Genomic DNA, 237,744 nt, shown 5'->3' with positions numbered 1-237,744 from the left:
ATATACATTTTCAAATTTGATTACTGAGAAGAGAATATTTGTGGGTATCTTCATTTTTCCCTAATACTTTCTCTTTTTCTTCACATTCCTTATTTTATCCAAATTCAAGGGGATTTATCATATATGACATTTACGTCTTTGGAGGTTTTTTTTTTTGTTTTTTTTGTTTTCATGAAATTTGGGTAGGAAAGTTGACATTCTGTTTTTAAGTTATCCCCAAAAGACTGAAGAATTCCCAAATTGGACTTCTCCCTAAAATCTGATTATCTAAGTGGCATAAATTAACTAGAAATCCAACAGTTCTTAACACTTATTTTGTTTAAAATTTTGAATGTTAGCACACCAATTCTGCATTAGAATGAATGATAAATAACCAAATCTGTATTATTCTACCATTTATTATTATTTAAATTTTTTTACATTTTTGAGGTATTCTTTTAGACATTCTCTAGTCTTACTATTTTAAATATTATCCTTCTACTTCCCTGTTATTCAACTACCAGAAAGTTCTCAGTATCAGTTTCTGTACAAAAAATTGACACTTTTCACAATTATTAATATTTGTAGCACTTTACTTTTGTAGTACGTACACATTAATGTTTTTGCTTATTGATAGAAGCACATTCATTCAGTCACTCAACAAATATTTACTGAGCACCTACACAGTGCCAAGCCCTAAGAATTTAGCAATAAACAAAACAGACAAAAATTCCCACCTTCATAAAACTTACATTGCAGTGAGATTTTTTTCACTTCAATTTATAACTGGAATGTTTTTGTTTACCTTTATTTAAAAATGAATGTTCAGGCCAGGTGCAGTGGCTCATGCCTATAATCCCAGCATTTTGGGAGGCCCAGGTGAGAGGATTGCTTGAGTTCAGGAGTGTGAGACCAGCCTGGGCAACATAGGGAAACCTCATCTCTACCTAAACTTTTTAAAATTAGCCAGGTATGGTGGTGGCATGCACCTGTGGTCCCAGCTACTCAAGAAACTGAGATGGAAGAATAACTTGAGTCCACACCACTATACTCCAGCCTGGGTGACAGAGTGAGAGACCTTGTTTAAAAAACAAAACAAAACAAAACAAAACAGATAATCTGCAATAAGTCTGAATTATTTGCACTAGGTAATTGTATGTCCATTACAAATGAGTGCTCCCCGAGGTCAAGAGATCAAGACCATCCTGGCCAACATGGTGAAATCCTGTCTCTACTAAAAATACAAAAAAAAATTAGCCAGGCATGGCAGCACACTCCTGTAGTCCCAGCTACTCGGGTAGCTGAAGCAGGAGAATTGCTTGAACCCGGGAGGTGGAGGCTGCAGTGAACTAAGATTGTGCCACTGCACTCCAGCCAGGCGATAGAGTGAGACTCTGCCTCAAAAAAAAAAACAATAAAAAAAAGTGTGCTCCCTTTTCATAGTGTACAGTTGTGAAAAATTGCTAGCCAGCCAGAAATTACATTTCCCTGACCCCCTTATATTTAGATAGTGCATATCAGTTTTTGCCAATGGAGTGACAACAGAATCGGTGTATTACTTCAAGGCCAAGTTGTTTGAGAAGTGAATATAACTTCTCTGTGTTCTTTTTTGCATTTTGCTGGCTGGATGCAGATGACTGTTAGGCTCTAGGGGATGGTGGACCCACAAGATAGAAGGAGCTGATCCTTGATCCAGTTTAGACAGGAAAGAAGTCCAGAGACCAGTAACTTAGTCACTTTAATGTGAGCAAAAAAAACCATGTCAAGCTACTTGTGTAGTTTAGCAATTAGCATCACCTTAATAATATGCTTCCTTCATTAATACTGCAGATGCTGTTAATCTGACCAGATATGATGTTTGTCTGAAAACCAAACCATTATTATTGATCAGGTACAATTTCTGGAATAACGAAGACAATATTGAAGGTGGAAGTTAGCTATGTAGCCTCCCAAAGGCCAAGGCCTAAGGGCAGATTTTTGCTGAACATTGAGGTCAGTGCAGACTCCAGTGCATCCCCAGCAGGTAGTGACTAAAGAAAAATACAGTATGGGAGGCAGGTGTTGTATAAGAAAGTGGGAGTAATTGTGATCATTCTTTGACCATGAACCATAATGTTACTACAACTGTAGTTAACATTAAGTGGTTAGTGAAATTGTAAGCAAATAAGGCTGAGGAATGTGGAGGAGGTATGGTGTGGGAGAACTATGTCCTTCTGCATTCATTATGGTAGTAAGCACAAAATGGGTCAGAAAATAATATCCACATGCTCAGAATGCTCCTGTATTAATAGAACTAGTTGCCCCTGGGGGAGCGGAACCAGTGACCAGGAACAAAGGTGGGAGGGAACCATTTCATTTTTTCACTTTTGAATATTGTACCATATGAATATATTATGTGTTCAAAAATCATCATTTTGTGATTAGCTTGTGAGAATCAATTGGTCAGGGAAGATATAACTTTACTGAATTTCACAAAGTTGGTGGATGAGATTGCAAAACTTATCATTTAGTAAGTACACGTAATCATACTCTTCGCTTGAGTCAATGAAATTTCATAGGTTTTCGGTTATAACAGCTATTTAAGTCCGTGTTGAAATAAACTGAACTTAACACTAGACCTCTGAACTCCAAACTAGACCTCTGAATCACAGTATCTCAAAATGATAAATTCAATTATGTTGCTTTATTTAAAATGTTACAACACTGTATCATAATATGTTAATATTATGTATATAATATTTATATATATAGTATATAATATTTCTAGTATATAATATATATAGTATATAATATTTCTAACATTTCATGAAATAACTAACTGCTACGGCACCTCTGACTGGAGTAGTCAATCCAGGGCTACCTGATGGGTGTGATTTGAACCGAGATTTGAAAGCTTTTGGGATGTGAATAGCAGAAAAGACAAGAAGAACATCACAAAGCAATTAGAGGGAACTAGTCAGGGTTGGTTGGGCCATTAAGCAATTCTCAACATGGTGTCTGGTAGCATCTACAATAGCATCACTGAAGAGATTGTTTTAAATGCCTGACCCCAGACCGACTGAATCAAAATTTCTGAGATGGGGAAGCAGAAATACTCATTTTTATCAAACTCCTTGTTTAGTAAATCTAAATAAATTTTATGTTTACTAATATTTGAGAATTTCTAACCCCATGTAAATGCTCTGGATAATACTTGTCTGCAAAGACACTGTGGAGGACAACTACCACCAAAAACAGCAGAAGTCATTTCCAAAAAGGGAAATTGAGAAACAACTACATTGCGATATTCAACCATAGATCAGATGTATTATGAATACTTTAGTCCATTAAAAAATTTGAGTTGCCACTTAGCACACAGCTCAAATGATCATATTAATATTTAACACAATCTGCCTGACATTGCTGCAAAACATCTTATTCCAAAATGTCAGGCTCCATGGTGTCATGTCGATACACTGAAATCTCAGTATGTTGCGATTGTGTAAAAGAGGTTTTCATTTTTCTCCCTGGGAGATGAGATGGAAGAGTTGATACCATGCTACATTTAATGAAACCCTGAATACTAGTTAATGCGTGTTAGGATTACAGTTAAAAAAAAAAAAAAAAAAAAGCATGATGCTAATTTACACGTGTGTTCTTACATTCCCTCAAAAAAGGGAAGATGTTTGACAGAAAACATCAGCTTTTAAAAATAAAATATGAAATCTGGTATAGGTGCTACAGGGAAATGCAGAGCTATGAGAACATATTTAAGGACATGCAAACAGATCTGCAGCTTGCAGCTACAGAGACAGCCTTCCTGTGGAAGTGACATCCAGGCTGAGATCTGAACAATGAGTAGGAATGAGTCAGGCATAGTAGGGGAAAAAGCCTTCTAGGGAAAGGGGTTAAGTGAAATACTCAAGAACATGAACTTGGTTTTAGATGAGTAGTAATGTTAGGAGTAATAACAACAATCGAGTTACCCATGCTACCTAACTGATTAGGAAAGAAAAATACTAATTAAAAGCTTTAGCCTAAGTAAATCTACCTAAGTAAATTTTTACCAAAGAAATCACCTAAGGCAACACTTAGATTATCAGCATGGTAAAGATGAATTATTTAACACCTGTTGGGACAACCATTTAGCCATCTGGAAAAGCATGAGTCTGGAGTCTAACCTCATTCCATATATCAGCATACATCCTGGGTAGATAAACCATCTTTTAAATGAAGTAAAAAACGTACTAGGATAAACTATGGATTCCCTTTTCCTGATAATCTGGAGTAAAGAAGGCTTTTCTAAGCATGAGGAAAAAGCCAAAAAATATAAGGGAAAAGATCAACAGATTTTCCTACGTAGAAATTCAAAATGTTTATAGAGCATGAGAAAACTAGGGAAAAAAAAAATCCGCTAACTATGGGAAATGCTTGCAATATATATGATAGGCAAAGTGCTAAAAGCCCCTATTAAGGAAGAGCTCTTTGTAAGCAGCAAGAAAGCCAGGCAAAAACAATGACTAATCAAGTTGTGGGAAGGTATTCAGTTCTACCAGCAAACAAATGGTGCGGGGGAATATTTCTGTGGGAACACTTGCACATCTATGCAAAAACCCACTTACAACAATGTCATGTAGGCGGTTCCCTTGATGCAATAGTAACCTTCGAATACACGATCAGGCAGGCCGACCCAAATCAGGCAGGCCGACCCAGGTGTCATGCACAGGAAATCTCACACCCCAAATTAAGAGGCTCAGATCACATGGTTTATCACTTTTCAACAAAATGTAGTTGGAAAGATACAGTGAAGTTTAGCACATTTAGGATAGGGTCCCAAGAGAGGTGGGAGGACAAATTACCTGAATTTCATGCTACACGGTGTTGTGGCGTCTTGTCTGCTAGCTACATCAGCCTTTACCTCTGATAGGTCATGAGGACCACAGGTTAAGTGAAATACTTAACCACGGCCAAAACTGAAAATGGGGGCTCAGCAGTGTTTACAGCCAGCGCACACTTGCTCTGTCAGAAACTCAGGGGCAAGGATACCTAGCTAATGACCTGCCAAGAGCCATGGGTTTTTTTTGTTGTTTGTTTGTTTGTTTGTTTGTTTTTAGAGACAGCATCTCACTCTGTCCACCCAGGCTGGAGTGCAGTGGCAGGATCATAGCTCACTGCAGCCTCGAACTCCTGGGCTCAAGCAGTCCTCCCACATTAGCCTCCCAAAGTACTGGGATTACAGACATGAGCCACTGCTCCCAAATAAAAGCCATGTTCTTAATCTGTGTTTCTGTAGCAGAACAGAAATAGGGCCAGAACGGATGTCACTAATGAATGGCCATTTAGTAATGAACTTTCAGCCTGAAGGTGGCGTCGTCTGTACACTGCAGCTTGGCCTTTCCCACCTTGTTCTGTCCGTGAGGAACACTCTTGTTTCTTCCATCCTTTTTACACATATTCCATTTATTCTCTTTGTCATGTCTTGCACTACACTACCTATACTTAACATCTTAATCCTGCCTATTTCACAGGCTACTTCTTTGCCCATTATACTTAACACGTGAGTTTCATATATTCTTTCTTTATCTATCCCTTAGGACAGAATTTAATATCCTCATAATACAGCAAGCAAACATTACAAATATACATTAAACATTTTGGCTTAAAATATTTTAAAAATTGTCCAGGAGAAGATAGAGTAAATGATATTGTATGTAATGGAAGATTGGTTGTTAAGAATGGGAAGACAGATCTTCATTGACAAAAAGATATCCACTTTATATTACTGAGTAAGTAGGGTTCAAAAACATTATTATAGGCTGCACATGGTGGCTCACGCCTGTAATCCTAGCACTTTGGGAGGCCAAGGTGGGCAGATCACTTGAGGTCAGGAGTTCGAGACCAGCCTGGCCAACATGGTGAAACCCTGTCTCTACTAAACATACAAAAATTAACCAGGCATAGTGGCAGGTGCCTGTAATCCCAGCTGCTCCAGAGGCTGAGGCAGGAGAATCACTTGAACCCGGGAGACAGAGAGTGCAGTAAGCCAAGATCATGCCACTGCACTCCAGTCTGGGCGACAGAGCGAGACTCAGTCTCAAAAACAAAACAAAACCAAATTTTTGGCCAGGTGCAGTGGCTCACCCCTATAATCCCAGCACTTTGGGAGGCTGAGGCTGAGGTCAGGAGTTCGAGACCAGTCTGGCCAACATGGCGAAACCCCGTCTCTACTGAAAATACAAAAATTAGCCGGGCATGATGGCGCATGCCTGAAATCCCAGCACTCAGGAGGCTGAATGAAGCAAGAGAATCTCTTGAACCCAGGAGGCGGAGGTTGCAGTGAGCCGAGATTGCACCACTGCGCTCCATCCTGGGCAACAAAAGTGAGACTTCATCTCCAAAAAAAAAAAAAAAAATTATTATAGTATTTGTTTATAGTTTTCACAGAAATGTGTAAACATTTCTGAAATACATATCTGTTTGTTACATTTCTATATGTGTACACAGAAATGTCTAGAAGTATCTTCTCCAAAATATTAACAATAATTTTCTCTGAGTTTGGGATGTGGGGTTATTTTTGCTTGCTTCTACTCTTTTTTTGTTGTTGTTGTGTGTATTATCATGGGTGAGGATGTTTGGGGGGATATTACAAGAAGTTTATAATCTAAAGAAAAGACAAGTCACTTATGATTTTAAATTTTTTTGACCAAGCACAGTGGCTCACACCTGTAATCCCAGCACTTTTGGGAGGCCAAGATCTTTTGGGAAGATTACTTAAGCTAGGAGTTCAAGACCAGCCTGGACAACATAGTGAGACCTTGTTTCTATTTTTAAAAACGAGAATTTTAAAAAGAAAAAACTATCATATTGCCAGCATTGTGCTCTGGGAAGCTTATATTTGTAATCTAAAGAAAAATCAATTGGTAAGAACATCACCTTTGAAGTCAGATAGACCCAGATCCATTCACTAGCTGTATACAGTTGGGAACTCAACCTGCCTTAGCTTCACTTTCCTAGTCTGTAGAACGAGGATGATAATAAGTACCTCAGAGGAGGTCAGAATATGTGCTAAGGGCTTAGCACAGTGCCAATATGACATTAGTGGCCTAGTAAATGTACTTCTACCTCCACATTGGATACAGTACTTAATTCTCTTCTGCCCTCAATTTCATTCCTGATGCTGTAAAGGGACCTACTAATCCCAGTGCTGGAAAATCCTAGGAGCTGCAGAGGACCCTCCAAAACAGGTGGACTCATGGTGCCTTGATTATAGCAGCCGTCGGCCAACAAAGCTGATAAAGGTATCTGATTTCCCCGTTGTCTTCCATTGTAAAGTTGAAAGAATAGTATTTCCTACTGGAACATTTTTTAGCCCCAAGACCTAATGAAATCATTATTTAAAAACTAAAACTTGGGGTTAGACTTGCAGTTTTTCTAAACTTCAGTGTGTAAAAGATCATCTAGAGCAATGGCTTTTGATTCTTGTCAGACCAAACATCACCTCTTTTATAACATCCATGTTACTATCTTGAAATTCACAGGCCCAGCATGATGGCTCACGCCTGTAATCCCAGCATTTTGGGAGGCTGAGGTGGGCAGATCATGAGGTCAGGAGATGGAGACCATCCTGGCTAACACGGTGAAACCCCGTCTCTACTAAAAAAAAAATACAAAAAATTAGCCGGGCGTGTTGGCAGGCACCTGTAATCCCAGCTACCAGAGGCTGAGACAGGAGAATGTCGTGAATCCGGGAGGCGGAGCTTGCAGTGAGCCCAGATGGTGCCACTGCACTCCAGCCTGGCGACAGAGCGAGAGTCTGTCTCAAAAAAAAAAATAAAGAAAGAAGGAAATTCATAGATAATACACACCTTTTTAAATCTGCATGATTTCTTGACTTTGATATTTTTGACATTTGATTCTTGATATTTCATTATAACTAAATAATATATACAGTCGGCCCTCCATATCAATGTGTTCCACATCCTCAAAGTCAACTAACCACAAGTCAAAAATATTTGAGGAAAAAAAATAGATGGTTGTATCTGTACTGTACAAATGTAGACTATTTTTTATTCCCTAAACAATACAGTGTAGCAACTAATTACGTAACATTTACATTGTATTAGGTATTACAAGTAATATAGAGATGATTTAATGCATACGAGAGGATGTGTGTAGGTTATATGCAAATGCTACACAATTTTATATAAGTGACTTGAACATTCATGGATTTTGGTATCTGAAGGGGTTCTGGAACCAAACGCCTATTGATACTGAGGGACATAGTGTAGTACTCAGATGCTTGCATATGTAGGTAGACTCCCATGAATGTGGCGGTTAGAAGTGTGTTGTGGCCAGGCATGGTGGCTCACACCTGTAATTCCAGCACTTTGGGAGGCCTAGGTGGGCAGATCACTTGAGACCAGGAATTTGAGACCAACCTGGCCAACATGGAGAAACTCCATCTCTACTAAAAATACAAAAATTAGTCAGGCGTGTTGGCGCACACCTGTTATCCCAGCTATTCCAGAGGCTGAGGCACGAGAATGGCTTAAACCCAGGAGGTAGAGGTTGCAGTGAGCCAAGATCATGCCACTGCACTCCAGCCTGGGTAACAGAGCAAGATTCTGTCTCAAAAAATAAAAATAAAAAATAAAAAAAAAGAAGTGTGTTGTATTGGCAACCAAATATCATGAGCCACCTGGCCCTTGATGTGATTTTCCAAAATGGTGAATAACTTTTGATAAAGTTCTTGACCAAAAAGGCTAATTTTCCTCTAGTTTACACAGTGGTTGAATTCCTGTAAAATTTAGTGTATATTAAGATCCTGCAGAAAATATTCTAAATACACAATTTGGAATTAAGCAGAGAGCTGTTTAATGTGGATTCCTCATCCCCTGACCTCCATCCTCACAGGTTTTGTTTCAAGGAATCTAGGATAGGGCACAGAATTTCTTGGCCATGATTCTGATTCAGGCCTCCTGTTTTCTAAAGGAACTGGGGGAGGGAGGGGTTGTGCTAAAAAGAGAACTTAAGATGGCAAACCAGAAATCAAAAACCGAGGTTGGTCATTTGATACAGAATCTAGAACAGGAATGTCTGTTTCAGAAACAGTTCTACTTGTAATTGCCTGACTTAGTACAAATTCTCTGGGTCAGTTTTCCTCACCGACAAAAATGGGTTATTGTTACCTTCAGTATGGATGGGTGGAACTGTGGTTTCTGAGACCCTTTGAAGCTTGTTTGGTTTATGAAGACTATTAAAATTTCTGATATAAGGCAATGTATAAATGATATACATTCACCATGCAAACGATCATGAAGACGCTATTATTCGAGCTTTAGGAAAAGCTGATCACGGTGCCGTCACTTTCCCTTAAAGCCCACTGTCTGAAACCAGAGAACATGCCAGAAAGAAATTTGGCCCACTAACCTCTCCCCTCACCAAACACTAAACAGACACCAGCTCAGAATCCGAAAACTTGACAGTCTGGCTCGTCTGCCCAAGGCCAGTAGTGTGGATTTGGACGACTCACTTTACTTTCAATGGGCTCGGTTTACTTAGATTTTCAGCTCCATCTGTTACTCATCTAACTGCTCCATTCCTCTTTGCTTCTTCCTTTCCCGCACCTGCCACCATCCTTTCTACCTCCCTAAAGACTTTGTCTTTGCGATCCTACCGCTTCCCGCATTATGCGTTTCGCACTTTCTCATCTCAGATTTCGGACACCCGCACCCTGCCATCCCCTTGGCTTCTCCTCTTTGTTTAGGCATCCCCGGCAATCCTCCCGCAATGTCCTGGCTCCTCTCCAAGATCCAAAAAGGAAGGCTGCCATCCACAGCCCCGCCGTGCACTCGCGCAACTCAGGCGCTGGCCCACACCGTGCGCTCCGGATCCCACACCTCCTCAAGTCCCGGTGACTCGCCCTCACCTACCCGCCCCTCTCTTAGCATCTCGTCCCCCATCCCCATTTCCACCCTCAGCTCGGAGACTCGGAAGCCGCGGGTCACTGTGCCCTGTCCCGCTCCGGAGGCTCTTATTTCTCCTTGGCCCGGGATGACCACCTCTGGCAGGGTCCGTCGCCACCGAGTCCGGGGCCGCGCTGCACCCACGTGTCCAAGAGCGCCGTGCCCGCCCAGCGCAAACCCCCCAAGGCCGGCTGCTCCTAGCCGCGGAAGCTCTCCTCTTGCACACGAAACCTGCACTGGCTGGGGAGCGGCAGACGGATCGCCAACGACACGTGCGGGGTGCCGGAGCCTTGCCGCAGGGTGCGGGTGCCCGCGGAGCCAACCAGCCAGAGAGCCAGCGGGAGAGGAGAAAGGGTGGGCGCGCGGGTGGGCGCGCGGGAGGGCGCGCGGGTGGGCCCGGGAGGCGGAGACCTTCGGGAAGCTGGGGCCACGCGGCGGTGCAGGCGACGGGACTGCAGTGCCACCTCTCCCGAGAAACCCACACGCTCGCACGCCCGCGCGCGCACGCACGTGCACACGGTGGGCAGGGAGAACACGAGCGAGAGTCTTTGAGTGCTGGGCGCGTTTTAGTCATGGCTTCTGCTCTCAAAAGCAAAATTAACCCGCCCGGGACTTGCCCGGGCTCCAAAGACGACGCCCGCGGTGGCACGGGCTGGAGAATGGACTGTGATCCCGAGATGCACGTGAAAATGTGCAAGAAGATCGCCCAGCTCACCAAGGTAAGGTGGGGCGCAGCGGGCCAGCGAGCTGCACGCCCGGGGCGCCGGAGCCGGGAGGGAGAGAGGATGCCCCTCCCGGGAGGCCCGGGCCGAATCCAGACAGAAACTTTGTCTCGGAGGCCAACCAGGAAGGGAAGCGGTCCTAAATCTGGGTGACTTGACCTTCTAGAGGCACCATCCTAAAGCAGCAGAGAAAGAGGGTCCTTGCCAAGGAAACTCCCACAGCCTGCTTGCTGAGCAGGTGGTCTGTGCCTTTGAATCGTGTGTGTGTGTGTGTGTGTGTGTGTGTGTGTGTGTGTGTGTGTCCGCCAGCTTTGCTCAAGTGCCTAGAATGTTGTGATTTCATTCAACTGCCATACTTTACAGCTTGGGGAGGTCATGTGGGCTCTATTTAAACACTTGATCCGTGTATTCCTTCATTCAACAAATATTTGCGTCATTCTTTGAGTGCCAGCAGCTTGCGTGGCACCGTACTAAACCTGGAATGCAGCCTAGGGGACTTACTATCAAACTGGGTGCAGACGTGTGTAGGAGCATAAATGGAGAAGAGCACGATTCACCAAATAATTATGGGATTAGGAAGGACCTTGGGAGGTCGGTCAGCCAACCCACCTCCCTACCTCCTGCAGAGCCCTGATTGAACCTTCCCAGACTATGTCTTTTTCAAGAAGACCAGCAAAAAGATGCCACCAGTGCTCTTTGTTAACCTTCTGCAGCTCCCCAATTAGGAGCTCCTTGTCACAGACTCCCCTCTGTGCCTTGTCTAGATGGAGAACAACATCCCTCACTGTCTCCCATACAAGGTTTCAAGTGGATGAATTTAGCTGTTTGCTTTGGGGTTTCCTTTTGGTCTCATAATACACTCCTGGTGCCGTGCCCGCCAGGGAAAGGTCAGGTCCAGGTCTGTCCTGTGGCATCTGGAACATGCTCTCTTTCCTCACCATCTCCCTCTCACTTCCCACACATTTTTTGTGGGATCACAGACATTCCCCTCCCGCTGTCCGGCCAACCTCACTATTTTGCCAGGACAAACAGAGCACAGAGTCTTGGAATTGAACACTAGCTGCCTTCTCCCACCTGTGTCATTAACTTCTCATTCTTCGCACATGAGCCTGTCTCCAAAGAGGGCTCTCTTTGGTCAAGGGATGAAAAAAGAGATTGGAGATAGCCCTTAGAGTCCTTGGCATATATAACCGGTACTATTGATCTAACCTACATTCATCTAAATAGTGACATCAACCAAAACATGTATTTATTCAAGTACCTGAAAAGGCACTTGGCACAGTGCAAGGCATCTTCCCTATCTTCAAAGAATCTAAAATAGTTTTAGAGAAACAAGATTTGAAACATTGAGTGAAAGCTAGAAGACTATGTCTTGGGTGCTAAATTGGGTGCTTCCAATTACGAGTTCTATAGAAGTGGAAACAAAGGACAAATCAGTACGGAAGGAACTGTGAGGGGAGATTTTATAGACAAGATGATCCTCGAATTCAGTGTGGACTTATGGAATTCCTACTATGTGCCAACTGCTGTGCTGAATGTTGATGGCATAACAATTAGTAAGATATGGTCTTGCCCTTGTGGTATGACAAACACACAAACAGATCATTTCAATATAAAATAGCAATGATTCCACTCATTAATATTTATGGCACACCTATTATGTGCCAAGCACTGAAAACACAGCAGTATAGAAGGCATACATGATTCTTGGTGCACAGTAGGCAGTGTTTCTTAAAGTATATTCTGCATTAGAAATGATGATTGATCCTTATGTAGTGCCTCTGTTTACCATTTTTATGCTAATTGCTTAAATTAGAAGTTTTTGCTATTACTAGGCCACCCTTCTTTTGGCTACTATTTGTGTGTGAATTATTTTCCATATCTTCATATTTAATCTTTCTATCAGGTTTATTTTTGTTGTGTCTCTGACAGGTGAATTTAATCCACAGGCATTTACTGTGATTACTAATATTTTCTTCCATCAGATCTTGCGTTTTTCATTTACCATTATTTCTCCTTGCTTCTTTTGCTTCCATTCTTGGCTTCTATCGGATTAGCAAAGTGATCCATATTCCACTGCTGGTTTGAGAGCTTTGGGTTTTATTTCTATTCTTCTCAGAATCATCTTTTATTTTTCAACATACATACTTAATTCTGATTTTTTTCTAACAAAGTTAGTATGTAATTGTTTCTTCCCATGAAAGAACTTTGTATATTTTACTCATTTAACAGCCCCTTCCTTCCCATCTTGTTATTGCTGCCTAGAGTTTTATTTTTACTTTTCTGTTTGTTTGTTTGTTTGTTTAAGAGACAGGGTCTTCCTCTGTTACCCAGGCTGGAGTGTAGTGGCACAGTCATGGCTAACTGCAGCCTCAAACTCCTGGCCTCAAGTGACCCTCCCACCTCAGAATCCCAAGTAGCTAGGAACAGGTCCACACCACCACCCCCAGCTAATTTTTTCTTTTTCAAAAATGTTTTGTAGAGATAGAATCTCACCATGTTGCCCAAGCTGGTCTTGAACTCCTGGCCTCAAGCAATCCTCCCGCCTTGACCTCCCAAAGCTCAGGCATGTGTCACCGCATTCTATCTGTTTTTACTTCTTAAATTTAAAAACAGTTTTTATAGTTAAAAGTTAATTAACTTTTACTGACATTTTATCAGTTTTTCTGTTCACTATTTTTTTTCCTTGAATCTGCAATGTTCCCTTTAGGTTCACTTTTCTTCTGGCTGAAATCCATCCTTTAATAGTTCTTTCTGTAGGTGCCTTGGTATGGGAGGGAATTCATTGTTGGAAATGTCTTAATTTTGCCCTCACTGTTGTATGATAATTTCTTTGGATATAAAATTCTAGTGAGCAGTTATTTTCCCACATCACCTTAATGACAGCACTCCACTGTCTTCTGGCACTAAGTGTTGCTGGTTAAAAATTCTGCTGCCAATCTAATTTTCATTCCCTTGTAAATAAGCTGCCTTTTCCCCTTGATAACATTTCAGACTTGTTTTATTTATTTTTACTGTTCAGCAGGTTTTCTAGAACTGTCTTGGTGTTCGTTTATCTTTATCCTCTGCAAAAATAGGAGGTACTGTCTTTTGAGGATTATCATGTGCTTCTTTTTTTTTTTTTTTTTTTGACAGTGTCTCACTATGTCACCCAGGCTGGAGTGCAGTGGTGTGATCAAAGCTCACTGCAACCTTGACCTCGCATACTCAAGCTGGACTACAAGCATGAGCCACCATGCCCAGCTAATTAAAAAAATTTTTTTTTGTAGAGACAGGGTCTCACTATGTTGCCCAGGCTGATCTCAAACTCCTGAGCTCAAGCAATTCTCCTGCCTTGGCTTCCCAAAGTGCTGGGATTACAGGGGTGCATGTGCTTTCTTTAATTCTGGAAAATTATTACTGATTTTCTCTTGCAATATTGCTTCCTAGCCATTACCTCCATTATCTTTTCTGGCACTACCATTAGGAAAGTGAGGAAGCCTCACTATCTATATCCTGAGATGTTATTTTTTTTAAAAGATTTTGTCTTTGTGTTGCATACTGGTGAATTCCTTGCCTTCCAATTTGCCAGTCTTCTAAATAATTGTCCAGTCCAGAGTTTTTCCCATCTATTAAGTTTTTTGAATTTCAATAATTACATTTTTTATTTCTAAGATTGCGCTTCCTATTTTCTTTCTGCCTAATTTTAACAGTTTTTAAAGTTTTTACAGCTTTATTGAGATATAATTTACATACCATAAAATTCACCTGTTTTAAGTGTTCAGTTCAACATTGTCTTAGTCATTGAGCCATAACCATAATCCAGTTTTAGGGACATTTTCATCACCCCAAAGAAATCTTCCCTTGTGGACATTTGTAGTCAGTTCCTGTTCCCACCACCAGCCCCAGGCAACCATTCATCTACTTCCTATCTCTTTAAATTATCTCTAAATGAAACCATATAATATATTATTCTTTCCATCTATTTTAGGTTCATCCACATTGTAACATGTATCATTAATTCATTCCTTTTTATTACTCACTTATTTATCTTGTTGTGTGGGTAGGCCATGTTTTATTTATCCATTCACCAGTTGATGGACATTTGAGTTTCTACTTTTTGGCTTTTGTGAATAATGCTGCTATGAACATTACATTCATGTGCAAGTCTTTATGTGTTCTTGGGTAGGTACCTAGGAGCGGAATTGTTAAGTTGTATGATAACTTTTAATTTTTTGAGAAACTGCCAAGTTGTTTTACGAAGTGACTGTACCGCCATACATTCTCCAGCCTACTTCTTCAGCACAATCTCCTAGTACTGCACCCAGTTCTCAGGTCAAAGTGAAGTACGATTCTTTCCTTACTCCACTGTGCACTCACCCAGTTTTTCTCTTGAAGTTTCCTCTCCTGAAATGTCTTCAACTCTAAAAGTAAAATCCTGCTTATGTTTTGAGCCCCACCTCCTCTAAGAAAAATCTTTTAAAAACCTTACTTTTGTGATTAAGAATGTATTAATTGGCCAGGCACCGTGCCTCATGCCTGTAATCCCAGCATTTTGGGAGGCCGAGTCAGGTGGATCACCTGAGGTCAGGAGTTTCAGACTAGCCTGACCAACATGGAGAAACCTCGTCTCTACTAAAAATACGAAAAAAATTAGTTGGGCGTGGTGGTGCATGCCTGTAATCCCAGCTACTCAGGAGGCTGAGGCAGGAGAATCGCTCGAACTGTGGAGGTGGAGGTTGTGGTGAGCCAAGATCGCGCCATTGCTCTCCAGCCTGGGCAACAAGAGCGAAACTCTGTCTCAAAAAAAAAAGAATGTGTACATTAATTTTTAACTGTGTATTAAGTGCATTTACATATCCAACTATTTCTCCAGCAGTTTGTACAATGTCTGACACATAGTAGATCCTCAGTAAGCTTGTTCAATTTAATTATCGTTTCCTCCCATAGGTTTGTTAATATTTCTTTCATGATACTCATCCCTCTGATATTATAGTTGACTTGTGGATAGTATGTCCTTAAAGTAATAAGCTCCTTAATTTTATTCATAACACTTTACACCTAGTAGACACTCAATATGTGGTAGCGTAATAAACGAATATTCATTTACACAGTGACCCAAGGTCCAAGGTGCACCTTAAAATCACCTACGGAGCCCTTATTTATTTTTTTACTATACCAATGTATCCAAAATATTCTAAAATATCTATTTATTTATTTTTAATTTGTATAAATTTAGGGAGTACATGTGCTTTTTACATGGGTATAATGTGTGGTAGTGAAGTCTGGATGTTTAGTGCAACCATCACAGGAATAGGGTACGTTGTACGCAGTGAGCTATTTATGATTCCTCATCTGCCCTCCAGTCTCCCACGTTTGGAGTCTCCAGTGTCTACTATTCCACATTCTGTGTTCCTGCGTACACATTATTCAGTTTCCACCCATAAGTGAGAACATGTGATATTTGACTTTCTGTTCCTGAGTTATTTAACTTAAGATAATAGCTTCCACTCGGAGAGCTTTTAAAAACTCACCAACTAGGCTGGGTGCAGTGGCTCATGCCTGTAATCCCAGCACTTTGGGAGGCCGAGGCAGGCGGATCACGAGGTCAGGAGATTGAGACCATCCTGGCTAACACAGTGAAACCCCGTCTGTATTAAAAATACAAAAAAAAAAAAAAAAAATTAGCCGGGCATGGTGGTGGGCCCGTGTAGTCCCAGCTACTCAGTAGGCTGAGGCAGGAGAATGGTGTGAACCCAGGAGGTGGAGCTTGCAGTGAGCCAAGATCGTGCCACTGCACCCCAGCCTGGGCAATAGAGCCAGACTCAAACACCAGTTAAAGACTTAACAACTAAATGTAGTGCCTGTCCTAGATTGAATTTTATACTGACCAGAAAAATTGCTACAAGGAGATGATTGGGTCAGTTGACAAAACTGGAATACAGAGGGTAGGTAAAGAAGATAAAAGTGTATTGATGTTAAATTTACTGGAGTTGACTGTACTATGGCAATGCAAGAAAATATCTTATTCTAGCTGGGCACGGTGGCTCACGCCTGTAATCCCAGCACTTTGGGAGGCCAAGGCAGGTGGATCATAAAGTCAAGAGATCGAGACCATCCTGGCCAACATGGTGAAATCCCATCTCTACTAAAAATACAAAAAAGGCCGGGCATGGTGACTCACACCTGTAATCCCAGCACTTTGGGAGGCCAAGGTGGACAGATCACAAGGCCAGGAGATTGAGACCATCCTGGCTAACATGGTGAATCCCCATTTCTACTAAAAATACAAAAAATTAGCCGGGTGTGGTGGCACGCACCTGTTGTCCCAGCTACTCAGGAGGCTGAGGCAGGAGAATCGCTTGAACTCAGGGGGCGGAGGTTGCAGTGAGCTGAGATTGCACCACTGCACTCCAGCCTGGGCAACAGAGTAAGACTCTGTATCAAAAATAAAATAAAATAAAAATTAAAATACAAAAATTAGCTGGGCATGGTGGCACACACCTGTAGTCCCAGCTACTTGGGAGGCTGAGGCAGGAGAATCGCTTGAACCTGGGAGGCAGAGGTTGCAGTGAGCCGAGATCATGCCACTGCACTCCAGCCTGGCGACAGAGTGAGATGCCATAAAAAAAAAAAAAAAAAAAAAAAAACCAGCAGCCTTATTCTTAGGAAATGCACATTGAAGCTGATCTTACGTTTAAGGAAGTATGATGCCTTACTCTCAAAGCATTTCATTTCATAATGTAGAAAACAGATTATGGAACTAGAATAAAGGCTAAATGAGACAAAATGGGGTAAAATTGGCGATTCTGAGTTACAAAGTATGTGGATGTTCTTTGTACTGTTCTTTTTCTGTTGGTTGTTTCTTAAGTTTGAGATTCTAAGTCAAAGTTTAAAACAGGCAAACCAAACAGCATACAAGAGCCCAGGCCCATCTTATAAGGAGAAGAGGGAATGGTGACAGGCATTAGTATTTTTGTTCAGATCCCTTCAAGAGCATCCAACATGCCGACAGGGTTGAGAACCACTGGTTTGGAGCAAGGGAAGGATGGAACAGTAAAGTGTACTCAGAGGAGGTATTTGGAAGAAGAAGAGGGTCTAGATCCATTCCCCATCAAATAAAGCCTTTGGGAAGCTTTTGTTCTTGAAAGCATCAGGCCAGTTTGCCCAGCCCTGCCTTGCCTCTGGGCCTGTGTCCACCTCTCTCTGGTTTTGTACCCTCCTAGCACTCTCCAGCTGGGTTTTGTATTTTTGTTTGTCTTTGAGACAGGGTCTGGCTCTGTCACCCAGGATGCAGTGCAGTGGCACGATCTGAGCTCACTGCAACCTCTGCCTCCTGGGCTCAAACCATCTTCCCACCTCAGCCTCCCGAGTAGTTGGGACTACAGGCATGCACTACCATGTCCAGCTAACTTTTTTGGTAGAGACGAGGTCTCACTATGTTGCTCAGGCCGGCCTCAAACCCTTGGGCTCAAGCAGTCCTCTCACCTTGGCCTACCAAAGTGCTAGGATTGTAGGCATGAGCCACCACACCTGGCCCCAGTTGTTTTTTCATTTTGCAGCTCTCTCCATGACCTCATCCCCAGAAGAACTGGAATGCCTCCTACCCAGGGATTCCCCAATTCCCATGTTCAAGGAATAATAGAATGTCTTACCCCAAATACGAGTGTTAATGAAGACTCTTTTATATTAAAACGAGAAAATGAGTGGAATAGCATGTATTCCTCTACAAGAACTATCTCTCAAACTGAAGGCTGATTCTGGGGAACCCAGACCACGCACAGGAGAAGCAGATACCAGGGCACTACCTCTCATCTGGACCAACTAGAGGAAATGTACCCAGGAGGAGATGAGCAGCAGTCTTAGTGCCAGAAGCTGCCAAGCTCAAGTATAAGGAGTCAAACAACCTCATGGGGACCCTCTCACTCATTCTTGTTTTGGATCTCGGCCAGTTAGTCAGAAGACCCTGCAAGAGCAAATGCTGAGGCAGGTGGCTGCAATTTCTCCATGTTACTAATACCTTACGATTCTTTAGTTTTACATACTTTGCAAAGCCTTTGACATACTTACTCATCCTTTGTGTGCACAGCAATTCTGCATGGCTGGGAGGGAAGAACCATCTCTAATTGAGAAAGGGGGTGGGGCATCTGAGACTCAGGAGAGGGTCAGTATTCTGGCCCAACATCACATTAATATATATTGACAGTGCTAGGACATCCAGAATCCAGCGCTGGATGTGTGTCTGTTGAAGAGAGGGAGGTGGGGAACTTTCTTCCCTGTTCATCCTGATGTTTCCATAGCCCCTCTTAATTACTCTTACTACTTTTTCCACCGCAAGGGGGAAATATATAATTAGTGAGGTTTGGAGCAGGGACTGGGCCTACAGAGCTCTTGCTTCTTCCACCCTGCTTGCTCCTGGAGTGGTCTGCCTGGTAGAAGCACACATTGTCTTCTACACATCAATTATACAGGGGTAGGTGCACGTGGCAGGCAGAGCTGCCCTGGCCTAGCATTGTGACCAGATGGATAAGCATCAGGAATTCAGCTTGCCAGTGGATATACACCACAATCTCCAGTATTAACTTTAGTTGATAAAACGGTGATCATCTCAAAGCAGCCTCACACCTTGGTCTTGCATTTCAATTAGATCAGTGGGGAAGAGGAATGTTATTTACTGGGCCATCCTGAAGATCCAACGGACAGATCTTAGGATGAGCCTAGCTTCGAGGAATTTGGTACAGAGTTATAGTGAAAACTAATTCCTTTATTTGGGAAAGCACATTAACGTGAGAGTGGGAAACTTTTGAGTGGCAGTGTGGTATTTATCTGTAGATACATCTTCAATGGGAAGTTCAGGAGGTCAAAGTCACCGCTTCCTGCACAGTGGCACAGCCAGACCATGAGGACTATGTCTCCCCATGTCCCAGAACCTTACCCGTCTATTAAGACACATTAATAGAGACAATAATACTGACTCTGTTATAGGGGTGGGGGATGGGAGGTGATGGGTATAGGATTGGGAGATGTAGTGGAGAATAGTCCCTGAGTTTAAAATCAGAAATAATAAGGAAAAATAATTATAATTTCTATTCAAAGTTATATATTAAATGAATTTAAATTTGATTTGTTTCTAGAGGGCAACTTTTCACCCTTATTTATACTAATGAATATAAATTAGAATTAAATAAGAATAAAAATGAAGACATCTAGAGAGCAAATGAATAATTTGGGGGTTAAACTTGGAATGTTCTTCCTCTGGATCCCTGTGTAGCTGGTATCAGCTAAATTACCATCTCTCCAAAGTGGCCTTTTCTGACCTCCGCATGCAAAGGGGCCAACTGTCCTCATCTTTAATTGGGGGAAAATTTTCCACCTCGGTGATATGTTGTGAGGCTTCACCAATATAAGGGGGGATGTAAGTGAAAAGTCATTTATAACCCAACGTGGGGCACAGCTGAAGCTTGACAGATGCTCATTTCCCATCCCTTTCTGAACTGGAGGAACTTCAGAGAGTCAAGGACTGCTGCCCAGTTGTCAAACTTGGGAACAAGCCAGCTCTTCTCTGGGCTGAGAGGCCAGGGCAGTGCTGTAGGGCAGGAGAAGTGATGCCTGTTGCCATGAGAGTCCTCAGCAACAGGCTGTCACTTGAGCCCTGTGTTTTCATGCCTTAAAGGTGTGGAAATCTTATTGCACCCACTGGCTCCTCTTGCTTTTCTGAAAATATCTTCCTGCCTGCAGGAGCTTGTTTGGGGACAGATGTTTAACCAGTTCCATACCACTTTGCTTTAGGACTCTAGACTTGAAAACGGCAGATCTGTTTTAACAAGCCCTCTCTGTTGGAATCTTTTAATTTAACGATGTGATTCATTGTGTAAAGAGCCCTCACGGATCTTTGCACCATATCGTAAACGGTATGAAGTGCACCTTAAGTTGAATGTCCTTGAACCCTGCTCAGATCCCTGAACTTCTGCATAACCATTCTGGTCTCTCCACTTTCCACAGTGCCCCCAATACTCCCCTGCCTCGCCCCAGCCTTCCTCCTATCCTTTCTCCACACAGCAGCCAGAGTGATCTTAAAACCGAATCAGCATTCTCATGCACTGCGTGTGGGAATGTAAAATGATGCAGCTGCTGTGGAAAATGGTCTGGCAGTTCCTCGAATGCTTGGACATGCTTATCGTTCCACTCCTAGGTATATACCCAAGAGAAATGACGCAAGAATGTTCATAGAAACATTATTCATAATAGCCAACAGGCGGAAACCAACTAAATGTCCATCAACTGAGGAACAGATAAATACAAAAAGAAACCTTTCATCCCTTAGACAAAGAGGAGTGTGACTCACAGATGCAAGGTTTCTTTATGGGGTAATGAGAATGTTCTAAAGTTGGTTGTGGTGATGGTTCCGCAACTCTGAAGATACTGAAAGCCATTGAATTGTACACTTTTTGGGTGAATTTCCTGGTATAAGAATTACATCTCAATAAAGGTGCTAAAATGAAAACAAACAAAACTCGAATCAGGTCTGTCTCCTGTTTAAATCTAGTTCTGGCCGGGTGCGGTGGCTCACGCCTATAATCCCAGCAGTTTGGGAGGCTGAGGCGGGCAGATCACCTGAGGTCAGGAGTTCAAGACCAGCCTGGCCAACATGGTGAAACCCCGTCTCTAGTAAAAGTACAAAAATATTATCTGGGCATGGTGGTGTGCGCCTGTAATCTCAGCTACTCGGGAGACTGAGGCAGGAGAATCGCTTGAACCTGGGAGGTGGAGGTTTCAGTGAGCCAAGATTGCGCCACTGCACTCCAGCCTGGGTGGCAGAGCAGGACTCCGTCTCAGAAAAACAAACAAACAACAACAAAAAAAACCACCACCACCAACAGCAACAACAAAAAACTAGTTCTGAGTCAAGTCCTGGTGACTTTACCTCATAAACAAAATGAGTAAGTCCACCTCCGTTCTCCATTTCCACCTCCACCATAGTTGGGGCCACCTTCTCCTCTGGCCGCCAACCCCTGCTATGACGCCCGCACTGGCCTCGTGGTCCACTCTTGCCCACTCACACAGCGGCAGGAATTAGCTTTTAAATATAAACCAGAACATGCCATTCGTCTGTTTAAAACCTACCACTGGCTTCCCTTGGGATGAAATTTCAATTCCGATTTCACTTAGAAGAAAATGTGTTTTCACTTAGAAGAAAATATATTTAAAAAATAAATTTTTTATCGTGGTCACTTGAGGTAGCTCCTGTCTGCCTCTCAGTCTCATTTCCTCTGCCACACCACCCTTCTCTCAGGCCTTCTCCTGTGCCAAGCTTGTACCACTGCGGCCCCTTGTCCTCTTGGTTTCCTCTGCCTGATCCGTACTCAGCCAACTTGGCTCAGATGCCTCTTCAGACTAATGCGGCTCCCCTGCCCCCCTCTGAGACTATCTCAGCTCCATCTGCCTTTTTTCCTTTATTGGTTTATTGCCTGAGGGTAGGGATTTCTGTCTATTCTGTCCTCTCCTATATCCCCAGTGCCTAGAACAGTGCCTGGCAAGTGGTGGGCACCCAGCAAGTATTTGTTTATAGACTAAATGAACAAAATTCTTCTTAGACCTCCCATTGCTCTTAGAATAATATATCAAATTTCACCAGGGACTACGGTCATCTTATAGGGGAGTGGGGAGGCCTCATTCAAGGTTCTGGCCTTGAACTCAAGAGGTCTAGCATCTCATTTCAAGTTTTTTAAGTGCACTAGGAAACTGACCAGCTCTGACAAGTAGTCTCTACCCACTCCCTCCCAAGCTTAGATCTAACTTAGTCACTCCCAGCCCCTGACCACAATGACAGGATCTATTCAAACATGGTGCCTCCATTTGTTCAGATCCAAATTCCTTCAGGGAACCAGAGTTATAAGGTAAAACAAAAACAATAATGGGAAATCAATCACAGACAGAAAACACACCCATTTTTGAAAACCCAGAAATATAGATAAGCAAAAAGAAAAAGTTTTTTATAGCAACCTAAATCTATAAGTATAGTGATATAATGATTATTAACATTTATGCATACCCCACTAGATGATTTCCCCTGCAAAGGGAGACACGTATTTTTTAAAATAGAGTTGTCTTACATGTAACTATTGTGTAACCTGTTTTGTTTTCCCCCTTCACAATAAATCTTGAACTCTTAAATATAATTTTTAATGGTTGTGTTAGTACTCTGTTGCATGGAGATTGCATAATTTAACTTCATTCATTTAAGAAACATTTACTGGCCGGGCAAGGTGGCTCAAGTCTGTAATCCCAGCACTTTGGGAGGCCGAGGCGGGAGGATCACCTGAGGTTGGGAGTTCAAGACCAGCCTGACCAACATGGAGAAACCCCGTCTCTACTAAATACAAAATTAGCCGGGCGTGGTGGTGCATGCCTGTAATCCCAGCTATTTGGGAGACTGAGGCAGGAGAATCGCTTGAACTCGGGAGGCGGAGGTTGCAGTGAGCTGAGATAATGCCATTGCACTCCAGGCTGGGCAACTAGAGTGAAACTCCATGTCAAAAAAAAAAAAAAAACAAAGAAAAAAGAAAGAAAGAAAGAAACATTTACTGAGCACCTGTTACGTATTAGATAAAATCCCTTACCTTGTGGACCTCATAGGCAAGAAAAGTAGTAAAACTGCAAACAAATATAGTAATAGAGATCTTCTTATTCAACGTCATTTGGACATTTTGGATAATTGAAAACTGACAACCATAAAAGAAAAAACCTAACACATACACAATATTATTTTTAAACTTACAAAGGGGTCAGAAGGCCAGGTGTGGTGGCTCACACCTATAATCCCAGCACTTTGGGAGGCCGAGATGGGTGGACCACCTGAGATTAGGAGTTCAAGACCAGCCTGACCAATATGGTGAAACCCCATCTCTACTAAAAATACAAAAATTAGCTGGGAGTGCTGGTGTGCACCTGTAGTCCCAGCTACTCTGGAGGCTAAGGCAGGAGAATTGCTTGATCTTGAGAGGCGAAGGTTGCAGTGAGCCGAGATTGCAACACTGCACCCCAGTCCGGGCGACAAGAGCGAGACTTCGTCTCAAAAAGAAAAGAAGGCAGTCGGGAGGGCCAGAAAACCATGGCCTATAGGCCAAATCTAGCCCACTGCTCATTTTTATATGAGTTCCAAGTCGAGGATGATTTTTACATTTTTAATTGCTTGATATCTTTGAAGAAATAATTTGAAAACAGAAAAAAAAAAAAGAAAAAGAAATTGCAGATACTTGAACAAAATCAAAAGAAGAACATTCTGTGACACTTGGAAAATTATATGTAATTCTAATTTAGTATCCATGAATAAAAGTTTATTGGAACACAGCCATGCCCATTCATTTACAGGTTTTCCAGCATAGCTTTTGTGTTAAAATAGCAAATCTGAATAGTTATGACAGAGACTGAATAAAGCCTAGAAGAACTACTACCTTTATAGAGAAAGTTTGAAACCCCTAATTTAAAGCATGCAAATAAACACTGGATCACTAATCTTTTAATTGAAGACTCAGTTTCAGTTCTTTGGGAATGGCTTGTTGATTGGCACTCTACCTTATTAGTCTTGTTTAAAGTACATCCATAATTAGGGTGATCTTTTAATTTCTCATCCAGACCAGGACTCTGCTGAGACCCAAAAGGGGAGGGAGGGGGGCACTAATCCAGAGAGAGCGCTGAAACAACAGAGGTAAACAGGGACTGTTCCAGCCGGATCCAAGGTAAGGTCACCTCAACCATCATGCATTTGTACTTTTTCCCGTTTTGGTTTACGTGAAGAATGAGAATCTAAAACACACATAAAACAATCTAGTTCAGAATTCTCCTAAACCTTTAAAACTTGTTTCCCAGTCTTTTTCACTTCTCTGTCACCCATAATTTGATACCAGGTTTTCTTCCTTTAGCAATTTGCCTTTATTGAGTTTTTCCAAAGCAGTGAAACCTGTTTTCATAGGAACAACAACTTTCTTTTCACATCCATATGTAATTGACTTGCCACAGTGTTAAATTACATAATTACAACAACAGATACAACCAGCATAAACAGGGGGCAGTGTGAGCAGAGAGAGGCTGAAGAGTATCAGTTTATCCACATGTTGGCTGAAGGCAGACTGGCCAAAGAGCTTCTCCTGTTTTCATACAAAAACTGAATTATAATTTTGATATGCTGCTAAGAACTGTGAAAATATTGTTAGTACGAGGGATCATGGAAGTTACGTTGAGATAATCCCTCATTGTGAGCCACTCTGGTTGATCCTAGTTTGTCATTATGTATTATAATCAACACTATCAATATTAATGTAATCAATATTATAATCAATATTATCAATATTCATATGATCGATATTATAATCAATATAATCAATATCAATATAATCGACATTATAATCAATATTATCGATATTAATATGATCGATATTATAATCAATATTATCAATATTAATATAATAGACATTATAATCGATATTATCAACATTAATATAATCGATATTGTAATCAATGTTATCAACATTAATCGATATTATTATCAATGTGATCAATATTAATATAATCAATATTATAATCAATATTGTAGTGGCCCCTCTTTTGATTCTACTCCTGCACACTCGCTAGATATTTCCTTGAGGTAGATTCCTATGAGCAGAATTCACCTTTGTTACGGGTAATGCCCATGAAAGAATATCAGGAAGATTGGAAGAGACCAGCCTAGAAAAAGAAATATTTAGTGATTAAAAACAATCCGATAGACAAGATGTGCTGAGGTCCTGACTTGGTAACTACAAAGCTTGCCATTTTAAAAGCCATTTATTACTCTCTCTCCTCCCACCATCCAAATACTAGAAGGACTCCATGGGAGCAACACTTGTAGTTTCAGGGACAAAGGCAGAATTACTTTCTTTTTTTCTTTTTTTGAGATGGGGTCTTGCTCTGTTGCCCAGTCTAGAGTGCAGTGGTATGATTATAGCTCACTGCAGCCTTGACCTCCTGGGCTCAAGTGATCCTCCCACCTTAGCCTCCTGAGTAGCTGGGGTTACAGATGTGTGCCACCACACCCAGCTAATTTTGTTTATTTTTTGTAGAGACAAGCTCTTGCTATGTTGTCCAGCCTGGTCTTGATCTCCTGGACTCAAGCAATCCTCCTGCCTTGGCCTCCCAAAATACTGGGATTGTAGGCATGAGCCACCACTCCTGACCCCAGAATTACTTTCACATTGCATTGACCTAATCACAGTTCAGACTGTCAGTTTGTACTTTGACTGTCTAATGGACCTGTTTGAAGTTACTCCCTATATTCTGAGCCTCCAGGAAAAGAGGATATATCTGGAAAATGCTCCTAGGTTTCTCAAGGTATCAGAGAAACAAGTGCCTCTCTCATAGCCCAGCGGTCCAGTAGAATCAAAGCATACTAGCTGTTCTCACAGGGACAAGACATTATCCCTGCTCTCCTGAGGAAGTCGTTTTGTTAGCTGTGGAAACTTTAGGAGGTACAGCTGTAGGATCTTTAGGAGATGAAACAGAAAGATCTACTTGTGAATCTTTGATATCATCAGGAAAAGTGTTGTTCCCCGTCTTCTGAAGCAGAAGGAGCATTACATAGGGTTGTTTTGTTTTGTTTTCTTTTCTTTTTTGAGACGGAGTCTTGCTCTATTGCCCAGGCTGGAGAGCAGTGGCACGATCTCGGCTCACTGCAAGCTCCGCTTCCTGGGTTCACATCATTCTCCTGCCTCAGCCTTCCAAGTAGCTGGGACTACAGGCGCCCGCCACCGCACCCTGCTAATTTTTTGTATTTTTAGTAGAGACGGGGTTTCATGGTGTTAGCCAGGATGGTCTTGATCTCCTGACCTCGTGATCCGCCCACCTCAGCCTCCCAAAGTGCTGGGATTACAGGTGTGAGCCACCACGCCTGGAGCATTACATAGGTTTTCCTAAAAAGACATGACTTTGCTATATCTTGAAAAACCACCATAATAACTTTACCCTTTGAATTGCAGGCTCTTGTTGTGTTTGTTTTTGTTTTTCCAGTATAGGCCCAGTTTCTTACAGGCATACTTGGAAGATATTGCAGGTTTGGTTCCAAAACACAACAGTAAAGCTAATATGGCAATAGAATCGCACACATTTGTTTGGTTTCCCGGTGCATATAAAAGTTATGTTTACACTAGGTTGTAGTCTATTAAAGATTTAATAACATTATGTCTAAAAAAATGTACATACCTCAATTTTAAAATACTTCATTGCTAAAAAATGCTAATAATCATCTGAGCCTTCAGCCAGTTGTAATATTTTTGCCAGTGGAGGGTCTGGCCTGGATGTTAATGCCTGCTGACTGATCAGGGTTGTGGTTGCTGAATGTTGGGTTGGCTGTGACAATTTCTTAAAATAAGACAGTAATGAAGTTTGCTACATCAATCTGCTCTTCCTTTCACAAAAGATTTCTCCATAACATGCAATGCCATTTGTTATAATTTTATCCATAGTAGAAAATCTCGCAACGTTGGAGTAAATCCTCTCCAACCCTGCCAATGCTTTATCAGCTAAGTTTGTGTAATATTCTGCGGCTATGTTGTCATTTCGACCACGTTCAACAAAAGCATCTTCACCAGGAGTAGATCCCATCTCAAACCACTTTCTTTGCTTATCCATAAGAAGCAAATTCTCATCTACTAAAGTTTTACCATGAGATTGCAGCAATCCAGTCACTTCTTCAGGCTCCATTTCCAATTCTAGTTCTCTTGCTATTTCTATCACATCTGAAGTTAGTTACTCCACTGAAGTCTTGAACCCCTCAAAGTTATCCATGAGGCCTGGAATCAACTTCTTCCAAGCTCCTGTTAATGTAGATAGTTTGACCTCCTCCCTCGAATCGTGAATGTTCTTAATGGACTCTAGAATCGTGAAGCCTTTGCAGAAGATTTTCGGTTTGCTTTGCCCAGATCCATCAGAGGAATCACGGTCTATGGCAGGTTTAGCCTTATAAAATGTATTTTTAAATAACAAGACTTGAGAGTTGAAATTACTCCTTGATTCATAGGCTGCAGAATTCATTGTGTCAGCAGGCATGACAAGAACATTTATTTCCTTGTATATTTTCATGAGAGCTCTTGTTTGACCAGGTGCCTTGTGGGTGAGCAGTAATATTTTGAAAGGAATATTTCTGTCTGAGCAGTAGGTCTCAACACTGGGCCTCAAATATTCAGCAAACCATGCTGTAAACAGATGTGCTGTCATCCAGGCTTTGTTTTTCCATTTATAGAGCACAGGCAGAATAGATTTAGCATAATTTTTTTTTTTTTTTTTTTGAGACAGGGTGTCACTCTATCACCCAGGCTGGAGTGCAGTGGCACAATCATGGCTCACCACAGCCTAACTTCCTTGGCTCAGGTAATCCTCCCTCCTCAGCCTCCTAAGTAGCTGGGACTACACGCACCCACCACCATGCCCAGCTAATTTTTGTGTTTTTTGTAGAGACAGAGTTTTTTCATGTTGCCAAGGCGAGTCTTGAACTCCTGGGCTCAAGCAATCTGTCCACCTTAGCCTCCCAAAGTGCTAGGATTACAAGCATAAGCCACCATACCTGGCCAAGTTAGCATAATTCTAAAGGGCCCTAAGAAGCCAGGCGTGTTGGCACATGCCTGTAATCCCAGCTATTAGGGAGGTTAAAGTGGGATGATCACTTGAGCCCAGGGATTTGAGACTATCCTGGACAACATAGTGAGACCCAGTCTTAAAAATAGTAAATAAATACATAAATGGCCCTAGGATAATAGGAATGGTAAATGAGCATTGGCTTCAACTTGAAGTCTTCAGCTGCATCATCCCTGAGCAAGAGAGTCAGCCTTGTTAACAAAGCTTTTCAGGCATTGAAGCCAGGCCTTGACTTCTCTCTAGTTATAGAAGTCCTAGATGGCATGTTCTTCCAGTAGAAGCCTGTTTCACCTACATTGAAAATCAGTTGTTTGGTGCAGCCACCTTCATCAATGATCTTAGCTACATTTTAGGGACAGCTTGCTGAGCTTCTACATCAGCACTTGCTGCTTCTTGCACTTTTAGGTTGTGGAGACAGCCTCTTTCCTTAAACCTCATGAATCAACCGCTGCTAGCTTCCAGCATTTCTTCTGCAGCTTCCTCACCTCTCTTAACCTTCAGAGAACTGAAGACACTTAGGACCTTGCTCTAGACTAGGATCTGGTTTAAGAAAATGTTATGGCAGGTCTGATGGTCTATCCAGACTATTCAAACTTTCTCCATCTCAGCAATAAGACTGTTTTGCTTTCTTATCATCTGTGTGTTCACTGGAGTCGCACTTTTCATTTCCTTCAAGAACTTTTCCTTTGCATTCACAACTTGGCTAACTGTTTAGCACAAGAGGCCCAGCTTTCAGCCTGTGTTGGCTGTCAATGTGCCTTCCTTACTAAGTGTATTCATTTCTAGCTTTTGATTTGATGTGAGAGATGCATGACTCTCCTTTTCACTTGAATACTCATAGGCTATTGTAAGGTTATTAATTGGCCTAGTTTCAATATTGTTGTGTCTCAGGGAATGGGGAGGCCTGAGAGGAGGGAGAGAGATGGGAATGGCCCATCAGTGGGGCAGTCAGAACACACACACACCATTTACCAATTAAGTTCTCTGTCTTATATGAGCACGGTTCATAGTGTCCCAAAATGATTACAATAGTAACATCAAAGATCACCGATCATAGATCACCATCACAGATACAATAATAATGAAAAGCCTTGAAATATGAGAATCACCAAAATGTGACAGAGAGGCACAAAGTGAACACAGGTTATTTGAAAAATGAAACAATAGACCTGTTTGAGGCAGCGTCGCCACTATCCTTCAATTTGTAAAAAACACAATATCTGAGAAACAATAAAGCAAAGCACAGTAAAATGAGGTATGCCTCTGCTCCTTCGTATTAATTGTGCACTTGGCGGATACTAGCTGTGGAAGACCAACAAATAGCACCCTAAAGATATTCATATCAAATCCCTGGAACCTGTAAATGTTACCTGATTTGAAAAAAAAAAAAAAGACAAAGAAAACAGTCTTTGCCGATGCGATTAAGTTAAGCATTGAAATGAGATAGTCTTGTATGATTGGGCAGATCCTAAATCCAATGGCAACTATCCTTGTAAGGAAAAGGCAGAGTGAGATTTGAGACAGAAGAAAAAAAGACACAAGAGGAGAAGACCATGTAAAAATGGAGGCAGAGACTGAAGTGAAACAGCTTCAGCCAAAGAAGGCCTGGAGCCACCAGAAGCTGGAAGAAGCAGAGAACAGATTGTCCCCATGAGGCTTAGAAGGCAGCAGGCCTTGTGTTCGCCTTGATTTTGGATTTCTGACCTTCAGAATTGTGAGGGAATAAAATTCTGTTATTTTCAACCACCCAATCTGTAGTGACGTTTTAGCAGCCACGGGAAACAAAAACCCTCACTTTCTATCACAATATCCTTCTCACCATTACTGAAGGCTTCTTCCTTCTTAGAACTCTCCCGAGGTTCTCTGATAATCATCAGTGTCCACCGGAGGGTGTTTTCTTTTTCTTTCTTGTTTTTTTTTTTAAATGAAAAATCAGACCAGTGAATTTAAATCTTGGATTGAGGCTCAGACAAGTAGGCGTTTTTAAGATTCCACTAACAATTGTGACCTGCAGCCTTGGCGTCTTGCCTGGCCTTGGTCTTACCTTGTCTGATAGCAGAGAGATTGTGGATTCACCAGAAGTTCTTTAAGCCAGAGTTTCTCAAATGTTTATGTTAAACACAGATGGCCAGGCCCCACCTGCAGCATTTCTCTTTCACTAGCTCAAGAGTGAGGCCTGAGAATCTGCATTTTAGGCAAGCTCCACGTGATGCTGCAGACTACAACAAATCTTTAGCATGATCAAGGATCTTTACTTTGCTTTTCTCATCTTTGAACTCCCAATAGCTTCTAGCGTACTGCCCTGCTCTCAATAATATTCAGTAAAATGAGTTGGACTTTTCACTGTTAAACTTTTGAGGACAAGAACCTTGTCTTATGTTTTTTACATCTTCAGCACCTCCATTAATGCCAGGAAACAGTGGGTGCTAGTAAGAGAGATTAAAGGGTGGGTGTGCCAGCAAAACTCCAACCAATACGGCATGCCGAGGCCTCTCTGGGTGCCAGTGGAAATACCAAGAGATGCAAAATACATGAGAACTCCCTTAAGGGATGTATGCATGTGCTTCAATGAGCCCTTCCAGGTTAGAGGTGCAATTTGGAGGGGCCTTGTGGAGTAAAAAGAGGTGATCGATAAACTGCTTTGTGAAGGAGAGCACTTTTGGTTAAACACAAGCTTCTGTTTTAAGGAGTAAATATGCAGATTTGGGGCCAGAGCTGAATTGTTCCAAGCAGTAAAAGGAAGATTAATCTCTCCCCTCTTCTGTTTTCCATGGTGTGTTCAGTCTCTTGGCGTTGACCCAAGACAGATTTGAAAACGAGTGACAGATGTTAGCCTGTTTAGTTTACCCATGGGTCTTGGTCTAGTTTTGCATGCTGCTGATTTTGTTTTGATTAGGATGACAGAAATATTTGTGGGTGATGATGGAGTAAAAAACATGTAGGTAGGTGTTGGGGAGGGGTGGAGAGCATGAAGAGTGATATCTTCACATTTTGAAGACAATGTTTGTCTGGATGGTATTTTTAGTAAAGCCAAGCTAGATCCAAAAAGGTAACAAAAAAAAAGTAGGTGTTTTGTTCACTTTCCTGCCAGGGTAGTCTGCCCTTGAAAAAGCTTGCCCCTCAAACATCTGCTGTTCCTTGCACTTCCTAGCTCATTAATGGCATTTTCCCAGAGACCTAGAAATAGCAAATTCCATTAAAAGGCTTATCATTAAATACAATACAGCTCTTTATGTGGGAGAAGGATAGCCTCTGAATAAGAGTCCATTAGGGCTGTGGGCTGGAAAAAATGGGTCAGCTTTCTTTTAAGGGAGAAATTAATATAGCAGACAAGAGCCAGCAACAGTGGCGACATTCATCTTGCAAAGCTTCTTCTCTTCACGCTGCCAAAGTGCGTTCGTCCAGACTTGCTATTCCTGTCCTTGGCCCCTGGAGCAGGGCCTGTTTGTCCCAAGGAAGCCTATCAAATTATCTGGTAACAGCCTAAATAAATATGAGGGAGAAGATTAGAACTGAGTACAGGTGCATGTACGTGTGTGTGTGTGTGCGTGTGTGTGTGTGCCCTCTGAAAGCTAGGCCAGGAAAGCAGACCTAAACAGTAGCTCATTTGCTGATCTCTCTCCCCTTTGGTGGATTCTAATGTCAATTCTATGGGAGGTGGCTCATTGCCGAGCCTATGAAGTGCTGTCCCAGGAAGAACCAATGTAGAGAATCTCGTTTTCAGTGTTGGAGGCCAGTGCTCAAAAGGACTGTCCAGCATCCAGTCTCCTCATTGTGACTTAGGCAAGCTGAAGCACAAGGCACGACTGGACCTTGCTGGCTGGGGTTGACAGGCAAAGAAAGAACTAGCACTGAACAAAATGGGAACTGAGAAATGAACATCCCATTGCCAGCAGCCAGGGATGCAGTGTCCAAAAACCATAGAAAACACAGGAGTGAGTCAGGAGCATGTCTACAGTAGCAGAGATGTTCAGCTGTGTGGGCCGGGGCAGTGAGGAGATCCGGAAGGTGCAGTGATTCGGAAGTCAGGGCAGTTGGCAGCTGGAAGTAGGTGTTACGTCCAAATTCAGCAACATCCCCTGCTAGTAGGATATGGATGAGAAGACCCATCTCTACAGGAAGGAGTTGGCAGAGTACTGGGCTCTTAGCAAACAACTTGGAGAGTTTAGAGAGCTTGTGAGACATGTGAAAAGGAGACGTCTTATAGGCATTTTGATGTACAGTTGTGCCAGTTTGGATGCTTGCATTATTGTTCACCAAATAGTCACTCACTCCTGTCCCTCTCTCTAACCTATGAGCAGAGATTACTTCCTCATTCCATTGATAATGGGCTTCTCTTTGCAACTTGCTTTGGTTGATCGAATGTTAGAGGACGCCAACATAGGCAGAGACCTTAAGTGTACTTGTGTGGTTTAGTGATTACCATGATAGTATCATGTGTTGGTGGCCACTGCTCTATAGCCTGGCCCTAATGAAGCCGGATCTGAATCCAGCTCACAGCCTGAAGCCGATCCCACACAATCTGAAGCTTAGGGCAGATCCCCTTAGCCATGCCCAGCCTAGATCAGATCAACAACTGTTAACCTAAAGGAGAATATATGTGTCTTATTGTAAGTCATTAAGTTTAAGGGGTAGTTTGTTACGTGGCATTCTTGTGAGCATCTTTTCTGAGTCTGAAACTCAAAAAAGATGTCTAGACCAGAGATTCTGCTTTAGGAATTATCATCTCATAGGGGATACTTTGTTAATTTGTTCATTTACGCATTCACTTAGTAAATACTTAGTACAAGCTTATTCTGTGCTGGATACTTCCATTCATTGGTATGGAGGACACTGTCCAAGATTTTTATGGAAGGAGGTCTCTTGGCAGCTTTCCCAGAGAGAATTTGCAGAGGAAGAACAGAAGGACATATCAAAACAAAACAAAACAAAACGAAGAGCCCTGGGGATTGCTAGCCCATGAAAGAGAGAGCGTCTGAGATCCTTCAGAGAGGTAAGAGGAAATGCAAGAGAAGGTGGTATTTTAGAAAGCAAAGGAGGAGAGCCTTTCAAGAGAGGGAGAGTGTTGACTGGTGGTAGATAGTACAGAGAGGTAAGGCGGGTTGAGGCCTGAAAAACAAAACAAAACAAAAAGTCAGCTGCGGTGACTCATGCCTGTAATCCCAGCACTTTGGGAGGCTAAGGCAGGCGGATCACATAAGGTCAGGAGTCCAAGACCAGCATGGCCAACATGACAAAACCCCATCTCTAATAAAAATACAAAAATTAGCTGGGCATGGTGGCCTGTGATCCCAGGTACTCAGGAGGCTGAGGCAAGAGAATTGCTTGAACCTGGGAGGCAGAGGTTGCAGTGAGCCGAGATCATGCCACTGCACTCTAGTCTGGGCAACAGAGTGAGACTCTATCTCAAAAAAAAAAAAAAAAAAAGTCATTATGTCATTATAGTTGGCCATTGGTGGCCTAGGTATTCTAAGACTGATGGGCCAGGTTGGAGAGCCTGGTGCAGAGAGCCAGGTGTTATCTGTATAGATCTGCTTGGGCTATGGTAACAGAATGCCACAGATTGCATAGCTTAAACAACATATATTTATTTCTCACAGTTCTGGAGCCGGAAAGTCCAAGCTCAAAGTACTGGCAGGGCTGATTTCTGATGAGGGTTCTCTCTTCCTGACTTGTAGGCTTATGGCCTTGTCCTCATATGGCCTTTCCTCTGTGCACACAGTTGGGGAGAGAGAGGGGGAGAGAGAGAGAGAGAGAGAGAGAGAGAGATTGGGCCCTGCTATCTCTTCCTCTTCTAATAAGGACATGTGAGGGAACTCCCTTTGTGCTGACAGTGAGCTGAGGACCAGGACAGAGCCTAGGCACTACCTTAGGCTTAGGGCAGGCTTCTTACCCTAGACACTACTGACGTTTTGGGCCAAATAATTCTTTGCTGTACGAGCTGTCCTGTGCATTGTAAGTTGTTCAGCAGTATCCCTGGCCTCAACTAAAAATGTCTCTGACACTGCTAAATTCTCCCTAGCTAGTAGGGAGAGGGCTGTGCAAATCAACTGTAGAGAGCTACTGACTTAGGGTGAGGTCCTTGTCCGTTCAAGGTGGCAGCAACCCTTGACATTGACTTTGAAGAGCCTTCAGTTCACTACAACACAACTCAACTGAAAATCCCAAAGTCTCTTGGAGAAAGGGCATTTCTTCCGAGAAATTTAACAGGCTCTTATGCAATTATGCAACCCCCTGGGGCTTTTACTAGTAAGCCAGAGTTTCCAAGGAGGACTTAGGGATCAGACTCCCATTTTCCCAGAGATCTTTTAGGATTCTAAGTGCTCTGAAAATTAAAAGGACAATTCACACAAAGCTAGTGATACCTAACAACGTCTTATGGATAGCTTGTGTCCTAGAGATGTGTCCTATTTGCTTGTTTATTTATTTCTTTGGAGAGAAAGACAATAGGGCCATTCAGTATCAGGTTGATCATGAGCCTTCACTTCTGTAGAATTTCAGTTCTTTTTTTTTTTTTGAGATGGAGTATTGCTCTGTAGCCCAGGCTGGGGTGCAGTGGTGCGATCTCAGCTCACTGCAACCTCCACCTCCCAGGTCCCGGTTCAAGGGAGTCTCCTGCCTCAGCAACCTGAGTAGCTGGGACTACAGGTACGTGCCACCGTGCCCAGCTAATTTTTGTATTTTTAGTAGGGACGGGTTTTCACCATGTTGGCCAGGCTGGTCTTGAACTCCTGACCTTGTGATCCACCCGCCTCGGCCTCCCAAAGTCCTGGGATTACAGGTGTGAGCCACCATGCCTGGTGGATTTCAGTTCTTAATCTACAAGATTGATGAATTTATTAACTTAGTAACGATTATATTAATCTCCCAAGTCCTCCATGGGGCTGTTGGGTAGGCTCAGGTGATAATTTGTATGTCATGAAATGCTGAGATGTTTAGAGGACACGGCATGATACAGGGAAAAGAGCCCAGGTGTGCAGTCAGCCAAGCGTGAATCAGATCAGGGGCTGCCACAGTCTGCTTGCAGCCTCTGAAAGTTACCTAACAGATTCCTCATCTGATGACTATTGAAACCAGTACCCACCTTGGTCTGACATAACAGATGAATGTATAAAACACCACAGAAAATGGCTGAAGACTTTTTCGAATGAGTTTTAAGAACTTAGGTGCTTAGGCCAGGTGTGGTGGCTCACACCTGTAATCTCAGCACTTTGGAAGGCCTAAGTGGGTGGATCACCTGAGGTCAGGAGTTCAAGACCAGCCTGGCCAACATGGTGAAACACTCTCTCTACTAAAAATACAAAAAAAAATTCGCTGGATATGGTGGTGGATGCATGTAATCTCAGCTACTCGGGAGGCTGAGACAGGAAAATCGCTTGAACCTGAGAGGCGAGAGGTTGCAGTGAGCCGAGATTGCGTCACTGCACTCCAGCCTAGGTGACAGAGCGAAATTCCGTCTCAAAAAGAAAGAAAGAAAAAAAGACATACCTGAAACTGGGTAATGTATAAAGAAAAGAGATTTAATTGGCTCATGGTTCTGATTCTGCAGGCTGTACTGGAGGTATGACTGGCGAGGCCTCAGGAAACTTTCAATCATGGCGGAAGGCAAAGGGGAAGTCAGTGTGTCTTTCATGGCCAGAGCAGGAGGAATAGAACAAAGTGGGAGGTGCTGCACACTTGAACATCCAGATCTCATGAGAACTCACTCACTATCATGAGAACAACCAATCCTCCAACACTGGGGATAACAATTCGACATGTGATTTGGGTGGGGACACAAATCCAAACCATATCAAGGATACTGGGAGAAACAGAAGCCAGCCCCCTGAGAACCGGCAAGATGTATGGTACTGGGCTTCTAACTCTACACTTGATGGAAGTTCAAGTCCCACTTCTTTAGAATCTCAAAGGACAGAATCGCCAAGCCAACGTCAGACATATACTGTCTCTCTAAGAAAAGATAAACTGGATTTAACAGACATTATCTTTATACCTGGGTTAAGTTCTGAACTGGCCCAAAGAGGCTGGTCCACCTTTCCTCACCTTTCCCAATCATCCTTTATTCCCATGTGTGTTAAGCTTACTTGGTTTTTTCACCACCTAAATTGGGTAAGCCATCTGAGCAGAGAGAGAAAATGCAGTCCAACACCATGATCGATGTGCCAGTGCTTTGCAACTGCAGAGTGCTGTGGGAAGGGGAAACATGTTGTTGTTGTGATCCCCGAGCAGTGTGCAGCTGTCACTCAGGCTCCCTCCTGCTAAGTGCCATTTAATGGCCTCCAAGAATGTTATTTATCACCCCTTTTTCTTCACCGTAGGAGCACCCTCACTAATGCAATAAAAATGACAAGTTACCCCTCTGTAGATGTTTCAATAGGCACTAGAGGTCAAACCTTCTCTTCCTCTTGCTTTGGAAAAAAATCACACCTGTCACATTTCCAAAACAGATACAACAGCCAGAGTCTGAAAAAGCCAGCCATCTAAATTATCTTCACAACAGCAGACAGCTCTTTGGCTATTGCTACAGGTAGGCAGGCAGTTAGTTACTTGGCTGGTTGGTTGTAGGATGCATGAGTCCACAGTGAAAGCAATTATGGGCTATTTTAACTTTCTGCCAATCTTGAATAAATGATCACTGATGTCTAAACAGACACTAAGATTTATCATGAAGCATTGCCGCTTCTAAAAAGATTATGGGCTAATTCTCTTTAAGAGGGCTGGCTGTAAAAAAACAATATATAATGAAATTAGTACTGACAAAAGGGGTACGTTTGAGTCCTTTATATTCCTTCAGCTAGGAATATGGTAGAGATAATTTAGTCATTCCCCTAGTTCGCAAACTGGAAACTAGAGGACCTTAGAGGCTTCTCTGAAGTCACACAGCTAGTTAGTAGCTGAGCAGGTTTGGTGAGGATATAGTATTAGTTTTGCTTTTGGCACGTTGAGTTTGGGGACCCTGGGAGACATCCAAGTCAAGATTTCAAGGAGGCAGTTGGATATTTTTAATGATCCTTCAAGAGAGAGGTCAGGGTTTGAGTTATAAATTTGGGAGCAGACACTATTGATTATCTCACTCACACATATTTCAAGCCTGATTCTAAACTGCTGCAGAGACTGGAAAGCTTAAAACTATATTTCTCAGAACTCTTGGCAGCTAAATTTCTTGATGTGATTCCAGTTATACAAATTCTGTACTCTGAAAGAAGGCATTTGTTATTGTTTATATAACATTTTGCTATGAAAATTTCAAGTATGTATAACATTAGAAAGTATAAGGTATAATGTATCCCTGTTGCTCGGCCTCAAAAATTACCAACACGTGTGAATCTTGCTTTATTTACATCCATATCTATTCCCAACACCTGGATCATTTTATAGCAATCTCAGAAGTATTTCATCCATAAATATTTCAGTGTATGTCTCTGAAAGATAAGCATTCTTTTTTATAACATTCCCACAATGCCACTATCCCACTGAAAAAAAATTAATGCTAAATCCTACTAATATCACGAAATATCTGATCAGTGTTCATTTAACCCAAATTTTCTTCTAGTACTTACATTGTTTTGTAGTTCTGTCTCATAAAATTTTTACAGTTTTTAAAAATCAGGATTCAAATAAGGATTTATATGTTATAATAGGTTGATATGTCTTTTAGAGTTTTTAAATCTGTGGTTTCATACACACACACATTTCTTTTCCTTTGCTTATTTATGAAACTGAGTTATTCGATCTATAGAGTTTCCAACAGTTTGAGTTTTGCTGATTGCACTTATGATGCTCTGTAGCGTGTTCTTCTGTCACTTATATTTCCTATAAATTTGTAGTTATGTCTAGAAGATTGATTCAATTCAGGTTCAATGTTTTTGGCAAGAACATTTCATAGGAAGTGCTGTGAATTTCGATCAGAAGGAACATACTGTCTGATTTTCTCTTTTTGCGACGTTATCAGTCACTGGAAAGACAGCTGATCATCATTTCACTAGAGGTTGCAAAATAATGACTTCCTAATTCCATTCCATCTTTTTTTTTTTTTCTTTTTTGAGATGGAGTCTCGCTCTATCACCCAGGCTGAGTGCAGTGACGTGATCTTGGCTCACTGCAACCTCCACCTCCCAGGTTCAAGCGATTCTCCTGTTTCAGCCTCCCAAATAGCTGGGATTACAAGTGTGCACCACCATGCCCAGCTAATTTTTGTATTTTTAGTAGAGATGGGTTTTTGCCATGTTGTCCAGGCTGATCTCAAACTCCTGATCTTAGGTCATCTGCCCGCCTCAGCCTTCCAAAGTGCTGGGATTGCAGGTGTGAGCCACTGCCCTCACCCCATCTTCATTTAATAGCTAAAACACTTCTATCAAGAGAAACTTCTGCTCATCAACTATTTGGTTAGCTGGTGGTATGGTTCATATTGGAAAAGCAAAACAAATGCTTGATTGTATTTTGTTGATTACCTGCCTTAAAAATTATGGTTTATTTTCCTAACATCCTCCAAAGATGACCAATGAGGTTTTTTATTAGGGGAGGATATCATCATAAATTTAGATACTTATTTATATATAAATGATATAATATTTCATGTGTTTCAATCCATTGCAGTTATTATTCTTTTTGATGTTCAAATTGACTGACTTTTGGTTAGAGAAACCTTCAGTGTTGGCTCCTGAGTCCTTTTGACATGGCCGAAATAATCTTTAACAGGTTCCTTGTTTTTTTTTTTTTTTTTGCTCTCGCAAGACATTTGAGGAGCATCTTGTATGTGTCCTGCTCTAGATCTAGATTCAGCCATTGCCCCAAGAAACTCTGTTTCTTTTTAGTAGGAAATGGTATTTAGAGACCCCAATGTATACACTGAAAGTGTTCATGGCTACTAGGTCTTCATTGTCTCCAGGCTTTTTTCAGCTTTTGAGTTCCAGGGTACATGTGCAGGATATGCAAGTCTGTTACATAGGTAAACATGTGCCATGGTGATTTGCTGCACAGATCAACCCATCACCTAGGTATTAAGCCCAGTATTCATTAGCTATTCTTCCTGATGTTCTCCCTCTTCTCCACTCCCCTCAACAGGCCCCATTGTGTGTTGTTTACCCCATGTGTCCATGTGTGTTCATCATTTGGTTCCCATTTATAAGTGAGAACATGTGGTGTTTGGTTTTCTGTTCCCACATTAGTTTGCTGAGGATAACGGCTTCCAGCTCCATCCATGTCCCTGCAAAGGACTTGATCTCATTCCCTTCTATGGCTGCATAGTATTTCATGGTGTATATGTACCACATTTTCTTTATCCAGTCTATCATTGATGGGCATTTGGGTTGATTCCATGTCTTTGCCATTGTGAATAGTGCTGCGATGAACATATGCATGTACATATCTTTATAATAAAATAACTTAATATTACTTTAGATACATACTCAGTGATGGGATTGCTGGGTCAAATGGTATTTCTGCTTCTAGATCTTTAAGAAATTGCCACACTGTCCTCCACAATGGTTGAACTAATTTACAGTCCCACCAACAGTGTAAAAGTGTTCCTTTTTCTCCACAACCTTGCCAGCATCTGTTGTTTCTTGACTTTTTAATGATCACCATTCTGACTGGTGTGAGATGGTATCTTATTGTGGTTTTGATTTACATTTCTCTAATGATCAGTGATGATGAGCTTTATTTCCATGTTTGTTGGCTGTATGAATGTCTTCTTTCTAGGCTTTTTTTTTTTTTTTTTTTTTTGAGATGGAGTCTCGCTCTGTCGCCCAGGCTGGAGTGCAGTGGCCAGATCTCAGCTCGCTGCAAGCTCCGCCTCCCGGGTTTACGCCATTCTCCTGCCTCAGCCTCCCGAGTAGCTGGGACTACAGGCGCCCGCCACGTCGCCCGGCTAGTTTTTTGTATTTTTTTTTTAGTAGAGACGGGGTTTCAACGTGTTAGCCAGGATGGTCTCGATCTCCTGACCTCGTGATCCGCCCATCTTGGCCTCCCAAAATGCTGGGATTACAGGCTTGAGCCACCGCGCCCAGCCTCTAGGCTTTTTTATGAAGACCTAGAAAATAAGTGTTTTTTTTAAAAGATAAATTACATCACGAGTTCATATTGATACTTTTATTCAAATTGAAGTATAAAAGAATTTTAGACTGGGCAAGGTAGCTTACACTTGTAATTTCAATACTTTGAGAGGCTGAGGCAGGAGGATTGCTTAAGGCCAAGAGTTTGAACTCAGCATGGGAAACACAACAAGACCCCCTTCTTACAAAAAAAAAAATTAGCCAGGCATGGTGGTTCACACCTGTGGTCCTTGCTACTAGGGAGGCTGAAGCTGACCCAGGAGGTTGAGGCTGCAGTGAGCTATGTCACCCACTGCACTGCAGCCTGGGTGACAGAGCCAGACTCTGTCTCAAAAAAAAAAAAAAAGTTTTAATTTTATTTTATTTTATTGATTTCCTATCTGTATCTCCTTTTTCCCACTTTAAACATTTTTGTTTCTAAGGCCCTAATTACTTGTTTATTTCATAATATATATGGAACAGTCTCAGAATAACAATAATAACACTACCAACAATGATGTGATTATTGAAAATGGTTTAACATATATCTAGGGGCTTACGTGTTTGTGCTTGTGTGCATGTGTGCAGTTCTTTGATCTTTAGGTTCTATTCCACCAGGGATGTGTCAGTAAAATTCTATGCTAAAGATCTAAATTTTCTTTTTCTTTTTTTCTTTTACTTTTTTTTTTTTGAGACAGAGTTTTATTCTTGTTGCCTAGGCTGGAGTGCAATGGTGCAACTTTGGCTCACTGCAACCTCGGCTCACTGCAACCTCCGCCTCCCAGGTTCAAGCAATTCTCCTGCCTCAGCTTCCCGAGTAGCTGGGATTACAGGCATGCGCTACCACACCTGGCTAATTTTGTATTTTTAGTAAAGACGGGGCTTCTCCATGTTGGTCAGGCTAGTCTCAAACTCCCGACCGCAGGTGATCCACCTGCCTTGGCCTCCCAAAGTGCTCGGATTACAGGCATGGGTCACGGTGCCTGGCCTAAATTCTCTTCTTAAGTTTTTTCCTAAATGTGTGCATGGATGTGTATGCGTGTGCGCGCATGTGTGTATGTGAACTGCTGTTGTAAATAGAATATATACTTCCTTAACATGTTTTCAGCTGGTCATTTTTTATAATTGGGTGTGGAGGCTAAAGTAACCATTTTAGATGATAATCTGCTGTGTTGACTTCTGGTTCACCCCCAGTTCTAGTAACACCTCTAAGAATTCTACTTTATTTTTTATATCTTGTGTAAGAGCCATACTTACTGTAAATCCTGCCCTTAGGCAAAGACAACCTTGATTTATGTAAACTATACTTACCATAAATTCTACCCTTACGCTATAATACACTAGTCCTCTTGCCTTTCACTAAGAGGTTGACTTCAATTGTCCTACATATTTCTTCCAAAGCTCACATACCCTTTCCCTGTGCTATATAAACCCCAGGCCTGGAAGGTCACAGTACAGAGATCTCCCTCTCTTATGGTCACCTAAGACCATGCTTCTGTCCCTAAGTTCCCCAATAAATCGCCCTCTATGGACAAACTGGATTCACCTGCTTTGTTCTTTGGTTTCTTGGCTCCTTCTGTGTTTGCATATACAGCCCTTTTAGCAAACATTGGGAAAGCTACTGAACCACATATTTTTATCCTAGTCCATTTTTACAGCCCTCCGGAAAGTGACCACCAACTATCTCACAGCACCCTATTCTAGTACTTAATAAGTGTCTTCTCTAGATTACTTGATGGTGAAAATTATTGACAGTAAGAGAACTGATTTAAGTGTGTGGGAAAATTGTCTTATGGTTATCTTTCAAATAATGCTGGGTTCTATTTAAACAATTTAAAACATTGTGTTCAATAAAATATACATACAGAGAAGTTTCTAAAGCCTTGTTTTAATAAAATTTGGTCTTACAAGTTCAAGCTTATTCCTTTATACCTAAAACATTTTTGAGATCCTTCTGTGTTAGGTACTGGGTCAAGAATAAGACATGCTCCCTGCCCTGAGGAGACTCATGATAAATTAGAGGACAGATATGTAAATAAACAAACAATTACACATAGATTCTGATGGGTGTGAGCTAATGGAGGTCCATTTGGGGTGCAGTGGAGCACAAAGGAGGGAACCCCAAAGGGGCGGATGAAGGATGACGAAAGGTCAGGGCAGGGGTCAAATAGATGTGAGAGGAAACTTAGGCAAAGAGGAATCAAAAACCCAGCTACCAAATTGAAAAGACCTTGCAACATTGCTAACTGAAGAATGTACAAGCAAATTAAAACACTGCAAACAAGTTAGAAGTAGCTGCTACCTTCAAGGGCAAATAGTGGAGGTTAAGAGAGAAACTTGGATGTCAATCAAACTGCGTTCCAATCAGAAAAGACATCCGTTGCTTTAATCTCTGGTGTTCTGCTAATTTTAACAAATGCAGCTATCCTGGATTCAGTACAGGTCAAAGCTTTTTCAGCGATGATATTAGATTTCTGAGTGCTGTCATATATATCAGTTTGATAGTTCATTTGCAGTTCTCATTTACATATCTGACTTGAAGGAAGTATCTTTGTGTCTTTTTAAAAGATATATGACATATACAAATTTTGTGCAGTAGACTCTTGTGATGTCCTGGGCATCCTCCTGTGGTCTGATTTTGGGATGCAATTCTGCCCTCACAGTCCATGAAATGCAGCAAGAAGGGAATGTGGCCTGCTGAGATCTCCGGAGGTTCCTTCCCACCTTAAGAATATGGCTCTCTGTGATCAAAGCAAAACCTGAAAGAGTTGCTATTATTCATTTGTTCATCTACATAGTTGCCCATTGTTCCTCTAGTAAGCTATCCCACCCCCTCATCCACCCACCCAACCATTCATTCTTTTCATTGCCTCCTCCTCCCATCCAGCCTTCTGCCCAGCCTCACCTCCACCTATCTGCCCTCCTACCCATCCACCCATTTCCCTATTCATTTACTCACCCATCTACCCACATCAGACATGGGATCAAAATCTCTCTTGAAACGCCAATTCCAAAACCCTCATTCATTCTCTTGTACGATAGTACTTTCCTCAAGGTATGTTGGCACTAAGTCCATCAGTTCCTACCTGTTTTAGCTCCCCCAGATTACTAGTACTGAAGACTTCCAAGCTTGGTACAGCCCAGTGAAAACAGAGCTGGTCATTGTGTACCAAGAGCTACTGTTGCTGTCCATGGTGGGCTTGGAATTAATCTGCTTCCCTGGGATTCTGGACTCTCAGTAGGGAAACCCACTCAGTGACCCAGCCGGTTCTTTTTTTTTTTTTCCTGATCTTTCCTGGTCTCCTTTTCTCTTATTCCATGGGTTCCTGAAGTAGAGTTTGCATCCCGCCACACCTCTACCTGTCTGAACTTGCGTGCCTGGTTCTTTAGTGTGTGTGTGTGTGTGTGTGTGTGTGTGTGCGCGCGCCTCGTTCTTCAGGGCCAGAATCAGCCTTCTTGACCTCCAGCCCCTTGGCTGAGCTCCTTCTTCAACTAGCTGGACCTCCCTGGAGCAACATCCCTTCTCACAAGTTGGTCCTTATGACTGTGGGCCTGCCTACTGCTCAAACGTGGATGTTGAAACAGGCTCAGATAGGACCAGGATCCACCACCTCTCCCTGGCACTATTTAGGGGCTCCCAGAAAGCCCATTCGGATGCCAATCGTGGGAGACACAACAGTAACAACAAAAGGTTGTTTGAAAATTTAGAAGTGTGTTACCTCCCATAGCAAGGAGTCTGGAGATAGAGCCTCTCCGTGGGGAGGTACTTCAGTGTCTCAGGGATGTCACCACAGCCACATGCCTTCTGTATTCCTACTGCTCAGCATGTCAGTGGTTTTTCCCTGCAGCACTTCCAGGCAACACATGGCAACACTGACAGCATCTACTAAAGAAGAAGGGCACTTTCTCCTATGTGCTGCGTTTTTTTTTGTTTGTTTTTTTTTTTTGAGACGGAGTCTTGCTCTGTCATCCCAGGCTGGAGGGCAGTGGTGGGATTACCTCTTACTGCAACCTCCGCCTCCCGGGTTCAAGTGATTCTCCTGCCTCAGACTCCTGAGTAGCTGGGATTACAGGCGCCCACCACCACACCAGGCTAAATTTTGTATTTTTAGTAAAGCCAGGGTTTCATCATGTTGGCCAGGCTGGTTTTGAACTCCTGACCTCAGGTGATCCACCTACCTTGGCCTCCCAGAATGCTGGGATTACAGGTGTGAACCACCGTGCCCGGCCCTGTGTGCTGCTTTTTATCCGTAAAGCAAATCTTTCCCAAAAGTCCTGCAGCAGATATCTTCTTGGATCCTATGGGTCGGGACTGAGTTCCACGTCCTAACCAAAGCCAGTCACTGATAAGGAGAATAAGGCTACTAGGCCAGCTTAGACCAGGCATAATGAGACAGAATTCATTCCCTGGGTCTAGGCAGGGGGAACAGCTGAATAAAACTGGGGCTTTGCTGGCAAGGAAGAAGGAAGGAAGCGTGCTGGGAAGGCTGTATCAGGTCTAAGATACTAAAGAATAAAATGTTAACATTGGAATGAAATGTGAACTAATAGAGCTATATGGTTTTCATTAGAATGGTAATTCTTAGGGGCTACTTTCCCCCTGGGGACATTTGGCAATGTCTGGAGACATTTTTGGTTGTCACAACCTGGTGGAGCTTCTGACATCCACTGAGTCAACGCTAAGAATGCTGTGAAATACCATTTAAAGCCCAGGACAGCCCCTCACGACAAATAATTATCCAGTCCAAAATGCCGACAGGACTGAAGGTAAAACCCTGCATTAAAATACAACAATATGAAGCAGGATGAATTAAAAGACTGAAACTGCTTTTATAAATGTTTGTAAAATGTTTTAGTTCATTTTTTGTATATCTGTGATACTGGTTTGTAATATCTTACTGGCATCTCTGGGAATTAAATTTCATAGGATTAAAACAGAATCATGGGAATTAAGTCAATGATTTTTGCCAACAGTAAAGATTAAAGAATAGTAATACACAATAATGGTGAGAGTATAGTGAAGCAGACACTATTTTAAGCTGGTGGTGATGGGAAATCGCGTGACTATTTTCAAAAGCAGTTTTACAGTATGTATGATGACTTTTAAAAATGTTCATGCCCAGGCTGGGTATGGTGGCTCACGCCTGTAATCCCAGCACTTTGGGAGGCTGAGGCGGGCAGATCACGAGGTCACATCAAGACCATCCGGGCCAACATGGTGAAACCCCGTCTCTATTAAAAATACAAAAATTAGCTGGGCGTAGTGGCACATGCCTGTAATCCTAACTACGCGGGAGGCTGAGGCAGGAGAATCTCTTGAACCCAGGAGTTGGAGGTTGCAGTGAGCCAAGATCACCACTGCACTCCAGCCTGGTGACAGAGTGAGACTCTGTCTCAAAACAAAAAAAAAAAAAAAAAAAAAAAGTTCATGCCCTTTCATCCTCAAATTCCACTTCTGAGAATCTGTCCTAAGGGAAAATTCCAAAATACAAAAAAAGCTTTAATGCAGGTCTTTATTCTAAACACCATTATTTATAAGAAAACATTGAAAATAAACTTCCAACATAACTGCAAATAGCAATAAAATATGATTGAGGTAGATGGTGGGGAATTTTATATTGGCGTTAAGCATGATTTTTATGAAGGAAAAAGACACTTACATTTTAATGGTAAATACTAAAAGTGAGGAAATAAAATAGAATACCTACCATGATCTTAACTATGAAAATAAATACCTTAAAATATATATGCACAAAGGTAACCTGGCAGGAAACACCAGAATGTTAGTGTGACTATTCTTTTGTACTGAAGGGGATTGAGGTGAATTTTATTCTTCTAGCTTTGATTTTTTTAAGATGATACGACATGTTTATTTTGAAGGTAACACAACCTTATTTTTTAATGTAATGCAACCACTATATTATTATGTAACATGGCAACAAATGCAGGCTATATAGATGGTATTAATAATTCAATTTTTAGATCTGTTTCCATTGGTAGTTTTTAATAACTTAATTTTTGTATCTGTTTCCATTGATAGTTTTTAATAATTCAATTTTTAGATGTTTCTACCGATAGTTTCTAAAAATTCAATTTTTAGATCTGTTTCCATTGAGAGTTTTTTCTTGTCTTTCTTTTTATTTTTTCCTAGAATCCTTTCCTGAAGCATCTTTTTTTTAATAGAGATGAGATCTCACTAGGCTGCCCCAGCTGGCTTTGAACTCCTGGCCTCAAGCGATTCTCCTGTCCTAGCCTCCCAAAGTGCTGGGATTATAGGTGTGAGCCACTGTGCCCGGCTATTTCTTTTGTTTCTGATCTTTTCTGACCTCCTTTTTTACAATTCCATGGGTTCCTGAACTGGAGTCCATAGACATTAAGAGGCTCATAGACGCACTTCAGAGGCTCCTTAGTGCCTTAAAACTGTAAAACATATATACTTTTTAAAAAAGAAATAAGGATATTTTAAACAGAGCACAGTGGCTTCTGCCTGTAATGCCAGCTACTCAGGAGGTTGAAGCAGGAGAATCGCTTGAAGCCAGGAGTTTGAGACCAGCCTGGACAACATAGCGAGCCCCTGTCTCTTGGGAAAAAAAAAAAAAAAAAAAAGCCGGGTATGATGGCATGCATCTGTAGTCTCAGCTACTCTAGAGGCTGAACTGGGAAAATCACTTGAGCCCAGGAGTTTGGCTGCAGACAGCTGTGACTGCACCCAATACGCTCATGTCTGGCTGACAGAGCAAAACCCCATCTCTAAGACACAAAACAAAAAATTATACAGGAAGGCCAGGCACAGTGGCTCATGTCTGTAATCCCAGCACTTTGGGAGGTCAAGGCAGAAGGATCACTTGGGCCAGGGAATTCAAGACAAGCCTGAGCAATATAATAAGAACTCGTCTCTACAAAAAATTAAAGAATTAGCTGGGTGTGGTGGCACGCACCTGTGAACCCAGCTACTTGGGAGGCTGAGGCCTGAGGCTCGCTTGAGCCCCAGAGGTCAAGGCTACAATAGGCTGAGATCACAACACTGCACTCCAGCCTGGGCAGCAGAGCGAGATGCTATCTCAAAAAAAAAAAAAAAAAAAAAATTACACAGGAGGATGGAAGTAAGGGACAAAGTCATGTGTCAAATCCAAGGACAACAATTGACCAACTCTGAGGTCTGTCAGTGGACCAAAGAGTCTTGAGTCCCACCTCTGACAGGGACAACCGCATCAGCTGAGGATGCCCCAACTGATACCTGGATCTTTGGGGCCAGGTTAGCTTTGCGAGGCAGGTGGGGGTTTGCCAAAAGTCGGTTAGATGCTCCCTCTTGGGACTGGGAAATGCCCTGGAATATAACACGCACCTCAGAGAGCAAGAGTGGACACCCCACCGCGTCACAGAGAGGCTCCCATGGAGCAGCATTCTAAGTATTGGGCATTGAAGAAGAAAACAAAGGGCATTTGCTACTTCTGACTCTTTCTTTTTTTCTTTCTTTCTTTCTTTTTTTTTTTTTTTTTTCCAGACGGAGTCTTTCTCTGTCACCCAGGCTGGAGTGCAATGGCACGATCTCGGCTAACTGCAACCTCCGCCTCCCGGGTTTAAGCGATTCTCCTGCCTCAGCCCGGAGTAGCTGGGATTACAGGCGTGCGCCACCATGCCCGGCTAATTTTTGTATTTTTATTAGAGTCGGGATTTCACCATGATGGCCCGGCTGGTCTCAAACTCCTGACCTCAAGTGATTCACCCACCTCTGCCTCCCAAAGTGCTAGGATTCTAGGTGTGAGCTACCGACACCGACTCTTTCTTATCTTTTTATTTACTTTGCGTTTTGTTTAAATAAGAGAGCTCTTCCCCATATCATCGGAAGTGCCAATCTCTACCCATATCACAGATCTCTAAAATAATGTCCGTGCTGGAAACGGAGCCAAACCAAAGGTCCACACTGCTTCCCATGTTCTTCTCTTCCCTCGCTGGCCAACCCCACACCCCCTCAACTGCCCAGCTGTTGTCTCAACATACTGGGAATGTCTTTAGCACATTGCCACCTGGGGGACAAATTCCTTCTCATTCTTTATTACCTGCTGAAATGTCACCACCTAAAGAGGTCACTTTGGCTCACGCCGCCCCCCACCATGCAGCATCAGTGACTTCCCATGGTACCCCACAGCACATTATAGATACCCAGGAAATAATTTTTGTAAAACTTAAGAAGCTCTCTATGGGTCAAATCCAGGAATCTACTTTTTTTTTTTTTTTTGAGATGGAATCTCAGTCTCATTCTGTCACTCAGGATGGAGTATGGAGTACAATGGCATGATCTCAGCTCACAGCAACCTCCACCTCCTGGGCTCAAGCGATTCTCCTGCTTCTTCAGCTTTCCAAGTAGCTGGAATTACAGGTGTGCACCACCACATCCAGCTGAATTTTTGTATTTTTAGTAGAGATGGGGTTTCGCCATGTTGGCCAGGCTGGTCTCGAACTCCTGACCTCAGGTGATCTGCCAGCCTCAGCCTCCCAAAGTGTTGGGATTACAGGTGTGAGCCACTGTGCCTAACCAGGAATCTACTTTTTTTTTTTTTTTTTTGAGATGGAGTCTCGCTCTGTCGCCCAGGCTGGAGGGCAGTGGTGTGATCTCGGCTCACCGCAAGCTCCACCTCCCGGATCCACACCGTTCTCCTGCCTCAGCCTCCCGAGCAGCTGGGACTACAGGCGCCCGCCACCACACCCGGCTAATTTTTTCTATTTTTAGTAGAGACGGGATTTCACCGTGTTAGCCAGGATGGTCTCGACCTCCTGACCCCAGGTGATCCACCCACCTCAGCCTCCCAAAGTGCTGGGAGTACAGGCCTGAGCCACCATGCCCGGCCAAAGGAATCTACTTTTTTAAGCCATTCCCAGGGGACTCTTCTGTATGCAAAGTAGAAGAACCATTGGCTCAAACAGTGATGGTTCATTCACATTATGTGTAGTTTTCAGCCAGTCCTTAAGGAACTATTGCCCAGAATCCTTTACCTTGCCTCATAAGATATCACCAACGGGAAAGTTTTTTTTTTTTTTTGTAGCAATCAGGTGCAGTTCTTTGTAGTGACAAAAATTAAATATAACCAAAGATCATAGGCCCAAATAGTTGTGGATCAGAGGTCTAAATATGCAATCATCTTTTTTTTCTTTCATCAAACAGGGATAACTCTAAAATCACAAAAGCAGGTAGGATCTTTGAGCTAGAAGGGACCACAGAAATCCAGTCGAGTGTCCTTGATGCTACAGATGAGAGGAAGAGGATTAACCTGTGTGTCAGTTTGGGTCCTCTGAGAATCAGAAACCAAGAGATCTATTGGGAGAAGTGTCTGTGAAAGGTAATGGGGGAGGGACCAGGAGTAGGCACGATGCATCTATTGACAGAGGTGCAGGTCTGCATATGTGAAAGGAGACAGAAAGAAGCAGGTGGATAGGAGAACCCTCAGACTGTGATGCAGATGTGAAAGGGTCTTGGCCAGGCCAGTGAGATATCCCTGAGCAAAGATCAAACATTTGAGGAGTCTTGTGTTGGGCAGAAATAACCCAGCCACAGTAACTACAATGGACTTAGTAGTTGGCTAGAAGCAGCTTGGTGAGTGGCAGGGAGAAATCAAGCTTTGTTGTGAATATCACAGCAAATCCAAAGGTGTGAAAGGTAGAAGCTGTCACCCAACTATATTCCCCACATCAGGTTCTCTTTAAGGGAGGTCTGAGCGTCTATCCTCCATAGCCACCGCAACATGTTCATGATCACGGTTAGTAACAGAGCGAGGACTAAAATCTAGTCCAGAGTTCTTTCTAGATTATTCTGCAAGGCATTCTCTCTCCAATGCCTGTCCCCATCCCATGGCCCAAGTTTATAGGTTTAGACTTAATCTTGTGGATGCTAGAGCCAGATGTCAGTCCCCTGACTGTTAGAGAAGGCAGGACCACTAAGCAGGTCAGAAGAGGAAAGAGGGCGATGCGGAAGGGCTGTAAGGTCTTTGGGGAAAGAGAAGCAGCTCCAGCTGAAGAGGTCCCAGTGGCTCTGTGCATCTGCTTACCCGACATGCGTCCTACCGCCTCCTTCAGACCACTCTTCACCTCTTCCAGCTGCCTCTCAATCGCGGCGCTCCACTTCCCATCCCAGACCCGACTGGCTCCATCAGACTCTTTCTCTAAGTTGATATTCCAGCATTAGGAGAAAGACATTATCTTTTTACTGGAAAAGCAAAACTGTGATAGCAGAAACTAGGGCAGTTGGTGGCTTTTTTTTTTTTTTTTTTTTTTTTTTTTGAGATGGAGTCTCGCTCTGTCCCCCAGGCTGGAGTGCAATGGCACAATCTTGGCTCACTGCAACTTCCACCTCCCGGATTCAAGCGATTCTCCTGCCTCAGCCTCCTGAGTAGGTGGGATTACAGGCATGTGGCTTTCTTGTTACACGGGAGGAGCGACTCTGCAGAATGAAGACCAGCAGAGATGAGAGGTGAATGGAGAAAGGTGTGTGTGTGTTGTGTGTGTGCACATTTGTGTGTATGTTTGTGTGTGTGTTGTGTGTGCGTGTTGTATGTGTGTGTGTATGTTTGTGTGTGTGGTGTGTGTGTGTGTGAGAGAGAGAGAGGGAATGAATGAGTCATGACACATTGAATCCTAGTCCCAGACCCCAAGGCCTGCCTGGCGCCTTCAGCTCTTCTACTCCAGGCACTTCCCCAGATAGATCAATGTGCTCCCTTTTTCTTGGTGTAGTGGGCAGATTTCTAGGATGGCTCAAAATTCCCAGCCCCTGTCTATTGCACCTTCTCCCAGTTATTCAGTCAAGCACTAATCTAGGTGTTGCTGTGAAGGGACTTTGCAGTTGTAATTAAGACCCCAAATAAATTGACTTCAAGATAGGGAGATGATCCAAGCAGATCCGGCTTAATTACACAAGGCCTTCCAACTGAGTCTAGAGATTAAGCATAGAAAAATCAGAAAGATGTGAAATGTGACAAAATGTTAGTGAGGGAGTCAAAGCAGGTGGCCTCTGGGAGCTGAGAGCAGCCCCCTGTCAGCAGTCTAATAACCACAGGGAACTGAATTAGGCCCACCACCTGAATTCGCTTGGAAACGGGCTTTCCCCCAGAGCCTTCAGATGAGAACTCAGCTAGGCCAACACCATGATTTCCTTTGGTCCTTGAGACCCTGAGTGAAGACCCCAGCCCTGCCGTACCTAGACTGCTGACATACAGTACGTGTTTTAAGTGGCCAGGTTAGTGGTTGTTTATCAGCAATAGAAAACTAGTACACTTGGGTAAGACCTGAAGAAGTGTTGACTAAACCAGTGAAGAGAAAATCTCCTAGGATTCTAGAAACTGCCGTTCTTCACTTGGCTTTTCTTGGGTATGAATCTGCTTACAAGAGTATCTTTTGTTGACTAGTGTGATGAAAGAATTTAAAACACATTTGGATGAGGACAGAGGGAGCACAAGACGGTTCTTGGTTCTGAAGTGGCTGGGGAGGAAGATCACCGCAGGAGTGAAGAGGGAGAGGGGAAAATGGCTTGTGAGAGATGGTGCCTCGGGACATGGAAAATAAATGTCTCCTGACTGGTCTCCCTGACTAGTCTCCCTGCTTCCACCTGCTCTCAACGCAGCAGCCAGAGTGACATTTATAACAGGTGAATCAGCTTTGGCAACCTGCTCAAAACTCTCCAGGTCTTCTCATTTCATTAGGAGTGAACTTAAATTCTTCGGTGACTGACAGGGGCCTCCACCACTGGTGCCATCCCTCTTTTCACGAGCTTTCTCCCCACCCCCATCCCAGCCACTCTGGCCTCATGGATCCATCAACCCACGTAGATCCTTACACCTCTCATACTTTGCTTTTTTTTTGGTGGGGGTGAACAGGGTGTCGCTGAGACAGGATAGTTCTCTTGACCTCCTTTGCAAGCAGGAACTGGAGTGGCCTGTTTCACTCAGTCTGCTACTGGCCACTCCTCACAGGAGGAAGCATGCAATACAGTGAGTGCGGGAAGTGGAATAAATGGATGCTGGAATGGCCGGTCACTCCTCTCTGGCAGGTGCAAGCTCTGTGGGGCTCCACAGCAGCTCCAAGCATGTTATAACCAATGCTTTTTCAGCTCTGCTGTCCAGGGATGGTCAAGTGCCTACCAGCTCAGTGGAGGGTCAGGGTGGCAGCCCCTGTCCTCTTGGCACCCAGGTTCTTGCCCTCTTGGCATCCGGGTTCTTGTCCGGCGTCCAGGAAGAATCAGGTCACATGAACTGTTTGAAAGGTGATGCATGCGGAAGACTTAATACTGATGGGTAGCCCTCAGCAGAAAGGGAGGCTGCCAACGGGATGGGAAGGTAATCTTTCCCTGAAGCCGCACTGTCTGAAGTTAGCTGCATCTATCCGTAGTCTTTGACACTCAGCTGCTTCTCTGCTCGAGGCTCAGCTGCTTATAACCTCAATGCTCAGCCACCTGTGTTGTTCTACCAGCTGAAATCTTTTATAGGCACAGGGAAGGGGCGGGGCGGGGCAGGCCAAAAAGGCAACATTTGTGCAGAAAAATGGGGTCTGCCGTTTTCACTTAGGGCTGTGGTTCCAGGCTTAAGGGCGGGGTTTAGCTGGGACCCCAGCCCTTCTGTTGCCATTGCTGTGCCACTTAGGTTGGAGTGCAGTGGTGTGATCGTGGCTCCCTGCAGCCTTAACCTCCTGAGCTCAAGCAATCCTCTCACCTCAGCCTCCTGGCTGATTTTTTAAATTTTTGGTAGAGATGGGGATCTTGCTGTGTTGCCCAGGCTGGTCTCAAACTCCTGACTTCAAGTGATCCTCTTGTCTTGGCCTCCCAAAGTGCTGCAATTACAGACATGAACCACCTATATATAAAAAATATATATATACACACACACACACATATATATATATATATTTTATTGTGGTAAGAACACTTAACATGAGATCTACCCTCTTGGTAAATTTTTAAGTGTCCAATATATTATTGCTGACTATAGGTACAACGTGGTACAGCAGATCTCTAGAACTTAATTATGTTTGTTGGCTGAAACTTGTATTGATTAGTAACCTTTATTGTAACTATTAGTAACTTCTATTGATTGTAAACCTATTGATTAGAAACTCCCCATCTCCCACTTGCCCCAGCCTCTGGTAACCACCATTCCACTCTTTAATTATATGAACATACTATTTGAGATACTTCATAGACGTGACATAATGTGGTCTTTGTCTTTCTGTGAGTGGGCTATTTAACCCAGGGCAGTGTCGTCTGGGTTTGTGTCCATGTCCAGTCCATGTTGCCCAGGACTTTGCGTTTTCTTGCTTTGTTTTGTTTTTGAGATGGAGTTTTGCTCTGTTGCCCAGCCTGGAGTGCAGTGGTACAATCTCAGCTCACTGCAACCTCCGCCTCCTGGGTTCAAGCGATTCTCATGTCTCAGCCTCCCGAGTAGCTGGGATTACAGGCATGCACTATCACGCCCTTTTTGAGATGGAGTCTCTGTCACTCAGGCTGGAGTATGGAGTACAGTGGCATGATCTCAGCTCACAGCAACCTCCGCCTCCTGGGCTCAAGCAATTCTCCTACTTCTTCAGCTTTCCAAGTAGCTGGAATTACAGGTGTGTGCCACCACATCCAGCTAATTTTTGTATTTTTAGTAGAGATGGGGTTTCATCATGTTGGCCAGGCTGGTCTCAAACTCCTGATCTGGCCTCCTGCCTCGGCCTCCCAAAGTGCTGGGATTACAGGCATGAGCCACCATGCCCGTCCAGGACTTTGCTCTTAAACCCTGGGCGGGACTGCACTTTCCTGTGATACCTCATTTCTTACTCTTTCATTTCTGTCAAATCTTCACTCACATGTCACTTTCTCAGTGAAGCCTTTGTTGACCACCTTGTGTAAAATTATAACTCCATCCCCCAAATATCCCTTCCTTGCTTTATTCTTTTCTTCCAGCACATATCACTCATGAATTGTTTATTCTACTCATTTAATATGTTTGTCAGATCCTCCCACTAGAATGTTAGCTTGATGACCACAAGAACCCAGGTGTGTTTAAAGCATGTTGTATTCCTAATACTGAGAACAGTGCCTGGCACATGGCAGGCACTCAATAAATATTTGCTCAACGATTGAACAAAAGGGAGATGTGTGCATAAGCAGAAATATATTCCATTTCCTCAGGGTAACTGCTTTCTCCTTACTAAGAAATTGGTAGTGGGTATATTTTTTAAGAAAAGTAATGAGCTGGCTATTCATTCCCCTTGGCTACAAAAGTCCTAAGGTTGTGCAGCTTGCTTTGCAAGCAGAGCCGACAGTGAAGCCTGTTGTGATGGGAAAAGAAAGACATGACATGAAACATAAGTCTCCCATGAGGCTTTATGATACAAAGCACCTGGGGGCCTGGAAGTTGGCTTCTGATGACGGTTAGCTTTTATAAATATTAGATAAGTATAATCCCAAAACCACTCAATCATCTCTCCCAGCCAGCTTTCAGCTGGGCAACTGCCACGCTTCCTTTGCTGTCTGTCATGACCTGAACGGTGCGGCCCACCTGACAGCAGCTGTCTTTCAAAGGCAAGATATGTATTTTATTTCAAGAAATGAAGAGTGTAAACAGCGGCTCAACTAGGTCTTAAAAGCTACAGTGAAACATCCCTAGCTTTCCCCAAAGTACTTCCTGAATTACAAATATCTACATATGTTTGATACATGTATGCAAAATATTTATTTTACATTGTTGTTGTGGTGTGAACCATTTAACATACACCCATGTGCTTACGACTCCACAGACTTTTTTTTTTTTTTTTTTGAGACAGGGTCTCACTCTGTTGCCCAGGCTGGAGTGCAGTGGTGTGATCTCGGCTCACTGCAACCTCTGCCTCCCCAGTTCAAGCAATTCTTGTGCCTCAGCCTCCCGAGTAGCTGGGATTACAGGCGCCTGCCACCACACCTAGCTAATTTTTGTATTTTTAGTAGAGACGTGGCTTTGCTATATTGTCCAGGCTGGTCTCCAACTCCTGGCCTCATGCGATCCACCCACCTTGGCCTCCCAAAGTACTAGAATTATAGGCATCAGCCACCATGCCCAGCTGCCAGACATCTTTTTATGAGTGTCTGTTTTGTGCCAGACACTATGCAAGGTGCAGAAGATGCAAAAGTGAACAAGGAAGAGGGACTTTTTATTACTTAGAGTTAGGTTTAAGGTTTAACAGAAAATCCAAAATAATAGCAATGTAAACAAATTAAAAGTGTATTCCCCTCTTAGATAAAAGAAGTCAGATACAGACAGTTAAAAGTCAGTATGATAGGCTGGGTGCAGTGGCTTGCACCTGTAATCCCTGCATTTTGGGAGGCTGAGGCAGGTGGATCACTTGAGGTCAGGAGTTTGAGACCAGCATGGCCAACATGGCGGAACCCCATCTCTACTAAAAATACAAAAAATTAGTTGAACATCATGGCGGGTGCTTATAGTCCCAGCTACTCGGGAGGCTGAGGCAGGAGAATCACTTGAACCTGGGAGGCGGAGGTTGCCGGTGAGCCAAGATGGCACCACTGCACTCCAGCCTGGGAGACACAGGGAAACCCCACCTCAAAAAAAAAAAAATTGGTATGACATAGGGTGTAGGGACCCAGCCAGGCTCTTGTTATTTTTCTGCTCTGCTCTCCCTGGCTTAGAACTCTTCACCCAGATTCTTGCCTCTCCCAAGAACCTAGAATAAAGAACACCTGTGGAGATGTTGTGTGGGTGTCACAAGTGGAAGTTTTCTACTCTGGACAGAGGTGGGAACAGCAGAGGCAGATTCTGATGTCCACTGTGGGACAGTTGTACTGGGGACAAGACTTGAGATTCCTCTGCCTGGAAGGGGATCTGCCCATGGTGGTTGAGGAAGGAAGGTCAGACTGGGGAAGGAGCCTGACAGGAATCAACCCAGAGAAGCAGCTGTCCAGAATCAAATCCACCTTGTGAGGTGAATACATGAATCCTAATTCTATGCAGGAAAGTCAAGCTGCCGCCTTCATTCAGAGGATGGTGTCTTGCAGGCACAAGGGTGTGTGAATTCATTTTGTACTTCTATAAAGGAATATCTGAGACTGGGCAATTTATAAAGAAAAAAGCTTTATTTGGCTCATGATTCTGCTGGATGGAAGACTGGGCATCTGGTAAAAGCCTCAGGCTGCTTCTACTCATGGTGGAGGCAGGGGGGTGCTGGTGTGTGCAGAGATCACATGGTGAGAGAGGAAACGAGAGTGAGAAGGGAGGGGCTGACGCTTTTTAACAAGGACCCATCACAGAAACTATAATAATAGAGTGAGAACTCACTCACTGCACCCGCCACCTGGGGTATTAATCCATTCATGAGTGATCCACCCCCATGACCAAACACCCCCCATTAGGCCCCACCTCCAACACTGGGGTCAAATTTCAACATGAGATTTGGAGGGGACAAGCATCCAAACTATAGCACAGGACTATCTGTTGCAGTAGAAAGAACTAAGATTTTTTTTAGAGTCAGACAGATTTGGGTTCATGGCCCAGTTCTCTCTTTAGTTATGTGGCAAATTATTGGTCCTCCTTGTTCTCCGAAGAAACAAGGAGGATAATGACATTATACTCTTATGAATATTACTGTTTTTATCATCCTTCAGTGAAATGCTATTAAGTGCCTACATTGTATGTTGGCACCATTCCTGGCATAAACATTCAAAATGTTTATTCTGATGATAATGATGATGATACAAGATCTGGATATTTGTTGCTGTTAGGCAGGGTCTTTAACTCTCTCTCCAACTCATATCTCTGCATTGATCTGTTTGGCAGGGTCACTCTTTCCTACTAATAAGAAACTTTTTCCATGTGATGGAGAGCAGGGCCACTGGTCAATCTGAATTCATACCCTTCCAACCCTCAGACCTAACAAGCAAGAGAGAGATTCCCTCCCATCCCAATGAATAAATTGCCAAGAAGGACTCTGCTTGGCTTGGCTTGAGTCGCATGCCCATCCTATGCCAATCACTTTGGTCAGAGGGATGGAGTTCTATCACCAGCCCAGTCTAAGATACCCGCTCATCCCTGTGACCAAGAGTCAAGGTCTACTACAGGTGATATGTGGAATATTATGCTCTCTGGGAAAATAAATAAAATAGCTGACACTCTATATCCAGCTGTTATGTCATTTTGTATCATTTCATGTTTTTAAATGTATCTTAATTGATTTTGTCATTTCTTATAATTAAATAATGTTTATCATGTTTTCTATTGAAAGCAGTCCCGTAATGAATATCTAAATAACACTGCTTTAAACAGAATATAATATCACTATGTAAGCTATAGTCCTGCTGCTGTTCCTTTACTTTCTTTGTATTATTATACTTTAAGTTCTAGGGTACATGTGCACAACGTGCAGGTTTGTTACTTATGTATACATGTGCCATGTTGGTGTGCTGTACCCATTAACTCATCATTTACATTAGGTATATCTCCTAATGCTATCCCTCCCCCCGCCCCTCACCCCACGACAGGCCCGGTGTGTGATGTTCGCCTTCCTGTACTCAAGTGTTCTCATTGTTCAGCTCCCACCTATGAGTGAGAACATGCAGTGTTTGGTTTTCTGTTCTTGCAATAGTTTGCTGAGAATGATGGTTTCCAGCTTCATCCATGTCCCTACAAAGAACATGAACTCATCCTTTTTTATGACTGCATAGTATTCCATGGTGTATATGTGCCATATTTTCTTAATCCAGTCTATCATTGATGGACATTTGGGTTGGTTCCAAGTCTTTGCTATTGTGAATAGTGCCACAATAAACATACATGTGCATGTGTCTTTATAGCAGCATGATTTATAATCCTTTGGGTAAAACCCAGTAATGGGATGGCTGGGTCAAATGGTATTTCTAGTTCTAGATCCTTGAGGCATCGCCACACTGTCTTCCACAATGGTTGAACTAGTTCACAGTCCTACCAACAGTGTAAAAGTGTTCCTATTTGTCCACATCCTCTCCAGCACCTGTTGTTTCCTTACTTTAATGATCGCCATTCTAACTGGTGTGAGATAGTATCTCATTGTGGTTTTGATTTGCATTTATCTGATGGCCAGTGATGACGAGCATTTTTTCACGTGTCTGTTGGATGCATAAGTGTCTTCTTTTGAGAAGTATCTGTTCATATCCTTCACCCACTTTTTGATGGGGTTGTTTGTTTTTTTCTTGTAAATTTGTTGGAGTTCTTTGTAGATTCTGGATATTAGCCCTTTGTCAGATGAGTAGATTGCAAAAATTTTCTCCCATTCTGTAGGTTGCCTGTTCACTCTGATGGTAGTTTCTTTTGCTGTGCAGAATTTCTTTAGTTTAATTAGATCCCATTTGTCAGTTTTGGCTTTTGTTGCCGTTGCTTTTGGTGTTTTAGACGTGAAGTCCTTGCCTGTGCCTATGTCCTGAATGGTATTGCCTAGGTTTTCTTCTAGGGTTTTTCTGGTTTTAGGTCTAAGATTGAAGTCTCTAATCCATCTTGAATTTTTGCATAAGGAGTAAGGAAGGGATCCAGTTTCAGCTTTCTACATATGGCTAGCCAGTTTTCCCAGCACCATTTATTAAATAGGAATCCTTTCCCCATTTCTTGTTTTTGTCAGGTTTGTCAAAGATCAGATGGTTGTAGGTGTGGTATTATTTCTGAGGGCTCTGTTCTGTCCATTGGTCTATATATCTGTTTTGATATCAGTACCATATTGTTTTGGTTACTGTAGCCTTATAGTGTAGTTTGAAGTCAGGTAGTGTGATGCCTCCAGCTTTGTTCTTTTGGCTTAGGATTGATCTGGCAATGCGGGCTCTTTTTTGGTTCCATATGAACTTTAAGGTAGTTTTTTCCAATTCTGTGAAGAAAGTCATTGGTAGCTTGATGGGGATGGCATTGAATCTATAAATTACCTTGGACAGTGTGGCCATTTTCATGATATTGATTCTTCCTATCCATGAGCATGGAATGTTCTTCCATTTGTTTGTGTCCTCTTTCATTTCGTTGAGCAGTGGTTTGTAGTTCTCCTTGAAGAGGTCCTTCACATCCCTTGTAAGTTGGATTCCTAGGTATTTTATTCTCTTTGAAGCTATTGTGAATGGGAGTTCACTCACGATTTGGCTGTCTGTTTATCTGTTATTGGTGTATAAAATGCTTGTGATTTTTGCACATTGATTTTGTATCCTGAGACTTTGCTGAAGTTGCTTAAGGAGATTTTGGGCTGAGACGATGGGGTTTTCTAAATACACAATCATGTCATCTGCAAATAGGGACAATTTGACTTCCTCTTTTCCTAATTGAATACCCTTTATTTCTTACTCCTGCCTGATTGCCCTGGCCAGAACTTCCAACACTATGTTGAATAGGAGTGGTGAGAGAGGGCATCCCTGTCTTGTGCCAGTTTTCAAAGGGAATGCTTCCAGTTTTTGCCCATTCAGTATGATATTGGCTGTGGGTTTGTCATAAATAGCTCTTATTATTTTGAGATACGTCCCATCAATACCGAATTTATTGAGCGTTTTTAGCATGAAGGGCTGTTGAATTTTGTCAAAGGCCTCTTCTGTATCTATTGAGATAATCATGTGGTTTTTGTCTTTGGTTCTGGTTATATGCTGGATTATGTTTATCGATTTGCATATGTTGAACCAGCCTTGCATCCCAGGGATGAAGCCCACTTGATCATGGTGGATAAGCTTTTTGATGTGCTGCTGGATTCAGTTTGCCAGTATTTTATTGAGGATTTTTGCATTGATGTTCATCAGGGATATTGGTTTAAAATTCTCTTTTGTTGTGTCTCTGCCAGGTTTTGGTATCAGGATGATGCTGGCCTCATAAAATGAGTTAGGGAGGATTCCCTCTTTTTCTATTGATTGGAATAGTTTCAGAAGGCATGGTATCAGCCCCTCCTTGTACCTCTGGTAGAATTCAGCTGTGAATCCGTCTGGTCCTGGACTTTTTTTGGTTGGTAGCCTATTAATTATTGCCTCAATTTCAGAGCCTGCTGTTGGTCTATTCAGGGATTCAACTTCTTCCTGGTTTAGTCTTGGGAGGGTGTATGTGTCCAGGAATTTATCCATTTCTTCTAGATTTTCTAGTTTATTTCCATAGAGGTATTTATAGTATTTTCTGATGGTAGTTTGTATTTATGTGGGATCAGTGGTGATATCCCTTTTATCATTTTTTATTGTATCTATTTGATTCTTCTCTCTTTTCTTCTTTATTAGTCTTGCTAGCAGTCTATCAATTTTGTTGATCTTTTCAAAAAAACAGTTCTTGGATTCATTGACTTTTTGAAGGGTTTTTTTGTGTCTCTATCTCCTTCAGTTCTGCTCTGATCTTAGTTATTTCTTGCCTTCTGCTAGCTTTTGAATGTGTTTGTTCTTGCTTCTCTAGTTATTTTAATTGTGATGTTAGGGTGTCAATTTTAGATCTTTCCTGCTTTCTCTTGTGGGCATTTAGTGCTATAAATTTCCCTCTACACACTGCTTTAAATGTGTCCCAGAGATTCTGGAATGTTGTGTCTTTGTTCTCACTGGTTTCAAAGAACATCTTTATTTCTGCCTTCATTTCATCATGTACCCAGTAGTCATTCAGGAGCAGGTTGTTCGGTTTCCATGTAGATGAGTGGTTTTGAGTGAGTTTCGTAATCTTGAGTTCTAGTTTGATTGCACTGTGGTCTGAAAGACAGTTTGTTATAATTTCTGTTCTTCTACATTTGCTGAGGAGTGCTTTACTTCCAACTATGTGGTCAATTTTGGAATAAGTGTGATGTGGTGCTGAAAAGAATGTATATTCTGTTGATTTTGGGGTGGAGAGTTCTGTAGATGTCTATTAGGTCTGCTTGGTGCAGAGATGAGTTCAATTCCTGGATATCCTTGTTAACTTTCTGTCTCATTGATCTGTCTAATGTTGACATTGGGGTGTTAAAGTCTCCCATTATTATTGTGTGGGAGTCTAAGTCTCTTTGAAGGTCTCTAAGGACATGCTTTATGAATCTGGGTGCTCCTGTATTGGGTGCATATATATTTAGGATAGTTAGCTCTTCTTGTTGAATTGATCCCTTTACCATTATGTAATGGCTTTCTTTGTCTCTTTTGATCTGTTAGTTTAAACTCTGTTTTATCAGAGACTAGGATTGCAACCCCTGCCCTTTTTTTGTCTTCCATTTGCTTGGTAGATCTTCCTCCATCCCTTTATTTTGAGCCTTTATGTGTCTCTGCATGTGAGATGGGTCTCCTGAATACAGCACACTGATGGGTCTGGACTCTCTCCAATTTGCCAGTCTGTGTCTTTTAATTGGGGCATTTAACCGCTTTACATTTAAGGTTAATATTGTTATGTGTGAATTTGTCATTATGATGTTAGCTGGTTATTTTGCTCGTTAGTTGATGCAGTTTCTTCCTAGCATCGATGGTCTTTACAATTTGGCATGTTTTTGCAGTGGCTGGTACTGTTGTTCCTTTCCATGTTTAGTGCTTCCTTCAGGAGCTCTTGTAGGGCAGGCTTGGTGGTGACAAAATCTCTCAGCATTTGCTTGTCTGTAAAGGATTTTATTTCTCCTTCACTTATGAAGCTTAGTTTGGCTGGATATGAAATTCTGGGTTGAAAATTCTTTTCTTTAAGAATGTTGAATATTGGCCCCCAATCTCTTCTGGCTTGGAGAGTTTCTGCTGAGATATCTGCTGTTAGTCTGATGGGCTTCCCTTTGTGGGTTGGGTAACCTGACCTCTCTCTCTGGCCGCCCTTAACATTTTTTTCCTTCATTTCAACTTTGGTGAATCTGACAACTATGTGTCTTGGAGTTGCTCTTCTTGAGGAGTATCTTTGTGGTGGTCTCTGTATTTCCTGAATTTGAATGTTGGCCTGCCTTGCTAGGTTGGGGAAGTTCTCCTGGATAATATCCTGCAGACTGTTTTCCAACTTGGTTCCATTCTCCCCGTCACTTTCAGGTACACCAATCAGATGTAGGTTTGGTCTTTTCACATAGTCCCGTATTTCTTGGAGGCTTTGTTCATTTCTTTTTCCTCTTTTTTCTCTAAACTTCTCTTCTTGCTTCATTTCATTCATTTGATCTTCAATCACTGATACCCTTTCTTCCAGTTGATCGAATCGGCTACTGAAGCTTGTGCATTCGTCATGTAGTTTTCGTGCCATGGTTTTCAGCTCCATCAGGTCATTTAAGGACTTCTCTACACTGGTTATTCTAGTTAGCCATTTGTCTAATCTTTTTTCAAGGTTTTTAGCTTCTTTGCGATGGGTTCGAACTTCCTCCTTTAGCTTGGAGAAGTTTGATCATCTGAAGACTTCTCTTAACTCGTCAAAGTCATTCTCCATCTAGCTTTGTTCCACTGCTGGTGAGGAGCTGTGTTCCTTTGGAGGGGGAGAGGCGCTCTGATTTTCAGAATTTTCAGCTTTTCTGCTCTGTTTTTCCCCATCTTTGTGGTTTTATCTACCTTTGGTCTTTGATGATGGTGACATACAGATGGGGTTTTGGTGTGGATGTCCTTTCTGTTTGTTAGTTTTCCTTCTAACAGTCAGGACCCTCAGCTGCAGGTCTGTTGGAGTTTGCTGGAGGTCCACTCCACACCCTGTTTGCCTGGGTATCAGCAGCAGAGGCTGCAGAACAGCAAATGTTGCTGAACAGCAAATGTTGCTGCCTGATTGTTCCTCTAGAAACTTCGTCTCAGAGGGGTACCCAGCCGTGCGAGGTATCAGTCTGCTCCTATTAGGGGGTGCCTCCCAGTTACGCTACTCAGGGGTCAGGGACCCACTTGAGGAGGCAGTCTGTCCATTCTCAGATCTCACACTCCATGCTGGGAGAACCACTACTCTCTTCAAAGCTGTCAGACAAGGACATTTAAGTCTGCAGAGGTTTCTGCTGCTTTTTGTTCAGCTATGTCCTGCCCGCAGAGGTGGAGTCTACAGATGCAGGCAGGCCTCCTTAAGCTGCAATGAGCTCCACCCAGTTCGAGCTTCCCAGCCACTTTGTTTACCTACTCAAGCCTCAGCAATGGCGGGTGCCCCTCCCCCAGCCTCGCTGCCACCTTGCAGTTCAATCTCAGACTGCTGTGCTAGCAATGAGCGAGGCACCTTGGGCGTGGGACCCTCCCAGGCAGGCGTGGAATATAATCTCCTGGTATGCCATTTGCTCGGTTGTAAATGCAGAAATCACCCATCTTCTATGTCCCTCATGCTGGGAGCCGTAGACTGGAGCTGTTCCTATTCGGCCATCTTGGAACGGCCCTCATGGTTGTTTTTGTCTGTTTGTTGCTAAACTGTAAGCTCCCAGAGGCCAGAACCATGGCCCCTGTATCTTTGTGTTCCTCAGCACCTAGAATGGTACCTCTATAAATGGACGTTGGTTGGTTGAAACTCACTGTTTTCTGAATGTGAGCCAGATCAGAGAGTAACAGATTTTAGAGATAATGCTCAAGAAGCTAGAGTGGGGTTTCCTGGGAGTTTCATGGGCTCCAGTGTTAGGGTATTGGGAGATACTTTGTCCTTCTCATGAGGGACTTTGAGATTCGGGGGAGGAACACTGAAAATCGAAAGATAAATCAGTCAGCTCAACTTCTGGAGCCAAAGCTGCCTTATTACAGAATGAGGAAGGTGATCCTGGTGATATTTTCCTTACAATCTGAAAATTCTATGAATATGTTTATCTTTCTTTTTGACATTTATTGGCTCCTTTTGAACCTCTTTTTAACATCTGAGCAATGTTAAAATCAGGTATAATTTTTTAAAGGTCATTGTGTTTATCTGGCACAACTTAGAAATTTCATGCTTTCCTTTCCAATTTAATATGAAGACTCAATTTAGAAAAAAAAAAAAAAAAAAGAACACTGTGCCGAATATCATGGAACAGCTCTAGATTCAGTTCTGCCTAATGAGACGAAGGACGTTGACAAGATCTCTTAGACTCTCTGAGCCTCATCTTCCTTGTTTGTACATAACACAGCTGGTAAAAATTTGGTAAAAGGCAAACTCTAATTTTAATGTCCTGAGGTACTGGCATGGAGGAAACAGCCATCTCCCCTTTTTCTTTTCTTTCTCCTTTTTTTTTTTTTTTTTTGATATGGAGTCTTGCTCTGTCGCCCAGGCTGGAGTGCAGTGGCACAATCTCGGCTCACTGCAAGCTCTGCCTCCCGGGTTCACACCATTCTGCTGCCTTAGCCTCCCGAGCAGCTGGGACTACAGGCACCCACCACCACACCTGGCTAATTTTTGTATTTTTAGTAGAGATGGGGTTTCACCGTGTTAGCCAGGATGGTCTCGATCTCCTGACCTCGTGATCCTCCTGCCTTGGCCTCCCAAAGTGCTTGGATTACAGGCATGAGCCACTTGCACTTGGCCGTTTTTTGTTTTTTGTTTTTTGCTTGTTTTTTTTTTTTTTTTTTTTTTTTGAGACAAAGTTTTGCTCTTGTTGCCCAGGCTGGAGTGCAATGGCATGATCTCGGCTCACTGCTACCTCTGTGCCTGGGTTTAAGCAATTCTCCTGCTTCAGCTTCCCGAGTAGCTGGGATTACAGGTGCCTGCCACCACACCCAGCTAATTTTTGTATTTTTTTAGAGACAGGGTTTCTCCACGTTGGCCAGGCAGTCTCAAACTCCTGACCTCAGGCAATCTGCGTGCCTCGGCCTCCCAAAGTGCTGGGATTACAGGTGTGAGCCACTGCGCCTGGCCTCCCCTTTTTCCTTTCGATAATTGAACCATCCATGAATTTTCCGGGCACATGGCAGCCCAGCTAGAGACTTCATTTCTCAGCCTCTGTGTGGCCAGGTGTGGCCATGGGAGTAAGTGCAGGCAAGAGAGAGGTGAGATGAGGGGATGAATGTACCCTCTAGTTCATCCCCAACTTAAGCACAAGCTATTTACCCTGAATCTCCTGTATTTCCCCTTCTTCCCACATGAAAATGGTGACAACCAGGACAGCCGACCTGGGCCCAGATAACAGAAGTTGTGGGTTGAGAACTGATGAAGGCTGAATGGTCACAGACTAGAGTCTTCCATTCACTTCTGACCACCACTGGCCTTGAGACTGTTGTCCCAAGAGAAGAATACATTTCCACCTTATTTAACCCTCTGTACTTCGGAGAGTTTTTTTTTTTTTTAATAACAGCTTAATCTGAACCTTACGAATTACAGAATTCAAATTCATTTTTATTTAAGATCGAGTAACGATTAAGATTCATGATTTAATTAAGTCCCTACCAATCACATAATTAGGATTCACTTTTACTTAAGTGGCACTCCTATTTTCTTTAAATAGCTTACACAGTGGTTAAGAACACAGGCTGTGGAGTCAGAACAGAACAGAATCCTAGTTCTGTTGTTTTCCAGCCCTGTAACCTCAGGCATACTACCCAGCTTCACCACACCCTGGTTTGTCTATCTGTAAAACTGGGGCAATAATGAGACTTACCTGATGGGATGCTCGGAAGTATCACATGAGAGAAGGTATAGAAAGATGCTGCCTCAGTGCCTGCCACCTTGTAAACCCTCAGAAGTATTAGTTTCTGATATAATGATTAACACTGTTGTCAATATCATCACCACCATCATCATCTATTGATATTTTTGTAAAACTGGTTTGCTGAGCTTCCCAGGTTTAGGAAAACAACTATGAACAGTCACCCATCCTTAATAAAACACTCTGGGATTCTCTGTGCATCTGTTGGCCACAGGATGAGTTTGGCACTGTGCGTAGGTATATGTCGTAAAGAGACCTGCTGCCTTTGCATTTGTTCTGGTTGTAATGTCATTTGCAGAGAGATTGAGCATGGCATTCCTTGCACTTGTGGTCCTGCACATTCAGCATCCTCTCAGGAGCCAGAACACCTGAAATGAGATAGAGAGTAATGAGGAAAAATGAAAGGTTGGATAGAGAAGGGTTTCTTTTTCACATTTGTCATCGTTAGATTTGCTTTTTGACTATGAAAAAAAAACTGCCAATAACAGAGGTCTAAGGAAGAAGCCTTGAAAGTTACCATTAACATGAAAATCTTCCCCTTTTAATAAAATACAATATTGGACATAGAAAAAGCTACATGTTGGTTCATATCATGTCTGGGTTTAAAAAATACTTGTAAAATTTCCTTTGATCATTTTAATTGAACCAGTAATAATTCATTGTAGGAAATAAGAAAATGAAAAAAATGAAAAATTTTTAAAAAATTTAAATCCACCATAATCCCATCACCCAGAGCTTACTACTAACATGCTGAGATACCTCCTCTGAGTCTGACATCAGCATTTCTCTCAACTCTCCAAGGGCAGCATTTGCCCCTGCTCCACACCTGGGCTGAATTTCCGCATAACTCTTCCTTCCTACTGCCCCTGTTCCCGTCCTCTCCACCCTTCAGGACACCTGCTTTCACTGCAGCACCTGCACTGACTGCCCAGAAAGAAGGAGTCTGCAAGCCCTAAGCTCTCCTAGGATTTGTTCTTGTGTGCTGTTGATACTTTAACTCGCAGCAGTCGAAACGTAAAGATCTCCTGATCCAGAACTTTCCAAAATATGTTCTGAGGCATGTTAATTTTCATTGTAATTTTTTTTTAAGAGACAAGGTCTTGCTCTATCACCTAGGCTGGAGTGCACTGGCATGATCATAGCTCACTGCAGCCTCAACCTCCTAGACTCTAGCAATCCTCCCATCTCAGTCTCCTGAGTAGCTGGTACTACAGGTATGCTTGTGAATGGATGGATATGCAATGTTGGCCCTGATCCTCTTCCATCAGCAACACGATCCTCAGTTTCATCCTCATCGTCACCACCTTCAGCATCATTGTCATCGTCATTATGACCATCATTCCTGGCTAATTTTTTTAAAATTTTGTAGAGACAGGGTATCACTTTATTACTCAAGCTGGTCTCAAACTCCTAGATTTAAGTGATCCTCCCACCTCGGACTCTGAAAGTGCTGAGATTACAAGTGTGAACCATCATACCTGGACTCATTGTAATTTTATTTTTAAAAATAAGAACTCAATGGCCAACTGCTGGGGTAAAGACAGTTAAGCAAATGTCTTTATAACAGAGCTAACCAAACACTCCTCAAGCTTATTTGACCCTGTGTCCCTTTCATTCCCTTTGGGAAATATCAGGTTAGTTTGACCATTTCATTAGGTGATATGGTTTGACTCTGTGTCCCCACCCAAATCTCATCTCGAATTGTAATCCGCATATGTCAAGGGAAGGACTTGGTGGGAAGTGGTTGGATCATGGGGGTGTCTTCCCCATGCTGTTCTCATGATTGTGAGTTCTCATGAGTTCTGTTGATTTGAAAACAAAGGAGTTCTCACAAGATCTGATGATTTAAAAGTGGCAATTTCCCCTGAACTCGCTCTCTCTCCCCTACCACCTTGTGAAGAAGTTGCCTGCTTCCGCTTCACCTTCTGCCATGATTGTAAGTTTCCTGAGGCCTCCCCAGCCATGCAGAACTGTGAGTCAATTAAACCTCTTTTGTTTATAAATTCCCCAGTCTCAGCTAGTATCTTTATAGCAGTGTGAGAACAGACTAATACATTAGGAAAGGAAACTTAGTTTTCTCAGAGAGACTGTAGGACTTGCCTAACGTCACACTGCTTGAGAGGGACAGAGCTGGGTCTTGGGACTCAGGTCTCTTGTCAGCTGGCCTGGTGCCTCCTCTGGTGTCCTGCAGAGTCTTCATCCTGTCCCATCTTTCTGCCTGGAGGTTTCGCATGATGCTGTGTATGTACATGTCCTTCTCATGTCCTATGTGAGAGTAGGGACTGAGTCCTAATCTTTTGTTCTGTCTCCTCCAGTTCTGAAGTTGGTGTTCAGTGAGTCACACTGTGTTTACTCAGAAGGGTCAGGAATGTTGGCTGTGGCATGTATCTGTTCTTACTGACACAGCATCTATGTGTGTCTTGGCACCAGGTTTCTAATTTCCTTTGAGATACTGAGCAGGTACTCTGACTCAGTCTTCATTCCATGTGATTGTGGCAGGTCAACCCCGTTCTCCTGGATCCCATGCAACCTGAAATTAGCCAATCAGAATATTCTATCCCATTGGCCACAGGGATCCATCAGCGTTAGATCCATGACCCTAGCCAGATGGATGGAGTTAGCTTTGAAGCTTTTGTTGGGACTGTTGACAAAGAGGAGCTCTCTTTCCTGGAGCATGCTAAGCTGGGAGAATAAAATCCTGAAGCTGCCTGTGACTACCTTGTCAAGAGCCTACCAAGGAATAAAGCCAACTCAGAGGAAAGCAAAACTATGGGATGGGGAAAGGTAGAGTCAAAATGACATCACTTGGCCGGGCACAGTAGCTCACGCCTGTAATCCCAATATTTTGGGAGGCCGAGATGGGTGGATCACCTGAGGTCAGGAGTTCAAGACCAGCCTGACCAACATGGTAAAACCCCATCTCTACTAAAAATACAAAAATTAGCCAAATGTGGTGGCACATGCCTGTAATCCCAGCTACTCAGGAGGCTGAGGCACAAGAGTCACTTGAACCCACGAGGCAGAGGTTGCAGTGAGCTGAGATCACGCCATGGCACTCCATCCTGGGCAACAAGGGTGAAACTCTGTCTCAAAAAAACCAAAACCAAACCAAACAAAAAGACATCATTTAAGAGCTCATGTCTGGAGCTAGCCCTGGCTTTGGACTTTTCAGATATATGAGCCAATACATTTCCTTTAACCCAAGCTAGTGGATTTGGGAATCTGGTTTTGTATAGAGAAGAGTTTTAATTAGTAAATTCGTACATATATGGGATTTGGTTGCTAAAACATAATGATTTTAAAAGGAATCTCACAGAATTTCACTGGACAAGAAGAATCTGGCCAAGCCATGCTGAGAGGGCATTATGCCACAACCCCTGGGCCTTTCTTTTTAAAGAGCCAAGCAAAGACTTTCAGGAATATGTACTAAATGCCACTTTCTGCCTTCCAGTACTGACAGACGATATACGACTGGCTCAGGGAACTCAGCCAAGAAAAAGGGAGCCTGTCAACGTTAGTGAAAATGGAGATGACTTTACACTTAACCCTATTATCCAACCCACACTGGCAACTTCCCAGACTCTCACCTTCAAATGTGCTAATAGGAGTGTGTGTGACCCTAAAGACAGCTACCAGATTTGAACTGAGTGAAAACAGCCCTAGATTCAGGACTTGGCACCTATTTGGTGCTACTAGATGTTTCTGAAAGAATAGTTTCCATTACTTTTTGACGCTGGTATCTGGGATGAGAAAAATTGCATTTCTTAAATCTGCTAAGTGGTGATAATAATTACATGCCTCTTTTTCCCAGGCAGCACCGCATAAATCCACTTGCACATAACACATCTGAATGGTGTCCCCTCTCTGTCATACAGAATTCTTCATTCATTTTTTCATCATTTATTCACTCATTCACTTACCATCTGCTGAATCCTGGACCAGGGTTCTGCTTGGTAGTGAGGATACAGTACTGAGTAACGAACAGTCCCTGCTAGTTCCTGTCCCTGAGGACCTGCCGTGTGCCTGCACGTTGCCTGACCCTATGTTTGCCATTGGGACACAAAGGTGACTAAGTCATGACCCTCCTCACAAAGCCAGCAGGCTCTGCAGCGATGAGTCCCCCGGAGACCAGGCCTTACCCTCAGCTATGTGGAGGCAGATAGAGATTGAGAGCCACTCCTGGGGTGGATGAGGAGTCTCCACGGAGTATTGAGCAAGACTGTCTTGTAGTCAGCCCTTCGATTTAGAAAGAACACTCTAGCCAGGCCAGGGAGAGAAGGGACGTAGAATACAGGAGTGCTAGGAAGCGTGGTCTGGAGGAAATGATTCCAGAAATATTTAGGCAGGACAGAGAGCAAGCTTGCCCTCCACTTTACAAAGCCAAATCTTCTTACTGTTGTTGTGACGTTCATTCTCAGAAGAGCTTTATGCAAGGTTGAATTCAGGAGCTCATTTCTGCAAGCGCAGAGTGCCTGCAACCACATGGCTTCTGTTGTTTGTGCCGTGTAGTTCCCTGCCTGCTGGATGGAAGCTCTAGGTAGCACCGCATTACATCAGCAGCAGCAAGACTCTCTTAAACTCTTTTCCTCCACGGAACCAAGTTTCTGGTGGAAGAGACAACACGTTTACTGTCATTGGGCTGCTCAGACTAAAACAGACCAATTTTGATTTCTCTCCAACCAGGTGGACACAGCACAGCCAGAGCCAAATCCCTCAAGGGAGGCCTCAGGACTTGGCCCTTCCTTGTCAGGATCTGTTTCTCCTCCTAGAGCTATGTCCCGGGCTTACATACTTGTGGATTAACTGATGGAGAGTATTTTGATGGTATATCTTTAGCCTTAAAAAATAAAACTCGATGATAATTGAAGTGCGTGTGCATCCTAGAAAAATTAGGAAATGTATAAAAACAAAAAGAAGAGAAATTGATCACCCATAATCTTACCATCTAAAGATAACCACGGTCATGTTTTCGTATATTCTTGGTCATGTTTTGGTGTATTCTTGACCTTTTCCTGTCGATACATATGCATGTGTATCTAAGAGTGTGTGTGTATGTGTGTGTGTGTGTGTGTGTGATTTTGGTTTTTTTTGCCTCCTTCTTTTTAAAAAATTTCGTTAGCTTCAGGGGTACAAGTGGTTTTTGATTACATGGATAAATTGTATAGTGGTGGCATGTGTGATTTTGAAACAAACCTGGAACAAGATTTTACCTTGTTTAAGAGAGTCTTGCTGCCCCGGATGTGATGACGTGCTACCCGCAGCTTCCATCCAGCAGACAGGGAACCACAGGGCACAAACAACAGAGGTCATGTGGTGGCAGCCACTCTACGCTTTCAGAAATGAGCTCTTGAATTCGACCTTGCATAAAGCTTTTCAGGGAATGAACATCACAGCAACAGTAAGAACATTTGGCAGTGTAAAGTGGGGGGCAAGCTTGCTCCCTGTCCTGCCTAGACATTTCTGGAATCATTTCCTCCAGACCACCCTTCCTAGGACTCCTCTATTGTATGTCCCTTTTCTCCCTGGCCTGGCAGACTGTCATGGACTGTATACAGACGCTACTGAGAGCATGAGTCAGAGACAAAAGATGGCTGTGGACTTGACCCAGTGTGGCACTTCCATTTCTGATGTTCAGGTTAAGTGAGAAGCATCTGACCCATAACCCATAAACTGAGAATTCAACCGAATCGTTAGCAAAACTACCTGCTGCTATACTCGAGGCCACGTGCAGTCGAGCACAGAAATTCAGCCATTGCTGGGAAGACAATTGGCAAAGGTGACCTGAGTATCATAAATGGATGTTTGGGTTTTGTGACGGTGTTGTTTGGACAATAATATAGAACTTGAAGCATACCGTTTATTTGAGGATTTTGCAGAAGCTACAATAAATGAACTGGAAAATAGTTAAAGAAATTTTTCTCTGCTGAGAATAGTGGCAAAAGTAAAAATTCATTTAGAACAAGCATTCAAGATATTTAGATTTATCATGCTGTAGGGTTTACCTTGTAAAGTTGCTTGGTGAACAGGAAAGTGCTATGTAAAAATAATGGTAGCACACATTGTTATACCATTCATATGGAAAAACGGATATGCATGTCTATTTAGATCTGCACACAAAAGCTGCTTTCAGGATTTGAATATGTAAAATTGGCATCTAAACAGGTGAACTTGAAGAGCTGCTCTGTCTGTGTTAGAATTTTTGGAATTCCATTTGTATGCATGATTATAGAGTTTGATGCTCCTGCTTGGATTAATTCTCTCTCAAAGTATTTCCTGTGAAAAGTGTTAAGATTTATTTGTATTGTTTTTATTCATAAAAAAATATCATTCACACATACACGTATCTATTAACCACGTTGGCCAAACAAGGGCACTTTCTAAAAAACTCTAAGCAAGTCATTCAAGATTTGAAATAAACAAGATGATGCCTTTCCAGACCCCCATCTTATGCAGCGTGGAGACTCCCTGGGAGACAGTCCAGGCCTGTGTTCTGTGTGAGGGTTGGACTGGGTCTGTAAATGGAGGGGATCTCATTAAGAACCTTCCTGGGAGCCCACCCTCATCTTTCAGCTAAGTCTCAGCCTAAATTGGTTTGGAGAACAGTTGGGTTTCAATTACTCAGAAGCTGATGTCTCACAGTTCAATGCCATGTGCAGCTAGGCGCCTAGCAACGGCTCTCTGATGAGCAATGATGAGATTTTAATTAGCGTTTTGGATCTATCTAGAAATCCATTCCAAGCTCATTTGCTGGAAGGAGCCCAGCCTTGTTTGGGACCTGTTTGAGGCTGTTTTCCTAAAGGAAGGTTCGGCAACCACACGACCTCTGCTCTCCCCAGGCCTCTCAGCACCAGAATCCAGGGCTTCCTTCTGGCGGTTTAGTTAGTCCTCTTTTCTGATTTGGTCCCCAGAACACTGAAGCTCCGCTGTGTGCAGGGATCTGAGTCAAGAGCAGTGACCGTGGCCTTTTGGTGTCCCACTATCCCAGGAAGCTCTACTTCCCAGTAGAAGTGGGATAGCCATCCCCTCAGTCACGCAAGCTGCAAGCTGCGGAATCCTCTGCACTCTTCCCTCTCCCCCTCTCCACACCCAGCGAGTCACTGGCCCTGCCACTCCTCCTCATGGACAGCTCTCTAGCCCAAACTCCCTCCCCTGGCCCCTTCCTTAACTCTTCTTCCTGCCCGCATCGCATCCAGACTGCTCTCTGCAATGATTCCAGAGATGCAGTGTTATTCCCCCTAGCTCCCAAGAGGCCAAATCTCGTGAGAGAAACTTCCTGCATGGAACACATACCACAGGTCTCCAAAGTATGCACCCATCTGGCTTTCAGATCTTAGGCCCATTGCAAGGGAATGTTAAAAATGCAGATCTCGGGACCTCCCCCAGACTCTCCACATCAGGCTGTCTGGGGCAGGGCCTGGAAGTCTGCATGACAAACAGGACAAAGTCAGCACTCCCTAACATGGATGCTGGACTTGTGAGTGTCTGACCCCTGCCCACCTGTCCAGCATCGTGTCATGGTGCGCTCCTCTTCCCTGCCAATGCCCTTCACCCCAGCTCTGCCCCGGAGGACACCCGTTGCACATCCTCACAGTCTACTCTATGTCATGCCTTTGAGCTTCTTCCTGCTGTTGGTATTTCCCTTACCAGTAGTTTCCTCCCCTTCCTGTCCACCTGGCTGACATTTGCTCACCTTTCCAAACCCAACTTGGGTATCCTCTGCACTCGGATGCCCTTTCTGCTAGGGCGAAGATAATTTTTATTCATTCAACAAATATTAGGGTCCTTTCCATGAGCCAGCCACTCTTTGGGGATCTGGTAGTGAACTCTGCAATCTTTTTCACCTGCATGTAATTTATATTTTAGAGAGAAAGATAAGCAAATGGAATTACTGGATCATATGAAATTCTATGTTTAATTTCTTTTTCTTTTTTTTTTTTTTTTTTTTTGAGACGGAGTCTCGCGCTGTGTCACCCAGGCTGGAGTGCGGTGGCGCGATCTCGGCTCACTGCAAGCTCCGCCTCCCAGGTTCAGGCCATTCTCCTGCCTCAGCCTCCGAGTAGCTGGGACTACAGGCGCCCGCCACCACGCCCGGCTAGTTTTTTGTATTTTTAGTAGAGACGGGGTTTCACCATGTTAGCCAGGATGGTCTCGATCTCCTGACCTCGTGATCCGCCCGCCTCGGCCTCCCAAAGTGCTGGGATTACAGGCTTGAGCCACCGCGCCCGGCCTAATTTCTTTTTCTTTCTTTTTTTTTTTTTTTTAGACGAAGTCTTGCTCTGTCACCAGGCTGGAGTGCAGTGGCTTGATCTCGGCTCACTGCAACATCTGACTCCCTGGTTCAAGCGATTCTTCTGCCTCAGCCTCCCGAGCAGCTAGGACCACAGGGGTGTACCACCACACCCAGCTAATTTTGTATTTTTAGTAGAGACGGGGTTTTACCATGTTGGCCAGGATGGTCTCGAACTCCTGACCTCGTGATCTGCCCGCCTTGGCTTCCCAAAGTGCTGGGATTACAACATGAGCCACCGAGTCTGGCCCTATGTTTAATTTTTTGAGGAACCACCATAGTGTTTTCCACAGTGGCTACACCATTTTACATTCCCACCAGCAATGTACAGGGGCTCCGATTTTTCCACATCCTCACCAACACTTCTCTTTTTGTGATGATAGCCGTTCTAATGAGCATGAAATGCCATCTCATTGTGGGTTTGAGCTGCATTTCCCTAATGATTAAAGATGTTGAGCATCCTTTCATGTGCTTATTTGTTGACTCTAAAATTTTCCACGTCAGCAATTGAAAGAAGGGAGTTGCTGTGAAATGAGATGAGGAATATTGTGGGAAGAGCAAGTATTAAAGGAAAAATCCAGAATTAAATTTGAGCTGCAGGTTCAATATCCAAGTAGAGATATTGGTAAGCAACAGAATACATGAGTCTGATGTTCAGGTGGCAAGTCCAGCCTGGTCATATAAATTTGGCAGTCATTAGCAAATAGAGAATGCATTCAATCATGGAATTGAGTGGTATCCCAAGGGAATTTTTGCAAAAGAATAGAAACATCTGAGGATAACGCTCTGGGGCACTCCTATGTGAAGGTTGGGCGTTGAGGAGGATGTAACTAGCCAAAGAGATGAGAAGGAGTGGTCAGCAGTCAGTAGGAGTATGTCCTATTGTGGAAGCCAAGTGAAGACAATGTTTCAAGAAGAGGGAGTGATTCATTAGCTCTAATACTGCTGAAAAGTGAGAACTGGCTATTGTTTTAGTAACATGGAGATCACTAGTGACTCTGATGAGCTGTTTGAGTGGATTAGTTGGTGTAAAAGCCTGATTGGAGATAATTCAAGAGGAATAGGGAAGTTGAGAAATTAGTAACAATGGTTATAAAGAGTATTTGAGGAGTTTGCTATAAAGGGGTGTAGAAAAGGCTGGGTGTGGTGGCTCATGCCTGTAATCCCAGTACTTTGGGAGGCTGAGGCGGGCAGATCATGAGGTCAGGAGATCGAGACCATCCTGGATAACATTGTGAAACCCTATCTCTACTAAAAATACAAAAAATTAGCCGGGTGTGGTGGCAGGCGCCTGTAGTCCCAGCTACTCAGGAGGCTGAGGCAGGAGAATGGTGTGAACCCTGGAGGTGGAGCTTGCAGTGAGCCAAGATTGCACCACTACACTCCAGCCTGGGCAACAGAGCGAGACTCCGTCTCGGGAAAAAAAAAAAAAAAAAAAAAGATGAAGGAGTGTATAAAAATGGAGAATGTGGGGTTAAAATAAAGATTTTTGTTCATAATAAAAATTACAGCACATTTATGTGTTGATGGGAGTGATCCACTAATGGTAATGAAGGAGAAAAGGGTGGGGGGGTTCCTGGAGCAATGTGATCCTTTTCTCCCCTGTGCCTTTCTCTGCATCTCCGCAGACTTCTAGCAAAGTACTTGAAATACCTCTGGACAGTAGTCCCTTTTTTTCTGTGGTTTTGCTTTCCAAGGTTTTAGTTACCCAAGGTGAACCAAGGAAGGCCTGAAAATATTAAATGGAAAATTCCAGAAATAAACAATTCATAAGTTTTATTGTTTGTTGTTGTGAGTAGCATGATTAAATCTTGTGCCATCCTCCTCTGTCCCTCCTGGGATGTGAATCATCTCCTTGTCCAGAGTATCGGCGCTGTCTTCCCTACCTGCCCATTAGTCACTAGTAGCTGTCTTGATTATCAGATCAACTGTCGCAGTGCTTGTTTTCAAGTAAGTAAGCCTTATTTTTACCCTGTAATGGCCCCAAAGCTCAAGAGCAGCGATGCTAGCACATTGTTATAATTGTTCTATTTTATTACTAGTGATTGCTGTTAACCTCTTATTGTACCTAATTTCTAAATTAAGCCTTATCACAGGTATGTACGTATGTATAGGAAAAAACATAGTGTCTATAGGGGTTGTACTATCCAAGCTTTCAGACATCCAGTGGGCATCTTGGAAGGTGTCCCCCTCAGACAAGAGACGACTGCTGTACATACAAATTGGCTTTCTTTTCTATCTCACTTTGTGTATTAGGCAGGTGTTCCTGCAATAATGTTTTGTAACAAACAACTCTAAATCTCAATGGCTACAGCAGTGAGTTATTTCCTGCTCAGCTTCACTGCTGTTCAGCTGCTTTCAGCTGGGTTTGGCTGAGCCACTTGCATTCCACACTCTGGGGTGGGGTCCAGCCTGCTCCATGTCTCTCATTCTGGGACCCATGGGTACCCAGCACAGGCTTTTCTTGTAGCAAGTGGTAGAAGCGCAAGAGGGCAAGCCACAGCACATAAACATATCAAAAGCCTTTGCTTGCAACAAGTCCACTCGCGTTCCCTTGGCCAAAGCAAGTCACACAGCCAGGTTCAACATCAATAGGGAAGACAAATAAATGCCATCCACAGACCATTGCAAGGAAGGGGAAAGAAAGGGGGAAGATTATTATATGGACAAATAATATAGTCTGCTACACTCTACTACTCTATAAGCCCCTCAACAGAATGGTCTTATTTGTTCCGTTTTTCCAATGCCGAGTATCATGCTAGGCATATAGGAAGTGCTGCAAAACCATTGAGTAAAACCATATTACCAGCTTTTTTTTCTAAACAAGGTATAATTCTACTCTTTCAACTTTGGCAACTTTAGACCCAGAAGGATTTGGATTTGAATCCCAGCACTCTCACTTTTTAGTTCAATGACTTCTGGCAGTAATACCGATAATAGTAAAAATCATAACTAATGACATTTCTTAAGTGCTTAAGAAGGGTTAAGTGCTTAAGAGTGCTGTGAAGCGTTTTTGGTTCATACTGTCATTTAATCTCCAAACAAAACTCTCCCCATGTCATGGATAAGATAACTGAAACTCAGGTTCAGTAACTTACTGAAGGCCACACAGCTAGAAAAAGGTGGAGTTCTATTATATTACCCCTACATATGAAGTTAGCCTCCTCTGTAAAATAAGGCTAAGCATAAACACACTCACTTCGTAGAATTGTTATTAGGTTGGTTTAAAAGTAATCACGGTTTTCGCCATTACTTTTTGTGACTACCACAATTACTTGTGCACCAACCTAAATAGATTAATTGAAAAGACACATGTAAATTATCTGGCCCAGTGAATGTCATACTCTGGGCCCTCAACAGATATTACGTCCTTTTTTTTTTTAATTTTCATTTCAATTCTGATTCTTGCTGCCCAACTTGATGAAAACTTTCATCAGGATCTGATGTTCAAAAGCCGTTAATTAGAGTCTTGTTAAACCTACAACACTCAACCTCTACGACCCTAACAGGCCTCTGCTGAAATCTCCTCTGAAGTCAACGCATCAGCAGTGGATTTCTAAAACTCTTGGGAAGTCGTTTTGACTTGCTCAGAATTTCTCTTGGCTGCTGAATTATTTATGTGCCTTGATGGATTCTGAAGTCAGCCTCCCCCGTAGGAGGTGGGTTTATATATGAGGCCTGGAACAGTCTGATGTTCCAGTCTAGAAAGTGGTGAGTGAAAGCAAGCAAGCAGATGGCAGAAGATTTGCCAAGCGACCTGTGAGGCATGAAGCCCAGGAGAAGAGTGGGCCGCTCAAAATCTGCTCAATGATTTCAAACACTCAGAACAAGCTGGAGGAGATTGTGTCTCTAAAACATGGGACCCTTCCTTTGGAGGAGATGGGGTGAGAGAAGAGGGAAGGAAGAAATGTTTAATAAGTACTTACTACGTGCCAGACACCTAAGATATATAATCCTATTTGATCCTCACAAAAACCAGGCCTGGATTCTCTCTATTTTACAGGCAAGAAAACTGAGGATCAGAGAAGTGAAATAACTTGAGCACATTTTAAAAGATAAGTTCTGGGCAGGGTGTGGTGCCTCACGCTGGTAATCCCAGCACTTTGGGAGGCCAAGGCAGGTGGATCACCTGAGGTCAGGAGTTCGAGACCAGCCTGGCCAACATGGTGAAATCCCATCTTTACTAAAAATACAAAAAAACTAGCCAGGTATGGTGCCATGCACCTGTAGTCCCAGCTACTCAGGAGACTGAGGCAGGAGACTCGCTTGGACCCAGGAAGCAGAGGTTGCAGTGAAGAGCCACTGCACTTCAGCCTGGAAGACAGAGGGAGAAAATAAGATAAAATAAAATAAAAGGTAAACTCTGGTATTGAGAATGCCAAAAATGCAAGGCTAAAGATGAGCTGAGCAGGGGATTTGAAGATGTCAACAAGAATGTAATTGAAATGATTGACCATGAGGGACAGGCTAAAAAAGGACAGATGTTGAGATGAAAAGAGACTGTCAACCTGGGAGAGGGCTGGGCGCGGTGACTCACACCTATAATCCCAGCACTGTTGGAGGCTGAGGCGGGCAGATCACTTGAGCCTAGAAGTTCGAGACAAACCTGGGCAACATAATGAGACCCTGTCTCTAAAAAATAAAATGAAATAATAATCCAGGCATGGTGGTATGCACCTGTAATCCCAGGTACTCAGGAGGCTGAGGTAGGAGGATCACTTGAGCCCGGGAGGTCAAGGCTGCAGTGAGCCATAATGACACCACTGCACTGCAGTCTGGGACATAGAGAGACCCTGTCTGTCAAAAAACAAACAAACAAACAAACAAACAAAAACCTAGGAGAGGAAAAAGGGTCAAGCTCAGAGAACAAGTATAGAATGAGGGGAAGGGAGTGGAGAGGGTAAAAAAGAGAGGATGTGGTAAGAGTAAGCACATGTCCCGGGGAGCAGTCCCAGGAGTGCCCTTGCATGGTCAGTCGTGAACACTTGCACACGTCCCCACATTGCACAGGAAGACACACTGGATGCTTGCAGGCATTCTCAACATTCTTTGAGCTAGTTTTATGACACAAGATGGCAGGTATCTTGTCCTCCTTCCTCTTTCATCTCTTCCTGAGGCTCCTGTATTAATTGTGAAGATGAGTTTTTTAAGGCCATTGGAATTTTATTATTTTGTTATTGGAATTTTATTAGTTGCATTTATAAGCAAAAAAGCAGACTTCAGGCTTACTGGCAGAGATGGAAAAAAGAGTAAAGAAAATGTTGCTTATTAACAGTGAAATGAGAAACATGTCAATAATCTCCCACAGAAATGACTTAATGGCTCTCAGGAGGAGGCAGAGAAATAAATTATAGCTTACACAATGGCACATGAAGCAGCCAAAAATTAAAATGTGATATCTCTTTTTTTTAAACTGACAAGTAAAAATTACATACATTTATGGTTTCCAGCATGATGTTTTGATGTATACATATGTGATGGAGTGGCTAAATCAGGCTATTTAACATATGCATGACCTCACATGCTTATCATTTTTTGTGATGAGAACACTTAAAATCTGCTCTCTTAGCAATTTTCAAATATACAGTGTATTGTTATTAACTGCAGTCACTGTGCTACATGATAGATCTCTTGAACTTGTTCCTTTAACTGAAGTTTTGTGTCTTTTGACCACATTAATTTCATTTTTTTGTTTGTTTTTGTTTTTTGAGACAGAGTGTCACTCTGTCACCTAGGTTGAAGTGACAGTGGCATGGTCTTGGCTCACTGCAACCTCCACCTCCCAGGTTCCAGTGATTCTCCTGCCTCAGCCTCCCAAGTAGCTGAGGTTACAGGTGCGCAGCACCACGCACAGCTAATTTTTTAATTTTTAATGGAGACGGGGTTTCACCATGTTGGCCAGGCTGGTCTCAAACTCCTGACCTCAAGCAATCTGCCCACCTTGGCCTCTCAAAGTGCTGGGATTACAGGCATGAGCCACTGCACCTGGCCCCAACACTAATTTCCTTAGTGCTTACAGAAATAGCATGGTTTCCAAAATCTATTACGAAGTTTAAAAAAATCAAGGTGCAGATGAATGTGTATGTGTATAAAAGACGGTGAAAATACGTGATATGGAGTATATAACATAACATTCTTTTTTATGCACACATTATCCCTGAAAGGATATATGAGTAACCTGGGCAGGGGGTTGAGGGGAAGGGGAGGTAAGGAGCCATTTACCAGATTTTCAGCCTAACAGAACAGTTCGGGCAGATCCTTGGTGTCCACAAAGGATACCACATTTTGTTGGATTTGGGGACTTTGGTTGCCAGACACTGTGGCTCGATGTAAATATGCCAAAGTGCCCTTAGACATTATGAGCCCACCGTGTGGTACCCTCTCTGCTACCCCCACCCTGAATCTGATTTTGTGTTAATTTTGGGTGGGCACCTTGGAAGCTTGCCCCTAGATTTCCTCCAGATTCCATCCCATGCATGTTTCCTTTTAGCTGATTTTGCTTTGTACCTTTCACTGTCATAAATCATAGCCCTGAGCATGGCTATATACTGAGTCCTCCGAGTCCTCTAATGAATGGTTAAACCTGGAGCTAGTCTCGGGAACCCCGAACAGATACTAATCGATGCTGTTACAGATAAATGCCAAGATGTCAGAGGCTCAGCACGGTAGTTATTGATGTAAAGATCGATGACAGTGTTCCTGAGGGAGTAGGTGGTCTTCTCCCTGGTCCTTCAGGGCTCGGATGCCTTCCATCTCGAACTCTGCCTTCCTCTAAGGCCTCTGACTCCTAATTAAGTTTGCAAATGAAAAAAGAAACTGTGGAAAGAATATGAGCCCTTCTTAATTTCCCGACATTGGCCCCAGGATGACACACATCACCCCATCTACCCAAATTCCATTGGCAATCACCAGGTATAGGACCTCAGGACCTCACCTAAATGCAAAGAGCTAGGAAATGGGGCCTCTGCTCAGTGGCTGCTCTGCAGTAGCTCTTCGCGTGGAAGGAAAGCGTGAATCCTTGATGACTTACAGTAGCCCCACAGCAGATATTTACTATGAACCAACTGTATACTCAACTTTATACCAAGTGCTATTGAGCAGCCCAAATAAGTGATATTGTTCTTGTCCATGTGCAGCTTGACATGGAAAAGGGGATTGGTCACCCCAAGGATGAGGAGGCAAGGCCCACTTTTTTCTGGGAAGTCTTCTTTCCTCCCAGACCACTTCCTCTGTGTTTCCATAGTAACTGGTGATGAATCCTCTCCTAGCACTCATCGCAGTGCATTGAAACTTTCCACTTTCTTGTTTGACTGTCCTACTGAATTGTAATATTTCTGAGGTTGCAAATTCAGTTGTCTTATTGGCCAGCATGTAACCCCAGTGTCCAGCACAGATCCTGCCACAGCCGAGATGTGCAGTGAATCCGCAAATGAATAAATGACTGAGACAGTGAGATGCAGTGTGGCACCAGGCGCAGAACGTTACTCAAACCTTCTTATCTCTGGAACGTTGCAAAAGTTACTGAACTTCTCCGAATCTCAATTGCTCAGAAAAATACCAAATTTCAGGGTTGCCATGAGGATCCTCTGAGATTAGGAATGTGTATATAGCACCTATCCCTGTGCTAGGCACATAGTAAATTTGATTAAAATGGTATTTGCTATTAACATAAATTATAGCCAATGGGAAACCAATTTCAGCTTCCAGATATATTCTTGGATGGAAGTCACTAGGAGGTCACAGAAATTAACAAAAGTGGCCAAATCCTGTGCACAAAGTGATGAGAGGGAGGAGTTTTGGAGACAGCACTTCGTTTCATTGTGGGATCTTCCTGGAAGTACAAGGGGACTTCCTTCTCCTGTCCATGACAGAGTGTTGGATTCTTGGTTCTCAAAGTAGTGCTTATTCTCCCAGGGCTTCACAAGATGTCAAAATCATCTCACACCTTGAGTTACATTCTTCAAGATAGAGTTCTGACTCCTTTATTCACTCATTCGCATAGTAATTTTTAGAGTGTCCACTTGAGCCAGGCACTGGGGACGGAGAGTAATGAACAAGGAAGACCAAGCCTCTCTCTCCTGGAGCTTACATTCTGGTGAGGAAGACAGACAAAAAACAGATAACTGTATCAGACAGAGACAAGGAAAAATAAGATCTTAGGCTGTGTCCTGGATATATATACACGCTTTCTTCAAGATCTGCAGCCTCCAGGTAAACCGTTGTTAAATCTATTACACATGTCACCTCTAGTGGTGCCATCTGGCCTTCAATGATGATTTTATAATTAACGCACACATGCACAGACACACAGGCACACAGTGACACCCAAAACTTCCTCTCATATACTATTCCCAATTGGTCTATTTTCTATTTCACGATTATCTAAGCCTCTAGTTTTTGACTTTCTTTTTTAAAGCCATACAAAGCCTTTTTTTTTTTCCTAAACTCTATGCTAGGAAAGCCTGAGTGTGAAAGCTCTTCCCTGGTTGATGGGGGGCCCCCACTTGCTCAGCCTCCCCCAGGCTCCCTGATGTTGCCCTGACTTCCATCAGAGAACTCAAGACTACAAGGAGTGCAGTTTGAAAACCGTGGGTGAATCAGTAGTAGAAACCTGGCAATGAAGTTAGAGTCTAGTTCAATCGACAGCCTCATGGATAAGGAAAAACCAGCAACCCACAAAGGCTAAAAGTGAATCCGTGTGAAAGGGAGTGGTGGAGAGTCTTCAGGAAAACTGTTCTGATTGTAAATGCCCCAGGGAGCCAGTGTCGTGTTTGGCATCTGACTCTACGGCATCTACACCAGCCCAGCTTCTCTTGCATTGTTCTCAGTGAGGATGTCTCATGTGGGGTTCACCTTGCCCTGGACTTCTCAGTCTTTGACCCCCTTATCTCCAGTGATCTTTTCCTCTGCTTGGCCTCAGTCACACGTTCCCTTTGCCATGTGGCCTTGTCATCACCAAAAAACTGCTTCTGCTCCATCTTTTCAGCATGTTGGCCCTTGAAAATACCTTGTCTTCTCTTTCTGTCACACCCACCAAATAGAACTCCAACTCCAGATAACCCATCTATCCTTCCTGTCCTTCTTTGAACTCATTCAGATGAACCTGACTAAGGAAAATCTCACAGTATAGAACCGTAACTCAACACAGCCTCTGATGCCACACGGTAACTTAGACCACTGGCTTCCCCGTTCTAAAAATGAATTCACAACTTCTCACACCTCACACCTCTATGCTTTCTTCCTGTCTTCCAACTCAGCTCACTGTTAGTGACCTTGTCTCATTTCACTGAGAATGTAGAATTAGCCACCTTCTCATGTCTACAAGGTGAGAGCTCCCTCATTCACCTGTCCCAAGTGCCACACACCTGTCTCCACCTCTTCCTTCCATCCTATCCCCATGAGGATGTGTTCTCACGGCTCTTAAAACCAATCTCTGAGGTACCCTTCTCAGGGATTTTTGGCCCTTTATTATCTACTGTTATTCCTGGGGCTTCAACTTGTGTTTGTTTTGGTTTTGAAACAGGGTCTCACTCTGTCAGCCAGGCTGGACTGCAGTGGCATGATCATGGCTCACTGTAGCCTTAATCCCCCTGGCCCAAGTGATCCTCCCACCTCAGCCTCCCAAGTAACTGAGACCACAGGCATGTGCTACCATGCCCAGCTGCTGCTGCTGCTTCTTCTTCTTCTTCTTCTTCTTCTTTCTTCTTCTTCCTCTTCCTCCTCCTCCTCCTCCTCCTCTTCTTCTTCTTCCTCTTCCTCTTCCTCTCCTTCTCCTTCTCCTTCTCCTTCTCCTTCTCCTTCTCCTTCTCCTTCTTCTTCGAGACTGAGTCTCGCTCTATCACCCAGGCTGGAGTGCAGTGGCGCAATCTCTACTCACTGCAACCTCTACCTCCCTGGTTCAAGCGATTCCCTCAGCCTCCCGAATAGCTGGGAGTACAGGCACCCGCCCCATGCCTGGCTAATTTTTGTAGTTTTAGTAGAGACAGGGTTTCACCATATTGGCCAGGCTGGTCTCAAACTCCTGACCATGTGATCCGCTGCCTCGGCCTCCCAAAGTGCTGGGATTACAGGCGTGAGCCACCGTGCCTGGCTTCAGCTTCTGGATTCTCCCTGGGGTCATTCCCATCATCCTACAGATACGTTCTGGACTCTCTCATCAAGCAAACAACAACAAAACCCTCCTGACTCCACCTGCCTCATCTGTAGCTCAGGCTCCCTCCTCTGAGCGCCAGACATTTATCTCTGTGTGTGCCTTGGTGCCGTCTCCACTAGTACGTCCGGAGGCACATCAAACTTACTACGTCCAAATTAGACTTCTCGATTTTCTTCTCCTTACCTGTTCTACCTACAGTTTTTCCCATTTCAGAAAACACCAATCTGTGGCTCAGGTCAACATCCTAGGAGTCATTCTTGATTCCTGGGCTTCTCACTGTGCTCCTGTCTTCCTTCATTCAGTTCTTCACACAGCAAAGAAAGCATTCTTTTTTTCTTTTGTGTTAAAAGTGGAAGAACAGACATCCTTGTCTTCTTCCTGATCCTACGAGGAACGCATTTAGTCTTACACCATTGAGTATGGTGTTAACTGGGGACTTTTCCTAGATGCGCCTTATGAGGCTGAGAAGAGTCCCTTCTGTGCCTTGCTTGTTGAGTAAGTTTTTTTATCATGCAAAGATGTTGAATTTTATCAAATATTTTTTTCTGTGTCTATTGAGACAATCCTGTGGCTTTTGTCCTTTACTCTTGATGTGGGGTATTACATTAGCTGCTTTGCAAGTTATACTGGCCTTTTTATATACCACTCTGTCCAGTTTTTTTGTTTGTTTTCTTTTTTTGAGATGGAGTTTCATTCTTTTTGCCCTGGCTGTAGTGCAATGGCGTGATCTCGGCTCGCTGCAAACTCCGCCTCTTGGGTTCAAGTTATTCTCCTGCCTCAGCCTCCCAAGTAGCTGGGATTACAGGTGCCCGCCACCACGCTCAGCTAATTTTTGTACTTTTAGTAGAGACCAGATCGCCATGTTGACTAGGCTGGCCTCGAACTCCTGACCTCAGGTGATCTGCCTGCCTCTGCATCTCAAAGTGCTGGGATTACAGCCATGAGCCACTGTGCCTGGCCTCTGTCCAGTTTTCTAAGTGTTATGTTCAGGGGTTTGCATTCCAAAGTGTTCCTTCTGAACAAATGAGATGACATCACTTCTCTGCTTTAAAACTCTTCGGTGGATTCCCACCGTACTTGCAGAGGTCCCCTTTGGAATTCGGCCAAAGCTGCCCTCTTTGGGGCCTTTGTGCAACGTCACCCCTTTGCTCTGCTCCCAGCCCAACTCCTTCCCTGTCGCACTTTCCAGCTCTCTCACTGGCTTCTCCTGGGAACAGTTTCTAATAAATCCCCTCCACGCACATCCTCTTCTCAGGTGCCTCTTGTTCAGATCAACCGCCATGCAGGAGAAGCATCTCTGGTCTCCTCAGCCCTCCCACACCCCAGACCCCTCGCCCTAACTGGGCTCTGTTGATTTTCCTGCAGGTGATTTATGCCCTGAACACCCGCCAGGATGAGGCTGAGGCCAGCATGGAGGCGCTGCGGGAAGCGCACCAGGAGGAGCTCCAGAATGCGGTGGCAGAGACCAAGGCCAGGCTCCTGCAGGAACAGGGCTGCGCAGAAGAGGAGGCGCTTCTCCAGCGCATCCAGGCCCTGGAGAGCGCCCTGGAGCTGCAGAAGAGGCTGACGCAGGAGGCGCTGGCTGAGTCGGCCTCCTGCAGGCTGGAGACCAAGGAGAGAGAGCTGAGGGTGGAGGCGGAGCACGCCGAGCGGGTCCTCACGCTCTCCAGGGAAATGCTGGAGCTCAAGGCTGACTACGAGAGGAGGCTCCAGCACCTGATGAGCCACGAGGCTCCCCCGCGGGGCCGGCCGCCCCAGGAGAGCCCTGATACCAAGTCAGAGCCAGGCCAGGGCCCAGAGATGCAGGAGGTCCTGCTAGAGGTGCAGCGGCTGCGAGTAGAGAACCAGCAGCTCAGCAAGGACTACGCCCGCAAGGCCGAGGAGCTGCAGGCCACCTACGAGCGGGAAAACGAGGCCATCCGGCAGGCCATGCAGCAGTCGGTGAGCCAGGCTCTGTGGCAGTGGCAGGAGAAAGAGTCAGACCTCCGCAAGAACTTCCAGGTCCAGGAGTCGGCCCTGCAGGCTCAGGTCCGGAAGCTGGAAGGAGACCTGGAGCACAGAGGCCGCAAGATAAGTGACCTGAAGAAGTATGCCCAGAAGCTGAAGGAGAGGATTCAGGTAAAGCAGCATCTCTTCTTACAACCCCTAAGGGGATAAATCAGCAGGGCTGCTTATTGTGAACCTGCTGTAGGTCAGGCAATGTGCTAAACACTTGCTTTCTAAGGAGGTGAGCCCTATTATCTCCATTGAATTCAACTACATTCGTTCCACACACAAAAAATAGATATATATTCGTTTGTTTGTGTATTTTTGAGACGGAGCCTCACTCTGTCTCCCAGGCAGGAGTGCAGTGGCGTGATCTCAGCTCACTGCAACCTCCACCCCACAGGTTCAAGCAATTCTCCTGCCTCAGCCTCCCTAGTAGCTGGGAATACAGGCGCCCACCACCAACCCAGCTAATTTTTGTATTTTTAGTACAGGCGGGGTCTCGCCATGTTGGCCAGACTGGTCTCCAACTCCTGACCTCAGGTGATCCACCTGCCTCAGCCTCCCAAAGTGCTGGGATTACAGGTTTGAGCCACTGCGCCCCGCCTACAGATATTTATTGAACACTGACCAGCTGCCAGGCCCAGGACTATGGGCAAGGGACACATAGTGAGTTAGACTTGGTCCCTAACATTGGAGAACTTGGAAACCTACAGTCTATAGATGAGAAGCTAAGACCGAAATTGAGAGGCTTAAGGACTAGCCTACATTGGCACGTGGCTAATAAGTGAACTCAGGTCAGCCTGATTCTATAAACCCCTGTTCGTTTCACAGCAACCTGCCTGCCCTAAAATCCCCAGGACTTTGTGTTTATAGAGAGCGGGATCATTGATGATTCAGTTATGCGAGCCCCACGAAAGCACAGAGCCCCATCTCTAAAAGTAGAAGCAGTTAACATTTCTAACATTCCCTGAGCATTTTTTTTTCTAACCACTTTATCTCATTTAATCCTCACTAAAGGAAGACCAGAGGATGAGGAGGGATTTGATGAGCCCTGGGTCACTGAATTCCACAGACTCAGGGCTTCTGCTGTGCAATACCCGCCTTTCAGGTCTGATGGCTATTCTATGTACACAGGATGTCTCTATACAGAGCTATAACCAGAGAAATGGGACCCTTGCTGTCTGTTTAGGACCTGAATGTGCAGCTTAAGGAGGCTCGACAGGAGAATTCGGAGTTGAAAGGCACTGCAAAAAAACTTGGGGAGAAGCTGGCTGTTGCCAAAGACAGAATGATGCTGCAGGAGTGTCGTGGGACCCAGAAGACAGGTGAGATGCCCTGGAATGATTTCCTTAAAAGACCCAAGGTTAGCTGCCAGCTTGGCCTGGTGCTACTGGCAGCCTTACGCCTGCTAAGGGAGCAGAGAGGAGGGGCAGGGCTGCTTGATCTGACCCATCTGGTGGGTGAGACCAATCTCTGCAGGGTACAGGTGAGCTGATACCTAAAGCTGCCTCACCTGGATCTGGCTCAGGTTGGACATCTAAAAGGTATGATGTGAAAGGACCCCTTGCCCCCAAAAATTTCCGCACCAGGCTCACCACAGTGCCTGAAATTCTTAGCACTGACTCCTTTCACCCCCTACCACTTACACAATGCTTTATGCTTTTAATATCATTTAACACAATTATGCTATTGAGTCTTTCCAATAATTTTGTGATAAGTATTGTCCATCTGGTTGGGCAGATTGATGGTGGCTCATGCCTGTAATCCCAACACTTTAGGAGGCTGAGGAGGGAGGGCCACTTGAGCCCAGGACTTTGAGACCGGCCTGGGCAACATAGTGAGACTCTGTCTCTATGAAAAAATAAAAATTAAAAAATTAAATACAGGCCAGGACTGGTGGCTCATGCCTGTAATCCCAGCACTTTGGGAGGCTAAGGCAGGTGGATAACCTGAGGTCAGGAGTTCAAGACCAGCCTGGCAAACATGGTGAAACCCTGTCTCTACTAAAAATGCAAGAAAATTAGCCAAGCGTGGTGACGGGTGCCTGTAATCCCAGCTACTTGGGAGGCTGAGGCAGGAGACTCGCTTGAGCCCTGGATGCAGAGGTTGCAGTGAGCCACAACTGGGCCATTGTACTCCAGCCTGGGCAATAACAACAGAAAGAAAGAAAGAGAGAAAGAGAGAAAGAGAGAGAGAGAGAGAGAGAGAGAGAGAGAGAGAGAGAGAGAAAGAAAGAAAGAAAGAAAGAAAGAAAGAAAAGAAAGAAAGAAAGAAAGAAAGAAAGAAAGAAAGAAAGAAAGAAAGAAAGAAAGAAAGGAAGGAAGGAAGGAAGGAAGGAAGGAAAGAAAGGAAAGAAAGGAAAGAAAGGAAAGAAAGAAAGAAAGGAAAGAAAGAAAGGAAAGAAAGAAAGGAAAGAAAGAAAGAAAGGAAAGAAAGAAAGGAAAGAAAGAAAGGAAAGAAAGAAAGAAAGGAAAGAAAGAAAGAAAGAGAAAGAAAGAAAGAGAGAAAGAAGGAAGGAAGAGAGAAAGAAGGAAGGAAGAGAGAGAGAGAGAGAGAGAGAGAGGGAGGGAGGGAGGAAGGAAGGAAGGAAGGAAGGAGGGAGGGAAGGAGGGAGGGAGGGAAGGAAGGAAGGAAGGAAGGAAATTAAATACAAAGTATTGTCTTGAAATTTGGGGCTCAAGTGATCCTCCCACCTTGGCCTCCCAAAGCGTTAGGATTACAGGTGTTAGCCACCACACTCAGCCCAAAAAGTATTGCCAATCTTTCATGTTACAGATGAAGAAATAAGACCAAGAAAGGATAAGTGGCTGGCTCAAGGTCAGCCAACTGGTTGGTGATAGAACTCTTGCTTGTGTCCAAAAATACATGATTCTAAGTGCCTTCCCCTAGGCCCCTCAACAGAAAGCTCCTGACACTGGGACACAGTGTCAAAGGCACAAAACCTGGGTGCTGCCTTCAGGGAGCTCATGGGTCTGTACCTTACTGCCCACAGCATGCTTTGGTATCATAGACACGACCCAGGCAGCAGACCAATAACATGCATGGGAAAGAAGCCACCACGGGAAAGAAAGGTGCAGAGAAGGAGAGGTACTGGTTCTGGAGAAACCAGAAAGGTGCAGAGAAGGAGAGGTACTGGTTCTGGAGAAACCAGAAAGGTGTTGTGGATTTCGAGCAGAGGTCTCAAAAGTGGTACATGAGTACTTTAGAGAATATGGGAGGAAAACTTAGTCATTCTGCTTATATTAAATATTTGTTTTTGTTTCATCCTTTAAATTCCTATTAAAAGAACGTATATTTGGAACATGCTCAATTTTTTTAACCTATGGAAACTGCAGTCAAAAAGATTTGGAGATTATTTAGGAAGGGAGAGCAGGGCAGCTATTTAAGCTCACGAGGCTTCTTGAGAAGAGATGAGAATTGCTACCTTGACCATGCTTGGGGACCAGCAGACCACAGGGCAGGAATTACACAGGGGGTGTTGGACAAAGTGGTTGAAAAGCGGAATGGGGGCCTGACAGCAGAAAGCCTTGAACCAGAGGCTGTGGCCAAGAGCATCCCAAATAATGCTGAAATGTATGCTTGCAGATGCCAGGAAGACTGAGCTAGTTTCAGAGAACAAAGTCCTGGGGGAAGAGAATGACTTGGAAGCCGGCAATCTTCATCCTCAGCATGATCAAAGCTGTCTCAAGGAGTGCCCTTGCGTGAAAGGAGGCACAGATATGCAGGTAGTGTCTGACCCAGCCCTGGGAATGGACAAGGCACAGAGAGCTTTGCTATCTATCATAAGCATCAGGTAGAGAGAGGCCAGTTCCCAAACATAGTGGATCCACTTGGAATCAGCAGACCCCGTAGTTCCTAGAGTAGAATTCCAGCCAACTTACTGCCTACTTACTCCATGCCATTGGAAACCAGGAGACTGAGAATGTAGCAGAATCCTCCCAATGCTATGTCATCGGCTTCTGGGAAACTGGAAACTGGCTTAGGATCTCATTGCATGTCCCCAGTCAAAACAAGCAGAGCATTATTTAAAATCTACCATAGTATGGGCTGAAATATCCAATCTCATGATAATAGATACACCATTCTGCCGTTTTCCAGTGGTGGAGACTCTTACTAACATCAAATATATAGTCTTGTAAAATTGATTGCACCTTGTGCTACGTGCTGTAAAAAATGATGTATAAACCTTGTAACAGTTGTATGAAAGGGAAATCGTGATTCCCTGCTCCTCATCCCTCCCCAGCGGTTTTACAAGGTCCTTTTTCTTTCTATAGACCAAGAAAGAGGCAAGTGCTGAGACAGAATATATGAAGCAACAATATGAAGAAGACCTTCGTAAAATCAAACATCAGACAGAAGAGGAGAAGAAACATCTCAAAGACCAGCTAGTGAAGCGACTGGAAGACTTGGTAAAGAAGCACACCGTGGAAATCAAATCCGTTCGCTCATCTGTGGAGGCCGAAAGAAAGAAACTGCAGAAGGTGAGACCTACTTCCATAGAGACTGTTCTGGTTCTTTTTTCTTTCTCCCACCTCCTTTCTTCCCTTTTTTGTTCCTTCTTTTCTTCCTCAAACATTTACCGAGCTCCTACTCTGTACAAATGTAAGCTTCTTCTCTGAATACACACAGATGAAACGTACAGTTATGATAGATAGCAGAGCTCCCTATGCCTTCTCCAAAGGGAGTCCAGGGTCTTTTGGAGGAGACAGAGGGACACCCCTATAAGCCTGGAGTCATTGACCCGGGGCGGAATCATGTCATGAGTGGTGAACTTAGGGAAATTCAACTCCACTTACTCTGCAAAAACACACAGAAATACCATGAACCAAAAATTCAGGCCTGGAGGACTTCCTGGATCCAGTTCTCCACTCTATCGCCACACTTCAAGTGATTTAACCTGGGCCCCCATAGAGGGAAATTCCACGTGCCTCAGGATCCTCATTTGTAAAATGGAGGATGATAATAATAGCACCTCGTAGAGTAGCTGCAAGGATTTAATGGGGAGCCACGTGAAGACACAAGGCGTATCCTAATGCCTAGGATACGTGGGCAGCAGGCCGATGCAGGTAATTAATCAGCAGCGTGCCAAAGTGAGGGAAAATTCTGCCCGTGTGTGCTGTTCCACTCTCCCTCCAAACAGGGCGGCTTTCTACTGGCAAGTCATGTGAAGCCTCATCTCTTGTGTTTGCTGGAATAAATAAGTGACGTGAAGATTTCGGAAAAGAATGAAGTGTGAAGCAATATCATGGTGAACGTAGGTGGAATGCTTTGTTTAATTATTACAAGGAGGCCTCTTTATAGCCCAAGATTCTGCAGTACCAGCTTTGAGTGTTCACTGAAAGATAATACTGTATCACTGAGGCGTGCACTGTTGTGCAGGGGTTACAAGTAGTAAATACTCAAGATTATATGTTAAATGAACTTGTGAAAGATCAAAAGATCAAGACTAGTCTTGAATCTAAGTCTGAACCCTAACACAAGCTGTGTGGCTGTAGACAGGTCATATAACCTCTCTGAAGCCTGATTTCTTTCTTTTTTTTTTTTTTTTTTTTTTTTTGAGACAGAGTCTTGGTCTCTCACCAGGCTGAAGTGCAGTGGCGCGATCTCAGCTCACTGCAACCTCCACCTCCCAGGTTCAAGCAACTCTCCTGCCTCAGCCTCCCAAGTAGCTGGGACTACAGGCATGTGCCACCACACCCAGCTAATTTTTGTATTTTTAGTAGAGACGGGGTTTCACCATGTTGGCCAGGTTGGTCTCCATCTCGTGACCTCGTGATCCACCCTCCTTGGCCTCCCAAAGTGTTGGAATTACAGGCGTGAGCCACTATGCCCGGCCTAATACCTGATTTCTAAAATAGGGCTAAATACTTCAAGGGCTTATTATGTAAATTAAATGTGGTATTATAGTATATATAAACCCTTATCTTAGTGCAAAGCATGTAATGAAAGTTCAAGATATAGTAAGTATTGTTAATTTCTTTTTTTCTTTTCTTTTTTTTTTTTTTTTTTTTTTTTTTTGAGACAGGGTCTCTCTCTCTTGCCTAGGCTGGAGTGCATTGGTGTGATCATGGCTCACTGCAGCCTCAACCTCCTGGGCTCAAGGGATCCTCCTACCTCAGTCTCCTGAGTAACTGGGGCTGCAGGTGCACGCTACCATGCCTGGTTAATTTTTAAATTTTTCTGTAGAGATGGGGATCTCACTATGTTGCCCAGCTGGTCTTGAACTCCTGGACTCAAGGGATCCTCCCACCTTAGCCCCCCAAAGTGCTGGGATTATAGGCGTGTGCCACCATGCCCAGCTCTCATTGTTAATTTCCACGTGCATTGGGTAACATAATGTGTGATAATATTATTTCATGCCCATTATACTTTATAAAGTACCTGATACTTTAGAACACATTTAATCTTTCCAACAATATTACAAAATGTTCATATCCCCATTTAGAGTTGAGGAAACTGAAGCTCAAAGATGTTATATATCAAGACACACAGCTAAGTGGTGGAGCTGCAATTCAAACCTGATATCCTGACTCCAGAGCCCGTGGCTTCACGCTGGGTAGGCAGCTGTAGTGAAAGCGTTTTTTCCTCCCCGTGAGCTGCAACTGGTTGCACAAACCTAATCCTCAGACAAACAGATGGACACTCTTTCCATCCCCGGCCGCAAGCGGCAGGAGGGAGCGCAGCATGCTCTCGCAGAGCTACAGGTTGCCCTGGTAACCTGTCAGCCACACCTGACTCTGAATGTGTAAATCTCACTTCGGCCTTAATAGGGGGCATGAGTCCATCTGGGATATGAATCATGTCGCAATAAATTGCACTTACTTGGTTTTTTTGGTTTTACATTTTGTTCATTTTCAAGAACTAAGCATTTAAATTAGGCCATGCAGATTGGGAAAGGTAAAACCTTAAAGAGGCCTCCAATCTAGGGTTTATGGACTAAAAATAGATACCATTGTCCCCTGTAGAGTTAGGAGTGCACTATTTCTTTGAGCCCTTGTCTGCAGGTATGTTGTGTATCCTGAATGCTACCCTAACCTAAAGAACACACTATAGGAGGTGGCCTGGAGCTGACCTGGAGGCCTTGATGCCTTCCTTGACCCCAGATTAGATGATACTGTCACCGAATCCTGATGGACAGCACAGTACACATCCTATAATCAGCATTTGCATACACTGACTCCTAGGAAAGGGATGCAGACGATGTATTCAGCACCTCCCGAGCTGTGCTAATCACTTCTGCACATTCTCATTTGTATGTGACTCACTTAGGATTCTTGGTGACAAGAATCACAAACCCACCTGGGAGTTGATGCAGAAAAGGAATTTAACAAAACATAACGGAAGACCAGGGAACTGGGCTTGGCAACTACCCAGCCAAGAATAATGTCCCAAATCTATTGCAAGACAGATTAGAACACCTATGCTGCCACCTCTGAACCTGGACCTGCAGCTTACACAGCCGAAACCACCAACACTGGGCCCTGGGCATTGCCTGGAGAACTGAGCTATCTAATATGGGAGCCAATAGACACATGTGATTACTTAAATTTGAATTAATTACAATCAAATAAAATTTAAATTTCAGTTCCTCGGTGGCACTAGCCACATTTCAAGTGCTCCCTAGTCATATGTGACCAGCACATGTCATATGTGACCAGTGGCTACCCTAATGGCCAGCACAGCTCTAAGGGATTTCTGCACATTAGCTCTGTCACACTGTGGAACATTCCATCATCACAGAAAGTTCAGGTGGTCAGTACAGCTCTAGAACAGCTGGCCCTGCTGCCCCTGAAAACTGCAGGTGCCAAATTCTGTGTGACTCCCACTGTCCACATCACTGGCCTCTGATTTGAAATCCAGGATAGGTGCGCCTTACTGGGGAGCTTCAGTCCCATGCCCATGCTCAAGTTGCTGGCAGTCTGGTGTTTTCCAGATTTATGATAAGAGGAGGGCTCTGATGCATCAGATGGAGAGTTCTCAAACACCAAATGGAAGGGAGGCTAGATCTTTGGCAGCCAAAAGGAATGACAACTCTCCACTCAGCAATCAGATCCCAACCTCAGCTCTGTTATTGTTTTTCCATTTCATAGACAAGGAACTTGGGAAATTAAGTAACTTGAGTAGAACACAACTAAGAGATAACAGAGTTGGGTATGAATCAGTCCTGTCTGACTCCACAGCCAGTAATTCTTGCTCTCTACCAGTCTGCGTGTATAAAAGAATATACATTGCCCTGGGCCTTGGACATTCAGGTCCTTGCGTTGCCATTATCCATATACTGTTTATTTATCGTTGACTGAATGCATATTTATGTTTTGAGCAATGCAGGGATACAGGAATCGGCCATGTCTTCAGGGAATACACAGTCTGGTAGGGAGGAAAAGATCTAGTGAAACAACCAGAGTCAGGTCAGTGTGTACTAAGCGCTGTGCCTGGGGAGAGCACTCTCACTGTCAAATCTTTTTTTTTTTTTTTTTTTTTTTGAGACGGAGTCTTACTGTGTCGCCCAGGCTGGAGTGCAGTGGCCGGATCTCAGCTCACTGCAAGCTCCGCCTCCCGGGTTCACGCCATTCTCCTGCCTCAGCCTCCCAAGTAGCTGGGACTACAGGTGCCCACCACCTCACCCGGCTAGTTTTTTGTATTTTTTAGTAGAGACGGGGTTTCACCGTGTTAGCCAGGATGGTCTCGATCTCCTGACCTCGTGATCCGCCCGTCTCGGCCTCCCAAAGTGCTGGGATTACAGGCTTGAGCCACCGCGCCCGGCCCCGTCAAATCTTAAATATGTCACTTTGAACCACTTCGGACCTCTGTTTTCTAATTTGAAATAACAAATATTAATGATATTATTTTCTCAAATTTTTTCTTTATTTGCTACTACCACCAAGATCTCAGATTTTTTTTTTCATATTTCTATCAATTCCCAAAATACCCCTGGTTATTTAGAAGTATATTGTTCAATTTTTAACTATTTGGTACATTTCTAGATACCATTTTATTATTGATTTCTAATTTGGTTCCCCTGTGGTTAGAGAACAGATTCTGTCATTTCATTCCTTTGAAATTTGTTCAGCTTGTTTTTGACCCAAATGTGGTCTGTCTAGATGAATGGTTCCTGTGTGCTTGAAAAGAATCTGAATCTGCTGCTGTTGGGTGGCGTGTTCTATAAAAGCTAATTAGGTCAAGTTGGTTGATAGTATTGTGCAAGTCTGTTATGTCCTTACTGATTTTTCTCTACTTGTTCTGTTGATCATTGAGAGAGGAAGATTGAAATCTCAAATTAGAATTGCAGATTTGTCTATTTCTCCTTTTGGTTCTCAGTTTTTACTTCATGAAAACTGAAACCTTTGTATTAGTACATATACATTTAGGATTCTTGTGTCTTCTTGATGAATGGATTCTTATTATTTATGAAATATTATTTGTCCTGAAATCTGCTTTGTCTGATAATATATACATATTTTAGCATGTTTATGGTTAGTGTATCTTGGTCTATTTTAATCTGTCCTTTTATTTTAACCTACCTGTGTCTTTCTATTAAAAGTGCTTTTGTGGTATACTTAATCCTTTTTTATACAGATTGACAACCTCCGCCTTTTAGGAGACATTCAGACCATTCACATTTAATGTAATTATCATTAAGCGTACGATCTTGTTTTTCCTACTTGTCACATCTGTTCCCACCCCCTTTTTCCGTTTAATTTGGATACATTGAGTATTTCCGGGGTATTCCATTTTCTAGCTCCACCTTTGACTTATTAGATATGCTCTCTTTTGGCAAAGTGGAGAGCTAGCGGTTACTCTAGGATTTGGAATATGCATCTTTAAATTTATTGGTCTGTCTTGAAATACATTACTTCACACATATAAACCTCATGATAATACATTTTCATTTTACCCTTTGTGTTCTTCGTACAATGGTTGTTATATGTTGTATTTTATTTTACACATGCTATAAATCCCACAGTATGTTGCTTTTATATTTGCTTAAACGGACAACCATATTTTAGAGAAAAAAATTTAATGAGAAAAAAGGGTCATTTTCCCATTTGTTTGCCATTTCTGCAGCCTTCATTCCTTTGGTAACTTCAAGTGCCTGTATAGTATCATTTTTCTTTAGCCTAAAGAACTTCCTGTAACATTTCTTGTAGCATATGTCAACTCCTACTCACAACATATTTTCTTTCTCTATTTTGCCTTCATTTTTGTTGAATATTTTTACTGGATATAGAATTCTAGGTTGACAGTTGTTTTTTCTTTCAACACTTTAAAGATGTCATTCAGTATCTTTTGGTTTGCATTTTCTTCTAGTGAAAAGTTAACAGCCACATTTATCTTTTCCTTTTGCATAGTATGTTTCTTCTTATCGACTGCTTTCAAGATTTTCTCTTTATCACTAGTTTTCAACAATTTGATTATGATATGCCATGATGTGATTTTCTTTTTTTTTCTTTTTTCTTTTCTTTTTTTTTTGAGACGGAGTTTCACTCTTATTGCCCAGGCTGGAGTACAATGGTGCGATCTCGGCTCACCGCAACCTCCACCTCCCAGGTTCAAGCGATTCTCCTGCCTCAGCCTCCCTAGTAGCTGGGATTACAGGCATGAGCCACCACGCCCAGCTAGTTTTGTATTTTTAGTAGTGATGGGCTTTCTCCATGTTGGTCAGGCTGGTCTCGAACTCCCGACCTCAGGTGATCCACCCACCTTGGCCTCCCAAAGTGCTGGGATTACAGGCGTGAGCCACTACATCCGGTCGCCATGATGTGATTTTTCTTTGTGTTTTTGTTATAAGCTCATTGAGTCTATGGGTTTACAGTTTTCATGAAATTTGGAAATTTTAAGGCCATTATTTCTTCCATTTGTTTTTCCTGCTCTTGCTCCTCTTCTAATATTGTCCCACAAGTCATTGAGGTTCTCTTCAGATTCCTTGTCTCTGTGTTTAAGTTTGGATAATTTCTCTTGCTGTATCTTCAAGTTTACTCATCTTTCTTTCTGTACCATCTAATCTTTTTAAAAACCCATTCAGTACATTTTTCACTTTAGATATTATAATTTTTTGCCTTAGAAATTCCCTTCTGTTCTTCTTTACAGTTTTTTTTCCATCCTCATTATTTTCATGTTTTCCTTTAAATTATTGAACATAATTATAATTATTCCTTTAGCATTGTCATCTCCGTCAATTTTGGGTCTTTTTGATTGGTTGTTCTGCTCTTTATGAGTCACATTTTTCTGCTTTTTGCCTATTTAGTAATTTTTTATTGGATGCTGGACATTGAGAATGTTAAGTTATTAAACATCTGGATTTTATTGTCATTTTTGCTAAATTTTCTTTTGACAGGCAGTTAAATTACTTGTGAACCAGCTTCATTGTGTGAGACATCTTTATTATGATAAATTATACATAATATAAAATTTTCAGTTTTTGAGACAAAGTCTCACTGTGTCACCCAGGCTGGAGTGCAGTGGCGCGTTCTTAGCTCACTGCAAGCTCCGCCTCCCGGGTTAACGCCATTCTCCTGCCTCAGCCTCCCGGAGTGATTATTTAAGGCCTTGTACTGGTTGACTCTTTCAGCTGCATCATGAACTTTAAATATATGCCAAATAATTAACTTTTCTTTTTGAAAAAAAGTTAACAAGTTTTCTCTTAAAACTCCAACTGAAATCTCCACATGGTAATTTTCTGTGGTTGCTCAGTTGTTGTCCCTTACAGTGGCACTTTTACATCGCTTTTCCTTAATTACCTGTAATTGTAGACAATCTGGACAAAGAAACAGAAAATGAGTGTGAGTCCTGTATCTACGTCTTATCAGCTGCGGGATTTCCTCTGTGTCAAATGGGTGCCATCAAACCTGTTTTCCTGGGTATCTGAAAGTTCAGTGAGAATAGCATTTATGAAAATGCTCTGTGAATTCTAAAAATTAATGGCCCATGAAACAGTCTTCCAGATTCGGGATGAAGCAGTTTAAATATCTGAGAGCATTCGTCTCCTTTTTTCTCAATATCCTTGTCTTTGTTATTTTTTTATTTTTATTTTTTCTCTTTACCTGAGTTAAGGGAATTTTCCTGTTGAAATCTTCAAGGTCACTTTCGGCTGAGCTGGACCGGGCATGCTTCTTTCAAATCTGTGTTCTCCAGTGAGCCAGAAATGTTTGTTTTCTGACAGTAAACCACATTATTTTGCACCCAAAATGAAGCTTACTTATGCCAAAAATTACTGCTGAAATTGATTATTTCCATCTGTGGGGGAATTTTTTTCACATTAGGTTCATTTGTCAAGGTTACAGCGGAAGCTATGATTAGTTACTTGTAGACTGGGAAGTTAAGTTATGTAAAATTAGAAATAGCCATTCGTTTATGCTAAAAATTATTATCACAGGGGATTATCACTGTGCTGTTACAGTGAACACATGTTGGCAGTGTTAGTGAGTGTCTTCTTTATTAAAGCATGTTCAACAAAACTTCTGTTCAATAAAAGCTTCTATGGATGAGAAGCTAATTAATGAAGGAAAGAAAATGAATTTTTGTTGAAGGGATGGCCTTGCTGCTGCTGATTGCTTAAGTTACCTGAACTTGTTTGAAACCAAAGGAGAATTTACATACTGTGTTTAGAAAATGAGCTCTCAAAAACAACAAGCCCTGCAAAAGGGGATCATAGATTTACTGAACAGAGACTATACACATGTTAAATGTCCAGGGTTTATTTCTTCTCTTTAAGTGACTGACCCCAGGAAAAATGCTAAGGGCCTCCCCAGAGTCACTGGCCTAGGCTGGGCTTGGCCCCACAGAAAGTATAAAGGTGTCATGGAGGTGATCAGCAGCAGTGTCTTTTCAGATGTTCAACTTGGAAACCCAGGAGTCAAACATGATCTCTTTCTCACCCCTCACATTCAGTCGTCCATCTAATGTATTAATTCTGCTTCTTCAATGACTGTGGAATTCCTCCACTTCCCCCTCTCCTCGTGGTACCATGCTGATCCAGTCAACCACCATTTCATGATGGAACGTGCGATGATTTCCCTGCCTCCAGTCTCCCCACTTCATGTAATCTAATCTTCATTGCAGTGGAACCTTCTGAAAATTCAACCTTCATTTCAAACTCTCCAGTCACTCCCTATCATCTTTATAATGTATTAAATAGTTCCAATTCCTTAACATGATTTTTAAGACCCTACAGAGGCAGACTCCTGATTGCTCTCTCCTGCCTTATCCCACACCTCTCCCCTGTCCTACTCTGCCCTCCAGCCTTTCACTTTGTATTCATTCATTCATTCATTCATTCAGAGACAGGGTCTTGCTTTGACACCCAGGCTGGAGTACAGTGATGTGATCATGGCTCACTGCAGCTTCGAACTCCTGGGCTCAAGTGATCCTCCTGCCTCAGCCCCCTAAGTAGCTAAGACATGCCACCAAGCCCAGCTAATTTTTTAAAAATTTCATACAGATAGTATCTCGCTGTGTTGCCAAGGCTAGTCTCAAACTCCTGGCCTCAAAAAATTCTACTGCCTCAGTCTCCCAAAGTGTTGGGATTATAGGTGTGAGCCACCCTCAGTGGTTCCAGCCTTTTAGTTCATCATTCATTCCATGTTCTTTCCCTTGACGAAGAGCACTTTCTCCCTGCTCCCAAATTTTCCTGCCTGATCCTGTCCAGTTCTTACTGATCCTTCCAGTCCAGCTTAAACATGGGTTTTCCTACAAGTCTTCTCTGCTCAGCCTAGTGATGCTGTTGTCTGATACATGACAACTTCTGTACTCACACAGTCAAGCGTTTTTCTGTACTAGGAGCTAAATTTTCCTTGAGAAGTCAGGGAAGAAGCACAGTCAACCAGTCAGGCTTTCCTGAGTTCAAATCTTGACCCTGGGCAAGGCATTTAACCTCTTTAAGTTTCATTTATTTATCTTTACAATAAGCCTTGGTGGTAGTACCTAAGTCATAGGGCTTTCACGAAGACCAGAGAGAATGGTCTGTGTAAAGTGCCAGCAAATGGCACGTACTCGGCAAATGTCAGCTACTGTTATCATGTCCATTAGATCTACAGGTCCATAATCAACTGACAGCTTAGGACAGCTGCTCTACAAATACCTGCTGGATATTGTAACCTCTAATTCATAGGAAATTTTGGAATGTCTGAGGGCTTGGTTCTTTAATATCTTATATTTTCCTCATGCTCTCATTCCTGTTCTCTAGCTTTTCTCATTCCAATGCATGCCTCAATACATTCTGTATGCTGATGGCTCCCAAATGCATACTCCAACCCAGAACCCTCCCCTGAATTCCAGACCCTCTCTCTATCTACTTAGACACCTAACAGATGTATCAAACTTGACATGTGCAAACAAGCTCCTCAGAGGGTCCCTGAATCCACTCCTGTCTTCCCCACCTCAGTTCATGGTGGCACCATTCTCTCCTTGCTTAGGTCAGAAAGCCTGGTGCCATCCTGACCTCTCCTTTCAGTGAGTCCTGTCAGTCAACATTCCACATATATCCCAAGTTCCACCCCTCCTCCCCGCTGCACTGCTGCCACAGGCCCAGCCACCATCACTCTCACCTCAGTTACCACCACAGCCTCCTCCCAGGCCTGCCTGCCACTGCTCTCCCCCGACCCCTCCACCCACATCAGTCTGTACTCAAGACAGAAACCAGTAGTGAAGCTGGGCATGGTGGTTCATGCATGTAATCCCAGCACTTTGAGAGGTGGAAGTGGGAGTATCACTAGAGTTTAGGAGTTCAAGACCAGCCTGGGCAACATAGCAAGACCCCATCTCTACAAAAAAATTTTTTTTAATTAGCTGGGCATGGTGGCATGCACCTGTAGTCCCAGCTACTTGGGAGACTGAGGTAGGAGAATTGCTTGAGCCCAGGTGGTCAAGGCTGCAGTGAGCCATGATTGTGCTATTGTACTCCAGTCTGGGTGACAGAGCGAGACCTTGTCTCAAAAAAAAAAAAAAAAAAAAAAAAAAACACACAGTAGCAAACTTATCCAAATATCATTGCAACCACATCACTACATCACTCCTCTGACCAACAGTTAAGTGGCCTTCACCTCACTGGTAAGTCTAACTTTGATGTTTGAGGCCTCAGATGGTGCTCCTCAGACCTCATCTAGTCCAGCCACCGTGGCTCCTCTCTGTCCTTAGAATGTGCCAGGGCCTTTGCACATCCTGGAAATCTCACACCCAGACATCTCCTTGGTGAACTCCCTCACTTATGACAGGATTTTACTCCAAAGTCACTTTGTGGAGCACTTCTCTGGCCAAGTTATCTAACATTTCAGCCCCTCCCCAGCACTGCAGAGCCCCCTCCCAGCTTTATTATTTCTCCATCCAACCTAATGTTTGCCGTCTTGTTTACTCATGGACTTTGATTGCTGCCTATCTTTTTCACTCAAATGTCAGTTTCCTGGTGTATAGGAATTCTCCCTTTTATCTCCCCAGCTCTGAGAACAGTGCCTGGCACACAGTAGATCTCAAGAAATATTTGTTGAATGAATGAGTGATACAATATCTACCTAAAGTTCAGCTAAGAGGAATAGACTATCTCATTCACTCCTCTAGATACTTGCACAATTTCCATAGAAATTAAGCTAGAACAGAAAGCCTCGGTCTCTATGAGAATAATATTAGTGCCTATCATCTACCGATCCTTTACTATGTACCTGGAGTGGCAGGGAGCATGTGAGGAGCACAGTGAGTCACTGAGAGGTTAGGAAATGTGCTCGAGATGACAGATGGAACGTGACTGTACCACTTATGTGGTCTCCAGAATGTTCCTTCACCTGGATCTGCTTTGCACTGAGGTTCATGGGCTGTGGTGAGGGACCATGGAGCAATCGGCCCTGGGAATCCCATCATTTATTTTATTTTATTTAATTAATTTATTTATTTTTAAAATAGAGATACCATCTCACTATGTTCCCTGGGCTGGTCTTGAACTCCTGGGCTCAAGCGATCCACTTGCCTCGGCCTCCCAAAGTGCTGGGATTACAGGCGTGAGTCACTGTACCCAGCTAACCCCATCATTTTGACTCATGTATGGATGCTGTTGAGAAGACATTTTGTACTGCTTTTTCTATTTCCTTGCATCCGAAAATGTAGTTGGCTTTTTTACTTATGTGACACTGAGAATTTTGTTAGTAATGAATGTGACACTGAAAATTTTGTTAGTAATGAGCATTTTTAAAAATTTGACACTAGAAAACTTAAAGACAACAATATGCCCCACCCCTATATATATATATCAGGCTTTGTGGTGTGAAGTTAACACACGTTTTCTTTTGACCTTCTCGTGTATGTCTAGTTTCTGTTTATTTGTGGTATTTTATGACTCTCGTAAGCTTCTTTGATCTCTGGGAAGAAGGCAGGGTGTGAAAACGTTAAGTGTTCTCTTTCCGTGCCTTGTATGGTTAACTCTAACAATCGTCCTTTAGGAAGTAGAAGCACAGCTGGAGGAAGTGAGGAAGAAATCAGAAAAGGAGATAAAGCAGCTGGAAGAAGAGAAAGCCGCCCTCAATGTGAAGCTCCAGAATTCTCTGCTCGAGGTAAGCCCTGAACAAATGCAAGCCTTGGGGTGCTGTTTCTGGTCCCTGGGAGCTTCTGCCTAACTGAGAAGCCAAGAATTTTGGAAGACAGAAAAAGACACTCAGCCAGACAGGAAGGCTGTCTCAGGGGACATGCATTTAGCTGCAAGTAACAGAGAACCAGATTAGAGGTGCTTAAACAAAGAGGCCTTTAATGTCTCAAATAAGAGAAGGAGGCCACTGGTGTTGGTTCTGTGGCTTCATGAAGGCACAAGTGGGTAACCTGCAGTTCCCCTGCCTTTCCTTCCCCAGGGATACATTCGCCCCTTTGTGGGCTCTTAGCAATTTTGCCTTTCTAGGCCCTTCCTTTATTAAAAAATATTAAAAATTTATATTTTATGACTGCAGTGGTAGAAATATGAGTATCATCCAGACTATACATTTTTCTGATTTTAAAAGAAATTAACACATTTTCATGGGCACCTGAAAGTATCAAAGAACTAGTGGAAAAGGCTAGAAACAGAATCCTAAGAGCCATTTCTGAGCCTGCTTAAACCAAAAAAAGGTCAACAAGTTTCATTCCTTCCCCTGTCCTCCCTCAAACCTTCCAGATGAGACCTGTGTCTCCCATCTGCTTCAGGAACCCATGACACCAGTTCCTCAGCCCTGCTGTACATCACAACCTCTGGGGTATTTTTAAGAACACAGAGGCCACGCGCAAAACAGTATCGATTGTTTAGGAATAGCCAAGAGGTCAATCTAAACAAAGCACGAGGATGATAGAATCAAATTGGGCCAGTGGTTATCTCTAGAAGGGAGAGAGTGTAAGGGGCTGCAGCTGTATTTGTGACATGTTATTTCTTTAGCTGAGTGATGAGTACACAGGTGTGATGTTTTCTCTAACTCCTTCTATTTCTAAAATCATTATTTTAAAAAATGATGAGCATGTCATTCCTTAGACTTGATATTTCAGGGTCTAGAGGTAGGTCTTGGTGAAAAGTTCTGGGATAGAGTCTTCTGGTCCAGCCCAGACCAAGGTGGGGCTGCACAGCAAAGAAGCCTTTCTCTCTCCTTCCTCCTTTCTGCCCTGTTGTCCTCCCTTCCTCCTGCCTTTCCCTCACTCCCTCCTCCTTCACTTCTCCCTCCCTCCATCTCTTCCTCTCGCCCTGTTGGAGATACACTGCCAGTCTTCCTGTTGTACCTGGACCACACCTTGCTGCAGAGCTTAAGGTGGCCTCATGTACATGTATGAGACCAACCGAGTTATTCGTTTTTTTGGTTTGTTTTTTTTGAGACAGAGTCTCGCTCTGTCGCCCAAGTGGAGCACAGTGGCGTGATCTTGGCTCACTGCAACCTCCGCCTCCCAGGTTCAAGCAATTCTCCTGCCTCAGCCTCCCAAGTAGCTGGGATTACAGGCACCTGACACCACGCCTGGCTAATTTTTCTATTTTTAGTAGAGATGGGGTTTCACCGTGTTGGCCAGGATGATCTCAACTTCTTGACCTTGTGATCCACCTGCCTGGGCCTCCCAAAGTGCTGGGATTACAGACCCAGTTATTCTTTTGAATAACACAGGTCAGGGAAGCCTGGGCCCTGACCTATTTCTGTGAATGTGCCTTAGAGCTCTTTTTTTTTTTTTTTTTAAGCGGAATCTCACTGTCACCCAGGCTGCAGTGCAGTGGCATGATCTCAGCTCACTGCAACTCCTGCCTCCCAGGTTCAAGCAATTCTCCTGCCTCAGCCTCCCAACTAGCTGGGATTACAGGAACATGCTACCACACCTGGCTAATTTTTTGTATTTTAGTAAAGACAGGGTTTCACTGTGTTGCCCAGGCTGGTTGCGAACTCCTGAGTTCAGGTGATCCACCCGCCTCTGCCTCCCAAAGTGCTGGGATTACAGGCGTGAGCCACCGCACCTGGCCCTATTGCTCTAAATTCTATGCAGTAGTACCTACCTTATAACGGCTGTTGTGAGGATTAAAAGAGTTAATACTGTAAAAGGCTTAGGTTCCTGGCTGGGCGTAGTGGTTCACCCCTATAATCTCAGCACTTTGGGAGGCTGAGGTGGGAGGATCTCTTGAGCCTAGGAGTTTGATACCAGCCTGGACAACATAGCAAGATCCCATCTCATTTTTAAAAATAATAATAATAATTTTTTTTAAAAGGCTTAGATTCCTGGGTGGCACAGAGCAAATGGACCATTCAGGAGGTGCTCTTATTATGTTATACGTATCTCTACTGGGTGTCATTGGGCTTATAAACATTTATCTATCCCCCTCATAAAATGATAGCTTTTTAAAGGCAGGGACCATGCTTTATGATTTTACTATCTTGCTTTCACTCTGTCCCTTCCCCATCCCTCCTTGTACCTAGCATGGTGCCTAACTAGTATTAAGGTTTCTAGAAAAATTTGAGGAAAGTCCAGGTTTCCTTTATGTTTTTTGGCCTCATTCTCCTCAAAGTCTAGGGGAAAGCCGTCTGTTTAATTCATATATTACAATTAGTTGGTTAATCATCATCATCATAATTAAGGCCTTACACTTTAAGAGCACCCCCAAGCCACTCTTCTCTCATTTTATCTACATAATTCTTAAATGTTGTTCATTTTCTTTACCAATTAGCTTTTTTGTTTTGTTTTCAAAAGAAATTGAGTGGCCTTCCGGGAATGATATGAAAGCCACCCTACAGATCTAGTATAGAAATATGTATGTAAATAACTTAAAGGAAACTGTGGAATACTATAAACCTGCTGGGCACATTTTCTTCTGGAAAGACTAAGCAACTAGCTCATTAGACATGGCATTTCTAGGCCTGGCGCAGTGGCTCACGCCTGTAATCCCAGCACTTTTGGAGGCCGAGGCAGGCAGATCGCTTAAGGTCAGGAGTTCGAGACCAGGCTGGGCAACATGGTGAAACCCCGTCTCTACTAAAAATACAAAAAATTAGCTGGGCATGGTGGTGCATACCTGTAGTCCCAGCTGCTTGGGAGGCTGAGACAGGAGACTCGCTTGAACCTGGGAGGTGGAGGTTGCAGTGAGCCAAGATTGTGCCACTGCATTCCAGCCTGAGTGACAGAGTGAGACCCTGGCTCAAAAAAAAAAAACAAAACAAAAAAGAAAAAAACAGTATTTCTAGAAGTGTGTGTAAAATTTGCCTAATGGGGCACTCTTCCCAGAACAGACTGACCCAGGAGAATTGATTCCCGGATGAATGACTGTGTCGAGGAGGCAGAACTTGGTTTCATTGCCTGGTGTTTCTTATCTCCTCTTTTAGGTTTTAAGGCTGGAAGAATTTATCCAACAAAATAAGGCACGCCCCACAAGAGCTGAGGAAAGGCCCCAGGAATTAGGCTGCCAGCGCTGCAGCATTCTGGAGACCCAGGTAACCTCCAGCTTTGTCAGATTTAATTGAAGATACTTCTCTTCTCAGTCTCAGCCTTTCAGTGTCCCCAGTGACGCATGTTGATGTTAATGGTCTCTTTTACATCTCCCCTCGACACTGCCAAAATGCCTGGAAAAAAAAAAAAATCACCACAAAATCCATTCACAGAAACCACGAAGGAAATAGAATTCTGACTAATTATCTGGGTGGTTTGAAAAAGAATAAGGCCTGTCAGATGAGTCTCCGCTCTCTCTCTCAGAGCAGCCTGCCTGGCGGATAAAGGGCGCACTCAACTGGAGCAGGGCCTTTGATTCTGCCCAGCACGAACCCCAGTAGTCGTGATAAAAGCCCCTCTCGCCCCGGCTGCCTCCCTCCACAGCCATGATCTCATTTACTCTCACAACAGCCCTTGTCCGTGAAGCTGCCCTTTCAGGGACACCGCTTGACGGTAGAAACTGGTTGGTTTGTGTCTCTGTCTGGCCTGCGGTGGGTTGTATTGTTCTCTAGGATCACCATAATGAATGACCGCATACTTGGTGGCTTCAGCGATGGAAATGTACTCTCTCACAGTTCTGGAGGCCAGAGGTCTGAAATCAAGGTGTTGGCAGGGTTGGTTTATTTTGGAGGCTGCAAGGGAGAACCTGGTCTGTGCCGCTCCCCTCGCCTCTGGTGGTTGCTGGGCAGTCCTGGTGTTCCTTGGCCAGTCTTCCTTGCAGACGCGTCACTCCGGTCTCTGCCTCCGTCATCACATGGTCTCCTTCCCCGAGCGTCTGAGTCTCTGTGTCTTCACATAGCCTTCTTATAAAGACACCAGTCATTGGATTTAAGGCACACTCTACTACGGTATGACTTCATCGTAACTAATTGCATCTGCAAAGATCCTATTTCCAAATAAGGTCACATTCATAGGTACCGGGGCTTAAGACTTCAGCATATCTTCTTAGAGACACAGCCTAACCCACAAGATAGGCACTCAGTGAACATTTGTTGTACCATGTCAGGAATATAAATAATCCCTGTGAAGTGGGCGCTTGAGTACCCTGGCTTGAATAACCCTCTTAATTCCTGTTTTGGCAGCAAGAGAGCCAAAAAAAAAAAAAAACCCTCAGCCTTCAATTTCACTTATTTGATTGTTGCCTGCAATTTTCAGGCCATTTCAAACTCCAGGCAGGAAAACACTACATGGTGAGTCTGAATCTTCCCACATCAGTCTCACCAGTCTCTTGTTTACCCATTTCTGTGTACACGAGTGTCCTCAGGAACTGCAGTTTCTCTCCCATGACCCCCATCTTCCAGGGCTCAGGCCCTGGTCCTGCCAACAGCCCCCATGACATACTCCTCTGGGATAACCCCCAGTCAACCACATATTCACCAGGGCAAGAAACAGCCAAAATCTAGTGACTGTGGATTTAAATAATAATTAACATTTGTATGTGAACTGGTCAGTCGTAGAGCACTGTTCTCATCTTTGACTTCATTGGAGTTTTTTGTTTTTGAGACAGAGTGTCTTGCTCTGTACCCCAGGCTGCGGTGCAGTGGTGCAATCATGGCTCACTGCAGCCTCGACCTCCTGGCCTCAAGCGATCCTCCCACCTAAGCCTCCCGAGTAGCTGTGATCTCATATGTGTGCCACCATTGGTAGAGACAGTGTTTCATCATGTTGACCAGGCTAGTCTTGAACTCCTAACCTCAGGTGATCCTCCCAAAGTGATGGAATTACAGGTATGAATCAGCATGCTCAGCTTCATTGGAATTTTGCAACAACCCTGTAAGGCACCCATTTTACAGAAAAGAAAACTGAAGGTGAGGGCAGGTGACCTGCCCACAGTCACAGGCCGGTAAATAGCCAAGACAGGATGGAACCACGGGCTCTGATCCCCTCCTCTCTCCATAAGAGCAGCACATGCCCAGGATGCCTTCCAGATAAAACAGGCCCCAGCTGTCATTGGGTTAAGGGGAGCAGCTAGGACTCTCTGGGTTTCCTCCTTCTTCCTCTGACACCCAGAAAAGGGGAGAATCCTTGAGCAGCCCTGTTGCCCCCGCTGCCCCCCACCACTCCGGTAAGCCTGGAAGAGAATCCTAAAGGAGCAGAGGCACCCTCATCCACAGGGCTTTCCCCTTCCTGATCTGAGGCTGTCCCCCTCCTTTTGGAAGATTTCTGCCTGAGGGAGGTGCAGATATTTTCATTCTCCTCGGTTTCTTAAGAACCAGTCTCATGAGCTGGCATTCCAGAGAACTTTTGGCCCCAGGGACAACTGCGTCTTTCACCAGCACCATGTGGGGCTTCCCAGAAAGGTTGTCCTGAGATATTCAAGTATTTCTCAGCTCCGCAAAGTGACGGTGGCAGGGAGATGGACCGGAGTTGGCTGATATCCTTCTTGATGAAATTAAATCTGAAATAAGGTTGGTAAGCTGGAGACTGAATTTAAAAATGCAGTTCAGGAAGATTGTAGAGCAGGCCGTATTTTAGGAGGGAAAATAAACACGTAGAAGTTCTAGGTATGTTCCGGGGCTGATGACCCGAGTCTACCAGTCATGGTCACGACGTCCATGAGCCGGTGCTGTCACCACAGCTCAACTTCAGCACTTGACTTTGGGGTTGGATAATTCTTTGTTTTGGTGGCTTGCGGGGAGCTGTGCTGTGTGCTGCAGGATACATAGCAGCCTCCTTGGCCTTTACCAACAAGATGCCAGTAGTACCCTCCCAACCAAAAATGTCTCCTGGGGGCAAAACTATCCCCAGTAGAGAACCACCTCTGTAGCTAAAAAAGCAAGTCCTGAAGAAGTCCAGAATACAAGTGCCTGTTCGGAACATGGGTTGGTCCACCAGGAAACTCCTCAGCCTTTTTTTTTTTTTTTTTTGAGACAGAGTCTCACTCTGTCACCCAGGCTGGAGTGCAATGACGCGATCTTGGCTCACTGCAACCTCCGCCTCCCGAGTTCAAGCTATTCTTCTGCCTCAGCCTCCCGAGTAGCTGGGACCACAGGTGTGCACCCATGCCCGGCTAATTTTTGTATTTTTAGTAGAGATGAAGTTTCACCATATTGGTCTATGTCTCGAACTCCTGACCTCATGATCCGCCCGCCTCGGCCTCCCAAAGTGCTGGGATTACAGGCGTGAGCCACCCCGCCCAGCCCTCCTCAGCCTTCTTAACCTAGAATGTTGTCTTTCAATGAGCTTGGTTTCTTTTTTTTTTTAAGTTCCAGGGTACATATGCAGGATGTACAGGTTTGTTACCTAGGTAAACATGTGCCGTAGTGGTTTGCTACACCTATCAACCCATTACCTAGGTATTAAGCCCAGGATGTATTAGCTCTTTTCCCTATTGCCCTCCCCCAAGAGGCCGCAGTAAGTGTTGTTCCCCTTCCTGTATCCATGTATTCTCATGGTTCAGCTCCCACTTATAAGCGAGAACTTGTGGTGTTTGGTTTTCTGTTCCTGTGTTCGTTTTCTGAGGATTATGGCTTCCAGCTCCATCCATGTCCGTGCAAAGGACATGATCTCATTCTTTTTTATGGCTGCACAGTATTCCGTGGTGTATATGTACCACATTTTCTTTATTCAGTCTATCATTGATGGGCATTTGGGTTGGTTTGATGTCTTTGCTTTTGTGAATAGTGAATGAGCTCGGTTTCCAGAGGGAAGTGCAGATGCCTCCTCTATACCGTTGCAGCAGGAACCTCGACAAATATCAGTTTCATTTGATTCAACTCAATATGCACATTATTCATTCATTCTGCAGTTGTGTGTGCAACACCTGGGATATGCCAGCCTCTGAGCTGGATGCTAGAGGGAGAAGTGTGCATAAACAAATAGCTGGAAAACAATGTGGACAATTAGTAACAGCTTAAACATCTGGTGCTGTTTTCTATTAGGCATTTTGCAGGTATTGTTTGTTCTTTCAAATTAAGACCTCTTTTCAAATAAGCAATCCACATATGTGGTACAGAACTCAAATGGTATATAAAGGTATACATTGGAAAGCATCTTTCTTCTTGCTGCCAAGTTCCCTATCCCAGGGCAAACTACTGGCTGTGTTTTATCTTCTCTCTTTTTATATATCCTTTCAGAGATATACTGTATATACAGGCATAATTGTGGATTTTTTAAATATAAATGATAGCATACTCTCATGAAATCCTTTTTTTTTTTTTTTTTGGAGACTGGATCTTGTTCTGTCACCCAGAATAGAGTGTAGTCCTGGCTCACTGCAAACCTCGACGTCCTGCCTTAGCCTCCTGAGTGGCTGGGACTACAGGCACCCACCACCACGCCTGGCTAATTTTTGGGTCTCACTGTAATCCTCAGCTCACTGCAGTCCTGGCTCACTGCAATCCTCCTTGCTTGGGCTCAAGCAGTCCTCCTGCCTCATCCTCCTGAGTGGCTGAGACTACAGGTGCCCACCACCATGCCCAGCTAGTTTTTGTATTTTTTGTAGAGATGGGGCTTCATCATGCTGTCCAGGCTGGTCTCAAACTCCTGGGCTCAAACCATCCACCCACCTCCGCCTCCCAAAGTGCTGGGATTGCAAACATGAACCACTGCGCCTGGCCAATTCTGCTTTTCTTAACTTAAATTTTATAGCTTAGAGACACTTTTATAGCTCAGTACACTTCCCTTTCAGCTTCATTTTTTTTAAAAAAACAAACCAACCATCTAGTTCTCCCTTGTATAGAAAAACCATATTATATTGAACCATTCCCTTGTGATTGACATTTAGATTGTTTTCACATCTCTCTATTTTAGATAATACTTCAATGGATAGCACCATAGAGGGATATAATATAGTATAGTAGTTAAGCAAGCTCACCCCTGAACCAGACACCTGGGTTCTTACTGGCTGGATAATCTTGGACAAATAATTTGATGTCTCTTTGCTTCACCTTTCTCATTTATATGCCAAGGACGATGATAGCATCTACTCCAGAGGGTCTTTGTGAGGTCTAAATGAATTCCTATCTGTCTGGCGTTGGAAACAGCACCTAGTGTGTGTAAATGCTCCCTCGGTGCTAACTCTTGCTCCCGTGGAATTTGCCAGGTCCAGTGGTGTGTGCGTGTTTAACTGCAATAGATAACACCACTTGCCACCCACTGAGGTTGTTCCGCTCTGTGCCCCCACCAGCAGCACGTGTGCCTTGCTAATACAGCAAGTAACAAAACTTTCTGAACTTTTCCAGTCAGAAAAAAAATTGTAATCTAGTTCAAATAGTTTTGGCAAGCCAGCTCTGTGCCAGCCTGGTGAGCCGAAGCTCTGCGGAGGTCTAGATGAGGCGTGAGCAGCATACTTTAGCATGGCCATATCTGCAACCACACAGGATGGTACAAGGGGCAGAGGTAAAGCCAGGGAGGCGTGGGCAGGGGCTTGAACAATCCGATGGCAGATCTGCTGGTGGAAACAGGGGCATCAGAACAGGATATTAAATGACAACTTCCCCAGTGATGTTCCTGCTGGATTGAGGCTATAAAATGTAAGTTTGCTCAAGACTCAGGGGTTTCAGTTTAGGCCAGTAGCTGTTCTGCCAAAGCATTTCAGTGAGTCAAGAGAAATAGAAACAGGCCAGGCGCAGTGGCTCACGCTTATAATCCCAGCACTTTGGGAGATGGAGGCGGGTGGTTCACTTGAAGCCAGAAGTTCAAGACCAGCCTGAGCAACATGGCAAAACCTCGTCTCTACTAAAAATACAAAAATTAGCTGGGCATGGTGGCACACCTGTAGTCTCAGCTACGTGGAAGACTGAGGCACAAGAACCGCTAGGACCTGGGAGGCGGAGGTTGCAGTGAGCCAAGATTGTGCCTCTGTACTCCAGCCTGGGGAACGGAGTGAGACTCTGCCTCAAAAATAAGTAAATAAATAAACAAATAAACAATAAAAAGAAATCTAAAAAAGAAAGAGAAAGATAAAAATAATAATGTCAGCTGAGAACAGGCTTTCCACTCCATTCCCAGAACATGCAGCGAGAGGGCTGCCAAACGTGGGTGTGACTCTGTCCCCATTAAACTTAGCTGGGACCTCACCAAGCCTTTAATCCTGGCTTCTCCCTGCCAGCCCTTGATTTCGTAGATTCAAAGTTTTACTAATTGGTTTCCAGAAAGCTATTTTAGTCATAATCATTCTGAAGGAAAATTTTTTTCCAGAAGACTCCTTTGGTGCCTGGGCCACACAGAACGGGCAGTGGAAAAGGGTGGAAATTTTCATACATACCCCTGCCCACGCCCTCTCCAGAAGGAAAAGGGAGTCATTTGTGGTAACTGCTATTTAAGTCATCTCGTCTCTACAAATATGTCTGAGTACCGTCACTATACAAGCCATGGGGCTGCATGTCCAGGAGAATGAGGCCTAATCTTGGTCCTTGGAGGGCTCATATTTCAAATGGGAGAAATAACTATTTCCTTAAATATTAACTTATTATGATGACTGCTATGATGATGGCAAGAAGATATATTAATGGCAAGCCCATATGGGAGAGGAAGCTTTCTGTCCAGGGGAGTCCAGGAAACTATTCCAGAAGAATGACGTCTGCGGACATCTGCTTGACACTGAAATCTGAATATGACTTCACTAGAAAATGGGATGCTGTGGGGAAGCAGCCCAAGGCAAGCTCCCTGAGGCGTTCGGGAAGGAGCCAGGGACACTCCCAAGCTCTCCAGGTCTGAAAGTGTCCCCTGCTTCTTGGAGGCCCTGAGTAGTTTGCTGGGCAACAGTCGCCCCGTGCCATATGTTGGAGGACCATAGGAATTGGAGGTGTCAGCTGTCCTGGTCGTTGGCAGGCAGATGACCACTAGGCTGTTAAACAACTGTGACATCCTGAGTGTTCCTCAGGCCAATTGGGAGCCAGCACCCTCGGTCTGGTGTGAATGGAGGGGTCTGATTCCATCTGACATAGAACAAAGCAGCCTGCCCTCCACTCCACAGAGAGGTTCTGGGCATCAGCTGAGATTCAGTGTAGGAAGACAGTGTAGGGCAGGGCCACCTGCCTAAGGCTTAGGACATGGGTTCCACCCAGCTCTACCCGAGAGCTGCTTAGGAGCCTCAGACAGGCCAGAAACCATCCCTGAGATCAGTTTCTTCATTACTCATAATGGCAAACCCAGAGTACTTCACACAGTTCACAAACCACCCTATGAGACTTCTTATAGAGAAACCACGGCCCAAAGGGTGGCACCAGGGCCTGCGCTGTAACCTGCAATGCTGCACTACTTCTTGTTAGTAAAACAGCAGCAATAATCCCTGCCCTTCGTACCCCCAGAGACTTGTGGTAATGAACAGGAGAAAGCATATGAAGGCACTTTTCGGAACTATTAAAGATTCTGTCAATGTAAGGTGACTTTATAGTATCTATTACAGTCCCCTGTAATCATTTCAGCAAAACTCCATTACATTTGGTGTTCTATTTTAAGATGCACATAATGCTACCTTTGAAAGATTGTCAAATGAACTTGAGAATGACTGAATATTCCCTTATAGGAGATTTCCTGGGCGTGGGTGTTTCTTTAAAATAGAAATAATCCAGAAAAGGTTAAATAAATGGAAGATGAAAGATGAGGACCTAATGTGAACACGGATTTAAAATAACCAGCCATTTGCCTGGGAGGAAGTGGGAGGAGGCATTTGCAGTGGATGGTTTGGAGGAGAAGCAGATCTATTTATTTTTCCGTGCACTAACTATTCATACCCAGGCCACTTTAGCACTGGAGAGAGCATTGGACTGAACCTGAGAAATACGCCTTTTGGGAAAAACCCAAGAGTAGGAATTGGGTTGAGCAACTCAGGATACACCAGGAGTGGTTCAGGGATATTCTCAGAAGCCATGTTCTGAGTCTGTTTTATTTAGTTCAGAGAAGTTCAAACATTTTTTTTGTTTTGGTTTGTTTATTTATTTCAATAGGGTTTTGGGGAACAGGTGGTGTCTGGTTACATGAAATAAGTTCTTTTTTCTGTTATATCATTATCATTGAACACGTGTTCAAATCTAGGCTTTTAAGGTTTTCACAAGAGAGAACTATTATATATTTAGTGCAACCAGGTACAAGACAGGCTCAAAAACAAAACTGAAAAAGATCTGTGAAAAGCTTTCAAAATAACAAAATTTAAATATAATTTTTAATGACATAAAAACTATAATTTATCATGTGTAACATGTTTTGAAATATCTATACATTGTGGAATGGCTCAATATAGCTACTTAACATATGTGTTACCTTATATGCTTGAATAAGTTCTTTAGTGCTGCTTTCTGAGATGTTGGTGCACCCATCACCTGTGCAGTGTACACTGTACCCAATGTGCAGTCTTTTATCCCTCACCCTCTTCTCACCCTTTGCCCTGAGTCCCCAAAGTCCATTGTATCATTCTTATGTTTTTGCATCCTCATAGCTTAGCCCCCACTTATGAGTGAGAACGTACCATGTTTGGTTTTCCATTCCTAAGTTACTTCACTTAGAATAATGGTCTCTACTTCCATCCAGGTTGCTGCAAATGCCATTATTTTGTTCCTTTTTATGTCTGAGTAGTATTCCATGGTGTATATATATATACCACAATTTTTTTTATCCACTTGTTGACTGATGGGCATTTGGGCTGGTTCCATATTTTTGCAATTGCAAATTTTGCTGCTATAAACATGCGTGTGCAAGTATCTTTTTCATATAATGACTTCTTTTCCTCTGGGTAGTTACCCAGTAGTGGGACTGCTGGTAGTTCAACCACTATAGAAAACAATATAGAGATTCCTTGAAGAACTTTACACACTGTTTTTCATAGTGGTTGTACTAGTTTACATTTTCACCAGCAGTTGTAAAAATGTTCCCTTTTCCCTACAGCTATGTCAACATGTATTTTTTTTTATTTTTTGACTATGGCCGTTCTTGCAGAGTAAGGTGGTATCACATTGTGGTTTTGATTTGCATTTCCCTGATCATTAGTGATGTTGAGCATTTTTTCATGTTTGTTGGCCATTTGTATATCTTCTTTTGAGAATTGTCTATTCATGTCCTTAGCCCACTTTTTGGTGGGATTGTTTGTCTTGCTGATTTGAGTTTCTTATAGATTCTGGATATTAGTCCTTTGTCAGATGTATACATTGCAAAGATTTTCTCCCACTCTGTAGGTTGTCTGTTTACTCTGCTGATTGTTTCTTTTGCTGTGTAGAGCTTCTTAGTTTAAGTAAGTCCAATCTATTTATCTTTGTGTTTGTGGCACTTGCTTTTGTTTTCTGGGTCATGAACTCTTTGCCTAAGCCAATGTCTAGAAGGGTTTTCCCAATGCTATAGAATTTTTATGGTTTTGGGTCTTAGATTTAAGTCCTTGAACTATCTTGAGTTGATTTTTGTATAAGGTGAGAGATTAGGATCCAGTTTCAATCTTCCACATGTGGCTTGCCAATTATCCCAGCACCATTTGTTGAATAGGGTGCCCTTTCCCCCCGACCCTTTTTTTTTTTTTTTTTTTGCTTTGTCAAAGATCAGTTGACTGTATTTGGCTTCATTTCTGGGTTTTCTACTGTGTTCTATTGTTCTATGGGTCTGTTTTTATAACAGTACCATACCGTTTTGGTGACTGTGGCCTTATAGTATAGTTAGAAGTCAGGTAATGTGATGCCTCCAGATTGTTCTTTTTGCTTAGCCTTGCTTTGGCTGTGTGGGTTCTTTTTTTCTCCCACATGAATTTTAGGATTGTTTTTTCCAAGTTCTGGGAAGAATGACGGCAGTATTTTGATGGGAAGTGCATTGAACTTGCAGATTGCTTTTGGCAGTATGACCATTTTCACAATATTGATTCTACCCATTCCTGAGCATGGGATGTGTTTCCATTTGTTTGTGTCATCTGTGATTTTTTTCAGCAGTGTTTTTTAGTTTTCCTTGTAGTGGTCTTTCACCTCCTTGGTTAGATATATTCCTAAGGTTTTTTGTTTGTTTGTCTGTTTGTTTGTTTTGCAGCTATTGTAAAAGGGGTTGAGTTCTTGATTTGATTCTCAGCTTGGTCAGTGTTGGTGTATAGCAGAGCTACTGATGTGTATACATTAATTTTGTATCCTGAAACTTTGCTGAATTCATGTATCAGTTCTAGGAGCTTTTTGGAGGAGTCTTTAGGGTTTTCCAGGTATATGATCACATCATCAGCAAACAGTGATAATTTGACTTCCTCTTTACTGATTTGGATACCCTTTATTTCTTTCTCCTGTCTGATTGCTCTGGCTAGGACTTCTACTATGTTGAATAGAAGTGGTGAGAGTGGGCAACCTTGTTTTGTTCCAGTTCTTAGGGGGAATGCTTTCCACTTTTCCCCATTCGGTAGAATGTGGACTGTGAGTTTGCTATAGATGGCTTTGATTACATTGAGATATATTCCTTCTATGCTGATTTTGCTGAGGGTTTTAACCATAAAGGGATGCTGGATTTTGTCAGATGCTTTTTCTGAATCTATTGAGATGATCGTGTGATTTTTTGTTTTAATTCTGTTTATGTGGTGTATCACATTTATTGACTTGCATATGTTAAATCATCCCTGCATCCCTGGTATGAAACCCACTTGATCATGGTGGATTATTTTTTTGATATGCTGTTGGATTTCATTGGCTAGTATTTTGTTAAGGATTTTTGCATCTATGTTCATCAGGGATATTGGTTTGTAGTTTCCCTTTTTTGTTATGTCCCTTCCTGATTTTGGTATTAGGGTGATACTGGCTTCATAGAATGATTTAGGGAGGGTTTCCTCTTTCTCTATCTTGTGGAATAGTGTCAATAGGATTAGTACTGATTCTTCTTTGAATGTCTGATAGAATTCAGCTGTGAAATCCATCTGGTCCTTGACTTTTTTTGGCAATTTTTTTACCATTTCAGTCTCACTGCTTGTTATTGGCCTGTTCAGAGTTTCTATTTCTTCCTGGTTTAATCTAGAAGAGTTGTATATTTCCAGGAATTTATCCATCTCCTCTAGGTTTTCTAGTTTATACATGTAAAGGTGTTCATAATAGCAACTGAAACAAGTATTGCTGGACTTGAAAGAGCTCATTCAGGTCGGGTGCAGTGGCTTACACTTGTAATCCTAACACTTTGGGAGGTCAATGTGGGCAGATCACTTGAGCTCAGGAGTTTGAGACCAGCCTGGGCAACATGGCAAAACCCCATCTCTACAAAAAATACAAAAAATTAGAAGGGTGTGGTGGTGTGTACCTGTAGTCCTGGCTACTTGGGAGACTGAGGTGGGAAGATAGCTTGAGCCCAGGAGGCAGAGGTTGCAGTGAGCTGAGATCATGCCACCGTACTCCAGACTGGGCAACAGAACCACAGACCTTATCTTAAAAAAGAAAAAAAAAAAAAAAAAAGCATTCATTCAGCCAACTATTTATTGATCTCCATGGTCAAGTTCAATTGTGAAATACAGTTGTATGTCACTTAATGACAATGACACATTCTGATAAATGGGTTGTTAGGCGATTTTGTCATTGTGGAAACATTATAGATGGTGTAGCCCACTACACACCTAGGTTATATGCTGTAGCTTTTTGCTCTTAGGCTGCAAGCCTATACAGCATATTACTGTACTAAATATGTGGACAGTTGTAACACAAGGGTAAATATTTATGTATCCTAATGTAGCTAAACATAGAAAAGATAACGTGTAACACTACATCTTTACAATGGCTATGTCATCATTAGACAATAGGAATTTTTCAGCTCCATTATGAAGGCATACCTTGGAAATGTTGCAAATTCAGTTCTAGACCACCACAAAAAAGTAAATATTGAATAAAGCAAGTCACACAAATTTATTGGTTTCCCAATACATGTAAAAGTTATGTTTATACTATACTACAGTCTATGAAGTGTATAATAGCATTATTTATAAAACTATAATATGTGTACCTTAATTTAAAAATATACTTCGTGTCTCTGTGTCACATTTTGGTAATTCTCACAATATTTCAAAACTTATTATTCTTATTGTATCTGATAAGGTGATCTATGATTAGTGATCTTTCATGTTGCTATTGTAATTGTTTTGGGGCACCACAAACCATGCCCATAGAAAATGGTGAACTTAATAAATGTTGTGTGTGTCCTGGTTGTGTTCCAGAACCAGCTGTTTCCCTGTCTCTTTCCCTCTATCCTTGGACCTCCCTATTCCCTGAAACACAACAATATTGCAGTTAGGCCAATTAACAATACTAGAATGGCTTCTAAGTGTTTATGTGAAAGGAAGAGTTGCACATCTCATGTTGAATCAAAAACTAGAAATGATTAAGCGTAGAGAGGAAGGCATGTCAAAAACTTTGAGACAGACCTAAGCTAGGCCTCTTGTGCTGAACACTTAGCCAAGTTGTGAGTGCAAAGGAAAAGTTATTGAAAGAAATAAATAGTGCTACTCCAGTGACACATGAGTAATAAGAAAGTAAGACAACCCTACTGCTGATATGGAGAAAGTTTTAGTTGTCTGGATAGAAGATCAAACCAGGCATAACATTCCCATAAGCCAAAGCCTAATCCAGAGCAAGGCCGTCATTCTCTTTAATTCTGTAAAGGCAGAGAGAGGCGAGGAAGCTGCAGAAGAAAAGTTGGAAGCTAGCAGAGGTTGTTTCATGAAGTTTAAGGAACAAGCCATCTCCATAACATAACAAGCAGCAAGCGCTGATGGAGAAGCTACAGCAAGTTATCCAGAAGATCTAGCTAAGATCATTGATGGGCCAGGCGCGGTGGCTCACGCCTGTAATCCTAGTACTTTGGGAGGCTGAGGCGGGCGGATCACGTGGTCAGGAGATCAAGACCATCCTGGCTAACACGGTGAAACCCCGTCTCTACTAAAAATACAAAAAATTAGCCGGGCGTGGTGGCGGGCACCTGTAGTCCCAGCTACTCGGGAGGCTGGGGCAAGAGAATGGCATGAACCCGGGAGGTGGAGCTCACAGTGAGCCGAGATTGTGCCACTGCACTCCCACCTGGGTGACAGAGTGAGACTCTGTCTCAAAAAAAAAAAAAATCATTGATGAAAATGGCTACCTTAAACAACAGATTTTCAATGTAGACAAAACAGCCTTATATTAGAAGATGCCATCTAGGACTTTCATAGCTAGAGAGGTAAAGTCAATGCCTGGCTTGAAAGCTTCAAAGGACAGGCTGACTCTCTTGTTAGGAGATAATAAAGCTAGTGACTTTCAGTTAAAGCCAATGACCATCTATCATTTCAGAAATTCTGGAGGCCTTAAGAATTGTGTGAAATCTACTCTACTTGTGCTTTATAAGTAAAGCAATAAAGCCTGTATGATAGCACATCTGTTTATGGTATTATTTATTGAATATTTCAAGCCCAGTGTTAAGACTTACTGCTCAGAAAAAAAAGATTCCTTTTAAAATATTATTGCTCACTGACCACCTGGTCACCCGAGAGCACTGATGAAGAGGTACAAGGAGAGTAATGTTGTTTTCATGCCTGCTGACACAATACTCATTCTGTAGCTCATAGATCAAGGATTAATTTCTCCTTTGAAGTCTTATTATTTAGGAAGTAGATGTTTTAGCACAAAAAGAGAGGGTGAAAAAAAGAAATACATTTCATTTCATAAGGTTATAGCTGCCATAGATAGTGGTTCCCCTGATGGATCTGGGCAAAGCCCATTGAAAGCCTTCTGGAAAGAAGTCACCATTCTAGAAACCATTGATAATATTCATGATTCATAATTTGTGGGAGGATAAAAACAACAATAGGAGTTTGAAAGAAATTTATTCCAACCTTCATGGATGACTTGGAGGAGTTTGAGATTTCAGATGAGGAAGTAATTATGTAGAGAAAGAAAGAGAACTAGAATGAAATGTAAAACCTGACGATGTGACCGAATTGCTGCAATCTCATTATAGAACTTCAATGGATGAGGAGTTGCTTCTTACAAATGATCAAAGAAAGTGGTCTCTTGAGATGAAATTTACTCCTGATGAGACTTCTGTGAGCATTGTTAAAATAACAAGAAAGGATTTAGAATATTACATGAACTTAGTTAATAGATCAGTGACAGCCGGGCGCGGTGGCTCACGCCTGTAATCCCAGCACTTTGGGAGGCCGAGGCAGGCAGATCACAAGATCAGGAGATCGAGACCATCCTGGCTAATATAGTGAAATCCCATCTCTACTTAAAATACAAAAAAATTAGCTGGGCGTGGTGGTGAGCGCCTGTAATCCCAGCTACTTGAGAGGCTGAGGTAGGAGAATGGTATGAACCTGGGAGGCAGAGCTTGCAGTGAGCTGAGATAGTGCCACTGCACTCCAGCCTGGGCAACAGAGCGAGACTCTATCTCAAAAAAAAAAAAAACAAAAAAAAAAACAAAGATCAGTGACAGTTTGAGAGGATTGCCTCGAATTTTAAAAGAAGTTCTACTGTGAGCAACATAGTGTCAAACAGTATTGTATGCTACAGAGAAATCTTTTGTGAAAGACAGAGTCAAGCTATGTGGAAAACTTCATTGTTATCTTATTTTAAGAAATTGCCACAGCTGCCCCAGCCTTCAGCAATGATCATTTTGATCAGTCAGCAGCCATCAACATTGAAGAAAGACCCTTCACAGCAAAAAGATTACAACTCACTGAAGGCTCAGATGATTGTTAGCATTTTTTAGCAAATTAGTACTTTTAAATTTAGGTATGTATTTTTAGACATAAGGTTATTGCACGCTTAATAAACTATAGTAAAATGTAAACATAACTTTTATGTGTGTGGGAAACAAAATTGTGTGTCTTGCTTTATTGCAATATTTGCTTTATTGTGGTATTCTGGAACTGAACCTGCAGTATCTTTGAGGTATGCTTGTAATTATTAATACTTTTGTCTTTTAACTTTTATACTAGAATTAAAAGTGATTGGCACACTACCATTACAGTAATATAGTTCTATATTTGCCTATATATTTACCTTTTCTAATGAGTTTCATACTTTTAGGCTACCCTGTTGCTGTTTAGCATCCTTTAATGTCAACTTGAAGAAATCCCTTTAGCATTTCTTGTAAGGCAGGTCTAGTGATGAAGAATTCCCTCCACTTTTGTTTGTCTGGGAAAATCTTTCATTTATTTTTGTTTGTTGTTGTTGTTAAATTTTTTTTTTTATTTCCATAGGTTTTTGGTGAACAGGTAGTGTTTGATTACATGAGTAAGTTCTTTAGTGGTGATTTATGAGATTTTGGTACACTGATCACCTGAGCAGTATACACTGCACTCCATTTGTAGTCTTTTATCCCTCCCCAGTTTCCCACCCTTTCCCCCTGACTCCCCAAAGTCCACTGTGTCATTCTTATGCCTTTGCATCATCATAGCTTAGCTCCCACTTATGAGTGAGAACATATGATGTTTGGTTTTCCATTCCTGAGTTATTTCATTTAGAATAATAGTCTCCAATCTCATCCAGGTCACTGCGAATGCCATTAATTCATCCTTTCTATGACTGAGTAGTATTTCATTGTATATATATACCACAGTTTCTTTATCCGCTCGTTGATTGATGAGCATTTGGGTTGGTTCCACATTTTTGCAAACTGTGCTGCTACAAACATGCCTGTGCAAGTACCTTTTTCCTATAATGACTTCTTTTCCTCGGGGTAGATACCCAGTAGTGGGATTGCTGGATCAAATGGTAGTTCTACTTTTAGTTCTTTAAGGAATCTCCACACTGTTCTCCACAGTGGTTATACTAGTTTACATTCCAACCAGCAGGGTAGAAGTGTTCTCTGTTCATTGCATCTATACCAACATCTATTTTTTAAAATTTTTTTGATTATGGCCATTCTTGCAGGAATAAGGTGGTATCACATTATGGTTTTGATTCGCATTTCCCTGATCATTAGTGATGTTGAGCATTTTTTCATATGTTTGTTGGCCACTTGTATATTTTCCTTTGAAAATTGTCTATTCATGTCCTTAACCCACTTTTTGGTGGGATTGTTTGTTTTTTTTCTTGCTAATTTGTTCGAGTTCATTGTAGATCCTGGATATTAGTTCTTTGTCAGATGTATAGATTGTGAAGATTTTCTTCCACTCTGTGGGTTGTCTGTTGACTCTGCTGACTGTACCTTATTGGTGCCAATCCTATTGACACTATTCTACAAGACAGAGGAAGAGGGAGTGCTTCCTAAATCATTCTATGAAGCCAGTATCACCCTAATACCCAAACCAGGAAATGACATAACAAAAAAAGAAAACTGCAGACCGATATTCCTGATGAACATAGATGCTAAAATCTGTAACAAAATACTAGCTAACCAAATCTAACAACATATCAAAAAGATGATTCACCATGATCAAGTGGGTTTCATACCAGGGATGAAGGGATGGTTTAACATATGCAAGTCAATAAATGTGATACACCACATAAACAGAATTAAAACAAAAAATCACATGATCATCTCAATAGATGCAGAAAAAACATTTGACAAAATCCAGCATCCCTTTATGATTAAAACTCTCAGCAAAATTGGCATACAAAGGACATACCTCAATGCAATAAAAGCCATCTATGACAAACCCACATTCTACTGAATGGAAAAAATTCAGTAGAATAGGAAAAAGTTGAAAGTATTCCCTCTGAGAGCTAGAACAAGACAAGAATGCCCACTATCATCACTCCTCTTCAACATAGTACTACAAGTCTTCACCAGAGCAATCAGATAAGAAAAAGAAATAAAGGGCATCCAAATCAGTCAAGAGGAAGCAAATTTTCTTTTATTTTTGAAGGAGGGTTTCCCAGGTATAGTACTCTTAGTTGGCATTTTTTTGGCACTTTGAATATATCATCCCATTCCCTTCTGGCCTGCAAGGTTTCTGCTGAAAAATGTTCATTGTCTTATGAGGGGATTCTCTTATATGTAACAAATAGTTTTTCTCTTTCTGCTTTCAAAATTTTATGTCTTTGACCTGTGACAATTTGATTATCTATCTCAGTATGGTTCTTTGAGTTCATCTTATCTGATGTATTTAGGGCTTCTTGGATCTGTATGCTTATTTCGTTTTCCAGATTTGGGAACTTCTTAGTCATTATATTTAAGTAAGCCTTGTTGTCCTTTCTCTCTTCTTTTTTCTTTTTGCATCTTTGACTGAATTATTTCCAGTGACCTGTCTTTGAGTTTACTAATCCTTTCTTCTGCTTGATATAGTTTTCTGTTAAATTCCTCTAGTGAATTTTCTTTTTTTTTTTTTTTTTTTTTTTTTTTTGAGACGGAGTCTCACTCTGTCACCCAGGCTGGAGTGCAGTGGGGCAATCTCGGCTCACTGCAAGCTCTGCCTCCTGGGTTCATGCCATTCTCCTGCCTCAGCCTCCCAAGTAGCTGGGACTACAGGTGCCCACCACCACACCTGGCTAATTTTTTGTATTTTTAGTAGAGACGGGGTTTCACTGTGTTAGCCAGGATGGTCTCAATCTCCTGACCTCATGATCTGCCTGCCTCAGCCTCCCAAAGTGCTGGGATTACAGGCATGAGCCACCATGCCCGGCCAGTGAATTTTCATTTCAGTTATTGTGTTACTGTGTTTTCAGGTCCATGATTTCCTTTGGTACTTTAAAAATATTTCCTCTCCTTGTTGAAATTCTCACTTTGTTCATTCATTGTTCTATCTTGGTAAGCAACTCTATCAGAGTTATTTTTATTCTCTGTCAGGTGAATCATAGAACTGTTTCATTAGGGTCAATTTATGGAGATTTATCTTGTTCCTTTGTTGGGAACATCTTTGCCTGATTTTTATTTTCCTTGACTCTCTGTGCTGGTGTCCATGCATTAGACAAAGCAGTCACCTCTCCCAGTCTTCCCAGGTTGATCTTGTACAAAAGAATCCCCCATCAATGAGCCTGGTCAGGTAATGGGGGTCTCTACAAACTCATTTCCTCCCAGTAAGAAGCAGGAAGCTGCAGTTTTCGTTTGCTCACTCTGCACTGAGCCTAGGAGGAGCTATGGTATCTACCAGGCCAAGTTTCTATCTCCATTCTCTTCCAAGTGGCTAGACTGTAATGGACCTTATAGAGCTCCAACAGCAGCAAGACAAAAGCTAGTCCTCTAGGGACCTCCCCCTTGGAAAAGTTGGGGTGCTAGACATGCCAATTAATTCCTTTCCTCCTCTGGTTGAAGCTGGTGTAGGGAGTCTCTTCGTGATCATATGGTACTTCGCCAGGGGCAGCATCTTTGACAAGAGTGTGTTCTGAATCTCCCTACCAGCTTTGGTGAGTCTGTTTCTGCATTCTCCTGGGGTGCAGGGGCCTTTTGATTAGTTTCTGATTTTTTACAAAGGGAATATGTACATGAATTGCTGAAGTGATATGCTCATTGGGGAAAAAAGGGATCAGGACTTCCTTCTGCCATGTTGCTGACGTTACTCCTCTCAGGTTGATTTTTGAGTCGCAGTTTTTTAGATACTTGGTATTTGCACAACATGGTTTGAACTCATATCCATTTAGGCCTTGATGCTGGTAGGTGACAATCATGTCAAAACAGCCCAGCTGAGTGTCAGTGCGGTGACATGGAATTACGTGGATGAGAATCAGAAAATATAGGGCTCTACTTTTTGTGCCACCCTCCAGTGGCCATGAGACCTGAGGCAAATGGCTGGACTTCTCCAATTTTAGTTCCACATCTGTAAATCAAAGATGGCAGTGCCTTTCCTGGCTACTTCATAGAGTCATATGCATCCATGAGAAAATGCAGAGAAATAGACAAATGCAGTGTAGCTGGGGGCCAGTGTTGTTATCTGGGTGCATCAGCCATTTTAGTATTTTCAGTCCTCTCCTCTTTCTGGACTCCTGCCCAGGACTCCTTTAAATATAGCTGTGGCCAATAAAATGGCCCAAAAATTACATCCAGCAGATTCCCTTCCATAGGCCCTGTGTTGTCTCACAGTACATTTGGAATTCTTTTTAATCTCTAATAACTGTCATGAGATCCTTGTCCATTATTCATGTTGCTTTAAGTTTTTTCTCCCCCTTTCCTTGATCAGGCTTGCCAGAAGTTTGATGCATCTTTTCTTTCTTTCTTTCTTTTATTTTTTGGAAACGTAGTCTGTCTGTCGCCCAGGCTGGAGTGCAGTGGCGCGATCTTGTCTCACTGCAAGCTCCACCTCCCGGGTTCACACCATTCTCCTGCCTCAGACTCCCAAGTAGCTGGGACTACAGGCGCCCGCCACCACGCCTGGCTAATTTTTTGTATTTTTAGTAGAGATGGGGTTTCACCGTGTTAGCCAGGATGGTCTCGATTGCTGACCTCGTGATCTGCCCGCCTTGGCCTCCCAAAGTGCTGGGATTACAGACGTGAGCCACTGCACCCGGCCGATGCATCCTTTCAAAAACCTAGCTTTTAGATGTGTTGGTCAGATGTGTTTTTTCTATTTCATTTGTTTTGTCTCTTATGTATCTTTTCTTCTACTTGCTTTGGATTTATTCTTTTGTTCATTTTCTAACTTCTTGAATGTTTTCTAATGAATACATTTAAAGCTATAAATTTCCCTCTAAGTGTAATGTCTTATCTGTGTCCCAGAGTTTTGAAGTTTATCTGATTCTTTTAAACCTACCTTCTTATTGCTTTCTAATGTTCTTGCAGTGCCATCAGATAACACAGTCTGTAAAATGTCAGCACTTTGAACTGTGTTGAGGTTTGCTTTGTAGACCAAGTCAGGGTCAATTTTAAATAGTTCCTATAGATAAGGAAAAAAGCACATATTCTTGGTGTGGTAGTAAAACATGCATATTTGAATCCTGGCTCTGGAATATATTCACTATGTGACCTCACATAAATGTTAGTAGCTATTGGTTTATTTCTTAGCTATTAGGTTTAGCTTACTGATCTTGTTCCAATCTTCCTCATCCTAGCTCATTTTGTCTGCTTAATGCATCAGTTTCTGAGAGATGCATATTAAAATCTCCCATTATAAGTTGTCCCACTTCTCACTACAGTTATACACATTTTGCCTTATGTTTTCAGGCTCTGTTGTTAGAGGGCTATAGCTTCATTATTGAGCGTTTTAGTGAACAATTCCTTTTATCAGAAGAGCTCTCCATGTAGAACTTAGCCAGTTCATGTTTGTTCTGACTACTGGTCTCATTAGAATTGTTTTGCCAATATATTTTGTGCTTTCTATTGAACACAATTTCTTTGTAACCTTGAATTTTCCTTTTGAGACATGGACCTACTGAATCATACATCATTTATATATTTGTATTGTAATAGTACGTATGCTCATCTGATTATCTGTTTTCCTTCCACATTCGCCATGCAATTCCCCCAGGTTTATACTGAACCTGAACTTATGGCAGGTAACTCACAAAGCTGTTTTGCTTCTAGACTATGATATTCACTGCTGGGCTTTGTGGGAATTAGAGATCTCTGAGATATTTTTTATGCCCAAAATACCTGAAACTAGGAGGCACAGGAGGACCTTTTAGCCTCTGGTTCACATGTAGGTTATAATCTGTTTAGTCACAACATGTTTGAAAATACGCGACAATGAACCAACCTCACTGGACCCTGTGACCAGTTCATGTCAAACAGCTTGACTTTAGTTTCTAGTTACATGAAGAGGGAGGACTCAGGCTATGAAAAAAAAGCTGTGCTGCAGGTTCTCAGTCCCTGGCTGTAGGGTTTATAACATTTTTAAAAAGTATATCTGGGATTATGTTTACATTCACTTATGTTTAGGAAGGGAGAAAGAAATTGCTCCTACAACAATACAAGGCAGAAAAACTTTTGTTGTTTTGTTTATTCATGTGTTCCTAGAACAATGCCTGGCACATAGTAAGTGATCAATAAGTATTTGTAAGAAAATTGTGGTAGCAAGGCTGGGCGCGGTGGCTCATGCCTATAATCCCAGCACTTTGGGAGGCCGAGGCAGATGGATCACCTGAGGTCAGGAGTTTGAGACCAGCCTGACCAACATGGCGAAACCCTGTTTCTACTAAAAATACAAAAATTAGCCAGGCATGGTGGCGCTTGCCTGTAGTCCCAGCTACTTGGGAAGCTGAGGCAGGAGACTCACTTGAACCCAGGAGGTGGAAGTTGCAGTGAGCCTAGATCACACCACTGCACTCCAGCCTGAGTGACAGAGCAAGACTCCATCTCAAAAACAAAACAAAAAACAACAACAACAACAAAAAGAAAATTGTGGTAGCAAAAAATTGTTATGGGAACTTCAAGAGGAGAAGGTGTAATTGCAACAAAAGATATTGTGAAGCCTTTATGAGGAAGTAACAGTTGAATAGGCCCTCAAAGAATAAGTAGGATCTGGAGATTAAAGGATGTATCAATTAGGATTTGATCACAGAAACAAGCTACTAAGAATGATATAGGATATGAGATTAAATTTAGGAACCGACCTAGCATAATTGAAGGAGCCAGCTAAACACTTTACATTCCACTGTTGCTTCTTTACCTGGTGGTGGGACTAAAGTCAGCGGAGTGGGCCGCTGGAAGGAAAGAAGGACAGAAGTGAAGTGAGGAAGATCAAGAACGAACTGCAGCCCACAAGGCTGGGCTTGAACCGTGTCAGTATCTGAAGCCAACAAGGCTCCACATTTGCTAATGCAGTGACCTATAGGAGAATCAGGCATCCTTCATCATGGAGCTAGACATGCACGTGGCCGGGGATAGGGAGAACCCTGAGGAGGATCTGGCGGGTGTGGGAGGAGCTTCAGGCCTGGCTGCTGCCCCAGGAGCTGCACACACAGGCCCAGGATAGAGAGGACTCAAGGAGAAACCAGCAGGAGCTGAAGGAGCTGAGAGCCCAAAACCTGCCCGGGCTGATAAGGTGAGCGAGCAGATCAGCAATGACGTGTGTAAGCTACAACAGCACCAGGTGCCCTGCATTCAAGCATCCAAGCTTAACAGGGAAATGACTGCTGCTTCACTTCCATCTTCCACATTTTATGCAAAGTCACATGGTCCAGAGTATGCAGGGAAGGAAGTCCTGGGAAGTGTATTTCTGGCTTAGCAGAGTTAACTCAGAACATATGCACCCCAGAGGGAAGATAAGGGCTTAGGGAGAAAAGCTGCAGGAGGCAGAGCGGATGTTTACTCTCTCTCAGGCCATCACTTTGGAGTGCCCCAGGACAGATCCTCCCAGCACAGTGGGCAGTGGGTACCCAAGTGCCATCTCCTTGCTGATTCTCTGGAAGTGGGCATCACATGGTATTCTGCTACATTTAGAGGCAATGCAAATGATTTAAACAGAACTTGAACTTATGAATCATAAAGGCTCCTAAAGCAGGGCAGGAAAACGCTCAAAGTTTGGGCGACAGCCATCTCCACATGCCACCATCCAGCCACATGCCCAGGGGATTTTCATGACAATGCAGCAATCCCAGGCCCTTCTCTCCATGGGATGTAAAGTAGGGGAAGGGTGGGTACTGTGACTTACACCTGTAATATGAGAACTTTGGGAGGCTGAGGCAGGAGGATCATTTGAGCCCAGGAGTTTGAGACCAGCCTAGGCAACAACAGCAAGACACTGTGCCTACAGAGAATGTAAGAAGTACCCGGGCATGGTGGCATATACCTGTAGTCCCAGCTACTCGGGAGGCTGAGGTGGGAGGATCTCTTGAGCCTGGGAAGTTGACGCTCCAGTGAGCCACAATTTCACAACTGTACTCTACCCTGGGTGATAGAGTGAAATCTTGTATCATAAAACAAAACAAAACAAAAAAACAACAAATAAAAAAACAACAACAAAAGTGAGTATAGGGTAAGTATGGGAGACAGTAGTCTTCCCGCTATCCTGGAGTGGCCCGTGACATATTTGTGCTTATTCGTTTAGTAATGACTCACATGTGCCACATACTGTTCTAGGCATCAGGGAAACAGGTGAGCAAAGTCCCTGCCCTCATGGAGCTTACCTTCCAGTGAGGGAAACAGATAATTAAAAAGTGGACAAGTCAACGTCAGGCCGTGATATGTACTTTGAGAAAAACAGAGCAAGGTGGGGAAAACAGTGAGAGGGGCTGGAATTTTAGAGAAGGTATCCAGGGAACAAGAATCCCAGGGAACAGTCCAGACATGGTGGCTCACACCTGTAATCCTAGCACTTTGGGAGGCTGAGGTGGGCAGATCACTTGAGCTCAGGAGTTCGAGACTGGCCTGAGCAACATGTGAAATGCGTCTTTATTAAAAATTAAAAAAAAAATTAAAAAATGAGCCAGGCATGGTGGCACATGCTTGCAGTCCCAACTACTTGGGAGGCTGAGACAGGAGAATTGCTTGAACTCGGGAGGCAGAGGTTGCTGTGAGCTGAAATTGTACCACTGCACTCCAGCCCGGGTGACAGAGTAAGATTCTGTCTCAAAAAATAAAAATAAAAATAAAAATAAAAATAATAATTCCAGGGAATAAACTTGAGTGTTGAGTGTTCCTTAGGTACCTAATACTGTTCTAAGGACTTTACATTGTATCGACTCATTTAATCCTTGGGAAAACCTGAGTAATTTTCCAAGGTCACATCATTAATAAGTAAAAGATCTGGCATTTAAACACAGGTCGTCTGGTAGCAGAGCCTAAGCTTTAAGTCAGAGACAATCTCCTGGTTGCAGTGAGTGAAGTGAGGGAGCAAGGAATGCAAATATCAGAGGGAAGAGGGAACAGCCAGTGCAAAGCCCTGAGCCAAGTGCATGCTTGTTGTTTGGAGGAGTAAAACCAAGAGTTTGGTTCTGGACATGTGGCAGTTTGAGAAGCAGGAGAGGAGGAGACTTCAGCAGAGAAGACTGAGAAACAGCAACTGGGGGCGGGGGGAGGAGAAAGCCCAGGAAAGAAGGCTGCATAAAGGAAGGAATCATCAATATTTCCAATTCTGCTGGGAGGCCCAGTTAGCACAGACCCAAGAATTGACCATTGGATTTGGCAATGTGGAGGTCTTCATTGGTCTTGACATTGATGGCCTTTTATAGACAATACAGTATGTGGAAAGGCAACCAAAGCAGTTCCAGATCAAGGGTGAATGGGAGCCCAAGGCTCTACCCTCCAGCCTCAGCTCTGCCCCTTCCTACCACGAGACACCTCCCAGGATCCCTGGAACACAGTTTGACAACAGATATAAGCCAGCCCCCTTGTTTCACAGCTGATGAAACTCAGGTCCAAAAAAGGGAAGAAGCTGGCTCAAGGCCATACAACTAGTTAGTGAAAAGCACACGTTACAATGATCACTATTTCATGAGACAAATCTATTCCTACCCTGTCTTATGCTGCTTTCATGGACCGTGTGGTTATGACAAATAGAAAAATCAAAATAACAAGTTCTTTTACACCCGTGTATCTCTGTGGGAAGGAAAGAATGATAACATGAGCAAATTCAATTCATAAAATATTCAGAAGCCTCACTGTTAACTAATAGTTTCCATATTCTCCTCCCATACCACATTTCTGGTCATTCAGCAAGTTCCATGTTTTCTGATTCTACATAATGGGACATAGCAGACTACAAACTGTACAACGGATGTAATAGTAACACTAGTTGCTCACACTTACCACTAGTCATGAGCCAGCATCGTTCTCAGGTCCTCGCAACAGCCCTGTGCAGCAGGCTTACCAAGGAAACAAAGCCCTCTCTGAGGGTTATGCTTGGAACCATATCATGAAGTGGTCAAGAGTTCAGTCCCCAGGTCCTATTGTCCAGTTGCATATTTCATTTCCACTCCTCACTGATGGTGGCACCCTAGCCAGGTTACTTCCCCTCTTTATGCTTTAGTTTTGTCAGCACTGTGAAATGCTTCATAGACTGAAAAACAGGATACAGGGATCAGGGCTGGCATTGATCACAGTAAGCCAGGCACTGTTCTAGTCACGTCATCATCACAAGCCTTGGCATCCCCTGCAAGCAGGGCACTGATTGTGGGTTGCTGAGGGCTCCCTCTCCTCTGCTCTCTGATTTGAATAAGCCACAGATTGAATCATTAAGCTGTACTTAAGCTCATCTTGCCTCTTTTTATGTTTTATTTTTGCCTTAGGATCCATGCTTGAAGCTGGATGAAACTTCGCCGAGAGGAGAGGAGTATCAAGATAAGTTAGCAGCTGAAGAAGGAACCAGCAGTGATGAAGAAGAAAGGTACAGAAAGACATGCAGACTTCTGAGTGCTCCAATGAATGAGGACTCAGATGTGGAAGGATTCATCCATTCATTCATTCTATCCTCAAGTATTTATCACTGCTCGTTGCAGCATGCTGGGGGAGGCAACAAGCATATCTTGTAGGTCTTCAGCACAGCTATGGGCTTTACATAAACTATCTTACTTAATTGTTACAACAACCCAGAGAAGCCATTTTTTAGCTTAAGAACCTAGAGCTCAAAGAAGTTAGCAAACCTGTCCAAGATTCAGACCTGCACTGGCCCAAAACCTCTGCCCCTATGTTTCCAAGTGTTCTTTTTTTTTTTTTTTTTTTTTTTTTTTGAGACGGAGTCTCGCTCTGTCACCCAGGCTGGACTGCAATGGCCGGATCTCAGCTCACTGCAAGCTCCGCCTCCCGGGTTCACGCCATTCTCCGGCCTCAGCCTCCCGAGTAGCTGGGACTACAGGCGCCCGCCACTTCGCCCGGCTAGTTTTTTGTATTTCTTAATAGAGACGGGGTTTCACCGTGTTAGCCAGGATGGTCTCGATCTCCTGACCTCGTGATCCGCCCGTCTCGGCCTCCCAAAGTGCTGGGATTACAGGCTTGAGCCACCGCGCCCGGCCTCCAAGTGTTCTTTAATTAGGGGATATAAGCAAGCTTTGTGATCCTGAGGAGATCTCCACCTATATCACCTATGTCAGTCAGCTATTGCTGCTATAACACCCCCAAATATCAAAGATTTTTAGCTCATAGATTAGCTACCCTTATGATTGGCTATGTCAGGCTCTGCAGGTGTATTAGGTCGTTTCCACACTGCTATAAAGAAGCCCCCAAGACTGGGTAGTTTATAAAGGAAAGAGGCTTAATTGACTGACAGTTCTGCTTGACTGGGGAGGCCTCAGGAAACTTACAGTCATGCCAGAAGGGGAAGCAGGCACGTCTTACATGGTGGCAGGTGAGAGAAAAGTATGTGTAGGAGGAAATGACAAACACTTATAAAACCATCAGATTTCGTGAAAACTCACTCACTATCATGAGAACAGCATGGGGCAAACTGCCCCCATGACCCAATCACCTCCCACCAAGTCCCATCCTCAACACGTGGGGATTATGGGGATTACAACTCGAGATGAGATTTCGGTGGGGACACAAAACCTAACCATATCAGTGGGACTTATATGAGCTTGGCTCCTGGGTGAGGGTCAGGTGTTATTGCTCTGCCACAAACTACAGTTAAAATCTGCTCCACATGCCATCTCATTCTGTGGCCCAGGCTGAAGGATTAGTCCCCATCTAGGGAATATTGTTGTCATGGTAAAGGGAAGATGTTCAAAAGACTTATGGAAACATGCAGTGGCTCATCAAGCCTAAACTCAGAAATGCACTCTCATTTCCACCCAGCTTCCATGGGCCAGAGCAAGTCACGGAGGCAAAACTAATATTAAAAATCTTGAAGAAGAAAGTTGGAGGACTCAGGCTACCTGATTTCAAGGCATGTTATAAAGCTTTAGTGATAAAGACATTGTGGTATCAATATGCCAGTACACAAATAAGCTAATGAAACACAATGGAATGTTAAGAAATAGATTCACACACACATAGTTGCTAGATTAATTTTTGTTCATGGTGCCAACGCAATTCAATGGACATAGGAAAAGTTTTTCAACAAATGGTGTTGGAACTGGATACACATGAGAAGAAAATGAACCTCAACCCCTACTATGTCCTATGCACAAAAGTTAATTTGAGATGTTTCATACATCTAAAATATAAAAACTAAAACAGGAAAGTATCTTTGAAACTTTGGTGTAGGCAGTAATTTCTTAGATAGGATGTGAAAACACTAATTATCAAAGGAAAATTAATAAATTGGTTTTCATCAAAATTGAAAGTTCTGCTTATTTAAAAAAAAAACTTAAAATGAATAGAAAAGCCACAGACTGGGATAAATTATCCCATCTGTATTAAGAATATATAAATAACTCTTATAAATCAGTAATAAAAAGACAAACCTATTTGGTTTTTAATTGGACTTTTGAGTTCAGGAGTTCATGTGTAGGTTTGTTATATAGGTAAACTTGTGTCATGGGGGTTTGTGTTACAGATTATTTTGTCACCCCGGTATTAAGCCTAATACACATTAGTTACTTTTCCTAATTCTCTCTCTCCTCCCACCCTCTACCCTCTGGTAGGCCCCAGTGTCTGTTGTTCCCCTCTATGTATCCATGTGTTCCCATCATTTAACTCCCACCTATAAAAGCGAGGACATGTGATATTTGGTTTTCTGTTCCTGTTTTAGTTTGCTAAGGATAATGACCTCCAGCTCCAACTACGTTCCTGCAAAGGACATGATCTCATTCTTTCTTATGACTACATAGTATTCCATGATATATATGTACCACATTTTTAAAAATCCAGTCTACCATTGATGGGCGTTTAGGTTGATTCCATGTCCTTGCTATTGTGAATCGTACTGTAGTGAACATATGTGTGCATGTATCTTTATAATAGATTTATGTTCCTTTGGGTAGATACCCAGTAATGAGATTGCTGGGTCAAATGGTATTTCTGCCTCTAAGTCTTTTAGGAATTGCCACATTGTCTTCCGCAATGGCTGAACTAATTTACACTCACACCAACAGTGTATAAGCATTCCTTTTTCTCTATAACCTCATCAGCATCTGTTATTTTTTGACCTTTTAATAGCAGCCATTCTGACTGGTGTGAAATGCTATATCATTATGGTTTTGATTTGCATTCCTCTAATGATCAGTGATGTTGAGTTTTTTTCATATGATTTGTGGCCACATGTATGTCTCCTGAAAAGTGTCTGTTCATGTCCTTTGCCCACTTTTTTATGGGGTTGTTTGTTTTTTTCTTGTAAATTTGTTCAAGTTCGTTATAGATGCTGGATATTAAACCTTTGTCAGATGCATAGTTTGCAAATCTTTTCCCCCATTCTGTAAGTTGTCTGCTCTCTCTGTTGATAGTTTCCTTTGCTGTGTAGAAGCTCTTGGTTTAATTGGATCCCATTTGTTAATTGTTGCTTTTGTTGCCATCTCTTTTAGTGCCTTCGTCATGAAATATTTGCCTGTTCCTATGTCCAGAATGGTATTGCCTAGCTTGTCTTCCAGGGTTTTTATAGTTTTGGGTTTTACATTTAAGTCTTTAATCCATAGAGTTAATTTATTTTCTTAGAGACAGGGTCTCATCATTCAAGGCTAGTCTTGAATGATCCTTCCACCTCAGCCTCCCAAAGTGTTGGAATTCAGGCATGAGCCACCATGCCTGGCCTTAAGTTAACTTTTGTATGTGGTATAAGGAAGCGGTCCAGTTTCAATCTTCTGCAAATGATGCCGTTATCCCAGCACCATTGATTGAATAGGGAATTCTTACCTCATTGCTTGTTTTTGTCAGGGTTGTCAAAGATCAGATAGTTGTAGGTGTGTGACTTTATTTCTGGGTTCTCTATTATGTTCCATCGATCTATGTATCTGTTTTTGTACCAGTACCATGTTCTTTTGGTTACTGTAGTCCTATAGTATAGTTTGAAGTCAGGTAGCATGATGCCTCCAACTTTGTTCATTTTGCTAAGGATTACCTTGGCTATTTGGGCTCTTTTTGGGTCCATATGAATTTTAAAATAGTTGTTTCTACTTCTGTGAAAAATGTTCAATAGAGATAGCATTTAATCTATAAATTGCTTTAGACAGTATGTTCATTTAACAATATTGATTCTTCCTAACCATGGGCATGGAATGTTTTCCCATTTGTTTGTGTCATCTCTGATTTCTTTGAGCAGTGTTTTGCAGTCTCCTTGCAGAGGTCTTTCACCTCCCTGGTTAGCTGTATTTCTTCTATATTTGTGTGTGTGTGAGAGTTGTGAATGGGATTGTGTTCCTGATTTGGCTCTCGGCTTGAATGCTGTTGGTGTATAGGAATGTTAGTGATTTTTGCACATCAATTTTGTATCTTGAGACTTTGCTGAAGTTGTTTATCAGCATAAGGAGCTTTTGGGCTGAGACTATGGGTCTTCTAGATATAGGGTCATGTCATCTGCAAACAGGGATAGTTTGACTTCCGGTCTTCCTATTTGGATGGCCTTTATTTCTTTCTCTTGCCTGATTACCGTGGCCAGAACTTCCAATACTATGTTGAACAGGAGTGAGAGAGGGCATCTTTGTCACGTGCTGCAAAACTATTTTTTAAATGGACAAAATACTCGAACAAGCACTTTCCTAAAAAAGATGTATGGCATGGTGGCTCATGTCTGTAATCTCAGCACTTTGGAAGGCCAAGGCAGGTGGACTGCTTGAGCCCAAGAGTTCAAGACCAGCTTGGGCAACATGGCAAAACCCCATCTCTCCAAAAAAAAAAATACAAAAATTAGCTGAGCGTGGTGGCACATGCCTGTAGTCCCAGCTACTCAAGAGGCTGAGGTGGGAGGATTGCTTGAGTCTGGAAGGTTGAGGCAGCAGCAACCCATGGGCCACTGTACTCCAGCCTGGACAACAGAGCAAGACCCTGTCCCAAAAAAGAAAAATATATATATATGTGAGTGGCTCGTAAGCACATGAACATGTGGTTAACATCATTAGTCATCAGAAAAATGCAACTTACCACCACAGTGAGATACCATTTCCCACCCACTGGAATGGCTAAAATTAAGAAGTCTAACAACATAAAATGTTAGCAACAATCCAGGGCAACTGAAACTCTCATACATTGCTGACAGGGTCTAAAATGCTACAATCACTTTAGAAAACTATATGATTGTTCCTTAAAACATTAAGCACATACCTACCAGCAGTTCCACTTTTAGGTATTTAAGCAAAATAAATGGAAAGCATTGCCAGGCGCAGTGGCTCACACCAGTAATCCCAGCCCTTTGGGAGGCCGAGGCAGGTGGATCACTTGAGGACAGCAGTTCAAGACCAGCCTGGCCAACATGGTGAAACCTCATCTCTACTAAAAATACAAAAATTAGCTGGGCGTGGTGGCACACACCTGTAGCCCCAGCTACTCAGGAGGCTGAGGCAGGACAATCACTTGAACCTAAGAGGCGGAGGTTGCAGCAAGCCAAGATCACGCCACTGTACTCCAGCCTGTGTGACAGAGCGAGACTCTGTCTCAAAAAAAGAAAAGAAAAACATATATCCACAAAAATCCTTGGACACGTTTATTTCTAGCAGCTTTATTTATAATAGCCCAGAAGTGTAAACAATCCAAATGTCTATCAGTAGAAAAATGGATAAACAAACTACCATATATTCATGTAAAGGAATACTACACAGCAACAAAAAGAATGAATTGCTGACATACACAACAACATGGATGAGGCCCAAAGACATGATGGGGAGCAACATAACCTGGAAACAAGAGAATGCATCCCACATGATTCTGTTTGTATGATGCTTCAGCTCAGGCAAAAGTGATCTATGGTGATGGAAATCAAAGCTTTGGCTGCAAGGAAAGTTTTGGGGTCATGAAAATATTCTGTATTTTGATTGAGATGTTGGTTTCATGGTTGTATATATTTGTCAAAACTCACTGAATTGTACACTTAAGATCTGTGTACCTCACTATATGTAAATTTTACTTGAATAAAACATTAAAAAGAATAATAATAACTGAGCCCCATCCTGAGAGAAAGTTCAGCCCCCTCCCCTCTCCTGGGACTCACCGGGAGTGCTTACCTGGCAGTGCCACCTGTCACTCTTGCCCGAGGCTGCTCTTCCGCTTGCTCTGGCCTCCTAACCCTTGGTTTCATACCCAGAGTTCAGACCCAGGTATCCCTGTTTCATTGCTCCTTAAAGGTGGCTATGTTTTGCACACCTTCAAAAGGCTTGAGGATAACCTAAGAGCATCAGAATGCAGAGAAAGAACACTTCTCTCTTTTAATGTGTAGTTTTGTTTGTTTGTTTGTTTGAGATGGAGTTTCACTCTTGTTACCCAGGCTGGAGTGGAATGTTGTGATCTCGGCTCACTGCAACCTCCGCTTCCTGAGTCCAAGCAGTTCTCCTGCCTCGGCCTCCTGAGTAGCTGGGATTACAGGTGCCCGCCACCACACCCAGCTAATGTTTTGTATTTTTAGTAGAGATGGGGTTTCACCGTGTTGGTCAGGCTGGTCTCGAACTCCTGACCTCAGGCTATCCACTCGCCTCTGCCTCCCAAAGTGCTGGGATTACAGGCGTGAGCCACCGCGTGCAGCCCATAGTTAGTTCTTTATGTAATTCTTACTATGCGCCAGACACTGTTTTAAGTACTTTATAGATACTGACTCTACTAATCCTTGTGGAAAAGGTAGCATTATTAACCTTATGTTATAGAGGAGGAAGCTCAAGCCAGGAGAGTTTAAAGATCTTGGTGAGATCTTTAAACTCTCTCCTGCATTGAGTGGGTTGTAGAGCTGGAATTTGGAGCTGGGTAGTCTGGCCCTTGCACCATCCTCTTGGCCACCTTCCTATGCTGCTTCTAGCATTATACCCTTCCTTTCAGGGGTCCCCATTGTCTGTCTCTTCCTTAACCCCCCAGCCTGGGCCTTCACACCTCTGCCAAGCAGAGTACCCCGTCTCATGGCCTTTTCTCACAGCCCAAGACCCTAAACCCCACCTCTGGAGCTCTGGCCTGATGTCCTTGTCAGGGGAAGCAGATGCTGCTTATCACCTGGCAGTCTCTCCAGAGAGCCCCACCATGTGGCATCCTTTCACGTTGTGAAACAAGATAAATACTTAACATCCCAATCTAACCCAATCGCACTTGAAATTCTCAGCTAGTTCAAAAGTTCAGAATTAAGGAAGGGAGCATCTTATCTAGAATGTAGAAACTCTTGCAGCTTTAAACTAGCATTTCCTTGTTCACGTTACATATGTGGAGGCCTATTTATAGTCCCCCGATTTGTACTTGGGGATGCCAGTAAAATGTGTGAGCGTGCTTTGACAAGCGCAAAACACTGTGTTAAAGTGAAGTGTTGTGGTCGTTTTTATATGTGCAGAAAGAGCTGCAAAATTAAGACCATAGAGATCTCTTTTTTGGAGCCCCCAAAGACCTCATATCAGTAACTCTAGCTTTCAGTCATTTTGACAGTTGATCACCATTTATTAAGAACCCGCTAAAACAGATATCGGGTGGTTCCTGATTGTATCCTAAGTGCAATAATACACTTTATATGGCAGGTTGCTTTTTGAAAGTCAAGTAAGATGTTTCTAACCCCCACTAACTGCTCTCAGAGCTCCCTCCTCCCAGGCACAGTGGCTGTCACGTTATCAGAGTGGCAGTGTCATTCCCAGCCCGAGGATCTTTTGTGATTGTGGCATCCCTATCTTCAAAGGACCGAAGAGCTTCTCAAGGAGGGAAGTGACCCACAACCTCCACTGGGCTCTTTGTTGAAGGAGAAAACATCCGAAATCCCCCGTCTACAGGAGGACTGGCAAAGCCAGAAGGCCAAATTGCAAGCCCAGGTAGGACAACCCTGGTGGGGATTTCTCCCTTCCTGAGATCCTGCTCCCTCCTTTTTACAAACTTGGAAATGCATGCAGGGCCGGATTCACATCCAAGCTGGGAAGGCATTACAGGACCAGGGCAAAGTGGGATTCTTGGTTTTATTTATTCATTCATTCCAAACATGCTGCAGCTGGGCACGGTGGCTCACGCCTATAATCCCAGCATTTTGGGAGGCCGATGGGGGCAGATCACTTGAGGTCAGGAGTTGGAGACCAGCCTGGCCAACATGCTGAAACCCTGTTTCTACTAAAAATATAAAAAATAGCTGGGCATGTGGTGGGCACCTGTAATCCCAGCTACTCAGGAGGCTGAGGCAAGAGAATCATTTGAACCCGGGAGGCAGAGGTTGCAGTGAGCTGAGATCACACCACTGCACTCCAGCCTGGGTGACAGAGTGAGACTGCATCTCAAAAAGAAAATAAAAAACCTGCTGTGCTAATGAGCACTCAGTATGAGCCGCTGATGAATTCATCAATGCACAAACCAGAAAAAATACCTTACATTTTACGGCCAGGTGTGGTGGTTCACACCCATAATCCCAGCCCTTTGGGAGGCTGAGGCAGGAGGAACGCTTGAGCCTAGGAGTTCAAGATCAGCCAGGGTAACATAGCAAGACTCTGTCTCTACAAAAAAAAAAAAAAAAAATTACCGGGTATGGTGACATGTGCCGGTACTCCCAGCTACTCGGGAGGCTGAGGTGGGAGGGTTGCTTGAGCTCAGGAGTTCGAGGCTGCCATGAGTCATGATCACAACACTGCACTCCAGCCTGGGCAACAAAGCAAGACCCTGTCTCAAAAAAAAAAAAAAAAGATATTTTATATATAAAGATATATATATATATTAGCAATGGAAGTGGGAACAGACAATAAATGGTTGACATAAGAAGTTAGTAAATCACATAATTCATTCTAAGGTAATGATGGCTCAGGAAATAGAAAACTAGAGCAGGGAGGCTGTCCTGTGATGGGGAACGTGGGCTTGGGGGAGGTAGTACTATACGGGGCTATCAGGAGAAGCCTCAGTGAGGAAGCCAGATTCGAGCAGGCACCTGAGGGAGGAGGGGGGACGCCACGTGGGTCCCTGGAAGGCATTCCAGTCCCCTCTTGATTTCTCTTGAAAGGTTGGTGTCCCCACCCCTCTTTTCCTCTTTCCCGGCATTCGTGGCTCTAGCTGGGGGGTCCCTGGAAGGACTAGCCACCCCCAGGTCCTTCAAGCTTGCAGCTTCCATCCCCTCAGAGTCCCTAGAGACAGAGGAGGCTCAGCTGCATGGAGGTGACATTTAGAAAGCTTTTATTTAAAGAAAACATCCCAGGAAAGGCAAGGGGCTTAGACTGAGGGTAGGATGCCTGGTGCGCAGGTCTTGCAGATGCAGCAGGCTCTGGAGCAGTGCACCAGCAACTACAGGGAGGACCTGCAGGCGCTCAAGCAGCTCTCGGACCTTGAGAGGGAGAAGCTGCAGCATGAACTCCAGGAGACCACTCAGCAGAACCAGGCTGTGAAAGCCCAGCTCGAGGCTTCCCACCAGAGAGCCCTGCGCATGCTGGAGAAAGCCAGACATCAGGAACTCAAGGTGAGGGAATGACTGGTCTACTCTGTGCCGGGCACCTGCTAGGTGAGAACTGCCATGTGCAAAGCCGTCCCTTTTCTACATGACGTCCAATTCCCCGAGAATCTTTCCAGATTGTTATTATCGTATTCCCTTTTCCAGATGAGGAAAGAGGCTCAGATAGATTTTGTAACTTGCTCAGGGTCACACAGCTAGTAAGTGGCAAAGCAAGAAAGCAGGCTAGGTCTGCCGGGCTTCTTGTGCTACGTTTCCCCACCTGCTTGCGACCTTGGTGGCATAAGAATGAGTTGCTTTCATGACTAGAGCAGTGGTGTGCATGAACACACCAGGAAGTCAGGCTCAGTCCTACAGCTAAAAACGAAGACAGCAGCACAGTTGAGAAAGAACAGCTCAGGCTGGGTGCAGTGACTCACGCCTGTAATCCCAGCACTTTGGGAGGCAGAGGTGGGTGGATCACCTGAGGTCAGGAGTTTGAGACCAGCCTGACCAACATGGTGAAGCCACGTCTCTACTAAAAATACAAAAATTAGCCAGGTGTGGGGGCAGGTGCCTGTAATCCCAGCTACTTGGGAGGCTGAGGCAGGAGAATTGCTTGAGCCTGGAAGGTGGAGGTTGCAGTGAGCCGAGACTGTGCCATTGCACTCCAGCCTGGGAGACACAGCGAGACTCCGTCTCAAAAAAAAAAAAATATATATATATATATAAATGTTTGTTGAGTGAAAGCATAAATGAACCAAAAATAAAAAGTAGGGAAAGAAAGAATGAATGAATATGAACCCAAGGACAGAGACACAGCCAGTTCTCAGGACCAAACAAGAGCAGGAACTGAAAAGCTGTAGGGATCCTTCAGCCCTCCTCATGTCATTTCTGCTCTGCTCTGCTCTGCACACCAGCCCTGGGCTTCCTCCACAGATGGCCGCCTCCACCTCACTGGTCCTGCAGCAGATGTCAGATCGTTACCTTAGTGCTCCTGAGTATGGTAAATTTGGAGCCACAGAGTCAGTATCTGCCTGTCAGTCTCTTTTGCTCTATCCCCCACCTCTTCATATCAAATTTGCATTAAAGGAACTCTGATTGTCCCAGGTTTAGAAGAGGTATCCACTCTCGCCCAATCAGCTGTGGAAGGGGGTGGGTTCACCTGGTACAAAATGGCTGCTGTGGCCAGGCTATTGCTACAGCATTCTCTGTAGCCTAATAAGCCCTCCATGGGAGAAAGCAAGCGTTCAGAGCATCCTGGCTCAGAAGAGTTTGGCAAAGGAGTCAGGTCTCCCACCCTTGTGCCCACTTTCATGCCTTCTTGTCCCCACTTTTTCCCACAGGCCACAGAGGAACGCTTGAAGAAGGAATCCAGCCACAGCCTCCAGATCCAACACCAGGCACACCGGCTGGAGCTCCAGGCCTTGGAGGAAAAGGCCAGGCAAGAGCTGCAGGAGGAGCGTGAGAGGATGCAGGCACAGCAGGCCCTGCTGCTAGGTATACACCCAACAGTGCACCAAGGAGGGCCTGGCCAACTGCAGGGTCTGCACGTAGAAACCAGCGACAAGCTGAGGGCCAGGGCTCCTGGGCTCTCGGACTCACAGGCCAGGGCTCCAGGGGTCTCGGGCTCACAGGCCAGGGCTCCAGAAATCTCGGACACACAGGTCAGGGCTCCAGCATTCTTGGGCACGCAGGTCAGGGACAATCCTGGCTCTGACACCAACTAGCTGTGAACCCTGGGATGGCTTACTGTGAGCTTCATTTTCCTTTTGTGAAAAATGGAATTACAGGCTGGGCGCGGTGGCTCAAGCCTGTAATCTCAGCACTTTGGGAGGCCGAGACGGGCGGATCACAAGGTCAGGAGGTCGAGACCATCCTGGCTAACCCGGTGAAACCCCGTCTCTACTAAAAAATACAAAAAACTAGCCGGGCGAGGTGGCGGGCACCTGTAGTCCCAGCTATTCGGGAGGCTGAGGCAGGAGAATGGCGTAAACCCGGGAGGTGGAGCTTGCAGTGAGCTGAGATCCGGCCACTGGACTCCAGCCTGGGCGACAGAGCGAGACTCTGTCTCAAAAAAAAAAAAATGGAATTACAATTGTCCCTACCACATAGGCTCACCGTGTGGATTACATGAGATATTAAATATAAAGTGCCTAGCATATAACATGAGCCCAGTGAATATAGATACTATCATTATCATTATTATTGCATGTAACCCAGATCTCTGAGCCTTCATATGAGTTTCATGGTATTGCCTTAACCTCTCATTTCTGTTCTGAAGATTTTGGCAAGTTGGGGGATCTTAGGCCTCCAGGCTCTGCTTCCTCTGCCTGCCCCTACATCATCCCCAGCACAAAACTCTGCCCCTTTTCAGTTGCCACATCAATAAAACACTCACACAAAGCATCCTGGAAGTCAACAGAGGTAGTTAAGATCTTTACAGCCAAACTGCCTGGGTGTGAAGCTCAGCTCTAACATTCACTGGCTGTGTGACTTCGGGCAGGAAGTTGCTTAACTGCTCTGTGCCTCAGTCTTCCATGTATAAAATGAGGATAATAATAGCATTCACCTCACTGGGCCGTAATGACGATTACATAAGTAAATACATGAGAAGTGCTTCAAATAGAGCCTGGTATGTAGTAAGTCTATGTAAGTGTTCCCTGTTAAATTATGACTGAATATTTCTTTTCTTTTCTTTTTTTGAGACAGAGTCTCGCTCTGTCACCCAGGCTGGAGTGCAGTGGCGCAATCTTGGCTCACTGCAGGCTCCGCCTCCCAGGTTAACACCATTCTTCTGTCTCAGCCTCCTGAGTAGCTAGGACTACAGGCACCCGCCACCACGCCTGGCTAATTTTTTTGTACTTTTTTTTGTAGAGATGGGGTTTCACCATGTTAGCCAGGATGGTCTCGATCTCCTGACCTTGTGATCCGCCCTCCTTGGCCTCCCAAAGTGCTGGGATTACAGGCGTGAGCCACCACGCCTGGCCACGACTGAATATTTCAATGTTGCATGCCTGATTCTGGAGACCTCTGTCATTTTTGTAGATCATCCCTGTCACTCATTTTCTTCTATACTCTTATCTTTCTCCTCACTCTTAAGAGCAAGACAAATACCTCTCACCATTTCGTGCTAAGCACTAAAGATCTTGTTGGCTTTATTAAATATTTCTTCCAAAACTAGACAGGGCTCTTCTTAAGAGATTTCTGAGTGCTGAGTGTGGTGGCTCATGCCTGTAGTCTCAGCACTTTGGGAGGCCAAGGTGAGAGAGGATCACTTGAGGTCAGTAGTTCAAGACTAGCCTGGACAACATAGCAAGACCCCATCTCTAAAAAAAAAAAATTAGGAAAAAAGTAAAAAGAGAATTCTGGAGGACAACATTTTCTTTACCTCCGTAAGTGAGTTAGGCTCTACCTTGCTGCTTGTTTGAGTTCTCATTAGAAAGCGTGTCCCACTGACTGCATGTTTCTGAGGAAGTGGTGTGAGAAGCAGGAAGGAGTTTCATAGACTTCCCAGTTAGCATCTACCCTGGAATGGAGGCATCCACGTGGGAAATGCTGAAGTCAGCAGCATGTAAACAGAATCCAGGCTGTGCCACATGGCTCAGGTCCAAGGCTCCCCATGGACAGGTCAGGCTGGACACCCTGGTGATTCCAACACCCAGCAGCAGCTGCCAGTGCAGATGTCCCTGCCACCCCTTCCCTGGCTTTTCTGACTCCACAGCAGCCCCGTTCTTCCCTGAAGAAAAGAATCAGGAGGGATCCCTGGAAAGACCCTGGGGAAAGGCTGGGCTTCTCAGCACCAGTCCCAAGAAGAAGGGGCTCTGTGGACTCTGTGAGGCCAAAAAATCATAGTCTTCAAGGGAAGGCGCGAGCACCTAGAGCAATGGCAGGTTGATATGAGATATTCCTGAAGCTGATTATTCATCTTCTGATATCTGTGTGAGACACAACTGACCTGCAATACCATAGGTCCCTGTGAGAGGGCAGGGAGGGTGGGTGTTTACTAGAGGGTTGGAACCTAGACATGCTGGATGGATGGATGGATGGATGGATGGATGGATGGATGGATGGACGGACAAGTGGATGGGGTGTGGGTGAATGGATGGTTGGATGGACAGGTGGATGGACAGAAAAATGGGTCAATGGATGGACAGGAGGAAGGATGGATGGATGGATGGATGGACAGATAGATGGAGATGTATGGATGGGCAGATGGGTGGGCAGACAAATGGGTGGACACACAGATGGATGGGCAGATGATTGGGTGAGCAACCGATGAGTGGATCGGTGGATGGATGAATGGATGGACAGATGGGTAGACAGACAGATACATGGACAGACAGATAGGTGGGTGGATGGATAGGTGGATGGATGAATGGATGGATAGATAAGTGGATGGGTGGATGGATGGACAGGTGGATAGAGGGATGGATGTGTGGATGGATAGATGAATGGTGGGAAGGTATGAAAGAAGGAGGAGGGTAAAGAATGAATACCTTATAATTTATGATTTGGTAAAAAGTTTTATTGCATATATCTTGTGATAACAGTTTTCAAAAAATGGGGTTGTGTTTGGAGAATTTTTTTTAAGAAAATAAGCTATAGAAATCACTTCATCAAAATTCTGCTGGAAAGGAAAGATGACCAAGTAAATTTTTCATCTTTTTTTTTTTTTTTTTTTTTTGAGACAACATCTCGCTTTGTCACCCAGGCTGGAGTACAGTGGCGCAATCTTGGCTCACTGCAAGCTCCGCCTCCCAGGTTCATGCCATTCTCCTCCCTCAGCCTCCCAAGTAGCTGGGACTACAGGTGCCTGCCACCATGCCTGGGTAATTTTTTGTGTTTTTAGTAGAGATGGGGTTTCACCATGTTAGCCAGGATGGTCTCGATCTCCTGACCTTGTGATCCAACCACCTCAGCCTCCCAAAGTGCTGGGATTATAGGCATGAGCCACCACGCCCAGCCAATTTTTCATCTTAATATCATCCAAATACACTACGCTTTTGCACGTGTTTAATATAGTTAACCTTTGAGGGCAGGTTAGTAAGCTTATAGGAAAGCTTTTATAACTAATACACTTTTATCACCTCATCCATTTTCATTCTAAAGATCGTTTATTTTACAAATACATGTTGAGCACTTGCTGTGTACTAAAACCTGTGCTAGGTGCTTATGGAATGATCAGAACAATGTTTCAAAGGTTATTTTCAATAACTAAAATACAGAGTCTCAAAAGCTCATTACAGAAAAGTAAAGTATCAAATTTACAAGCACTTAAAAAGTATCTTTTTTGAAAGGAATATCTCACTAAATAGCATCTGCTCTATCAGAAAATATTCATTTTAAAATAATTGTTTCAATCATGCTGGGAAGTGTCTAGTGTACTAGAAATCAGTCTCCATCCTCAGAGGGGAAGCTCAAGTTTCTGGTCTCACTCTCCCCTGAGTTTAAGAGAATGTACACATTTCTTCTGGATGATTCCATTGTAGTTCCTATCCTGCTGGGATGACATGCCATCTCCTGCCTCCATGATCCAGCCAAGACCCCACACCCGTGGGAAGAAGAACCTGTGAACATTTTGTCTTTTTAAGAGTTGACATTGACCGGGTATGGTGGCTCACACCTATAATCCCAGCACTTTGGGAGGCCAATGTGGGTGGATCACTTGAGGTCAGGAGTTCGAGACCAGCCTGGCCAAAATGGTGAAATCCCATCTCTACTAAAAAAATTCAAAAATTAGCCGGGCGTGATGGTGCGTGCCTGGTCCCAGCTACTCGGGAGGCTGAGGCAGGAGAATCGCTTGAACCCAGGAGGTGGAGGCTGCAGTGAGCCAAGATCGTGCCACTGCATTCCGGCCTGGGCAACAAAGCGAGACCCCGTCTCAAAAAAAAAAAAAAAAAAAAAAAGAGCTGACATAAACTTCAAACTTTCCAACTTGAGACCATTGCCCCCACTAGAGGCCTTTGGTCATTTGATAATTGCCTGTTCTTTGCCTGGTCTCCTAACTTGGTGCTGAGGCCAAGCGTTGTCACAGGATTTGGCCCTGGGCTCAGGCCATGCTGCCCTCACCTGCCACCCATCCTAACCAACCAGTAGAGGGCAAGCAGGGGGTTCAGAGTGAAGAACCACTTGAAATTTTGCATCCCAACTCCACTATTTAATAGCTGTGTGGCTTTGAGCATTGTACTCACCCTCTCTGATGTTCAGGTCCCTCATCCTAAAATGGAGCAGGGGTGGGGAGAGGGGGATAATTCATACCAGAAAAGATGGTTGTGGACTTAAATGAGAACAGTTTTCACACATGGCCCTGTTGTTACTGTTACCTTGGAAAAGGTTTGGGGAACTCAACCCACCACAAGCCTTCAGCAGCCCCTCACTTCATCCACCCCCACCCCAGAGACTGTTGTCCCCACCAGACAGGCTTCAGCCTAGACCCAGCACCTAACTCCCTACTGCTCTCCCTTTTCCAGAGTCCCTTAGGCAGGAGCTGTCGGATCAGCAAGCTGCCTGCTCTGGGCACCAGAAGGACTTGGAGGCACTGCAGGCCGAGCTGAGGGCTCTGGGCAGACAACAAGCCAGCAGCCAGTGTCCAGGAGACAGCGAAGACCACATCATCACCACAGAGGTCAGCACCCCTGCCCTTGCACCAGCCACACCCCTCCCAGAGCAGCATCAGGGCCTCAGGGCCCCATAAAGGATGGGCTCTGAGGCCGGGTGCAGTGGCTCACACTTGGAATCCAGCACTTTGGGAGGCCAAAGCCAGAGGACCACTTGAGGCCAGGATTTCAAGACCAGCCAGGGCAATATAGCAAGAGTATATCTCTACAAAAAAATCAAAAATTAGCTGGGCGTGGTGGCATATGCCTGTAATCCTGGCTTGGGAGTCTGAGGCAGGAGGATCACTTGAGCCCAGGAGTTCCAGGCTGTAGTGAGCTATGACTGTGCCACCGCACTCCAGCCCGGGCAACACAGCAAGACCCTGTCTCAAAAAAAAAAAAAAAAAAAAAGGATGGGGTCTGGGTACTCAGTCATTCCCCTGCCCCCTGCCCCCTGCCTGAAGTGGGGAAGACCCTTCTCCACAGGCCTGTGGGATACTTGGTGGGCCTGCAGGGTCTTGTCTTTGAAAAGAAAAACAAAAATGGTCTTAAGCGCTGCATGTTATTTATAGTTCAGATGCAATGGTATCTCAGGGTGTTGGTGCTAGACAGGCCCTCAATGCAGCTGGTCTGGGCTACTCCTTTGGATCTGAAGGGGAATTTCTCAGAACATTTTCCCAGATAGGCTCTGTCTAGACCTTGCTGTTCCCCTAAGCAGAGCAGCTTTGTTGTCACCCAGACTCAGTGCCGGCTCTCCTTCCTCTTCCTGCTCAGACTTTGCCCATCAGCCCCTTCCCTGCACATCCATCATTCCTGGTCTAACTGGGTGGCACAGTCACCTCCTAACAGCCCAGTCCTCTCTCCCTCCAGTCCATAGTGTATGGCTTCAGGTATTCCCCCAAAGCCCAGCATCACTTTTCATAAAGCCTTTGGTGGTTCCCACTGGGGAAAGCTCCAAATGCTTCGACTTGGCATTGAAAAGCTTCCACCACTGACTATGACCTGTATGTCCTGCCATATTCCCTGTGGCTCATAAACCTGGCATCTGCACCCTCCCTTCATCCTTCGCTTGTGCCACTCCTCCTGCCTGGGATGCTGCCCAGCATGTCCCATGCTGGGGGCCTTCCCTGGCACACAGTGGCCCCCTCTGGCTCTGAGATCCTGGAGCACTTGCTGTTAAGACAACTCAGTTGGCTTCAGGATCTACCACCCGGTCCTGTTGGGGACATGCCATTTCATGGACATCCTTGTTGCCTAGACTGGATCAGAGTCTTTTGAGGATAACCCATCTGTTCTGCCTCATCGCCACCCCACCCCCACTCCCAGCCCTCAGCAGGGTCTCCACCAGTGCCTGTGGATGGTGAGGATTTGTTGGTGGCCCAGTCCTGCTGAAGGTTCCAGGGACATGGGAATCATGTGTGCCAGATTTAGCTGTTGCTGAGCATAGGAAGGCGATTTCTATGTTTATATGAAAAATACTAACAAATGATGAATCACTGGTTAGCCCAGTGGTTAGGTCTAGCAGAGCGAAGACAGAATGTGTTCCATTAAGTGTTTAGATGGGTGGGAGCCACCGGTACCAATGGGAGGGGACAGGGGAAACGTGGGATGATGACAGCTGGGGACTGGGCCATGGAGGAAGACAGTGTTTGCCCGAGGGCTTGGGATAGAAGCCAAGGAGCACTGAGTGCATGAGCCGCTACCTGGCCACCTGTGCACCAGCCCTCACTTTCGCCCCATAGGAGGGAAGCCTGAACCCTCTAGAAGGAAAGCGTGGTCTCAGGTGATACCCCACACAGAGAGCAGATGCAGGGGTGTCAGCAAAGAGGAACAGCCCAGGCTGCAAGAGTCAAAAGGAAAGGGAAGGGGACACATGCCAGACTGCAGGCCCAAGCTGGCCACCGCTGAGCTAAGTGGAGTCTGTCCCACTGGGATCTAATTCTCTTATCTCTCCCACCCAGAGACCCAAGAGGGGAACGAATTTTTCCATCCGTTTCTGTCCTCCATGGGTCACAGGTTGTCCTCACAAGGCAGTAACCCCCCTGCTCTTGCTCTTCCAGGCTATGCATGTGAGAGTGCCAAGTGGGTGCCCACAGGCATCCCACACCATGCCAACCCCAGGGCAGGAAGGCAGGGACATGGGGCCTGGGCCACAGATTCTCCCCGTGCACAGCTGTGCAATCACTGTGTTCAGTGAACAGATAACCTGCACAAGAGGTCGGGCATGTTTGAGGGAATTTGAAAACTGGAACGTTCACTAATCACAGATTAAATCTGACCCCATCTGCTGTTGGACAGCAATCTTTGTGTTTCTACCTGAACTACTGACATTCTAGCACAATTTTATTTAGCAAGCATTCACATGGCACCTATAGAATACACCAGGCTAGGTGCTACAGGGTTGGAAAGATGAAGAGAGGAATAGCTCCCAATCTAGCTAGGAAACCAGCATGGAAACATATTCTCTTCGGTGTCACCCCTTACAGAGCCAGAGTTAGCGATATTTGGTGGTATTAGAGAAAGCTCATCAGTTCTCCCCTGAGAGGTGGGGAAGACTTCACTGAGGGAGGACTTCACTGAGGCAGGCAGGGAGGGCACCCAGGCAGGTGGAGTGTGGTTAGTGTTCATTTGGATGCAAGCCCCATTCTTGGCTCAGAAGTTTTATTAAACTCTAAGGGCCAGATTTGGCCAACACCCAAAGAAGGAAATTTTAAGAGACTGAATGGGAGTCCCTGCAGGGGACCCATCCAGGCTCCAGCCTGGGCGGGTCGCCCGTGGGTCTCCATCTCGCCGCAGCACATCTCTGGTCCTTTGTAACGTGTCCGCCCCTGCGCCTCCTGAAAACACCTCCTGGTTGCCTTCTCCTCAGGAGCGGGGCGGCCCGGGCCAGACCGGCTCCCCACCGGGCGCTGATGGGCAGGGTTCCAGCGAGGGATGCGGGCTCTGGGAGGAGAACGCGCAGCTCCAGGACGCGGTGCGGCGGCTGCGCGCGGAGGTGGAGCAGCATCAGCAGGAGGCGCAGCAGCTCCGCGACCAGCGCAGGTGGGTGACCGCCCCCTGCCCCTACTCACCAGCTTCCCTCCCTCCCCCACTGCGGCTCGCTGAGCCTGAGACCTGAAATGGGTCACTCCCTCGGCATCCTGCCCCACAAGACACTAGATACTTAATGCGCCAGCATTTCACAGATGTTACTCCTCTGACCCATGAAATGTCCCAGAGCTCCCGAAATTCTAGATCTCAAAACCGCAGACGAAGTGCCTTGAAATAGAAAAGGGAGTCCGGCCGGGCATGGCGCCTCACGCCTGTAATCCCAGCACTTTGGCTGGTAGAGGCGGGCGGATCACGAGGTCAGGAATTAGAGACCAGCCTGGACAACATAGTGAAACCCTGTCTCTACTAAAAATACAAAAATTAGCCAAGCGTGGTGGTGCATGCCTGTAGTCTGGTTACTAGGGAGGCTTGGGAGGGAGGATTGCTTGAGCCTGGGAGGTGGAGGTTGCCGTGAGCTGAGATCGTGCCACTGCACTTCAGCCTGGCTGGCATAGCCCGAACCTGTCTCAGAAACAAAAACAAACAACCGCGCCTGTCAGGGCTGTTTTAGAGTGCAGTGGAATGTGTGCAGGAGGCTTGGCATGTCCCTAGCATGAATGAAGCGCTTGGTTAATTGTAGAAGTGAATAACCTATCATCAATCCTGAACTCAGAGCCTTTTTTCCCCTTGTTGGAAAGTTTTTGATACAAATTCAATTTCTTTAAAGACTTAGGACATTTCATATTGTCTATTTTTTAAGTGAGCTTTAGCAGTTTGTATTTTTCAAAGAATTCATCTACTTCATCTAAGTTTTTGAATGTCTTAATGCCAATCATAAAGTTGCTCATAATTTTCTTTTTGTCATTTTAATGTCTTGAGGATTCCTTTTTTCTTAATATTTGTCAGCTGTGTACATTGAACCCTGTTGTGTTGGCCCAAAATTGCTTTGAGCCTTGATTGGGCTTGTTCATTAAATTCTCCCCTCTCCTCCCCTCCCCTCCCCTCCCCCCTCCCCACCTCGCCTCCCCTCCCCTCCTCTCCTCTCCTCTCCTCTCCTTTCCTCTCCTCTCCTCTCCTCTTTTTTGGAGACAGAGTCTTGCTCTTTTGCCCAGGCTGGAGTGCAGTGGTGTGATCTCAGCTCACTGCAACCTCCGCCTCCCAAGTTCAAGTGATTCTCCTGCCTCAGTCTCCAGAGTAGCTAGGATTACAGGCGGACACCACCACGCCCAGCTAATTTTTTTTGTATTTTTAGTAGAGACGGAGTTTCACCATGTTGGTCAGGCTGGTCTCAAACTCCTGGCTTTGTGATCCTCCTGCCTTGGTCTCCCAAAGTGCTAGGATTACAGGCATGAGCCACCGCACCCGGCTCCATTTAATTTTCATAACCACCTATTTTGATAAAGGTGAGGGATAAAGATTCAGGGAATGGCTGGGCGTGGTGGCTCATGCCTGTAATCCCAGCATTTTGGGAGGCTGAGGCACGTGGATCACCCGAGGTAAGGAGTTCAGGACCAGCCTGGCCAACATGGTGAAACCCCCGTCTCTACTAAAAATACAAAAAATTAGCCAGCGCCTGGTGGCGGGCACCTGTAATCCCAGCCACTCGGGAGCCTGAGGCAGGAGAACCGCTTGAACCCGGGAGGCGAAGGTTGTAGTGAGCCGAGATCACGCCATTCCACTCCAGCTTAAGCAACAAGAGCAAGACTTTGTCTCAAAACAAAAACAAAAACAACAACAAAAAAACAAAGTTCAGGGAAGCTTTCCACTGCATTGTAGTTGTTAGGAAAGACCTGGTCTCCCGGGTCTCAGAGTCCCAGCATTCAGGCGATACTGATAGAGAATCTCGGCCTCCTGCCTCCCCGCCTGCCCCAAGTGAAGAGCGTGTTTTCTGGGGCTCCCCTGTAGGGCTGCTCTCCATCGCTTCCGCCTGAAGGCTGTCCCCATGCTCAGGTTTCTCCTTCTGAGATGGGAGGGTGCTGAGAAGGGGTCCCATAGTGGGGGTTTGTCATGGACTCCACAACTCGGAGACCTCAGCTCTCCTTATCACAGGTGTCCTCAGATCACAACCTCTCCCCACTGAGGTCTCCCAAACTGGGCAGCAACGAGGGGAATAAACCCCAGAGCCCAAGGGGCGCCGTCCCCGGAGCTGGGCAAGCCTGGCTGTGCTTTCGTCCACCACAGGTTGCTGGAGGAGACTCAGCAAGCCCTGCGGACCAGGGAGGTGGAGACGCTCCGCCAGGAACACCGGAAGGAGATGCAGGCCATGGTGGCAGACTTCAGTAGTGCCCAGGCCCAGCTCCAGGCCCGGCTGGCTGCCCTGGAAGCCGAGTAAGTGAGGCCTTGGGCCCCAGGGAGGGACTAGCAAGTGTGCCATTCAGTAGGGTGGCCAACTCACCCCCGTGGCCCTGGGCTTTCCTGGTTTTCAAATTGAAAGTCCTGGGTCCTGGCCAGGCACGGTGGCTCACGCCTGGAATCCTAGCACTTTGGGAGGCCGAGGCAGGCGGATCACTTGAGCTCAGGAGTTGGAGACCAGCCTGGCCAACATGGCTAAACCCCATCTCTACTGAAAACACAAAATTAGCCAGGTGCGGTGGCACACGCCTGTAATCCCAGCTACTCCAGAGGCTGAGACAGGAGGATCAGTTGAGCCCAGGAGGCAGAGCTTTCAGTGAGTGGAGATCAGGCCCCTGCACTCCAGCTTCAGCAACAGAGCAAGTTCTGGGTAGGGGATGGGTGCAGGGAACAAGCCAGGGGCTCATCAGTCTCCCTTCATTTTATGAGGCTGTGCTCCCGTTTCCTGCAGGGCACTGGGAATCTGTGAGGATGAGCATTGGTTTAACCCTCACACTTGGAAGAAATCAGAAGGATCAGGGCTGCTCAGTTATGAGCATTTGCTCTGTTCTAATCTGTATCATCTAATTCCATCTTCACAACAGTACTTCAGGGTAGAATTGTTCTTCCCACTGGTCCCTCATGCATACATATTGCATGTACTCATTCAATGAATATTTGTTAAGGAACCATTGTATGCCCAGCACTGCTTTAGGCTCTGGAGTCACCGCAGGGAACAAAACAAAGACAATGCTCTCATAGGCTCACAAATTCTGCTGAAGATTCAGATAAGAAATAAGCAAACAGGCTGGGCTTGGTGGCTCATGCCTATAATCCTAGCACTTTGCATGGCTGAAGCTTGAGCCCAGGGTGGATCCCTTGAGTCCAGGAGCTCGAGACCAAACTGGGCAACATTGTGAAACTCCGTCTCTACAAAGAATACAAAAAAAAAAAAAAAATTGCTGAGCATGCTGGTGTGTGCCTATAGTCCCAGCTATTTGGGAGGCTGAGGTGGGAGGATCTTCTGAGCCCAGAAGGTTGAGGTTGCAGTGATCCGTGATTGCACCACTGCACTCCAGCCTGGACTACAGAGAGAGAGAGACTGTCTCAAAACAAAACAGACCCTGTCTAAAAAAAAAAAAAAAAAGCAAACAGTTAACTTTATACCAGGCAGTGAAAGTGCTAGAAGGCAGGATTGGGAGTGGCAAGGGTGGGCAAAAGAAGGCCTCTGTGAGGAGGTGCTATTTAAGGACAAGGAGGTGAGGGCACTCCTGAGGCATCTGGAGGAAGAGCATTAGAAGCAGCTGGAACAGCAGGTGCAAGGGCCCTGGGGCTGCCTCAGGCTCCTGAAAACAGCCCAAAGGCTTGTGTGGCTGAACAGAGTGAGAGGGAGGGGGAGGGGAGGAGAGGAGCTGGGTGAAGGAACCCCTGCCCTGTTGGGAAGGAGTTTGGATGTGTTCAGAGTGCCCTGGGAAGCCATCACAAGGCACTGGGCAGGAGTGACATGCCTGACTTGCCTTTTCACAGGGTCACTTCTGACTGCTGAGAAGAAACAGGGGGAGGGGGTGACTGCAAGAAGACCATTTAGGATGTGATGGCAGCAAGCCAGGTCCAGACAGGTGAAGCCGCTTGCCCAAGGTCAGGCAGCATTAATTGAGTTTAAATGTCACCTGTGTGACCTTTAGCCTGAGCTCTTAAAAACATCTCCACTGTCTCCAACACAATGCAAATCATCCAAAAGCCAGCAGGAAAGCTTTTACTAGCTACAGTCTAAGGAGCACTTACTACATGCCAGGCTCCCATTATCACATTGAATTCTCACAACCACCCAGTTTCATGCCCACTTTAAAAGAGAGGGAACTGAGGCCCACACACAGGTGAAATGATGCCCAAGGTCAAGAAAAAAGCAGAGCCAGTATTAGAGCCGGGTCATCTCACCCAAAGCCCTGGGCTCTTACCAACTCTAGTCAGTAGATTATCTGCAGCCCCAGTCCTCCTCTCCCCACCACCTAGTAACTCCTCTCTGGCTTCAGGCTGAAAAAGCAGTGGGGGTCGGGCGTAGTGGCTCAAGCCTGTAATCCCGCCACTTTGGGAGGCCGAGGAGGGCGGATCACGAGGTCAGGAGTTCCAGACCAGCCTGGCCAACATAGTGAAACCCTGTCTCGACTAAAAATACAAAAATTTCCTGGGCATGGTGGCACGCGCCTGTAGTCCCAGCTGCTCGGGAGGCTGTGAGGCACGAGAATCGCTTGAACTAGGGAGGTTGCAGAGAGCCGAGATAGCGCCATTGCACTGCAGCCTGGGCGACAGGGTGAGACTCTGTCTCAAAAAACAAAAAAGAAAAAAAAAAAAGCCGTGGGTAGCAGCCACTGACCGCACTCCGTGTCCGCCAGCAGATGGCGACAGAGCATTAAGAGAACCCTCGCGGCATTTTCCTGCCCTAGGCCGTTCTCCCAGTAGCATCCCTGGCTCTTGAAGCCCCCGCTGAGTGCACCATCTAGCTGCACACACGGGACTTTGCTTCCTGGCCCTGCAGCCTTAGGGGACCTGACAGAGCTGGGATCCTGGGTTCTGCAAGTCATCTCCCCGGCGGGTCCTGGGCAAGCTTTTGCTGCTATCTGAGCCTCCCTGGCCAGGCTGAACACAGGATGGCATTCCCATCGTGTGCTTTGAGGCACATGTGTGCCCATCTCCCTCCTGTTGAGTAACTGCCATAAGGGGAACTTGACTGCATGCCTGCTTGAAACAGACTGAAAGATTCCGGAGAGAAGCCAGGGAAGGGAGTGTCCAGGCCAGAGGACCTTCAGCTCATAGGCCGCCTGCAGACTCGCCTGAAGGAGAGAGAGGACATCATCAAGCAGCTCACGGTGAGGTTGTCAGGGGGCGCCTCGCCCACGCGCCTGGCCGGGCACTGCGAGCTCCTCTGGGAGGGGCGTTCACTTGCACCCAGCATTTCTCTAGGTGCCCTAACATCTTGCCTTATAAAGAATCCTTTCTGACCGGGTGCGGTGGCTCAAGCCTGTAATCCCAGCATTTTGGGAGGCCAAGGCGGGTGGATCACTTGAGGTCAGGAGTTCGGGACCAGCTTGGCCAACCCCATCTCTACTAAAAATACAAAAATTAGCTGGGTGTGGTGGTGGGCACCTGTAATCCCAGCTTCTAGGAAGGCTGAGGCAGAAGAATCACTTGAACCCAAGAGATGGAGGTTGCAGTGAGCCAACATAGCGCCACTGCACTCCAGTCTAGGCGACAGAGCAAGACTCTGTCTCAAAGGGGGGAAAAAATCCTTTCTCTTCTATTATTACAGAAGACATATGCACTAAAAAGTTAATACAGGAAAATAGAAGGCAAAAAAAAAAAATCATTTTACTCCCAAGTCCAGCAGCATCTGCCCCATGTTAATATTGCTTTTTTAACTTACAGAATTTGAGAAAATCTACAATGGCTTAGGTTTGAATTGTAGTAGAATCAGTGTTTTTATTGTTGATCTTCTTTTTGTAAACATGACCACCTCTTTTCTACTTAGCAAAGCCACTCCCTAGACCCCTTGAAAAGAACCCAGCTCCCTCTGATTCAGTATCCAACCAAGGCCTGCTGGTCATGTCTTTGGAATGTCTCCCCCTTTGCCTGCTCCTGCCCGCCCACCTCACTTCTGTATCTCCCTGTGCTTTGAAAATTAGGTGGCATTGATAAGGAATTATTGCTCATTTGCTAAGTGTGAACAAAGGTATCATGGGTTTTTTTTTTAAAGTAATCTTTATTTCTTAGAAATTACATATCGATGTTTTTACAGAGAAAATTATGTAATCACTGAAATTTAGTAATAATACAGCAGGAGAGAAAAAAGTGGAAAATGATACACACAAACAAGATTGGCCATATTGTTATAACAAGTAAAGTGGGGGATGGATTTCATTACCCTCTCTCTGTTTGTATATGTTAGACAACACAAATGTCACAAAAAGGAAGAAGGCAGGCAAAATCCTTTGCATACCTGGGGGTTTTCTTTCTTTGCCTTAATTACTACCTTTCTGCAGTAGGGTTACCTTCACATGCTAAGAACAGTTGGATTTCCAATTTCCAGGCAAGCATAAGCTTGCCCTTTTCTTTACAAGAGGGGCTGGGGACATAAAAGACAAAGAGCAAAGGTGCTTCCTCAAAAGCTTCAGTGTCTGGCAGCTTGATTCTGACTTCCCCTTCCTCCTCTGGACTTCCCTTCTCTCTCTATTCTGCCCTCATAGCCATCTTCCTTCAAGTCAAACCCAGTGCTGTGTGGTTAGGCTCACTTAGACTCAGTTGTATTGGTTTTCCAGGAAGAGAGAAGATTTCACTATGCAGCATTCCCCAGTGCAATGTCCCACCGGAATCGGTCTTTCTCTTTCAATCCTCACCCGGGATATTTGACCCCTTCCATGAAGGTAAATTGGTTCTACTGGTTTTAATGCATTACACAATTCCATTGATTTCGTTTTTCTTAAAGGTAACCACAGGTTATTGTTGGGCTGGTGTACACTCAGAAAAATATTCATTGGAAAAAAAAAACCAAACCCACAAGAAATAGTCCAAAGTATTAACCGTGTTTGTATCTGGCTGGGCAGATTATGTGTGGTTTTTATTTTTTATGGGATTTTGTATTTTCCAAATTTTCTAGAATAAGTATGTGTTAGTATTAAGAATAGCTCTATCTAGGTGATGGGAGGGATAAGAAGAGTAAAAATCCTCCACTTCTGTACATATTTTTGGAATTTTTCACAATGAGCATATTCACATCCAATTCTCTTACCTACTATCACAAAATCCTAAAGGTTCTTGAAAAATAGTATTTTTGGCTGAGAGCAATGGCTCACACCTGTAATCCCAGCACTTTGGGAGGCCGAGGTGGGTGGATCACTTGAGGTCAGGATTTCAAGACCAGCCTGGCCAACTTGGTGAAACCACAACTCTATTAAAAATATAAAAATTGGCCGGGCGCGGTGGCTCACGCCTGTAATCCTAGCACTTTGGGAGGCCGAGGTGGGCGGATCACGAGGTCAGGAGATCAAGACCATCCTAGCTAACACGGTGAAACCCCATCTCTACTAAAAATACAAAATTAGCCAGGCGTGGTGGCGGGCGCCTGTAGTCCCAGCTACTCCGGAGGCTGAGGCAGGAGAATGGCGTGAACCCGGGAGGCGGAGCTTGCAGTGAGCTGAGATCGCGCCACTGCACTCCAGCCTGGGTGACAGAGCGAGACTCCGTCCCCCAAAAAAAAATATATATATATATAAAAATTAGCTGGGCATGGTGGCAGATGCCTGTAATCCCAGCTAATCAGGAGGCTGAGGCAGGAGAATCGCTTGAACCCAGGAGGCGGAGGTTGCAGTGAGCTGAGATCGCACCACTGCATTCCAGCCTCAGCGACAGAGCAAGACTCCATTTTAAAAACAAAAAATAGTATTTTTAAAAATAGTTCACAGGACAATACACTTGTGACCTAACTAATGTGATCTCGCGTGTAGTTTTTATGTATCCTTCAGTATGACAAAATGTAAGTTTCACTCCAGAAATGTGAATGCATTTGAGGCTAGGGTGGGCCCAGCCCCTGCTGGGGGTGTTATATGACCTTCTAAAATCTTAAACAAAATTGAGTTGCAAAACACATCCATCTCCAGAAGTTTTGGTTAAGAGGTTGTGAACATACATATTTATTTATAATACAAAATGAAGATTGGAGGGAAAAGTGCTTTAAAAAATAGCATGTTAAGTATATAAATGAAATTGTTGCTGCTTCTCCGATTTTGATTGGGTGAGCATTATTTGCTTTTATAATAATGCTTTGTTTTTTGCATTGCATTGCACTAACATTTCCATTAATACAAACAGAAAAAGAAGATGGAGGACGTGCCCAGCCGTGTGGTCAGCGTGCCGAACCTTGCTTCCTATGCAAAGAACTTTCTGAGTGGCGATCTGAGTTCCAGGATTAATGCCCCTCCAATAACTAAATCACCCAGCTTGGACCCAAGCCCCAGCTGTGGCCGGCCCTACAAACCCAACCAGTCTACAGATGCAAAAACTGCCACAAGGTTGTAGGGGGTGTTGGGGGCAGAGGCCCTTATTGTATTTCCCTGTAGACAAGAGGGAAATTAGGATTCTTTCTGGCACCTGCTAATTACCCAGCATTTGGGCGATATAAAGAGTAGTAAAACAAGCCCTGCCTTTGAAAAATGGTAATTTAGCCAAAAGGGAAGACTGTAAGAGAAGGGAATTATGTCATTCTTTGGAAGGGGTACTATTCCTGGTACCAAATTCCAGAAGGCCTTTTTCCATGGATGATTAGACAAGGGACACTGAATCACTTAGCTGAAAACTTCAGCATGGGTTATACAAAAGGTGGACTCTATCTGGCCTGGAGGTCTGAATTCAAATTAGTCTTCCTCATTCTCAGCTGTGTGGCCTTGGACAGGTCACTTGACCTCCGGGTCTCCATATCCTTCCCTCTAAATTTAAGATAATACAGCACCTATCTCATCAGACTGATATGAGACTAAAGGAATTAATTCATAGGATGTGCTTAGCACAGGACTTGGCACAGAAATCTTCAATATAGTTTCAGTATCATTACTAACATTCCTCAAGATTTACTGTATCACCTTGGAATTCTTTTTTGTTTGTTTGTTTGTTTGTTTGAGACAGAGTCTTGCTGTGTCCCCCAGGCTGGAGTGCAGTGGTGCGATCTCTGCTCACTGCAAGCTCTGCCTCCCGGGTTCACGCCATTCTCCCGCCTCAGCCTCCGCAGTAGCTGGGACTACAGGTGCCCGCCACCTCGCCTGGCTAATTTTTTTGTGTTTTCAGTAGAGACGAGGTTTCACCATGTTAGCCAGGAGGGTCTCGATCTCCTGACCTCGTGATCCGCCAGCCTTGGCCTCCCAAAGTGCTGGGATTACAGGCTTGAGCCACCGCGCCTGGCCTTTTTTTTTTTTTTTGAGATGGAGTCTTGCTCTGTCACCCAGGCTGGAGTACAGTGGCTGAATCTTGGCTCACTGCAAGCTCCACCTCCCGGTTCACGCCATTCTCCTGCCTCAGCTTCCCGAGTAGCTGGGACTACAGGCGCCCGCCACCTTGCCCAGCTAGATTTTTTGTATTTTTTAGTAGAGACGGGGTTTCACCGTGTTAAGTCAGGATGGTCTCAATCTCCTGACCTTGTGATCCGCCTGTCTCAGCCTCCCAAAGTGCTGGGATTACAGGCTTGAGCCCAGCCTATCACCTTGGAATTCTAAAGTCTCTTAATCAGGCTGGGCTCAGTGGCTCACGCCTGTAATCCCAGCACTTTGGGAGGTGGAGGTGGGTGGATCACCTAAGGTCAGGAGTTCGAGACCAGCGTAGGCAACATGGCAAAACCCATCTCTACAAAAAAAATACAAAAAATAGCTGGGTGTGGTGGTATGTGCCTGTAATTCCAGCTCCTCGGGAGGCTGAGGCACAATGATCGTTTGAATCCAGGAGGCTGGAGGTTGCTGAGCCGAGATCATGCCACTGTACTCCAGCCTGGGCGACAGAGGGAGACTCTGTCTCAAAAAATAAAAATAAAGTCTCTTAATCTGTAGGTTTGGTTAATCCTGCACAATTATCAGAGCTACAACCACTGAGTCTCAAAGGAACAACAGAGAACCAAACAATGGTAAACCTTCTGTTTTCAAAATGAGGATTAGGTATTCCCTCCCCAGCCCCATCCTTTACAACTTGTTTCCCACTACTAATGTTAGCCGGTCCCATTCAGATGTTTCTAAAGAGTAAACATGCAGTTACCTTTCCCTGAAAAGATGGTGGGTATTAAGCTGTTTCGTGCATAATTTTCAAAACCATATAAAAAACCTTTTTTTATTTGTAGGACACCAGATGGTGAAACGGCCCAGCCCAAAGAAGCCCAGCAGAAACAGGGCTCTCCGCACCAGGAATGGTTTACCAAGTACTTTTCTTTCTAAGCTAATCTTTGGGATACATCACAGAGGATACTTGAAAAACATTTCTTTTAAATCATCTGATTGAAGGAATGAACTAAAACCGACCAACCAAATAATATGCTTGTAATATGATTTATATATAAGAGCTAAAACAAATTTCGGCATTAACACTCCATACTGCTCTGCCAGGCACAGTGGCTCACCTCTGTAATCCCAGCACTTTGGGAGGCTGAGGCAGACGTATTGCTTGAATCCAGGAATTTGAGACCAGCCTGGGCAATATGGTGAAACCCCGTCTCTACAAAATATACAAAACTTAGCCAGGCATGGTGGTGTGTGCCTGTGGTCCCAGATACTTGGGGTACTGAGGCGGGAGGATCACTTGAACCTGGGAGGCAGAGGTTGCAGTGAGCCAAGACTGAACTCCTGCACTCCAACCAGCCTGGTGACAGAGGGAGACCCTGTCTCCAAAAAAAATTGTTCCATGGGTCCATGGTGACAGTTCATTACAAATATCTTGACATTAAACAAACCAGTGTTATTAAAAAGCATCTATAGGAAAATGTTATTAGCATTACTAATGACCTGTACGTTGTACTTCTAGTGTCCATAACATCATACTCCATTTTGTAGAATATCAGACTTTGTGATTTCCATGATCTACTTTAAAAGTGGTTGTACTTGTCCTTAGGATGCTAGTCAACTCCACTGGAAAGCTGTTTCTATGTAAAATGATGCAATTCCAAAATGCACCTCTAACCTCAATAGGAAGATGAATAAAAGTTAAAATAAACAGGAAAGTCAACTAAAAAGAAAACAAACCAAACCTACCAGAAATGGATGGTAGCATGCTTGGACTGACTATTTTCACTTCCTTGGTCTAAGACAAGCAGCAGATTATAGATGGGATGACACCTACCTCTAAAAGGGCTTTGCAAGGATTAAGCAAGATAACATAAGTTAACATGAATTGGAATTAAGTACCACAAGGTTTTTCTGTAAATAACCAATCCTAGCCCAGTTACAGGTCTCAATGTAATGACTGTAGTGTCAACTTGATCATTTGTGAAGGTCTCTAGACTATCTGTTCTTTGAAGTCAAAGATCTTCTAGACTGTGCACATGGCTCATGCTGTAATCCCAACACTTTGGGAGGTGAGGTGGGAGGAGAGCTTCAGGCCAGGAATTTGAGACCAGCCTGGGCAACACAGTGAGACCTCCATCTCTACAAAAAATAATTAGTCCAAAGAAAACAAAAAAAAAATAAAAATAGTAAATAAAAATAGTAATAATTAGCCAGGCACAGTGGTGGGTGCCTGTAGTCCCAGCTACTTGGGAGGCTGAGGTAGGAGGATAGCATGAGCCCAAGAGTTCGAGACCAGCCTGGGCAAGATAGTGAGTGAGACCCCATCTCTACAGATAAAAAAATATTTATATACTGAACCTCTGGTCTTTGGGTTTGAGCCATTTGCCTCATGGTGTGTTGCTTCTTCATTGCATGAATTCCCAGTGGAATAAAAAGGAACCGGAATGGCTGTTCACGGTGCTGTCCTTGCTCTCAGTCCACACTGATTTGTCTCACCTTCTGATGGAGCAAGGTGATTTGACAAGACTCAGTACAACTTTTAGGGGGCAAAATATTTTTTCAGTCTTTGGTGCTGGCCCAGGAGGTGGCCCACAAACCAATGTTAATTCTATGCATTGTCAAATCTTTGCTCTTTAAATAAAACTTTGAAGTGGGCAATAAAAATAGTTGACTTGTATTGATTTTCCACAGAAAGGTAAAATGAGATGAAGACAGCTTGGAAATAGAAAGTTCACTTCACATTAACCTCAATCACATCACCTTAAAAAACTGATTACACATTATAACTGTCAAACAAACTTACATATTAAAGGTAAATTTACTGCCTAATCAAAAAGAGGCCCCAATACATTTTTAAATACAAACACTTGTCATCATACATTAACATGCCATATTGTTTTTCATTACCAAATATTTTTTGTGAGTTTCCTGCTTAGAGTGTCTTAGTTCGTTCAGGCTGCTCTAACAAAATATCTTACTTATACTGGATAATTTATAAACAATGGAAATGTGTCACTCACAGTCCTAGAGGTGTGATCCCCGGGCAGGAAGAGAATTTTACTAATTAAGACTGTACATCTGTTTTGACTCCTTTCTTGTTGCAGGCGCCTGAAAGATCTTCTTAAATTTCTAAATTCTACCCTGCAATGATTATATCTTTGTTAACAAAATCTTTGCATGCTTCTATAATTTTTTCTTGAGGCCATATGCCTTGAGTATTGTAAGGCATTTAAGGACACAAACTTAAGCTTTTTGTTTGATATTACCAAACTGCCATTCAGCAAGTTTCTAGCAATTTACACCCTTACCTGCAGTAAATGAACCTGCTGTGCCCAACACTATTGACAAAGAAATACAATTTGATAGATAAAACATTCTTTCTGTTTTAGTTTGCATAATGATTCCATCAATCTCTCAAGAGCAGAGTGGTCTAGAGATGACAGTGATGGCGCAGAAGTGACAGACAGTGGAGATGAAGAGAAATTATCCAATTCGGGATTAAGTTACGAGAGAGAAAAAATGGGATATTATGACGTATGGAAGAGGTAACATGTTCCTGTAGCAAAACTGAAAGGAATACTATCTGTTCCACATGAATGCAAACTGTTTTGTAATTGGGGTAGGTAAGAATGGATTCACCTAGTCAATGGCTTGCACACCACATACCTGAGCCCTTAACTGCTCTAACATTGATGTAATATCCAACCCAGCAATTGTGATTGAGACTACTTGGTTAATTTTTCTCCAGGATCCACCTGGATTCTGCAGACGAGGCTGGCAAATTAAATGGAACTATGATAAGGACCGTCTTACTGCATCTGTCAGATTTCCAAGGGTAGCAATGATCTTGACTGTCACCTCACCTCCACCCCCAGGATGCAGTGTTGTTTGTGTGTTTTTGAGATGGAATCTTGCTCTGTCACCCAAGCTGGGGTGCCATGGTGCAATCTCAGCTCACTGCAACCTCCGCCTCCCGGGTTCAAGTGATTCTTCTGCCTCACCCTCCTAAGTAGCTGGGACTACAGGTACCCACCACCACACTAATTATTGTACTTTTAGTAGAGACGGGGTTTCACCATGTTGGCCACGCTGGTCACGAACTCCTAACCTCGAAGTGATCCGCCAGCCTCAGCCTCCCCAAGTGCTGGGATTACAGGCGTGAGTCACCGTCTGGCCTCAGTATTGGTTTTATTTCTACCAGCGCCTCCAAGATAATGACAGAGGCCCCAGGCACTCACAGTCACCTCATCAGTTTCTCACTATCCCTCTGCAGGGAACTGACACTCTACTGTCCTTGTTGCAGTACTCCTCTTACCTCCCACAGGTTTGACTCCTCACATTCCCCTCCACAGGGATATTTTCCCAGGGCACCACTAGTGGAATCCTCAGCAACTGGGCCACCCCCTCGTGAGGTGACTGTCCATACCTCACACGCTGCTCCAGAGGGGTTTTGCTGTCAGTTGGGCAGTGAGTGAGCCAGTCCCCAAGCCCCATGCCACTGCCTGCTCTCAGACCACATCCAGTCACAATTGTCTCAGTCAGGTCCTCCACCAGGCACGCCCCGAGACACAATGAGAAGCGCAAGACATTCACTGGGGGGTGTGAATGCCTTCAGCCAAAGCCCACAAGAAACGCCTGATTTGAACAAGGTGGGTCTATTCATCACAGAGAACCATGGGCTTCTCAGACAGAGAATGTCACAAAGAACCTCTTTTAGGATTCTGGCCCTGGTTGGGTGATTTCAAGGAAGTGAGGATTCACTCGACTGGATGCTGTCAGAGTGGGGGCGACTGTAGGATTCAGCATCTCAATACATCTTATTTATAGGAAGATGGACTAGCGTAGGAATAAAGGTATAATTGCATATATATACATACATATATAGCAGCTGTCACTCATTTTAACCAGGAGAAGGATGTTTGGTATTTTGTGAGTGGTAAACTGACCCTGAATTTTCTTTGTATGTGCTTAGACAAAATTATGAAGTGGTTTATTTTATCATGGCCTGAGAGCAACTTTAGAGTTGGTATTCAGAGACTGTTTATGTCCTACAGGAGAATGACATGACCGAACAGTGTTGTCAGCTTCTGAATGTCAGGGACAGGTGTTTTTTTCTCTCTTTCTCAGGAGAAACACCTATTTAGAGAAAGGGGAGAGGAAACAGAAGACAGGAAGAGCCTATGATGTAGGTCTGACAGGTGGGCCAAGGAACATTGGGGCAAAAGAAGGCAGGACAGCTCCGAAGATGTTGTGGCCAGGCTGATGGAAGCGCCCAAGCAGACTGCTCAGTATTTTTTTTTCATTTTTATTTTTTTGACACAGAGTCTTGCTCTGTCACCCAGACTGGAGTGCAGTGGCTCGATCTCAGCTCACTGCAACATCCACCTCCTGGGTTCAAGCCATTCTCCTGCCTCAGCCTCCTGCGCCCGGCCTCAGACTGCTTATTAGAGGAGTCCTGTGTCGAGCAGAAATGGCCTAGCACCTGGACCTCCACTGTGCTTGGTGACAGCCAGGACCAGCATGGCCTGGGCAGGAACATGGCGGCAGATCCCCAATGCCAGGAGCTTTTGTAACTGAACTCCTTGAAGCTGCTTTCTTGAAGGGAGGACTGAGCAGCACTCCTTCACAACCTCTAAAGGCCCACAACCAAACACTTGGGAATGTCAACAGTTAAGACATTTGGGTAGAGGAGAAAAGAGGAAAGAAGGGAAGATGAATGAAAAAGAATTAAGTTTAAGTAAAGAATATGAAGATGGGCTGGGCGCGGTGGCTCACGCCTGTAATCCCAGCACTTTGGGAGGCCGAGGCGGGCAGAGCACTTGAGGTCAGGAGTTCAAGACCAGCCTGGCCAATGTGGCAAAACCCCGTCTCCATTAAAAATACAAAAATTAAGGCCAGGCACAGTAGCTCACGCTTGTAATCCCAGCCCTTTGGGAGGCAGAGGCGAGTGGATCACGATGTCAGATCGAGACCATCCTGGCCAACATGGTGAAACCCCATCTCTACTAAAAATACAAAATTATCTGGGTGGGGTGGTGCATGCCTGACGGCTACTTGGGAGGCTGAGGTGGGAGAACTGCTTGAACCCGGGAGGCCGAGGTTGCAGTGAGCTGCGATCGCACCACTGCACTCCAGCCTGGACAGAGTGAGACCCCGTCTCAAAAAAAAAAAAATTAGCCCATCTACTTGGGAGGCAGGAGAACTGCTTAAACCTCTGGGAGGCAGCCGTTCTTCTGGGGGGAATGTCAAACGGCTGAAAAGGTCACCACCAGCTTTGATGTCGGGCGGCAGGAATGTCCTGCAGGAGGCAGTGCTGCTGTTTGCAGAACACACAGGCTACCTGATGGCTGGGTTGGCCTTTCCCCAGCACTTGCCTGTGGCACCCCGTTGTGCCACTGCACTACAGCTTGGGTGACAGAGCAAGACTCTGTCTCAAAAAAAAAAGGCTGTCCTGAAGATGTAGGTAGGTTTATCTGTGGAGAGTGACAGCCCACAGGCAATCTGCATCTTGGAGCCTGACAAGGAAGCTGGAAGCTAAGTAGTATTCAAGAAAAAAGGCCCTCCTGGTGGAACTTTCTACCTTTCAAAGAGCTACCACACCCAAGACAACCTTGGCGTCTTAAGAACACCCCGGAACCACAGGTGGGTGGGCTGTTATCAACACACTGACCAGGGAAGAGAGGTGTGAAAACTCACTTCAAATCCTCCTTCTGTCAAGGGTTAAAGACTAACCTCTTGACTTTGGGCAAATCACTTAACCCTCCTAAATCCCATACTCTTCCTCCATAACCCTCCTCTTCCCGGAACAGAAATCACTAACACCTGAAGAATACTTGCTACATTCTAGCACCCTTGCTACTGACTTCCCATTCAACATCTCCTTTTTCTTTTTTGAGATGGAGTTTCACTCTTGTAGCCCAGGCTGGAGTGCAATGGCACAATCTCAGCTCACCACAACCTCTGCCTCCCGGGTTCGAGAGATTCTCCTGCCTCAGCCTCCCAAAGTGCAGGGATTACAGGCGTGAGCCACCGCACCCGGCCTCAACATCTCCTTTAATCTGCAAAAATAATCCTGGAGGATAGGTCCTAGTCTTATCCCTATTTTACAGACTTTTTTATCCATCTGTGAAAATGGGAACAACAATATTGATTCTGTTATAAGCCTTCTAGAAGACTGAATAGGATCATTTACAGAATATGTGTGGCACAGATGTTTGTTTGAAAGTCGAAAGCCTGAAGCCTATGGACGGACCTTAGATCAAGCAACAAGCCAGGCCAGAACCCACCCCTGGACGATCAGAGCGGGAGTCTCTTCCAAGACATAATACTCCTCCACTCCTTTCTAGTCACTCTAGTCCCTTGGAGTCAAATCCACTGGCAACAACCTTCCTTAATGGAAAATGTTTCCCCTCCCAAAACGTAAAACAAAAATGAAACACGCAAACAAAACTCAAAACAGAAAGAGACAATCAGAGCAAGCTTTAGCACCTCATAGCTCACCTATGCCCCCGCTGTCATGCTACTGAAAACAGTGTCTGCCCCATTAAACAGATTCATTACTGCAGAATGTAATGAATGTTAGCGTATCACTGCTCCCACTATATCCTTCTCTGTCAAAAAAAAAGTAAACAAACACCACGTAAAATATAAACATACCCCAAATAGAAGTCAGCATCAACCTAAGGATCCTAGTGTAAGATTACTACACTAACCCAGGAAAATTCCATCCTCTTCCCACCTATTTACAAAAATATCCTCATTGAGAGCTCTGGAAACATTACAAATATCGTATTAGATTCCTCTTCTTGAGGTAGTTCAAAGTCTTAAAACAGAGCAAATTTACATACTTTTCTACACACCACTGAGGGGTAATTATCGTAAGACCTACAACCAAAATCCCCATCTCCTGATTCTCAGGCTACTATACTCTTCTCCTTCAGATCAAACTACAGGAAACACACATACAAAGATGAAAAGTCATACAAAAATTTAAAAACAAAGCCACCATAGAAAAGAATCTGTATCATCACACTCAGTCTAAACTTTGCTAAAGACAAAAAAAAAAAAACAAAAAATTGGTTTATCCAAGCTACAGATATGTTATAAAGTACTCAAGAAATTAACAGCTTATAAAAATAGTGGAAAAATTTTCAATGCAAGCATAAAACTAAAATGAACTCATTATCTGGCAAAGAGTTCTTCCAAAATGTCAAGTCCCCAGGAAGGGATATGTGGCCAACCTCACGCACCAGCCCACTCATAGGCCGAATGCCTCTGCCCTTTGCTCACGTTGGCTTCAGAGGTGCAGGGATGTTGGCAGACGCCTGCTCCAGGTAGGCCAAGGAGCCCTGAGGGATGTCGGCGGGCTTTTTGTGCTGCACGTTGATTTCCTCCAGCACCTGCTGCCAATGCCTCAGCTTTGTCAAGTGCTTCTGGACTAGTGCGTCTTTCCGCTGTAATTCATTCCTTAGCTCCGACACATCCTGCCGATGAAAGCGATGGAGTAAGTCAGAGCAAACTCAAGAAAAACACACACGGTTCTGGTTGGTTAAAAGGCTAACAATTCAAAACAAAGAGAATCCATTAAACCATATTAAGCCCATTACTCTGCTTGGCTCCATTATTTAATTAACCCAAATGATAGATTCTGACATAAGTTTATATGGGTTTTCTTTTTTTTTTTTGAGACGAAGTCTTGCTCTGTCACCCAGGTTAGAGTGCAGTGGTGCAATCTCGGCTCACTGCAGACTCCACCTCCCGGGTTCAAGTGATTCTCCTGCCTCAACCTCCTGAGTAGCTGGGATCATAGGCACACGCCACCACACCCGGCTAAATTTTGTATTTTTAGTAGAGATGGGGTTTTGCCATGTTGGCCAAGCTAATCTCGAACTCCTGACCTCAAGTAATCCACCTGCCTCAGCCTCCCAAAGTGCTAAAGTGCTGGGATTACAGGCGTGAGCTACCACGCCCGGCCTATGTTTATTTTTCTTATAGAAAGTAATATGCAAGTTACAAAATTGAAAAGGGCAGCCAAAAAGAAATCAGATTGATATGGTTTGGCTATGTCCCCACTCAATCTCATCTTGAATTGTAACTCCTACAGTTCCCAAGTGTTGTGGGAGGAACCTGGTGGGAGGTAACTGAATCATGGAGGCAGGTCTTTCCCATCCATGCTGTTCTCCTGGTAGTGAATAAATCTCGCGAGATCTGATGGTTTTAAAAATAGGAGTTTCCCTGCACAAGTTCTTATCTACTGCCACATGAGATGTGTCTTTCACCTTCTGCCATGATTGTGAGGCCTCCCCAGCCACGTGGAACTGTAAGTCCATTAAACCTTCTTCTTTTGTGAATTGCCCAGTCTCAGATATGTCTTTATCAGCAGTGTGAAAACAGACTAATACGCAGACTCTATCCCATCCTGGTCCCCAGCCACCCAGTACCTCTCTCCAAAGGTTACTGCTGAGAACCTAAAACACTGAAAATCTGAAACATTTGTTAACAACTGTTTACAAAAAACTCCACACCACTATTCTATCACTTCAGATTATGAACTGTTAAAATTACATTTTCAAGAGCTTTTTATGAACAACAGCATTACATCCTTTACTAAAGACCCAGTCTTGGACATATCTGCATTGTTATTCAAGTATTCACATCAGGAAATGATCTGACATGATGAATTGTAAGAATATCTATCCCCAACAGCTGGTATCATGAAAGAAAAGAGACTTTTTGATTAATTGGGACTAGTTACTTGCCCCCAACCAGTAATCTCAATTCAGTGTTTCTCACTGAGGGCATCGCTGGCTTTTTGGGCAGGACGATTCTTCACTCTTCCACATGGCATGGAGCAGATCCTAGCCCAACCCATTCAATGCCATTAAAGCTTCCCAAGTCATCGTGGCAACCCCAACACACTTCCAAATGTCCTAGCTTAGAACAACTGCGATCAACGAAATCCTGAGTTTCCAGGAGCCTGGGTCGAACACTACTTTCTGATTTCTTGGATTCCTGTGTGCAAGGCACTGGCTAAGGCAACTGGGGACACAGATCTCAGTTTTTGTCAAAACAAGCCTATATATGTTATGGCTCTTTATCCTTTTTTCACATGGCAGAATCTTTTAAGAAAAATCTTTCCTGAAGGCTAATGTATGACACAAGTCACATCAGAGCTATTCTGTCTGACACTCTGCTTTTGGACCCCACTCCTTGGCTCTACTTCTTGTTCAGGTTGTCCCAAACATGGATGACTAGCCACGTTTCACACTGACCTACAAAGCCTGAATGAAACTCACGGGAAACGGGTACATCTCATTTAAAGCATAAAAGGATTCCTGGCACCACTTAGTTATTCCTATAGAGCTAAGGTGAAAACTGAGTCCATACCTCTTTGATAACTTGCTCTGGTTTCTGGACAGATAACTGCAATCTTTTTTGTAAGAAAAAACACTCTGTCTGTCTTGCAATATCCAGAAACTTCTGGATACACTGATCAACACCTTAAAAAAAAAAAAAAGGACCAAAATTATTAAAATAAGAAAAACAACAGACTCATGTATCTCCCTCATAAATGAATAATCAGAAGGTAAAAACAGAGCTTTCTCATAGACAACTCAGGGATTTTAATCTTGGCCACAGCAGTAGTAATAACCCCCAACTTCTCATGTGTTAACCAACATTAAAGAGCAGATAATTTGTGCTTTTCTCAGGTTAAAAAAAAAAGAGAGACCTTAATACAGTATAAAAGTCATGAGATCATTAAAAAGACAATGCAGCTGGGCATGGTGGCTCAAGCCTGTAATCCCAGCACTCTAGGAGGCCAAGGCGGGCAGATCATGAGGTCAGGAGATCGAGACCATCCTGGCCAACATGGTGAAACCCCATCTCTACTAAAAATACAAAAATTAGCTGGGCGTGGTGGCACATGCCTGTAATTCCAGCTACTCAAGAGGCTGAGGCAGTAGAATCCCTTGAACCAGGGAGTCTGAGGTTGCAGTGAACCGAGATCATGCCACTGCACTCCAGACTGGTGACAGAGCGAGTCTCAAAAAAAAAGACAACGCAGAGGCTGAGCGTGGTGGCTCATCCTGTAATCCCAACACTTTGGGAGGCTGAGGCAGGAAGACTGCTTGAGCCTAGGAGTTTGAGACCAGCCTGGGCAATACAGCAAGATCCCATCTCCACAAAAAAAAATAAAAAAACAAATGTGGTAGCTCACACTGTGGTCCCAGCTACTAGGGGGCTGAAATGGGAGGACTGCTTCAGCCCAGGAGGCAGAGGTTGCAGTGAGCAGAGATCATGCCACTGCATTCCTTAAAAGCGTGAGAGAGCAAGACCTCTGTCTCCAAAAAAAAAAAAAAAAAAGAGAGAGAAAGACAATGCAGAGATCCAGCAATTAGCATCATAATTTCCAGTTAAAATAGCACATATAAGGCTGGGCGCAGTGGCTCACGCCTGTAATCCCAACACTTTGGGAGGCTGAGGTGGGTGGATCACCAGAGGTCAGGAGTTCGAGACCAGCCTGGCCAACATGGTGAGAACCCCGTCTCTACTAAAAATACAAAATTAGCTGAGTATGGTGGTGCATGCCTGTAGTCCCAGCTACCTGGGAGGCTGAGACAGGAGAACTGCCTGAACCCGTGAGGTGGTGGTTGCAATAAGCACTCCAGCCTGGGCAACAAAAGTGAAACTCCATCTCGGAAAAAAAAAAAAGAAAAAGAAACATGTAAAATATAGTACGAAGAAATCAGAAGCTCTGGTTACCTTTAGGGACAGAACTCGGGGAATAAAAAGAAGCATAGGGGACTTTTCTCTGTAAGGCCTATTCCAAAAATAATAAAATTTTTTTAAAAAGCAGTACGCACCATTGGTCTTCTTCTTTACCTAGTACCAGTATGAAAAGTTCATTATAAATGATTCATTATGGGTGACATAAGATGTCAATTAATAAACTGAACCAAGAGTCAGCAGCTCATAGAGATTATGTGCACACATTTCAGTCCCTGAAATATTCTCTTAGGATAAAAGCAGGACTGAAACACATGAAGTATAAAATTAGCAACTAGGAAATCTTGCTGAAGCCAAGAACATTGTATACACAGAGGGAATGCTTACCAGTTCGAATTTCTTCCTGATCAGTGCCATTGACATAGTCCTGACTCACCAGAGACGCAAAGCAAGCCTGTGTCATAAAAACGTAGGAAAGAAAAAAATGTCATTCACATATCAAAAATTTTACTCCAGAGGAAGAAATAACTTCTCCTGAAGTCATGTGATAAAGTGGCAGCATCTGTTTGCACGAGATGGCAAGACATCATGCCAATGGAAACATTTGGTAAACTCAGTTTACCAATTAATTACGCCCATGGAAGAAGCGCCAGGCAAATGAGCTGCCACCACATTTAGTCTCTGTCCTACCACATGCCCCTTCCCCGTATCTTACTCCACACCAGGCCCAGACACTCTTCCAGCCCCACTGTGGCCTCTTGCTGGTGCTTACACAAGTCACATCACCACCCATTCAGGACTCAGGCCAATCTTCTCCCCCTCAGAGAGACTAGCCAGTCTACCCTTTCTAAACTGTGCCCCTCCTGCTCACGCTCCACACCCAAGCACAGTTTTATAGTTTTTCACATAATTAAGTGACATCATATCCATTATTTTCATCCATTATTATCTGTCCCCTACTAGTAGGTGGGAATTTTGTCTGTCTTGTTCACCATTGTCCTCCTAGTGCCTGGAACACTGCCTTGGCACAAGGGAAATGTTTAATAACACATATTACTGACTGACTGGACGGCCTAAAAGGACAAGGTTGGTGTCACATGGATAATCAAGTCCCAGAGAGAGTTATCTCTAAAGGGCACCTATACAGATGCAAATGTGAATCAGCCAAGGGGTTCTGCGCACAAGCAACTCTAAAGAAATGTACCAAAGCAGGCCCACTGCAGGAAGTGGGCAGGGAGATTGAGGAGGCACAGAAAGAGAACAGCATGGCAGCTGGAAGAGCAGGAGTCAGAAAGGAAGCCTCAAATACAGGAAAGCAGAGCTCTGTCAGCAATCAGCAAACTACACTTGGTGTGAGGCAGACAGATCTGAGCTCAAATTTAGAACATTATCTACACGTGAAGGCCCTTTGAGAAGCAAAACTTCTGCCTGCCTGCAGCTCTCGCGCTTGATTTACAGAGAAAGTAAATCAGCAACACAGATTGCCCATTCTCGGGATTACTTTGAAAGTTGACTCCTGGCCGGGCACGGTGGCTCACGCCTGTAATCTCAACACTTTGGAAGGCCGATATGGGCGGATCACGAGGTCAGGAGATCAAGACTATCCTAGCTAACATGGTGAAACCCCTTCTCTAATAAAAATACAAAAAATTAGCTGGGCATGGTGGCACGTGCCTGTAGTCCCACCTACTCGGGAGGCTGAGGCAGGAGAATCGCTTGAACCTGGGAGGCGCAGGTTGCAGTGAGCCAAGATCGCACCACTGCACTCCAGCCTGGGTGACAGGGTGAGAATCTGTCTTTTTAAAAAAAAAAAAAAAAAAAAAAAAAGGGGCTGGGCATGGCGGCTCACGCCTATAATCCCAGCACTTTGGGAGGCTGAGGCGGGAGGATCACAAGGTCAGGAGACCGAGACCATCCTGGCTAACACAGTGAAACCCTGTATCTACTAAAAATACAAAAAATTAGCCAGGTGTGGTGGCGGGCACCTGTAATCCCAGCTACTCGGAAGGCTGAAGCAGGAGAATGGCGAGAACCTGGGAGGCAGAGTCTGCAGTGAGCCAAGATCACTGCACTCCAGCCTGGGCAACAGAGAGAGACTCCGTCTCAAAAAAAAAAAAAAAAAAAGAAAGTTGACTCCTGTTGGGTTTGGGATGTGGGTAGGATGTACCTCCTTTGTGAGACCTATGGCTACTGGAAAATGTCACATCAAGAGGCCAACCAGTCACAAACTGGCCAAAAAAGCTGGGCCAGCTCCCCAGAGCCAGGAGGCCTACCAGATAGGGTGGCAGGAAATCTGATCTCAAGAATTTTACTGCCCTCCACCTGCTTAAGAAAAAAATTTGGGGTCAGACGTGGTGGCTCACGCCTGTAATCCCAACACTTTTGGAGGCCAAGATGGGTGGATGGCTTCAGCCCAGGAGTTCAAGACCAGCATGGGCAATGTGGTGAAACTCTCTACAAAAACAAAAACTAGCCAGGCGTAGTGGTGCGCATCTGCAGTCCCAGCCACTTGGAAGGCTGAAGCAAGAGGACCACTTGAGCCCAGGAAGTGGAGGCTGCAGTGACCCAAGATCGTGCCACTGCACTCTGGCCTGGGTGACAGAGTGAGCCTCTGTCTCAAAGAAAAAAAAAGAAAAAAACAGATACACAGGCCTTTATAGACAGTTGGACAGCTGTATTAAGAAGAGAACAGCTTTTTTTTTTTTTTTGAGGCGGAGTCTCGCTCTGTTGCCCAGGCTAGAGTGCAGTGGCACGATCTTGGCTCACTGCAACCTCTGCCTCCCGGGTTTCAGTGATTCTCCTGCCTCAGCCTCCCAAGTAGCTGGGATTAAGGCGTATGCCACCACAGACCACTAATTTTTGTATTTTTAGTTAGAGATGGGGTTTCGCCATGTTGCCCAGGATGGTCTCGAACTCCTGACCTCAAATGATCAGTCACCTTGGCCTCCCAAAGTGCTGGGATTACAGGCGTAAGCCACTGCATCTACCTAGAAAGAGAATAGCTTTTTAAAAGCATGGCTAAAACAGAGCCTTTGCCTGGAAAGTAAGTGCCAGTCCTCATTTCCACAAACCCAATAGCTGGCTTTGAGCAAGTAACTTGTCCTCACTGAGCCTCAGTTTCTCTATCCATGAATGGAGGAAATGGAACTAGATGGTCTCCAACGTTCCCTCCAAAATCAAGAGTGCATGAGCTCAATAAATTCCTTCCATCAAAGAGCATGTACTGAGCAGCTAGAATGAGCAGACAGAAACCTCAAGGGGTGGCACCCCAATAGGAATGAGAGGCAGGTAAGCAGGCGCTGCCATGTGCCACTGGAGGCTGTGAAAATTGAGGTCCACACAGAACACAAGGGAGGAAACAGGAAAAGTTCCAAAGAAAATGTGGCCTTTGAATTGAATCTTGAGACAAGACTAGACCGATCGTGATCACCCAGCAGCAGAGAGGATCCAGCTCGCACCTCTCCCACTCTCCTTCACCTGGCTAAATCAAAATGCTTCTTTGGCTTTCATGCTCTCTGGGAAGCCTTCCTTGATGTACACACCTATATGTGCTCCCACAGTACCCTAGATTTCTTCTATCAGAGCAGTGATCGATCCTACAGCAAGGCAACTGCCTGCCGTTTATCACAAGCTTCCTGAAGGTAGGGACTGGTTTTCTCTGTATTCTCCATATGGATAATCAAGTCCCAGAGGGAGTTCTCTCTCAAGGGCACCTACAGACACATATGTGAATCAGGCAAGGAGTTCTGTGCACAGGCAACTACACTACAGGCTCCTTCAATGTCTGACAAATGTTCATCTAGCACTTGCTATCTACTACCACTGTATTAGCCCTACAGGATACACAATGTGAGGGGTGGGGGTACAAAACAGGTAGTCTCTGACTTCATGCAGCCTGGTTTAATGGTAAGTATTAAAAAGGCCAGAGAAGGGTCCACTAAGGAAGTGACGCAATGAGCTGAGGAGGGGCCTGGAAGCCCAAAAAGAAAACAAATGGTACACATGGGAAAGTCTTGTGTGGCTGGAGTAAGAAAATGAGTCTCGGCCGGGCGCGGTGACTCAAGCCTGTAATCCCAGCACTTTGGGAGGCCGAAACGGGCGGATCACGAGGTCAGGAGATCGAGACCATCCTGGCTAAAACGGTGAAACCCCGTCTCTACTAAAAATACAAAAAATGAGCCGGGCAAGGTGGCAGGCGCCTGTAGTCCCCGCTACTTGGGAGGCTGAGGCAGGAAAATGCCATGAACCCGGGAGGCGGAGCTTGCAGTGAGCTGAGATCCAGCCACTGCACTCCAGCCTGGGCAACACAGCGAGACTCCGTCTCGAAAAAAAAAAAAGAAAAAAGAAAATGAGTCTGAAGGAAAGAACTCAACATGCAAAGCCTGGGAGACCACACTAAACATCTTGATCTTATCTCAAGAGCAACAAGCAGCTACTATAAGTTTTTAAGCAGCAGGGTGCTGGGAGTCAACTTTGGCTAAGATTTGTACAGGGCCAGTCTTTCAACAAGTGCCCAGGACAGAGAGCCAGCTCCCCTCAAGAACAATGCTAGATGCTGCTCTAAAACTCACCAGTCCCTTCCTTTACCACTTACCATCACCTCAAAGGCGTCTCCTCCTCCTCCTCTCCCTCCTCCTAAACGGTCTCAGTCCTTTAAATCATTTATTTCTGGCTAGGCACGGTGGCTCATGCCTGTAATCCCAGCACTTCGGGAGGCAGAGGAGGGTGGATCATGAGATCAGGAGTTCAAGGCCAGCCTGGCTAAGATGGTGAAAACCCGTCTCTACCAAAAATAAAAAAAATTAGCCGGGCGTGAGGCGGGCGCCTGTAATCCCAGCAACTCAGAAGGCTGAGGCAGGAGAATCGCTTGAACCCGGGAGGCAGAGGTTGCAGTGAGCCGAAACTCTGCCACTGCACTCCAGCCTGAGGGAGAGAGTGAGACTCCATCTCAAATCATTTATTTCTAAATCTTTGTACATCCGTGTGGTAAAAGCATTTTGTCCATGCAGTCTGAATAATATAATCGCTTACAAATTATATATTTATAATTATAAATGTACCACTGTGCTATTAGATACAATATTAAAAGTCACAAAATTGGGATTTTTATTTAATTTAATTTTATTTTTTTGAGACGGAGTCTAGCTCTGTCACCCAGGCTGGAGTGCAATGGCGTGATCTCGGCTCACTGCAACCTCCGCCTCCCGAGTTCAAGCGATTCTCCTGCCTCACTCTCTTTCGTATCTGGGATCACAGGCGCATGCCACCATGCCTGGCTAATTTTTGTGTTTTTAGTAGAGTCGGGGTTTCACCATGTTTGTCAGGCTGGTCTCGAACTCCTGACCTCGTGATAAGCCCGCCTCGGCCTCCCAAACTGCTGAGATTACAGGCGTGAGCCACCGCACTGGACAAAACTGGGATTTAAATGTGGAAAAGTTAACTCCAATTTGAAGTTATATTACTTTATTACTAGACAGGAATAGCTCATCTTCCATTTTAAAGACCACTGGGAATCACCAGAGCACTTATTTTCACCTCTCTATCTTCCCTCAATACACAGTTCACCTTTCTCGCTACAAGGTAAACTCCTTGGGCAGAACTGAGATTGGGTCATCTGTGGCTCCCTCCCTCCCTAACCTCCACCATTCCTCTTTCCTCGGCCCCTAGTACCAAGCTGCGGCTGCTAATTTAAGGAAGTCAATTTCCCCTTATAAGACTCTCTTTAGGATCGTTTAAGGGTGAAGCCCAGCGGAAAGGATACAGGACACAGTAGTGAAACTTTGAGCTCCGAAAAGGCTTAATGAACATGCAGGGATGCAAGAAACGGTGCTCAGGGATGAGACCGACGACCGGTTGGGATAGCAGCAGCCGGCTGGGAATCTGGAAGGGTTCCAAGTTTGGGGTTTAGGCAAACTTCGGGTCCACATTTCCAGAAATCTCGAGTTTACGCGCCCCCGCCAGCAGACCTGAATTGAATACGGGCCACGGGGAAGCCTAAAGCAATGACTTACGTTCTTTAAGCCTCAGTTTCCCTATCTGTAAATTAGTTGCTCGGATCCCTGGAGTAGATACGCGTAAGCGCAGTTCACGTTTCAGAAAAAAGGAAAGGCTGGGGACAAAGACGCCCATGTCTTATATTACCTCGAAAGATGACTCCAACTCGTCCACCAAAGTACTGTTGGAAGGTCTAGGAGCGCCTGGAGCTGCCTGAAGAAGCGAAGCTTGGCCCGGAAGGCCCGGTGGGGCCTGAGGGGGCCCGGGTGGCTGCCCAGAAAACATGCCCCCTAACGGAGCCGCCATGTCTGGAATGGCGCACGAGAGGTCCACTGCGCCTGCGCGGAAGCCGCCTCAGAAGGTCAGGTGTCTGGTGTGCGATGGGTGGTCACGTGACAGGACCGCGCTGTGGAAGGATTCTGTTGCGCCTTCGGAGGGAGGGTTTTTGATTCTTCTGTCTTCTTGTCTATCGCAAAACAGAGTTTACATGTATTTTCCTTTTTTCTTAGCTTAAGAATTGAAGACTGTGGCTGGATTAGACCTGGTTGTATGGAAAGGGGAATGAATAACTACAGTGGAGCGAGTCCTCCCGCGAGAGTCGAGATACTACCATGCTAGTCCCGACTCTGCCCCAAATGCCTGGACTTTGGCTAAGTCACTTTTTCTTTCCGCGGGCTGTTTACCGTTGGTAAAAGGAGAGGGTCACCCACTCTCTCCACAAACATTTGTTGAGTCATTGATTATAGCGGGAACAAGACAGGCAAAGTTCTTCCTGAATTCTGGCTGGTGATGGATAATGGAAACAACTTTGTTGAGGTTCCCAATGTGGCCGGCACTGTTCTCTTTAGATGTTTATGGTTACATCAAAGAGAAAGTCACTGTGCTAATCTTTTTTTTTCTTTCTTTTTTCTCAGGGTCTCACTCTGTTGCCCAGGCCGGAGTGCAGTGTCATGATCAGGGCTCGACCTCCCGGGCTCAAGCAGTCCCCCCACTTCAGCCACCCAAGTAGCTAGGACCACAGGTGCGTGCCGTCGCGCCAGGCTTCTTTTTTTTTTTTTTTTTTTAGTTGAGTCAGGGGTTTTACCATGTTATCCAGGTTGGTCTCCAACTCCTGAGCTCAAGTGATTCTCCCGCCGCGGCCTCCCAAAGTGACTAAATCACCTATCCCCCTCCTCCTTCTCTATCATACACATGCCAACTAGAAAATAAGTTCTATACATACATCAGAGCCTGCCCGTCTTATTCACGTGTATCCCCAGAATCTAGAATGGTGCCTCGCATAGATAGACATAATAAATATGTGATGACTGAAAGAACCAGAAGAGACTGCCGGGAGGATACAAGTCCAGCAGTTTTCAGACAGTTTTGGTCTCAAGACCCCTTTACACTCCTAAAAATTATTGAGGATCCCAAAGTTTTTGTTTATGTGAGTTAAGTCTGCTAATATTTATCTGATAAGTTAAAACTGAGACTTTTAAAAATCAATTCCTTAAACCCGGGAGGCGGAGCTTGCAGTGAGCTGAGATCCGGCCACTGCACTCCAGCCTGGGCGACAGAACGAGACCCCGTCTCAAAAAAAAAAAAAAAAAAAAAAAAAAAAATCAATTCATTAAAAAATAAATTCATTACATATTAACAGAAATAATCTTTATTAAAACTAATACTCTATTTTTTAAAATAAGGAATAAATTAGTAAAAATAATGGCATTTTACTTTTTAGCAAGTCTATATATATATATATATATATATATATATTTTTTTTTAGACAGTGTCTTACTCTGTCACCCAGGCTGCAGTGCAGTTTCACAATTACAGCTCACTGTAACTTCCGCGTCCCAGGCTCCAGCAATTCTCCCAGCCAGCCTCCCAAGTAGCTGGGACTACAGGCCTGCACCACCACACCTGGCTAATTTTTTGTAGAGATGGGGTCTTGCCATGTTGACCAGGCTGGTCTCGAAGTCCTGGGCTCAAGAAATCCACCTACCTTGGCCTCCCAAAGTGCTGGAATTACAGGAGTGAGCCACTGTGCCCAGCCTTTCAAGTCTCATTAATATCCAGTTTACCTAACCTCAATGTAAAATTCCTGAGAGCATGGTCAGTGGTATTTCTCTTGCAGTCCCCCTGGAGTACTGCACAAAAAAGCACTAACATTTTTTGGATTTTGCTGAAAACCCATCACTTCATTTATAAGATGAGGGAACACTGTTTTAGAAAAATTACCAAGAACAAGATAATGTATGTAGAGGTTTAATACAGTGCCTCGTGTAGACTGAGTTGCTAAGGAGTGACATGATGTAACTCCCTTTTTTTAATTTTTAGAGATAAGGTCTCACTATGTTGTCCAGGCTAATCTTGAGCTCCTGGCCTCAAGTGATCCTCCCACTTTGGCCTCCCAAAATTCTGAGATTACAGGCATGAGCCATTGGGCCTGGCCTGATTTATGTTTTAAAATAATCTTTCTAGTCATACAGATAACAGGAGAACAAGTGGAGAAGGCAGGGAGACCAGTGAGAGTTATCTAGGCATGCAGAGAGGATGGTGACTTGTACCAGGGCAGCTGAGACAGTGGTGGTGAGACTTGGGTCAAATAAACCATGATTTGTTTAACAACCAACTGGTTGGGAATAGAATGTTAGTGTGATTTGAATGTAACTTTTTTTGTTTTGAGAGGGAATCATGCCCTATCACCCAGGCTGGTGTTGGAGGGCAGTGGTGCAATCTTGGCTCACTATAACCTCTGCCTCCTGGTTCAAGTGATTTCTCCTGCCTCAGCCTCCCAAGTAGCTGGGACTACAGACACATGCCACCACGCCCAGCTAGTTTTTGTATTTTTAGGAGAGACAGGGTTCATGAAGTTCTTGGCAGCTAGATGCACGTTCAGTGACAACTATTAAATTTCATCTCAGTCAGGCACAGTGGCGGCTCACATCTGTAATCCCAGCACTTTGGGAGGCCTATACAGGTGGATCACTTGAGGCCAGGAGTTCGAGACCAGCCTGGGCAACATGGCAAAACCCATCTCTACTAAAAATGCAGAAACTAGCTGGATGTGGTGGTGTGCACCTGTAGTCCCAGCTACCTGGGAGGCTGAGCCATGAGAATCACTTGAACCCGGGAGGCAGAGGTTGCAGTCAGTTGAGATCACCCTACTGCACTCCAGCCTGGGTGACAGAATGAGACTATCTTCAAAAAAAAAAAAAAAATTCATCTCAACCAGATTAGGTAAGCCACATGAAACCAGGGCCTGTGCTATGCTTTTTGTATCCCACACACTAGTAAACACAAGAGTTCCATTGTTCCTTTATCCATAAAAAGCCTTGACAGAAAGCCTTCTATCAAAGCCCGACTGAGGCTCTGTATCACCCAGAATAAATCTGTTTTCAGTTTCCTTCATAAGCCTGTAATTCCAACCCTCTGATTCCATCTTTCCTGATGAAGTGACTCCTGAACATGGATAACCAGGGAAAACTGTGTTTGCTCACTACACTTACCGGGTTTTAATTCTAATAAATACCACAAACATGCATGCTCATTTCCATTCCCTCTATAAACCAGTTTAGATATACAGTATTTTTGCACATCAAATTTCTTTAATGTTAAAATTAACAGTAACAAAGAGCTTTTCCTGTCGAACATTTTCGAAGTTAAAAAAAGGGCACACATCCCATTGATGGATTAATTTGATTCATTGGATACAAAAGTAAAAGAGGAGAGCTTTGTTCTAAGTCTGCACCAATAGAATTATGTTGATTGGTTATAGTCTCAGGAGGTGAGCAAACAGTTTTACCCATAGACAGTCTTTTTTTTTTTTTTAAGAGATGGGGTCTTGGTCTGTTGCCCCAGCCAGAGTACAGTGGCTCATAACTCACTCATAGCTCACTGCAGCCTCAAACTCCTGGGCTCACGCAATCCTCCTGCCCCAGCCTTCTGAGTAGCTGGGACCTATTTATTTATTTAGAGATAAAGTCTCGCTGTTGCCAGGCTAGAGTGCTGTGGCACAATCTTGGCTCACTGCAACCTCTGCCTCCAGCGATTCTCCTGCCTCAGCCTCCCGAGTAGCTGGGATTACAGGTATGCACCACCGCGCCCAGCTGATTTTTGTATTTTTAGTAGAGATGGGGTTTCACCATGTTGGCCAGGATGGTCTCAGTCTCCTGACCTTGTGATCCACCCGCCTCGGCCTCCCTAAGTGCTGGGATTACAAGTGTGAGCCACTGCACCCAGCCTTAAAATTAATTTTTTATAGAGACAGGGTCTCACTATGTTGCCCAGGGTAGTCTCAAACTCCTGGGCTCCAAGTTACCCTCCCGCCATGGCCTCCTAAAGTGCTGAGATTACAGGTGTGAACCACGGCATCCACCTGCCTCCCCACCTGCTTTTTGAAACAGGTTTGTTTTTTGTTTGAGATGGAGTCTAGCTCTGTTGCCCAAGCTGGAGTGCAGTGGTGCGATCTTGGCTTACTGCAACATCCACCTCCCAGGTTCAAGCAATTCTCTGCCTCAGTCTCCCTAGTAGCTGGGATTACAAGCATGTGCCACCACGCCTGGCTAATTTCTTTTGTATTTTTAGTAGAGATGGGGTTTCACCATATTGGCCAGGCTGGTCTTGAACTCCTGACCTTGTGATCTGCCTGCCTCAGCCTCCCAAAGTGCTGGGATTACAGGTGTGAGCCACCGCACCTGGCCCAAGACAGGTTATTGCTCTTTCACCCAGGGTGGAGTGCAGTGGCATGATCAGGGCTCACTGCAGCCTTGACCTCCAGGCTCAAGCAATCTTCCCACCTCAGCCTCCAGAGTAGCTGGGCTCAGCTGACAGTCCCTTTTATGATCATTTCTTTTATCAACACGGTGTTGCTGGCTTGAATTGTTTCTTTTTAAAATTTCATAAAATAGAGACAAGGGTGTAACTATGTTGCCCAAACTGGTCTCAAACTCCTGGCCTCAAGCAATCCTACTGCCTTGGCCTCTCGGAATACTGGGATTACAGGCATTAGCCACTGTGCTTGGCCTGTGGTCATGTTTCTTACTTCAGTACTTCAGATAAATTCTACATCCATTCAAGTCACTGAACTGAAAAAGAGCATTGCGGTGTACCAGTGCAGCAGCCAGACCACCTGGCTTGAACTTTGAGCTACCAGTTACTTGCTCTGTGACATCAGTGGCATGTTACTAAACCTCTCTTGTGCCTCGTTTCCCTCATCTGTCATATGAGGGTAATAATAGTACCTGTCTCATTGGGTAAGACTCAATAATTTAATACCTGAAAACACTGAGGACAGTGTCTGGCAGATGGTAAGTCAACGATGGTTAGCTAGTATCATTCTGACCGATTCATTTTGGAAATCATGTGCCAAGCCACTTTAAGTGATGAGGAACATTGAGAAAATACATAGACCACTGTGTGCCAATTTAATTACACAGTTCATATAACATGGCTACAAAGACGAATGATATTCCAATAATAAGTTAGTGGGTTTGTAGCAATATGTAAGTAAATATCAGAGCCACACCAGAGGGCACAAAATGGATTTATTGTTTCTGACAAGTGCATAGTAATTTTCAGTTTGCTCATGTTCCTAGCATCACAAATCTGAGGTACAATTTTGCTTATCAATTAAAAACATATACTCTGAAAAGTGATTAGGAAGTTCTAAAAATTTTAATCATTTATAGAGTATCTTAAAAATCCTTGTCAAGTAAGATATTAACTTTACCTTTATAAATCTTTGTGTAAAATGAAAAAAAACTCAAGGCATACAAATTTCATTGCGTTCTACATTTTTAAATACCATCCTTTGTCTCCGTTAAAAGATTTTCATCCATTTATTCAAAAACCTTTTAAGTTCAACTGTCCAATTTAAGACAGACTGAAGACATTTTTGAGTATCTGAACTAAGCATTGTCTTGACTGAAACGAAGTAAGAACTCGATGAGAGTCCTTGTGGGCCTCCCGGTCATGCCTTTCCGGAGATAGGGAACCTCATCTTTGTTGGTCATCACGCCTGCTATGTCTAAATGTGCCCACTTAGGATGACTCACGAATTCTTTCAGGAATGCTGCAGCTGTACATGCTCCCGCAGATCTGAAGAGAAAGACAAAAAGCACTTTACAACCCCATGTAACTGTGCACTGAGATCCCACATTCTTGTTAAGTACATTCTATAACCAGAGAACAAAAGTCAAGCTTATAGGACCTATTAAGATGCTAACCCACATATCACTTTCAGAATATTTACTTTCAGATATTGCTTTAAGCAGTAAAGGATACATTCCATATCCCTTTTTGCTATGGTAATGAATTCCCGTATTTTCCATCTCTTTCCCTTACCATTTACTTAAAATTACTGTTAGATTAGAAACATGCAAATTTTGAGACCTGGTTGAAGATATACTTGAAAATTAAAAACTTTAAAAAGCTTTTTAAAAGACATTAAAAAGCTTACAAGCACTACACCAAAAGGATATTAAATAGTTAAACCTTTTATAAGGGGATAAAATTGAAAATAGCTATTTTGGCAATCAAGGATGATTGTATAAATGTACATTTAGCTTATCTTACATACCTATATTTTCCAATGTTGTTAACATCAGCAAGCTGGCAATCTACAACCTGTCTTGTATAATGTTCGAAGAGAGGCATCCTCCAGACACGGTCCCCTGTTTCAATGCTGGCCTAGAAGAAACAGGTATGACAGGTGGAAGAGTGGATGAGGCGGTTCTGGGAAATTCATGGCATTAACATGCTCAATGCATGAAGGAAGAATTGTTCTAACCTGTTACTCTAAAACATGAAACTATAAAATAGGATTCAGAATTGTGTCCACTCATTAAAAGATTTATTTTAGAACTATAAAAGAAACCAGGAGGCCAGGCACGGTGGCTCACACCTTAATCCCAGCACTTTGGGAGGCTGAAGCAGGTGGATCATGAGGTCAAGAGATCGAGACCATCCTGGCCAACATGGTGAAACGCGGTCTCTACTAAAAATACAAAAAATTAGCCGAGCGTGGTGGCGTGCACCTGCAGTCCCAGCTACTTCTGAGGCTGAGGCAGGAGAATCGCTTGAACCCAGGAGGCAGAGGTTGCAGTGAGCCAAGATCGCATCATGGCACTCCAACCCGGCGACAGAGCGATACTCTGTCTCAAAAATAAACAAACAAACAAACAAATAAATAAATAATAAAAAGAAAGCAGGAAAGCTGTGAAGCAATTTCACAAATCTGTAGGGCATTTTGCTAAAATCATCAAACTACAATTACAGGCTTTGTGGGTTCATTAGGGTGAAAGAGTTCTTACGTGGCAGGTCACTTCAATGTGACAGAAACACATGACTGGACCTGTATCGCTGAAACCCTGAGACACAGTGACCACATTCATTCATTCATCATTTACCCACTCACTCATTCATCGTTTACTGAACTATTGAGCACCATCAGGTATGCTGAAATACTACTATCTGAGTCACCCAAGGGCCTACAGGCTAGTAGGAGAAACAGATACATAAACAGATTATTTAACTCACTGGTAAAAAGTCAAAGACCTAAAAGTGAAAAATCAAGAAGCAGCAATATAAGCTGTTATTTTAAGACATAAGTAAATACTAGATGAATCAGCCAAGGGTTGAAAGTGGCTGCCTTCTGGAAAACAGACTGTGGGCTGCTGATTGTTGATTTATGCACATATAACTGAGATTTTTTTTTTAAAGCTTAAATGATTTTTAAGAGTCAAAACAACAATGTTGTGGGTGCCATGAAAGAGAGGGATAACAGTTATGTGGGAGGCCAGAGGAGAGGTTCCTGGCCCGGCCTGGAAGGAGATGATGGGGCTGAGTATTGCAGAGCTGGGAAAACTGGGCTTCACGAATGATGACATATATGAAGGGGAAGCAGTTTAGGGTGAAAATAAGTTTAGACCTTAAACCACCCTCAAGATTATATTTGGGGACATTTTATGTTTGTCCTCCACTAGCACCGAGTAAGCTCCCTAATTACTAGTTGAATGAGTCAGCAGCCAGCTGGAGCTGTCTAGCAACCACATGGGTACACAGAGGCTGGGGCTCAGGAGAGAGACGGGAGCCATCAGGCACATGTGTTGGCTGGAGCTTCCCTGTGAGGACTGTGTAGAGTAGAAACATCCTATATCCTTGAACGGAACACCAGCCAAAGGGCGGCCAAAGGGAATAGATGAAGAGAAGGACAGGAGAATCACCAGAGAAGGCGGCCCAAGAGGATTATCACAGAAGCTGAACCAGGTGTCAGGAGGCCAGAGTCACTTGGCCTGTCACAGAGACAGGCTGAGTTAGGCTAACAGTGGCGTGGGCAGTTGAAAACCAATGGCAGTAAGTGAGGGGGTGTGTGTGTGTGTGTGTGTGTGTGGAAATGGGGGTGACTGCTGGGAAGAGGCTGGCTGTGAAGGGTCATGGAGGGAGGCACAGAGCACAGGAGTCTGAAGACATCCTCATCGCTGCAGGGTGAACTCCCTTACATGACTCACGACACGCAGTCACAAACGCTGCTCCACAAAGCCATCTTCAAAGCCGTTTCTACCTCAGGGATTCTAAACTATGACCACAGCGTTCATGAGACATTTTCACAGGACTCTTGAGGCTACCGGAGGGGAGCAGGGGGTATCATCCCCTCCTTTAGAAGCATTTGTGGAAAACCCAATGCCACTGAACTCAATTTATTGCTGCAGTTCATTTTCAATTCAAAGGCAAACGTGCAGCATAAAAATCTCTAACACAGGGTTGAAGAAGTCTATCCTTCTAAGGCTAGGATAATTTATTCACCATCTCTACAATTTAGATATACAAATGTTATTCCTACCTCGAAGAGTTTGTTCCAAAGCCAGGACGAATTGGTAAAGACCCCAGTGGCACCTGACCCCAAAGCTACATCCATGGCACCTGTAAAACACAAGCCCTCAGGTCAAGTGCAGTCTCTCTAGGCAAAATGGGCTCCTCCACCCCGCAGACGGAAACCTTAGCACGTCACCTATTTAATGGCTTCCTCATTTTCAAAAATAGATAAGCTTGGAAAATCTTTCCTGTAAATACTTACCATATTGTTATGTTTTTCAAGCCAGAATTCACTTAAATTATTAGGAAATGCACAAAAGGAACCTACTGAATTTGACCAATAATTGCATTGTAGGGATAACTGTTACCTATTTTTGACATTTCCTCCCAGACCGCTAAACCTTTTTTTTGAGAAAGGTCTCACTGTCACCCAGGCTGCAGTGTAGTGGTGTGATCAGAGCTCACTGCATGCAGCCTCAGACTCCTGGGCTCAAGTGATCCTTCTGCCTCAGCCTCCTGAGTAGCTGGAATTACAGGTACATGCCGCCATGCCCAGCTAATTAAAAATTTCTTTTTGGGCAGGGCACAGTGGCTCACACCTGTAATCCCATCATGGGAGGCTCATCTGAGGTCAGGTGTTCAAGACCAGGCTGGCCAACATGGAGAATCCCCATCTCTACTAAAAATACAAAAATTAGCCGGGCGTGGTAGTGGGCACCTGTAATCCCAGCTACTCGGGAGGCTGAGACATGGAGAATCACTTGAACCCAGGAGGTGGAAGTTGCAGTGAGTCGAGATCACACCATTGCACTCTAGCCTGGGTGGCAGAGTGAGACTCTGTCTCAAAAAAAGAAAAAGAAAAAAAAAAGAAAAAAAAAAAGGCCAGGCACAATGCCTCACGCCTGTAATCCCAGCACTTTGGGAGGCTGAGGCGGGCAGGTCACCTGAGGTTGGGAGTTTGAGACCAGCCTGACCAACATGAGAAACCCTGTCTCTACTAAAAATACAAAATTAGCCAGGCATGGGACGCATGCCTGTAATCCCAGCTACTCAGGAGGCTGAGGCAGGAGAATCGTTTGAACTGCTTGAACCCGGGAGGCAGAGGTTGTAGTGAGCCGAGATCGCACCATTGCACTCCAGCCTCTTGAGCAACAAGAGCGAAATTCCATCTCAAAACAAACAAACAAACAAACAAACAAAAAAACAACTATTTCTTGTTGTACAGATGTAGTCTCATGTTGCTCAGGCTAGTCTTGAACTCCTGGGCTCAAGCAACCCTCCCATGTCAGCCTCCCAAGGCACTAGGATTACAGGTGTGAACCATCATGCCCAGCCCAACTTCTAAACTTTCGTAAGAAACACTTAAGACCATCCTTATGTGTTCAAGCGTGTGTTCCTCCTTTTTTGAGGCAGAGTCTTGCTCTGTCGCCCAGGCTGGAGTGCAGTGGTACGATCTCGGCTCACTGCAACCTCTGCCTCCCGGGTTCATGCCATTCTCTTGCCTCAGCCTCCCGAGTAGCTGGGACTACAGGCACGTGCCACCACGCCTGGCTAATTTTTTTGGTATTTTTAGTAGAGAGAGGATTTCACCGTGTTAGCCAGGATGGTCTTGATCTCCTGATCAAGATCCGCATGATCTGCCCGCCCTGGCCTCCGAAAGTGCTGGGATTACAGGTGTGAGCCATCACGCCTGCCGTGTTCTCCCTTTTATGCTTTAAAAATTTATTCTAGTCCTCTTTGGCTGGGCACGGTGGCTCATGCCTGTAATCCCAGCAGTTTGGGAGGCCGAGACGGGTGGATCACTTGAGGTCAGGAGTTCGAGACCAGCCTGACCAATATGGTGAAACTCCGTCTCTACTAAATATACAAAAATCCGGGTGTGGTGGCGCATGCCTGTAATCCCAGTTACTCGGGCGGCTGAGGCAGGAGAATGGCTTGAACCTGGGAGGCAGAGGTTGCAGTGAGCTGAGATCCGGCCACTGCACTCCAGCCTGGGCAACAGAGCGAGACTCCGTCTCAAAAAAAACAAAAGGAAAAATTATTCCTTTTTTATAAACAAATGTTTGAAAGTCTTTTTAATGATTTAAAAATAGTCCACTGGATGGAGGTATCATAACTTACATACTACTGGAATTGAGGAATCTAATTTTTCAGCAATTTTAATCACATCTAAGTACTGCTATAAGACTTTGATATCTATTATCACTGCATTCATATTTGTTTCATCTTTAGTTTTTTTCTAATTAGCATATTTTTAAAAAATCAACTTAAAAATCCAGATTTGCAGATCCTCTTGAGAAGAGACAATCAGGTACAGCCATTAGTGCTGCCTCCTTTAGTTGTGGTATTAGCTCTCCGCAGTCTCCTTTGTTACTTGCCTGGCCCATCTGTAAGCATTGAGTCAAGGAACACATCTGCTTCCTATGCATATCCTTAGGGCCCAGAAAGCACACTGCCTGGCATAAAGGAGTTAAGTATTGAAAGGAAAAGCAAACCTTACTATCCTTCAGTACCAGGACAAGCACTGAACCCACCACCATCAGTACCAGGACACGCATATGGAATGTCAGAGGAGACGGCACTGAAACTGGGGAAAATCTACAGTCTTCACAAGGTGGCATTTGCTCCCTGTAATGCAAAGTATGTCCAAGTTGCTCCTTAAATTCTTAACCATGTCTTTACATGAAACTGCTCATTAGCATCTCTCCCAAGGAAACTGAAACTTGAAGATACTACTAACTAGTCAGCCCTCCGTTATCCATGTGTTCTGCATCTATGGAGTCAACCAAATGCAGACAGGAAATATTCTGAAGCGGGGGAGATGGCTGCATCGGTACTGAACACACACAGACTCTTTTTTCTTGTCATTATTCCCTAAACAATACAGTGTAATGAATATTTACATAGCATTTATATTGTATTAGGCAGTATACGTAATCTAGAGATGACTTAAGTATACTGGAGGATGTACATAGGTTATATTTAAATACTATGCCATTTTACATAAGGGATGTGAGCATCGTGGGTTTGGCATCTGAGGGGGGATCCTAGAACCAATCCCCCATGCACACTGAGGGACAATATATACATACCCATTAATACTTTTTCAAGTTAGTGGTTTTTTACATGATTATTCACTTGTCCTCAAAATATTTCAGTCAATCCCCTAAGAGTCATCTATCAGTTTTAAAATTTGTCACAGAAAAGATGAACAATCCCCTCAAAAAAGAACATGCCATCTTCTCTTAAAGTAATAGAAAATGGCAGGCATAAATATTTAAGGTGGTCCAGTTGGGACACTGCTCTAAAGATGATTTCATTGTATATTTAAATAGTTTATTTTCTCTAATTCCAGAATTATTACCACTACCCATTTCAGAACTACTAGTAGCAGAGGCATACTTCCCATTTTCCTTCACAAGGCACACTTGGAGCCCTGTGTTGTGATGCTCACTGATCGATGTTACCAGAATTGCTCATAGTCTGGAAGAAACATCAAAGCCCCAAGGAAAGTGAGGATAGCACCACAGTCATTCCAAACTAAATTATGCCCATGCATTAAGAAAATGAAGAGAAGCACCGTGATTGGATGGCCATCCCCGAATATGTCACTGTTCCTACAATCTGGGGTATGGCCTGCCTTTCAAAGGACACTAACATCTGTTCAGTGTCTATGATGTACTGGGCCATGCACATCAACCTGTATCGTCTCCTTTAATCTTCGCAGGCATCCTTCCTATGAACGAGGTGTTGTTATACCCCTTTTATGGATGAGACAACTAAAGCCTAGTCCAAAGTCATGTGTTATTAAAAGTGAGAACAAGTTTTAAAATCAGGTCTTCTATTTCTGAAAGACTGTGTACTTCCTCCTATCAAGAGCCTGAGCTTAGAAACTGGTTCTTATTCTCCTCTTGGAACCCTAGCTTCTGGAACTCAGAAGGGGCTCTATAGTATTTGGTGAACCATCACCCGGTGTGGTCTGAAAGCACACCCAGGTCACCCTTGGTTACTTAGGGCCTTTCTCACCTTCTCAACCACTCAGACTGAGAAAAAAGTGGGGTAGAATGCTGCTATTAAGAATCTAGGAAAAGTATTTCCCAAGTGGTAATTATGAAAGTTATGTTTAAGTTGTAGAACTTGATGTATCTGATGTATCTCTCCTCTGTGATTCCTCATTTACAGTAAGGGGGTACCTGCTTCACTGCCACTGCCTCCCCCAACCCCCACCCTAGAAGCTCTGCTTTTCAGCTTAAAGTGTTTGCTAAACTGAATAGGTAGACCAAAAACCATGGAAACACTATAATACCAGCTTTGAAAAAGAACTCTTAGCAATAGACTTATGGACTATTTTAGACCTACATATAAAAGGGAACATGATTTCTGCCAAAGTAAAGGCTCAACATGACCAGGGCAAGAATAAAACCAAAGGATAAAACATGACCTAAATTTTCATCTTAAAAGTGGTAGAGTCTGACTTTAAGATTCAGAAATTAGTCATCCCTTTAGGAATCTATTCCCGGCCCTCCAGGACTGGTGGTGTCACAGCCTGTATTAAAGAGGCTTTCCAAAAATTCCCTCCAGCCTTTACAACTCTTCCAGGTAAGTGGAATTGTCCCCAGCTACCAATGCTCAAAAGCGATAAAGAACTTGCCTGGCTAACTGACCAGCAGGTGGCACAGCTGGGAGTTCCACCTGAGCCTGGCCTTAAAGCGCAGGCTTCACACTGTGTCACTTGTTAAATGAGGATCCTGCTACCCTGTAAAATGTTTTTATTTCCTTATAACGTCAAGTATAAAAAGTTCCGGGGGGGTGGGAAAAAAAAAGCTCTGAAAGCTCAGAGGATATCAGATACATTACAAGTAGTTATAAAAAGTAAAAGAAAGCTGTTGACTTGGGGATTTATCATTAATCTTTTCAGATCTGTATCAAATGATAATTGTAACAGAAACCATCTCTTAACATCATTTTTTTAAATTTAATTTTTTTTTTTTTTTTGAGAGGGAGTCTCACTCTGTCACCAAGCTGGAGTACAGTGGTGCGATCTTGGCTCAGTGCAACTTCTGCCTCCTGGGTTCAAGCGATTCTCCTGCCTCAGCCTCTTGAGTAGCTGGGATTACAGGCATGCGCCACAACACCCAGCTAATTTTTGTATTTTTAGTAGAGACAAGGTTTTACCATGTTGGCCAGGATAGTCTTGATCTCCTGACCTCATGATCTGCCCACCTCGGCCTCCCAAAGTGTTCGGATTACAGGCGTGAGCCACTGCTCCCAGCTCTTAACATCATTTTTAGATGTCACTCTAGATGAGTTCATCTGGCCCACTTGTTATTTCTTTGTTTAAAGGTACAGCCCAGGCTGGACACGGTGGCTCACGCCTGTAATCCCAGCACTTTGGGAGGCCAAGGCGGGCAGATCACCTGAGGTCAGGAGTTCAAGACCAGCCTGGCTGACGTGGCAAAAACCCCATCTCTACTAAAATATAAAAATTAGGCCAGGTGCAGTGGCTCATGCCTGTAACCCCAGCACTTTGGGAGGCCGAGGCAGGTAATTCACCTGAGGTCAGGAGTTCGAGACCAGCCTGGCTAACATGGCAAAAACCCTGTATCTACTAAAAATACAAAAATTCACTGGGTATGTTGGCGCATACCTGTAATCCCAGCTACTTGGGAGGCTGAGGCAGGAAAATCACTTGAACTCGGGAGGCAGAGATTGCAGTGAGCTGAGATCACGCCACTGCACTCTAGCCTGGACGACAGAGTAAGACTCTGTCTCAAAAAACAAACAAACAAAAAAGGTACAGCCTGGAATGTTTTAAAACAACAAACCCAATATTCAAAACATTTTACAACTGCAGAACAATTCCTCTGGTGAAAGCTCTTTGAATGCCAATGGACTAAGCCAAATTTTAGCAAAATAATGCCCAAGTATAGTGTGTGAAATCCATGCAACAAACAAGACTTCCTTCAAACAAAATCAAGGCAAGTGCGTGGTCTGACCTGTTAAGGTGGCAGCATTGAGGATGACCTTCGGGTTAAATGTGTGTGCGTAACAGAGCGCATCAGCCAGTATGAGCCTCCCCTCAGCATCAGTGTTATCAACCTGCAGAGGGTCAAAAACAGAAAGGTTAACAGCACGAGTAACGAATATAAAAACTAGACACTTGCAAGAGTGTTCGACAGAAAAGTTGGAAAAAGCTACTGTGACGTGTGTCATTATCAAAACCATTCATATACTTCAATGAGAATATAGGAACATATCTAATCGGGAGAGCAAATATTATTTAATAATTCCCCAGCATCTTGGGAGGCAGAGGTGGGCAAATAGCTTGAGCCCAGGAGTTTGACACCAGCCTGGGCAAGATGGTGAAACCCCATCTCTAATTAAAAATAAAATAATACTAATAATAATATAGTAATCCCTGTACCAGAGCTGATGACTAAGGTTGATGACTTTGGAAGCCAAAATAAATAGAAAAATGTCTGGCCCACTTTATCCATAACTTTGTAACAAGAAGGGGAAAAATGTAAAGATTTCTGCAAATGGGGTTAAAGAGCTTAAGAAGCTACAGCTACATGGCAGTCTCAATCTTAAAAATGAAAACTCTTGCAACTTCAGTAACACTTCCTAACTATATTCCCTTCTTTTAAATAGAGGTCCAGTCATTATGGGTGGCTTGTACACACACGCATGCATGTGCCACATGGAGGACCTGCTGCCACATCCCCTTGAGTGCAGGGCCCATGATGTAGGACAGCGTTTTCCACCTCAACAGCTAAAATGGAAAAAAGTCACTCATAGCACAGGTAGATCCAGAAGATAGCCCACAATTTTATTGCTTTGCCGCACTCTGCAGGGCTGGTGGCAAATTCACCGAAACGTGTGTGTACAGCATACCGGAAGTGGGAGGAACAATCCGTCTGGAAAAACATTCTTCAAAATTTCAAAAAGAGATACTTCTGCCTTTGCAAGAAAAGCTACTCAGGGGCCGGGAAAGGTGGCTCACACCTGTAATCCTTGCACTTTGGGAGGCCAAGGTGGGCAGATCGCTTGAGTCTAGGAGTTCGGGACCAGCCTGGGCAACACGGCAAAACCCTGTCTCTACAAAAAATTAGCCAGGCATGGTGGCATGCACCTGTGGTCCCAGCTACTCAGAACGCTAAGGTGTGAGGATCACCTGAGCCTGGGGGGGTCAAGGCTGTAGTGAGCCATGATCACGCCACTGTACTACAGCCTGGGTGACACAGCGAGACCCCATTTCAGGAAAGGAAAACGAAAAAGAAAAGAAAGCCTACTTAGCACTAAAGAAAGCACCCTCCCCTAATATGGTGCTGGGTCTCTGTACCCATCCAAACTATGGTTATGTGGCTACCATGGGATTCCTGAGGAATGCCAGATGGGGAGTGCTGTGTCTCGCATTTACAAACCTGGATAGTCTTCCCGTTCCTGGCTCTAACAACATCCCCTGGCTTGTTGGCCCTGCCGCTGGGCATATTTTCACAAAGAGGGGCCAGACCTATTGGAAAGAATATATGAAAGTACACAATACATGCTGGGTCCAAACATGCCATCCATGGGACAAGAGGCCACCTGTGAGCCATGAGGAGCGAGACACAAAGGCCACCTTAACGCACTGATCAAACATCACCAATGACACAACTGACATGATGTGTCAGCAACAAGATGTACACATCAGCCATGTAGCATTCTTCCCAAAGAAGTCTAACTTGATTCTAATCAAGAAGAAGCAATTCAAATAAATACAAATTGCAGAATATCACGAAACAAGCCTAGACCCTTCAAAACTGCTAATGCCATGGAAGAAAATAGGAATACGGTCTAGACTCAAGAAATCTAGAGGGACATGGCACCAACGGCAACGTGTGGTCCTTGATTAGTTTCTGGATTCAAAAGCGAAATATAGGCTGGGCACAGTGGCTCATGCCTGTAATCCCAGCATTTTGAGAGGCCAAGCCAGGCAGATCACTTGAGGTCAGGAGTTCGAGACCAGCCTAACCAACATGGAGAAACCCGGTCTCTACTAAAAATACAAAATTAGCTGGGCATGGTGGTATATGCCTGTAGTCCCAGCTACTCAAGAGGCTGAGGCAGAAGAATTGCTTGAACCCGGGAGGCGGAGGTTACGATTAGCCAAGATTGCGCCATTGCACTCCAGCCTGGGCAACAAGAGCAAAACTCTATCTCAAAAAAACCCAAAAAAACAAACAAAAAAAAACCCTAAGTATAAATAAATAAAATGGACGTTTTTTTACACAACTGGAAACTTGAATTAGGTTACTGTATTAATCCTTGGAAAAGATAATGGTTTTGTCATTACATAGAACGTAATTTTTCTTAGAGAACATGTCATGATGTCTGCAATTGACTTTTAAATAGTTCAGGAAATAAAAGGACTATGATAGTGAAGGACGGGGGCATGTCTGACAGACCTGGATTCCAGTTCTACCTTCCTTGTGCAATGGACATGACTCTGGGCATTATTATTTAATCTAAGACTCTCTCCTCCTTCCCCGTCTGCTCTGAAATGAGTATGAGCAATGCTATTACACAAACTCCCAGCACTGTGCCTGGGAGTTTGTATCTTCCACTACTAAGAACTGCCACATAATGAGCACTTTCTCTGTACTAGGCACTTTCTGTGTGTTGTGCCATTTCACCGGCCACAATCCTACGAGGCAATGAGCCAGCAATGTCCTGCCACCCCAGCTACCAAGCACATTTCATAATGTCAACTACAAAGTTGACATTATGTGCCCCTGACTGCTAACCACCTTTTGCAGAAGTAAAACAAATCAATACCAGTTACAGCCCACGGGCTGCAAGATACATTCAGCTCAATCAGCTCAGACAGTAAAACATTTATCTGAGCTAAATAGCTTCTGCTTGATGACTATTTAAAAATCATTTCTTATATTTTCAGATTAGGGGAAATCATATTTGTTGTCTCTGTTCTCCCACCTGGCTGGAATCCAGAAGCTCTCTGAGATGTAATCCCTTGCCCCACTTACCTATAATATTAATGGGCAAATTGAGCTTTGCAGCAGACACGATGGCTGAGCATATAGTTGCAGCTCCTCCCATGTCAGCCCTCATGAGGTCCATATTTGCAGAAGCCTTGATGGAGATACCACCACTATGGGGAAACAGACAGTGTGCAATATTAATAGCAAAGAAGATGGCCAAAATTACTTTATTTAAGAAGTACAGCCAGGCACAGTGGCTCACACCTGTAATCCTAGCACTTTCAGAGGCCGAGGCGGGCAGATCACGAGGTCAGGAAATCGAGACCAGCCTGGCTGACACGGTGAAACCCCGTCTCTGTTAAAATTACAAAAAATTAGCCAGGTGTGGTGGCATGTGCCTGTAGTCCCAGCGACTCGGGAGGCTGAGGAAGGAGAATTGCTTGAACCTGGGAGGCGGAGGTTGCAGTGAGCCGAGATCGTACCACTGCACTCCAGCCTGGGCGACAGAGCGAGACTCTGTCTCAAGGAAAAAAAAAAAAAAGACATAAACTGAGAGTTAACCACCACATAAAAGCACCATATATGCCAAAGAAAAGTCAATTTTCTAAATTTAGAATCTGATTTCAACATTTTCAATGATGATAAATTTAGAATCTGATTTCAACATTTTCAATGATGATAGTACAGTCTTTATAAAAGACACAAAATAATTCCAGAAATATAGATGAGTGTCTTAGCTCTTTTTTTGTTTTTTGGAGACGGAGTCTCGCTCTGTTGCCCAGGCTGGAGTGCAGTGGTACGATCTTGGCTCACTGCAAGCTCCGCCTCCCAGGTTCATGCCATTCTCCTCCCTCAGCCTCCCAAGTAGCTGGGACTACAGATGCTCACCACCACGCCCAGCTAATTTTTTATTTTAATAGAGATGGGGTTTCACCGTGTTAGCCAGGATGGTCTCAATCTCCTGACCTCATGATCCGCCCACCTTGACCTCCCAAAGTGCTGGGATTACAGGCATGAGCCACCTTGCCCGGCCTTTAGCTCATTTTATTTCTACTTGAATGAAATTTAAACAGTGCCACTGGAAACATTACTACATCATAAAATCAACACTGCAAATTCCATCTCTTTATTATCTCATTAACTCCTGACACCCACATAGTCTTTTCAGCAAATTTTATGAATTGATCAACTGATGGAACGTGAAGGTCATGAGCTGTTAAGAAAAGCTGATGAGCTCATAGACGACTGGGAGTGTTTCTCTCAAACCCACAGAAGGACAGAGGGCTAACATTTCCTTCCAACACCACACAAGGTGTGCTCTATCCTGCTGATGGCAAAATACAACCTGAATGAGGCACAGGCCCAACAGCTCAGAGACGGTACTTCAGCATGAGAACTGGCTAAGGCTGCAATTAGCAAGAAACCAAACTACCTGACCCCAAGAGGCCTCTAACTAGTTAGTGGCTTTTCTGCTTCCAGTCTGCAGGAGTCCAGAAGCAACATGCTTCCCAGGCCAAGCACAGAGCCAGGGGCTTCGACTCGGAGTTCTAATTGAAATCTGCTGCTCACGTGCCCTGGTGGCTCACTGGAGAGAGGTGTGCCTGCTGCTCTGAAGGCTGCTTTCCTTCAAAAGTAAGTCCTAATTCTCACTCACCTCAGCAGCACTTGTTACTTAGATGTGGGCATGTTCACCAATAATTAAAGATGATCCCCTGGCTCAAACAAGAAAAACACATGGGAAAACCCCATGGACAAAGGGGACACACTTTTGCATTTGAAGTTTTTCTTCTGTCCACCTGCCACATTTATCTGCAGGCCTCTTCTGGGAGTTCAGCTCTCTAATTCCTATGACTGTGGTTCTAAGGCAGCCACCAGTTAAAGATCAGCAATCAGCTTTGCTCACTTTTTCAGTCTCTCTCAAATCCACCCACTTATTTTCTACTCAGCCGCCCTCATTGATGCTACCACCCTCTGTCATTTAGATGTTTGTCAGGTCTCCTTAAAGGGTCTTTCTGTATCAGTCTCACCACTGTCATTTCATTAACCGCAAAGACAGCACATTTTTACACACACACAAAATCTATCTCAATCAAACTCTCAGTAGGTTTTGTTGTGTGAAAAAACAAGCAGATACATCGAGTGTGGTGGCTCACGCCTGTAATCCCAGCACTTAGGGAGGCTGAGGCAGGCAGATCACTTGAGCCCAGGAGTTCGAGACCAGCTTGGGTAACATGGCGAAACTCCATCTCTATAAAAAATACAAAAATTAGCTGGGCATAGTGGTGCGCATCTGTAGTCCCAGGTACTCGGGAGGTTGAGGTGAGAGGATCACCTGAGCCCAGGGAGGTTGAGGCTGCAGCAGGCAGACATTGCACCACTGCACTCCAGCCTGGGCGACAGAATGAGACCCTGTCTCAAAAAAACAAAACAAACGAACAAAAAACCCAAGCAGATTCTAAAATGTATATGAAAATGCAAAGGATGTAGCCAAAGTCATTCTGAAAAAGAAGAGCAAAGCTGGAGGACTCAGGTGACTAGATTTCAAGCCTACTCAAAGCTGCAGTAATCAAGATACTTGGTCTCCAGGCACTGGTGAAAGGATACAGAGTCCAGAGGCAGACCTACAATTATATGGACAACTGATTTCCACCCAAGGTGCCAAGATAGTCCAGTAGGGAAAGGACAGTCTTTTCAACAAACAGTGTTGAAATAAATGAACACCCACATAGGGAAAAAAAAAGACAAAAAACAAACCACGTCTTTTCACACCATATACAAAGATTCAAAGTGAATCATAGCCTCAAAAGCTAAAACTCACTTAAAACGAAATATATTTTAAAAACCTTACAACTCTGTAAAGCAAACACTCCTACAAAAAGGGACAAAAGATTTGAATACCTTACTACAGAAGATACACCAATGTCCAATAAGCACATTAAAAAATGTCCAGTTTTGGCTGGGTGTGGTGGCTCACGCCTGTATCCCAGCACTGTGGGAGGCTGGGGCCGGTGGATCACTTGAGGTCACGAGTTTGAGACCTGCCTGGCCAACATGGTGAAAACCCATCTCTACTAAACATACAAAAATTAGCCAGGCATGGTGGTGCATGCCTATAGTCCCGGCTACTCGGGAGGCTGAGGCAGGAGAATCGCTTGAACCCAGGAGGTGGAGGTGCACTCCAGCCTGGGTGACAGAGCGAGACTCCGTCTCAAAAAATAAAAATAAAAAACAAAAAAATAAAAAATGACCAACTTCATTAGTCACTAGAGAAATGCAAATTAAACCACAAAGAGAGATGACTGTATACTCACTGGTACAGCTAGAAATATAAAGACTGACAATATCAAATACTGAGGAAGGTGTAGAACAATTATAATCTTTGTACATTGACGGTAGAAGTGAAAATGTAAACACTTTGGAAAAGTCTGGTAGTTTCTTGAAAGTTAAACACGCAATTATACAACAGAGTGGCTGTTTTCCTAGGTATTTTACGCAAGAGTAAGGAAAACATGTCCACACAAAGGCTTACAGACGCTCTTAACTTTCTTCCTAATAGCCTAAAACTGGAAACAACACAAATTTCCACCAACAGATGAATGGGTAAACAACATTTAGCATTCCCATACAATGGAACACTACTCAGCAATATAAAAGGAAGAATGACTGACATGACCAACAACATAGATAAACCCCAGATACTATGCTGCAAGAAAGAAGCCAGACATGAAAGACTGCATTTATATGAATTTCCGGAATAGGCAAAACTAGTCTGCAGTAACAGAAAGATGATCGGCTGTCTGGAGCAGAGGCAGTGGGAGAATGACTACAAAAAGGCAGAAGGAAACTTCTGGGGGATGATAAAAATGTTGTATTTTCCTGACAATGGTGAATAGTGCAGAGGAGCATACATTTGTTTTTTGGTTTTCAAAATCAATCAATCTATTTATTTATTTAAAGATGGTGTTTTACTATGTTGCACAGGCTGCTCTTAAACTCCTGGGCTCATGTAATCCTCCTGCCTCAGCTTCCCAAGTAGCTGAGATCACAGGTGTACGCCACTGCACCCACTTGGGTGCACGCATTTGTTCAAACTCACTGAGCTGCTCACTTAGAGGGTGAATTTCACTGTATGTCTAAATCTCATGTCATTCCGTTTGCTGGAAACCCTTCAGTTACTTCGAACTGTTCTTAGAGCAGAGTCCAAAATCTAAACAGGCCTGCAGCGACCAAGCTTCTGTGTACCTCTCTGGCCATATCTTGCCCCTTCTGTCCATCATGCTCTTGTGTGCAGGCACACCGGTACTCTTGCCATACCAAGAATTTACCCTGCTCCTTCCCACCTTGCAGCCTTCACCATGTTTCCCTGTACTAGAATGCCTGTCCCTAGTCTCTGCTGGGCTAATTCCCCCTGATCCTTCCCATCTTCAACTAAAACTGACACTGCTGCAAGGAAGCCTTTTCTAAACCCAAAGGCGGCTTTGGGTTTAGGCCTTTGGGTTTAGACCTCTTTGTTTTTATTCTCAGCAAAAAATGCAAATGTGGATTTAAATTAACAATAAATTTCACCCTTAGCATAAAAATATTTGTGTCACAATTGGCAAAACATTTAAAAACAGTTTAGGGCCAGGCGTGGTGGCTCACACCTGTAATCCCAGCACTTTGGGAGGCCAAGGTGGGTGGGTGGATCACGAGGTCAGGAGTTTGAGACCAGCCTGGCCAATATAGTAAAACCCCGTCTCTACTAAAAATACAAAAAAATTAGCCAGGCGTGGTGGCAGACACCTGTAATCCCAGTTACTCAGGACTAAAAATACAAAAAAAATTAGCCGGGCATGGTAGCAGGCCCCTGTAATCCCAGCTACTCAGGTGGCTCAGGCAGGAGAATCGCTTGAACCAGGGAGGCAGAGGTTGCAGTGAGCTGAGACCATGCCAATGCACTCTAGCCTGGACAACAGAGCGAGATTCCGTCTCAAAAAAAAAAAAAAAAGTTTAGGCTGGGTGTGGTGGCTCACACCTGTAATCCCACCACTGTGGGAGGCCAAGGCAGGCAGATTGCTTGAGCTCAGAAGTTCAAAACCAGCCAGGGCAACATAGTGAGACCTCGTCTCTACTAAAAAAGAAAATTTAACTTTCTAAATTGTATTGGCTGTATTGTTTTTACAATGTACATTTTAGTACAATAGTATAATGCATGTAACTTATAAAAAAGCATGCATATTTTGAAAGGGACGTGCTCAAGATCTTTTACCAACGGGCTATACCAGGAAAACCATTTGGAGATCAATGCTTTAAAGAAGAAAATGTGAACTAGGGGGTGGGAGACACAAGAGGCACTTTGACCTGCTAACACAAGGAGACCACACTGGCAGCAAGCTATGCCAATGACAGGGGCTTCCTACATCTAGAAGAGTTCCAGAAAGGGCACAAAAATGTACGAGGGGACATCAACATCTTATGGTTCTCTGGTAAATTTTCCAAAGTAGTTTGCAGGTAATGTGATTCCCAGAAATCAGGGTTCCTTCAAAAGGAAATACAGAAAATGCTATATTCTCTACCCTGAGAAGTCCTGTAGTTAACCAAATAAAACGAAAATGAAACCCCTCATGTATTTCTCTAACCTAGATTTTTTGCTAAGTAGCCCTTTTCACACCTCATACTCGCTGGCATCCCTGAAACTTGTGTTTGGTGGCAAATGCTTCCCATGGGAAATACCAAACTCCACCGTCTTTCTCAGTTCAGTCTCTCCTTGGTTGACATAACCAGATATAGTTTCCAACTCTAAGAAATACTTATGGTTGAACCAGATTCATGGGAGCTAGACTGGTCAGCTAAAAGAAGTAATCATCTGAAGCAAGCAAAGGGAAGACAGCACAGTCCAAACAGGGGCATCACCACTAACCTCGTGGAGAATCTCTAACAGCCACAGAGGACAAGCAAAGTGCATGGCAGAAAAATCTGAAGACACTTTAGGCAGAGCACAGTGGCTCATACCTACAACCCCAGCACTCTGGGAGGCTGAGGTGGGAGGACTGCTTGAGACAGCGGTTTAAGACCAGTATGGGCAACATAGTAAGAACTCATCTCTATATTTTTTTTAAAAAAAGGAGTTTGACTTCTGACTCCACTTCTAGTTAAAGAACTTTGAACAAATTATTTAAACTCTGAGTCATAGTTTCTTTACCTGTAGAATGTCTACAATACCTAGCCCACAGGGGTATGGTTAGGGCTAACACATGCAAAATACCTCACAGTCTCTGACATATTCTAAGCATTTTAGAGGTGGTAGCATAATAAATTTAAAGTAATGTATACCTTCAGCCAAACACCATGCTTTTGAATCAAACTATAAACCGGCCAGGCGCAGTGGCTCACACCTGTAATCTCAGCATTTTGGGAGGCTGAGGCGCAAGGATTGCTTCAGCCTGGGAGGTGGAGGCTGCAGTGAGCCGAGATTGTGCCACTGCACTCTAGCCTGGGTGACAGAGTAAGACTATGCCTCAAAAAAAAAAACAAAACAACAACAACAAGAACAAAAATCAAACAAAAAAAACCCCCTATCACCAAGTAATTTAACTGCATACAAATAATTCACCAAAATACAAAACACAGACACCATAAAAAATACCTGTCAAAGGTAATTCCTTTCCCAACAAACACCAGGGGTGGTTCGTTTGCATTGGGGCTGCCTTTGTAGTGAATTTCCAAGAAGACTGGGGGCTCATCAGATCCTTTGGCCACACTGAGGAATGATCCCATTGCCTGTTCCTCAATCCAAGATTTGGGTCTATAGGGCCGAAAAAGGGAAAAAGTAAATATACTGTTAGGTTTATTTCAAAATAACAGAAAAAGCTCATCACAGTGTGTGGAAACGTATAATATACAAGCTCTTAAAGTATACACACATTAAGGTTTCAATTATCAGGTCCCATTATTTGCTTTCTGTATATTCTTGGGCAAGTCACTTGATTCTAAGCCTATCTCCTCATCTATAAAATGAGGTCTGTAACTCTTTTATCACAAGATGATCGAGTTACTAAGAGAAGTCATGTAAGGTACCTAATACAATGTCAACTAATAGTCTACAGTCTATATAATTAATTTCCTCCCTCCAATCTACTCAGATATTTCTACAATTTTAATTTAAAGATGAAGTTAGAAGGCCGGGTGCGGTGGCTCATGCCTATAATCCCAGCACTTTGGGAGGCTGAGGTGAGAGAACTGCTTCAGCTCAGGAGTTCGAAACCAGCCTGGGCAAAAAAGTGAAACTGTCTGTAAAACAAATAAGGTAAGATATAATAAAGATGAAATTAGAGGCCAATGCAGGAGGATTATTTAAGCATAGAAATTTGAGACCAGCCGAGGCAACAAGTTGAGACTCGGTCTCTACAGAAAAAGAAAAAAAGACAAAATTAGCCAGGCATGTTGGTGCTTGCCTGTTGTCCTAGCTATTGCGGAGGCTAAGACAAGAGGCTCGCTTGAGCCCTAGAGGTCAAGGCTGCAGTGAGCCACGATCTCGCCACAGCACTCAACCTGGGCAACATAGCAACACCCTGTCTCTTAAAAAAATAAAATTAGGAATAGGCTCTGAGACCACAAAGAGTGCTTAAAGATAGGTAAGGGATCCATTGCTTTATTTCTAAAAATGAAAAAAAAAAAAAATTCAACCAACAAACAGCAAACCAAAGCTATATTCCAATGACTGGAAAAAAATAGCCTATTTATTTGCTTTTTAAGAACTGCTGAGGCCGGGCACGGTGGCTCAAGCCTGTAATCCCAGCACTTTGGGAGACCGAGACAGGTGGATCACGAGGTCAGGAGATCGAGACCATCCTGGCTAACACGGTGAAACCCTGTCTCTACTAAAAAAATACAAAAAACTAGCCAGGCGAGGTGGCGGGCGCCTGTAGTCCCAGCTACTCGGGAGGCTGAGGCAGGAGAATGGCGTGAACCCGGGAGGCGGAGTTGCAGTGAGCTGAGATCCAGCCACTGCGCTCCAGCCTGGGCGACAGAGCCAGACTCTCTGTCTCAAAAAAAAAAAAAAAAAAAAAAAAGAACTGCTGAATTCTATCTCTTTAATGTTGTCACATACTGTTTCTCACAGTTTCAACTGTAGCTTGAGGCATCTTTGATTTAAGTGAGAAAACTAATTAGTTCTTACTCGATAAACACGGGATTAGGAGGGTAACAGAATGGAAACAGTCCTTAGTTCAAACTAGAAAACTGATGCCATATTGCTCTTCTTTCTAGGCTAGGAGCACAAAAGGGCTTTGTATTGATTTCTGGCCACAGTAACTAGGCCAAGAAAGAAATCCTATCCTCTCACAGACCAGTAACAACCACAGCCCAGGAATGCTCCTCCAGCACTTGCCAGCCACTTGTTAAAATGATTAAACTAGGACTGCATCATGGTGGGATGATCAGCACACTTCGAAGGGAAAAAAATTTTAAATTGGAAGATAAAACAGTTTTAAAAATCACTTCAAAAAACAAAAAACAAAAAACAAGGCTGGGCAATGTGGGCATTTTAAATCATTAACTCAGTGCTTGACGTCTGATTAAAGTCCTGCCCTTGTGGAAGAACTGCCTGTGTCTCTCTGATATACACCAACCTACTACGGAGAGGGCTTAGTGCAGCTATGTCTCAGTTTAACGAGTCATACTCCACCCATGCGTCCTGCCTGGTCTCTGCTGAACTCTTTTCTCTTTGCGTGGCTACAAGTCTTGCACCTTCTTCACCTGAACTGCCCTGCCCCACTCTCTTGTACTATTAACTTCTAAACAACCTACAGGACTCTGCGTAGGCTCCAGTCTTTTTTTTTTTTTTTTTTTTTTGAGACACAGTGTCACTCTGTCACTCAGGTTGGAGTGCAGTGGTGTGATCTCAGCTCACTGCAACCTCTGTCTCCCAGGTTCAAGCGATTCTTGTGCCTCAGCTTCTTGAGTAGCTGGGAACACAGGCACGCACCACCACTCCCAGCTAAGTTTTGTACTTCTGGTAGAGCTGGGTTTTCGCCATGTTGGCCAGGCTGGTCTCGAACTCCTGACCTTAAGTGATCCACCTGCCTCAGCCTCCCAAGTGCTGGGATTACAGGCATGAGCCACTACCCCTGGCCTAGACTCCATATTCTTTTTAAAATTTTTATTTTAGAGATGGGTCTTGCTATGTTCCCTAAGCTGGCCTTGAACTTCTGGACTTGATCTACCCTCCTGCCTGCCTCCTGAGTAGCTGCAAATAGAGGCGTGGACAATCGCACCAGCAGCTCCATATTCTTTGGCAGTCCCCCTCGTCCCTCTGCTCCTGCAGCACCCTCTGCAAACCCCATTTACCTGCCTATTCCTTCTTACAACATCCTCACTTTTTGCAAGGACAAGGACCACTGTCATGCATCTTTGTATGACAAATTCCAGGCACACCAGAGGAGCTGTCATCACCATTATTTGGTGACCAAAAGAACCTAAACACTGCTATAGATTAAACATATACTAACCATTCCAGAAATTTTATCAAGCTCTAAGTACTGTGCTTTCTAAAGACTATAAATTTTTCTTCACTGCCTAAACCATAGGTGCATTCCTGAAACAAAAGTGAACTCTAATCACAATTAAGTACTAAAGAATTCTTTAAAATGGAAGTACCCTTGGGAAACAGCTTTGACAATAAAGAATTCTTTAGGTCAAACAAATACCTGTTGATGTGTTTTAATCATAAATTCCCAAATGCTCAGAGTTGGTTTGCTTAAAGGGCTGGAGATCCCAAGAGAGCGACGGAACTGGACGAACAGCCTTTCAGCCCCAACAGCCTCCCACTGACACGGCACTCAGGGCTGCCTGGGAGCACTGATGCTGGAGTCTAGGCTAAGGGAATCTATGCGGCAGAAATTCCCATCCCATGTCTAGTGAGGCATGTTGTGTTCTTCATTTGTGTCCAAAAGTGAAGATACGAAGAATTCACCAAAATAAACCATGTTAAGTTCCTCAAAAAATTAAACAGAGCTACCATTTGATTCAGCAATTCAACTCCTATTCAACCAAAAAGAAAAAAAAGGTAAAAAACCGGTGTCCATCCCCTGATGGTTTTAGGGGATGGGAAACAGGGAGTAACTGCTAATGGGTACAGGGTTTCTTTTGGGGGTTATGAAAATGTTCTAAAATTGATTGTGGTCATAGTAGCACAACTCTGTGAATATTCTAAATATCAGGCCAGGCTGGGGGGCTCATGGCTGTAATTTCAGCACTTTAGGAGGAAAAGGTGAGATTGCTTCAGCCCAGGAGTTCAAGACCAGCGTGGGCAACATGGCGGGACCCATCTCTACAAAAAATTAAGAAATTAGTTGGGCATGGTGGCACACACCTGTAAACCCAGCTATTCAGGGGGCTAGGGTGGAAGGCCGGAGCCCAGGAGTTTGAGCCCATGTTCATGCCTCTGCCCTCCAGCCTGGGCAACAGAGCAAAACCTTGTCTCAAAAAAAAAAAAGAAAAAAAAAAAATCATTGAAATCATTGAATTGCACACTTCGCATTGGTGAACTGTATGGTACGTTAATTGTGTCTGAATAACACGGTTATGAAACATACACGTACATAGTGTATCATGGCACTCTCTCAAAGGCAAGGACAGATAGAAAGAACCTCAAACTCAGCTCTATTCCAGCTCCTGTGTGGCCCCCAGTGGGTCATCTCAAATCTCTGGTCTCAAGTTATTCCTCTAAAGAGTGAGAGAGCTGGATTTTAGGATCTCAAGGGCTCCTTCTGGCTGTAACATCCCAAGTCTGTGACACAATCCTGAATTACCTGATATGGACCTCGGTTTTACTACTAGCACTTTTGAGATTCTTCTCAATAATTTCGGCAAATCTGGTTGGCGTCATCTCATTGGCTGGCGTCTCCATCAACTGGCGTGCCAAGTTCTGCCCAGAAGCAAACAGGACTCCTTTCTGCCAGGCCTCCTGATCCCCACTGGCAGAAGAAAGATAAAGTGACTGTCAAATAACCTCTCAAGAATGCCGACTGCCTGCCAACTAGGAGACACTCTTACCCTACAGAAAACAAAAGAGGAAGACTACAAATCAAAAACGATTGGCACTCAGGACCTGGATTCATTTTTCGTGATCTGACCCAGGGCAGCAGATGGTATGGTGCAAAGAGCTAGAAAACATGGCCACGTGCAGCAGAACCAGAGGGTATCTGGTCAGGCACTTCCCTTCAGAATCCTCAGCTGCATAAAAAAGGGCCTGTGCTGTGGGGTCTTTGAAGCTCTAAATCTGCCACATAAGTGAAGAGAAGAGGCTTCCACAGAAAGGCGCGTTTTGTTCTCCTTCACTGTATCAGGAATGATGGAGCCCCAAGTGCTAACTGCAAAGCAAGCATACGGCAGTGGCTCTAATGTGGCACTGAAGGCCTTTTTGCCTTCTTTTACCTAAGTCGGGGCTCCAAATTCCAACCCTTCTGTAAGCAGGACCAGCTTTAGAAGAGAAAGGATACAGGCACGTGTTTCACAACCCTGGCTCTTCCTGTGGCAACACAGAGGTGGGTGAGTAACAGTAGATGGCCTACCACGTGCCCCCCACTTGATGTGCCCTTTTGGATGATGACACAAACCCCATGAAATCAGTGTTACGACTCTATTAACAAAAGTAGAAAATGAAGCACAGAGATTTCAGTCATGTAACCAGCAAGGTCCCCCAACGAGTAAGTGGTGGAGGCAGGACTTAAGCCCATGCTGACTGGCTGCAGAGCCCGCACTCTCCCCCACTCCCCACAGCTGCCAACCCTTGGGCAGTGCCAGGGCCCCCACTGTGCTTGGCACCATCTGCTGAAGGTCTCATCTTATTTATTCCTGATAGCAGGGACCCCACTAGCCCACAAGGGCAAGGACCAAGCATCCAGAGGATCTCTTCATCTGTGTGGTGCTTGCGTTTAGCACAAGGCCAGCAGGTGCCAGCCAAATGAACATCATCTGGGTTGAAACCTGTGGGATATGTCTGTCATGTCATTCCTCCCTCTCAGGTAAGAGCTACCTGTTTATGGCTTCCTTGTAATCAGAGCAGGGAGGGATCCGGGAGTCATGGGGGAAACAGACACAAGACGAGAGCCAGGAGCAGAGCTTGGGCTTAATTGTGACCACATTATTAAAACGGCTGAGGCAATGGGGAGGTCACAGCCAAGCCATGCAGCTGTGGGTGGCGCTGAAAAGCAGGCAGCTCATATCCCAAAAGCCAGGCTGTCAGAATGCCAGGGAGCACCACCCTCCTCCTAATTTGCTTCCATCACCTTCCATAGAGCTTCGCGGACACAGTCATCTTCTTTTTTTGCTTCAGGTCATCGTATTCATAGAGACCAAGCACCGCTCCCTCCGCAGCAGCCTGAGCGTCTCCACAGGGATCCACCTCCACAGAAGAGAGCTCCAGGTCTTGAACCTGCCTGCACCCCGCTTGAAAGGACAGAGGAATCAGAAAACTGGAGTCAGTCCAAGACAATTCAAATAGCACACAGCAGAGGCATGGTGTGGTGTGCTGAGAAAACAGCCCTGGGGTTCAAATCCCAGCCCTGATACCCAAATGTTCTGAGCCTCATTTCCTCTTCTGAAAAATGAAGATGTGAGTGCATTTCACAGAAAGTACCTCACTCCCAGGTGCTGGTGGTGAGGACAGGCTGATGGAAAGAATGAACAGCTCCCCCCGGAGAGCAATACAGGCTCTCAGGAAGTGGCAATTATTCCTAGGATTATTTCTGAAACACTATGATTTCCTGATGAAGCTTCCCAATTGCCAAGAACTTCTCTGATTAAAAATGGCAGGGAAATGATGATGCTGAAATTATATCCAAGGAACCGAGCAAAGTCCATTATTAACACAGGATTTTATTAAGATCTGGTCAGCAAAAACTCTCAAATAAAAGTTATTAAATAACCACTTCAGTGACATCTGAAGTTAATGAGCATTTACAATATACACAGGCCTAAAGAGTAATCAAGCCAATTATCACTGTTTCAGAAATGTTTTCTAAAGCATCTTTAATCATAGCTCTTGACGGTATTAGGCCCGTCCTGCTGCTTAACGCTAAGTGACTCAATGACCTCTGCTGGGACACGCTGGGACAGGCACACATCTTTGGCTAGTGATAAACACGCATGCCACACTTTGCTTCCTTACTCTCCTTCTTTGTAAAATCTGATGACTCTGTGTTATTTAAAAGTCAGGAAACATCAGGGTGGCATTACAAAAAATCTACGCACTACAGGTTTTGGTAAAATACAGCTCTAACATGACAAGAGTGAACAAATGGTAGTAAAAACACCCAAACAAGATATAGACACATTAAAAATAAAATTCCATTAGCTAACCTTCTGTATTTATCATAAAGCCAAGCATATTCAGCAAGAAGAACTGAATTTTTGTTAAGATGAATTATGTCTGTGTGAACGTGGGAAGGGGTAGCGATTGGTAAAAGGACAAAAAGGGGGAAAGAGAGGTCATCATAAAGAGTGGATCCTTAGGATTCTTTAAACTTAAAAAGTAAAATAACCTGCAACAGCAGCTCTGATGTTTTCTTTGCCTTCATGCCAGTTTTCCTGTTCGTCGATTCCAGCTGCCTTTTTGCCGAGGCCAACTAGCACCACGCTGGGGAAGTCCTGTCCCACAGATACACCAAATCAACCACTTTATTTCTTTCATGCGTTCATTTCCAGCAGGGAATTTTACACGTGGAAACTCACTGAGCTCCCACACAATTACTTTAACTGTAGCAACAGGGCTAAACTCATGGTGAAATTTGGTTGTGGTTTTTTTTTCTTTAAACCTGTGTGTCCTGGGAAAATTTTATAACTTCTATGTTTGAGAGGCAGAGTGAGTGAGGATACTTCTGCAAATAATTCTATGTAAGCCAGAGCCACAACCAGATAAAGAAAGCCTTCAGATTGAGGAATATAAGATAGGCAGTACTTTTTGACAGTAATTTGCCTCTTAATCTTAAATGTTTCTGCTTAATACCGGAATAAAATCATACAATCCAACACAAAATGTTTAGTATGACTAGACAGTCACAATACTTGGTATACATTAGGTGCTCATTGAGGGTTTACCAAATGATCATGTTCTTCTCATACCTGATGCAGACCATAAAAGGTTCGAGTCTTGCCTGCCTTCAGAGGTGGTCCAGATCTAAAACAAGAGGAAACAGTCGTTTTAAAACAGGTAGTTTGCTCTGCTCACTTGGGAAGGCACACTTACATACTCACCATTATCACACTATTCTGCTAACTGCTTCCATGGTCTTTTTCACCAATGTTTTTATCCAAATACAGAATGCTCTCAAGCCAGATTTCTTTCTTTCTTTCTTTTTTTTTTTTGATAGAGACAGGGTCTCATTATGTTGCCTAGGCTGGTCTCAAACTCCTGGGCTCAAGCAATCCTCCCACCTCAACCTCCCAAGGTGCTGGGATGACAGGTGTAATACAGATTACACTGCTGATCTACCGTGCCCAGCCCAGATTTCTTAGGTGTAGCCTTTTTAATTCTAGCTCAAAAACTATTTAACAAACTTTCAGATTAGATCTAACACAAACATATTTGAAAACAATGGAAAGCAATGCCACAGCTGCACAAGGCATCTGAGCACTGACTGATGCTGAACCCAATGAATCTCAAACTTTTTCAATAAAAGACACAAGACATCAAAAACACTGCAGTAATCTAAGTGGTGTTTGGCCTGGAGGTTGTATATCTATGTGGTTTCTTTACAGACCGGACACCCGAACCGGATACTGACTATCCTGGGCAATTTCCAAACAAAACAGATCCATGACTATAAAAGGGCCGTGGCACAGATGCTCTGGAATGCAGCTGACAGCCATCCATTAGGAACGCAGGGTGTTCCGTACTCACAGGTTAGCTTTCGGATTAGTGAATTAATCAGTGCACTTGAGAATGCTCTGTGTACTGCAAGAACTGATAAGAAATTGAGAAGAGATACAAATTCTCTTAACTGATGATTAGTTACCATAATTAGACTGCATCTATTAGATTCTAATTAATACCCTAGTTGCAGTGGTTTACGTGAATACTTCTATGTCTGCCAAATATAGCACGCAGTTACAATGTTTCCCTGCTGTCAGGATCTCCAGCCCCACGGAGACTTTTTGTATTTTAACTGTATCCCCAGGTGATTCACAGATATTTTAAATTTTGAGAAACCCTTGCAACTCCAGGCATGCAATAAAAGAGCAAAACCCTTAGGCTGCTATTAACTATCTTAGGGATCCTGCTGTCTCTCACAAGAAAAGGGGAGTTAAAAGAAGTAGAGAGGCTGGTGAGAAGGCAGCTGGGAGGAAGAGGGTGGGGAAAGTGAATTTGAGCTTGGAGGGTGGGCTGAGGAAATCTGGTACTTTCCAGATTATTCTGGATCCCTCCTTCCCAACAGATTTGTGATTGGGCTGGAAATGGCCTGACTTCCCAGAACTGCAGACCCATTCATACTGAAACAAAGTACCAAAGTGCACTCCAAAGACACAGGCTTTCACTTCTGCTTCTGGCCAGAGCACTTCCCAGAATTGTCTCTTCTGACAAAAAGGCACAGAAAAATATTCTTGGCCTGGCACAGTGGCTCACACCTGTAATCCCAGCACTTTGAGAGGCGGAGGCAGGCAGATCACTTGAGGCCAGGGGTTCAACACCAACCTGGCCAACGACAGTGAAACCCATCTCTACTAAAAAAAAAAAAAAAGAAAAAAAAAAAATATATATATATATATAAAAATTAGCCAGGAGTGGTGGGGCATGCCTGTGATCCCAGATACTTGGACGTCTGAGGCATGAGAACCACCTGAACGCAGGAGGCAGAGGTTGCAGTGAGTCGAGATCGTGCCACTGCACTCCAGCCTGGGCAACAGAGTAAGACTCTGTTTCAAAAAATAAAAGAAAAAATACCATTTTGATTTGGTGGCACTTTAAGAACTAGAGCCCACAAGCAACACTTACATGTTCAAAGTCTCTCTCAGCTTTCCAGCTATCAATTTATCAAAATTCTCTCCTGCACTTGTGAACTGCGGCACATCATCTTCTTTTTCTTTGGAATAGATTCCTAAAACAAGGCCCTGGGAATAGGCAAAAAACATAAATAACATAGAATTAGAGTAGATCCCTTAGAGGGGCTCAGGAGTCCCCAGATTCCAGAAGGAACAAATAATTCCACACAAACTTGTCCTCCTCAAGGACAGAAGAAAGCCAAAAAGGCAGCAGGAGCTGGGCTCAGCTACATGTGCACCTGCCCAAGTGTTTCAGATTCCTGCCAAAGCAAGACCCATCACTACCCGTCCTGGACATTGCCCTGGGTTTTTGTGCTCACTCGCGGGAGACAGCTTCACTTTCAAATAGAGCAGAAAGATGTTTTGTTTAAGAAAAATCCATTTAGAAAAATGGATTTGTTAAGAAAAATCCAAGTTAGACCCTGAAAGGAATCAGAACATGCCACTCCAAAATGTACTGCTTTGGCACACTGGTTATTTTGAGCTAAAGGCGCTTGAGAAACAGCAGGTGTAGAAGGGCTCTCTGACCTCCCTTTCTCCCTAAAAGCAGGTCATACAAATCCCCATGAGAAAGGTGATCTCCCTGTACCAGGAAAAGGAGAACATTCTTACCACCAGAAACGAAGTCAACACCAAAATGGACCTGCACAAATAAACCTACTGAACTTACCCTTATCTTCTATTAGTTCCCCCCCGTATGATTTCCTAGTGATTATTCCATAGTTTACTAATCCAAGCCCCTTTGTCTTGTCACATCCCCACAATGTATTGCCCTTTGTTTAGAAAGGTATACAAGCTTTTGGGCCCAACGCTTCTTCAGGTCTTCATTTTCCTCTTGCAGACTCCCGTGTACACGTAAAAATAGTAAATAAAATCTGTATTCTTTTCTCTTAATATCTTACGTCAGTTTTCTTAGGCCCAGCCACAGAACCTAGGAGGATAGAAGGAAGATTTTCCTCTCCTACAATACTAAAGTGCAAATCCCAGATATCCTAGGATGCCGTTCCAATCAAGGCAATGGCTGTGCCTCCCATCATAAGGACTGTTGCCACGTAAGGACTGCGGTCAACACAGAGGCTGTAAGAGAAGTACCACCTTCCTAGAGAGGGTAGAAGCATTCTGCTAAGCACTTAGCGGCTCACTCCCTTCTCCTTTGCAAGTCCCAGGTCTCAAATACCAGAAATGAGGAAGTAAACCTAGTAATACTTAGTATTTACTTTTGCACGGCAATTTATGACTTTAAAAATGTTTCGTCTGCCTGACGGCAATTCGGCGAGGTGGAAAGAACAAGTAGTCTCATTCCCTCTTGACCGATAAGGAAACTGAAACCTAATTTGACAAAGGAGCTCCTGTGTAGTAGGACTGAGTGAGAATCCAGATGTCTTCCCACCCATCAGTTGGTCTTTCCACAAAACCACACAGACACTCAGAATAGTGACCTCTCGGTCTTTTCCACCCAAGACAACAGCCTTCCTTGGCATTATTAACTCTGCCAGGTTCTAACTTTCCTAAGATTGTTCACTCCCCGGGAATCAAGCCAACTGGGCACCTGTTATCTGGGTAGGCTGTGGCACAGTACTGCAGACAGCACTGGTCAGGCGACTGGTCCCTCAGCCACTGAGATACCTGCAGGAGGCTGGAGCTCAAGCTCCACCTAGAACGTTCTTCTGCAGGGACAGTCATCTCTTTCTGGTGCTCAGGTGTGACTCCCAAGCTTGTGCTGGTTCCGAGAGTCATTCCCTTCCAGATCCTTCACATCTGACGAGCGACCTTCGTAATTTTTTGGAGTTCACTTTTCTTCTGGAAGGTGCTCTTAATTCTGGGAAATGTGGGTCTCTCTGCAAAGCCCTTTTCTCTAGAGAGACATGCATTTCCTCTAGAAACCCTTCCAAACCACTTAACTCCCTGACCTTTCACTTCCGCGGGGGAAAGAGCCCTGTGACCCTGGGACCTCAGAAACCCTTTCACCTTGGCAAACTCCCCCAAGCTCGGGTGGGGGCCCCACCGCTGCGTCCTTCCCCGGGTTACTGCGAGGACCGCGGGTGACAACCGGAGCAAGCGCGCGGCCGAGCGGAGCCAGGTAAAGGGCGGCTACAGCCATCACCCCCTCGCCCCAAACGGGAAGCGCGCCCTCAATACGATCGCTGGGGTCCTCAGCGGCCTAGGCCGATCCCCGCAAGGAGAGAATTTTTCTTTTAAACTGATTTTTGCAACTTGGCGTGGACGCCCCGCACACCGCAGCTTCGACCCGCCCAGCAGCCCAGTCGCCCACGGGCATGGCCCCAGCATCGCACCGAGAGCGAGCCGCCGCCTCTCACCTTCGTCATGTCTGCGGCGGAGAGATCCCGGCTCCCGAAACGTCTCACCGCCAGGCGTCGGACGACAACTCGCCCCGCAGCCGGAAGAGGCAGCAAGAACATCTTGTCGGCTCAGCCCCTCGCGCCGCCCTCCAGCGAGCACGTGGAGAGCGGTGGGCGGGCGCGCGCCTGGGGGCGTGGCTTTCGGGGTGCAGACGGCGCGCGCGCGCGAACGGGCTCGGGCGCCGGGCGAGCGGACTTGCGTCTGGGGGGTGGGGCGGATGGGCAGCACCGGCCGACTGGACTGTTGGGACCAACCCGCGGCTGTTGAGGGGACTCAAGGGTGCTCCCGCAGTCGTGTGCGCGTGCGCATGCGGGCGGGGGCGAAAAGGCGGGGCTTCCGGACGCGGTTTACAGTCCCGGACGAACGCGAAGTAGAGGGGCGGGACCGAGAGGGTGACGTCACACGATGGGTGGGACGGAGGCGAGGCAAGCTCTGAGAGCGGGCGTGGGCGGAGCGCTGGGCAACTCCCGGGAAATAGGAACTGAGTGCCAGAGCTTGTTCTCAAAGTTGCTGAATAGTAAGACACTCCTACTGAGTTTTCGTTTTTTTTGTTTGTTTTGTTTTTTTGAGTCGGAGTCTCACTCTGTCGCCCAGGTTGGAGTGCAATGGAGTTATCTCGGCTCACTGCAGCCTCCGCCTCCCTAGTTCAAACGATTCTCCTGCCTCATCCTCCGGAGTAGCTGGGATTACCGGCGCCTGCCACCACGCCCAGCTAATCTTTTTTTTTTTTTTTTGAGGCGGAGTCTCCCTCCTGTATCCCTGGCTGGAGTGCAATGGCGCGATCTTGACTCACTGCAACCCCCGCCTCCCGGGTTCAAGAGATTCTCCTGCCTCAGCCTCTCGAGTAGCTGGGACTACAGGCGCCCAACACCACGCCCGGCTAGTTTCTGTATTTTTAGTAGAGACAGTGTTTGGCCATCTTGGCCAGGCTGCTCTTGAACTCTTGACCTCCGGTGATCCATCCGCCTCAGCCTCCCAAAGTGCTGGGATTACAGACGTGAGCCACTGTGCCCGGCAAATTTTTGGGTTTTTAGTAGAGGCGAGGTTTCACCATGTTGGCCAGGCTGGTCTCGAAATCCTGACCTCGTGATCCGCCTGCCTTGGCCTCACAAAGTGCTGGGATTATAGGCGTGAGCCACCGCTCCCGGCCTGCTGTCATAATATTCTTAGTTATAATATTTGCAAAGGTGGTTTCATTCTTATTGTCTGTTTCCCCCCAGTCGTCTAGGGAGCCATGCCTTTTTCATCTCTGCATAGCGAGTACCTAGATCTAGCATTTAGACTGTCCCTGGAACCAATACAGGGTGCTTATAATATGTTTGAATGAATTCATGATCAAGGTCTAGTGCAGGTAGCATCTATAATTAAAGAACAGGATGGGTGCTATGTGTGGCTTTCAGATAATAGAAGCAAAAACAAAGAGAAAGCTTGAAAGGAGCCAGCAGAATGAGAATGCTATAGATGATTGAGGTGGAGATCTGAGTCAGGAGAATGTGTGGGAGGGTGCTGGCTTGGCTTGGGGGTGGAGAGATCAGGCCTGCCTGGAATAAGAGGTAGTTATACAAAGAGAGTGATGCTGGATTAAAGGGAATCTTGAAAGGCAGGAAGAGACGTTTAGTTTGGATGTTGGAGTCAATAGACAGTCTTTGTAGAAGCTGGTGGGGTGGGGTGGTGAAAGCTATTTATGGTTGATAGACACTGGAGTCAAGGGTGGAGAAAGACTGAGCAGTGCTGGGAAGAGTGGTGCCTTAGTGAAAACCAATGCATCATCCAGAGAAACCCTTTTCTTAGAGACAGGGTCTGGCTCTATCGCCCAGGCTGGAGTGCAGTGGCACGATTGTAGCTCACTGTAAACTTGAAGTCTTGGGCTCAAGTGATCCTCCCACCTGAGCCTCCCGCGTAGGTGAGACTACAGGCTTGTGCCACTAGGCCTGGCTTTTGTTTGTTTGTTTGTTTGCTTTTAGTAGAGATGGGGGTCTCTCTCTCTTGCTCAGGCTGGTCTCGAACTCCTGGGCTGAAGTGATCCTCCCACAACAGCCTTCCAAAGCACTGGGATTACAAGTGCATGCCACCTTGCCCAGCCCAGAGAAACTGTTGAGGAAATTCCTTTGGGTTATCTTACTCAGATTCTATGGAAGCTTTTTCACAACTCTGTAAATTGCAGACAGTTATGAGATGCAGTCAACTCTTGTCTATAGATATGTAAGTGCTATCCTGTCCAGTTGATATGCATTCAGTTTCTGAATCTCATTATTTACGGTTGACACCTATTATCAGGAGCAGAAGTCCAAGTGCAGTCAAGAATGGGACAGAACAATGATTTACTCACACAGAGAAGAGACAGAGCAGAAGCAGCTTCAATAGTGGGTGTTGGTCCCCCATGGCCAATGGGTCCCCCTGCAGCAGACACAGGGCAATTGGCCTCCATGTACCTCTCTTGTGCTACAGCAGCATGACCCTTTGACACCCCCGCCCCTGCCCTGACTACCTACACTCACCCCACCAGCAGAGTGTGAAACACTGAGAGCTGGAGAGTGTGTCTGAAGGTCGTTGATGCACACACTGCACACACTGAACACCTTGAGCCATGTTTCTGTTGTGCTAAAATGGAGTGTTCACTGTCTACATTGCCCTGGTGAGACAGGGGTGCCACACCATTCGCAGGCCACGTGTCCTTTCATCAGTGACTGTGTGAGTGGGATGTTCCATTGTTCAATGGCTCCATGTCCCTGTGGATGACAGGGTGCGTGGAAAGTCCATCATATTCCATGGAAGTCAGTGGTGCACGCCTGTAATCCCAGCTACTTGGAAGGCTGAGACAGGAGAATTGCTTTAACCCGGGAGGTGGAGGTTGTAGTGAGCCAAGATCATGCCATTGCACTCCAGCCTGGGCAACAAGAGCGAAACTCTGTTTCAAAAAAAAAAAACAAAGATCCACCCATTGTTGTATTGCTTGGACAATGAAAGAGGTTCCTTGGTCAGAGTGAAGTCTCTTGGGGTATCCAAAAACATAAGTTCTTTTCAAGGGCCCCTATGGTAGCTATAGCATCCATAGGACAGACTGGAATGGCAACACCATAGCCTGAGTAGATGTCAGTGGCAGTGAGGCACCAATGGGGCCCATGGCTAGGGGTCAAGGGTCCAATGAGGTCAACCTACCAGACTTAGGTGTGTCCTAGTCCTCAGTTTATGTGCCTTAATTTTCCTCTCGAAACAATTTAGGCCCATTGGCAAGAATCACAAGATTGTACTGCATCCTTAGTCTCATCTTTCAGGATCATCCCTCAGGCCTTGGCGCCTTCTTGTGTCTGTGGCGGACTTCCATGTCTAGTGGGTTGATGTATCAAGCAGGCGGTTGTCACTCATAGGGCATAAGCTTGATCGGCGAGAGTTTCATTCATGATCCATCTCAAAAGGCCGTTTTCTATGAGCATCCACGTGAGTGACATATATTCATCCTTCCCAGTCAGCAAGCTGCTTCCATAGTTCTTGTCCCCACGTGGGGGATCTCTCAGTAGTCCAGTCATTCAGCTGCCATTCCCCAATCACATGTTAGACTCTTGGCAACATCCCATGAGTCAGTGAAAAGTAGCAAGGTATAGTGGTAGGTGTGGCCTGCGTGGTCATCACCACTGCACACAGTTTGGCCCATTGGGGAGAACATTCATATCCAGTCAAGTCAAAAGATGACCATCTGGTGGCCAGATGGTAGCAGTCACAAGCCAGGGCACCCCATTTGCTTTGTTTTGAAGACTCATCAGTAAACCATGTCATACCATTGGCAGGTACATCTTTGAATCTTGGACCCCAGGTCACCACTGGAGGGGCAAAGCGTTAACAGTGGGTCTCTTTTGCTAACTGGCTATTTGTTCATGGAGGATTTTAGTTCCTGTGGTCCTGGCTGGGCCTGATCTTGGATGTTCCGTTTCCATTTGCTGATTAAGCTGTATTGAGCCTATCCAATTATATTGATAGGATTCATAAACACGAAAGTGAGAATGGGCAGTTTAGGTCATAGCATCATACACAGCGCTCTGGCTATAGGATGCTCAGCCTCCACCAGTGCCCAATAGCAAGCAAGGAGCTGCTGTTTGAAAGGGGTGTATCTGGTGGCTGCCTCAGGCAATTATATGTCAAAGATTGGAGAGGCTGGTGTCCTCTAGTGGCAGTTTCCTGCTGCCACAGACTCCACTTGGCATGTGTGGATTTTGGGGTCACCAGCAGTTCTGTGGGGCCAGCAGGCTCCAAAGGCTGCAAAGGCAGTGTCTGGTCCATGGTTTATTAAACAACTTCCAAGGCTACTGCTGCAAAGGACCCTGTTTCAACTGGCCTCATCCTTAACTGTGCCATTTGGCCTGAGACATTTGCGTCTATATTGTCCCTTTATCGAACAGATGTGCCAGCCAGGCTGCGTGAGACTTCCCTGGCATTCGTCCATATTTGTCCTTCCATTTTTGTGTTTCATTCTCAGAGAAGGACCTCATTTCCACAGTTCTGTTTTCAGCAGTGCCATTGGTGGTTCTGTGTTGAGTGCAAACAGATCTTATTTGAGGCCAGCAAGTGACTGGGATAGGTGAAACTCTCTGTACTAGGGGCTCCTCCCACTTCCCTCTGACATTGTCTGTGGCCCCTGGGACACCATGGGAATATCACCCTGTGATCAGAGGGAGGCCAGCCTCCCCTGCCCCTCTACACCCCAGAGAGTCTGCAACACCATGGGGCAATGTGGCTGACAAGCCCTTGCATTTCTACCCCATCATGATGCGTCTCATAGAGACTTGCTCACTGAGCCAAACTGTCAAGCAAGTGACATCTGTTGCCTATTATCAGGAACAGAAGACCCAGCCCTTCCGCCCACTGCATTCTGGTGTCTGAGTCACCAACGGAAACACAACACAGTTGAACCCTGAATGGAACAGTGCTTTACTCACACAGAGAAGAGACAGCAAAATTGGCTTCAATAGTGGATGCTGGTCCCCCATGACCACTGAGTCCCCTCGCAGCAGACACACCCCCCCCCCCCCCCGCACCTGTTTCATGCAGCAGCAGAAGGACCCTGTCTCCTCCCTGCCCCTGTGGGGTCTAAAATACTGATAGCCAGAGGCATCCCTGAGGGCCATTAACACACCTGCTTAAACAGGACAAAGGAGCACACATTGAGCCTGAAACGGGGAAAGACATTCCCGCACAAGGTGATAAGCGGGGCCCAGGCTGTGTGGGCTCTTTGTCTCTGTTTTTGTTGAGACGAGTTTCGCTCTTCTTGCACAGGCTGGAGTGAAATGGCGCGGTCTTGGCTCACCGCAACCTCCACCTCCCGGGTTCCAGCGATTCTCCTGCCGCAGCCTCCCGAGTTCCTGTGATTACAGGCATGCACCACCACACCCGGCTCACTTTGTATTTTTAGTAGAGATGGCATTTCTCCATGTTGGTCAGGCTGGTCTCGGACTCCTGACCTCAGATGATACGCCTGCCTTGGCCTCCCAAAGTGCTGTGATTACAGGCATGAGCCACCACGCCCGGCCAGGCTCTTTGTCTTCTCTTTTATCTCTTACGAAATGTTCCAGGCCCTTTTTTTTTTCTTTTTTTTGAGACACGGAGTCTTGCTCTGTCGCCCAGGCTGGAGCACAGTGGCACAATCTTGGCTCATTGAAACCTCCACCTCCTGAGTTCAAGTGATTCTCCGGCCTCAGCCTCCTGAGTAGCTGCGATTATAGACATGCGCCACCATACTTGGCTAACTTTTGTATTTTTAGTAGAGATGGGACTTTGCCATGTTGGCCAAGCTGGTCCCAAACCCCTGACCTCCAGTGATCCGCCCGCCTCGACTTCCCAAAGTGCTAAGATTACAGGCGTGAGCCACTGTGCTGGTCCCAGGCTCGTTTTTATGTGGCTAAGGAGGGGGTCAAAGGGCTGTGTGAATGAGGCTGCCTTTCCCAACATTTGGTGCATAGTTTCCATCCTCAAGGTCTGTGGTTGCTGCCGTGTCAGCTAGGCAGGAAGAAGGGGAAAGACCAATGGCACCCACCCAGTTGAGTCATGCCCTTTCAAGAACGCTTTTCAACAACTTCCGCCTACATTCCACTGGCCATCCCTGTCTGGAAGGAGGGCTGCTATCCTGAATAAAATCTGGATTCTAAAACTAGAAAAGAAAGAAAGTCTCAGCTAGGTGCAGTGGCTCATGCTTGTAATCCCAGCACATTGGGAGGCCGAGGTGGGAGGATCGCTTGAGCCCAGGAGTTCAAGGATGTAGTAAGCTATGATGGTGCCACTGCACTCCAGCATGGGCAACAAGAGTAAGACTTTGTCTGGGATGTCGGGGAGAGTGGTGGGAGGAGAGAGAGAGAGTGTGTGTATGTGGATATTGTCTAGGCAACAAGCAATTTCTGCCCATGTAGTAATTACTAGTCATCTCACAGGTCAAGGCACAAATTTAGTTCCCCAAAGAAACATTTTCTTGATGCCTGCACCTAGATCAGGTCCTCTGTGTCTATGATTTTTAACCTCTCATATCTTTTTTCTTTCACAAGGCTTATTGCCATGCCAATTAAATCATTCTTATGGCCCTTCCAATACCCTGTGGCCCATGAGGACAGGAACCATGTCTATCTTATTCACCATTGTATTTCTAGTGCCTGCTATTGCCACTGGCACATAGTAGGTGCTTAACAAATATTTGTTGAATGAATGACTGAAAGGGTTTTCATTTAGTACCTGGCATTTTACTATAAGGAAGGGGTCCAAAACCAATGTTTCAGGCCTCTCCATCATCCTGCCACCTGTAGAATGCAGATGTAGTAGAATGTAGATGCTGTGAATGGAGCTTCCGGAGCTATCTTGGCCTGTGAAGACAAAGCCACACCCTAGGGATGGTGGAGTAGACAGGGGAGGGAGCCTGGGTCCATAGTGGCTTCATGGACATTCTATACAAGTCCTGGACAGCAAGCCCACACTTCTTTAATGCGAATGTGTAAGTCATGGTGCATTTCAGTCACGGTTGATTTGGGCTGGCTGTCACATGTTGCCAACTCTAACCTTCATGAATCAGTGAGGTTCAGAGGTACAAAGTATCTTCCCCAAGGCCAAGCTACAGTTCTCAGAGCAGGGATTTGGACCTTGGCCTGTTGAGCCCTAGGGTCTGTACCTTTAACCCTTAAGTTACAGAACTTCCAGAAATCTCAGAAAAAATTGTGTTGACATTAAAGCAGCAAATAGAACTTTGCACTTGTCATGAGTAGTAGGGATTGCTCACTGGACTTTTCCACACCACTTTATAGCAAGGCTCAGAAAGAACTGTTGTTCACATTCTTTTTTATCTTTTTCATTTAAATAAAGCTACTGAACAACATGAGGCTCTGCCTATGCCTACATTAAAGCGGCTTGACAATCAACGACTTGACGGTCGTACTCTCTTTTCATCATGTTATTATTAGAGGCAAATATAATTGCTCCTCGGCCTTTTAGCTAAGATCCAGTGTAGAGCCAAGTACAGTGTCTGCTTCAATGTATGTTTAATCAGTGAATGATAGATTTCACTGCAACAAATGGAGGGTTTCTTTAGCTCTAACCCATTGGTGAATGGAAAAGCAACATAAGCAAATACAATTACCTAATCATGTTTGTTTTCTAATAACTGCCTATATTTTGAATTTCAGTCTTGCACTAGAATATTAGTTCTTTTCCCCAGGGGGAGAAATTCTAAACTCTATCCAAAGCAAGTTGAGTGTTAGAATTTGGATCAATTTGGGGGGCTGTGAAGGCAACTGATTTGTTCTTCAGCAGAGCAGTGATCAGGTAATAGAACTATCTGTGGAGGAAGTAGAGGACACTTCAATTCCTGGACAATTAAACTGTCTGTAAAGCACATGTGCCTGATTTCCTGTTTGATGAATTCAGTTAGTTTTGTGAATTTTTTTAAGTTAAATGTGAGGATTAATGTTATTATTTTACTAACGGTAGAATGGACTTGTAAGTGAAAGGAAACTCAATAATTATTTAACTTTGCAATTGTTCTTATTCCATATGAGGAAAATCAGTTTTTTAAAAAATTTGAGTTTCATCTTTGGTTTAGTGTGTTTGGTCTTTTTAGATAAGTATAGAGCTGGAAAGAAATATTCTGGACTTTTTAGAAACTTAACTGCTAAATATGACCTGTACTTGGTACAATATTTAGATGTTAAAGCTAGCTTATTATTATTTTTTAAACTTTTAGGTTCGGGGTACCTGTGCAGGTTTGTTACATAGGTAAACTGTGTGACACATGGGTTTGGTGTACAGATAATTTTTGTCACCTGGGGAATAAGCATATGTATTTTTTCTGATCCTCTCCCTCCTCCCATCCTTCATCCTCAAGTAGGCCCCAGTGTGTTTTTGGCCTTCTAGTACCCATGTGTTCTTTTTCACACTAGCTTATCTTAATACCCCTTTAAGACTTTTCGGGAGGGGTTGAAATCTGAGCCAATGCTGAGTCAATGTGTATTTTGACCTTCTTACTTACATGCATCGGAGGCCAACCTGTTGAACATCCCTTCATCATCACTGGCCAAGGAGCATCTATTGCATATTTTCCCCTCATCCTTGTTTAATGCCACTTCCTAGTCTAATTTGTTGCCAGTAACAAATACCAGCATTTGTTAATGTTGTTTAAATCAATACGATTGCACTGTATATTACAAATGCTGAATAAACTCATGGCTATGTAAAATTCGAAGTTTAGTGTTTTAAAATAATATGTGTGAAACTTTGAAATTTGTTTTAATAAAACAGTCCTCGAAGATGTATTTCAATTAGAAGGAATCTCAGGCCAAGTGTGGTGACTCACACCTGTAATTCCAGCACGTCGGGAGGCCTAGGAAGGAGGGTTGCTTGAATCCAGGAGTTTGAGACCAGCCTGGGCAACATAGTGAGGCCCCCGTCTCTACAAAAATAAAAACAAAAAAATTATCCAGGTATGGTGGTGTGTGCCTATAGATCCAGCTACTCAGGAGGTTGAGATGGGAGGATCCCCTGAGCCCAGGAGATCTAGGCTGCACTGAGCCATGACCATACTACCGCACTCCAGCTTGGGTGACAGAGTGAGACCGTGTCTCTCAAAAGAAAAAAAAAAAAAGAAAAGAAAAGAAAAAGGAAGGAATCTCATGTGCAAAGATCATTGGCAAATTTATCTCCTGAGTGAGATCATAACAGCTGCTACTATATATTAGGTATCTACTAAGCACAAATAAAGACTGAACATCTTTTTTTGTTGTTGTTATTTGTATCCATTTATTATTTTTTTTAAGAGGGAATCTCGCTCTGTTGCCCAGGCTGGAGTGTAGTGGCATAATCTCGGCTCACTGCAACCTCTACCTCCTGGGTTCAAGTGATTCTCCTGCCTCAGCCTCCTGAGTAGCTGAGATTACAGGTACCCACCACCATGCCCAGCTAAATTTTGTATTTTAGTAGAAATGGTGTTTCACCATGTTGGTCAAGCTGGTCTAGAACTCCTGACCTTAATAGATCCACCTGCCTCGGTCTCCTAAAGTGCTGGGATTACAGGTGTGAGCCATGAACATCTGTTTAACATATGGTTTTTTTAAAAAAACATTGATCTATTTCTCATCTCTTTGTCTTTTTGTTTATGAACTTCTTATTTCTGGTACGAAATATTTTCATTTCCCAGAGCTTGCTTTTCTCATCGATGCAATACTTGCTATTGTCTTTCCGTGGATATTAATTACACTTTATCTGAAGGTTTTTTCTACTGCTCTCTGAATTGGCCCTGTTTGTTCTGACTTCTGATTTCTTCTTTGTTTGTTTTGGTCTCTCACTTTGATGTTGGCAGGATTTCTTCCAATGCCTGGTGATCTTTGACTGTTGAATAAGTGGGGGACTGGGGGTGGGGAGGGGGGAAGGGTTGAAAAAGTAACTATGTTAGTACTACGTTCACTTAATAGCTTTCCAGGTGATGGGATCAATTGTACCCCAAACCTCAGCATCATTCAATATACCCATGTAAAAACCTGCACCTGTGCCCCCAAATCTAAAATAAAAATTGAAAGTATCAAAAAACAAAAAAGCAGACAAACAAAAAGTGAGGACTGAAAGGCCAAATGAACCTCTTCGTGCTCATGGGAAGGACCTGATAATTGGGGTTTCTTTAGGTATTACCTTGGCGTGATTAGGTGGGACTCCATCATTTCATTGGGACATCACCAAATGTCAAACTCTACAAGCCTTTTCTCTTGGGCTTCCACTTTCCCCTAAAGGGGATCCTTCAATTGCCCGTCTGTCTTAATAGCCTGACTGCTAGTTTTTTTGGGAGCAAATCAGGAGAAATATATCTGGGGTCAGATAATCCAGTCTGTAGTTTTTAATTTAATTTCACTATTTTCTGTTAGGTGTCTCCCCCTCCCTGACCTGGGTCTGGGGCCCCCAAATCTGGAGTATCTCTGATTCAACCCCTTTAGAAAGAAAATCTAGTCTTCTAATAAGTTGTGAAAAAGTGCATTTACCTGGGGGAAGGTAAATAAAACATGGGTAAAGACCTGAGATATTATTTCGTGTTTCTGTTTATGTTTTCTTCCTGTGTAATCTGGTCTCAGGATTGCTTTGTCGATTAAGAATTAAGAGGATGTTCTCAGTGTAACTGTATCACAGACTGCATAATGTATTCCTCCTCAGATTACTGGGATGGAATTTCGGCATGTGTGTCCGTTCATTTATTCAGCAAATATTTATTGAATGCCTGCTTTGTTTCAGGCAGTGCTCTAGACAGTTGGGGATACAGCAGGTGAGCAAGACGAGCAAGAGTGTCCTGAGGTACAAGGGCCCCAGCGTTGATCCATTCACTTCATTCCTTCACTTACTCCTGAGCCCAGCATTTTATCTATTTGCTTAATTCCTTCACTTACTCATGAGCCCCAGCATTGATCTATTTGCTTCGCTCCTTCACAATAAATACATTGAGGACCTACTATATGGCAGGTAATGAGATAGGCACACAGGGGTATAAGATAAACAAGGGACGCAGTCTCCGCCTTTACTCAGCACATGGTGCAGCAAGGAAGAAAGACAATTCAGCAGCGTGAGCTGAGCACAGCAGGTGAGAGGGGAGTTCACAGGGCTCCAAGAGCACAGAGCAGAAGGCTCTTACCTAATTCATGAGTCAGGAAAGCTCTCCCATAAAAATTAACACTAAAGCTGCGACCTGAACGACAAGCAAAACTGATACAGGTGAGGAGAGAAGGTGAGTGAAGGGCTTGAGGAAGGGCAGAAGAAGGTGGCTGGTCTTTCACGGAACTGGAAGAAGGTGGATGTGGCTGCAGTATAGATAGTGAAGGGAAGATGGAGCTGGACAGGTGAGCAGGGTCCAGTGGTTGAATGCTTTTGTGGGCCACAGGATAGAGCTGATGGTGGCTTGTCCTATATGGGGCTGAAGCAGAGAGAGAGGTGGAAAATTGCCATGCTGCTTGGAGGGTAGGATCAAGATGACTTCGTGAGGGACTGGATCTGAAGTGAGGGAAAGGGGAAATTTAGAGACGACTTCTAAACTTCTAGTTTAAGCAACAAGTTGGGTATCCTGCTTTCAACTGAGATTGAAGACCCAGGAGGAGAAGCAACTGTAGTGAGGGTAATGAAGGAGGCAGCAAGGAAAACAGCTCCATTTTGCACAAATTGAGTTTGAGGAACCCAAGGATATCCAAGTGGAAAGATGCAATAGGCAACTGAGTATATGGGTCTGGAGAGCAGGCAAGTCGTGCTGGCTAGTGATGCCAATTTTGGAAGCATTAGCATATAGCTAGAGTAGAATGTGCAGTCTAGGGAAGGTGATGTGTTTTGTTACTGTTTCGCTTTGGTTTTTGTTTTGAGACAGGGCCTCACTCTATTGCCCAGGCTGCAGTGCAGTGGCGCGACCTCAGCTCACAGCAACCTCCATCTCCTGGGTTCAAGCGATTCTCCTCAGGCTCCCAAGTAGCTGGGAATACAGGCATGTGCCACCATGCCCAGCTAATTTTTTTTTTTCAGTAGAGACAAGGTTTCACCACGTTGGCCAGATGGTCTCAAACTCCTAACCTCAAATAATCCACTCGTCTCGACTTCCCAAAGTGCTGGGATTACAGGCATGAGCCTCTGTGCCCGACCAGGTGATGTGTTTTTGTTTGGTGCACAGTGATATGCTTACTTTTTAAAACTTTTTTTTTTTTTAATTTCCAAAAAATTATTGGTGGCCGGGTGCAGTGGATCACACAGTCAGTAGTTCAGGACCAGCCTAACCAACATGGTGAAACCCTGTCTCTACTAAAAATACAAACTTAGCCGGATGTGGTGGTGTGCGCCTGTAATCTCAGCTACTCAGGAGGCTGAGGCAGGAGAATCTCTTGAACCCGGGAGGCAGAGGTTGCAGGGAGGTAGAGGTTGCAGTGAGCCAAGATCATGCCACTGCACTCCAGCCTGGGCAACAGAGCAAGACTCTGTCTCAAAAAAAAAAAAAATTACTGATTTACAGAAGGTTGGAAAGACAGTACAGAGAGATTCCACTTTACTCTTCACTGGTTTTCCCCAGTGGTTACTTCTACGTCTAGCTAATTAGTGTAATATCAAAACCAGGGAAGGTGCATTGGTCTAAGGTGTTCATACAGTTAAATGTTCTTTTATCATTTGTGTAGATTTTTGTAATCACCACTGGTGTCAAGATACCAACCTATTCCATCACCACAAAGATCCTTCTTGAGCTACCCCTTTGTAGTCACACTTACTGCCTCACATCCCTAACCCTTGGCAACCTCAAATTTGTTCTCTAGCTCTATAATTGTATTATCTCTAGAATGCTATATAAGTGGAATCATAATGTATGTGAACTTATTGAAATCTTGCACTATTGCCCAGGCTGGAGTGCAGTGGTGTGATCTTGACTCACTGCAACCTCCATCTCCCAGGTTCAATTGATTCTCCTGCCTCAGCCTCCCAAGTAGCTGGGATGTAGTGAACTTTTGAGATTGAATTTTTCACCCAGCATTTGCTCTTGAGATCCATTCAAGCTGTCATGTATACCAGTAGTTCACTCCTTTTTATTGCAGAGTATTATTCCATGGAATAGATGCATCACAGTTTTGTTTTGTTTTATTTTTCTGTCATTCACCTATTGAAGGACATTTTGGTTGCTTCCAGTTTTTGGTAATTCCCAATAAAGCTGCTATGACATTTGTGTACAAGCTTTCATGTGGAAATAAGTTTTCATTTTTCTGGGATAAATGCCCAGGAGTATAAATGCTGGGTCATGTGATGTACATTTGTACATTTAGTTTCTTTCTTTTCCTTTCCTTCCTTCCTTCCTTCCTTCCTTTCTTCCTTCCTTTCTTTCTTTCTTTCTTTCTTTCTTTCTTTCTTTCTTTCTTTCTTTCTTTCTTTCTTTCTTTCTTTCTCTCTTTCTCTCTTTCTCTCTTTCTCTCTTTCTCTCTTTCTCTCTCTCTTTCTCTCTTTCTCTCTCTGTTTCTCTCTTTCTTGTCTTGCTCTGTCGCCCGGGCTGGAGTGCAGTGGCTCAATCTTGGCTCACTGCAACATCCACCTCCTAGCCTCAAGCAATTATCCTGCCTCAGCCTCCTGAGTAACTGGGATTACAGGTGCATGCCACCACAGCCAGCTAATTTTTGTATTTTTAGGAGACACGGAATTTCACCATGTTGGCCAGGCTGGTCTTGAACTCCTGGCCTGAAGTGATCCACCCGCCTGGGCCTCCCAAAGTGCTGAGATTACAGGTGTGAGCCACCGCACTCAGCCCCATTTAGTTTTTGAAAAATAAACTGTTGCCTTCTTGCTGGCTGTCTTTCTGCCACCATCCTGGTCTCATGTTCCCTTCACTAAATGCCTGGTGAAGCCACAGAAACCATTCCTACTACAGAGCAGGAGTTGCCACAGCCCCAGCTGGAGACCAGATCTGGAACAGAACCTGACGGTGATAAATCAGTACCAGAGCTCGAGGATCAGGATTCCACAGAGACACCACACAAACAGCCCAACTGGCAGCAGTAGCTGAAATCAATGAGTGTCAATCAGTAAAGCAAAACAGAGTTAGAGTGGAAAGAAGGCATGTAAGGCTATGTCCAAACTCGGTCTTCCGTAGATTACAGGGATTACTCCAGTCACTACTGGAAATCTAAGAATATCTTCTTTGTCATCACAAAACCAGATGTCTACAAGAACCCTGCTTCAGATACCTACGTAGTTTTTGGGGAAGCCAAGATCAAGGATTTATCTTTTTTTTTTTTTTTTTTTTGAGATGGAGTCTCGCTCTGTCGCCCAGGCTGGAGTGCAGTGGCCGCATCTCAGCTCACTGCAAGCTCCACCTCCTGGGTTTACGCTATTCTCCTGCTTCAGCCTCTCGAGTAGCTGGGACTACAGGCGCCCGCCACCTCGCCCAGCTAGTTTTTTGTATTTTTTAGTAGAGACGGGGTTTCACCGTGTTTCGACCTCCCAAAGTGCTGGGATTACAGGCTTGAGCCACCGCGCCCGGCCAGGATTTATCTTAACAAGCATGGTTAGCACCTGCCGAGACACAGCGTGAGCTGTCTCGAGCATTCAAGAAAACACATAGACTCCAACTGTACAAGAGGAGACTGGAGAGGAACAGGTTGATGATACAGGTGTGGAAGTTAAGGACGTAGTATTGGTCATGTCACAAGCAAATGTGTTGGGAGCAAAGGCAGTGGGAGCCCTGAAGAACAACGGTAATGATATTGTAATAGCTATTATGGAGTTAGCAATGTGACCTCCTGAAAATGACTTTTTTTCTGTGTTTCAAAAGAATAACTGCAACTTGGTTTGAAATTTGTACCTGTTTCTATCCTAAGTAAAATTATGGCTTCTTGTTGGAAAAATATTAGAATAAAATAAACATTCAAATTATGCAAAGTCCCACAATCACTGCACTCCCAGCCCAGGCGATTATTAATGGCTAACCACTTGCCTTTTAAAGAATTTCATTGGCTGGGCATGGTGGCTCACGCCTGTAATCCCAGCACTTTGGGAGGTCGAAGCGGGCGGATCACGAGGTCAGGAGATCAAGACTATCCTGGCTAACACGGTGAAACCCCGTCTCTACTAAAGATACAAAAAATTAGCCAGGCGTGGTGGCGGGGGCCTGTAGTCCCAGCTACTCAGGAGGCTGAGGCAGGAGAATGGCATGAACCCGGGAGGCAGAGCTTGCAGTTAGTCAAGATCGCGCCACTGCACTCCAGCCTGGGCGACAGAGCGAGACTCCGACTCAAAAAAAAAAAAAAAAAAGAAGAATTTCTTGGTATTCTTCTGCTTCCAGAATAAAGGAGACTAATAATCTTTTCTCTTATTCTCACCTCTATCAGGTCTGGGATCTTCGTTTAATACTACCCTGGGCCAAGAGCAGTGGCTCACGCCTGTAATCCCAGCATTTTGGGAAACAGAGGCAGTAGTATCACTTGAGCCCAGGACTTGGAGACCAGCCTGGACAACATGGTGAGACTCCTGTCTACACAAAAAATACAAAAATTAGCTGAGTGTGGTGGTGCAAGCCCATAGTTGAGGCGAGCGGCGATGGCACCACTGTACTCCAGCCTGGGTGACAGAACGAGATTTTGTCTTAAAATTAAAAAGAATTATCTGCTGTCCCTGAAATGTAAGTGATGTAAGTGACTGTCCTGAGAAATGCTGGTACCTTTTTTTTTTTTTTTTTTAACTGCCAAGATCCTTTGTAAATGGGAACTCTTGTTTTCTTGTTTAGCAGTTTGCTCATCTATATATACTTTCAGAGACAAACTGTTCTCAGTATTGAGGATTAGAATAAACTCCTTTCTCTAATAAAAGATCAGTGACTGAAAAAAAAAAAAAACCCAAATGTATCATTACAGTTATCAATATGTCAAATGTATGCTTGCCACAATTTTTCATATGACAAAGTGATTTTTCTTTTTTATTTAATTCTAATTTGGTCCTCACTATTGGAGTTACATTTAAGTTCTTAACCATTCTGGTGCTGTATATTTTCTTTCTTTCTTTCCCTTTCTTTCTTTCTTTCTTTCTTTCTTTCTTTCTTTCTTTCTTTCTTTCTTCTCTTTCTTTCTCTTTCTTTTTTTTTTCATCCCCATGAACACCAAGGAAGCTCTGTATATTTTCTGTGACAACGCCCTCAAACTTGTCTACCTCGGTAGCTCACAAATGCCAACTCTAAACCATCAACTGGGGAATTCCAAACACACATAGCACACACACACATTCCTCTCTTGCTCTCTCTTTCTGTCTCTTTCTGGAGTCTACCTTCCTTCCCTCCTCTCCTTCCTCCCCCAAGAGATTCTGATTCACTTTTAAAAAGCTCACCAGGTAATTCTGACCATCAGCCAGGTTTGGAAACTATTGAGATAATTCTTCATATCTGTATGTGTCTATCTACCCATCCTGCTTTCCTTATTCCAGAAGAGATTTAAGGTGTTGACTTAATTAAATACAGTAATTTGGGAAACCATTTAAGAAAATAAAATATCAACAGTGGGTTTAATCTTTATCTTCTTTCTCATGATTTTGTATTTTTTCCAAGTTTTTAAAATATATTATTACAACGATAATTTTTAAAAAGAGTGAAACTTTATAGATACAAAATTGAGTTTGGGCAGGGTGTGGTGGCTCCTGCTTCTAATCCCAGCCCTTTGAGAGGCCAAAGCAGGCGGATCACTTTAGCCCAGGAGCTCAAGACCAGCCTGGCCAACATGGCAAAACCCCATCTCTACAAAAAATACAAAAATTAGTCAGGTGTGGTGGTGCATGCCTGTGGTCCCAGCGACTGGAGAGACTGAGGTGGTAGGATTGCTTGAGCCCAGGAAGTGGAGGTTGCAGTGAACTGAGATCGCGCCGCTGCACTCCACCGCATTCCACCTGGGGTGAGAAGTGAGACCCTGCCTCAAAAATAAATAAATAAATAAATAAGTCCAGTCACTTGTCAGAGTTGCTGGGCCTGTGTATTATACTATTTTATACTTCATGAGTTATTAATCAAGTATAGTAATTTGATTTTTACAACCCTGCGTTGCCACAGAGGACCAGAGAGAAAACCTTTATGGCTGTGACCTTATAGGTTACTGGTAGGATGTAAGATCTCTAAAGTTTTTTTGTTTGTTTGTTTGTTTTGATGGAGTCTCGTTCTGTCGCCCAGGCTGGAGTGCAGTGGCGCGATCTCTGCTCACTGCAAGCTCCGCCTCCGGGGTTCACGCCATTCTCCTGCCTCAGCCTCCCGAGTAGCTGGGACTACAGGCGCCCGCCACCACGCCTGGCTAATTTTTTGTATATTTGGTAAAGACGAAGTTTCACCATGTTAGCCAGGATGGTCTCGATCTCCTGACCTCGTGATCCGCCCGCCTCGGCCTCCCAAAGTGCTGGGATTACAGGCGTGAACCACCGCGCCCGGTCAAGACCTCTAAAGTTCTAACAGTTTCTGTTTCCTAGGGTCCTGCAACACCCCCATGAGAAATAGCCCTCGTTATACTTAGCAACGTTATCTAAAATATTAAAAGGTATTTCCTTATTCAATTGGAACTTGAAACTGCAAGCATAGTGGAATCACAGAGTGACTGAGCTGAAAGAATCATTCAAGATTCCTTGATCCAACCAGCAGCCCCACACCCGCTAGGACATGAGTTTATGGTCAATAGATTGCTTCCCCCTAGTGGCAAAAGGTGGTCATGCCACTTCCATTTTTAGACGTTTAACCTTAGAATCATGGTTTAGAAATTATTTTGCACCATGGATTGCTTTGATATGGTTATTAAAACATATACCGTGTGATAGTATTATATAGTATCCATGGTAAAACTATTAGCTAATGCATTTAACAATCACAGCAACAATACCTAAGGCGGTCAAAGCTCATTACTTCTCTAATTTCTTTCTGATTTCCTTAGGAAACAATTTATCCCTGATTTATAATATTCCTTCTAAGTCTTAAAGAAATGAATGTAATTCTGTAGTTATAAATAAGCTCTTTTCAGAGCAGACAGCATTATAAGCCAGTATGATAAAGATTCCAGAAATGGCAAATTGCCACCAAATAGTTATAGCCTTTGGTAACAAACAGAAGAAAACAAAAAAGAAAACAATTGACCCTTTTAACTACCAGATCCAGGATTTGATACAATGATCATGCCCAGAACGAAGTCTGTCATTTTGAGGCAAATTGTTCTTAAAGCCTCAAATGAACTCAGCAAAGCTTTAAAATCATCTTTTGGTGTCCCAGAGAAGCTTATATATAATTTATTTTTTTAAAAATGCTGCCTTATTCAGTTTTCAGGGAATTTTTACATATACAGTATTATTATCATTTGCCCCTTCAACTACTCTCCTTGGTAGACAGGAAAGGTATTAGTGTACTTTTTTTTTCTTTTTGTTGAGATGGAGTGCTGTCGCACAATCTTGGCTCACTGCAACCTCTGCCTCCTGGGTTCACGCGACTCTCCTGCCTCAGCTTCCCCAGTAGCTGGGATTACAGACATGCACCACCACCCCGGCTAATTTTTTATTTTTAGTGGAGACGGGGTTTCGCCATGTTGACCAGGCTGGCCTCAAACTCCTGCCCTCAAGTAATCTGCCCATCTCAGCCTCCCAAAGTGTTGGGATTACAAGCGTGAGCCACCACGCCCGGCCAGTATATATACCTTTTTTATGATTGAAGAAACTGAGGCTCAGAGATATCACACAGCAATAGGGTCCCAGAAATGGGACAAAAATCATAGTTGTTTCACTCTTCTTGGAATGCTTCAGACTTTTACATCCAACTGTCTGCTATGCATTTTTGCTGGGATGTCTCATCCACAGGCTCTGAGCTCCAACTCATCCCTGGATCCTGTTACAGGTAGTGACACTGCCTTCTACTCAATCGTCAAACAAGAACTCTGGGAGGTCCCCGATCCTTTCTCCTCTATCCCCTCTTGCAACTGATGTCTTGCTGATTTTCCTGACCCTCCTCCACTTCCTATTGTACCCTTGTATTAGTGTGCTAGGGCTGCCACAGACTGGGTGGCTTCAACAACAGAAATATATTTCGTCACAATTCTTGGAGAAGTCCAAGGTCAAGACATCAGAAAGGTTGGTTTCTTCTGAGGACTCTCTTCTTGGCTTGTAGATGGCCGTTGTGTTAGTCTATTTTACGTTGCTATAAAAGAACACCTGAGGTTGGATAATTTATAAAGAAAAGAGGTTTATTTTAGCTCGCAATTCTGCAGAAAGAACGCTGCAGAATCTTATACTATGCTTCTCTATAAGAAGCATAGTAGACCAGGGCACAGTGGCTCATGCCTGTAATCCCAGCACTTTGGGAGGCCGAGATGGGTGGATCACTTGAGGTCCAGAGTTCAAGACCAGCCTGGGCAATGTGGGGAAACTTCATCTCTACTAAAAATACATCTCTACTAAAAATACAAAAATTAACTGAGTGTGGTGGCGCACACCTGTGATCCCAGCTACTCAGGAGGCTGAGGCAGGAGAATTGCTTGTACCTTGGAGGTGGAGGCTGCAGTTAGCTGAGATTGTGCCACTGCATTCCAGCCTGGGCAACAGAGTGAGACTCCATCTCAAAAAAGCATAGTGCTAGCCTCTGCTTCAGGTGAGGCCTCAGGAAGTTTTGTTGGTTGGTTTGTTTTGAGACAGAGTCTTGCTCTTTTGCCAGCCTGGAGTGCAGTGGCATGATCTCAGCTCACTGCAACCTCCGCCTCCTGGGTTCCAGCGATTCCCCCGCCTCAGCCTCCCGAGTAGCTGGGATTACAGGCACACGTCACTACACCTGGCTAATTTTTTGTATTTTAGTAGAGACAGGGTTTCACCATGTTAGCTAAGATGGTCTCGATCTCCTGACCTCGTGATCCGCCCACCTCAGCCTCCCAAAATGCTGGGATTACAGGCTTGAGCCACCGTGCCCGGCCTGGAAGTTTTTACTCACGGTGGAAGGCAGAGTGAGAACAGGCCTGTCAAATGGTGAGAGAGAGAGCAAGGAGGGAGGAGGAGCTGCTGGGCTCTTAAACAGCCAGCTCTCCTGTGAACTAATAGAGCAAGAATTCACTTGTTAACACGGGGATGGCCCAAGCTATTCTTGAGGGATCTCCTCCCATGAGGGATCTGCCCTGTGGTAGCGAGCCTATAATCCCAGCTGCTGGGGAGGCTGAGGCATGAGAATCTCTTGAACCCGGGAGGTGGAGGTTGCAGTGAGCCGAGATCATGCCACTATGCTCCAGCCTGGGCAACAGGGCAAGACTCTGTCTCATAAAATAAACAAAAGCCCTGTCTCCAAACATGTCACATTGTGAGGTACTGGGGGTCAAGACTTCAACATGAGTTGGGGGGGAGCGGCGCAGGGCATAACCCTGCCCATGACAGCCCTGGTTCATTTCTGAACTGGTTGAAGGCTGCCTCCCTCTGCCCTTGACGCTGTACCACCTTCCTGCCCAGATCCTCTGCTCCCATGTACTGTCCACATGCTGCTCGAGGGCTCCTTCTAATGCGCCACCTATCCTGCTTCGCAGCCTTCAGTGAAGCCCAGTTCCTTCACAGGACACAGGAATCCCTCTCGAACCTGGCCCTACCTTTCTGGCCCGCCTGTGTTCCTTCCATACTTCTTGTCTTGCACTTGCCCCAGTGGGTGCTGAACTGCTGTGACCTGGCTGTGCTGTTTCCTGCCTCGATACCTCTGCTTGTATCTATGCCCTCACCCTGAGTCTTTTGTCTTTGCCTGCCTACCTCTTCTTCATTCTTCAGAATTGATAGTGAGAGGGAGACTTTTGTGGTCCCTTCAATTCCATCCCAGCTCTGGCTTCCGGACCAGAGAGACCTGCGTGCATGCACAGATTCCAGGGTAGGCGGATGGCTGCGGACAGACCGCAGGTGGGCAGATGGCAGTAGGCGTTACCTCGGGAACAGTCTGTTAAGGCCATGCTGATCACTGCACCAAAGAACTGTCCCTGTACCCCAGGGGGTTTCAGCTGTCTCGACCAGGTGGCCTATAGGAGCCACCTCCTTCCATCAGGCAGGCAAAGCTTCTTCCTGGTTTTATTATGTCTCTTAATATACAGACAATTCAATGTCTTCCCATTTTTGGCTGGCTATATATAGATACATATATATTTTATACATTTAACTTAGATTCATACCCATAAGGCTGATACTAATTTACAAAGATAGTAATTTATACTTACCTCCTGACTCTCCCCATTCAAGCTAGTTGCAGGCCTTACCTTAGGGGAAACTTGTGGTAATGTGGACAACAGAAGAGCTATCACAGTGGCTTTGAAGTAAGTACTCTGGGTTTTCTAGATTGTGATTCATGCCCAGTACAGTGGACCCATGGTTCCATTGAACTTGCTTTCACAGTTTAGCCAACTCCAACCTCATTGTTGTAGCCACTTTCATCCTGGCTAAACTTTAAAATAATAGCACATAAGCACTTCCATACTAGCGACTTTACTGTAAACTTACCCTCACCCCGGCATGTAATTACTATTTTTTTTTTTTTTTTTTTTTTGAGATGGAGTTTTGCTCTTGTTGCCTAGGCTGGAGTGCAATGGCGTGATCTCGGCTCACCGCAACCTCCTCCTCCCGGGTTCAAGCTATTCTCCTGCCTCAGCCTACCGAGTAGCCGGGATTATAGACATGTGCCACCATGCCTGGCTAATTTTGTATTTTTAGTAGGAACAGGGTTTCTCCATGTTGATCAGGCTGATCTTGAACTCCTGACCTCAGGTTATCCACCCACTTGGGCCTCCCAAAGTGCTGGGATCACAGGCATGAGCCACCGCCCCCGGCTATGTAATTACTATTAATAGTTTTATTTGTAAACCCCACCGCTTCCTGACCCAGGCTGTGTCAGGATCAGCTCTGTCCATCCTCCAGCCTCCTGTTATCGTAAAATGCAATGTTTGTGTTTCTAGTTCCTGGTCTGCAAACTGCCCAAACAATGTCATCTTCATCTTTGTATCCCCAGGACCTGGCATTGTGCCAAACACATAGTAATGTTCCCAAAATAATCTGTTGAAAATAAAATGAAAATATTTGGATCTATGGGACGACAGAGCAGGGACAATGAAGTCACTATTTGGAATAATTTTCAGCAAGAAGCTTTTGTTAATGGAGGTGGAGAGTGGAGGTAAATGTCCAGGTGAAACAAAATTAGCCATGGGCTGATACTTATTGAAGCTGGATAATAGGTACCTAGAACTGCAATATTGTAGTTTTTATGCATATATATATATATATAAATAAATTAGGCATATTAAATACATATTCGCCAATAAAAAGTAAAAAGCCAAAACAAACCCATGTCTGTTTACTAAGAAACCAGTGTGAGAAAGAAGTGCTAGTACTATAATGAAGCAGGCTGTCATTTCTGCTTGTTTACTTTTCATTTCGGCACAGTGGTCCTTTGTGAGGAACAATGACAATGACTTCCACCTCTTCCAGGGAGAAGCCCAGATGAGGAGGTCAGTTGCTGTGGCCTGTCAGTCCTTGAGGTGATGTCACAGTCTCCCGAGGACAAAGCTTTCATTTAGCAAGAGGGAACAGTTGAGTAGTAAAGTGATTATTGTTACCGGTCATCCTTTGGCTCAGATTTTGTAAACAGATTCATCTTGAATGATGGCATGAGTAGGGATTACTGGAACAACTGCATTGTCTGAAATGACAAGCCTGGAAATTTCCACTGTGGGAGGATGTCATGGGATTCAGTACTGGTAGAGCCATTAAAACTTAGAAAGAAGAAAATTCTGTAGAAATAAAAACATGCTTAATATATTTATTTGAAGAAAGCAGAATGAAAATAAGTCCGATGTGTACTGCATGGGAAGAGGAACATTATGATATTATGATGGCATAAAAAAGTTAAAATGTTGAGATATTATGCTACAACATGGATGAACCTTGAAAACACTAGGCTAAGTAAAAGAAACCAGTCATTAGTTATACGATAACCATATATGGTATAATTTCATTTTTATGAAATGTCTAGCTAGCATAGGCAAATTCATAGAGACAAAAGTAGATTAGTGGTTGCCTAGGGCTGCATAGGGAAGAGAACGAAGAATGACTACCAATGGGCATAAGGTTTCTTTTTTGGGTAATAAAAATGTTCTAAAAATGTGGCAATGTTGCACAATTCTGTAAATATACTGAAAACCACTTGAGTTGTACATTTTAAATGACTGAAATTATGCTGTAAAAATTCTAGCTCAATAAAGCTGTCAAAAATGCTGGGGTATTGGGATAAGAGGATTCTTTTTTAAAAATTGTCTTACTGCCGGGCACGGTGGCTCACGCCTGTAATCCTAGGACTTTGGGAGGCCAAGGCGGGTGAATCACTAGGCCAGGAGATTGAAACCATCCTGGCTAATACGGTGAAACCCCGTCTCTACTAAAAATACAAAAAATTAGCTGGGTGTGGTGGTGGGTGCCTGTGGTCCCAGCTACTCGGGAGGCTGAGGCAGGAGAATGGCGTGAACCCAGGAGGTGGAGCTTGCAGTGAGCCGAGATCGCGCCACTGAACTCTGGTCTGGGCAACAGAGCAAGACTCCATCTCAAAAAAAAAAAAAAAAAAAAAAAAAAAAAAAAAAAAAAAAAAAAAAAATTGTCTTACTGCATCATGATGTAATTTGCTACATTTTCAATAAACAATACAAAATGTATTGTCACATAGTAAAAATCCAGCAAGGATACATCACATTCACCAGATAATAAATATTTATTTTTGAAAACCCAGACAGTGTGTTTCTAATAAATCTTAAAATTGAAGGTGTTCAAAATTCAGTGCAATCAAGTTTCCACTGAGTGTTTGACAATTAAACACCTGCGTGGAGTGCAGTTGGTTTTCCAGCAGCTACTGCAGCAGCTGCTGATGACCTCTTCTCTTTTTTCTCTGTTTCTTTGTCAAGGATGAAGTTGGCAAGAGTTTGCATGCTAGCCAGTGCTCCAGGGTGAGGGAGCAATGGTCCCTAATCCCAAATGGGAGTTACATTGGTCTTCCCAAATCACTACCACGGCCCAATTGTTATTTTAACGGTGTTTTCCTCATGGTTTTGTGTGGCATGGTAGCAAAATATTATTGAGTTGCTTTCATTCTTCTGTTATCTCTAACCACATATCCAATTTCCTGAGCTTCTCTTTTTCACTTATAAAATAGGAACAGTGACAGTACCTACCTTAAAACTCTACCATGTTAAAACAACAACAACAACAAAACAACAGCTCTACCATGTTGATTCCAAGGCTGGGATGGGGGAAAGTATTAAATGAGCCTAGAATCTTTCCATGCCATAGGCGAGGAAGTGCTCAGATAATGATGTGGGCATGTCAAAAGGAACAGGAGCTAGCTGGAAAGAACTCTCACCAACCAAATCTGGGACAACTTGAGTATCAAAATAAATAATGATGGAAATGGAGAGTAAACCATAGAACAAAATAGGAATTAATGAGTCTATAGTGATATAAATGTATGAATCAGTGGGAGAGAAGGGAAAGCTCTTCCCTACAGTAGAATGCCAACCAATAAACTTAGAAGAAATAATGGGATTAGAAAAGGAACCATTTGGCAATCACCACAGTAACAACTGATTCAGGCAGAAAATCATCAATGGATGCTAAAATCATGGTTTGAATGGTGAGAATTTGATGAGAAATAAGATATTTACAAACTCAAAATATATCTCAACAAGATACTAATTAAAATGGGAAAAA

General features: G+C 44.2%; 3 protein-coding genes and 1 pseudogene across 3 annotated transcripts; 2 read left to right on the top strand and 2 right to left on the bottom strand.

Moving 5' to 3' along the window:
• Positions 1–10,257: 10,257 nt before the first annotated feature.
• FAM184B (family with sequence similarity 184 member B) lies at positions 10,258–161,223 on the top strand. The gene is made up of 18 exons (XM_025385642.1): positions 10,258–10,642; positions 85,581–86,333; positions 87,394–87,529; positions 89,790–89,929; positions 90,479–90,685; positions 102,626–102,736; positions 105,989–106,096; positions 131,036–131,133; positions 138,466–138,595; positions 139,996–140,208; positions 141,525–141,678; positions 146,652–146,806; positions 149,647–149,819; positions 151,989–152,135; positions 154,888–155,005; positions 156,452–156,556; positions 158,001–158,200; positions 160,006–161,223. The coding sequence occupies exons 1-18, from the start codon at positions 10,496–10,498 to the stop codon at positions 160,097–160,099; spliced, it is 3,189 nt and encodes a 1,062-aa protein (XP_025241427.1). The 5' UTR covers positions 10,258–10,495; the 3' UTR covers positions 160,100–161,223.
• Positions 161,224–166,935: 5,712 nt separating this feature from the next.
• Positions 166,936–177,211, bottom strand: MED28 (mediator complex subunit 28). The gene is made up of 4 exons (XM_025386597.1): positions 177,032–177,211; positions 171,278–171,344; positions 169,550–169,662; positions 166,936–167,646 (listed from the first exon to the last, which is right to left on the bottom strand). Exons 1-4 carry the CDS (start codon positions 177,188–177,190, stop codon positions 167,449–167,451), a joined length of 537 nt encoding a protein of 178 aa, XP_025242382.1. The 5' UTR covers positions 177,191–177,211; the 3' UTR covers positions 166,936–167,448.
• Positions 177,212–182,396: 5,185 nt separating this feature from the next.
• Positions 182,397–213,354, bottom strand: LAP3 (leucine aminopeptidase 3). Its single transcript, XM_025384780.1, has 13 exons — positions 213,000–213,354; positions 210,635–210,750; positions 208,765–208,819; positions 208,185–208,290; positions 206,931–207,090; positions 205,452–205,616; positions 201,287–201,445; positions 194,707–194,831; positions 193,105–193,193; positions 191,677–191,779; positions 185,709–185,788; positions 183,447–183,556; positions 182,397–182,965 (listed from the first exon to the last, which is right to left on the bottom strand). The coding sequence occupies exons 1-13, from the start codon at positions 213,099–213,101 to the stop codon at positions 182,776–182,778; spliced, it is 1,560 nt and encodes a 519-aa protein (XP_025240565.1). The 5' UTR covers positions 213,102–213,354; the 3' UTR covers positions 182,397–182,775.
• A 13,527-nt stretch (positions 213,355–226,881) lies between these two features.
• On the top strand, positions 226,882–227,785 carry LOC112625206 (annotated as a pseudogene).
• Positions 227,786–237,744: the final 9,959 nt, after the last annotated feature.

This window comes from Theropithecus gelada, chromosome 5 (assembly GCF_003255815.1).
Source record: "Theropithecus gelada isolate Dixy chromosome 5, Tgel_1.0, whole genome shotgun sequence".
Classification (NCBI taxonomy): domain Eukaryota; kingdom Metazoa; phylum Chordata; class Mammalia; order Primates; family Cercopithecidae; genus Theropithecus; species Theropithecus gelada.
This window is presented reverse-complemented; position numbering and strand designations above follow the sequence as displayed.

What these genes read in the sequence shown, in the direction of transcription:
- FAM184B (XM_025385642.1), top strand. Translation starts at nt 10,496, where the DNA reads ATGGCTTCTGCTCTCAAAAGCAAAATTAACCCGCCCGGGACTTGCCCG. An exon ending in AAGGAGGCACAGATATGCAG is followed by an intron (nt 89,930 to 90,478) that starts GTAGTGTCTGAC and finishes TTCTTTCTATAG; the next exon opens with ACCAAGAAAGAGGCAAGTGC. An exon ending in TCCAGAATTCTCTGCTCGAG is followed by an intron (nt 102,737 to 105,988) that starts GTAAGCCCTGAA and finishes CTCCTCTTTTAG; the next exon opens with GTTTTAAGGCTGGAAGAATT.
- MED28 (XM_025386597.1), bottom strand. Translation starts at nt 177,190, where the DNA reads ATGGCGGCTCCGTTAGGGGGCATGTTTTCTGGGCAGCCACCCGGGCCC. An exon ending in AGTTGGAGTCATCTTTCGAG is followed by an intron (nt 171,345 to 177,031) that starts GTAATATAAGAC and finishes TTTATGACACAG; the next exon opens with GCTTGCTTTGCGTCTCTGGT. An exon ending in TCAGGAAGAAATTCGAACTG is followed by an intron (nt 169,663 to 171,277) that starts GTAAGCATTCCC and finishes TTTTTTTTTAAG; the next exon opens with GTGTTGATCAGTGTATCCAG.
- LAP3 (XM_025384780.1), bottom strand. Translation starts at nt 213,101, where the DNA reads ATGTTCTTGCTGCCTCTTCCGGCTGCGGGGCGAGTTGTCGTCCGACGC. An exon ending in CCTTTTATGGTCTGCATCAG is followed by an intron (nt 208,291 to 208,764) that starts GTATGAGAAGAA and finishes TCTGTGGGACAG; the next exon opens with GACTTCCCCAGCGTGGTGCT. An exon ending in TTTGGAACAAACTCTTCGAG is followed by an intron (nt 183,557 to 185,708) that starts GTAGGAATAACA and finishes TGTTTCTTCTAG; the next exon opens with GCCAGCATTGAAACAGGGGA.